The sequence below is a fragment of the Caretta caretta genome, chromosome 2 (genome assembly GCF_965140235.1).
Source record: "Caretta caretta isolate rCarCar2 chromosome 2, rCarCar1.hap1, whole genome shotgun sequence".
Taxonomy (NCBI): Eukaryota; Metazoa; Chordata; order Testudines; family Cheloniidae; genus Caretta; species Caretta caretta.
The window spans coordinates 228,012,961-228,216,392 of NC_134207.1; the positions used below are offsets into that span (position 1 = coordinate 228,012,961).

General features: G+C 42.6%; 1 protein-coding gene across 6 annotated transcripts; it reads right to left on the reverse strand.

The window, feature by feature from the left end:
• Positions 1-22,206: 22,206 nt before the first annotated feature.
• On the reverse strand, positions 22,207-177,309 carry RUNDC3B (RUN domain containing 3B). Of its 6 annotated transcripts, none has more exons than XR_012667245.1 (12): positions 176,942-177,309; positions 164,280-164,395; positions 134,572-134,705; positions 114,104-114,189; positions 111,457-111,546; positions 96,922-97,002; positions 95,029-95,197; positions 76,153-76,310; positions 48,822-48,968; positions 37,699-37,766; positions 27,525-27,743; positions 24,473-24,574 (listed from the first exon to the last, which is right to left on the reverse strand). XR_012667245.1 is itself a non-coding variant. In XM_048838056.2 (11 exons), exons 1-11 carry the CDS (start codon positions 177,202-177,204, stop codon positions 24,429-24,431), a joined length of 1,458 nt encoding a protein of 485 aa, XP_048694013.2. In that variant the 5' UTR covers positions 177,205-177,307; the 3' UTR covers positions 22,207-24,428. The 6 variants fall into 6 exon arrangements, 3 of the variants coding, with proteins under 3 accessions (XP_048694013.2, XP_048694012.2, XP_048694015.2); XR_012667244.1 differs by having other exon boundaries at positions 37,645-37,766; positions 176,942-177,308; XR_012667246.1 differs by lacking the exon at positions 176,942-177,309 and adding an exon at positions 172,286-172,419 and having other exon boundaries at positions 37,645-37,766.
• Positions 177,310-203,432: the final 26,123 nt, after the last annotated feature.

Genomic DNA, 203,432 nt, shown 5'->3' on the forward strand with positions numbered 1-203,432 from the left:
GGATACAACAGGAAAGTAACTGAAAACATACAAAAATTATTAGGATTCCAAACAGGAGAGTTAGGGCTCCCTGAAACAACCAGTTTCCTATGCCAGAGAAATTGAAAAGGTTACTTAGCCACTTCCATAAAGAACTTGGCTCTTCGTGGGGAAGATATGCAATTTGTTCTAAGTGGCTAGCACGATCTGTTACCTCATTGGTGTTGTCTGGTATAAACACACAGCAGTCTTTTCCAATGAGAGCACAAGTCCCTCCTTTTGCCGCCAGCACTATGTCTAATGCCTGATGGTTTTGGAGGGCCATCTGTTGAATTGCTCCTGTTTCTTTGGATAGGGCTCTTAAACTTTCTCCAGTTTCATTTGCCATTATTTCAACTACTGCTTGTAACCTTAGGAGCCTTTTTGAATGGTGTATTATTCCTCCTAATGGTATTAAGGAACTGCCAATGGCCTCTTCCCAGGTTAAGGGGCTTATGTTATTTACGTGCCGTTGGGCATCTGTTAAGTCCCTTCTTTTTCACCTGAAATTGCGGAGGCGTTCTCAAGGGAAGGTTCATGATCCCAGGTTGAGAAAAAAAATTCATATCTCCATACCCGGCCCGCCACTTTTTAGTTTTGTTTGAATAATCCCATACACCATTGGCCACAATATGCTGAAGGCAACGGCTTTTCCCCAGATCCAGCCCTGTCCCATTACACACCCAACACCAATGACCTTTTCCCTCCACCACACTTATCCATTTAGTTGCATTTGGAAAGTGTGGGCCCCTTACTGAATGAGGGAGGCAACCTAGTGACAGAGGATGTGGAAAAAGCTAATGTACTCAATGCTTTTTTTGCCTCTGTCTTCACTAACAAGGTCAGCTCCCAGACTGCTGCGCTGGGCATCACAAAATGGGGAAGAGATGGCCAGCCCTCTGTGGAGATGGAGGTGGTTAGGGACTATTTAGAAAAGCTGGACGTGCACAAGTCCATGGGGCCGGAAGAGTTGCATCCGAGAGTGCTGAAGGAATTGGCGGCTGTGATTGCAGAGCCATTGGCCATTATCTTTGAAAACTCGTGGCGAACGGGGGAAGTCCCGGATGACTGGAAAAAGGCTAATGTAGTGCCAATCTTTAAAAAAGGGAAGAAGGAGGATCCTGGAAACTACAGGCCAGTCAGCCTCACCTCAGTCCCTGGAAAAATCATGGAGCAGGTCCTCAAAGAATCAATCCTGAAGCACTTGCATGAGAGGAAAGTGATCAGGAACAGCCAGCATGGATTCACCAAGGGAAGGTCATGCCTGACTAATCTAATCGCCTTTTATGATGAGATTACTGGTTCTGTGGATGAAGGGAAAGCAGTGGATGTATTGTTTCTTGACTTTAGCAAAGCTTTTGACACGGTCTCCCACAGTATTCTTGGCAGCAAGTTAAGGAAGTATGGGCTGGATGAATGCACTATAAGGTGGGTAGAAAGCTGGCTAGATTGTCGGGCTCAACGGGTAGTGATCAATGGCTCCATGTCTAGTTGGCAGCCGGTGTCAAGTGGAGTGCCCCAGGGGTCGGTCCTGGGGCCGGTTTTGTTCAATATCTTCATAAATGATCTGGAGGATGGTGTAGATTGCACTCTCAGCAAATTTGCGGATGATACTAAACTGGGAGGAGTGGTAGATACGCTGGAGGGGAGGGATAGGATACAGAAGGACCTAGACAAATTGGAGGATTGGGCCAAAAGAAATCTGATGAGGTTCAATAAGGATAAGTGCAGGGTCCTGCACTTAGGACAGAAGAATCCAATGCACCGCTACAGACTAGGGGCCGAATAGCTAGGCAGCAGTTCTGCGGAAAAGGACCTAGGGGTGACAGTGGACGAGAAGCTGGATATGAGTCAGCAGTGTGCCCTTGTTGCCAAGAAGGCCAATGGCATTTTGGGATGTATAAGTAGGGGCATAGCGAGCAGATCGAGGGACGTGATCGTTCCCCTCTATTCGACACTGGTGAGGCCTCATCTGGAGTACTGTGTCCAGTTTTGGGCCCCACACTACAAGAAGGATGTGGATAAATTGGAGAGAGTCCAGCGAAGGGCAACAAAAATGATTAGGGGTCTAGAACACATGACTTATGAGGAGAGGCTGAGGGAGCTGGGATTGTTTAGTCTGCAGAAGAGAAGAATGAGGGGGGATTTGATAGCTGCTTTCAACTACCTGAAAGGGGGTTCCAAAGAGGATGGCTCTAGACTGTTCTCAATGGTAGCAGATGACAGAACAAGGAGTAATGGTCTCAAGTTGCAGTGGGGGAGGTTTAGATTGGATATTAGGAAAAACTTTTTCACTAAGAGGGTGGTGAAACACTGGAATGCGTTACCTAGGGAGGTGGTAGAATCTCCTTCCTTAGAGGTTTTTAAGGTCAGGCTTGACAAAGCCCTGGCTGGGATGATTTAACTGGGAATTGGTCCTGCTTCGAGCAGGGGGTTGGACTAGATGACCTTCTGGGGTCCCTTCCAACCCTGATATTCTATGATTTATTCCCACCGCTTCCCAAGTGTCATTGCTGTTCCATATTTTGTTAAACGGACGAGGCCCTCCAGTGAGGTCTGGGGACTTGAGTGGGATAGCCAGGACAGGAACACCAGTTTGAGAGTGGGCTGAGATGTGGCTGCGCAGACCCAGCGATTAGAAATGTTAAGGGTCTGAGCTATCCACACCTGCTGCTGGATAAAAGAATTGTCATCATGGTCTCCCCAGTAAGATACCAGCAGCCGAGGAACAGGCAGAGGCGCATGTTGGAGGCAAGGCTCTTCTGGTTCTGACAACCTCAACTGAGGGAACCGCAGTCACGGTTTTACGCCCACCAGGCAGTAGGCGCTAGGCTCGCTACTGCTTTTTTTTGTTTGTTTGTTTGTCTTCTGCTTCTGGTAACCCTTACGAGAGCGTAGATTGTAAGGTATTGCAGACTGTTCCTCTAAGTTTTCTTCTGGAGTCAAAATTGACTCTGCGTTGTCCTGAGGTGATGATTGGTTCTCTGGGGATGGTGCCTTTTTATACTGTGAAGCATGTATCCACGCTGCAATGCCAGATAGTTTAACAGCTGTCTGTGTAGTAAGCAGTACCTGATGAGGACCCTTCCAGCGGGGCTCCAAGGCGTGCTTTCAATGATGGTGCCGTACGTAGACCCAATCACCTGGCTCGAGGTTGTGGCAAGCATCGGAGGTGGGTTCCATGGGCCAGGCGACTCGAACCTGTGAATGGAAGTGACTTACAGGTTGCATTAGTCCCTTGCAATACTGAAGGAGCACACTGTGAGTCAAGTTCAAATCTGGAACGGGAGTAATGGTAGTCATAGCTCACATAGGGCGTCCCATAACAATTTCAAAGGGACTTAATTTATGCCTTTGGGATGGAGTGGATCTCATGTCCATAAGGGCTAATGGTAAGGCTACTGGCCAGCTTAATCCTGTAGAGTCACAAATTTTAGCAAGCTTATTCTTAAGTACACCATTTCGTCTTTCAACTGCACCTGCACTCTGTGGGTGGTAGGGACAGTGCAACAGGTGTTTGATACGCACTATACGGTCCAGGTGTTGAACAAGTTGTCCAGTAAAATGTGTACCCCGATCACTGGACAGAACAGCAGGAATTCCTTTGGCAGGCATAATATGATTTAACAGACATTTGCCAACAGACAGTGAGTCAGCCTTGCAACAAGGAAGGACTTCAGTCCAACCAGAGAATAAACATACCATAACCAATATAAATTCATATTGTTGACACTTAAACATTTGTACAAAATCAAGTTGCCAATGCAAGAACAGTGCTTGAGTCAGGCCCCGGAACCCCTGGGCCACTTTTACAGGTTTACCAATATTATGGCTTTGGCAAATGGTACAGGCTGCACAGTGGAGGGCTGCAAAAGAGCTAAAATGGGGGGCCCACCATCCTGTCTTAGTTACAGCAGAGACCAAAGAGAGAAAGAGACCAAAGAGAGACTTTCAACAGAGAGAAAGTGCACGGGAACCCTGGGAGGGGAGAAAGCCGAGGTATGTGACAGAAGCTTGACAGAGTTGTAGGTTAGAGCGAGAAGCTTTGTGACCCTTATTTGCTAGGGCAGTAAGGAGCACTAAAGAGTCAGTTTCAGAGGCAGACAATGAAGGGGAACAGAGGCGTAGATCATCTACATATTGGACTAGTGTGGACCTGTACAGGAAAACAAGGTCAGCAAGGTCTCGGGCTAATGCTTGGGAAAAATATGATGGGCTTTCAGTATACCCCTGGGGCAGTGTGGTCCATGTGTACTGTTGCCCCTTGTAAGAAAAGGCAAACAGGAACTGGGAGTCAGGGTGAACCTGGAGAGTAAAGAAAGCAGAGCACAAATCAACAACAGTAAAATGAGTTGCATCTGGTGGGATAAAAGAAAAGGAGTACTTGTGGCACCTTAGAGACTAACCAATTTATTTGAGCATGAGCTTTCGTGAGCCACAGCTCACTTCATCAGATGTGTACCGTGGAAACTGCAGCAGACTTTATATACACACAGAGAATATGAAACAATACCTCCTCCCACCCCACTGTCCTGCTGGTAATAGCTTATCTAAAGTGATCAACAGGTGGGCCATTTCCAGCACAAATCCAGGTTTTCTCACCCTCCACCCCCCCACACAAATTCACTCTCCTGCTGGTGCTAGCCCATCCAAAGTGACAACTCTTTACATAATCAAGTCGGGCTATTTCCTGCATAGATCCAGGTTTTCTCACTTCCCCCCCACCCCCATACACACACAAACTCACTCTCCTGCTGGTAATAGCTCATCTAAACTGACCACTCTCCAAGTTTAAATCCAAGTTGAACCAGAATATCTGGGGGGGGGGGGTAGGAAAAAACAAGAGGAAACAGGCTACCTTGCATAATGACTTAGCCACTCCCAGTCTCTATTTAAGCCTAAATTAATAGTATCCAATTTGCAAATGAATTCCAATTCAGCAGTTTCTCGCTGGAGTCTGGATTTGAAGTTTTTTTGTTTTAAGATAGCGACCTTCATGTCTGTGATTGCGTGACCAGAGAGATTGAAGTGTTCTCCGACTGGTTTATGAATGTTAGAATTCTTGACATCTGATTTGTGTCCATTTATTCTTTTACGTAGAGACTGTCCAGTTTGACCAATGTACATGGCAGAGGGGCATTGCTGGCACATGATGGCATATATCACATTGGTGGATGTGCAGGTGAACGAGCCTCTGATAGTGTGGCTGATGTTATTAGGCCCTGTGATGGTGTCCCCTGAATAGATATGTGGGCACAATTGGCAACGGGCTTTGTTGCAAGGATAAGTTCCTGGGTTAGTGGTTCTGTTGTGTGGTATGTGGTTGTTGGTGAGTATTTGCTTCAGGTTGCGGGGCTGTCTGTAGGCAAGGACTGGCCTGTCTCCCAAGACTTGTGAGAGTGTTGGGTCATCCTTTAGGATAGGTTGTAGATCCTTAATAATGCGTTGGAGGGGTTTTAGTTGGGGGCTGAAGGTGACCGCTAGTGGCGTTCTGTTATTTTCTTTGTTAGGCCTGTCCTGTAGTAGGTAACTTCTGGGAACTCTTCTGGCTCTATCAATCTGTTTCTTTACTTCTGCAGGTGGGTATTGTAGTTGTAAGAAAGCTTGACAGAGATCTTGTAGGTGTTTGTCTCTGTCTGAGGGGTTGGAGCAAATGCGGTTGTATCGCAGAGCTTGGCTGTAGACAATGGATCGTGTGGTTTGGTCAAGGTGAAAGCTGGAGGCATGCAGGTAGGAATAGCGGTCAGTAGGTTTCCGGTATAGGGTGGTGTTTATGTGGCCATTGTTTATTAGCACTGTAGTGTCCAGGAAGTGGATCTCTTGTGTGGACTGGACCAGGCTGAGGTTGGTGGTGGGATGGAAATTGTTGAAATCATGGTGGAATTCCTCAAGGGCTTCTTTTCCATGGGTCCAGATGATGAAGATGTCATCAATATAGCGCAAGTAGAGTAGGGGCTTTAGGGGACGAGAGCTGAGGAAGCGTTGTTCTGCTCGGCAGCTCTCCAACACGAGTTTCTACAAGCCATTACCCTATGATCCCACTGAGAGTTACCAAAAGCAACTACAGCATTTGCTCAAGAAACTTCCTGAAAAAGCACAAGATCAAATCCGCACAGACACACCCCTGGAACCCCGACCTGGGATATTCTATCTACTACCCAAGATCCATAAACCTGGAAATCCTGGGCGCCCCATCATCTCAGGCATTGGCACCCTGACAGCAGGATTGTCTGGCTATGTAGACTCCCTCCTCAGGCCCTACGCTACCAGCACTCCCAGCTACCTTCGAGACACCACTGACTTCCTGAGGAAACTTCAATCCATCGGTGATCTTCCTGATAACACCATCCTGGCTACTATGGATGTAGAAGCCCTCTACACCAACATTCCACACAAAGATGGACTACAGGCCGTCAGGAACACTATCCCCGATAATGTCACGGCTAACCTGGTGGCTGAACTTTGTGACTTTGTCCTTACCCATAACTATTTCACATTTGGGGACAATGTATACCTTCAGATCAGCGGCACTGCTATGGGTACCCGCATGGCCCCACAGTATGCCAACATTTTTATGGCTGATTTAGAACAACGCTTCCTCAGCTCTCGTCCCCTAAAGCCCCTACTCTACTTGCGCTATATTGATGACATCTTCATCATCTGGACCCATGGAAAAGAAGCCCTTGAGGAATTCCACCATGATTTCAACAATTTCCATCCCACCACCAACCTCAGCCTGGTCCAGTCCACACAAGAGATCCACTTCCTGGACACTACAGTGCTAATAAACAATGGCCACATAAACACCACCCTATACCGGAAACCTACTGACCGCTATTCCTACCTGCATGCCTCCAGCTTTCACCCTGACCACACCACACGATCCATCGTCTACAGCCAAGCTCTGCGATACAACCGCATTTGCTCCAACCCCTCAGACAGAGACAAACACCTACAAGATCTCTGTCAAGCTTTCTTACAACTACAATACCCACCTGCAGAAGTAAAGAAACAGATTGATAGAGCCAGAAGAGTTCCCAGAAGTTACCTACTACAGGACAGGCCTAACAAAGAAAATAACAGAACGCCACTAGCGGTCACCTTCAGCCCCCAACTAAAACCCCTCCAACACATTATTAAGGATCTACAACCTATCCTAAAGGATGACCCAACACTCTCACAAGTCTTGGGAGACAGGCCAGTCCTTGCCTACAGACAGCCCCGCAACCTGAAGCAAATACTCACCAACAACCACATACCACACAACAGAACCACTAACCCAGGACCTTATCCTTGCAACAAAGCCCGTTGCCAATTGTGCCCACATATCTATTCAGGGGACACCATCACAGGGCCTAATAACATCAGCCACACTATCAGAGGCTCGTTCACCTGCACATCCACCAATGTGATATATGCCATCATGTGCCAGCAATGCCCCTCTGCCATGTACATTGGTCAAACTGGACAGTCTCTACGTAAAAGAATAAATGGACACAAATCAGATGTCAAGAATTCTAACATTCATAAACCAGTCGGAGAACACTTCAATCTCTCTGGTCACGCAATCACAGACATGAAGGTCGCTATCTTAAAACAAAAAAACTTCAAATCCAGACTCCAGCGAGAAACTGCTGAATTGGAATTCATTTGCAAATTGGATACTATTAATTTAGGCTTAAATAGAGACTGGGAGTGGCTAAGTCATTATGCAAGGTAGCCTGTTTCCTCTTGTTTTTTCCTACCCCCCCCCCCAGATATTCTGGTTCAACTTGGATTTAAACTTGGAGAGTGGTCAGTTTAGATGAGCTATTACCAGCAGGAGAGTGAGTTTGTGTGTGTATGGGGGTGGGGGGGAAGTGAGAAAACCTGGATCTATGCAGGAAATAGCCCGACTTGATTATGTAAAGAGTTGTCACTTTGGATGGGCTAGCACCAGCAGGAGAGTGAATTTGTGTGGGGGGGTGGAGGGTGAGAAAACCTGGATTTGTGCTGGAAATGGCCCACCTGTTGATCACTTTAGATAAGCTATTACCAGCAGGACAGTGGGGTGGGAGGAGGTATTGTTTCATATTCTCTGTGTGTATATAAAGTCTGCTGCAGTTTCCACGGTACACATCTGATGAAGTGAGCTGTGGCTCACGAAAGCTCATGCTCAAATAAATTGGTTAGTCTCTAAGGTGCCACAAGTACTCCTTTTCTTTTTGCGAATACAGACTAACACGGCTGTTCCTCTGAAATCTGGTGGGATAGAAGCCAGAGTCTTTGAGAGAAGCAAGTTTTGATTCTGTCCACATATGATTTGCCTCTTCCCACCACTGCATGAAACAATCAACCTCTCCTTTTGCCAATTTAGTTGTAGGTTGGCCGAGTTTGTCTTTTAAGACGTCTACTCGGTCTTTGTCCCAAGATCCTAACAGTGGCCACTGAATTTTGGGATTCTCCTGAGTTAGCCTTTTGCATTGCCATATACATCTTCCCCCTCTTCCCCCAAGGTCAGCCTTTTGAAGCCATCCCCCACCCATGTCATGAGGTGTTCTGTTCATTAAAACACAACAATGCTAGCAACAAGACAAACACCACAGACAAACAACACAAAACATAGATCCATGGTATTCTGAGTTATTCTTCTGCTGGCACCAGCTTGCTTGTAGAGTCTAAAAACAAAAGAAACAATTTCCACCCCCCTGGTGGGGACAGATTATTGCTTAATAATAATACCACTTTCTTTTACAAATTTCCTTGCCAATTGCAGGAAAAACAGAGAAATTGCCCCCACATTTTCCTGTTTTTGTTCTATAGGCAGGCCAGGTTTCAATGGCTTTTATCTTTTAAGGGTTATGGGGAAATTATCCCACTGTTTAGTCATTAAATCCCTGAGTTTTCCTTCTTATACAGCAGACCAAGTTTATAATGTTTTTCCTGCTGTGTTAAGCTTTAAGTTTTATTTACAGGTAATAACTGAGAAGCATCATTACCATATGACCTTAAAGGGTTTTTCCAAAAATCATACACACTATACGTTGTTAGAGGGATACTTATCATTAAATTTATTAAAATTATCTTGTTATCCCATGCCTTTTATTTAGAAAATTTGCAGACCAGGTATGTCCTTTATCTGCAGCTTCTTTGTGCTGCTAGTTCTTTCCTTCCTTTATCAATTAGGTAATTTGCATTTTCACAGATGATTCCTGCTTTTGGATTTAAAGCCATCAGCAGCTCAGAGACTCTATCTTAAAAGGGACACAATCAACTTTCACCAGAGTTTTGATTACTTTTAACTTCTGCTTCCAAAACACACAGCAATCTGAAAAAGAAAACCCAACCTATTGTGGCTCCCTTTGGAGCCCTAACAGCATTTTAATTAAGTAGCATGGTATGTTTGCATTTCTTTTGCCCCTTCTACAATATACCCTGCACATGTTCTGGGGCAAATGCACATTCCTTCCATAGTTTAACTTCTATAACATTATCCAGATCCATTTTTACATAAGGTGTAACTATTCCTTGTTTTGCTTACAGAGTTTTCATGTAGCTTTATCAAAGTGACAGTCTGATTACTCAGAGCCATTTTAAGACTCAGTGTTTCTAACACTGCTTCTTTTTGTTTTGTGCACTTCACCCCTGCCGTTGCTTCAGAAGGGCACTGTCTTTTTTTTAATTTTTTTTTACTACAGCTCTCATCCGCTATTTTGTTACAAAAACAAACAAACAAAAAGAATCCAGAATTTTTTTTCTATTCTCCTGATTTTGACTGCCCTGCTGCAGCCACAACTTAAAAACATTTTAAATTTTGTAAAGCATTGAGTTACCTTTTAAGGGTTAAATGCCAAATCCCAAAGCCAAACAACACTAATTACCTGTGTCTAGCAAAAAGGTCTGTCAGTTTTGCAACTTTGAATTAAAGAATCAAATGGATTTTTAGTGGCATTATTTAAAACAAAAACAAAACCAACTGGTCCTTAGAACTTTACATATTTACACACACACAGACAGATACATACACTTTTTCTTTCCCTTAACATCCCTTCCACACTGCTCTGGTTTTTTTTTGTTTTTTGATTTTTGTTTTTTAACATCTTACATTCCCTTTATACATTTGAGGCAGTTAAGTTCCAATAGAACACCCTTACATCCTTTAGTGATTTTGATTACATTACCCAATAGTCAAACAATTTTTATCAGATTCTCTCTCTGCCTGCTACCTGCAGCAGTCCCTTATAGATCATTTCTGTGGGAAAAGGGCCCATTTTCCCTCAGAATAGCTGTAAAGGCTTCTGGGGACAGAAGCGTAGTGCTGGTAGTAGTCACTCTACCTGACCCCCTTAGCCTAGACCATTTTTCCAGAAATTTACAGGAGTCCGGACTCTTCCTAAAATACATAAACTGAGCCGGCGTTCCTTTAGGGAACTGTCCCGACTTAGACGTCTGGTTACCCATACAGGAGGACTTTACACACCAATCACACAAGAAGGAAAGTCGCGTTCATCAGAGCGATGCCCGGTGCAACACACAAAAGGAGCCCACAGGCTACTGCCTCAATCGCCCTTGCTTTCACACCAAGGGTTTTACCAAAGGCGCGGTGCAGCTGCGATTGTGCAGATTTCACTCATTCAGACCGTGGGGACAGGAACCCTTTGGTCAGCCGATCCCCAGACGGAGACGGTGCCCAGACTCAAACACACCACAGGGAGGACGGATAGACACAGAGACAAGACAGTCCTCAGTCCGGACAAAACAGAAATAATTACCTGACCAGATTCCTGATGTCAGATCCTGGGATCCCTACCAGAACAGAGTGGGAACCAACAGGTTCAATGGCATAGACTTCACTGTGGTCATGCACCCTTCCATTCTGGTGGAGGACCGCTCGGGCCAAATGCCCAGGTGCCGGCTTGCCACGGCCGTCCTAAAAACAGTCAGGAGTCACACGGCCCCAGTGAAGACGGTTGCCATCTCGGTGGAACCTCCAAATTGTCAAAGTCAGATTCAGGACTCACATAATTTGTCAGACCACTCTGTTTATTAGCAAAGCGCCTTGCTAATGCACCCAGATGTGAGCCCCTCTCTGAGGCCCAAGATAACCTATTTATACAGCTAAGCCAAACCCAATTTAACATAAGAGACAAAAGAAAGCAGAAAATGACAAATATACATACATATCTTATTTGCGCTAACATTTACCAGTCTCCTAGCTCAGTAGGAGCTCTAAGTTAATTAGTTTGAGGACCCATTTTCTCACACTCCTTAATGTTTCTCTTCCTGACAACTATATTTCAACATACCCTTCAAGTAGCATTTCTTTAATGAATTATAATTTCAATATAATTCATTCTACTTTCACATTAGGAAGCCTGTAACTTTTACTCGTCCTGAATGGATTAGAAACTTTACATTACACAATCTTGAGTTAAATGAATAATCAGAATTAAGTTGTTTGCCATGTAACCCTCTGCATGTTTTTCACTTTGATTCTGTTGCCATTTAAGTTGGAATTTCAAAGCGAAATAATTTAATATTTGGATTCCACTGCAGAGCCATGTATTAAGCTGATTAGCTGGTTTATTTCTAAAAATTGGAAATCAGATTTCCCATGAAGAGCCTGATGCTGGATTTTTGCACATCCAAAAACTCCAGAGGGAAGCTCTGTGGTGTACAAGCAAGGTAGGAGGGAGCCTGCAGGAGGGTAAAATGTGCTACCTATGACTGACTAGTTGTGTTCAATCCTATTTTTGAAGTACAGTGGCTATTTGCTAAGGAATTTTAAATATTAAGACGTCTTGGATTCCTTTTGGGTGCATGCAAGAGGTATGATGAAAGCTTTCACAAACTAACTTCACTTCCATAGCATCTGAGGACCACAACCTAGTTCTTTAAGTATTGGCATTTAAGGTTTCTTGGGGGTGAGAGGGAGAGGGGCTAAACTTTGTCAGGGGTTCAATCTTTATCACCCAAAACTAGAGTAAGTACACAGGTGACCTTTCTACAGCCCTGAAGCAGTAAGCTAGAAATCACCAGTTCATTTGTGGCTCTTCAGGTTTTTATCCGTTCATTAATTCTGGGCTGCTGTTTGTCCCCACTGATCACATTGTAGGCTTTGTTTTGCTACATTTTTATGCACACTACTAGAACACCTACTTCATAGTGACTAAGTGTTGCCTGTCCTGCTCACAGAGTTCAGTAAACTAAGATAGTGCCCACTACATGTTATGTGGCCAAGGAAAGAGGGCTTTTTTTTTCCTTGCGGAAATACACAGTCTTGTACTCATATTTTGCTAGTCATCAAAGATGAGGATTAAGAGTCCTGCAGGTTAAAAAGCTACCTGCATTTCTGAAGCTGAAAAAAAGATGCAGAATAAAGAATAGTGTGAGGGGGCAGGACAATGAGTTCTCATTCAAGTGATCCATGAAGCATTCTTTCTCAGGATAATTTACACTTTAATAATATAAAAAGAAATTGCACTTTATGAAAAATACATACATCCCAATAAAAAATGTGAAACGTTCACTATTTTCAAAATGGAGATAGCCTGTAATACATGGTTTAATCAGCATGGAAATGAGTTCATATCCTAGCCATGGATGGGATAATGTTAATGTTTAATAAAATCAAATGTTTTCTCATTTTGTGATCCTGTGTACAGATGGATAATTAATTTTGTTTCTGATAGTAGAAAGTTTAAACTCTTATTCATGAATATTTCATTAATTTGATCGTGGTTTAATATAATGTTTTGTGATTTTTTTTAATTGGTTGTGTTTTGAAACCTCAGCTCTGTTCTGTCTGACACCTTACACTTCATGTAAGGCAGCTTCTAAAAGCAGACTTTAAACTATCCCACCTGCTTTACTTAAACTTGTAAAAGGAAAGATGGTAAATTTCAAATACAGAAAACACGAACACTATAGCTGAGCCAGCAAACAGAGTAGGCTGAATACACTGAAAAATGAATGACAGTTGCTGAGATAGTTCCATAAGAACGGCCATACTGGATCAGACCAATGGTTCAGCTAGCCCACTATCCTGTCTTCTGCCAGTGGCCAGCACTAGGTGCTTCAGAGGGAATGAACAGAAAAGATAATCCTCAAGCGATCCATCTCTTGTCACCCATTTCCAGCTTCTGGCGAACAGAGGCCAGGGACGCTTCAGAGCATGGTTTTGCATTCCTGCGTACCCTGGCTAATAAGTTCAAGGATGATAGGTCCATTTATGGTTATCTAATTCTTTTTTGAACCCTGTTATAGTCTTGGCCTTCACAACATCCTCAGGCAAAGAGTTCCACAGCCTGACTGAGTGTTGTGTGAAAAAATACTTCCTTTTGTTTTAAACCTGCTGCCTATTCATTTCATTTGGTGACCCCTAGTTCTTGTGTTATATGAGGAGTAAATAACACTTCCTTATTTACTTTCTCCACATCAGTCATGATTGTATAGACCTCTATCATATCCTCCCTTAGTCATCTCTCTTCCAAGCTGAAAAGTCCCTGTCTTTTTAATCTCTCCTCCTGTGGAAGCTGTTCCATACCCCTAATCATCTTTGGCACCTGTTTCTGTACCTTTTCCAATTCCAGTTTATCTTTTTGGAGATGGGGCGACCACATCTGCACACAGTATTCAAGAGGTGGGCGTACCATGGATTTATACAGAGGCAGTATGATATTTTCTGTCTTATTATTAATCCCTTTCCTAATGATTCCCAACATTGTTAGCTTTTTTGACTGTCACTGCACACCGAGTGGATATTTTGAGAGACCTATCCACAATGATTCCAAGACTCTTTCTTGAGTGGTAACAGCTAATTTAAAGTCCATCATGGTATATGTATAGTTGGGATTATGTTTTCCAATGTGTGTTACTTTACTTCCAGTGTGCATTTATCAACATTGAATTTCATCTGCCATTTTGTTGCCCAGTCACCCAGTTTTGAGAGATCCTTTTGTATCTCTTTGCAGTCTGCCTGGGACTTATCTTGAGTAGTTTTATATCCTCTGCAAATTTTGCCACATCACTGTTTCCCCATTTTTCCAGATCATTTATGAATATGTTGAATATTACTGGTCCCAGTACAGACCCCTCAGGGAAACCACTGTTTACCTCTCTGCATTCTGAGAGCTGACCAGCATTTCTTTCCTACCTTTTAACCAGTTACTGATCCATGAGAGGACTTTCCATTTTATCACGACAGCTTAAGAGCCTTTGGTGAGGAACCTTGTCAAAGGCTTTCTGAAAATCTAAGTACACTATATCACCCCTCTCCACATGCTTGTTGACCACTTCAAAGAATTCTAGTAGATTGGTGAGGCATGATTTTCCTTTACAATACCATGTTGATTCTTTCCCAACAAATCATGTTCATCTGTGTCTGATAACTGTTCTTTACTATAGTTTCAACCAATTTGCCTGTTACTGAAGTTAGGTTTACTAGTCTGTAATTGTCAGGATCACCTCTGGAGCCTTTTTTAAAAATTGGCATCACATTTGCTATCCTCCAGTCATCTGGACCAGAAGTTGATTTAAGTGATAGCAGATATGTATGATTTACATACCAGAGTTAGTAGTGCTGCAATTTCACATTTGAATTCCTTCAGAACTCTTGAGTGAATACCATTTGATCTTGGTGACTTATTACTGTTCAATTTATCAATTTGTGCCAAAACCTCCTCTAATGACACCTCAATCGGGGACAGTTCTTGAGATCTGTCATCTAAAAAGAATGACTCAAGTTTGGGAATCTCCCTCACATCCTCAACTGTGAAGACAAATACAAAGAATTCATTTAGTTTCTCTGTAAGGGCCTTATCTTCCTTTAATGCTCAGCAAGCATCTCAATCGTCCAGTGGCCCCCCTGGTTGTTTAAGAGGGTTCCTACTTCTGATGTACTTATTTTTGTTTGCTGTTACATTTTGAGTCTTTGACTAGCTGTTCTTCAAATTCTTTTTTGGCCTGCCTTATTATATTTTTATACTTCACTTGCCAGGGTTTATGCTCCTTTCTATTTTCCTCAACAGGATTTAACTTCCACTTTTTAAAGGATACCTTTTTGCCTCTAACTACTACTTTTACTTTGTTTTGTAGCCATAGTGGCACTTTTTTGGTCCTCTTGCTATGTTTTTTTTAATTTGGGCGTATACATCTTAATTGAGTCTCTATTATGGTGTCTTTAAAAAGTTTCCATGCAGCTTGTAGGGATTGGCACTACTTTTAAATTCTGTTTAACTCACTTCCTCATTTTTGTGGTGTTCCCCCTTTTTAAATTAAATGCTATCATGGTGGGTTACTTTAGTATTCCTCCCTCCCCACAGGGATGTTAAATTTTATCAGGTTATGGCCATTATTACCAAGCCGTTCAACTATATTCACCTCTTGGACCAGATCCTGTGCTTCATTTAGGACTAAAGCAAGAATTGCCTCTCCTTTTGCAGGTTCCAGATTAGCTGTTCCAAGAAACAGTCATTTAAGATGTCAAGAAACTTTCTCTCTGCATTCCATCGTGAGGCAGTAGCTGAAATCCCCCATTATTACTGAGTTTTTTTATTTTTATAGCCTCTCTAATCTCCCTGAGCATTTTATGGTCACTGTCACCATCCTGTTCAGGTGGTTGGTAGTATATCCCTACTGAGGTATTCTTATTCAAGCAGGGAATTACTATCCACAGAGATTCTGTAGTACAGTTTGGTTCATTTAAGATTTTTACTTCGTCTCTACATTTTCTTTCACAGATAGTGCCACTCCCCCACCAGTATGACCTATTCTGTTCTCCTGCTATAGTTGGTTTTAGTAATGAATTTAAAACCAGAGGCATGATCATAAATAAAACAGCCATTTACTTCACTGTGACAGATGCATAGTTTTTCCAATAACACTTATTGTTGAGGTCACAGTCTATACAGGAGGTATGGAGGGAAATGGAGTCACAATGACTAGTGCCTCAAAAGATCAAAGACCTGAGTCATCAAGGGTGTTTATCACCTGTCTTCTGCCATTACCAGGGCTCGCCTTACCACGAGGCGAACTGAGGTGGCTGCCTCAGGTGCCAGACTTGCGGGGGGGCACCCCCTAGGACCCAGAGAGTAGCAAATTGTGTCTGCTGCTGGTACATATGTATTCTCTCTGCTCTAGCTGCACAGAGATGGGGGAGTGCTGTGCTGGAGGAAGGAGGGCACAAGTGACATAACAGGGAGGCAGGAGAAAAGGTGAGAGGGAATAACAGAAAGCAGCAGGAGCTATAGGGAGAGAGAGGAGGAGGAGCCTCTTATGTACCTCTCTAGCACCCCCAGGAACCTGGACTGATTAACACCAGCTTCTCAGGGAGCTACCTGTTTCCTGCTGCTTCCCTGAACCCACTTGAGGAGAACAGGCAGTCAACTGAAGTAGTAGGAGCCAGTTAGGCCCTTAAGATGCTGCTATCTTCTCTCACTCAGAACCTGCTATCAGCCTGCTTATTTGTCCTCTTCAATTGAGTGTTGAGAGCCACTATAGCTGGCACAGAACAGCAATCATGAGTGAAAGAAGAAAACACCCCGCTGGGGCAGCATTCAGAAAAAAAAAAAGAAAGCAAATGAAGCTTTTCTATCTAAGCAGGAAGGAGCTCACCTGAGATACATAGACACAAATGTTCACGGTGAGCCTTCCGGCCCCAGTGAGGATGTGAGTGGTGAGGAGATGCCTGATCTTCCAGTTAGTCAGAGTGCAGGTGACCTGGCAGCTACTGCAGCATCCATATCTCCATCTCAAATGGATGTAACCACGTACATTCCTGAAGAAAAGTGTAGATCACAAAAGAGTGTGGTGGTGGCGCAAGAAATAGCTGCTGCTGAGTTTAGTTCCTTAAGTCTAGATGATCCAGGACTGTGGACCCACTTGAGCAGTAGCCTGAGGGACTTCCTTGTGCTGCATGGGCCACAGCAAGTGAAAAACTTCATGTCCTCCAACAGACAATGAAAATAGAAGTTTTCATCCAATACATTACTGGTATGAAATCCCCAATGGTGACAAAGTGGAGAGGCCATGGCTTATGTACTCAAAAACTCAGAATGCTACATACTGTTTTTGTTGCAAACTCTTCCACTCTAAGCTTCCAGCCACATTGGATTCTAAAGGAACAAAGGACTGGAAAAATCTGGCTAGAAATCTGGCATGCCATGAGAAGGCAGCAAATTACCAGAGAGCATTCCACAGGTGGAAAGAGCTTGAGATGAGGCTAAGATTAAAGGCCACCATAGATAATCAGCATCAAGAGAAGATTGCATCAGTCTCTCTTTACTGGCAAAATGTTCTGAAAAGGCTCATAGCCATTGTGAGAATGCTTGCTACCCAAAACCTAGCACTGCGTGGCACTTCAGAGCAGCTGTATGTGCCAAACAATGGAAACTTCCTTAAAATTGTGGAGCTGATGGCTGAGTTGATGCTGTACTCCAGGAGCATCTAAGAAGAGTCACCACCCCAGAAATGTACACACACCACTATCTTGGAAAAACAATTCAAAATGAGATCATACGTTACTGGCAACAAAAGTCAAACAGAAGATTGTGGCAGAGCTGAAATCAGCAAGATATTACTCTGTTATTCTGGACTGCATACCTGACATCAGCTATACAAATGACTTTAATGGTGCGCTTTGTAACAACAACGTAACCTAGTGAAAATGTCCCTACAATGGTGACTGTCAGAGAGCATTTTCTAGAATTTATTGACGTTGATGATACTATAGGAGCTGGTATGACAAATGTGCTTCTTAAAAAGCTGGAAGATATGGGAATTGTGATAGCTGACATGAGAGGTCAGGGCTATGATAATGGTGCCAACATGAGGAAAGAACAAAGGTGCAGACACGGATCTGAGAGTTAAACCCTCGAGCTTTTTTTGTCCCATGCAGTTCTCATTCATTGAACTTGATGGTCAGTGATGCAGCATCAGTTTCTGGTGAGACTGCTGAATTTTTTAATGTAATTCAAAGCATCTATGTATTTTTTTTTCTCTGCATCAACTCACCGATGGCAAATTTTGAAGCAACATCTGGGAACATCCTCTCTGACACAAACCACTCAGTGCCACATGATGGGAAAGTTGAGTGGAGGCGATAAAGCCTATCAAACACCAAATTGGGAAGATAGATGATGCCACAGTTGCCATTATGGAGGATAATGCTATGACAGGAACTGTTTGTGGGAGAACAGTGGCAGAGAGAAATGGAATCACCAGAAACATACATAACTTCAAATTTCTGTGTGGCTTAGTGTTGTGGCATGACACACTGTTTGAAATAAACGTTGTAAGCAAGAGACTCCAAGGTGTTGAACTTGATATATCTGGAGCAATGGAACAACTAGACGTCATACCTACAGTCTTACCAGTCAGATGAGGGATTTCAAAACATTCTGAAGAGAGTGCACAGAAGTTAGCAGAGGAACTTTACACTGAAGCTATTTTCCCACCCATTCAAGAATACAAGAGTCACCAAAGATGACGGCATTTTGATTAGGAGGCACGGGATAATCCCATAAGAGACCCCAAACAACAATTCAAAGTTGAATTCTTTAACCAGGTGCTAGATTGTGCAATACAGTCAGTTGAAAAATGTTTCATGCAGCTCAAGGAACACAGCAGTATGTTTGGGGTGTTTTATGATATTCCAAAACTCCTTGCTATAGCAATGTAGGGCACTAGAGACAGTGTTGACACGATGACATGCGTGATATTGATGCGAGTGATTTAGGCGATGAACTGAAAGCCCTTTCAAGATACATTTCAGCAGGATCAACTCCAAAGGCTGTTCTGGAATATATGTGCACAAATAAGATGACCACCCTCTTTCCAAATGCTTTTGTTACTCTGTGCATACTGCTAACACTTCCTGAAACAGTTGTCAGTAGAGAACACAGCTTCTCCAAGCTGAAGTTAATAAAAACACATGTTCGCTGTACAATGACACAGGAGAGGCTAGTCGCCTTGCAACCTCTCAGAGCGTGAGCTGGCCCAGATTGTGGACCTTAAGGAAGCAGTTTAAATCTTTGCAACCAAGAAGGCACGGAAAGCACCACTTTGATTATTCAAACAGATAAAAATGCCAGTGTTTACTATGCAGACAAGAAAAGTTAACTTTCAAATGCCTGAACAGCAAATGTGTTACTTAAAATTTTTGAACAAGGCATTTTGTTAGTTCTCCTTTATTGGGGTAGGTAGCAGAGCAGTACCATGAGAGGAGGAGAACAGGAAGAAAGCAGAATTGAGACCTTTCAAAGTTTTGGCCGAAGGGGGCACGGGGGGATCATTTGAGCTCCCCGCCTCAGGTGCCAAAATGTTGTGGGCCAGCCCTGGCCATTACTCTCTTCTTGGGTGAAAGAACAGGCAACCCCGCCCCACAGAATTAACTCTGGATGCTCTCAGGCATCTCAGGCAGGATGTTGCCCTCAGGTGAATAGGAGCTTAAAACAAAAATAGAATACAAAATGGACAAAGATAAGTATGACAATTGTGCCAGTGCACAGAAGAGGGGAGCTGAGGGCCCTCTGTCCAACTATTACAATGCCAAAGGATTTTTAGCAAAAAGGTTAGGAATCCACTTGTTAAATATTTATTATAGTGGCAACCAGTGACATGCTTGTGTTCTACAAATACAGAAAAGAGAATCCCTGCTCTGAACAATGAAAGCACAAAAGATTAAACTAGAAGACACATTTAACACAGAAAGAAGAGTGCTTTTTGTGATGTGTATAATTCAGTTATGTAATGCCACTTGATCAAAGTGAATTTCTTAGAAACCTAAAAAAAGATTTAGACGGGGAAGGAGTAGAATTTGCAGTTAGAGTGCAATGGTTTTCAGCCCTCATGTGTCAGAATGTAGATGGCTTCAGCAGCTGTGCTCAATCTTATTTATAATGTAGTGCATAAATACTGCATGAAAGTTTTATGACTTCCTCTGGAGTATCTTAGCTTTTAAGAGCTTTCAACCAGAGGTGGGCAAACTATGGCCTGTGGGCCACATCTGGCCCATGGGACCCTTCCTGGCCCAGGAGGCTAGCCACAGCCCCTCCCCTGCTGTCCCCCTCCCGTGCTGCAGGCACAATGCTCTGGGTGGCTGGGCAGCACAGTTGCAGAGCCATGGCCTGACCCGGTGCTCTCTGCTGCATGGTAAGGGGGCAGGGAGTGGGGGGGTGGGGTTGGATAGAGGCCAGGGGAGTTCAGGGTGGTGGTCAGGGGTGTGGATAGGGGTCAGGGCCTTCAGAGGGCAGGGAACAGGGGGGGTTGAATTGGGTGCACGGGTCCCAGGGGGGCAGTCAGAAAGGAGCAGGGTTGGATGGGGCAGTGGGGGCCAGTCAGGGGCAGGGGTTCTGAGGATGGTCAGGGAACTGGGGGGGGTTGGATGGGGCAGGAGTCCCGGGGGGGCCCTGTCAGGGGGCGAGAAGCAAGGGGGAGCAGAGGCATAGCCTCCCCTAACCTGCCCTCCATACAATTTCTGAAACCCAATGCAGTTCTCAGGCCAAAAAGTTTGCCCACCCCGTCTTAATATCGATCCCAGGCTATGGCGTATTGTGGCACAACATGTACTTCAGAGGAAGGTGCAAGAAATGCCATAGTGGATATTTGCAAAATAAGCTGCCCCTAAGAAAAGTTTGTCTTAGTTAGTGGTTAATTTATGTCCTAAAGCAAATGTTTAACACCCTTTTTTTATCCTAACTAATTGGACTGTGGATGTAAACTTCAGGCTATGTCTACACTGCCCTGCTGTTTGGACTACAGAGATATTAACAGTAATGCCTGTCAATATGCTGCGCTGCAACTTCCCCGTGTGGATGCAGCAGGTGCAAATGAAATGGTTCCTATTTTGCATTAATGTAAGCCTGTCTGAAGAGGATTATGTTAATGCAAAGCAAGAATATTTTAATGTGCATCTGCACAAGGAAGTTAGAGCATAGCACTTTGACCCCTCCAGTGCTGTTCACATCTCTCTAATCCAAACTGCAGGGTAGTGTAGACAAGCCTATTGTTACCGAATACGTTTTTAAATCCTGTCAAACTCTTGGCCTCAATGATACCTTATGGCAATACCTATCCCTTCTTTGAAGCCCACTGAACCATCATTTTCTCATTTCAAATGTAAGCTTAGGTGTTCCTTTCTTTACTTCAAATGATTAATTTTGCCTGTATGAAGTACTTTATTAAGGAGACTTTGTCAGAAAATCATATGTTCAATTGGTAAAGGAAGGAACTTGAGCTTAACCTTATGTTTTGAATCTAAACCAGGAGTTCAAACTTTCATAACGCGGATCACATATTAAATGATTTCATGGATTTCCTCCTCTCCCATTTATGACTGTTTAAGGTCCTTGTGCCAACTACAGCAATTATGTAAATAGAAAATCCTGGTGTACTGTTAACTGCATTGCAATTTAACGGATGAAAACAGGGAATATTTAGTAGATAAAAATTGGGAATAGAGCCAGCACCTTGAGGCGAGTGTTAAAGATAGCTATTCTATAGTTTAGAATAGCTATTTTTTTAAAAAGGTGATTATACTGTTTTTTGGGTTTTGTTTTGTTTTTGCTGGCACAGATTCCAAGTCAAAGCACAATTTAAATGTTTGGGATTAATTTATAGTCTCCATATCACTCATGCTAAAAGGAAATGCATATTCTTTGATATTACTTAATTTAAGATCTTCTGAAAGTCTAGTGTTAATTTTCACTTCTTTAGGACTATTACAGGGGTGGCCAACCTATGGCTCTGGAGCCACATGCAGCTCCTCAGAAGTTAATATGCGGCTCCTTATAAAGGCACCGACTCTGGGGCTGGAGCTACAGGTGCCAACTTTCCAATGTGCCGGGGGTGCCCCCTGTTGCTCAACCCCTGGCTCTGCCACAGCCCTGCCCTCACTCCACCCTCCTGTGCCCTCCCTTGAGCCTTCCATGCCCTCACTCCCAAGCCTCCTGCATGCCACGAAACAGCTGATCAGGAGGTGCAGGGCAGGAGGCACTGGGACTGGGGAGCTGATGGGGGGGGGGGGGGCTGATGACGTATTACTGTGGCTCTTTGGCAACGTACATTGATAAATTCTGGCTCCTTCTCAGGCTCAGGCTGGTCACCTCTGGACTATTAGAACACAATTAAATTGTTTTATGCTCACATGATACTAGTGTGTAAGTGATCTTACTTTACACTTGATTAGAAGAGTACAGAGACAAGAGCTAGTAGTGGCAATGGTACAAAATGTTTAATTTACATGCAACAGTTATAATATAGCAAGGCAACAAAATACATAAATTTTGGCATTTATTTTGTTCAACTATTTCTGGAAAATGGACAGCATTTAGAACGGACACATATACAACCAGCTTCCTCATGCACAAACATTGACATTTACAAACTAATACTAGTGTGAAAGATTACATAAAACTTAAATTACATGACAGATGAATTTTATAGCAGCTCCTCCAACAGAGCTATCTGCGGACATGAATAAAAATCATGATTATAGCCAAAGAACTGTGATGTATTGGGAGAAATGTTTAAAACAGCACAGGTTGCTCAAGTTACTGTACACAAATCAGTAATGTTACCTTTATGGACTCCTGCTTCCCTCATTGTCTTTGTATTAAAAATGCATCTCTAGTTTTGAAATTAATATTTAATGAATACTGTTCAATTAAGCTACTAAACTGCCATTAGAGCAGGTTTGTAGTGCAAGAACCAGGAAATTACTTTATGCAGTAATAGGCATTCTGGTAGACCTTAGGAAAGGAGCACTACTGTTTTCATTTTATTTCAGAGATCATTAAAATGGATTAGTCAGTTCTGACAATGTGTCATTTCACATGTTTATCATGGCAACATTCCTGCATTCTTCTGTTTACAAGAATGATTAGATTGCCTATTTTTCTTTATCCCACCCTTTGAAAAACTAGTAGTGCCCAGGGTAAAATTACAAGAGGCACATTTCTCTGGCAAATATAAATAAAGCAAAGAGTATAGCATATAGTATCTGACTGTAAACAAAAATCTATCTGAAAGTATGCTCTAATTAGATAACCCTATTAATATTGAAGCCACTCATGTAAACAATATTTGAAACTTCTTTGGCACAACAAAGCCTTTTCCTCTTGATTAATAAATACAACACACTTACATGCATTTAATATTTTTTTAAAAGATACTGATAAGCATTACCTTAGTAGCAAAATTCATAGACAAAGGACTCATTACATCTTACAAAGATGTAAGACTACAGTTTGCAATTCAAAAATTAATTTGCAAACTTTAAAGGTGAGTTAAACTGGGAAGATGTAAAGTTTAGCTTAATTTAAAAATGTTTTCAGGTAATTCATATCAGTAGCTTAATTAGAGGCTTAGAATTTTAAAGGATTAACTTCTGTTTAAGTATTACTGCACAGAATAATCAAGAAAAATACCTATCCAAAACTCTTTCATGGGAGAATATTCGTCATTTAAATTGTCAACATTTCATTCTAATCCTTTTTTACTCCTGAGATCCTTTACAATGGACATAGGGAGTGGGGTTTCCCAAAGCTCTAAGGTGATAACATAACCATGTTTCCCCCACCTTTACATTAACATAAGTCAGTAACAAAAAGTAACTAACTAAGATGCACCTTCTACCTGCAAAGTTCTTCCTCATTTGGGTCCCACAATCACCTGGTGACTCGCCTTCTCATCCCTTCTTAAAAGTTGGAAGTAATCCCGATTTATAAGATTTGTTACTCTGTCCCATCATCAAAACCTAGGAATGTATACTGTTTCTTAATATGGCCTTATCTGAACATAAAAATCAACTCTCTAAGTGGCATAATGATAATGGGAATGCACATTTAACACTTACCTGTCAGTATTTCAAAACCTCTAACAGGTTAAATAAGTTATTTAAGATTCTACATAATAGAACATGTGCAGGTTAAAAAATATTTAAACAAGCAGTGTTTTGTAATATAATGTAAACTGGAATTCAGATATTCCTTTACTAGTCTGCCAAGACTTATTATTCCCTGTCTCTTCTGCAAGTGTTGACAAATATGCAGAGCAGTGCAAGGAAGTGCTCTAGTTAAGAGCCTGAGGAACATATATCACAACAGTTTAGCAGAAGACTGATGTTCACATATTTCATTCTAAAAGGTAATCATTTGTTACTAAATCATACATACATTCTGTATCTGACTGGGATTCTTAAACAATTTAAGATCTCAAAGGGTAAGTCCGGGAAAAATCCTTTTAAAGAAAAGCATGACAGACAATGGATGTAAGTTTTGTGACTTTTCTTTAAATAGATCATTACAAAAAAAAAGGACAAAATAAAGCAGCATATTCTTTAGCTTGCTTGAACCTTTAAGAGTCTTCACAGCAAGTCAAATTATGTTTGAATGCATACAACACAAAAGCTCTTCCTTGTTATGTATATCTGCTCAAGATGGAGTTAGACCTGGACTTGTCATCTCTGCTGTAGGACTTGCAAGGTATTCACTTGATTTCAGACTTGTAAGAGATTTATAACTTGCTACAGAAGTCAGAGAGCCACAAAGACCAAGCAATGATGGAGTGTCTTCTTTCCCTGTTAAAACAGAATTACGTTAACCACTATTACAGTGAAATTCTTAATACTAGATTTACCTGAGCAGGGTTAACACTGAGGGGAGAGAGAAGGTCAGTATATGTATCCTTTTATAGAATGTTCATCCTCAATACAACATAGCACACATGCACAAATGCAGTCACCAGTTTTTAGGGAAACATGCTACTGTGCCAAGCATCTCCCACAATTCTAGATGTCTAGACAGTTCTCCTCTCTCTACAGCTCACAGAGGCAGATCAGCATTTTGGTGCCACATGGTCTGACCATGCCTCTTCTACTTCTTCCTTCCAGATTCCTCCTCCACCTTCCGAGTATTCCTGGCAGCTTCCTGCTTTGCAGGAGCATCTCTTTCCTGGCTAGAACATTTGCCCTTAGGGCTTTGAGATGACCCTGACTTTGGCTCCACTTTCAAGAGTCTTCCCAGAAACAGCCTTTGTAGCTGACACCTCAATGGATACAATGAGGTTTTCAGCCCAAGCCATGGCTTCCAGTTCAGTAACCAGGCACCGCCTATGGCTTCAACCCTCGAAGATGGATACTTACTCTAAGCAGGTCCTATGCTCAGCCAGGTTTACTGGCTCCCTCATTTTTGGAGAAAAACTGGATAAGATAGTGGCTGACAAGATGGCAAAATCTAAACAGTCTCTCCTTTCCCCATTAAGGGTCCTCAGAATAGAAAATAGACCAGCCTTCGGACAGAAGCACTCCTTTTGCTTCTCATCCTCACAGAGGTACCAGGTTTATCATTTACCAGCAAAGGGACAACAAATTCACTAAGGGAAAAACTAGAATCGAAGTACCAGGAGAAATTCCAGCAGGACTTCAGCCCCCAACCCTCCCAAATCCACTTTATGACAAAGATTGCATAGGTTCCACCCAGAGCGGAAGCTCAGGGATAGAATTTCCCATTTCTTAGAAGAATGGTTTTCACTGACCATAGACAAATGGGTCAGGGATATAGTGAGCGAGAGAGACCCCCTTGAGCTGCAGGCTCCAACCATCCAGTCTTCATCCAATCACCCAGCTCCAATGGCTCTGTAAAGCACAGTCTGATCCAGAACAAAATATCATCTTTTGAATATGGGAACGATAGAGTGGGTTCCCTCAGAAAAAAGGTTCTCCAGGTTCTACTCCATCTTCTTTATTATACAGCAGCAAATGGTGAGTATCAGAGCCATTCTCAATCTCAAAAGCAACAGTGGATAAAGAAAAAGTTTTGGATGGAGATCCTGGCCTCTACAGTATCATACCTGTCCCAGAAGGGACTTCTTGACTTCAGTTGACCCAGACAACACATATTTCCAGACTCTGCCCCCACAGACTTCTGTAGTTTGCAAACAGCAGGAAATGCTGGAAATACCTAACACTCCTGTTTGGCCTCTCCTCAGCCCCCAAGGTTTTTACAAAGATGTTGATTGTGATAATGGCCAGACTCAGGTCACAGGAAACTCACCTGTACCCCTTCCTGGATGACATTCTGATCAAAGCTCCATCACAGCACAGAAGGTCATATCTTGAACATGAAATCTTCTCCAGGCACCCAGCTTCAATGCCAAGAAAAGTTCTCTGGGTCCACCCAGGAATTTATTTTCTTGTTCCAGAGCCACAGGACACCTATTACAGCACTATGCCGCCAACTGCTAAGACTTGTGGTGTCAGGCATATGGATCTCCATGGGCACAATCATACACCAGAAGTCTTCAAGCTTTCATATTAGCAGTGTGGGATCACACTATGGAACGCAAGGAAGATAAAGTATAGGTTCCAGCACAGGTGTTCAACTCTTTACAATAGTGGTCAGCCCACAACAATGTCTGCAAAGGCACGCCCATCTGCCTTCCAGATCCTTTAGTCCAAGCAGCCAACTTGTGAATTGTACCAAGGCAGAGACCAAAATACTTCTCAGGCTCCCTGGAAGACAATCCACAGGTAGCAGATTGCTTTGAGCAGTCTGGTTAGCCAGACTGACATGCCACTCTTTTCCAAATGGGGTCTTTCACTATTTTTGAGGGCTTTGACAAGCCATTCCTCTGAGCCTCTGACTTCAGTGTTGACCTCTTATTTATCCATTAAGTAAAAAAATTAATAAAAATTTATCCATTTTCTTAGTAGCTGTCACATCTGCGAGCCGGGTGTCGGAGCTGGCAGCCTTATCTATACAGGAGCCTTACTGCGTGTTCCACAAGGCAAAAGTGGCACTCAGAACACCAGATTCCTTTCTTATTAAGGTAAATTTCTCCTTCCATACTTCCAAAGAACTTGTGCTTCCTTCATTCTGTCCAAAAGTACAACATCCAACTGAAAAGGTGTGAGACACCTTAGAGGTCAGAGGAGTGTTGAAAATCTAATTCAAGCATACAAGAATCTGCAAGAAGATTGGTCTCCTTATTCATGCCTTCCCACCCAAAATGCCAAGGACTCAGATTTCAAGTCCTCTGTTGCTCAGTGGATTAGATTATGTATTGGGGAAGCCTACAAAATCATCAGAGGATCAAGCACACTTCACAAGATCCTTACCAATCTCCTAGCTGGAATGAGCAAGTGTGTTCACTTTGGAAATTTACAAAAGAGCCAGTTGGTCTACAGCTAACACCTTCATTAAGTACTATTAGGTGGAATTTCTGTCTTCTGCAGAGGCTTCCTTTGGCAGGGAGGTGCTGTGTGCAGTCACCAGAAATAACAGAAACTTTTGAGCACGCTCACAAAAAGGGGACGGAGGACTTCTTTCCTACCAAACTTTTGTTTCAGAACCCTCCCTATACCTGTTCAGTGCTCGCTACTTCCCAGATGCCCAGAATTGTGGGAGACACTGAACTCCAGAATGTAAAATTTCTTACTGATAATTTCCTTTCTGCTAGCAGTGTCTCCTACAGTTCTACCCACCCTGGATAACTCATGAGTTGAGTCAGATATTAAGTGGAATTGTTACCGTATGACCACCTTTCTTGGTCTAATGTATGTAGCTGTTTTGTTATCTCTGGAATATTTGTTCATGGATGTTATGCAAATTTAACAGATTGGGAATAACTCATCTGGCAGCAAGAAGGAGCAGAGAGGGTGTGGCCAGACCACGCGACACTAAAATTCTGATCCACCTCCATGAGCAGTGAGACAAGAGCAGCCCAGATGTCCGGAATTGTGGAAGACACTGCTAACAGAAAGGAAATTAATCAGTAAGAAAATTTTCCATTAAGGCTTCAACCAAACATCAGCAGTAAATTACCAGAATTATGCTATGACCAGAGATTTATTGCTTTTAATCTTTGTTGGAAAAAAAAACATTGGAATCAGTAAATGCTATTACTGAAGATAAGCATGTTTTGTTTTTCATCCCTCTTGATAATTCCTCATAAAAGATCAGATTTACACTGGCAGTGTCAGTGCAAACTTCCCATATTACCTCACAAACATGCAACCTGGAGGGACCAGACCTCCAGAGATGAGGCATGTCAATTTAACCCATGTCCTCCCTGCCAAAAGTGGAGCTAATTAGTGCCAATTATGGTAGTGCGTTTTGTGACAGGCAGACACTTACCCAGTGAGATCACCTTATTTCCACAAGCCACCAAACAGGGATCAGATAACAGCTTTTGGTTGCCACCAACCTGAACTGGGTTTGAACAGATGACTAAGACATTTCACGCACTATATTGTATTTGCAACCCAGTCCACCAAAAGTTCAAGGAACTTTGCATCAGTAAAGTAGGCATTTCTGAATGCCTCTGTGCCTCTGGATTCTCATTTAAAGGGAAGCCCTACCTTTGGGGGAAAAAAACAGTATAGTAAAATAATCCACTCTCTTTCAGCATCTTCCAATGGATCTTTGAATAATTTAAGTCTTACATCTGCTGAACATTTTAAAAAAAGAACTGAGTGACCAAATACAGTGCTTATGGAATGAACTAAAGTGAACACCCTTAAAGATCTACACTCACTCTATCCCTAGGAAAAAAATAGGGTTTTTTTTAAACTTAATATTCTAAGAAAATATATGGAAAAGCTGGGAAAAATAATTTAACTACTTCAGTTTAGCAGTATGCATCCACCATACGAATTCTAAAACTTTGGATGTGGTGAAAAGGGATTTTGGAACATAACATTACTATTATCAGGAAAGTTACCTAAATTTCCAGCTGGATAACTGGCAATTAGGAACATCTCAGAGATGAGATAAAGGTGATGTAGAGGGAGGCATTAGCATTTATAGTTGAGCTGAGAGATAGATATTCATGTCACCTGGCAGAGGCAGCAAGAGTGTCACAGTGGAGTTGGTTGTTATTAGGTGCCAGAGCACTCTTGGGTGGGGGAGGGGGGCGGTAGAAATTATGTTGAGCATACAACAACACTCTTTGGGATCAGCAGTTGGGTTTGACAACCGAGAAGCTAAAATATCACTCTCACAATGGACTTAACAACCCCTTTCAACAGTACTTTATATTAAAAATCTGCAATTCAGAAAACCACATTTTCAAATGTTACCATAAGAATATATATTGTATTGTGACAGGGTGGAGTGGCACGCCTATCTTCTGCTCTGTCTATGCAGACTATTCAGAGACTTTCATGTGTTAAACACTGCTGTGTAGTTTATTTCCTTACTCTTTTCACCACGTTACTGATCCATATACCACAGCACTTATAACATCAGTTTCTCCTCACCCTTCTCCCAAGAAGAGGAGAAGGAAAAGCTGTCTGCACCTTCTTGGTTCTGGCTCTGCTAGCCTGCCTCTCCCTCCAGCATTTCCTTCCAGTGCCGCCTTCTACCCTTTGCATTAATGGGCTAACTAACTCTTTAGCAGATTAGAATGAGCTGGGAAGGATTGATTAGGTACAGTCAGGTCCACCCTGGGGGGAGTTAATTGGTGTTTAACTGATCAGAGTGCTGACTCAAGCTGTTGGTTCCCAGCACTCTGCCACATGTATGTAAGACATAGGGGGACACTGTCCTGCTCTACTTGGCACTGGCAAGGGTTCAGAGTACCATGTCCAATTCTGGGCATCACACTTTAGGAAAACCTGGACAAATTGGAGAGTGTCAAATTATAAAAGGTTTAGGAAACCTGTCCTTTGAGGAAAAGTTAAAAAACTGGGCATGTTTGATCTTGAGAAAAAGAGACCATGGGAGGGAGGGGGACTGATAACAGTCTTTGAATATATTAAGGATGTTAGAAAAAGGATGGGGATCAGTTGTTCTCCGTTTTCACTGAAAGTAGGACAAGTAGTAATGGGCTTAATCTGCAGCGAGGTAGATTAAGGTTAGATATTAGAAAAAGATCTTCTAACTACATAGGTAATTAAACTCTGCAATAGGCTTCCAAGGAAGGTTGTGAAATCCCTATCACTAGAGGTTTTTAAGAACAAGTTAGAAAAACACCTGTCAGGGATAGTCAACCAAGTTTACTTGGTTCTGCCTCAGTGCAGGTGTCTGAACTTGATTTCTGGAGGTTCCTTCCAGGCCTACATTTCTACGAGTCTATGATAAGTGCAGCACTGCATTAAAAAAATTCATCTTATAACAGATTATAGCAAAATCTGAACCATCTAAGGCCCTGACTTCCACTAGATGTGAGAGATCTCAGTATCTCACAGATACAAATACAGATACAACCCTAAAATACATAAAAACTCAAGTTACCTACTTTTCTGTAACTCTTGTTCTTCTAAATGTTCTTCTATTCCACTGTAGGTGTGTGCTCATGCCTCGTACAGAGTTGTTGGAGAATTTTTTCCCTCAGCCATACCCATCGGGGTGGTCTGAGAAACCTCTGTTGTCATGCGCCACTATGTGCTGTAATAAGGAGGCAGAGCCACCCCTGACTCCCCTCAGTTTCTTCATGCTGGATAGACTCTGATAGGGGAAGACTGGCGGGTCGTGGAATGGTCATGCGCAACCCACTCGAAGAACAACTGTTACAGAAAGGCAGATAGCCATTTTTTCTTCGAGTGCTTGCATAGGTCCATTCCACTGTAGGGAACTCACAGATAGACAATCATAGAGGTGGGCTTAAGGTCAACCTGAACAGTGCTTGTAAGACCACCTATCCAAAACTGTCATTATCCCTGGGCGGAGGAAGCAAAGGTAAGGACAGATGACCAATCTCCAGTTTGACAAATGTCAGTGATAGGTACTTGCACCAAGTAAGCCACTGATATTGCCTGTGCTCTAGTAGAATGTGTCAATACCCTAGCTGGGAGGGGCTATATTAGCCAGCAGGTAACAAAAGAATGTATAAAGAGATCCAGAATGAAATCCTCCGAGCATCTTAGTTCTGTCCGCAATCACAACGAACAACTGAGTAGAGGTCCTAAATAATTTGGTATGTTCCAGTTGGAAAGTTAGAGCCTCTCTCACATTCAACAAATAAAGTTTCTCCTTATCGCTCTGGGCATGAGGTTTCAGAAAGTCAGCTGATAGGTTACTCGATTAACATGAAAATTAGAGAGATCACCATAGTGAGAAATTTTGGGTGAGGATGAAGATAAACCTTAAACCTATTAAAAATTGTATATGGAGGCTATGACACTAGGGCTTTCAACTCTTCCACTCTTCTGGCCAAGGTGGTGGCCGCTAGAGATGCTACATTCACATAGAGGTAAGCAGAGCACAAGTTGCAAGGGATTTAAAGGGCAGTCCTGTCAATTTTATTAGGACCAAGTTCAGATCCCAGGATCTTGCATATGTGGATTTAGTCTGACCAAGCCCTTTAGGAATCTGATGATGATGGGATTGGAAAAAAGGGATCTACTATCCATCAAGTTGTGGAAGGCCAAAATAGCTGCCAGATGGAACCTTATAGAGCTAATAGCCAAACTCTGTTTTAGATATAGAAGACAGTCCAGTATGCGGTCCAGGTCCGCTCTGGAGATACAGCTTTCTGACAGGACCAAATGAAGAAGCATTTCTACTTAGCCGGGTAAGTGCTCCCAGTTGAGGGTTTTCTGCAATTCAGAAGCACTTTGTGAATGTCTTTGAAAAGGATCTTTCAAAGGGTGTTATCTATTAAGCATCCAGGCTGTCAGATGGAGGGAACAGAGACTGGAATAGAGCAAGTGACCCTGGTCCTGGGAAATCACGTTTGGGTCCAACAGGACAGACAATTGAGGCTCAATTAGCAAGGTTAGTAGAGTTGAGTACAAGTGTTAACAAGACCATTTCAGTGCTAGAAGGATGAGATGAGCATGGTCTTGTTTCACTTTGGACATGACCCTGTGTAGCAAAGGAATTGAAGGGAAGGTGTATATTAGGGAATCCTTCCAAAATAGGAGAGCTGGAAGATGGATCTAGCCACATCTGGGCATAATGACCACTCAAGAAAGGATCTGCTCAGCTAATCAGCTAACATGTTCTGTATTCCTGGAAGGTAAGGAGCCCTGAGATGAATCAAGTTGGTTATGCGAAAGTCCCAAAGGCCAACTGCCTCTTGGCACACTTGAATGGATTGTGCTGCTCTCCGTCTGCTTACGTAAAACATAACTGCAGAGTTGTGTGTTAAAATTGAATTATTTCCCACTATCAGGAGGAGGAAGGCTGAGCAAGCTACATGTACTGATCTTAGCTCTCTGACTTTTATATAAGTCTTTTGATCTTGAGATGACCAGAGATGCTGAGTCTGCAGGGACCTCATATGAGCTCCCCAACCCAGGGATGATGCATCTGGGACTAGAGTGAGGTTGGTAGCAGAGAGACAGGGGACCTACACACACTTTCAGAGGGTCCAACTACCAAACCAACAATGACAACACCGACACTGGCCCTGGAACCACTTTGCCCAAATTACGATGATTCAGGGCACACCCTGAAGCTAGGCATGCCTGCAACTTTCCAAGATGCAGCCTGGAATGCTGAACTACGTAGGACCATGCTGCCATGTGACCCAGGAGACTGAGGCAGCTGTGTGCCATAGTGAATGGGTATGTTTCAGCCTCAGCAGTAATGTTTCAAACCTGAATTGTGGCAGAAAGGTCTTGGCCTTTGTGGAGTCCAAGAGCACCCCAATGAACTCTGTTCTCTGTACTGGTTTTAGGATTGATTTGTCCTGATTCAGCAGAAGTCCCAGTGTATCAAACAGGGACAGGACGGTGGATACACTGGATAACACATGAGCCTCAGACTGACCTCTAATCAACCAGTCATCCAGGTATACAAACACATGGACTCAATTTTTGCAGATGTGATTTTTCCACCCTGCTTAAGATGAACCAATCTAATGTTATGTGGGTCCAATTGCTTAGGAAGTGGGATAAGTGACTGGGAAACACATGGAACTATGGTAACTGGTACCCTGCCCTCAACCAACCCATTAAAATGCCTGTTTGGACAAAGCGGCTGGATGGGATGAGCTAGCTGATGCTGAAGAAGAGGGCAGTGAAAGATGCCTTCTGTAACCCCTGCCCTTTCTCCTTGGTGCATTGTGGGACCAGGGAGCAAAAACTTGGTGCCCTTATGGCTGCTCTGGATGAAATTGTTTCCTTTTCATCGCTGGAGTATAGATTCCAAGAAATTTTAATGTGGCCCATGAATCTTTCAGGCTATAGAGCCGGTCATCCATTTTCTCTGAAAAGAATGAGACACCTTCGAAAGAGAGGTTCTGGATGGTCTGCTAGACCTCTGGGGGTATCCCAGATGATTGCAACCGTGAACATCTTCTCATAGTAATAGCTGATGCCATGGTTGAGCAGCCCTGCATGCGCTATCTCAACTGTCCTGGAGAGCAGTTTTGGCAACCAGTTTACCCTCATCTACCGTTACTGCAAACTCCTGCCTACCGTCCTTTGGTGAATTGCCTTTAAATTTTAAAATATTTTTTCCAGAGAGTGAAGTCATAGTGACTCAGGAGCGCCTATTGGTTTGCAATCCTGAGTTGCAGACTTCCTGTGGAACAAAGTTTCCGACCAAACAGATCCAGTCTCTTTGAATCTTTCCCTTTTAGCACTGATGCTTGTTGTCCCAAATCTGTTTACTTCAAATCTGAATTAGCTTGGTAAAGTTTAGAAATAGGACTTGTGTTTGTTTTTTATTGCTTTTGTAATTAATTTTGACCTTTATGCCTCGTTACTTGTGATGACTTAAAATCCTTCTTTCTATAGTTAATAAACATTTTACTGTTTTATCTTAAGCAGTGAGTTTGGATTAAAGTGTGTGGGAGACTGCTTAGAACAACAAAGGTGGTGATAATTATTACCCTTTGTTGGAATAACGGAGTTATATGAGCTTATACTGTACAGTGAATGGACTGCACAATACAAGACACATTTCGGGGTACAAGGCTCGGACTAGAAAGCTGGCAAGTGTTGTCTTGTGTGTAGTGCATCAGTGGTGGGAGAGCATTCATGCAACTCAGCTGGATGTGACTGCATGCTAAGGGCTATGAGTGAACAGAGCCTGACAGGGGTGGTTTGTTCATCAGCAAACCACTGCAAAACGCACCCTGAACTGGAGAATTAAGGGGGCACAGCAGTTCAAACAGTCCCAATTGTAACCTGGGTTATATGGCATGATTTAGTTTGGGATTGGTCCTTCTTTGAGCAGGGGGTTGGACTAGTTGACCTCCTGAGGTTCCTTCCAACCCTTATATTCTATGATTCTGTGTCACTGAAGGTGTCTGCCAAAGCGCCTTAACAAGCTCTATAATGACTTTGTTAGTTGGCAGAACCATCAATACTGGATACATCGATACTAGTTCACCAGCTAGTGAGAGCCTGCACACACCTCCTCTGCCTGAATATCAGACAGAAACCACCCTTCTCAAAAGATCTTGAGCTCTGGTGTCCTCTTGTGGTGGTGAATCATTTGTTAGCTCAATCGCCTCATCTGGTGAAGAGGACTAAGAGGTGGCTCTAAGGTGATTTATGTCTTGCAGAGGAGAAGCTGCCTCAGTGATCTCTGGCTGATTGGTACCCATCTTAGCACTGAGTACTGGTGTATGATGTCCTCAGTTCCAATGCCCCCGAAGCGCTCTCAAGGATACCAAGATGATTGGGGAAAGGTCCTAGCTGGAGGGGGGACATGGCAGGGTGTCCAAAAGAGCCACTGATATGGACCAAGGCCCCATCCTTACCCAGGGCACCGTCCGTTAGAAGGATTTCAGTGTTGAGTTGCTGCATGGCCTGTGGTCCCAAAGACTGTGATGGAGGGTATGTTCCTTGTCTTGGATGTCATACAGACCACCTCATCTTCAAAACCGAAGATGAAGAATCTGAAACTTCCAGAAACAGAGAGGTAGAACCAGTTGGAGCTGGTGAGAGGTAGTCGAAGCCCAGACATGGGTTGTACTGGGGATATCACCACAGGCTTGCCTGTCTATTGCACTGGCTTTTGCGGAAGCTTGGGCAGTAACAATTCTGCAGTTTCTTGACATGGTGAGGTAAAACCTGCAGGCATCAATACTGGCTGTAGTCCTTCTTGTAATACTGGTGATACCAGTACCAAGAATCTGTGTCAGTCCCTTGCAGCTGCATACGCCTCTTGAGTGGTAGTGATCGGCACTGTCTGAGGGCTCCACGAAGTTCTTGGATGGCCTCGACTTGGCACAGGTTCTGGAGGCAGCAGTCCCCTATTCCTAAGCAATGAGTGCCCCAGGGAGAGCCTTCCTCCTGAACATTGTGCAGAGTCTCTGCCTCTGCGTGGCTTTGGTATTGACTCACTGAGCCTGAGGAAGGCATAAGCATTTTCTTCAGTATCGGCCAATGGGACCGAGGTGCCACAGACATCTCTGGTGGGGTGCTCTGTTGATGTACTGTTGATGTACTTTTCCTGTAAGATGATTCTGATGGACGGCAAAGCGCTGCCTCAATAAGTAAGCACTCGAGCCTCACCTCTGTCTTTCTTTGAGCAGGGCTTGAATCCCTTACAAATGTAATGAATGTGGGATTCTCCCAAACATTATAATCTGGCCCGGGTGTGGATTGCTGACCAGCACAGGTTTAGCGCAAGTCTGGCAGAACTTAAACCTCAGTGAGCAGGGCATTGTTTTGGTACCAAAAGATTAAAAGTGGTCAAGAGACCTAAAACGAAAACCTAGCCCTAAAAGCTAGCTAAACAAACTACTACTAAACTAATTAACTAACAATAACAGGATATGTACACAAAGGAGTGAGGGGAGCACCTGTCACAACAAGTCTGCAATCACTCCAACCACCACCACTTGCGGTAACAAGTAAATGAGGGGAGTCGGAGAGGCTCTGCCTTTGAATACCAACATGCAGTGGTATATGGCAACAGAAGACAGTTGGGCAATCCAAACAGGTACCGCTCAGGGAAAAAATTCTCTGACAGCTGTGCACGAGGCATGCACACACCTACAGTGGAAAGGACTTGAAGTCGTAAAATGGTGTCAAATGTGGCAAAAATAAAAGAAACAACACTGCTATTACAGAGGGACCAAGCGCAGGGTGTATCTTCTCAATGTTAACCATAACACTGAACTAGCAATTACTTTAAGTGAACTAGTGCGCGCAATGGGTCTTAAAACAGATTTAGATTTTAAGGCACTGTTCATGATGACAGTTTTTTAACTGGGAAAAAATAACTTGATCATAGCCTTTAAAGATATGTTTTTTTAAAAAAATAATTTTTATTTCCCAGGCTGCACGTGACTAAAGTTTGAGGGATTGGGAGGAATTCTTTATAGTAACTCATATTAAACATTTAGAGTCTCAAATGTCTTGTTGCACCTTCCTGCTTATTCACAGTTGGCCACAAGAGGGTAACTGAAAGAAAACTGAAGATATAGATGTGTAGTGCTAGCCACTGATTTTGTCTGTTGCCTATCTTATTTCGCTATCCCTTAATTTTAATGGAAAACATATGGCAGCCTACAGCATCACAGACAAAAGCAGCATCTGAATGCCCGATAAAATTAGACTGGACAGTAGGAAAGACAAAGTAAAAAGTGTGGGAGAATAACATTGAAAGGGAGCTGCAAAGCCCAATGACTGGACTCATGGAACCTTAGGTTAATTGTAGCAGAAAAATGACACCAGATCCCACATGGTGAAGGGGGAAATGTAACAATAATGTTTGAAGTCAATATAAAGCCTTGCCTTAAACACAGCACAAAATAATGTACTACTCATATCATTGGGACTTGATACATGCAAACGTATTTTCAATAAGGTGCTTGGGAAAAACAGTCGAGTCACACACATTAACTTTGCAAAAAGAAAAAGAGTACTTGTGGCACCTTAGAGACTAACCAATTTATTTGAGCATGAGCTTTCGTGAGCTACAGCTCACTTCATCGGATGCATACCGTGGAAACTGCAGCAGACTTTATATACACACAGAGAATATGAAACAATACCTCCTCCCACCCCACTGTCCTGCTGGTAATAGCTTATCTAAAGTGATCATCAAGTTGGGCCATTTCCAGCACAAATCCAGGTTTTCTCACCCTCCACCCCCCCACACACAAATTCACTCTCCTGCTGGTAATAGCCCATCCAAAGTGACAACTCTACACAATGTGCATGATAATCAAGTTGGGCCATTTCCTGCACAAATCCAGATTATCATGCACATTGTAGGGAGAGTGGTCACTTTGGATGAGCTATTACCAGCAGGATAGTGAGTTTGTGTGTGTGTTTTTTGGAGGGGGGTGAGGGGGTGAGAGAACCTGGATTTGTGCAGGAAATGGCCCAACTTGATGATCACTTTAGATAAGCTATTACCAGCAGGACAGTGGGGTGGGAGGAGGTATTGTTTCATATTCTCTGTGTGTATATAAAGTCTGCTGCAGTTTCCACGGTATGCATCCGATGAAGTGAGCTGTAGCTCACGAAAGCTCATGCTCAAATAAATTGGTTAGTCTCTAAGGTGCCACAAGTACTCCTTTTCTTTTTGCGAATACAGACTAACACGGCTGTTACTCTGAAACACATTAACTTTGAAAAGGTACATTTTATTTCCTTGCACATATCAGGTTGAAAGTTTGTTCCCTAGAAGAAAAGCAAGATGCCTTGATTGCTGAAATTGAAGAGTACTTGAAAGTATTTATTAAAAAGTATTAACAAGGACCTGAACAAAGTGTAACTTTTAGGCAGTATTTTACCTTCACTTAGTAAATTTAATCCATCTTGCTTTCCATCTCCATCTTGTGAATTACCTGGGTCCAGAGATGTCTGAGAAAGACTAACTTCCGCAGAGAGTTGGTCCAGACTTTGATAACTTTTCCTGTAAAACAAGTATCATTTTTCCTAACTTTCAAAGAAAATTTAAATGACATTCTATTGAAATTTTAGTGTGTTTAATCAGTCTTTAAAAAACAACAAAAAAAAACAAAACAGTGACCAGCTAATCTTGCCTACCTTCAATATTGTCTCTATTTCAGTTTTTCTACCATGAAAAGCTGAATTTGGTGAATCCATACGAAAAAAAAGAATACTATAGTAAATGAAAAAAATTAGAATTCTTACTACAAAAGATCGAAGCCTAGAAGAATGAAAATTCATTACTAACAACTCTGTTAGGGTTATCAAATATAATATGATGTACTTTCTTTCCCCCCTTGTTTAAATGAACAATATTAGCAAAAGCATCTGAAGATGAATTGAACTATACGAAAGTATATTATAAGTAGCTCTTTAGTACATAGGAAAAGCCAAATGCAAAATTAAGTCAGTGTGACCATACCCTTACAGTTTATGTACACAAACTTTGTGTTCTTCAGTGTATCCATTTAATTTCTCACCGGAAAGTTAACCCTAGTTAAGACATTTCTAGACTTAAACACCACCTCTTTAGAGTTACAAAAATTTCCATTTTTTTACTCTGAATAAGGTTCATAATAGTACAAATAACTTAAATGTGTGAGAAATTTAAACTCCCTATTTCACTGCCAATGTGAAGCTAATAAAATTTGCAAATGTGTTTCCCTCTGAGGGGAATGGATGCAGCCACTTGCCAAGAAGAAAAGACAAAAAAAAAAGAGAACAAACATTCCAACTATAAGTTACTAAACTATACAGCTAAAAACTAATAAAAGATGCAAATAAGTATGCAGTATATCCAAAATACAAAATCCTGGTAGTAATGGGGAACTTTAAGTACCCAAATATCTGTTGGATAAGTAAAATAGCAAAACACAAAATGTCCATTAAGTTCCAAAATGTGTTGGGGACAACTTCTTGTTTCAGATGGAGGAAATAACCAATGGCAGCCATCTTAAACTTGATTCTAACTAACAGGGAGGAAGAACTTGTGAATCTGAAGGTTGAAGGCAATTTGCTGAAAGTGATCATGAAATGATAGATTACATAATTCTAAGGAAAAGAAGGAAAGCAGCAGAATAAGCACAGTGGGCTTCAAAAAACTAACAGATTAACAAACTCAGAGACCTGGTAGGTAGGGACCCATGAGAAGAAAGCCTAAGGGAAAAAGGAGCTCAAGGCAGCTGGCAGTTTCTCAGAGAGACAATATTAAAAACACAGCAGAAAACTATTCCACTGTGAAGGAAAGATAGGAAGAATAGTAATAGGACAATATGGCTGCACCAAGAGCTCTTTAATGACCTGAAAATCAAAAAGGAATCCTACAAAAAGTGAAAATACAGACAAATTGCTAAAGATGAGTATAAAAGAATAGTGGAAACATAGTAAGGATAACATAAGAAAGGCTAAGACACAAAACAAATTACACCTAGCAAGGGACATACGGTAGTAAGAAGAGGTTCTACAAGTACATTAGGAGCAAGAGAAGGACAAAGGAAAATAGAGGTCCACTACTTAGTAGGGGAAAAATGCTAATAAGGAACACCACCATGAAGGCTGAGGTGTATAATACCTATTTTGCTTCATTCTTCACTAAAAAAATCAGTTATGACCAGATACTTAACACCATTAATAACAACAATAAGGTGGAAGGAACACAAGCCAAAACAGCAAAAGAACAGGTTAAAGAATATTTAGATAAGCTAGATGTATTCAAGCCAGCAGGGCCTGATGAAATTCCCCCTAGAATACGGAAGGAATTAGCTGAAGCAATTTTGGAATCACTAGTGATTATCTTCGAGATCTCAAGGAGGACGGGTTGGTCTCTGAGAAGGTCACACACAGAACCTATCATTAAAAGAGGAAACAAAGATGATCCAGGGAATTATAGACTAGTCAGCCTACCTTTGATACCTGGAAAAATACTGGGACAAATTAAACAATCAGTCTGTAAGCACCTAGAGGATAACAGGATGATAAACAATAGCCTCGCTGGTGTACTGTGGACAAGTTTGGGTGTCACGCTTTAAGAAAGATGTGGACAAATTGGACAGAGTCCTGAGGAGAACAACAAATAAAAGGTTTAGAAAACCTGACCTATGTGGAAAGGTTAAAGAAAATAGATATCTTCAGTCTTGAGAAAAAAAGACTGTGGTGGACCAGATAACAGTCTTCAAATACATTTGGGGCTTTTACAAAAAGAGGACAGCAACCAACTGTTCTCCATGTTCGTTGAAGGTCTGACAAGAAATAATGGGCTTAATCTACAGCAAGGGAGATTTACGTTAGATGTCAGAAAAAACTAACTATAAAGTTATCAAGGCAGATTATGGAATCACTATCGTTGGAGGTCTTTAAGAATTGGTTAGACAAATACCCAACAGGTATACCTGGTCATGCCTCAGTGAGGGGAGATGGACTAGATGACCGCTCAAAGTCCATTCCAGCCCTACATTTCTAGGATTCCAACAGGTTTGGCAAAATACTCAAGGGTAGGTTCAACCATGGATATAATTACACATATAATCATACCTATTTTAAAGGTAAGTATACTGCTCTGGAGCCTATGGATATCACTCTCCAAGATCTTGCCACCTAAATTCCTCCCTTAGCAGTGACAGCACCTCAGACTAAGCCTGGCAGGTTTTTTTTATAGCAATATGAAACAGAGGGTGGTGGATGGGGAGAAGGATCTCAATTCTGCTCGAGTTTGGACCCTCCTCAACATCCATCCAGACTCAAGAAGCAACTATGGGTTCTGGCTGCTGGTACTAAGCACTCAGGAGTGTTACAATATCAGTACTCCTGATTTGACTGTACCTTCCCCACCCCAGCCCTCATGAATCCAGGAGAGCACCCACCTTTGAGTTCCTAACTCCAAACAAATTGCTTCACTGGACCTGGGACTCTTCACATCAGCGGATTGGCAAGGTTCAACAAAGTAGTACAATTCTGTTCTGTCTGAGCCACTCTCTCCCAGTACCTTTTCCAACCAATCCTTTTTTTTTTTTTTTTTTAAATTCTTCCCTTCCCCATTGATGATTTTACTTAATTTCCCCCATCTAATTGCCTAGATTCTGGGTTTATAGTAAATCTGAAAATATTCATCCATTTGCCTTAAATGTACACTTATAAGAGACACCACAATGTAAACAATGTAATGAAGATTTCAGTTTAATGATTAATCTTTTCAATTCCCCAAATTTGAAGAAATCTGATTTCCTAAAATCCTATCCAAGAATAATTTTTATATCACAGGTTATGATTCACCAAATTACTCAGAATGTGTTAGTATTAATCGGTCAGTTTTTTCCAATAGTATTAGTCCAAGGTGGTTTTTTTAGTTTTTATTTTTGTTAAATGAGTTGTAAGAAGTGTTGTGTTAATTTATATTGCTGATATAGCTATTGGGCAATAGCATTCAGACTATAATCCAGCATGGACAAGGCTCTAGGTGACAAAATTTAGGAAGAACTGTTCTTCTAATAAACTCTTATCTGCAACCCTGATCCAATTAAATAACTTTATTCTATCAAACAATTTGCATAACTTTATTGTATTTCTATTATAGTCTTGATCTTAAATTTAGATACTGGCTTCCTCCACCACCACCACTTTTTTTTATGTTGTTATGAATAGTGAAGAAACCATGCCCTCCCTTGTTATGAAACTATTTCTTGTTTATCACGCTAAAGGGAATCCAGCTATACCTCCACCTGGGTGTTTTGGGGAAATGGGGGGAGTAAGTGATCAGGTCATCCCCTTGTAAGCCTCCTTGACTTAGGTTCTATTTCCATTTGGATAAGAGTTATGTATTTTAAGTGATCTTTGGTCAGTTTGATCACTTCATTTCTTTTTCTACCGTTTTCTCACATTATACTGTCTTTTACATTTCCTGGTCTACCTTACCCTCTTCCTACAGGAAACCCACCATAATGACCTGGAGGCAGAGAAATTTAGAAGGTAATGGATGGGGAAAGAAGTGTTTTAACAATTTCTCCTCCTCAGCCAAAATTGGAGCAATATTATTTCACAAGAGACTCAATTTACACATTCTAGATGTAAATAAAGATGAGGAAGGTAGATTTTTGCTAGTGAAGGCTAAGATCTTTGACTCTGTATATACACTCTAATAAATACATATAGACCTAGTAAAGATAATCCAAGTTTTTAATTTTTTCACCAAATTAATTAATATCCCATTAGGCTCAGTCATCATAGCAGGAGATTTTAATAATGTGTTGGTCCTTTTAAAAAAAAAAAAAAAAAGACAAGTCAGGTTGGCCCAAGCATACACAATTGCATTCTGGAAACATTATAAGAGACTATATGGACAAATTGGGATTAAAAAATGCATGGCAGTTGCAGAACCCTCCAATGAAGGGTTTTACTTTTTATTCTGCCCCACATTAGATGGCAACAGACAAACCTCAGATATCTTGGCATCCTGTTCCCCAAGGAAATTAAAAACATAGTCAAGATTAACCTAGCCTCATTAATTAGCCCCAATTAATTAGCAAACAATTTAAATAGATGGCAGGCACTACCCATCTCCCTTTGGGGAAACAAATAAAAAAAATTAATGCTCTTCCCAAGGTCCTTTTCATTGTCAATTCCCTCCCTCCATATTTCTCCCTTTTATTTTACCACCAAAATCAACATGTTCAGTTCCTTCTTGTGGGGTGCTGGTAACAAACCCAGAATCTCCTTAAAAAGATTACAGCTCCCTATCAAAACAGGGGGGGTTAGATTTCCCAACTTTAAAGTTCACCATCAGGCAATAATTCTGAGCCAAGCAGTACAATAGCTCATTCCCTTGTGCTGTAGGGCCCTGGACTTGCTCCAGCTGGAAGCCGAATTGGTTGCTTTTTTACCCCTTTCCCATGCACTGCGCTTGGATTACTACTGATTCCCTAAAGAACAATTACTGACTATTGTGGGAGCCAGAAATACTTGGTGTACTATGTTTACTAAATTTCAAAATCACCCTCTTCTACATACCAATGTCTGTATCTGGGGCAACTCAAAATTTTGTATAGCAGGCAACCCATCACTTGGCCAGACTGGATTAGGAAAGGGATTTTGACCATCAGTCAACTGATTGAAAACGATAATTTCCTCCCTTTTACAATATTAAAAGAAAGATTCAATCTAGAGACTAAGAAGGAGTAGCAACATATCCAGCTTAACATGCTATATCCCATCTGTTTGACCCTGATGCTTTTACTACCCTGACCCACCTGAACAGCTTTCATTTCTCCAAATATTACTCAGATTCCCAAGACCAAAGGCAACACTATATGCACAACTGGTCAGAAAATTTGAACTAAACATGGATTCTCTAAGAAAGAAGTGGGAGGAAGAACTAGGCCAATTATCTGCAGAGGCAGATTTACACTTAAACACAGGGTGCCCTGACACGGGGCCCCCCAACAACAGGGGGCCCCAGGGCCAGGCAGCTGTGGAGGTAGAAGCTTGGTCCTGCAGGCTCCTGGAGCTCCTGCTGCAGGCTCCGCACCCACCAGCAGCCAAGCTCCCCTTTCCCCGACTGTTTGCCAGCACTCAGGTCGCTCCAGGAGGGAGGTGGAGAAGGCAGAGAAGAGGCAGGGGAAGGGGGTGGAGGCAGGGCAGGGCCCCCGTATTCCTCCTACACCTACCCCCAAGTCCCCTGCCGTGAGCCGCTCAGGGCAGAGGGCTGGGAGCACCCCCATGAGCCCAACCCACACCCCCAGCCCCATGCCCTGACTCCTGCAACCCCCTCTCACACACCCCCAGCCATGACTCCTGAACCCCTCTCACACACCCCCAGACCCCTGCCCTCCCTGACTCCTGAACCCCCCACACTCTCCCAGCCATGATTCCTGCACCCCCCTGACCCACACCCAGCCCCCTGCCCTCCCTGACTCCTGCATCCCCCCCCACATCCCAACCTGCACCCCTTGTACCAAATGGGAGCTGTCCCAGGTAAGTGCTCCACACCCCTAACCCAGCCCTAAGCCCTCCCCCCGCACCCTAACTCCTGGCCAGACCCTGCACCTGAATCCCCAGTCTGCTCCTGCACTCTAACTCCCTCCCAGACCCTGCATCCCCAGCCCCGAGCCCCCTTCCGCAACCTACCTCCTGGCCAGACCCTGCATCCCAACGTTTTTTTACCTTTTTTTTTTTTTAATAAAGCGCTTTACAATCATTTGCTAATAGTACAAAAATATTTGGAAAGATAACAAGTGGTGAGCCGAGACCCTCAGCAATTTTCAAGTGTTCTGTGGAAAAACAACAAACTACAAAAACAATCAAGGTACCTCACTTTATTTTCATTTACTTCCTATTACTTATAGGAGGAGGAGGAAGAAAAAAAGATTATCATCTAACTTGTTCTTAAAAAAATCTCCAATGCTGAAGATTCCACAACAACTGCTAAAAGACTAGTACTACAGAAATGGAAATTCAAAAAGTGACCAGACACTGGAGCATAGACATTGTAAGCTTGTAAGACTGGAGTAAGCCTGGAGCATAGACATTGTAAGCTTGGCCACTATGGAAAGAATTGTATACCATAATAGAAATACCCAAGAAAAGAGATGCTTTCCTGGAAGTATCAGAATGATCCCATTAAATACATGGGCCTCCCTCAACTCTCCCTCTACTCATAGAATATCAGGGTTGGAAGGGACCCCTGAAGGTCATCTAGTCCAACCCCCTGCTTGAAGCAGGACCAATTCCCAGTTAAATCATCCCAGCCAGGGCTTTGTCAAGCCTGACCTTAAAAACCTCTAAGGAAGGAGATTCTACCACCTCCCTAGGTAACGCATTCCAGTGTTTCACCACCCTCTTAGTGAAAAAGTTTTTCCTAATATCCAATCTAAACCTCCCCCACTGCAACTTGAGACCATTACTCCTCATTCTGTCATCTGCTACCACTGAGAACAGTCTAGAGCCATCCTCTTTGGAACCCCCTTTCAGGTAGTTGAAAGCAGCTATCAAATCCCCCCTCATTCTTCTCTTCTGCAGGCTAAACAATCCCAGCTCCCTCAGCCTCTCCTCATAAGTCATGTGTTCTAGACCCCTAATCATTTTTCAGAGGAACAGCCGTGTTAGTCTGTATTTGCAAAAAGAAAAGGAGTACTTGTGGCACCTTAGAGACTAACCAATTTATTTGAGCATGAGCTTTCGTGAGCCACAGCTCACTTCATCAGATGTGTACCGTGGAAACTGCAGCAGACTTTATATACACACAGAGAATATGAAACAATACCTCCTCCCACCCCACTGTCCTGCTGGTAATAGCTTATCTAAAGTGATCAACAGGTGGGCCATTGCTGGAAATGGCCCACCTGTTGATCACTTTAGATAAGCTATTACCAGCAGGACAGTGGGGTGGGAGGAGGTATTGTTTCATATTCTCTGTGTGTATATAAAGTCTGCTGCAGTTTCCACGGTACACATCTGATGAAGTGAGCTGTGGCTCACGAAAGCTCATGCTCAAATAAATTGGTTAGTCTCTAAGGTGCCACAAGTACTCCTTTTCTAATCATTTTTGTTGCACTTCGCTGGACTCTCTCCAATTTATCCACATCCTTCTTGTAGTGTGGGGCCCAAAACTGGACACAGTACTCCAGATGAGGCCTCACCAATGTCGAATAGAGGGGAACGATCACGTCCCTCGATCTGCTCGCTATGCCCCTACTTATACATCCCAAAATGCCATTGGCCTTCTTGGCAACAAGGGCACACTGCTGACTCATATCCAGCTTCTCGTCCACTGTCACCCCAGGTCCTTTTCCGCAGAACTGCTGCCTAGCCATTCGGTCCCTAGTCTGTAGCGGTGCATTGGATTCTTCCATCCTAAGTGCAGGACCCTGCACTTATCCTTATTGAACCTCATCAGATTTCTTTTGGCCCAATCCTCCAATTTGTCTAGGTCCTTCTGTATCCTATCCCTCCCCTCCAGCGTATCTACCACTCCTCCCAGTTTAGTATCATCCGCAAATTTGCTGAGAGTGCAATCCACACCATCCTCCAGATCATTTATGAAGATATTGAACAAAACCGGCCCCAGGACCGACCCTTGGGGCACTCCACTTGACACCGGCTGCCAACTAGACATGGAGCCATTGATCACTACCCGTTGAGCCGAACAATCTAGCCAGCTTTCTACCCACCTTATAGTGCATTCATCCAGCCCATACTTCCTTAACTTGCTGACAAGAATACTGTGGGAGACCGTGTCAAAAGCTTTGCTAAAGTCAAGAAACAATACATCCACTGCTTTCCCTTCATCCACAGAACCAGTAATCTCATCATAAAAGGCGATTAGATTAGTCAGGCATGACCTTCCCTTGGTGAATTCATGCTGGCTGTTCCTGATCACTTTCCTCTCATGCAAGTGCTTCAGGATTGATTCTTTGAGGACCTGCTCCATGATTTTTCCAGGGACTGAGGTGAGGCTGACTGGCCTGTAGTTTCCAGGATCCTCCTTCTTCCCTTTTTTAAAGATTGGCACTACATTAGCCTTTTTCCAGTCATCCGGGACTTCCCCCGTTCGCCACGAGTTTTCAAAGATAATGGCCAATGGCTCTGCAATCACAGCCGCCAATTCCTTCAGCACTCTCGGATACTCACTTCCTTCCCTCTCTCTCTCTATCCCCCCCTCTGAATTTTGCTTCGATTCTTTATCTTATTTTAATAATTATTATTTAACTAGTTGGATTTTTATAAGTAACATTTGTTTGTAAATTGTGTAATACAAAAACTGATTTATATTTTAACCATTCATATTATATATATGTAAGTAAATGTTGAAAGTATAGTAAATGGTTAAAATGTATTGCAAGAAGTTTATGTATATTTCATTATGTTTATATTATATTTAATAAGAAGCTAATAGGAAAAATATTGCAGTGTGAAGCAGATGTATAATCCACCCACAGGATGATGATAAAGTCTTTAAACCAATTTTCTTGGAAAGAATTTGTTAAAGGGAGAAAGAGCTAGAGCAACTGTACTTATGGAGACAATGAGGTGTAGCAACATCATATAAAAAGGAAAAGGAGAAAAGCAGCAAAAGGATTTTTGTTACTCATTTTCTAAAATGACTTCTCAAATTCAATACAACACAAAAACTAAAGAAATCTCATGCGACATGGCATTCATAGCCATCATGAGATTCTATTACCATTATACCTTATTAGAATTTACTCTTGGCAACAAAGCTTTCCCTATTTACCAGTTTTGTTATATATGATAGAATCATAGAATATCAGGGTTGGAAGGGACCTCAGGAGGTCATCTAGTCCAGCCCCCTGCTCAAAGCAGGACCAATCCCCAATTTTTGCCCCAGATCCCTAAATGGCCCCCTCAAGGACTGAACTGATGATATCATAAATTCTAATTGGATTTCTATTTAAAATTTAAAAGCAATATTGTTATCTTCGTGGTTAAATTTTTTAGTTGATTGAATGACCCCTAATCTACTGCAATTGAAGATCAAACAGCAACATGAAGATGCAATTAATAAAAACCTCAGATCAATAAAACAAATTGATCATTTTGAATACTAATTTCTCCACTACCCTTGAAAGCTTAGAACTGAAAACTTAATTCTCCCATTTCCCCCCACTCACACATACAAAAAGATTCATTTATGTGGGGCTGCTCAAATACTGGTCTGCTGGCACTATTTTCATTTTCGAAAATATATTGAAGTATTTGTTTTAAATGAAATAGTTGTATGTACTTTGCACCTGATATATAAAGTGATGCAGATCAAATTTTGAAGTATTCATTTAAGGATTAGGAGTCTTTGTGGCACCTTAGAGATTAACAAATGTATTTGATCATAAGCTTTCGTTGGCTAAAACCCACTTCATCAGATGCGTGAAGTGAAAAATACAGTAAGAATATATATTATAGCACATGAAAAGATGGGAGTTGCCTTACCAAGTGGGTGTCAACTCCCATCTTTTCATGTGCTATAATATATATTCTACTTACTGTATTGTTCACTCCATGCATCTGATGAAGTGGGTTTTAGCCCACAAAAGTTTATGCCCAAATAAATTTGTTAGTCTCTAAGGTGCCACAAGGACTCCTCGTCATTTTTGCTGATACAAACTAACACTACCACTCTGAAACTTGTCATTTAAGGATTTGCTCCCTAAAATTTGGGATAACCTGCAATGAAGTGGCTCATTCTAGAATAGGAAAGAATACAGCAATGTCATACAATTTGTGGCCCCAATTCAGCAAAGCACTTAAGCATATGCTTAACTTTCAGTGGGCACCTGTTTCCCATTCCGTAGCATTCACCTCAATGGAACAGACACATACTTAAAATTAAACATGCGATCAAGTGCTTTGCTGACTCAAGACAACAGGTCCTGTAAATTATCATAGATAAACATAATTGTAATGATGTATTAAAGATTTCTGCTGTGAGTAAGCAGATAATGGAGTTTATGTTGATGTTTTTCATCTTGATTTGATTGCAATAATTTGCACCTTCTGGAAGATGCCACATTAAAAAAAATATCTGAATGCTCATACTTCATTATTCTTGTTTTATTGTGTCATATCAGTCATCCAAAGTTAAGCAAGCTGAATTAAGTGATTGTTTAAAAACTATATCAAACATCAATTTGCAGTATTATATGCTAGTTCATAACCAAACAGATATTCATTAACAACACCAACCTGCTGTATGTCAGTTCTGACATGAAATTCTAAAATTGCTCTGTGAATTCCCTCTTCATGTTTTTATTCAATGCTCAGATCCTCATCCGGTACCACAACTGTATATGTGGTACAATTGTACATAGTGTCTTAGTTCCAAACTGCTAAATATTTAAACTGCATCCTAACCCCTTCATTTTTCTGCATCATACGCAGGTAGCCAGGCCCTAAGAACACTGTTAGTATTAGGGGGTATATTAGCAGATGACATGTCAGGGAAACAAGGGAAATATTAGTATGATTCTGAGTACTGTGTGTCCCAATAAGAGTGAACAAAAAATATTTAACTTACTCATCCCATTGTTGACTGTGCTTTCTATAGAGTAAAGTATCCAAGGCAACCGCATTGACATCCAGAGCTCCCAGGGAAGGCCACTGATTGGTGAGGTGGGTAGTTAACTCTTGTCTTGATCTCAAATCATTATTCTTTAGCACAGTTCTGTTAACATAAAGACAGTGAACCTTATTCCATTAAATGTAATGTTTCAAGTCACAGTAAGGAAGCATATAACAAAGAATCCTATCCAGGTTGATTTTCCCTCTTGAATGATAGTCTGCTTGAACACTATTCTGATATAACTAATAAAAGGTAATTTTCATAAATTCTCTTTTCCTAAGAGAAATCATAGGTGTGTAGTGTGTAGGAACAGAAAAACAGAAAAACAAAAAGGTGAAATTACCCTTTACCTTCTGGAAAAAAAAAACAATTGCATCTTAAAGATACATTTTTGACTGCATTGCTGATCAGCAGCAGACCTATTATTCTGCAGGATAGATAGAGGATCAGTTGCATAAATAATATCTGCAATTAAAAATTATGTGATTTCTTAAAGGTTTTTTTGTACAAAATAAAGAATCTAATCAGAAAACCTTTTTTGTGGGACAGAACTGTTTAGGCAAATTTAGCTATAGGAGGACAGCGTGCATACCATATGTCAGTCCAGAAGTACTAACAAAGACTAGTTGTAAATACCTTATAATAATTACTAGTAATAATTTGCATGTTTAAGCCACTCATATAGAAAGTGCTACTGAGCATTTTACAAGCCTGAATTAGTTTAGCTTCACTTTACTCCAATGGAGTGGACAATGGTTCTCATTTGAAGGATAAGGAAATGGAGGAACCAAGATATTAAATCACTTGCTCAAGATCACACAGGTAGTCTTTAACAGAGGCAGGAGCAAGACCCAGGTCTTTAGATTGCCAGGCTGTGTCTTAAGTACAAGACCACCTTTTTCCAAACAGTATAATGGAAACAGCAAGCAATTCTTATAGGAGAGCAAAGCAGAAGGTTAATAAAAAGGTAGCTTCATCTGTTAATTTATCCAGGAAACCTTAAATGCTGCTTCACACCATATTTCTCACGTCTGTTGTGAGACGTCAGTGTCGAACACAGTCAGACGTTCAATAATTGGAACACAAGATCCTCCTGACTGCCAGTGCTTTGTCTGAAATACTGAACCGCATTACCAATAGTTTGATGATATTCTCTCATGAGTTAAACTACATTTGTATTTATGTGCGTTAGCAAGTAATGTATTGGGTGGACTTTTCTTTACGGAGGTGTTTTGTTTTTGCAATGCAGTTTTATCTTCCGGACAATCAAAACATTGAGACCAGAATCTTGTAGAGGCGCTCCAGTACCATATAAGGAATCAGAGGCCTCCAAAAGGTTAAAGTAGAAGGGCAGGTTACTGTCATCCCCAGATTTTTTTTTCTCTTTGGGTGTGGTCTTCCCCCATCATTAGGAGGCAGGAAAGTTGTGCATAAAATGTTGCCATTTTTTTTTTAACAGAAAAAATGATGAAGTTCCACAGTGGGGAAAATTTTTAGGAGCCTTTTCCCCACCATGAAAGTTCACAAGGCAAAAATGGGGAATTTCACATAGCTGGACACAGCTACAATTTGGTTACTTTCCAATACTATGAATTCTTCTACTGCATCATCTCCTTCACATATCCCCTCTCTTTCTGGAGTTTGTAGTGGCCACCACTCAGACAACCCAAATCTGTTGAAATTTAAAATGTCATGTATATGAGCTCAGGCAATTGTGTTGCGGAGCGTTAAACTGCCCTATAACCATGTGCTACTACCATACAGCTCTCAGTGCCAATGTTAGCTCTTTGGAGAAATAGGTAGCTGAATAACAAGAAGGGCAAAATCTGGATCTATGTGAAGATGATAATAGTAGAATTCCAGTTACTAGTGTGTAACCTAGGTTTCTGCTACTCAAGGTGTTTTCTGCAAGTCTTCACCCTGGATACCCAAAACATTCCACAGAGAAAGGAGTAAGTTTATAACAATTTAGAAAAATAAATTTTGAAACTCTGCCTAACCAAACTTGGTATCTCCCCAAAGGAAATTAAGAAAGTAAAAATCTACAGATACTGTTGACAGGATTCCACTTTGCCACTCCCCAGTGCTCAAGAATAGACATGTGCCTACAGTAGTATGTAGACAGATTTTCCTCTCACTGAACATGCTTTCCCTTTTGAAACAAGAACCAAACAAACATCTGACTTGATTTCCTTTATATTTAGAGTCACATTTTTAATTGTTGTTTTACTTACAAGTACTGTAACTGAAACAAGTTAGTACTGATCAGTGTTGGAGAAAATACTGAGTCGTATCCACATTGCTTGGATTCATGTTTTCAGACATTAGCTATAAACGGCAATTGTAAAATCAGCTGAAAATAGATTTCTCTTGAAGTATTCTTTGCAAATCTAATAGTAAAATTAATATATTTTGAGCTACCATATAGTTAGTAGAGGAAGACATTTTCCATTGCAAGATGGGACTCAAAAATCACACACAGCACTCAGAGTACATACAGCAGCTCTCCAATAATCCCAGGAGTACTGAAATAACAATGTCAAAATAAAGTACTGGCAGTGCTCTCCGTGCTTGTAACATATCACTAGTATTGCTGAAGGAGCTTAATTTATTCTTTAACAGTCCCCTTATACAGCATCATAGGGCTCCATCGTAGCAGGGACTCTATGGAAAGTCATGTAAATATGGTACTTGCTTCCCAGACGTTAAAGGGGATTACATAAGTATGTAGTATCAGTTTACAAGATAAACTCATTTTGAAAGTCAATTACAGCACCAAAACTGCACAATATTCTTGGGTAATGAAGAGTTCATTTCTCTTCATTACCCAAGAATGGATGAAGGAGTGACCACACCAAAAAATCTGGAGTGCCTACTTTAGGAAAGGGGAGAGATGGGTTACATTGACCTGAACTGGGGGAGCAGGGAAAGAGGCATGAAGCATGGCAAAAAAATATGGAAACAAACATTGTAATTTTCCAAACACACTGAGAATTATGTAAGTGTACTGGAGATAGATATACAAATTCAATATCAAAATATTGTTGAGCACTCCTCTACTTTAAAGATGGAAAGGGGCACCAAACAGCATGAATTCCAGACGCTACACCACTCTTAGAAGGCAGCTATACTCATTTTACTCAGGATAGTACTCTGGGAGCAATTATGATGTGAACCTGAACATTACTTTTGAGAAAAGTTATATTTAAACATTTGAGCTTTCTGCTGTCATCAGTGCTTCAAAAGTGCAATTTTTGTCCTTAGAGTGAGTACGCCGAAGATTGCAAACCACTCTGTATTCTTATTGTAACACTTTAACAGTTGGAAGAATATTATTGTTAAGATAGTTACCATTTATACACCAAAGATTTTTTTGATAATTTAGCATTCTAATGAAAAGTTCACATAGCAAAAGGAGAAACAAAAAAATAAAAAAAATAATAATAATTGGTTAGGCAAGGACAATTCGCAGATAAAGTTATTTGTGCAAGACACTGTAGAAAACAGTTCTTTTGAGACACACAAAAAATAGAGCTGGAAGAATCTGAGGGCGGTGGTGGCTAGAACTTTAAAATCCATGGCACAGTGTTAACTTCAGTTACAATTTTATAAAAAATTATGGATGGAAATTATAAAACATTATTGCTAATTTATTCGTGCCTCCTTAACTCCAACTATAAAATTTCTTCCAAGACAATTTAAAAATGGAAGTGTTTCTTTACTTCTTTGAAAATCAACCTTCAAGTCTTAGCAAACTAATATAACTAAAACAAGAGATCTCATGAAGGGTCAAGTCTAGGTAAAGGCATGTAATAAAATTAGGAATTATCTATTAAAAGGGAATAGTAATAATTACACCTACTTCATTTGTAGTATTGTAAAGTAAATTGGATATTTCAGTTGTGTGTTTTAAAGCTTTACACAGTATAACCACATTCTCATTGTTCAATACATAAACAACATGTTTTTAGAGGGGAGTTGAGGAAGTAAAAAAGTTTCCTGTTTTATTTTGTCCCAAATCCTATTGTCTTGAGCTTGGTACAGGCACAAGTGAAAAAGTAGTAATGCAACAACATATTTTATATAGCACAAACCTAGGTACCCTTCCAAGAATAACATGTCCCAGATGACAGCTATACAGCTTTATCTGCAAATAAAATGTAAGAACAATATGTTGGCATTTAGCCAAATATGTTGACAAAACTATAACAGATTACAGAAGCTTTAATTCAAGCCCTTTAGAAGAAGAAATCAGAAGTAAAACCAATCATAGCTGTAGGGTTACATTCTCCTCCCATCAGAAAGTTTGCATTCATAACTATGATTGCAAAGTATAATATAAAACAACAAAATCTTTCAAGGACAAGACAAAATAATAGAACTTTTCTACTGTTTTTGAAAACCATCAGATGTTTATTTACAGCTTGTTTACAAAGGACACATGTAGTTTCTCATGTGTTGTATAACCAAAGAAAAATAACTTCAGACATCATAAAATAGAAAAATCATAAACATAATCTCTTTCAAACCACATCAGAATGACTTAACTGAATAAAGGGCTCGAACTGGGTCACAATGCATAATGCTACAGTGTACATGCATTTCCTCCCTGGTCCTGAACTTTGATGATGTGAGAGCACCACTCCCATCTAGTTGGATCAACTTGCAAAGTGCCCCAGTTTAGCTTTCAGTTCATGCCTTCACTTAAAGAAAAGTTCTGATCAAAGGGCCTTGCCTCCAGAAGCAGTATCACGTGGCAGTAGTATTTTTTGTATAAAGAGGTATGAGAATGATAAAATTAAAAACGAATATATTTTGGTGTTAAGTGGTAGATGGCCCAAACTCGACCCCCCAAGCCAAAAAGAAAAAGAAAACTCAAAATGTTAGCATGTTCTGATATTTAGTAGTATGATTATTGCCTTTTCCCCATTCCCAATGTTTCTCTCTGGCCTGAGAGCCATCCCACATCCTAACAAATATGAATGGTTCTATCAGATTATATAATATTTTTACAGCCTGTGCCATTTAAAATACAGAAAATGTTGTAGCACCACTGAATACTGAAGAGGAAGAGGAAGAGAGGGAAATGTGCTGCATCTTACAGACTGATAATTTAGAGCTAATGGATGTTAAGTGCAGCATATGCACAAGGATATGGTCTAGGTCTTGTCAAAGGAAAGGGACATCAATAATCATGGGGATGGAATACATTTTGCAGAAGTTTATTTAAGATATCGAATGTCCAGATGTGCTAAAATGCCCTCATCACATTTCATGGCATTCACTTCCCATAGTGCATGTGTGACAGAACAAATGTGTATGTGTGTAAAAGATACACGTGCAAAAATAGAATTTACATATATTTCAGAGCACCCTTCACATGTAATTTATTTGAGGATTCAGAAGGTTTCATCTAGCCATTATTGGTGCTAGATTTTTTTTAAAAAATATCTTGTCAAACAACTCGTACATTCATCAAAGAATTTTAAAAATCTGAATGGATTCAAAATGCTACTGCATTTAGTAACTTTTTAGGGAGAACAGGGAGTGAGAAAGATCAGAGAAAAGCATGAAAAAATAAAGTACATGACTAAAAAAAATATGACACAGGCCAGATGTATAAAAAATCCCTAAAACAGCAGTTCTCAACCAGCGGCCCAATTAGCAAACAGCTGGGTCTGGCTAAAGGCCGGCCAGCCCATGTGGCTGGGTCTGGGTTCCCAGCTGCCCGGTGGGGTGGGGTGGGGCGGGGCGGGGCGGGGCCTGGGCTGCCCCACACAGTGGGGTCAGAACTCCCGGCCAGCCCTGCGGAGTCAGGGATCCTGGGCTCCCAGCCAGCTCCGTGAGCTCTGGGGTCTGGGGCAGCTGCATGGGTGCTTCTGTCCTGCCACCCGGCTCATGTGGCCCAGCTAACACACTGTGGATGTGGCCCACAACGATAAATAAGTGGAGAACCACTGCTGTAACCTTACAGTACATCTCCGTTCCATATACCATTTTAAAGCAATCTCTCCCTGCTTTAAAATAACAATCATGTTTTCTGTCTTATTAATGGATCATTGCTTATTATAGTGGAAATACTGGATGATGCATTTTCTAAATCAGTGCTAACATACTCCCAACTGTTGCTAAGCATCTGCTGCAACTGCAGAGACATCTGCTCTGTTAGTGAAATTGCCAGGCACTCAAGTTTTCTTATCACTATCCAAGGGAGTTTAACAATGGCCATTAGTATCAGCATTAGGTTTAAACAACTATTCATAGCAACTCTTCTACATAGTTCAGACTTTCAAACCTTAAGTTGTTTATTTAAGAACTAGGGAGAAATTGGATTAGTGAAGACTTCAGGTGAAAACACTATGGATTCCTAGGGCTTTAAGCATTTACAGGCCCTGTATCTCAGGAACAGATGTCTCTATACAATCACCTCCCCACCTGAATATTTACCAGCTGTTTTACCCAACATTGATTAAGTGTATTTATTTTTTCAGATAGCTGAGGAAAACCTGTACACCAAAATGCAGAATAACAGCAGCATAGGACTAGTGTGTGCTGAGAGAGAATACAAAACATTCTTTTTAATGTTACACTGAGGTGTACATTTCACAAAAACATAGGCTACTACTACTATATAAGGCTTTTCTGAAGCCCTTCCAGTGTATAATTCACAATGTTGTATTATGCTATTGTATACATTAAAAATAATTAAAATATCCTTAATAATATTATGCTTAACAATTATAGTTTACCCAAAACTCAGATTACAAATTAGTGTTCTATTAATGCTCCTACTCTAATTAGGTTTGCTAGACTCTGTGCTGCATTTACTTAAATGAAATCAGGTAATCAGACTAAAAGCTGGTAATATTTTTACTGCTAAAGATCTTCATCAGACTGCAATTATTACAAATTCCCTTTTTATTTGGATCAGACTAACCTTTCCGGGCATCAAACATATCTTTTTAATAGATCTGTTTACTGAATATTAGGTAAGATTACATTCAAAGAAAATATGGAATCCTTTAACATATACACATACAAAACAGGTAACAAGATTAGAGTTGAGTATTTGAATGGTCCAAAAATAATTGGTCAACTGACTGGTGAAATACTCGTCAAACATTGTCAAATACGTCAAAACATGTCAGAAATGGTCAAATATTTTAAAGCACTGATTAGAATAGTAGAACAGTAGTAACAACAGAGAATAAGACTTTATGATCTCTAGTTGGCTAAAATAAAAATACCATCATTACATTCTTTAGCAAGTTTAAGTTGGCATTTCAATGTGAATATTATCCACGACTGAAAAATTACAAAAAGGACAGAAATAAAACATACACATCGCAACTACAAAGGAAAAAAAAGTCATTTTTAAATGCACTTGTGCTAGGTAAGCAGCAGGCCAACTCTTCAAGCAGCTTAATGGCACTGCCTCTGTTCTCCTTGTTAGGGATGAAATCGAATGAGTGTGACCCCTTCTCTCCCTCCCCAACTCAGTTCCGAGTTAATTTCTGTATATTTGTCTAGTCATTTAGATTGCAAGCTATTTGGGACAGGGACAGTGTCTTTTAACTAGTTGAATGTGCTTTGTAAAGTGCATGTGCATTGATGGCCTGGTATACAAATAAAGATATAGGGCTGGTCTACACTAGAAAATTAGGTCAGTTTAACTACGTTGATCATAATGTGCAGAAGATTCCAGCCAATTAAGATGATCAGTTTTCAGTTAGTTCACCTTTTCCCCAACAGGGACATTAGCATTTATTAAAAAGTATGTGATCAAGACATTTAAGAAGGCTACCATATGGCTACCTATTATAATTTAATTTTTGGCATTATCGTCTACATCAGGGCATTGTTACTGGAATATTTGACCATATTTAAGTCAAATTAACAGGCAGCCTTGCCATGCCTAAACAAGATGACTCATATAACCAGATAACACAGTGAATAATGATCAGGTAATTTGAGAAGCTCTAGTAACAAAAGAATAAAAACTGTAATAGTAGATTGAGCTGTGTTACTTATTTGAAGTTTCTGGGTGCAGGCAGACAAGAGATAGGTAGCTATTTTGTGCTCTTGCAGGTAGGATTCTCTGCTAATGTATGTACCATAAACACATTAAATTTGGGAATCACTATGGGAGTTAAAGTATTAACTAATCTCAAATTCAGACAAAATAAATATAAAAAAGCACAATTCATGTCAATGGGGGTTTGAATGAGACAATATTTACCCAAACGCTTTCATTTTTAAGTAAATTTAAACTTTCCAATTATACCTATGTAAAAAAAAGAATTTCTTACCTGCAAGTTTAATTTCTCCAAAGCCAGAAAATGCCAGTTTAGTGGGCAATATGATCTCCTACCAGCAGACAGAGACATGAAATAAACCAAACTTTGAGACTTTAACCTCTAAAAAAGGGAGCTATACTAGTTCTCCAGTTCAAGAACTACATAAGTAGCGAAGAGTAAAAGTGAAAATAAAATCTCAAAAAATAATTCCACTTGAAGAAAGAACAATCTTAACAACTTTATCTAGGACAAGCGTGCACTGTAAAGGAAACATGAAAAGCAAAATAGAAAATAATAGCAAAACCTCAGGATAATTAAAATCCGTAAAACATCTCTAGAAATAAAGAGGGAACTCTCAAACTTTTAGTATGGTAAATACAGAGTGGGCTCTCTGGACTGGTATATTATTGGACTTTGAGAAATTACATTAGCGGGTCTGAAAATAAATTACTTACCTGAAGATTTAGATGTTGCAATAGACCATTAATCTTGGGTAAAAGCCCTATGCACAGACATGGAGTGCCAAAACAATTAGCTCACAATGAAGCATCTAATGTCAGCCTCTGCAATAAAAAAAGAAGGCAGCTTCTTGTGCTCCACACTTTCTTACTGGTTACAGCTTGTAAAGGAATCTGCACATGTAGCTGCAAAAATACCATACAGGCTGCATCACAGTCTGGCCTCTTAAGCACTCTTTCTAGTCCTTCCCTCCAGTGTCTCATAGAAAATTTTAAAGATTTATTTCTCCTCTTCCAAGCAGAGTCCATTGTCATCAATTCCATGGGTCTTCTTGGCTACAGCTCCCCTGCAATATTTTGCACCAGCTATTTTGGCAGAGATACCAGCTGCTTTGGGCTTCAAATTCCTAATTTCTCGTCTAGTTCTAAGAGAGAAGTTTTCTTTCAAAATTAATATAAAAACATCCAGTTAGACAAAAATATATCTGCTTTACCACAGCATATCAAGTCATATCAGCTTCTTCTGATCTTCTTGGCTACAGCTCCCCTGCAATATTTTGCACCAGCTATTTTGGCAGAGATACCAGCTGCTTTGGGCTTCAAATTCCTAATTTCTCGTCTAGTTCTAAGAGAAGTTTTCTTTCAAAATTAATATAAAAACATCCAGTTAGACAAAAATATATCTGCTTTACCACAGCATATCAAGTCTTTGACACACTCAGTACCTTGCCCTGGTGGTGGTGGACACATATCTCCTCAAGCCCTCAGCCAAAGCACCAACTGTAGTCCCTGTTGAAAGGAGGCTAGTCAACATAACGTGCTTTGCCTTTGATTAGGTTCTAAGACTAAAACCTTGAGATATAGGAGCTCACTAGCAATCACAACCTATTTAAAACCATTGGAAGAGTGAGTCATGTGGCCTAGAGGTATTGGAGGATTATGGAAGCTTCTAAATCTAATCCTCAACTGTCAGTTCTTCTTCCTTCATTTGAAGAGTAAGGAGTTTTAACAACTGTTTCTAGCAAGCTACAAGAAATCTTAATTCGTTTTTCTTGCAAGTAATAGTTTGCCTTCCACTAGAATGGGAAAAAATATTCCCTCTTTTTCAGTTCAGGCACATGAAGTAGGAGTTTCTTACCCATAATTTATTCCTTCTCTTTTAAAAATATTTATGAAGAAATCAGAAAAAGCATAACCTTTCCTTTCATGAGGGATTCCAATACCTTTGAATTTTGTTAATGTGTTTTTGTCATTTAGACATGTTTCTCTTGGGAGCAACAGAATCTACTGGTATCAAGTGAAACAAAAACTGGGTGAACTTTGTGGTTGTCAGAAATTAATTCTCTATCTTCCAAAGATACCAGTCACGATAGTGGGAGCTTCTGCAGCATTACCCAACGTTAGAACGGGCCTTCCACATGGATAACCTTGTCCAAATAGAAATCTGCAAAAGCCTGCACACAAATTTTGTAGTGACACAAGAAAGCACAGACCGATGTCTAAGTTGTAGTCTTACATCTTGCAACAGAAGTTGCCTCTTCCACTCAGAAAACCAGGTAGCAATTGCCTTGGTCAGCAAGCCTTGATGATCATGGGCTCTTTGCATGTAGCTCAGTGAGGCTCCCTGATTCACTCACCTACCTGGCTAGAGAAGCCTTAGATTTCAAAGCTCTTTCAGAACTCTGATACAGGATGAATAAGAGACATGAACTCTTCATTTCTAGCATCCTTTTCATAAATGTGTGTAATGCCTTCCTAATATTCAAGGTGTGTAACTTTTTCCCCTCTCATACCTAGAAGATGGACAAAAAAAGGAAGGAACACATCAAGAGCCAGACAAAAGCAAATAAGAATCTTTAAGAGGATTCTTTAGCAAATGAGCATCTTTAGGAGGATTCTTTAGGTGTATTCTCTATGCCATTATCTACACCAAGGGACGTACTAGCTGCCACTTCCCACAGCCCATTGGCCGGGCATAGCGAACCAGTGGGAGCTGTGATCGGCCGAACCTGAGGACGCGGCAGGTAAATAAACTGGCCCGTCCCGTCAGGGGCTTTCCCTGAACAAGCGGCATCCCAAGTTTGGGAAACACTGCTCTATGGTACTATCATTTTAGATGCAGTTGTGATAAAAAATAAATAGGCAGATCTTCCTTTTACAATTTCACCTTTAGTACTGAGTGTCAGTGAATGCAATGAGTAATACTGAATGAGCAGTATGGTAATAATAATTAAATAACTGCATTGACTTAGTTTGTTTAGGAGAATCCATCCTCAACATACAGGATTCTGAAGACTTTCCACCTTCAAGATCACCAACATTTTCTATAGTTTCAGAGTTATCTGCCAATGATAGTGTTTCAGTCACATCATGAATATCACACAGCCACAAGAAAAAAACCCCTCCATCATCCAGAAACAACCACAGATAAGTTTATGATAAGAACCAGCAGATTACAAAAAGAGATAACTGATGAAAAAATTGCCCGGTTTGTTTATACAACAAACTCTCCTTTCCATATGACTGAGAACCCACACTTCATCAACATGATTCAGTCATTAAGACCAGGATACAGTCCACCCAACAGAGCAGATGTCCCTGGCAAACTGCTGCATAAAGTGTATGAAAGAGAAATTGAGCAGTGTGCAAAAGGTCTAGCGGGTAAAATTGTCAACCTGAGTCTTGATGGGTGGAGCTATGTCCACAATGATCCTGTTGCCTGTGCTTGTGTGACAACAGAAGGGAATGTCTTCCTTACAGAAACAATTGATACATCACTGCAGAATACTTACAAGTAGCAGCAGTAAAAGCTGTAACAAACTGAAAAAAATTCAAATGTCTAGTACGCAGCTTGGTCACAGACAATGTCACAAATGTATCCAAGATGAGAAGAAATTATTTAGAAGAGAGTCCCAAGCTAATAATATACGGTTGCAGTGCTCATTTGATGCACCTCCTAGCCAAAAAGTTCAGTGTTCCAGAAATAAAGGCTAATGTTGTTGAAATTGCAAAATACTTCCATAACAACCACTTTGCAGCAGCTGATCTGAAAAAAGTGGGAGGAACCAAGCTAACTCTCCCACAAGACGTGCGATGGAACTCAGTAGTGGACTGTTTTGAGCACTGTATCAAGAACTGGCCTAATCTGATGACCATTTGTGAACAAAATTGTGAAAAAATAGATGGCACTGTCACAGCTAAAGTTCTCAACATGGGGCTTAAGAGAAATGTTGAACACAGGCAGAGTACCCTGAAGCCTATTTCTGTAGTCTTGAACAAAATGCAGGGAAATAGCTGTTTTATTACTGATGCTGTTGACATTTGGAAGGAACTGAGCGAGATCTTAAAAGAGAAATATGCAATGACAGAGTTAAATTACAAGCATTAAAAAAAAGGGGGGGAGGAAAGGAGGGGGTCAAGCACTATCTCCAGCTCATTTTCTTGCAAATATTCTCAATACTCAGTACCACGGTCAAACCTTAACTGCTGAAGAAGAAGAATTGGCTATGACATGGACATCCAGCAGTTATCCCTCCATAATGCCAACTATAATAAACTTCGGAGCTAAGAGTGACCCATTCAAGAAATATATGTTTGCTGATGATGTTTTAAAGAAAGTCACACCAGTACTGGTGGAAGTCACTTAAGCACTGGGATTCAGAGACTGTTGAAGAGAATCTCACTTAACAGCAGTTGAAATTGTTTGAGACCTGAAAAAGCAGGAAAGCTTGTTTTTCTTTTCCAGATTATGAACAAACAGGAAAATGAAGGTGAAGACGACTGAGTTAGCTGCGGAAGCCAATATTTTAAGTTTCTCATGTTGACTTGGCTGACACAGTTGATTTAATTTTTTTTTAATATATTTCATTTAACTATTTTAGTTAAAAACAATTTTAACAAAAACAAACCTGATTTTAAAAAACTTTAATGTTTAACTAAATTCAAAAATTCATATGCTCGTTTTGTTAAAATATTCTGTTTGCTGTTGAAGGAAAAAATCCAGAATACTTAATGTTATTGTTTTAGTTAAATAAAACAATTTAAATGTCTGCCTGGTGATGTTCTCCTGCTAATAAAGCATGGCAAGAAAATCCTCCAAATATTAATGATTAACCTGTTGAATTGGAGATAGTTCACCTCCCAATGACTTCATAAATATCTGCTTCAATTATCTTTGTTAAATGAAATAACCAAACAATCATTCATTTTCTGATATAGCTATAAAACTAATCTGAAAAGTTTTCAAAATAAATCACTTTAAAAATGTAGTGTGTACTTTCTAAAAATGAAACCTACATCTATCTCTAAGTTGTGAAGAATATGTATTAAGGTTATAACAACCAACAAGAATGCATTTTTATGTAGAAATCCATGATTAAATTAAGTCTTCGTGACTAGCGATTTAAATCAAGATTTAAATCAATCAAATGCACCTTGCACACCCTGCCTGCCGCAGCTGGAAGCTGCGGGGTACCCCCACTGCCCATGGTGGCTGGGATCTTGGGGGCCCACTGCCTCAGGCAGCAGGGGTACCTCACAGCTCCCTGCCACTGCGGGAGGTGGCGGGACCCTGCAGCTCCCAGCTGCCAGGGCTGAAGTCATGGAGGTCTTTGGAAGTCACGGATTCCGTGACTTCCACGACCCCCGTGACAAAAATCACAGCCTTACTTATCACCATATTATCTTCTACGTCTTTGCAAATTGCTTAATTATTTGCTCCATAATCTTTCCGGGTACCGAAGTTAATGTGACTGCTCTGTAATTCCCCAAATTGTCCTTATTCCCTTTTTATAGATTGGCACTATGTTTTCCCTTTTCCAGTCCTCCGGAATCTCTCCTGTCTTCCATGACTTTTTTGAAGATAATCTCTAATGGCTCAGATATCTCCTCTATCAGCTCTTTGAGGATACTAGGATGTATTTCATTAGGTCCTGGTGACTTTAAAACTTACTTACACAAGTTAGATGTCTTCACTTGTTCTTTCCCTATTTTAGCCTCTGATCTGACCTCATTTTCATTGACATTCACTATGTTAAATATCCAGGATCCTGGGAACTACATGCCTGTCAGCCTCACCTCAGTCCCTGGAAAAATCATGGAGCAGGTCCTCAAGGAATCAATTCTGAAGCACTTAGAGGAGAGGAAAGTGATCAGGAACTGTCAGCATGGATTCACCAAGGGCAAGTCATGCCTGATTAATCTAATTGCCTTCTATGACGAGATAACTGGCTCTGTGGATGAGGGGAAAGCAGTGGACATGTTGTTCCTTGACTTTAGCAAAGCTTTTGACACTGTCTCCCACAGTATTCTTGCCAGCAAGTTAAAGAAATATGGGCTGGATGAATGGACTATAAGGTGGATAAAAAGTTGGCTAGATTGTCGGGCTCAACAGGTAGTGATCAATGGCTCCATGTCTAGTTGGCAGCCGGTATCAAGTGGAGTGCCCCAAGGGTTGGTCCTGGGGCCGGTTTTGTTCAATATCTTCATGAATGATCAGGAGGATGGTGTGGATTGCACCCTCAGCAAGTTCTCAGAGGACACTAAACTGGGAGGAGAGGTAGATACGCTGGAGGGTAGGGATAGGATACAGAGGGACCTAGACAAATTAGAGGATTGGGCCAAAAGAAACCTGATGAGGTTCAACAAGAACAAGTGTAGAGTCCTGCACTTAGGACGGAAGAATCCCATGCACCACTACAGACTAGGGACCGAATGGCTCGGCAGCAGTTCTGCAGAAAAGGTCCTAGGGGATACAGTGGATGAGAAGCCGGATATGAGTTAACTGTGTGCCCTTGTTGCCAAGAAGGCCAAGGGCATTTTGGGATGTATAAGTAGGGGCATTGCCAGCAGATCGAGGGACATGATCGTTCCCCTCTATTCGACATTGGTGAGGCCTCATCTGGAGTACTGTGTCCAGTTTTGGGCCCCACAATACAAGAAGGATGTGGAAAAATTGGAAAAAGTCCAGCAGAGGGCAACAAAAATTATTAGGGGACTGGAACACATGACTTATGTGGAGAGGCTGAGGGAACTGGGATTGTTTAGTCTACGGAAGAGAAGAATGAGGGGGGATTTGATAGCTGCTTTCCACTACCTGAAAGGGGGTTCCAAAGAGGATGGATCTAGACTGTTCTCATTGGTAGCTGATGACAGAACAAGGAGTAATGGTCTCAAGTTGCAGTGGGGGAGGTTTAGGTTGGATATTAGGAAAAAAACTTTTTCACTAGGAGGGTGATGAAGCACTGGAATGAGTTACCTAGGGAGGTGGTGGAATCTCCTTCCTTAGATATTTTTAAGCTCAGGCTTGACAAAGCCCTGGCTGAGATGATTTAGTTGGGGATTGGTCCTGCTTTGAGCAGGGGGTTGGACTAGATGACCTCCTGAGGTCCCTTCCAACCCTGATATTCTATGATCATACAAGAACATCTGGATGACCTTGTAAACTGGAATAATAGAAATGGGATTAAATTTAATAGTGGAAAGTCATGCATTTATGGACTAACAACAAGAATTTTTGCTATAAACTGCAGATTTATCAGTTAGAAGCAACAAAGGAGGAGAAAGATCGGGGTGGTTTTAGTTGATCACAGGAGGTTTATGAGCCATCAATATGATAGAGCCATGAAAAAGGCTAGTGCAGTCCTAGGATGCGTCAGGTGAGGTATTTCCAATAGAGACAGGGAAATGTTAGTACCATTATACAAGGCACGGCTGAGACCTCATCTGGAATACTGTGTGCAGTTCTGGTCTCCCATGTTTAAGAAAGATGAATTCAAACTTGAACATATGCAGAGAAGGGCTACTAGGATGAACCAAGGAACGGAAAACCTACCTTATAATAGGAGACTCAAAGAGCTTGGCTTGTTTAGCCTAAGCAAAAGAAGGCTGAGGGGAGATAGGCTTGCTCTCTATAAACACATTAGAGGGAGAGGACTTTAAGTCATGATTTGAGGACTTCAGTAACTCAGCCAGAAGTTAGGGGTCTATTTCAGAAGTGGATGGGTGAGGTTCTGTGGCCTGCAGTGTGCAAGAGGTCAGACTAGACTAGAGGATCACGATGAGGATTCATCAGACTAGAGGATCACGATGGTCCCTTTTGACCTTAAAGGGTATGATTCTAACTATGGCACCTGGCATGGGCTTAGTTAATAACTATATTGTATCACTATTTCTCAAAAACAATACTCCCATGATTTTCCCCCCATCTAAGTTAAACATAAGTAGCATATTCTGTGTAAATAGTGTATATGCAAAAATAGCAGAAAAAGTGTAGTTCATTTACAAAAAAAGTATAAATAGAACTATTAATAGTTGATGTATGTTTACTGATAATTTTCAATACAAGAGGCAACATACTGTATCTACTGAAAGTAAAATTAGTGCAGTATAAAGAAAAACATTGTTAACTAACATCTTACCGTACAAATCCTAAAATTACAGATTAATAGTATAAAACTTATCCATGTTAAACCTTTTTTCCCCATAAGCGTACATTAAGGAGTAAAATGGTTACAATATTAATGAAGATCACATTACAGGATTAAAATGCTAGTGACTTTGCAGCATTAACAACTCAGGCTAAATTTGAACAAGTGGTCTATACTTACTCTATTACTAATCTTCTGAGGCATACAGTCCCATCCCCTCTTTTCTATGTAATAGAATTTTCAGGTCCTCCCTTCATAGAAATTAAAAGACCATTCCCAAGCAGGAGAGTTTAAGGATCAAAATATCAATATTTTGTAGGCAAAGAGATTCTAAAAAACTGCCTTGCCAAAATGAGTAACTGTTTTGTCAGAGTCCAGATTGTCAGTAAATACTGACTAAGGAGGAAAATCTAGGAATCCGCACAACACTTGTCCTTTGTGGGAATGTACCTTTCATGAGTGATTGAAGTGACTTTTTTTACTCCCAGCCAAATGTGCTGTGAGGCATTCAAAAGGCAGATGTTTTTGATTATCCATTTTGAAAGGCCTTGCTTATAGATTATGGTTAAGTCTAGTACACTTATAATCTAAAAATTCTAGAAGCAGGATACATATTGTATAACTAGGACAGTTTATCAAATGTTAACTTCTGAGTGAGATATAATAGCCTTCTTGCTATTCTGTTTATGTGAAAATATTCTCACCTCTGGAAGAAAGAGGAGAAAAAAATACTACCATGAAAATGACTGACTGAAGTGGAAGCTGAAAGACAACTTGTGAAGGAAGAGGGAATTTGTATATACTGTCACCTTGTTATGGCTATCTATATATAAACTGATCTATAGGAAGCACTTTCAAAATTCTCTCATTCATCAGGCAGCCAACACAATAAAGAAAAAACACCTTAAAAGGAGAAATTGAATCTACATTTACACATTGAAAAAGCGACATTCAGAAAAATCAAGGCAAGTAACTCAGCATACTAAATAAAAACATAAGGAACTAAGGAAAGACCAGAAGTCAGTACAAAGGATTTAAAATAGACATTGCCAACCTGAAAAGAATGTGTCTGAAAAAAGGAAAATGTTCCGAATGTAAATTGAGTTTACACAAAAGGGATTTAGAGAAAGGAGGATTAGTATTCTGAATTTTGCCATAGTAGGAAATGAATTTAGCAACAAGATCAAATACTGAACTGTATCCGCCAATTTGTGTGGAGTGAGGAAATAAAGTAATTACGTAGTTAGCTAGGCAAACTGAGTTTATTATACTGAAACTGTTTAAAGAATGAATTTCCTTTGAGAATCTTGCAAGAAGAATCCCTTAAAAAATGGACAGTAGGAAATGCTATATCCATATTAAAAAGATTCTTTACCTATTGCTCCAGAGAATTTAGCATTCCTAGAAAGATAAAATTATGAAGGCCATGGTAACCCAGACTTAACAGTGATGTGGGGGTGAAAGAATATGGTACAAGAATTAAACAGGGCGTTGACTCAGTACCAGAATAACCATATATTTCTTGACAATGGTTCTGTTACCAATCTTTTGGACAAGATGAAGACAGATGTCTCCCCCAAAGGTACAGAAAAAAACGAAGTCTTCAAAAACTGATGCAAAACAAGTTCTTGCTAGAATAAGTTGCAACATAAAAAGCTCCTGATAATGGACATTCAAAATCCTTTGTACTTTCCAGCATGATCAAGAATACCACCCTAGGGTTATAATATTTTGGTTTTGCTGTCCTCATATGGAGATGTTCATAATATAGAGTAGTGTTTATGGTTCCTTTTTTAATTCCCCTGCTCATTCCTAAAACACTGAACAGGAGTATGATAGTTTAACTGCCTTTTCCTTCAACAGAATGAAAAACATTTTAAGGAAGGAGAGGATGAATTTTTAGTGTCCATAATGGAATCCTGCCCTCTTAATTAATAATTGAGCTGTTAGCAATTCATAGGTTATAGAGCAGGGGGATTCAGTTATTTTTCATCTAGGACTTCTGGTATTTTTATGCTTTTCTTATTTTGATTAAAATGTGTTCTACCAAAAAAAATTAAAAGGGTCAAATTATACCCTTCACTTGTATATACAGAGCAGTGGACCTGGAGGACACAATTAGGAATGCCACCCAAACTGCACCATTACCTTCAATCTCATGGAAGACCACAGCAGAGGATCAGGATCCATCCATAAAAAGAAGTGAAACAAAAATCTGTATACTGCAGACAGATAATTACAAATCATGCACGCAGAGGGAAGTGAGGAATAGGATTTTTACAATGTTATTTTAATTATTATAGTGCTAGGAATCTGTATTTCTAACTACTCACTGTCCACAGATTCTTCTACAAACAGGAATTAACACTTTAAAACATGTGCTATTCTTTCTGGCCTGGACCCTCAAGATGTTCTTGATAGGTGGTAAAATCAAATGGGGAGGTGGAGAGTTAGTCACTGGAAGAGATTTTTAGTTCCCCCTTCTAGGAAGAGAAGGTTTCGGCTTTTTTACAATAGGCATTATTTATCTTTCTTCAAGAAACTCTTGACTCTGCAAATATCACCTTTATCAACTGGTCTCTAACCTTCCTTTTTGGTAAGACTGAAAAAGCAAGACAGACAACTCTGGCAATACACTGAATGATAAAGCTTAAGCATTCGTACACATTTATTTAGATCCATCAGCATCTTTTGAAACATTTGACCGCAAGGTATTGCCAATGCTTCTGCAGACTATAGCTGGGATATATGGAGTCCATAAGTCCACTGTGTAGTGCACTGTTCTTAAAATAAGCAACCTTCACCTCTCACAGCACTACATCTTTATCTTTTACAGCTGATCCTTTTGTATCCTCCATGGACAATTTCAGATTTAGCACACACTTCCAAAATACCTTTTAAAAATATTCTTGAATAAAGGCAAGGAAATGGAAAGTCAAATGTTTCAAATTGGAGCACACAACTGTCTAAAAGACCAAGATCAAAGGCAACCTAAAATGTATTTAGCCTTATTTTCAGCTGTAATAAAATGGTAATAAGCTAAAGCAGTGAAATTCACTACTTCAGCAAAACCATTAGAGTAGAACAGTTTCATTAAAAGGAAAACAGACTATTTTAATAATATAGTAGCACTTTTCATTAATATAGCAAAGGGCCTTAAATCAGAGATCTGAAGGTGCTTTACAAACTTTAATAGGTTCTTCCTCAACACCTATATGAATTAGGGAAGTATTACCATCCCAAGCTTGTTTATGGCAATTAGGAAAAGAAACTGCAGCACACATTTCACTACTTTAATATGCTAATAGTGAGTATGGGGGGAGATGAGGAAGGACATAAAACTAAAATACCTGTCTGTACTTGGAGTTCTATAAACACAGGTTCGACCATTTCAAAATGTTAATAGCAACTGGCCAAATTAATGCTTTAACGTAGGCAAACTAAGGTAACAAGGCTGCCTAGGTGCCCTACCAACTCAGTTTCTGTTTAAGTATGAAGCAAAGATCAAGGATGGGCAAATATGGAGGAAATATGTTTAAAGAATGCCAGTTGCTGCTAGTTTTCACCCTCAGGTTCCTCCTCCAAGTCATTTCTTCTGCCCTTCCTCTAACTCTCTGGGCTGAGTAACTAAAATTGTTAGTCTCTAAGGTGCCACAAGTACTCCTTTTATTTTTGGGAGAGTAGATCTGACAGATTTGCTGCATTCACAACATTAATTTGTGTAAAATTGTACGTGGATCTCTAAGTAGCTGCCTTACATTTATGAAAGGAGACTTAGCTCAGAGCCCCAACAATGGCATCTCAAATGGCCATATAAGGCAGGATTTTTTTTGTCTTAAAAAGCACCACATCATCGTACTCCAGAATCTAAACTAGCTAATACTCCTGAGCACCCATAACTCCAGTGGAAATCAGTTGGAATAACAGATGTTTAGTACCTTCAAATATCAAACTAGACCAAAGTTAGCATCCTCAAAATCAGGAGCCACTTTTGAAAGTTTTCCTCTAGGAGATGAAAGACCAGTTATTAGCCACAACTTCTAAACTGTGGGTCAGTACTAGAATTTTACTACAGGCACTTCTCACAAAGCTTGCAGCCAGACTTTCTCTAGTCTGGATCAGAGAAAATGAAGGAGGGGGGGAAACCCTCTAGGAACCTTTAAATCATCACAAATGAAATACAAATTATTCTGTGAAACTCAGCGGGGATACACAAGTTACAAACATCAGCAGTTCCCTGATCTAATAGAAGGTAGAAGAAAAACATTTTTTTTTAATTAACTATACACCTTTAAATGCATACAGAGTGAGATTCAGGGCTGCACCTCTAAGAGGCACAGCCCAGGAGAAGCCTAAGGTGCCTTTAAGCCATGCTTGAAATCTCCCGATTCTAGGCTACTCCAGGGACACTGGTGTAATTTATGACTGAGCTGGGGACACTGCCCAGAATCTCTATGGTGCTATGTGCTGTTGCCCTGCCCATCACCCAGCTATATCCCAGCATACCCCTACATCAGAGCTCACAAAATGTCTTCAGAAGAGATCTTGAGGCTGTTGTCCTTATTTCCTTTCCCTGGGGGAATTATCCCATCGCTGGAGGCAGGTTAACAGACCCAGAGAAGGATGGTTCAGTGTTTAGGACCCTAGACTGGAATTTGGAGACCCAGGTTCAGTTTTTGCTCCACAAGAGACTTCCCATGTGACCTTAGTAAGTCATTTATTCTGTGTGTCTCATTTCCACATCTCTAAAATGGGGATGATAGTACTTCTGTACTTCACAGGGATGATGTGAGGATAAATACATTAAAAACTGTGAGGCTTTCAGATGCTATAGTAATGGGAGCCACATAAGTACTTAAGGGTATGTCTACACTACGGAATAAGGTCGAATTTATAGAAGTCGGTTTTTTAGAAATCGGTTTTATAAATTCGAGTGTGTGTGTCCCCACAGAAAATGCTCTAAGTGCATTAAGTGCATTAACTCGGCGGAGCGCTTCCACAGTACCGAGGCAAGCGTCGACTTCCGGAGCGTTGCACTGTGGGTAGCTATCCCACAGTTCCCGCAGTCTCCGCTGCCCATTGGAATTCTGGGTTGAGATCCCAATGCCTGATGGGGCTAAAACATTGTCGCGGGTGGTTCTGGGTACATATCGTCAGCCTCCCGTTCCCTCCCTCCCCCCGTGAAAGCAAGGGCAGACAATCATTTCGCGCCTTTTTTCCTGAGTTACCTGTGCAGACGCCATACCATGGCAAGCATGGAGCCCGCTCAGGTAACCGTCACCCTATGTCTCCTGGGTGCTGGCAGACGCGGTACGGCATTGCTACACAGTAGCAGCAACCCCTTGCCTTGTGGCAGCAGACGGTACAGTACGACTGGTAGCCGTCATCGTCATGTCTGAGGTGCTCCTGGTCGCCTCTGTGAGGTCGATCAGGAGCGCCTGGGCAGACATGGGCACAGGGACTAAATTTGGAGTGACTTGACCAGGTCATTCTCTTTAGTCCTGCAGTCAGTCCTATTGAACCGTCTTATGGTGAGCGGGCAGGCGATACGGACTGCTAGCAGTCGTGCTGTACCATCTTCTGCCGAGCAGTCATGAGATGTGGATGGCATGCAGTCCTTCTGCACCGTCTGCTGCCAGCCAAAGATGTAAAAGATAGATGGAGTGGGTCAAAACAAGAAATAGACCAGATTTGTTTTGTACTCATTTGCTTCCCCCCCCTCCCCTGTCTAGGGGACTCATTCTTCTAGATCACACTGCAGTCAAGGTGCAGCGAGGTAAATCTAGCCATGTATCAATCAGAGGCCAGGCTAACCTTCTTGCTCCAATAAGGACAATAACTTAGGTGCACCATTTCTTATTGGAACCCTCTGTGAAGTCCTGCCTGAAATACTCCTTGATGTAAAGCCACCCCCTTTGTTGATTTTAGCTCCCTGAAGCCAACCCTGTAAGCGCCCCTCCCAGCGTCAGAGCAATGGCAAACAATCGGGCATCTGAGAGTGCTGTCCAGAGCAGTCACAATGGAGCGCTCTGATGGGGCTAAAACATTGTCGCGGGTGGTTCTGGGTACGTGTCGTCAGGCCCCCGTTCCCTCCCTCCCTCCGTGAAAGCAAGGGCAGACAATCATTTCGCGCCTTTTTTCCTGAGTTACCTGTGCAGACGCCATACCACAGCAAGCATGGAGCCCGCTCAGGTAACCGTCACCCTATGTCTCCTGGGTGCTGGCAGACGCGGTACGGCTTTGCTGCACAGTAGCAGCAACCCCTTGCCTTCTGGCAGCAGACGGTGCAATACGATTGGTAGTCGTCCTCATCGTGTCCGAGGTGCTCCTGGCCGCGTCGGCTGGGAGCGCCTGGGCAGACATGGGCGCAGGGACTAAATTTGGAGTGACTTGACCAGGTCATTCTCTTTAGTCCTGCAGTCAGTCCTATTGAACCGTCTTATGGTGAGCAGGCAGGCGATACGGACTGCTAGCAGTCGTACTGTACCATCTTCTGCCAGGCAGGCAAGAGATGAGGATTGCTAGCAGTCGTATTGCACCATCTTCTGCCAGGCAGGCAAGAGATGGGGATGGCTAGCAGGCGTACTGTACCATCTTCTTCCGAGCAGCCATGAGATGTGGATGGCATGCAGTCCTTCTGCACCGTCTGCTGCCAGCCAAAGATGTAAAAGATAGATGGAGTGGGTCAAAACAAGAAATAGACCAGATTTGTTTTGTACTCATTTGCCTCCTCCCCTGTCTAGGGGACTCATTCCTCTAGGTCACACTGCAGTCACTCACAGAGAAGGTGCAGCGAGGTAAATCTAGCCATGTATCAATCAGAGGCCAGGCTAACCTCCTTGTTCCAATAACAACGATAACTTAGGTGCACCATTTCTTATTGGAACCCTCCGTGCAGTCCTGCCTGAAATACTCCTTGATGTACAGGCACCCCCTTTGTTGATTTTAGCTTCCTGAAGCCAACCCTGTAAGCCGTGTCGTCAGTCGCCCCTCCCTCCGTCAGAGCAACGGCAGACAATCGTTCCGCGCCTTTTTTCTGTGCGGACGCCATACCACGGCAAGCATGGAGCCCGCTCAGCTCACTTTGGCAATTAGGAGCACATTAACCACCACACGCATTATTCAGCAGTATATGCAGCACCAGAACATGGCAACGCGATACCGGGCGAGGAGGCGACGTCAGCGCGGTCCCGTGAGTGATCAGGACATGGACACAGATTTCTCTGAAAGCATGGGCCCTGACAATGCATGCATCATGGTGCTAATGGGGCAGGTTCATGCTGTGGAACGCCGATTCTGGGCTCGGGAAACAAGCACAGACTGGTGGGACCGCATAGTGTTGCAGGTCTGGGACGATTCCCAGTGGCTACGAAACTTTTGCATGCGTAAGGGCACTTTCATGGAACTTTGTGACTTGCTTTCCCCTGTCCTGAAGCGCATGAATACCAAGATGAGAGCAGCCCTCACAGTTGAGAAGCGAGTGGCGATAGCCCTGTGGAAGCTTGCAACGCCAGACAGCTACCGGTCAGTTGGGAATCAATTTGGAGTGGGCAAATCTACTGTGGGGGCTGCTGTGATGCAAGTAGCCCACGCAATCAAAGATCTGCTGATATCAAGGGTAGTGACCCTGGGAAATGTGCAGGTCATAGTGGATGGCTTTGCTGCAATGGGATTCCCTAACTGTGGTGGGGCTATAGATGGAACCCATATCCCTATCTTGGCACCGGAGCACCAAGCCGCCGAGTACATAAACCGCAAGGGGTACTTTTCGATAGTGCTGCAAGCTCTGGTGGATCACAAGGGACGTTTCACCAACATCAACGTGGGATGGCCGGGAAAGGTGCATGATGCTCGCATCTTCAGGAACTCTGGTCTGTTTCAAAAGCTGCAGGAAGGGACTTTATTCCCAGACCAGAAAATAACTGTTGGGGATGTTGAAATGCCTATATGTATCCTTGGGGACCCAGCCTACCCCTTAATGCCATGGCTCATGAAGCCGTACACAGGCAGCCTGGACAGTGGTCAGGAGCTGTTCAACTACAGGCTGAGCAAGTGCAGAATGGTGGTAGAATGTGCATTTGGACATTTAAAGGCGCGCTGGCGCAGTTTACTGACTCGCTTAGACCTCAGCGAAACCAATATTCCCACTGTTATTACTGCTTGCTGTGTGCTCCACAATATCTGTGAGAGTAAGGGGGAGACGTTTATGGCGGGGTGGGAGGTTGAGGCAAATCGCCTAGCTGCTGGTTACGCGCAGCCAGACACCAGGGCGGTTAGAAGAGCACAGGAGGGCGCGGTACGCATCAGAGAAGCTTTGAAAAACAGTTTTATGACTGGCCAGGCTACGGTGTGAAAGTTCTGTTTGTTTCTCCTTGATGAACCCCCCCCACCCCTTGGTTCACTCTACTTCCCTGTAAGCTAACCACCCTCCCCTCCTCCCTTTAATCATTGCTTGCAGAGCCAATAAAGTCATTGCTGCTTCACAGTCATGCATTCGTTATTCATTCATCACACAAATAGGGGGATGACTACCAAGGTATCCCAGGAGGGGTGGTGGAGGAGGGAAGGAAAATGCCACACAGCACTTTAAGCACAGCACTTTAAAAGTTTACAACTTTAAAATTTATTGAATGACAGCCTTCTTTTTTTTGGGCAATCCTCTGTGGGGGAGTGGCTGGTTGGCCGGAGGCCTCCCCACCGCGTTCTTGGGCGTCTGGGTGTGGAGGCTATGGAACTTGGGGAGGAGGGCGGTTGGTTACAGAGGGGCTGCAGTGGCAGTCTGTGCTCCAGCTGCCTTTGCTGCAGCTCAACCATACACTGGAGCATACTGGTTTGGTCCTGCAGCAGCCTCAGCATTGAATCCTGCCTCCTCTCATCACGCTGCCGCCACCTTTGAGCTTCAGCCCTGTCTTCAGCCCGCCACTTACTCTCTTCAGCCCGCCACTTACTCTCTTCAGCCCGCCACCTCTCCTCCCGGTCATTTTGTGCTTTCCTGCACTCTGACATTATTTGCCTCCACGCATTCGTCTGTGCTCTGTCAGTGTGGGAGGACAGCATGAGCTCGGAGAACATTTCATCGCGAGTGCGTTTTTTTTTCTTTCTAAGCTTCACTAGCCTCTGGGAAGGAGAAGATCCTGTGATCATTGAAACACATGCAGCTGGTGGAGAAAAAAAAAGGGACAGCGGTATTTAAAAAGACACATTTTATAAAACAGTGGCTACACTCTTTCAGGGTAAACCTTGCTGTTAACATTACATACATAGCACATGTGCTTTCGTTACAAGGTCGCATTTTGCCTCCTCCCACCGCGTGATTTTGGTTGAATGCCAGCAAACATACACTGCAATGCTTTGTTCTACAGTGATTCCCCAGTACGTGTTGCTGGCCTGGAGTGGTAAAGTGTCCTACCATGAAGGACGAAATAAGGCTGCCCTCCCCAGAAACCTTTTGCAAAGGCAGAACCGCAAATGCCAGGGCAAAGTAATCCTTTCACATGCTTGCTTTTAAACCATGTATAGCATTTTAAAAGGTACACTCACCAGAGGTCCCTTCTCCGCCTGCTGAGTCCAGGAGGCAGCCTTGGGTGGGTTCGGGGGGTACTAGGGTGAGAAACAGTTCCTGGCTGTCGGGAAAACCGGTTTCTCCGCTTGCTTGCTGTGAGCTATCTACAACCTCCTCATCATCATCTTCTTCGTCCCCAAAACCTACTTCTGTATTGCCTCCATCTCCATTGAAGGAGTCAAACAACACGGCTGGGGTAGTGGTGGCTGAACCCCCTAAAATGGCATGCAGCTCATCATAGAAGCGGCATGTTTGGGGCTCTGACCCAGAGCGGCTGTTCGCCTCTCTGGTTTTCTGGTAGGCTTGCCTCAGCTCCTTCAGTTTCACGCGGCACTGCTTCGGGTCCCTGTTATGGCCTCTGTCCTTCATGCCCTGGGAGATTTTCAGAAAGGTTTTGGCATTTCGAAAACTGGAACGGAGTTCTGATAGCACGGATTCCTCTCCCCAAACAGCGATCAGATCCCGTACCTCCCGTTCAGTCCATGCTGGAGCTCTTTTGCGATTCTGGGACTCCATCATGGTCACCTCTGCTGATGAGCTCTGCATGGTCACCTGCAGCTTGCCACGCTGGCCAAACAGGAAATGAGATTCAAAAGTTCGCGGTTCTTTTCCTGTCTACCTGGCCAGTGCATCTGAGTTGAGAGCGCTGTCCAGAGCGGTCAGAATGGAGCACTCGGATAGCTCCCGGAGGCCAATACCATCGAATTGTGTCCACAGTACCCCAAATTCGAGCCGGCAACGTCGATTTAAGCGCTAATCCACTTGTCAGGGGTGGAGTAAGGAAATCGATTTTAAGAGCCCTTTAAGTCGAAATAAAGGGCTTCATTGTGTGGACGGGTGCAGGTTTAAATCGATTTAACGCTGCTAAATTCGACCTAAAGTCCTAGTGTAGACCAGGGCTAAGATAGATGAATTAAAGCCCCTTTATGTTACTCCAGCCCTTTTACCAGACATAAAAGTATGGGTGAGAAGCCCAGGGTGTGTCAAATAATGAAGCCCTCAGCTCTAGCAGAATTGCTTCTAGTGTTTCAGCCCACCATACAAACAGAATAGAATAGTAAAGCAGGAGTCTCTGAAGGTGTATTTGTGAAGTAGAAATACCGTTTTCCCCCAATAAATGAAAATCTTACTACAGCCAAAATAATGTTTTGCCTCCCACAAAATGTTTTGCATTACAGAACTTAAACATACTAGTGATAAAATGCAGTATAGCAATTTTAATTAAAAAAATGCATGATGAAATAGGAATAACTATTTTCAATTAAGCTGTCTTAGATCTTTAAGTAGTTGCTTTTTTAAATTTTTTACAATTTTAGTATTCTATATACTATTGCAGGGCAGCTGTCTTTGAATATAAAATTTGTCAGCTGATGAAAAATTGTTCTACATTTCTAAAAGGAGAACTACTTCAATTTCTTCAAGATTAAGTCTTACTTGTTTTCATGGGACCAGAAATTCATATAAATCGTACAGGAAAATACAGGAATCCAGAGAGATTATATTACTACTCTAGCCAAGTTTCTCCATCACAGTCTAACTTACAGCTGGTCCTGCAGCTCTACAATTATGTACTCCAGCTGTTCCTTCTCCATTTTATGGGCTAGATCCATATCTTCAATCCTCTGTAGCAGTAGTTTGTTTTGTGAGACAGATTCAGCCAGCTGGGTTTCTCTGAGGCGTACTAGCTCTTCAAGATAACCCTGAAAATGCAGAAACAAACAAAAACCTTAAGTGAATAATAAATGGTTACTCATTGTATGCAGTAACTGTGGTTCTTTGACATGAGTCCCCCTATGGGTGCTCCACTCCAGGTGCGCTGGCATCCCCTACACCTTTGATCGGAGATTTCACATAGCAGTGTCCATTAAGCCCATGCATGTGTATTACTCAATTTTGTACTCCGTGCTGTTATATAGCACCGCATGGGTGAACCAACCTCAGTTCCTTCTGTACTGCAAAGCTCCACAGCAGAGAACTCCAAAGCAGAGGGGAAGGAAGGTAGTTAATGAATCATCCAAAGGAAGACAAATCTCAAAGAACCAGTTACTGCACAGAGTGAGTAACCATTTCTTTTTCTTCAAGTAGCGTCCCTATGGGTACTCAAGTCTAGATGACTAACGAGAGGTTTCCTCTGAGGAGGAGGGGGCTTCAACATCATTGAGTCCAATATCAAAGAAAATATAGCTAAGCCAAACACAGCATCGGAAGCAGAGTCCTGAGCAGTGTCCCTCTAATTTTTCCCACCCATGTGCGGAATGAATTTAGTTATGTGCACCACTATGGAGGTGATGTGTGACACACAACAAATTCATGTGGTGGGGTTGAGGAGGGGGCTGGGCCATGGTTGGGGTTCGGAGTGGGAGGGGGCTCAGGACTGGGGCAGAAGGTTGGGTGCAGGGGGTGAGCACTCTGGCTGCGGGTGCAGGCTCTGAGAGGGGACCAGGGTACAGGAGAGTACTCCGGGGCTACAGCGGGGGGAGAGAACTCCCCCCAGCTCTCTCTCCCTGCAGTAGAACCTGGGCTGTGTAGGGAGGCGCCTCTCCCCGCCCCAGAGCTCTGGGGCTGGGGCTGCAGGATAGGCGCTCCTCCCCCAGCCCCAGCAGGTCTGGGCCAGGGGAGGGCTGCCCTGGGCCATTCTGGTAGCGTGGGCCTGGTTGGGGCTGGGCCAGTCCACCCCAGCAGGTCCGAACCGCAGCAGAGATGGAGCTGGGGGAGGGATGCCCCGGCCACGGCAGGTTGGGTGCTGGGGGAGGGACGCCCCTCCCCCATCTGCAGGAGGTCCCCAGTTTGGTTTCCTGAGCGCCTGCACAGTGCTAAATAGGCAGCTGCGCAGCTTAGGTCATGAGTTATTGCATAATTCTCAGCAAACATTTATAGAGGTCTAAGTCATGGCTCTACATATTTCAATGATGGGAACATTATTGTGAAAGGCTGTAGAGGCTTAGAATGAGTGTGTGTGTTTGAGGGTGCTTGAATATTACGCAGTCAGCCAGTTGGAAAGTCTTTGTTTAGAGACCAGACCCTTTTGATCTGTCTGCAATCAAGACAAATAATTTGGGAGTCTTTCTGAAAGGTTTAGACCTATCAAGATAGAAGGCCAGGGCTCTCCTAACATCAAATGTATAACTGCACCTCTTCTTTGCTTAGGTGAGGTTTAGGGTGGAGGACCAGAAGATGAATGGATTGGTTAATATGGAACTCAGAAGATATTTTTTGTAAAAGCTTGGGATGTGGTCATACTGTTGACCTTGTCCTTGAAAAATACTGTGAAAGGTGGGTATGCCATAAAGGCCTTTACTTCCCCAACTTGTCAAGTGAATATGATGCCTATCTGAAAAAAATGGCGGAGAGAGCAGGAAGCCATCAGTTCAAATGGTGATCTTGGAAGGCATTTAAGAACCAGACTGAGGTCCCAAACTAGAGGAGGACTAGTGGAAAGAGATTTTTGTGCCCCCTGAGGAACCTCATTGTTGTTGGGTAGACAACTACGGAATAACCATCTACTGGAGAATAGAAAGCCATGATGGTTGCTAGGTGGATTCTAATGGAGCTAAGCAAGAACTCCAAGTTTTTAGTTCTAAGGTGCAGTTCAGTATATCTGGCACAGATACGGTTGTTGGTGGAATGTGTTTGAGGTCACACCAGCAGGCAAATCTTGTCCATTTTTGTAAGTAAGAGTAGTGCGTAGATCATTTTCTGCTGTGTAATAGCACTCTTTTTACTTCCTCTGAGCAGGTTGTTTCTAATCCCGTTAACCACTGAGCAACCACGCTTTGAGACAAATAAATCTGAGATTGGAGTGAAGGATCTTCCCACCTTCCTATGAGAGCGGAGGCCTGGAGAGTGATCAATGAGTAAATGGCCATCTGTATCAAGCAAGGGAACTATGTTTGTCTGGGCCCAGTCAGAACTGTTAGAATAACTCTGGCCTTTTTCATTTGAGTAGAACTTTGGATATTAGAGGAGTTTGGGGTGGGGGTGGGGAACACAATAGAGCCGACAATCAAAGGTGAAAGGCAACCCCCAAGGATCAGTGATCACCTCTGAAGCAGAACTAGGTGTTTTTCTTGTTTATTGCCATGGTGAACAGATCTATTTGAGAGGTGCATCACTGCTGGAATATGTGGTGCAGTATGATGGGATCTATTTCCCACTCATGGTCTTGAAAGAAGTGCCTGCTAAGTTTCTCTGCGGTCCCATTCTGAACTCCTGGAAGGTAAGCTGCTGTGATGATGACCTGATTGCATATGCACCAATTCCAAAGCTTGACAGCCTCTGTGCCAAGGGAGCAGAATTTTGCCCTGCCCTAGCAGTTGATATAGCACATGCATGACATGTTGTCCCTCATGTGTCCCTTTATGTGTTTGCCCTGATTAGTGGTAGAAACTGGAGACAGGCATATGTGACTGCCCTGAGTTCCAGGAGGCTGATGTGCAGAGTGGTTTCTTGAGGTGTCCACCTGGCCTGGGCCATGTGAATGTCCACATGTGCTTCCCAACCCAGCAGGGATGCATCCGTTGTGATAATTGGGGAAGGGCGGGCGATAGTGACTCCTGCACACATGTGAGGGTTTTTCCACCAACTAAGATTCCTTGACACAGATGGGTGGGGAAAGTAATGTAGTTAGACTTTGTTGGGTAAATAAACAGTCATGAGCCACCCTTGAAGGCACTGCATTCTGAGTCTTGCATGGTCTATAATGAAAGTACCAGCTGACATGCATCCCAACAGCTGAAGACAGTTCTTGGCCAGGGTTTGAGGGATAATCTGGATTGTGCTGACTGTGTTGGATAGGGCCATGAATCTGTGCATTGAGAAGTGGGCTCTTGCTGCTACTGAATTGAGATAAACTCCTATTAATTCTAATTGTTTAGAATTAATCCAAGGTGGATTTTTGAAAGTTCAATTGTAGACCCAATTTGAGGAAGAGGTCTATGGCCTCACAAGTCGCCTGTGAAGTTACATCCAGGGAGCCACCTTTCAGAAGCCAATTTTCTAGTTAAGGAAACGCTAAAATTCCTTTTCTGTGGAGGTGTGCCACTACTACTGACATGACCTTCAAAAAGACCTTTAAGGCAGATGATAGGCTGAAAGGGAGCACCCTGTATTGAAAATGGTCCAGACTGACAGTAAAACATAGAAATCATTTGTGAGATGGGTGGATCACTATATGAAAATGTGTATCCTGAAGGTTGAGGGCTGAGAACCAATCCGCTAGGTCCAGTGATAGAATTATTGCTGCAAATGTCACTATTTTTAATTTGTGCGCCTTCACAAAGGTCTTTAACAGCCTTAAATCTAGGATGGGTCTTCAACCATTTTTTTTTGAACCAGGAAATACTTGGAGTAAAACCCCTTCCCTCTGTGCTGCACGGGAACGGGTTATATAGCTCCCAAAAGTATATGAGAGTGTCTATTTCTTGTCATGGCAGGTTCTCGTGAGAGGAGTGGTTGAAGATGGATGGGGAAGAAGGCTGGGGGGGAAGAATGGGGAAGAAGGCTGACAGATGGAAGACAAGTAAAGTGGATGGAATGCCCTGTAGAGATGATCTCCAAAACTTACTTGTCCATACCTGCTGGAAGTGGTAAAGGCGGTCATTGAAGGGAGGAAAGCAGATGAATTGATGCAGCTGGTAAGAATGGGAATGGTAACTCAGGACCTTGACCAACCTCCCAAAATTTGTGCTTGGAGATGGAAGGCTGTGAGTTCAAAGGTTGAGAAGCAAGTGGTTTTCTTGACTGGAATCTGTCTCTTATGTTGAGGTATGTACGATCTCTGGGAGCTCAAGAATTGGGCAGGATGGGATCTTTGCGCCATCTGGGACTTATTAAAGTCTCTCTTGTTGGCAGGTGTTTAGATCCCGAGAGAATACAAAAGTATCCTGGAGTCCTTTAACAGGCGCAGAGATTCATTCATGCTGTCAGTGAACAGTTAAATACAATCAAAGGGTAGGTCTTCAATCATAATTTGGACCTCCTTTGGAAATCCTGAGAGCTGGAGCCAGGAGGTCCATCTCATAACTACTTCTGTAGTGATCGAACAGGTGGCAGTATCAGCAGTGTCAAGGGAGGCCTACAAATACATTCTGGTGAGCAGATGGCCTTCCACAATAATTTCAGCAGGTAGGTGCTGAATAAAAGAGTTCAACTTGGTATAATTTGTAAGACTGTATTGCGCCATTAATGCCTGGTAGTTGGCAATTCTGAATTGTAAAGTAGCTCATGAACACAATTTTCTAACAAACTGGTCAAGGCACTTATGATCCTTGTCATAGGGCGTAGATTTAGCGTGGTGCTGCCTTCTGCATTGACCACCAAAAAGTTAGAAGAGGGACGAGAAGTAAAAATTCTGAGACCTTTTAGACAGAACATAATATTTCTTATCTGCTCTTTCGCATGTAGGTGGAATTGTGGCCAGGGTGTGCCAGGTAACCTTTGCAGGGTCCAGTAAGGCCTTATTAACAGGCAAGGCAATGCAGGCAGATGTATGGAGGATGTCAAGCAACTTACAGTGTTGTTCTTTAACCTCCTTAAGAGGTATCTGCGAAAAGTCCACAGTTCTCTTGACCAGTGCCTGACACTGTTTAAAATCAGGGATGGAGGAGGTGGCATAATTATTTCATCTGGGGATGAAGAAATAATGTTGGCCAGTGGAGAGACGTCTTCATCAGTGCTAGCTTTCTGTTTATCAAAGGTTTCTTCCTGCAGTTCTGGTCTCCTAGAGAGGGAGGGTGATGATGGCTGTCTATCTCTGTCACAAGTCATTAGGTCTTTAGGTCTAACAGTGCCCTCGGTACCAAAGAAACCAGCAGCCTCATAGGTACTAGGTCAGAGAGCAATGGGTGCCAAAGTGGCTGGAGTTACTGGAGACTTCTTCAAGGTTGAATCCCTTCCTGGAGAACTTGGGAGATGGTCTTTAGGAATCTTTTGGGAGCAATCTTGAGTCTTCCTCTTAGATGCCCTGGAGGAGTGGGGCTCAGAGACAGTGGAGGCAGAAGACTTACTCGGAGACCAGTGAAGTGAGTGTGGGGTGGGGACCTCTGGCCTGGGTCAGAGGCGAGAAGCAGCAATAAGAAGTCGAAGTGTGATCTCCCTGGTTTTCTGGCTCTAGATTTTAATGCCAGATAGAAGTTGCACTTTTGGGAATTATGAGATTCCCCGAGACAATTGATGCACCGGTAGTGTCTGTCACTCACCAGGATTGCCTCCCAGCAATGGAAACTGGGAGAACTGGGTATATTATATCCTCCCAGTAAAGTAAAGCTCCCAGGAGAGAGAAACTATCCATATATTTAAAAAAAAATTCAACTACTACAGCTGAACTAAACTACTGATTACTATTAAGAACAACTATAATAAACCAACTACTAAAAGAGTTAAGGGGACACAGTTGAGGTAAACCTCCATGCAGACAACTGCAAAGGCTCAGTCTCAGGCTGAGGTGGTTGAGAAGGAATTGGGGGCAGTTTGTCCACACAGTGCTATATAAGAATGGCACAGAGCATGAGACTGAGTAACATGCATGTATGGGTCCTATGGATATTGCTATGATAAATCTCCAATCAAAGGTACAGGGGGTGCAAACATACCTAAAGTGGAGCACTCGTAGGGACACTACTCAAAGAAGAACAAAAGTTACAAATTAATATGTTCATATTTTGCTGCATAGGACAGAGTTTTCCTGTTTATTTTTTACTTTATTAAATTACAGTGAGCGGACATGAACGTAACTTAATTGGAGCATAGTGGTCCCTGACACAATATAAGAGCATCTTATGGGTTATTATGGCTTGTTTGAACAATCGATCCATGTTCCATGAAGTGGAAGCAGCAAATGGAGGAAGAGATAAATTAGATAAATGATCAAGAAACTGTGACTGATGGATGAATGCTGAAAAAGAAAAACAAAAAAACCACCCTCACCAGAAATTGATTACAACTCTATTACTTAAGTAACAGTTGCCAGAGACACTGAAGGTATATAAAAGAATCAGAGTCAAGCTACACAGTAAGTCGATGGGATCAGACAAAATATTTGCAATTCAACTTCTACAAAAAAAGTTGAAATGAAAGAAAAGCTTCATAGTACTACATTAAGCATGGAACCAGCAATACAGAAGGTAATATTTATCACTTGTAATGAACACTCAATATACAAATAAAAGGTATAGGGCAGGAAAACACAAGAAGAGAAGGTTACTCACCCTGTGAAGTAACTGAAGTTCTTTGAGATCTGTGTCCTATGAGTGCTCTACTGTAGGTGCAGTAGCGCCCCCTGTGCCTGGAATCAGAGATCTTCATCAGCAATGCGCGTCAGACCACACATGCGCACCTTCCCCCTCTCGCGCCATAAGCAGGACATATATCTAGCACTGTGCAGTCCGAGCGCCCCCACAGTTCGTTCTCTGCCGCAGAGCTCATGTGGCAGCTCCGAACCAGAGAGGAGGCTGGGTAGTGGAGCACCCATAGGGGGACACATCTCGAAGAACCTCAGTTACTGCACAGGGTGAGCAAACTTCTCTTCGACTGATGTCCGGTATGGGTGCTCCACTATAGATGACCCGAAAGCGGTGCCCCCTAATTGGAAGGCTGGTGCTTCGGAGGAGCATTTACTGAAGATAATAGAACAGTAAGTCCCAGGAGAGTGTCTGCTGTGGCATCACGAGAAATGGCGTAGTGATTGAGACACTGCATCCCATATTCTTCATAGTGATGTTAAGATATGATTATGCAATAATTATGAGGCATTTTGTACAAGACAGGGCATTAAGGAGTCATTGGAAAAGTTATGATTTGCTGGATATGATTATCCTATCTGTACGCATCCATCATTTTTGTATCTGACATTATGAATATTGACTATGTATCTATTTCACATGTAGTCGCACCTGGGTGACGCCCACTAGGCAAAATGCTTCTAGTCTAAATAGCTGGTTGTGAAGGACCCATTCAGGGTAATGGGCCATTAGGGAAACAACAGGCATAGGAGAAGCTTATTCCCCACCTGGTGAGCCTTCCTGTGGATGTTTCGGCCAGCCTGTAAGCAATGGCTGCTATGAGTCTGCAGGGGCAACATGACTCTGGACTCCATTTTGGGGGCCTGTGTTTTTCCACAGGCTGGTCTGGGAACGGAGTTTGGAACAAAGGATTTCCACCATATGCTAAAGCTATGTGAGGCAGGGAGTGACATTACTGGCTGTTTTTCACTCCCCACCCAAGAGAACTTCTGGAAACACTAAGTTACAAAGACTGAACTGGGGGAAGTGCTGAACTCAGGCTAAAGGGATTTCTAGCCTGTGTATTGAAACCTGGGGATCCCAAGTTGCAAAGCAACTGCAGCTTGTATCTTAAGAATCTGCAAACCTGCTTGTATCATCAGTCAGGGGGACAAACTGCTAATTCATATCCAATCTATCTAGTATATTAAGCTTAGCTCGCATTTTTGTTTATTTGCTAGGTAACCTGCTTCATCTGTTTGCTATCCCTTATAATCACTTAAAATCTATCTTTTGTAGTTAATAAACTTGTTTCTGCTTTATCTAAACCAGTGAGTTTGAATGAAGTGCTTGGAAAGCTTAGCTTAAGGGCAAAAGCTGTTGCATTTCCTCTCCACATTGAGGGGGAGGCAAACTAGACAAATTCATACTGATCAGGGTTTTGACCAGGGCAGGATGGTACAGCTCTGGGGTGCTAGGCTGGGAAGCTGGCAGTTATTTTGGCTGTAGCCTCTCTATTGTTGGTTTATGCAGTGGCTGGTCAGCCTGCATGTAACTGCAGCTGGGTGTGTCCCTGCCTGAGTGAATGCTGGTGGAAGTGTAGAACCGGGAGTGGGTCTGCAGCTTGTCACTGCAGCACAGTGTGAGAGGCAGATCAGGCTGGTGAGTCAGAGGGCTCAGTGGTACCCTAGTTCCAGATGGCACCACAGGGGAAATCCATGAGAGTGATGGGCCAGTGTCTGCCATTTTGCAAAGGTCATCGGTGAGGACATTATTGAGAAAACATTGGAGGTGGAAAGCGAGCGGGTGGAATGTGCTCTAATTGCAGTAGGAGGTTGCCAATTGTGTAGTTAAGACAGATGTATACACTGCGAGATTCAGTTGGACCTGTGTTGTTTAGAGATGGCTGAGACTTTGGATCTTTTTGCTGTTGAAAGGAACAAAATGTGGTGATTTTCTAAAATGTTTAGTTCTGTCCACATAGACTAATGCTCGCCTGATGTCCAAGGTGTGCAGTGCTGCCTCCTGTTGGTTGCTGTGAGGATTCAGAAAGAAACAAGGAAGGTGGGTAGGTTGATTAAAATGGAAAGATGATGGAACCATAGGCAAAAATTTGGGAAGTGGATGGAACATAAAACTTTGTCTTTATAAAAAAGTGTGTATGGGGGATATGCCATAAGGACCCCAATTTCACTGACCCATCAGGCAGAGGTGATAGTGACAAGAAAGGCCATTTTCATTGATAAGTGAACGTAGGAACACGTTGCCATCGGTTCAAACAGCGGTCTAGCAAGAAAGCATAGGATGAGGCCAGGTCGGATCTCATGCGTGAAGATAAAGATTATGGAAACCCTTCCAGAAACGTTTCGTGAGTGGGTGTGTGAAGATGGCAGTGAAAAGTGGTGATGGTTGCCAAATGCACGTGAATAGAGCTGGTGGAGAACCCTGATTGTTTAAGGTGTAAAATATAGTCCAGACTAAGAGACAGTGGAGCACTTATTGCATCAACCTCATGGGAGGCGCACCAGCATTGGACCCTAGTCCATTTGTGAAGGTTAGCACGTCTAGTCGTGTTGTGCCTACTATTCAAGCGTATCAGTTTAACTGTGTCTGAGCAGGTTATTTCCGAATCCCAGAACCACAGAGGAACCAGGTTTTGAGGTGGAGAATCTGTGGATTGGGATGGAGGATACAACCCCATCCTATGAAATGAGTAGTGGAATTAGATGGAGAGACATTGGTCGGCATACCATCATGCGGAGGTGGTAAGTATACCAGATCTGTCCTGGCCATGTTCGAACTATAAGGATGATATGGGTTCAGTCCCTCTGAACCTTGCGGAGTACTCAAAACAGAAGGGAGAAGGGAGGGAAGGCACTAGTGCACCCCATGTGATGAGGAATGTGTCTCCCTAAAATCAGTCTCCCAGTCCCACTCTCGACCAGAATTGAGGGCATCAGGCATCTTGTGGTGTGGCAAAAAGATCTATGTTGGGGAATCCCCAGTGGTTTAAGATAAGCTAAAGGATTCACATATCCAGTTCCCACTCGTGATCGTGGGAGAATCTCCTGCTCAATGAGTCTGCAGTGGTGTTCTGGTGTCCAGAGAAGTATGCAGCCGAGATGGTGATGTCATGTTGGATACACCAGCTCCATAATTTCAGTGCCTCTGAGCAGGTGATATGGTCAGTCATAGCTCTGATGGTGCGATGTGCAATCAGTGGGAGGAAATGTCGGCAGGTATTGCAAACCGTCAATAGCTGTAGGAGGTTGACATGTAAGGTGGATTCGATTAAAGACCATCTGCCCTATACTGTCGGAGTGTGAATCAGTGCTCCCCAACTGATTAAGGAGGCATCGGTTGTTAGAATCATGGTCAGCACCAGCTGAAAGAAAGGAACCCCCAACACAGATGTTCTTGGGCTGTGTCCACCAGAATAATGAGTCCTTGACCATCCTCAGAATGGATAACAGCTTGTGGAGGCTGAGACTGTGAGGGACATATACTGTACAGAGCCACACCTGAAGACATTGCATGTGTAACCATGAGTGCTTTACCATGAACGTGGTGACTGCCATGTGTCCTAGTAGCTGGAGACAAGTTCTGGCAGAGATCTGGGGACAGGCTTGTACCTTGAATACAAGATCCACTGTAGATGAGAATCTGGGAGGTAGAAAGAAAGCTCTGGCTTGTATGGCATCTAGTTGTGCACCGATGAACTCCAGGTGTTGTATCAGTATTAAAGTAGACTTCTCCAAGTTCACACGGAGGCCTAGATTCATGAAGGGGTCCATCGGGATCTGTATGGTGCAAAGGGTTTTGGCTTTGGATGGGGGCTTGAGGAGACAGTTGTCTAAGTATGGAAAGATTATGATGCCCTGTTTCCTTAGGTAGGCACTGACTACTGCAAGGACTTTGGAAAATACATAAGGGGCCACTGACAATCCAAGAGACAGTACCTTATACTGACAATGGTCGGTATCTCCGGTTTTATTGCGATATGGCAGGGTTTTATTGCGATATGGAAATACGCATCTTGGCAGTCAAGGACCAAGAACCAATGCCCCTGTTCCAGTGCTAGGATAATGGTAGAGAGGGTAACCATCTTGAAGCATTACAGTTTGACCAATTTGTATAGGTTTCGAAGGTCCAGCATCAGCCACCAGACACCGGATTTCTTCTGAATCAGAAAATAATGGGAATAGTAACCCTTTCCTCTATGCTGGGAAGGAACTGGTTCTATGGCTCCCAGCTGCAGAAGATGATGATATTTCTTCTTGTAGAATGGGTTCATGAGAGGGGTCCCTGAAGGACAGGAAAGGAGTGTGGCGGAGCAGGATAGATAGGAAAGGGATAGAGTATCCTTCCCTGATGATCTCTAGAACCCACTTGTCCAAGGTAATTAGTCTCCATGACGGAAAGAATGGAGCTAATTGGTCGCCAAACTGGTGGGATGTCTAAGATGGTTGGTATGACTGGAACAGGGGGAGGCTTCTTGGGGCCTTGACCACACCTTCAAAATTCTTGCTTGGCTGGAGTTTCATGAGAGGTAGCTCCTTGAGTAGTGGCCTACGTTTTGTACGGGGCTTTTGTCAGCACTGAGAATCACAGTGCCACAGAGGAGTGTACTGCGGTGGTCAGCAGTGGGAGTCTCTTTGGTGCTGGTGTGTAAATGCAGAGGAAGCAGACGCTAACTCAGGAGTCTTTAAGGGAGTGTAGGGAATCATCCATACGTTCCACAAATAGTTTGGGACCTTCACAGGGTAAGTCTTCAACTGTGGTTTGTACCTCCTTAGAAAAGCCTGAGAGGTGCAGCCAAGACACATGCCTCATGAATACAGCAGTTGCAATGGAGTAGGCAGCTGTATCCGCAGAGTCTAATGAGGCTTGTTGGGTTATATGGGCCAGGAGGTGTCCCTCAGATATAAGTGCCTGGAATTGTTCTTTCTACATCTCAGGAAGGTTATGGCAGAATTCCTCTATTTTGGAGTAGTTGAGGTAGTTGTACTTGAGCATAAGAGCCTCCTAATTAGATATTCAAAATTGGAATGTGGCAGACGAATAAGTCTTGTGTCCGCATAAAGCTAAGCATTTCTAGTCTCTATCCCGATGGGAAGATCAAGATTCATATGGTCATCCTCTCTCTTGCACTGCATTAACTACTATAGAATTTGGGGTGGGATGAGAGAAAAGAAATTCCACATTTTTGTCTGCCCGTTTGCAGGTCGGAAGGATGGACACTGCGGTCCGCCAGAGCACTTTCGTGGGATTGAGAAAAGCCTCGTTGATAGGGCAATATTGGAGGAAGAAGATGGGTGCAGGATATCGAGCAATTTATGCTGATGATTTTCACTTCCTCCAAAGAAATCTGGAGGGAGTCAGCAATCCCATGCAATAATTCTTGAAAGTGCCTGCAGTCATCAGCAGCAGGAGATGGGAGCATGACGACGCTATCAGGGGAAGACGAAGAAGAGAAATTTAGTATTGGTGGAGCTTCCTCCTCCTGTTCTTCTGCCTCACCCAGTACCGGGGGAGGTTCGGTCTCTGGTGGGTGAGAGACCGATGGAGAAGGGAAAGGTGTAGGTCTCCGGCTTTGCTCCATGCAAGGTTTCCCGAACTGTTCCATGTACATGGCCCACATGGGTACCCATGTGGAGGGAGTGGAACATGTGGTTGCATCCACAGTGGTCCATACCAGGATTGTGGTCTAGATATGGACTGCGAATAATGAGGTTGTGTAGATGAAGTCATTAGAAAGCCTGTCTCGAATAAGAGAGCACAATGGAACACTCTTCCTCATCACTGGGGAAGAGGTGCCATCCTCGGTGGGGAGGGGGAGGAATGTTATGAGTCCAGAGAGAAGGGTGGAAGTGGAGGGAAGTTGTGTGTGAGCAGAGGTGACTCAGTCATGTCAGATACAAGCAGGTCTTTAGGGTATCTGAATTTCTGGAGAAGAGGTAGGAGCAGCATCGGTACCAGCGCATGACTTGATGCGAGGAAGAGATGCATTCTCTTGAACAGCCAACAGGTGGAGCTGAAGACTTGGTCAGTTCCAGCAATTTCGGTGATGCCAAGAATTTGCTCTGTACTGAAGGCTTCAGTGATGCCTACTGCTTTGGCAGTGCCAAAAAGGACACCGGTGCCAGCGGTTTTGTTGGTGCCGTAGCTCTCAAAGTCAGTCTGCCTCAGTCTCCAGAACTGAGAGATGGCGCCAAGGGCTGTAGATCTGCCCAGTTACGGGTCCTAAGACCATTGTTTCATGCCCATCCTGGAGGTACTCAGATGGGCCCTGGAGCTATGTCCCCTATCAGATGATGTTGAAGTGACTGACCTTACATGGGAAGGTGTTCTGGCAGGCTGTGCCTCAAAGGGTGAGGAAGGAGCCCATTTCTTCTCAGAGTGAGAAAGAGACAACTTCCTCTTAGAGGAACGTGGGAAATAAGGACTGGCAGATGACCTGGCAGAGCATAAGGATCGGCGGATGACCTCCACATGGGGGAGAGTCCGGGCCTGGGTCAGATGCTGGACGTAGTGATTTCTCCATGAGGAGAAGTCATAACTGAATGTTCTGGTCTTTTCAGCCCCTGGCAGTCAAGTCATGACAGTGAGAACACTTCTGTGGGATGCATCCCTCTTCCAGACACCAAAAACACTGTGGGTGGCCATCTGCTACTGGGAAGGCATCCCAACAAGAAAAACACCTCTTAAACCTGGGAGACCCAGGCATAAGGGTGAGGAAAAAAGCTTCCTGGTCAGGAAGGGTGGGAAGCAGGGAAACGAAAACTAGTCTATTGTTAGACTAGTCTAAACTAGTCTAACAATAAAGGTAAAGCAAAAACAAAAAAACCTCTTTTGCTAGAGGAAAGAAGAAGAAGAACTAAACTACACTACAACTGACAAGTAAGCCACTATTCTAATGAGGAAAAAAAGAGAAGCAGGAATCCACAGCAGAGCCGTCCCAGACCAAAAGGTGGTAGAGAAGGAACTGGCGGGGGGGAGGGTGAAGAGGGATGCAGTTGGACCGCACACAACTATATATACAAGTCCCACTCACAGCATGAGAATGGAAAGGTACACATGTGCTGTTCGACAGGCACTGAAGATAAAGATATCCAATCCCAGGCATAGGGAGTGCTGCACACCTACAGTGGAGCACCCACAAAGACATCACTCAAAGAAGAGCTTAGAAATGTGCATAGAATAAGGCTTTCCAAGTGTAGACAATAATGTTTACTTTCTCAATTAAATAGAACTGAGGAAGCTAGCAAGGAAATACCTGAAGAACAGCATGTAAGAAAAGCAGGAGTGCTGTGCTTTTTTTTTTTTTTTTTTTTTTTGCAGCTTACATGCAAACATAACTGGATGTATAAACAGAGGAATTAATTACAAAACAAAGGAGATACGGACGCCGTAGACATGATTTAAAAGTGTGGTGTCTAGTTCTGGTTATCAAAATTTAAGAAGAAATACGGTAGCCAAGGTAATCTGAGACAGCAAACAGAACAGACTACCCAGCAACACTGAGAGACTAATAATTCTATATTTATGTTAAAAAAGCAAACAATAGTTTTGATATAATGTAGATGAATAGCTAAAAACCTGAAAGATCTAAAGATGTAAAAATAATGTTACAGTTAGAAATTGGTATGCCAAACATTTTGGAACGCCACCACCACACAATTTTACAAAAGAAAAAAAGTCAAAAAGCAGAGAGAATGAATGCACACTGTGCCTAGTTTCTCTATGAGGGTATGTCCACAGTGGAGCTGGCGGTGTAATTTCCAGATCAAACAAACAGACACACCTTCACTGGCTCTGATTGAGTTAGCTCACTAAAAATAGACATGTAGCAACCTCGAATACATACTTAGGGTTTCAGACAGGATTATACTCAGGGTAGCGAGCCCATCCTTCAACTCACGCTGCCACAGCCACACTTCTATTTTTAGTGCACTACCTCCATTGGAGTTAACAAAGGTACGTCTACCTAAGCTGGAAATTATACTTCCAGCTCCTCTGAAGACAACCCTGATACTCATTGGCTATGTCTACACTACTACTTTTGTTGGTATAACTTATGTCACTCAGGGGCGTGGAAAACCCCCCCCCCAATGCTGAGCAACATAAGTTGCACTGCAAGTACTGTCCACACTGGCACTTCTATGTTGCTGGGAGAGCAATTTTTTTGGTCAAAAAAAATAATTCCCCACTATTGTAACTAACAGTTGTAGTAAAGATGAGCCACTAGTATAAACGAAAGTACTGTGTTAGGGTATATCTGTAAATTCCAGCTCGAGGAGATGTACCTGTGCTAGCTAAGATTGAGCTAGTGTCATAGGCGCTGACTTCCCCTCTTTCCCGTGGGTGCTCGACCCCCTTCTGCCCCCATCCCCATCCCGCCCCCACTCCACCCCTTCCATGAGGCATCACCCCTGCCCCCCCATTCCAACCCCTTCCCCAAAGTACCTGCCCCAACTCCACCCCCTCCCCGAGTACATACACATTCAAGATGCTAGGCACACACTTGGGGCAGCTAGTCCTTCTCACCACTGCTGCACTCTGTTTTTGGCACACTCACTCAATCAGATCTAGTGCAGGTATGTCTCCTCAAGCTGCAAATTACACCTCCAGCTCAAAGTGTAGACATATTCCTCATGCCAGGCTATGTGATACTTTAGGGTACGTCTACACTGCAGCTGGGATGTGTAATTCCCACTTGGGTAGACATATATGCGCTAGTTCTGATCAAGCTAACTTGCTAAAAATAGCAGCATTGCCACAGCGGCACAGGCTAGCCACCCAAGTACAGACCTAGGATCTCAGACCTTGGACAAGAGTACACCCAGGCAGCTAGCCAGAGTTGCCATTCGTGCCACAGTCACAATGCTATTCTTAGCGTGCTAACTCAATCAGAACTAGAACGTGTAGAGCTGGAAATTATACCTCCGAGCTGCAGTGTAGATGCATCCTTAGAACTGCTCTGATCAGTGCTAGGTATCATGGTGTTAAACATTGTGGAGCTTACAGGAGCTCTAGCTATCCTAATGGTGGTGGTATTGCTAGGAGTGGTAGAGTTGGACTGGTGTTAGCAATGGTGGGAAATAGCGAAGACATAGCCAAACAATTTCACTTCATCTTTTTATTCTATATAGCTTGCCCTGTTTCAACCCATGATTCTACTTCCTTTTGAAAGCAGGGGCAAGAGACTGCACTGGAGTAGAATGTTGAGTCCCAGCTGCTAGGCTGGGACTCTATCATTTGCAATATGAACATCCACCTTTATCCCTCTCCTTCCACTAAGGGAGTGCTTAGTGGAGCAGGTATAGCCCTATGGTTTTCCTTCCCCAGACTATCTGCACACCACGCACCTCTATAAATTTTATTATTTCCCATACTTTACTTTTCTAGGGTTTTATTTACAATTTTTGCATTAAATCTTCTATTAAACGAAGCCATTAAGCAGAATTTTTTATAACATAGTAGGTCTCCCTGTAATGGGGCAGCTGCCCCTCACTGGCAAAAAGGGGTTAAAAGCAGCCCTAGTAAGGCTGCGCCAAAGGCAGACAATCAGAGGAGGGCTGGGAGGAGTAGCCAATCAGGTCCAAGTAGGCCCATATAAAAAATGAGCTGCAAGGCAGTACTCTGCTGGGAGCTCAGGGAGGAAGGACTGTGTCCCTGAAGGGCCAAGAGAACTGCCAGCACCCTGGACACAGCAGTGCTGCAAACAGGGGCCAAGGAAGCCAGACAGCTCCTGGCTGGCTGCCGGGGGTTGCAGACTGAGGCCCTGATACAAGGGTAAAGAGGGTGCCGGAGCCACATGGGAGGTGGCTAGACTGTGGACTGCAGTTTGCCACTGGCAGGACATGGCTGAACAGCAGACTGCGGGTCCCCTGGAAAGGGGGAGCACAGTGTGTGGCATGGCTGGAGGGCTGTGTCACTGAAGAGGGCGCCACGGTCCTTGGAGAGACGTGAGCCAAGAGCGGGAGTCACAGTGGCAATGCACTACCCAAAGGAGGCGCACTCAATTGCAGAGTTAATTCCCAAGACAGGCTGAGGAGGCATCAGAGTGGTAAGCGAACCCTGTTACACTCCCTTTATGCATTCCTTCACTCCTTCTTAATTTTTCTTTGTTTCTCCCATCAGCTTTAATTTTATTTCCATCTGTCTGTCTCACTATTTCACTCTCCTCTCTTTTCTGGGTTTTGTTACGTCAAACACCCTCTCCTTTTTTTTTTTTAAGGGCAAGAACACTCACCCCCCCTCACACACTTTTTGTCTCATTTCTTTTTTCCAGTGTGTTACTTCCCAGTTCTTGAGGGTAGCATTCTGTGTCAGAAATAGTGCTGAAATATTATGCTGTAAAATGGGTTGGACATACACTATACTAGCAAACCACCTGAATATGCTTCAAACCTTTGGCATTAAGTCTTGTTTTTGAAAAGCTACCTAATTCTGGTACTTTTATGGCCTTCATAGTATTCGAGTAACTCCAAATATTTTGCCCCCGCTTCCCTTCCACACTCTAACCCTCTCTAGTTTGAAGGAGAAATAGCTTGATTAGTTTATATATTTTTTTGTTGTTTATGTTTGTGAGAGAGTGTGTGTGTTGTGCATCTGAGGCAAAGTGAAGTCAAAGAGTTTTAAATTTCTCTCTCAGTGATTTGTTTGATAGTCATTCTTATTTCTTGCAGAAGTAAGTTCCATAGAACTTTCACAAAAGCTGGTCCTAGACTATCTCCAACACTCACAAACCTCCCCGACTAGTCAACACTTTAATTGTTCTGGTAGAATGTAGCCATCTGATGAAGAGGACAAAGGATTGTGAAACCAGCAACTCTCAGATAGCTAGGCCAGTCCCAAGACATGCAGCTATACCAGTTATAACCAATAGCTTATATGCAGTCTACTAGCTAGAGATGGAAACTGGGAACCAGGAATTCTGCATTAGATTTTCAGATCTGCCATCAATTCACTGTGATACCTTGGACAATTGAGTTAACAGTGCCTCAGTTTATCCACCAATAAAGTGCATATAGTAAATTCCTACTTATTGTACCACACTGGGGTCTCATAGGGACTATTTTAAAGTAATATGAAATCCTCTAATTAAAAGGGGCTATATAAGTGCTAAGTATTATTATTTATTCTGTCTAGATATTAAGAGACCTTGATGTAAACTATTAGATTCAATTGTGACAGGGCACACATCAGTACTTAAATATATGGAAGCCAAAGAACACAAAGTAGTGTTACCCTGTTTGGCTTGAGCAGCTAGCGAAAAATTCAGGATCTTGCAGGTTGCTCCAGTTAGAAGGAGAAACTGGTGATGAAATCAGGAACCTCTGATACCAGGAGGAGGAAGTTGGACAGGGAAGCGCTCTGCAACTGAAAGGCCTATTTCCAAACCCTCCTGAAGTCACATCTCCAGGCAGAGTTCCTCTGAGCTGTGTCCACTGCTTCCCTGGCACCTTCAAGGACAAGTGGGTGCTGTCCGGGGTTCTCTGCTCAGTGGTCCCTTCTGGATCCCTGATTTTATCCTTGTGACCTTCACTTCCATCCCTATTTTTTCATTTGTCATCCCCCAAAATTAATTGATGCCTGGGTCCAATAGCTCTTCCCCTTAAGCTGAGGGGGGAGGCCTTTAGTAATGGGTAGGCCCACACCTGCCCATCCCCAGTGCTTCAATAGGTACCTTTGATGCAATCTTGTTTATTTACAAGGAATATACAAAGCCCTGTTTTCCTTGAACACAGAGGAGCCAAGACTCAAGAGATAATTTCGTTGCTTACAGCCCCAAGCCTCTTTTAACCAGCTTGTCCAGACTGCATGTGTCTTCTATACCTGTTCCTGTGTGGTTCTGCTTCTCTCTCCACACTCCCCACCCAAACCCTCCACTTACATAAGTTCAAATTCCTGGGTGGACTCACATATGCTTGTTTTAGGTTGGGAGCTACTATAAAAAGGAGTATAACTGTATCTTACAGCCATCTTAAATAAAGTGTGGCAATCTAACCCACCAACTTCAAGGATATTTAACCTTATCCACAATAATAGCTATATTTGTTATGTTTTCACAAAAATATATGAATAGAAAAAAAACCTGTTTACAGGATCCTATGTCTTGTCAGTGACAATAATATTTGACATAAAAATACACATTAGTTCCGTCACCCTCATCCCTCCACAAACTGATTTTTTTTACCTTCTGCTCCAAGGTGAGTTGATACTTCTGTTCTACCCTTTTGCATTTGTTGTACCAACTGTTTTCATCCATGATGAAAGGAGGTCCAATATTTTCTGGAGTACTGCTTTCACTGCCGCTACTTCCCAGAGTCCTTAGCTCTTCTTCATCACTGCTGATGCTATCAGAACTGAAGGACCAAATTTATAAACCAAATGAAAACAGTTAACTGATACAAAACCTGCCTTGAAACTGAAGCACTACTACTCTTAAAACATGAAATGCAAAGCCTTCTTTAATAAATAAATAAATTGATCAATCAGTAATAGAAAGCTATAGGTTAAACATTACAAATAGCATTTACAAGATAGTCATTAAATGCTCAGCAAACACAAAGTTATTTCACAACCACCAAAAGTGTCTGCAAAGTCATCAGCTGTGTAGGACAGCACAAAAAGGAAGATCTTGCTATGCTAAATTGGGGAGGCGGCCATTAACTCAGAAAGGTAAGAATTTTAGCTTATCCCTTTACCTTTTTCTTTATCACTAAGTTTTCTCCTGTATCATCAAGAACTTTTAGCTAGTTTTCAGTGGTAAGAGTTCTCCATAATTCACTTATTTTTCAGGTTTCTTCTAGAAGTATTTAGCATTGTAAATACTATAAATCATAGTATTTACATGATTCTCTTCATATATGCAATTTAAAACAGTTCACTTTTGGTATATTTCTTGAAGGCATGCTATTATAAACACTCATTACCTATGGATCTTTTAGGCCTCATTATCAAGGATCAACATAAAAGTGTTTGAATCACTGCCCTAGTACCTATCGGGTGTAATTTGTTTTGATTTTAAGACAAGTCAGGGAATCGGCCCTGCTCTGACAAACATGGGTGCCCATTAAAGCTTATTAGACTATATCAGTACAGTGGTGACCCTGAACAGACATAGGGTTTTCTTTAAGATTTGTGTGAGTATTTCTCAAGTGTGCACATTCTATTACTGATTTGGGTCAAAAATAGTTGTGTCGTTTAACTTAAATTGAACTTTGCAATTAGGCAATTAAAAAAAATCTTTAATGAGATCTTCATCTCTAGAGAACAATTAGAAATTTCATTTTTCAGCCATGTGTCTTAGAGACAGTACATCAAATATTTCATGGGAGGACATCTTAATTCCCGCCCATTTTTCAAAACAGTTAAGTCTAGCAACAAAATCTATAGCAGTATTTCCATGCTCTTTTGAGGTGCTGAGTGGGGCTACTGATGGCCTCACTGTTCTCAGTCAGATACAGGTATTAACTCAATGATCTTTGTCAAAAAGGACCATTATGCTAAACCATATAGTTAAAAATTGGTTGAAGAAACCCAGGTACCATACAAGTAACCACAGGATATTCCTGAAGGGCTAAATAACTAATACCACATATAGACAGACTTTACAAAATGCAACCGAAGTCAACAAGATATAGGTGCAGATGTGATTTTTAATCACCTTTATATGAACAGTGCCATTAAAAACACAGACTATGAAGAAAAAAGGTACACACAGGAAGGAAAAATGTAATTGGCATGTCTTCCTACAGAAAAAAAGCATTGATTACAGCTGCTCTACCGTCTGATATTGGCTCTAATTAAAGTCTAAGCTTCAGTGATAAAAGTAATTTCTCTTTAAATTTAGCACAAGTATTAAACACCTGAGTATAGACGAAAATTTCAGCATGACTGCTCACAGCTCATAAGTCACACAGTATTACAGCAATAAAAAGCTCATCATCCCATGCTGATCACCAAGTACAGAATGTCACAACATATTGGAAGCCAAATAAACTTCAAAAAGATAAGTAAAAGGCAAAATATCCAACTACCAAGTGAAGCTGAAAAATAAGAAAAGGTTTTCAGGATGAAAAAGTACCTTTGGGTGAACTTCAGATAGGGTGTGTAATCTATTACAGCTGGAAAGTTGCCATCCAATCCCTCTCCCTTCAGGCAGAAACTGACATAATACAGAGAATCAGTAACTAGGTTACACCAGAAAATGAAATGGCAGTGACACAGTTCAATCTTAATAGGATATAATCTGATCTTCTTTACCAACAAAATCAAAGTATTATTTAAAAAAAAATTGTGGGGTACAGTTTTCCATTACTGAAATACCATCACATATCCTGAGTCTAGATTGTTGAAGATTGTTAAAGTTAAATTACCAACTAATTTATTTAAAAAGTGAAAAGTCATTGCCTCTGTTTTAGAATGATGTAATTTTTATACATATCCACATTTTGTGTATTAAGACAGACAACTCAATACATTGTTCAGGGGGAAAGGGGAGTATGTCTTAGTTTGCCTTTTCTCAAAGGTTTGAAAGAGCTGCCAATTGTGCATGGAAAGTTGGAGAAAGACATTCCTTTAGATACAATTCTGTTTATATATTGCTGCATTTTCTGCATATTAAAACTATTGAGACCACAAATTCCCAAAGAATGCTCAGCTCTTTCCAATCATATAGGAACAATCACCTCCCTAATGGGTTTGCCCCCCCTTAAGTCCTGATTTCACAAATGTTTACACAGATACATGGAGAAAAAAGAGGTTCGGGACTATTTAGAAAAGCTGGTCGAGCACAAGTCCATGGGGCCGGATGTGCTGCATCTGAGAGTGCTAAAGGAGTTGGTGGATAGAAAGCTGGCTAGATCGTCGGGCTCAATGGGTAGTGATCAATGGCTCCATGTCTAGTTGGCAGCCAGTACCAAGCGGAGTGCCTCAAGGGTTGGTCCTGGGGCCGGTTTTGTTCAATATCTTCATTAATGTTCTGGAGGATGGCATGGACTGTCAGCGAGTTTGCAGAGGACACTAAACTGGGAGGAGAGGTAGATACACTGGAGGGTAGGGATAGGATACAGGGGGACCTAGACAAATTAGAGGATTGGGTCAAAAAAAATCTGATGAGGTTCAACAAGGACAAGTGCAGAGTCCTGCACTTAGGATGGAAGAATCCCATGCACTGCTACAAAATAGGGACTGAATGGTTAGGCAGCAGTTCTGCAGAAAAGGTCCTAGGGGTTACAGTGGACGAGAAGCCGGATAAGAGTCAACAGTTTGCCCTTGTTGCCAAGAAGGCCAATGGCATTTTGTGCTGTAAAAGTAGGGGCATTGCCAGCAGATCGAGGGACGTGATCATTCCCCTCTATTCGACATTGGTGAGGCCTCATCCGGAGTACTGTGTCCAGTTTCGGGCCCCACACTACAAGAAGGATGTGGAAAAATTAGAAAGCGTCCAGCGGAGGGCAACAAAAATGATTAGGGGAATGGAACACATCACTTATGAGAGACTGAGGGAGCTGGGATTGTTTAGCCTGCAGAAGAGAAGAATGAGGAGGGACCTGATAGCTGCTTTCAACTGCCTGAAAGGGGATTCCAAAGAGGATGGATCTAGACTGTTCTCAGTGGTAGCAGGTGACAGAATGAGGAGTAATGGTCTCAAGTTGCAGTGGGGGAGGTTTAGGTTGGATATTAGGAAAAACTTTTTCACTAGGAGGGTGGTGAAGCACTGGAATGCGTTACCTAGGGAGGTGGTGGAATCTCCTTCTTTTGAGGTTTTAAGGTCAGGTTTGACAAATCCCTAGCTGGGATGATTTAGTTGGGGACTGGTCCTGCTTTGAGTAGGGGGTTGGACTAGATGACCTCCTGAGGTCCCTTCCAACCCTGATATTCTATGATTCTATGATACTTGATCTGATTGTAATGGAACTACTCATATGCATAAAAGCAAGCATTCGTGTAAGTGGTTGCTAGTTCGAGGCCTAAAAGACAAGATAAAGGGATGGAGAAAAGGATGTACATATAAGGGAAGTGATCAGAGCAACTGGCATACACCTTATTAATTCTGCTTTTTAAATTCTTTACATTTTAATATGAGGGTGCAGATGGAGGGAGGGGGAATAGCATGAAGGTACTAGAAACCAGGCAGAAGAAGAGGAGGAAAGCTTCACAGGAGAAGAAAGGGTTGAGAAATTGATTACTACTGATATTTGGAAGAATAAGTTTGCAAAGAGTTTACCTACTCCTTCTGCTTATTCAGAAACAAAAAGTGATTTATAACATCACAACCAATTACTGCAATTAGTTTTTTTGTTTATTTTTTTTTTTACTTCAAGTGATGAGTAGCAGGAACAGATGAACATTTTAGAAACCAACATTCAGAAATGTCCCTCTGTATCCATATAACTTTCTAAAACTCAGATATAAAGATCACAACATAGATTAGAGGTAAGATTAAACATGGTTCTAAAAGAAAATTAAGGTTTAATTACAATAATGATAGTTTCACAAGGTTTCCAAGAGGCTCAAATACAATTTTTTCATTCTTCCTCTCCCTCCCGCATCAAATACCAAAATATACACTTTCTAAAATTTGCTCCTCAGAGGGAGACAGTTCCTGCAGTCAATTTAGAAGCTTAATTTTGTTAAAAAAATTCCTTTCTGATCAAATAAAAAAAACACTGTTCTGAAGAAAGTGTCAAAGTGAGCTTTTCCAGAAGTCTTAAACCTTTAAATGGGGGCTGCAGGAAGCGGCGTGGGACAAGGAATGTGCTGGCCACCGCTTCCCGTAGCCCCCATTGGCCTAGAACGACAAACCGCAGCCAGTGGGAGCTGCGATCGGCCAAACCTGCGGACGCTGTAGGTAAACAAACAGTCCTGGCCTGCCAGCGGATTTCCATGACGGGCCGCATGCCAAAGGTTGCCGATCCCTACATTATACAGGCAAGTCTAGCTAAAAACAATACAGAAATCTAATTTATGGTACACCTCAAACTGGTTTGCCCAGTGTCTGGAGCAAAGACACTCAGACAAAGCTGAAAAACTGTGATAGTTGCCTCTTTGTTGCTACTGAAAGTGTAATAGTAAGAAGATGATGACGGAAGAGAAGATCAGCTATGGTATCTCAATGTAGGGGCAGATGTTCTTCTCTCAGCAGAATTAAGGAATTAACTTAAACTAGGCAGTAGACCATGTATTCTTTTAGCTTCTCCAGTGGTTCATCTGTTTGATTGCTAAATAGATTCTCCCCTTTAAAGGGAAAGTCCTCTATTCTGAACCTGTTTCACTGGGAAGAGTAGATGATCTTAACCTGCCATAAGAAAAGGAGTACTTGTGGCACCGTAGAGACTAACCAATTTATTTGAGCATAAGCTTTCGTGAGCTACAGCTCACTTTTCTTCAGCTAATAACAGATGCTGTCGCTTTGGTCAAGGAGTATGAAGCATCAAGTGATATTCTAAAGTCAGTGGTCCCCAAACTTTTTACCTCGCGTCCCCCCTTACCACTGTGTGCGGCCCCCCCCCAGAGGTGGGAGCAGGGCCATGGCTCCAGGAGTGGGGGATACGAACAGGGGTAAGGGGGCCTACAGCTGGGGTGCCGGGTCAGTGGCGCTGCAACTTTAATAGTGGGGGTGCTGAAAGCCAACCCCCTTACCCCATCCAGACTCACCCCCGAGTTGGGACCGGAAGCAGGGCCGTGTGTCTGGGAGGGGGGACACAGACAGGGGTAAGGGGTTTGAGGCTGGGGCCACAGCCAGGACCCCGGGCATGGGGCCAGCAGCTGAGACCCCCACGTAAAACCTACACCCCCGAAACTCTAGTTCCCACGTCTGTGCCTGGGCTGTGTCCCCCCCCCAAATGTTCCTCTGCACCCTCTTAGGGAAGCACACCCCACAGATTGTGGACCTCTGCTCTAAGAGCATGTTTCATTATGTTCTGTCCACCAGTTAAAATATCATTCACCAGTTTATGCTGATCTTCTGATAGCACTTGAATAAAGGTGGCCATCTTTTCTTGTAGGTGAAACTGATAACAGAACACAATACTCAGAAAAGATGAAGAAAAAACCTTTTGTCCTAAAGTATCCAATGTTTACCCTCCTTGACAAACAACATGGAATGTGCCATCTGTCGATAGCCACTGCTACTACTAACAAGTTAGGGCTGGGCTGCATGTAGTGAAAATAAGAACTCCTCCTCATAGGACAGGTGGTATAAAATTTAGCAGCTTTTTAAAAAATGGGCTAACAAGAAGCTGGAGTAGACCAAACAGATTTGGCCATGACAACAGCCCATCTAATATGGGTAAAGAAATTCTGGACTGTAAAGGGGCTCCCAAAATGTCAAAAACTGGATGGGAGAATTCTTTAATTGTCACAGAAGGTAGTTTTATAGAGGTACCACCAATCCTATCCACCAATTCACAAAACAGTCTGGGAACGGACGTGGATGGATCCAGGTCTGACGGACCCAATGAATCACTCATCTGGGATCCAGCCCTGCCAACACTGGATGCTCTTTTCCTATCCATCTTCCTCAGAGCTGCAACCAATGCATCTGGTGGCCTTTCACATGGCCTTGACTTTGGAGCGTATGAAGCCAGTACTGACAGAAGCTTAAGAGTTTTTAGTTTAATCAGATCCAATGTCCTGAGTGCCATTAGCACTGCTAGTCTTGGAGTTACCTCTGGTGCCGATTTCTTCATAAGCACCTTAGTCTTAGTAGGTGCCAAACTCTGAGATGACACAGGTCTCTTCACTCATAGCACATGCTCTTGAATGCGCCAGATACGATAGACTTTGCTGTTATTGCTTCCACAAGAAAAGGTTACTCACCTCGTGTACTAAACTGTGTTTCTTTGAGATGTGTCCCCCTATGGGTGCTCAACTTTGGGTGTGTTCACGCCCCCTGCGCCTCAGATCGGAGATTATAGGTAGCAGTATCTATTTGGTCAGCACATGTACTCTCCTAGTCTCATGCCCTATATCAGGACTAGATAGCTCTGCGCAGGCCAACTGTCCTCAGTTCCTTCTCTACCGCAGAGCTCAATGGTAAGAACTCCGAAGCAGAGGGTAGGACGACGGATAGTGGAGCACCCATAGGGACACTCACCTCAAAGAACCACAGTTACTGCATAAGGCAAGTAATCTTTTCTTCGTCGAGCAGTGTTCTTATGGGTGCTCCGCTTTAGGTGACTCTACAACAATACCCCTAAGGGAGAGGTCGAGTCTAGAACTGAGGATAAGACAGCCAAATATGGCATTGGATGCTGAGTTGTGGATGAGTGGATAATGTTTAGCAAATGTATGAGCAGATGTCCAATTTGCTGCTTTGCATATTTCTGTGACCGTAATGTTTCTGAGGAAGGCTATGGAAGTGGAGAGAGATCTCGTTGTTTTCACTCCAGGAGGAGTCCTTGTGGCACTTTAGAGACTAACAAATTTATTTGGGCATAAGCTTTCATGGAGTGGGTTATAGCTCACTCTTCTACACCTCCCTGTGAAAACTAAATAAATTTGTTAGTCTCTAAGGTGCCACAAGGACTCCATCGTTTTTACCAATACAGACTAACAGAACTACTTCTCTGAAACCTGTCATCATGGAGTGAGTTCATACTCTAGGAGGTTGAAGATTGAGAGCATGAAAGCAACAGGTTTCAGAGTAACAGCCGTGTTAGTCTGTATTCGCAAAAAGAAAAGGAGTACTTGTGGCACCTTAGAGACTAACCAATTAACTAATAGCAGACTGGTAATAGAGACTGGGAGTGGCTTAGTCATTATGCAAGGTAGCCTATTTCCCCTTGTTTTTTCCTATCCCCCTCCCCCCCCAGACGTTCTTGTTAAACTCTGGATTTGTGCTGGAAATGGCCCACCTTGATTATCATACACAATGTAAGGAGAGTGATCACTTTAGATAAGCTATTACCAGCAGGAGAGTGGGGTGGGAGGAGGTTTTTTTTCATGCTTTGTGTGTATATAAGATCTTCTAAACTTTCCACAGTATGCATCCGATGAAGTGAGCTGTAGCTCACGAAAGCTTATGCTCAAATAAATTGGTTAGTCTCTAAGGTGCCACAAGTACTCCTTTTCTTTTTGTGAAAGCAATAGGTAATGCAGTCTGATATCCATCTAGAGAGTCTTTGTTTAGAGATTGAGGATCCTTTGATCTGTCTGCAACGGAGAGAAATAGTTAGGACTAAGCCCTTCAGGAAATCTCCCAATCTAAATAGAAGGCTAGTGCTCTCCTGACCTCGAGTGTGTGTAGGAGTGGAAAGAAAACTGGGAGGTGGATAAGATGGTTTATATGGAACTCTGAAGATATTTTCAGTAGGAACTTGGGGTGTGGTCATAGTGTAACCTTGTCTTTGAAAAAGACTGTAAATGGAGGGGTTCACCATAAGAGCAGACATAAAGGCTCTGAGCAGACCTAAAGGCTACTAGGAATGCAGTTTTCACAGGGAGGTGTAGAAGAGTGCAGGTGGCCATGTATTCGAAGGCAACTGAAGACAAGGTTGAGGTCCCATGCCAGTGTAGGACATCTGACTTGTGGGAAGAGGTTACCCTTGAGAAACCTTCTTGTTGTAGGATGAGTGAAAACAGAATAACTGTCTATAACTGATAACTGGTAAAAGGTGGTGATGGCTGCAAGAAGCATCTTTATGAGGTTAGAGATAATCCTGACATTTTTGGTTCTAGGATGGAATCTAGCACGAGCAGTAGCAGAGAGGATATAGGAATAATTGTCTCAAGTCAGAGCAGAGTTGGACTCTCTTCCACTTTTGAATATATGTGCGATGAATAGTTTGTTTCCTGCTATGTAACAGCACCACCTTTACATCCTCAGAGCAGGTCATTTCCAAGCTTTCAAACCATCAAGGAGTCATGCCTTGAGCCACAGATCCTGTAGATTGGGGTGATGGACCTCAACAGCACCCTGAGAGAGGAGATGAAGAACAGGCTGGAGAGTGATTGGTTGTCAAATCGTCAGTTGGTAAGGCATGGAAACCATATTTGTCTTGGCCATATGGGAGCTATAAGTATAACTCTGGCTCTTTATTTTATCAGGACTTTGGCTATTAGAGGAATTGGTGGAAAGGCATACAATAAACACGTGCTCCATTGTAAAAGAAAGCCATTGTCAAGAGAGTGATGACGCACACTGGCGCTGGAGCAGAACTGGGAGCACTTCCTTTTTCTAGCTGTGGCGAAGTAGTATCTTTGGGACTCCCCAACATAGATATATGCCAGGGGTGGGCAAATCTTTTTTTGCAACATCAGGGCCACATCAGGGAATAGAAATTGTATGGCAGGCCATGAATGCTCACAAAATTGGGAGTTGCGGTGTGGGAGGGGGTGCGGGCTCTGGGGTGAAGCTGGGGATGAGAGGTTTGGGGTGCAGGAGGGTGCTCCGGGCTGGGATCGAGGGGTTTGGAGAGCGGGAGGGGGATCAGGGCTGGGGCAGGGGGTTGGGGCATGGGGAGAGGCTCAGGGGATGCAGGCTCCGCTTACCTCAAGCGGCTCCCAGAAGCAGCGGATGTCCCTTCTCCGGTTCCTATGCAGAGAGGCACAGCCAGGCAGCTCTGTACACTGCCCCATCCACAGGCGCTGCCCCTGCAGCGCCCATTGGAGCACATAGGTGCTGGAGCGGGGCCATGGCATGGCTTCTGGGAACCACATGGTGCAGCCCCTGACCCAGCGCCCTGGCCGGAGCACCGGAGTGGAGCTGAGCTGCATGGTGCGGCCCCGACCTAGTGCCCTGGCCGGAGTGGGGCCGAGCCACATGGTGCAGCCCCCGACCCAGCACTCCAGCTGGAGCAGGGCCGAGCCACGTGGTGCAGCTCATGGGCCAGCTTAGGCCCGTGGGCCATAGTTTGCCCACCCCTGATGTATGCTTTGGAAAATGGAGGGGTTTATTTCCCATTTGTGATGCTGGGAGAAATGCCTGCTGACAGTGTGTTTTGTATGCCTGGGAGGTAAGCTACTGATGTGGTGGCAAATGCACCTGTCACAGGATCCATGCACTGCTAGTGGCACCTCCTGCTGGCTATCCTGGGGATTAGCTCTGGCCAGGTCTGTCCCAGTGTCCTCTCATCCTACAGACTGCTCTCACTCCAGGAACTACAGCCTCCTCTTCATGACTCAGGCCTCCGGCCAGGTCACTACATGGCTCCCCCTTCCAGGGTATTTAACAAAGTTTTTCCCAGATCAAATAATCCAAGGCAATCCACTGTCCTCTGCCTGGTATTTGCCACATCCCAAGTGGCTGGTAAAGGACCTTGAGCCCACCCTCTACTCCAGGTTCCACCTCAGGGGCCCTCTGGTTAGCAGCCAAAGCCTGTACTGTTATTCCTTTCTGCTATTCCCGAGCCTTCTCCTACCTTCCTGGCTTCCTCCCTCTTTGGGTTTTCCAGCCTCCAAACTCCCTCTTTCCAGGAAGCAACTGTGGACTACTTTCTATAGTCCCAACACACCTCCGTCCTCCCAGGGCTGATAGCAGCCTGCTTTCCTGCAGTCACCTTCTGTTGTCAGCTTCCTGGTGTACATAGGCTCTGCCTGCCCCTTCCCAGCTGAGCCTAGTGTCTAATTAATCAATCCCTGCTCTCTGGCTCCTCTTCCAGGTGCAATCTAGGCAGTTATTTAGGCCTAATTTATCCTCTGAGGGCCAGAGTACACCCCATCACAGCACCAATTCCAGAGTTTCAGTGCTTTGGCACAAAGGGAAGGTGATCTTAATCCTCCCTGGCAGTTCGTGTAAAATATACATGAGATGATGTTGTGATGGTGCCCACTATAAGGCTTTGATGGAAATAGGTCATATATATGTTCATAAGCATAACTGGAATATGTTATGCTACATATGTCATGTAACATATCTATGTAAAGGTTATGATCCACTGAATATATTCATCCTATTAGTATGCATGTGTCGTTATATTCAAAGTTATGAATATTGGCTGTATACTTGTTAGATTTTAAATAACTTTAGTAAGGCATTTGGTCAGCTTCTTTACAAAGGAATTTGCAAGTTAAGTGCCCAATCAAGAAGCACTTAATGCACAATGGATCTTGGAAGGTTCACATAAGAAGTCTACATGAGGACATTCAAGGTAGCAGGTGAGCAATGGCTGCTGCCTGTAAAAATGGAGTCATGCATGGACATGTGACTTGCACAGGTGACTCCAAAACTCCATCTGGGAGCTGGACTTTGCACAGGAGACAGGAGGGGGTCTCCACCTAAAAGAGAAAGTCTATTTAAGCCAATGGGAGACTCCTCCATTTTGTCTTCAGTTGGCTAAAGAGAGCCTCTCCACCCCCAAGGATACCTGAAAGAAACTGGAACAAAGGACAGTAACTACAGGGGGTGTGAGTATTTGCTGGACCCAGACTAGAAGGAAACTAGTCTGTAAAAGGAAGCTTAGAGGAATTCCTCTAAGGGTGAGGTTTTTATCTCTATTCAGTTTTCTTAGACATAGACTTGCGTGTTCTATTTTATTTTGCTTGGTAATTCACTTTGTTCTGTCTGTTACTATATGGAACCACTTAAATCCTACTTTCTGCATTTAATAAAATCACTTTTTACTTATTAATTAATTAACCCAGAGTATGTATTAATACCGGGGGAAGAGGGGCAAACAGCTGTGCATCTCTCTCTATCAGTGTTACAGAGGAGGAACAATTTATGAGTTTACCCTGTATAAGCTTTATACAAGGTAAAACAGATTTATTTAGGGTTTGGACCCCATTGGGAGTTCAGCATCTTAGTGTTAAAGACAGGAACACTTCTTAAGCTGCTTTGAGTTTAAGCCTACAGCTGTTAGGGGACGTGGTCAGACTTGGGTCTGGGTTTGCAGCAGGCTAGTGGGTCTGGCTCAAACCAGGCTGAAGTGCCAAGCTGGGAGGGCAGGGAAAGCAGGGGCCGAAGTAGTCTTGGCACATCAGTTGGTAGCCCCAAGGAGGTTTCTGTGATCCACCCATCACAGTTGACGATCATGAACTTTATGTGCTTGCCTCTGATCAGTGGTAGGAAATGTGTACAGGCATTCTTGACTGCTCTGAGTTCTAGCAAGCGGATATGTAGCGTGAATTCAAGTGGGGATCACTTGCCTTGACCATTTGCCCGATGGGCTCCCTATCGCAATAGGGATACATCTATTGTCAATATTAATGGTTGGGGTGGTTGAGTGACATTGTGAGGGCCTTTCCAGCAGTCAAGGGATTTTTTGACTGTCAAGGGCATCAAGAGAGGCTTCTTTAAGCTGTGCTTGCTTGGCACGTATACAGTTCTGAGCCACCCTTTAAGGCAGCACATGTAGAGTTTCGCTGCCAAGTGTCCCAGTAGCTGGAGACAGTTTCTGGCTGAAGTCTGAGGACTGGCCTGGATTGTCAAGACTTTGAGAGGGAAGGAAAGCTTTGGTTGCCACCGCATCTAGATAGGCTCCTGTGAATTCGAGAGGTTGTACTGGAATGAATGTGGACTTTTGGACATTTAATTGGAGTCCCAGCTAGAGGAATAATTCCATGGTCTTTTGTGTGGCCCTCAGAGTCACTGAAGGAGCATGCTTTGAGCAGGCAATCGTTTAAATATGGAATATCATAATTCCTTGTTTGCAAAGGTGCTCCGCTACCACAGAAAGGACTTTTGAGAACACTTTGGGTGTGGATGATAGTCTGAATGGGAGTACTTTGTACTGAAAGTGATTTTATCCAAGAGTGAATTGTAGAAACCTTCTGTGAGATGGGTGGATTGCAATATGAAAGTAAGCATCTTGAAGGTGGAAAAGCAGAAAACCAGTCCGGTTGGTCCAAAGATGGAATTATTGCTGAGAAAGTAACCTTTTTGAAGTGTTATACCTTTACAAATGTTCTGAATGATCTTAGATCTAGAAAGGGTCTCCAACTGCCAGTCTTTTTCAATATCAGGAAATACTTGGAGTAGAATCCCTTCCCTTTGTGTTCAGTGGGAACAGGTTTTATAGCACTAGCTTCAGGAGAAAGTTGGTTTCCTGACATAAAAGGAGCTCATGAGAAAGAAGAGGGACGGAGCGGGGAGGTAGACAGGGGGAAAGGAGGTAAAATAGATTGAATATCCTATGGAGATGATTTCAACACCCACCTGTCCATAGTTATATGTTCCCAAGTCTTGACAAAAAAAGAGCAAGGTGGTTGCTGAAGCAGGAGAGATGTTTGGGTTGCTGCAGCAAATAAAAATGGAGGTAGTAAAGCAGGGCCTCAATCAACATCAAAATTGGTGGTTAGACATAGAAGGCTGTAATGTTTGTGGAGCAGCTGGTCTCCTCTTTTGTCAACTTTGTCTTTTTCACTGGGGTTCATAATGCCTTGGGGAGGAGGAAATTGAGTAGGTTAGGGTCTCTGTGCTGTCTTGGATTTACTACAACTTCTTTGTGTGTGCAGGCATGTAAATTACCAGTGGCAAAGTGGCTCTAGAATCTTTTAGTGTGAAGGGATTCAACCATTTTCTCTGCAAATATCTTTGATCCCTCAAATGCAAGGTCTTCCACAGTAGATTGGACTTCCCTTAGAAAGCCAGAAAGGTGAAGCCAAGAAGCCCTTTGCATGACCACTGCTATGTCAGTGGTGCCTAGAGAGGCCTGCAAAGATGTCCTTGCGAGAAGTTGACCTTCAGCAATGATTGCCTGAAACTGTTCCCTCTGATCAGCTGGAAGACGTTCAATGGAAGCGTTCAGGCTGAAAATAATTGACATGACTGTACTTTGCCATAAGAGTTTGGTAATTGGCGATCCTAAATTGTAGGGTCACCGACGAATATGATTTTAGTCCAGATAACACAAGATGTTTCAAGTCCTTGTGACAGGATGTCGATTTAGCTTGGTGCTGTCTGCCACATTCATGTACAGCGTCAACAAGGGAGTTCAGTGACGAGTGTGAAAATAAAAAGTCCAAGTCTTCAGAGAGAACATAGTATTTTTTGTCTGCTCTCTTGCATGTGGGAGGTTTTGTGGCTGGTGTCTACCATATAATTTTTGCTGGGTCCAGCAAGGCCTCATTAATGGGAAGTGCAATGTGGGCATGTACAGGATATCGAGCAGCTTGTGTTGTGACTCTTTAACCTCTTCCAGCGGAATTTTTAAAGGAGGCATAACGGCTTTATTAGGAGAAGATGAAGAGATATTGGTTGCAGAAGTAATCTCTAGTCTCACTCCTTGTTCCTCAAAGCTCTCCTCTTGCAGATCATGAGGTCTAGACAGAGAAGATTGTCTTCTCCTATCCCTATGAGAAACACTATGGGCCCTCAAGAATTGGTGTCTATAGGCTACCCAGGAGTCCCAGTAAGGCCACTGAGGTAGTGCAAAAGGGATGGGTGGCGCAACCAAGGATGTCCATATCAATTGGATATGTCATGTCTCTCAGTGGTAAGCTGGTTCTGCAGAGGCTTCAGGCTAGCTCACTCTCTGATAGTGGAATGGAGCGCCTTGAACTGATGAGATTGAATGACACGTAGTTGTTGAGCCGGTCTTCTGCAGAGCCGAAGAACTCAATACTGGGGCTGTAGAGGCCTGTGACAGTACTGATTTAGAGGAGCTTGTTTTCTCTCTATCACTCCATTCATGCAATGGTACCAATCTTCTGGAGCCTGAACTCTCAGAGTCCCTAGGCTTGCTGGAGGTACCGGTACCTGAGGAGCCTGCAGCCTTGTAGGCACAGAGTCAGACACTGGTGAGTGCCAAGGAGGTAGACCTTGTCAGGGATCATCTCTGTGATAGATTCTCTATCCAGTGGACTTGAAGCCCACTTTTTTTTACGGTTTTTGAGGCAATCCAAAGATTTCCTCTTCAAAGCTGCAGGGGAATACTGAGCAGAGGAAATCAATGGAATGGGCCTCATTGGGGACCACTATACGTGGTGGTGGAGAAGGCTGGTTGGACTGAACTTTCCATCATTAGCAGCTGGAGTTTTAGCTCATGGTTCTTTCTCGCTCTTGATTTTAATTTAAGCAGAAAGTACACTTCTGAGGCACATGTGACTCCCCAAGACAGCAAAAGCAGCAGAAATTTCTGTTATGGACCAGGATTACTTCATGGCAGGAGAGGCAACAGTTAAACCCGGGAAAGCCAGGCATACCATGGACAGACACTGCTACCTAAAATCTCCAATCTGAGGTGCAGGGGGTCCGAACGCATTTAAAGTGGAATACCCATAGGGACACTATTCGAAGTAGTAGTAAGAGTTCCCGTGGTCCATTCTGTCTGATCTGGACGCATTCTTGGAGTAAATGTACAGCAGATGGAGCTTCTGGGTGGAGTGTGCCTTTCACCAAGACATGTAAGGTGCCTCACATTAACATATGATGCTAGAAATACTTCTGGACACACAGCGCATCTTTTGAAGACTGCTCCTCTAATTTTTGGCTCCACTATTATAGTTAAAACAGAGAGATTAAAAATTCTAACTCTACTAACAGTATTAAGTATGAGAAAGACAAGATAGATGAGGTAACAACTTTTATTGAACCAACTTCTGTTGGTGGAAGGTACAACCTTTTGAGCCACAGAACTCTGCTTTAGGTCTGGGGAAGGAAACAGAGTGTCTGAGATTAAGTATCTAACATTAACTCTAAAATACCTACCTACCTAATGGTACTATAGATGAGAAAAGCTCCAGATCCAAGAGATATGGAGAGGTTCACTTTTGTCTAATGCTGCGGTTGAAAGGAACTGGGGAACAGATGCCACATTATAGCCTTGCCTTCATAACATTTTAGAGGGTGTGTGAGCACTCTAACAGGTAGTGCTTAGAACAGGTTCTACTGTCTAGGCTGCACCAACTGGCACAACCCAAGAATGGGAATATGCAGAGGACACTCGAAGATAAACAGGAAGCTAGAATGGAACCGTTAGTGCCACCACCTTAACTACACTCCTCACTGCAGATCCTGCTGTAGTGTACAGTAGCTGAAGCACTTTGACACATTTCTGAACATTTAAAGCAAATATTTGTTTTAAGATCAACTACAGTATGCTAGAACGGACAAACTTAAAATAGTATAACATTAAAAAGAATCCTTTTAGTCACTTAAATCAGTGTTTTCTCTGAAATTTGAGCTGCAATTACCAAAGTACTCATGCAACTGACAAATTTGACAGATGTCAAAAATTAAAAACATACTGATGTTAATGAAGGAACACTTTCTGTTATGTGAACAACATTTTTAGTCAGTACAGAAGGAAAAGAACTGAAGAATAATGGATGTGATACAAAAGTGGTCTCTCTTAATGCATCAAAATATCAGCAACTGAAGCCATGATCATAAATTGAAGTTTAGAATAGGACACACAAAAGTGTGTGTTTTGGTTACCTTAATATACTGAGACAGAAGAGGAAAGAAATGAAGAACCATGCATACACAAGCCAAAATCCATGTTGGAGCACACAGTTGATATTCTCTTTCATGAAGGATATTACTTATTTGTATTATAGCAGCATATGCAGGCTCCAATCAAACTAGGGCCCCATTGTGCTAGGCACAGTATATAAAAGAGACATCTTTCACTACACTGAAAACTGGTTTAAGGTTCCAGAATCTACAAATGATTTAAAAAAAAAAAGTTAGGATATATAGTTTAGTATATATCCTGACAGACAGACTGAATACCTGAAGTCAATAGCATTGAGTCCCAACAGCATGCCAGCAAGCATATTTGCTTCCTCTCCCAGGACAATTGCTCCATCTTCATAAAATCTCCTGCAAGAAACAAAATGGTTTTCACCCCACCCACCCACCCACAAATCAAACAAACCCGCCCCCAGAAATGAGCACCAATCTCCGTTCTAAATAATAATTCAGCTATCACATTGACTATTCAAGTTATTAAATTTTTTAAAATTTTTTAAATCCAAATATATGAAAACAGCCACTGGATGCCCAGATGGCATTCATATTTCACTTCTGGTAAAGCAAAGGAAGAGATCACTATAAAGCAATAAACTCAAGGGGGGGGGGGAGAGCAGGGAAGTGCTCCATAATAATAAAACTATTTTAAAATGTATAAAATCCAGACAGTGCCAAACAAAATAACTAGATATATGTTAATTAATGTATTATGAGTCTAATGCCCTTGAGAAATAACTGTAGAAAAGGATAAGCCAAAAAACAATCCCCTGCCCCCCAAAAAGAGAGAGGGACACACAATTGGAGTTTTACTTGTGACTGAGAATGTGTGTCATGCCTACTGAAAGAATGACAATTGATGCCACTGTAGAAAGCCTTTTTCATCTATATTTCTTAATTGTACTTAAAGTCAAATTTAAGACCCACTATCCAGATTTAATTAGCAGTCTGCACTCCTATTTTTAGCAGCGTAGCGTCCCACTGCCTCCCCACTGCTGAAGCCTTTCCCTGCCTGAGGGAAAGACTCTCACATCGTGCGTGAAAGATCATTGAAAGACTGGGGCCTAAGGTAAGACTCCAAAATCCACATTTTAGCACTTAAATAAATGGCCTGATTTTCAAAAGGGGCTAACCACATCCATCTCCAACTGAAGTTAATAGCACCAGCAGATGTTCAGCACCCTTAAAGTCAGGCCATTTATTTAGGTGCCTAACTTTAGGCACTCATGTTTGAAAATTTTGGTCATCTCTATTAAAAAAAATTTAAGGAAATAAATCTCTCACTAATAATTCTGGATAATTCAACTAATATCGATATAATTATACACAAATTTATATGACAATTCAGTTAACTCTATAGCAACACACAGGAAATCACTGGTTTAGTCCTCTGCTGCTTGTGGATCAGGAACACCAAATGTTTTGCTTTAGTGCCAAGTCACTGGAAATCTAAACTTCCAGTGCCAAAAGTTCAATACTACTAAAAGTAATTTCATAAGTTGAATGTATAACAACCATTAATTTAATTTTAAAAGGTCTACTGAAACACAGACTCTGTATACATTTCAAGGTTATTGGGAACTTCCTCGCATTCCAAATGAATGGTGAAAAAGGTTTGTTTTCTAAAAGCTGAATTAGTGAAACAGCCAGCTAATCATAATAATTGTTATCTATTACCTACCAAGTTAAATTACTGGACATGAACAAGAAGCGACCGCTTAAGAGGACTTTTTTTGTAACAAAATTCTTCAGAAGAAAAGATTAATAAAACAAAGAGTTTTATTAAAAAAGACATACTTAAGTTTTTTCAGAATTTCTCACACACTTCAAGGTGTAAGTATTCCTGGATAAGTGCTCATAATTTCAAGCAAAGAGCATGTGACTAGAAGGCTCAGTTCATTCATCTGTAAAATGGAAATAATATCTACCTCACGCTGGTGCAATTTAAGATTTGTAAAGCACTTTGAGATCCATGGACAAAAAGTCTAAGAACAACAATATATGGCAAGTGAAATTATTTTCCCTTAAATTTTGTTGCTGTTCTTTGAATATTCTCCAGTCTATTTAAGTCTCTCTGATATCGTGAGGCCTGATACTCGATTATAGGGGCAGTCTCAGCTCTATATACAGAGACCCCTCTGCTCTGTGACATGAAGCCCCTGCAAGAGCAACCCAAAACAGCAGCAACATATTTTGATACCATATCTATCATACTACAAGCTCATATTAGATTTCCTAGCCACTATTGCCTTCTCTTTTATTAAGGCAATAAAACTATATAGTTGGTATATTATCAAATATAACCAAAGTTATTACATTTTACAGCAGTACTTCACAGCTGTAACCAGCACTCGTGTGCATTAATTCTAACCTTTTCCTCTGTCCTTTCTAAAGTACTTCACCGGAAGTCTCTTCCTTTTCCCCCCCTAAGTTATGCCTGGGGAAATTTTCCATAATAAAACTGGGACAAATTTAATACTTCTTCCACTGTGTTTCTGAAGTCTTTTTAATCTAATGGCACTTCCTCTATCTTGAGAAGAAGACCTCAGACCAATGTTTAATCTTCTACCTTTATGTAGGCAGCAAGCACCAACCCCTCTTCCAAAGTTTAGTTTCCTATCTCACTGATCCTCTCCAAAAGCTCCATTTAAAAAAAAAAAAAAAGCCAAACTTATCATCAGAGAGGAATATACGAGTTTCCAACTATGCCAATGCTAACATACAAATATAGGCCTCTAGATCAGTCTGCAAGGGCAGCAACGGATACCCCTCACACAAACTAAACACACCATTTCTGCTATTTACTTCTATTCTTATATAGATCAAGTACCAAGTTCATTCCCGAACCCGGGTCTTTTGCCAAAGCAACATTTTGAAATTTAGCATTAAGCAAATATAAGGACTTTAAGACCTGGTTGTTTTGAAGTCTCTTAGAGCTGCAGAAATATATTCTGACAAATGTTTTTCCATAAGTGCAACTCTGATCCACGCTCTGCCCTGAAAGGAAGAAGAAACAATATCAAATATTTAGATCACATACTAAAAAGCATTCTTAAACCTATGGAAAGCAATCAGACCACTACAGCTGGAGGGGGAAAGCCACTACGCAATTTGCTACTAAAAATATAAATTTGGTATTTAATGTATACTTGACTACAAGAATAAGAAAATAAAACTACAAAACATATTTCTCACATTTTAAAAGGGTATTCAAATAAGAATTCTGAAGTAGCAATCTTTCCTTCAAGAATATAGGAGTGGCTAACTTTCACTCAGAGTTGTACAAAATATTTTTAATTTAATGAAAACAGATGTCAAAGCTCTGGCAACTTTCCATACCTATTTCTGTAAATAAGTTTTGCAACATACCTTTACTTTGGAACTCCTTGTAAACTGCATTTTTGCAATCACTGAAATCTGTTTATTAATCAGTAATTTTACACAGAATTATATTATAAAATGGTGTTTGTCTGTACATAATTTTAAAAGCTAAACTTTGTGTTCTTAAATAGTTGGCAGTGCAGTCTACAATGTTTTCTAATTTAAATTTTTTCACTGGTACCAGTCAAATATACCCAAATCAAACGCCAGTAAACAGGTGGCATGCTCCAAACCAAATATTCATAAATGAGACACCAGCTACTTTAGATTATATACAAAGGCTCATCACACAATTCATAGATTCTAATGCCAGAAGGGACCATTGTGATCATCTAGGCCAGGGGTGAGCAAACTTTTTGGCCTGAGGGCCACATCGGGGTTCCGAAACTATGGCGGGACAGGTGTAGTGTATTAAATTGCTCCCTGCATGAATGTGCTACTTACGGTGTACTACTTACGACTGCCAGTCCTGGTGCTCTGAGCGGCATGGTAAGGGGGTGGGGAGCGGGAGCGTTGGATAAGGGGCAGGCAGGTCCTGGGAACAGGGGGCAGTTGCATAGGCGTGGGAGCCCCGTGGGGCCTGTTGGGGGCGGGGGTGTGGATAGGGGTCCGGGCAGTCAGGGGATAGGGAGCAGGTGGGGGTTGGATAGGGGGTGGAGTCCCAGGGCGGTGGCAGACAGGGGACAAGGAGCATGGAGGGTTGGATGGGTCGGGAATTCTGAGGGGGGCAGTCAGGGAGTAGGAAGGGGTGGATAAGGGGTGGAGGCCAGGCTGTTTCGGGAGGCACAGCCTTCCCTACACAGGTGTAACTGTATTAAATTGCTCCTCATCGGAACGTGCTACTTACAGCTGCCAGTCCTGGTGCTCCGTAAGTAGCACATTCCTACACTACATCATGCGGCTTTGACGGCACAGCGAGCGGAGACTGCCTGGCAGGGGGGACAGCAGGGGAGGGGCTGGGGGCTAGCCTCCCCGGCGAGGAGCTCAAGGACAGTCCCACAGGCCAGATATGGCAGGACGGTCCCGCGGGCTGCAGTTTGCCCACCTCTGATCCAGGCCAAAGACAGCAATTATAGCAGACACCAACTATCACTGGTTTCACACATCCATATCAAGAGTTTAAAAATTGAATTAAAAGAGTAAGGACTTATGTGTGTGTATATACACACACACACGCGCACACACACACACGCTTTAGCAGACTATTGACTGAAACAGTAGTAAAACCTGGGTATGCTTTCTACAATAAAGAAGAAATTTTTATATGATAGTTGACCCTAATTCAAAAGATAGGAAATAATTTCAAACAATCTGTTAGGGGTAATCATAACTGTTGCCTAATTAAAACAATCAGGTCAAGTTATTTCCAAACTAAATTAATTGCTGGTAGATTTGATAATGTGGCAAGTCATCTTGTTAGTTATTTTTTAAAATTATATATGCAACTCTTATTAGGTCCATTTCATTGCTGAATCGTTATAAAGATTTTAGCAAAAATACTAGCTAACCAACTGCAGCCCATGTTCTCCGTTCATATAAACCCAGACCAAACTGCATTAATTAAAGATAGACAAATGGTAATATAATGGATATAATATCCATATATCCTTGGAATAACTCGTAGTGCCAAATAAAAAACCCACACATTTATTTTATCACTTGGTGTATAGAAAGCTTTTTGTTAGTCTAGAGAGGAACTACATATTTAATATCTAGTCCAATATGGATATTGGCCCCTACTTCTTAAACGGATTAGTGCTTTTTATGCCAGCCCAAAAGCAGCTATGCAAGTCAACAGCGCTAAATCTCCACTATTTGTATTACACAGGGGGAAAATGTTTACTAACATGTTCTGTAACTGTTGTTTTGCAAGATGTGTTGCACATGTCCATTCCACTTCAGGTGCATGCATGCCAAGTGCACTGGTGTCGGAGATTTTTTCCTCAGTGGTACCCGTTGGGGCAGTGCATGCCCTCTCTGCTGCCTTGTGCTGCTGCGTGATAGTATAAGGGCAGAGCCATCTCCAACCCCCCTCAGTTCTTTTTTTATCAGAGTCTATCTGATAAGAGAGGGAAAGAAGGGTGGGTTACGGAATCAACATACAACACATCTTGCAGAAAAATAATTATAGAACAGGTGATTTCACATGTCATTCTACTTCAAGTAACTCACAGGCAGTTCAATCTCGAGGTGGGATTAGAGTCTACCAGAATAATAATGGAAAGACAAGCAGCCCAAATCTGGCATCATCACTATATTATTATATTTGCCTCTCATTATGCCATCTTGCATGCACTGCAGACCAAGTTACAGCTCTGCAAATAACCAGAATATAGGCACACAGGCTAGAAAGGCTGCAGACGCTGCACGTGATGTGGCTGAATGAGCCATTACCCTACTTGGTGGAGTTACATTGGCCATGTCATAGCACAAATGTATACAAAAGGAGATCCATGACAAAATTAAAAACTAAGAAGAGACCAGAAGGCCCTTCATACTGTCTGCAACTGCCACAGACAATTGGGAGGATCTAAATGGTTTAGTTCTCTCCAAGTAAAATGCTAACCCTCTCCTAAAATCTAATGTGTGGCGTCTCTTCTTATCCTTATGAGCATGAGACTTAGGGAAAGAAGTTAATAAATATAATGTCTGATTGATGTGGAAGTGAGAGACCACTTTGGTGAGAAATTTTAGATGAGAGGGTAAGTTTACCTCATCCTTGTAGAGGACTGAATACAGAGGGTCAGACACTAGAGCTTCTAATTCATCCACTCTCCTGGCTGACAGGTTTCAGAGTAACAGCCGTGTTAGACTGTATTCGCAAAAAGAAAAGGAGTACTTGTGGCACCTTAGCTGAGGTGATTGCCACTGAGATGGCTACTTTCACTGAGAGATGGAGAAATGAACAGGTAGCCAGGGATTGAAAGGGAAGATGCATTAAGGGTAGAAAGCTGAAATAGCTGCTAGTTGGACCCTGATGGAACTAATGGCAAGCCCTAGCTGTTTCAGGTATAACAAATAGTCCATGTGATGGGGTGGACTGAAAGGGCTTAAGGTGGCCAGATAGGCCTATTAAGTCCATAGGCTGCCCCTGGAAGGAGAGCCAGGGAGTAGGGGATTGATTGCAGGCAGGTTCAGCTGGGCACAAAGCGATAGCGCCTATAAAACAAGGAAGCTGGCAACACACAGGGGCGACTGCTGAGAAAAGCTGCAGTCACACCCTGGGAACAGGAAGTTGGAGCTGATATACTCAGAGAGTATATCAGAAGAGTAGGAAGCAGTCCAGGGCAGGAGCAGTGAGAACAGAGAGCAAAGCCCAGAACTACTGGTTTGAGGGTCCGTGGGCTGGAACCTGGAATAGAGGGTGAGACCGGGTTCACCTACCCCCTGGGAAGGAGCACTGGTGGGACAATGAACTGGAAGACTGCCTGGGTCACTGTGCCTTTGAAGAACTATACCCCAGAGGTGGGGGAGGGGGGGCACTGAGTGACCTGGCTGGAGGGCTGAGTCATGAAGAGAACGCTGCAGTTCCTGGAGTGAGAGAGGGGCAGCAGACCAGAGAGAGCAAAGGAGTGATAGCGTGCAACTACAGGAAAGGGCATTGTCCTGATGAACTAATACCCAGAATAGCCGGGAGGAGGCAACCAACTAGCAGTGAGTGGAGCACCATTTAACAGTCTAGCATGTATTTTAACAGAGCCTTTTTAATGGGACCAGATGGAGAATCTCTGCCATTTAGCCTGGTAAGTATACCCAATAGAAGGTTTACTACTATTCAAGAGGACATCTTGTACCTCCTTTAAACAGCTCTCCTCCTGAGGTGTTAACCATGGAACATCCAGGCTGTTAACTGAAGAGCCTCCTGGTTGGGACTGAAGAGGTGACCACGGTCCTGAGATATCAGGTCTGGGTCCGATGAAAGCGTCAAAGGAACCTCGGCTGAGAGGCTCAGCAAAGAGGAAAACCAATGCTGGTGAGGCCACACCGGCACTATCGGCACATGGTCCTGCTTGATTTAACACTCTGGGTAGGAGTGATGGTCAAAATGACAGACTGGACTTCTACATAGAGTGCTTCCACAGACATGCACAGGCTGAAATCATGAACAAACAGCATCACTTGGCCCATAACCTCAGCTGCACAGAACACAATGACATCCACAGCCTCAGAAACAACTCTGACGTTATAATCAAAAGGGCTGACAAAGGAGGTGCTGTAGTCATCAAGAACAGGTCGGATTATGAACAGGAGGCTGTCAGACAACTCTCCAACACCACATTCTACAGGCCACTATCCTCCAATCCCACTGAGGGGTACCAAAAAAAACTACAGCATCTGCTCAAGAAACTCCCTGCTACAGCACGGGAACAAATCTACACAGACACACTCCTAGAGCCCTGACCAAGGGTATTCTGTCTGCTACCCAAGATCTATAAACCTGGAAATCCTGGAGGCCCAGCCATTGGCACTCTTACAGCAGGATTATCTGGCTATTTGGACTCTGTCCTCCGACCGTACGCTACCAGCACTCCTAGCTATCTTCAAGACACCACTGACTTCTTGAGGAAACTACAATGCATTGGAGATCTTCCATGGTGGCCAAGATGGTGTTTTCAGGATGTAGAAGCTCTTTACACCAATATTCCACATGAGGATGGACTACAAGATATCAGGAACAGTAGCCCTGATGAGGCCATGGCACATCTGGTGGCTGTGTTTTGTGACTTTGTCCTCACCCACAATCATTTCAGACTTGGGGACAACTTACACCTTCCAGTTAATGGCACTGCTCTGGATACCTGCATGGTCCCACAATATGCCAACATTTTAATGGCTGACTTAGAAAAGGAAGTTACTCATCTTGTGCAGTAACGATGGTTCTTCGAGATGTGTATCCCTGTGGGTGCTCCACTTTAGGTGTCTGTGTGCCCCTGCACCTCTAATCGGAAATTTTTGGTAGCAGTGTCCCATTGAGCCCGCCCATGTGCTCTCCCTCCCTCGTGGTCTGCCTCGAGGCTATGTAGCACTGCACAGGCGAACCCCACTCACTTCCTTCTCTACCACAGAGCCCAAAAGAGAACTCCGAAGTAGAGGGGAGGAGGGCGGGTTGTGGAACACCGATAGGGACACACATCTCGAAGAACCATTGTTACTGCACAAGGTGAGTAACTTCTTCTTCTTCTTCTTCTTCGTCAAGTAGCATCCCTATGGGTGCTCCACTTTAGGTGACTCCGGAGCAGTACCCACCACTGGAGGCTGGGACTTCGGCGCAGAGTCTTTTACTACAGAGAGTACCGTGGAATCAAAGATGGTGTCAGCGGCCAAATCTTCAGTGATCGCATGTTCTGCGAAAGTATAGACAGAGGCCCCAAACATTGCTCTATAGATTGGGGAGATAGAGGTATCCCTATGGAATATGATTGAGGTAGGAACCGATCTCATGGAGTGCGTATGGACGGGAGCAAGTTGCGCCCTTGCTAAGTGGTTAATGCAACTAGAGACTCTTTTTGGATAGTCTTTAAGGAGATTTCACAGCTTTTGAATCTTTCTGTGGATGAAAGGAAGAGTTTAGGGGATTTCCGGAAGTCCTTAGTCCTGTCCAAGTAGGATGCTCATGTCCCTCTAATATCTAGCATATGCACAACTGTCTCCCAGTTGTCACAATGTGGTTTTGGGAAAAACAGGGAGATGGATCTGTTGATGCATATGGAAAGTGCAGAAAAAGTAGGGAGAAACTTGGGATATGACCTTAGAGGTGTTTGTTTTGTTTTTGTTTTTTTTAAAGATAAAGGCTATGAATGATGGGTGTGCCATCAGGGCAGCTATTTCTCCTATGTGCTTAGCAATTAGAAATGCTGTCGTCATGGATAGGTGTAAGAGAGAACAAGTTGCCCTGGACTCAGAGGGAGGTCTAGTCCAATCCCAGAACAGATTAAAGTCCCAGGCTGGAGCAGGTGGTGTCACATTGGGGAAGAGAGCCCCAATGCCCTTAAAGAATCTACGCATTAGTGGTTGAGCAAACTCCAAGTGGGAAGCCATTTTCACCATGAGATGTACCTTAAGGGAACTGAGTGAGAGTTTAAAATGTAGTGCAAAATCAAAGGGAGGAAAGATGAGGTCCGGTCTGTCCCTTTGGAATGGTACAAACTTGGAGTCGTTTCCATTTTGTAGATAGGTATGTGGAATGATCAACTTGTGGCTGTGTTGCAACATGTGTATCAGCTTGTCAGAGCATTCTGCTTCTAAGCCTTGGAACAAAGAAAGATCCAAGCCTGGAGGCGGAGGACCCATGGGTTGGGGTGAAGGGTCAGCCATTGTTTTGAAAGAGCGGGGGAGGAATGGGCTGACGTCAGAGGAACAGGAGGGTATATTGCCATCTGCGTCAGGTAAGGGAGCCAGAATTGTCATAGTCAAGAGGAGCAATCACAGTAACACTCGCTTTGTTTTGTTGAATTTTCAATAGAATCTTGGATAGGGTAGGAAACTGGGAAAAGACATACAAGTGGGCCCTGTCCGCTGGGAAGATGAGGGCAACTGCCAGTGAATGTTTCCCCAAGCCGGCCCTGGAGCACTAACAAGGACCTTTCTTGTTCTGATAAGTAGCGAAGAGATCCATAGGCCGGGTTCCCCAAAGGGTGGCTATATCCTGAAGCACCTCTGAATTCAGCAAACACTCACTGTCATGAGAAAATTCCAACTGAGACTGTTGGTTATCCTGTTCTGTATCCCTTGTAGACAGATAGCTGAGATGAGCACATTATGATAGGTGCATCAGTTCCAAAGTCTGAATGCTGCCTTGCAGAGGGAAGGAGATCCGGCAGCTCCTTGGCAGTTTATACAAAACATACAGGCCACATTAAGTCCATCATAACCTTTGTGTGTTGTTTTTGATGAAAGGCAGAGTTTGTGCACAGGCACTCCTGACAGCCCTTAGCCCCAAAAGAGTGATATGGAAGGTCATTTCTGTGGAAGGCCATTTGTCCTGAACTTTGTTGTTGTGTAGGTGAGCTCCCCAGCATATTAGGGAGATGTGTGTCCCAGGGTGATGAATGTGGGTACTGAGAGGAGCACTCTCACTTGTACTGCATCAGATTGGTGCTGATAAAGTCCAGTCACTGTACCAGGGTTTGTATGCCACTACAATGAAGTGAATCTTGGAGAATACACGGTGTGAAGCAGTCTGTACCTATAATGATCCTGCCCCAAAGGGAAGCAGTAGGAAATCTCCTGTACGATGGCTGTATTGAGATATGGAAGTAGGCACCCTGTAGGTTCAGGGCTAGAAATCAGTCTTTCCTCTAGAACTGGTCCTAACTGCTGAGAAGTAAGGTAAGGTGACTTCTGAGTGGCATGACAGCTCTATAGATGGCAGCTGATGCTGTAAGATTTCATTGTTCAGGCCCCCGACCAGCTCATCAAAGTGCTTATAAGAGGCAGTTTGAGAGGTCATGGACTGGGGTGCAGACTGTTCTCACAGTTGAGACGTGGGCCTCTTACACTGTGGCTCATAACAGCACAGAGATGGTGAGTATTGAGAAGATTGTGATCTGTGGTGTGGTTGAAAGGTATATCTTCTCTTCTGTTCCACAGTGTAGATTCTTAAGGAGCGTAGTGCAGTCCGAGAATCCTTCAGGATGTGGAGAGAAAAATCTGTTTTCTCCGCAAAGAGTTTGGCCCTTCAAATTGGAGGTCTGTAGCTCTTTGGGCAATCTAGAGAGGTGTAGCGAACAAACAAACAAACAAAAAAACCACAACCCACCTCAGTACCTGTCAAGGTTCCTCCCCCACTCTGAACTCTAGGGTACAGATGTGGGGACCTGCATGAAAAACCTCCTAAGCTTATCTTTACCAGCTTAGGTCAAAACTTCCCCAAGGTACAAAATATTACACCCGTTATCCTTGGAATGGCCGCTACCACCACCAAACTAATACTGGTTACTGGGGAAGAGCTGTTTGGACGCATCTTTCCCCCCAAAATACTTCCCAAAACCTTGCACCCCACTTCCTGGACAAGGTTTGGTAAAAAGCCTCACCAATTTGCCTAGGTGACTACAGACCCAGACCCTTGGATCTTAAGAACAATGAACAATCCTCCCAACACTTGCACCCCCCCTTTCCTGGGAAATGTTGGATAAAAAGCCTCACCAATTTGCATAGGTGACCACAGACCCAAACCCTTGGATCTGAGAACAATGAAAAAGCATTCAGTTTTTACAAGAAGACTTTTAATAAAAAATAGAAGTAAATAGAAATAAAGAAATCCCCCCTGTAAAATCAGGATGGTAGATATCTTACAGGGTAATTAGATTCAAAAACATAGAGAACCCCTCTAGGCAAAACCTTAAGTTACAAAAAAGATGCACAGACAGAAATAGTTATTCTATTCAGCACAATTCTTTTCTCAGCCATTTAAAGAAATCATAATCTAACACATACCTAGCTAGATTACTTACTAAAAGTTCTAAGACTCCATTCCTGTTCTGTCCCTGGCAAGAGCAGCATACAGAGAGACTCAAACCCTTTGTTTGTCTCCCTCCTCCCAGCTTTTGAAAGTATCTTGTCTCCTCATTGGTCATTTTGGTCAGGTGCCAGCGAGGTTACCTTTAGCTTCTTAACCCTTTACAGGTGAGAGGAGCTTTCCCCTGGCCAGGAGGGATTTCAAAGGGGTTTACCCTTCCCTTTATATTTATGACACGCCCCCCAAATCTCAGCTAGGGTGAAACACTGGCTGGGATTTCTTCCTGGAGCTCTAGGAAAAACAGAGTTAATAAGACACATGCATCTCTAAATATACTACCAAGTACATAAAGACTAACAATATTTTCCACATCTCAAGGACGATTTTAACCAGTTGACTCTGGGAAACTTTCACGGGAGAGTGCATCAGCCACTTTGTTAGAAGCTCCTGAGATGTGTTGGATGTCGAAATCAAAATCTTGGAGAGCTAAACTCCACCGAAGAAGTTTTTTGTTAGTTTCTTTGACGGTGTGAAGCCACTTCAGTGCAGCATGGTCGGTTTGCAGGTGGAAACGCCGTCCCCAAACATATGGGCGTAGCTTTTCCAGAGCGTAGACAATGGCGTAACATTCTTTTTCAGTGACTGACCAGTTGCTTTCCCTCTCAGACAGTTTTTTGCTGAGAAACACTACAGGGTGGAATTCTTGATCAGGTCCTTTCTGCATTAAAACTGCTCCCACACCATGCTCGGACGCATCTGTGGTTACTAGGAACGGTTTGTCAAAGTCTGGGGCCCTTAGTACAGGGTCAGACATGAGTGTCGCTTTAAGCTTGTTAAAGGCCTTCTGACACTTTCCGGTCCACTGAACAGCATTTGGCTGTTTCTTTTTGGTTAGGTCTGTCAGTGGGGCAGCGATTTGGCTGTAGTGCGGTACAAAGCGTCTGTAATAACCGGCCAAGCCTAAGAAGGATTGAACCTGTTTCTTTGACTTTGGGACAGGCCACTTTTGGATAGCATCCACTTTGGCCTGTAGGGGGCTGATAGTTCCTTGACCCACCTGGTGTCCAAGGTAAGTCACTCTGTTTAGGCCTATTTGACACTTCTTAGCCTTAACAGTTAGTCCTGCCTCCCTTATGCGCTCAAGGACTTTTTGTAGATGTTCCAGGTGGTCTGCCCAGGAATCCGAAAATATGGCCACGTCGTCAAGGTAGGCGACTGCATATTCTCCTAATCCCGCTAGGAGACCATCTACAAGTCTTTGGAAAGTGGCGGGTGCATTTCGCAGCCCGAAAGGGAGTACATTAAATTCATACAGCCCGAGATGTGTGATGAAGGCTGACCTTTCCTTGGCAGATTCATCTAGCGGTACCTGCCAGTACCCCTTGGTTAAGTCCAAGGTAGAGATGAACTGGGCCCGTCCCAGTTTCTCTAATAGTTCATCTGTGCGTGGCATTGGATAGTTGTCTGGGCGAGTTACAGCATTTAGCTTACGGTAGTCCACGCAAAAACGTATTTCCCCATCTGGTTTGGGAACTAGAACCACTGGAGATGCCCATGCACTTTCAGAGGGGCGGATTACCCCCATCTGTAACATATCCTGGATCTCCCGTTCTATAGCAGTTTTAGCTTGAGGAGACACCCGGTAAGGTTGGACCCTAATTGGGTGAGCATTACCTGTGTCAATGGAGTGGTATGCCCGTTCAGTCAGTCCTGGGGTGGCTGAGAACGTTGGCGCGTAGCTAGTGCACAGCTCCTGGATCTGCTGTCGCTGCATACGCCCAAGGGTCATGGAGAGGTTCACCTCTTCCACACCACCAGCACATTTCCCTTCGTAGTAAACACCTTCAGGCCACTCAGCGTCGTCTCCTCCCTGGGCTGTAAACTGACAAACCTTTAATTCTCTGGAATAAAAGGGCTTTAGAGAATTAATATGGTACACCTTAGGCTTTCGGTTGGAGGTGGGGAATGCTATGAGATAATTAACAGCTCCCAGGCGCTCCTGGACCATGAATGGCCCTTCCCACGATGCTTCCATTTTATGGGCCTGGAGCGCCTTTAAGACCATGACCTGGTCTCCTACTTTGAAGGAACGCTCTCTGGCATGCTTATCATACCAGGCTTTTTGCTCCTTTTGAGCATCCTGTAAGTTTTCTCTAGCAAGGGCTAAAGAGGTTCGGAGGGTGTTTTGTAGGTTGGTTACGAAGTCCAGAATGTTAGTTCCTGGAGAAGGTGTAAATCCCTCCCATTGCTGCTTCACCAACTGCAATGGCCCCTTAACCTCACGGCCATATACAAGTTCAAATGGGGAAAACCCTAAACTGGGATGTGGTACAGCTCTGTAGGCAAAGAGCAACTGCTGCAACACTAGGTCCCAATCATTGGAGTGCTCATTTACAAATTTACGTATCATGGCCCCCAAAGTTCCATTAAACTTCTCCACCATGCCATTTGTTTGATGGTGGTAAGGAGTGGCAACCAAGTGATTTACCCCATGAGCTTCCCAAAGGTTTTTCATAGTTCCTGCCAGGAAATTAGTCCCTGCATCTGTGAGGATGTCGGAGGGCCAATCTACCCTGGCAAAAATGTCTGCTAGTGCCTGGCACACACTTTTAGCCCTGGTGTTGCTTAGAGCTACTGCTTCTGGCCATCGGGTGGCAAAATCCATGAAAGTCAGTATGTACTGCTTTCCTCTGGGTGTCTTTTTCGGAAAAGGACCCAGAATATCCACAGCTACTCGCTGAAATGGAACTTCAATGATGGGGAGGGGTTGTAGAGGGGCTTTGACCTGGTCTTGGGGTTTTCCCACTCTTTGGCACACCTCACAAGACTGGACATAGGTAGAAACATCCTTGCCCATTCCCTCCCAGTGGAATGACCCCCCCAAACGGTCTTTGGTCCTGTTCACCCCAGCATGGCCACTAGGGTGATCATGGGCTAAGCTCAAGAGCTTGGCCCGGTATTTAGTTGGAACTACCAACTGTCTCTGAGGATGCCAGTCTTCCTGGTGTCCACCAGAAAGAGTTTCCTTGTATAAAAGTCCTCTTTCTATAACAAACCTGGATCGATTAGAAGAGCTGAGAGGCGGTGGGTTGCTCCGTGCCGCCGTCCAAGCTCTCTGGAGGCTTTCATCTGCTTCCTGATCGGTCTGGAACTGTTCCCTTGATGCTGGAGACATCAGTTCCTCATGGGATTGTGGACCTAGGCTTGGTCCCTCTGGAAGCGATATAGGGGATGGAGCTGTTTCTGTTGACTGTGAACCGCTCTCCGCTGGTGCACTATGTTGGGATTCAGGCTCCGGCTGAGCCTCTTGTGTAGGGTTATCGGCTGCTGCCAGTTCAGGTTCGGTGGGGCCCTCTGGTGTTGAGGTTGCAAGTACTGGATTCAGTGCTGACACGGGGTCTGGTGTTGGTTGTTCGGCTGGTTCCGGTTCTAGGACTGGTTCCGTCTGGGTCTCTGGGACTGGATCCACTACTGCTGTTGCAGACATTGGCCTGGGGTCCAGGTCCATCACCTCTGACCGGGTCCTGATAGAAGTTTCCGGAACAGAGCTAGGCCTCACGGCTTGTTTAGCCTGGCTGCGGGTGACCGTTCCCACCCTCTTGGCCTGTTTCACATGATTGGCCAAGTCTTCCCCCAACAGCATGGGGATGGGATAATCATCATAGACTGCAAAAGTCCACATTCCTGACCAGCCCTTGTACTGGACAGGCAACTTGGCTGTAGGCAAATTGAAAGAGTTGGACTTGAAGGGTTGAATCGTCACTTGGATCTCTGGGTTGATTAAATTGGGGTCCACTAAGGAAGCATGGATAGCTGACACTTGTGCTCCGGTGTCCCTCCACGCGGTGACCTTCTTCCCGCCCACACTCACAGTTTCCCTCCGCTCCAAGGGTATCTGGGAGGTATCTGGGCCTGTGGACCTCTGGTTTGATTCTGGTGCAATGAACTGTAATCTGTTGGGGTTCTTGGGGCAGTTGGCCTTTACATGCCCCAGCTCGTTACACTTAAAACATCGTCCAGCTGACGGGTCACTGGGGCGAGGAGGGTTGCTGGAGAACGGGGTGGTGGGACGATAAGGGGTCTGGAGGGTTCTTTGGGAGGTAGGTGGGGCTTTGGGCGGCCCCCGGTAATAGGGTGTAGTCTGGGGTGGTCCCTTCTGGTCTCCGCTCCAACTGCGACCAGTTTTCTTCTTCTCTGCCACCTCCACCCATCTGGCTCCAATCTCTCCTGCCTCGATTACAGTTTTGGGCTTCCCGTCTAGGATGTATCTTTCTATTTCCTCAGGAACACCCTCTAAGAATTGTTCCATTTGCATTAGGAAGGGCAAATTTACTGGAGATTCAACACTTGCTCCTGATATCCAGGCATCCCAATGTTTCACAATGTGGTAGGCATGTCGGGTAAATGACATGTCTGGTTTCCACCTTAGGGCTCTGAACCTCCGACGAGACTGCTCGGGCGTTATCCCCATTCTGACTCTCGCCTTGGATTTAAACAGTTCATACTTGTTCATGTGTTCTTTAGGCATTTCAGCTGCCACCTCAGCTAAGGGTCCACTGAGCTGCGGCCTCAGCTCTACCATGTATTGGTCAGTAGAGATGTTGTACCCAAGGCAGGCCCTTTCGAAGTTTTCTAAGAAGGCCTCAGTATCATCACCTGCCTTGTAGGTGGGGAACTTTCTGGGATGGGAAGTGGTACCTGGAGAAGGATTGCTAGGGTTTGTTGGTATATTCTGCTGGGCCTTTATCCTCTCCACCTCCTCCACATGCTTCCTCTCTTTTTCCTTCTCCTCCTCCACATGCTTCCTCTCTTTTTCCTTCTCCTCCTCCACATGCTTCCTTGCCTCCATTTCCCTCTTGTGGGCAGCCTCCTGTACCTCCTTCTCCAGCCGCATGAGTTCTATCTGTCTTTCATGTTCCCTTTGTCTTTCCTCAGCCTGAAATTTGGCTAATTCCAGCTGTAGTCGAGCTGAGGATTTGGTCATTCTAACCTCTCTGTTTTTAACTAACTTTACACCTGAGGTTTAGAAATAAACAAACAAAACTTGGCTGTAAAATTTTGCTGTGCTGCAATAGAATACCTATTCTCTGATAGTGATTGTCAGCCTACAGAAAAAGACAATTCCCTTGTCTCTGCTCTGGGCCCAAATTAAAGCAAAAAACCTCCAACTGCTTGGAAACCTGCTTACCCAGCCCAAAGAAAAAGCAAATGGGTAGAACACACACCCCCTCTTTACTTTTAGGAAGAAAAGAAAAAAAAAACCAATGGGTTGGAAGACTGTGAATTTCCCTGCAGGAGTTAAGTACCCTGCCTCCAGGCAAAAAAACCTGCAATTCACAAGATAATCCCCTTTTGTCTCTGCTTGGCCACAAAGCAGAGAGAAACCAAGCTGCTTTCAGTTTCAAAGCTGCTTTCTGGACTTTCTTTCCAAAGAAAAAAAAATTTCCTTTTTAAAATCTGTATTTCTAGTTCAAAAAATCTCAACTGGATCTCAGATGATTTCAGGTTAATCCCACCACTGTGCCACCATGTCAAGGTTCCTCCCCCACTCTGAACTCTAGGGTACAGATGTGGGGACCTGCATGAAAAACCTCCTAAGCTTATCTTTACCAGCTTAGGTCAAAACTTCCCCAAGGTACAAAATATTACACCCGTTATCCTTGGAATGGCCGCTACCACCACCAAACTAATACTGGTTACTGGGGAAGAGCTGTTTGGACGCGTCTTTCCCCCCAAAATACTTCCCAAAACCTTGCACCCCACTTCCTGGACAAGGTTTGGTAAAAAGCCTCACCAATTTGCCTAGGTGACTACAGACCCAGACCCTTGGATCTTAAGAACAATGAACAATCCTCCCAACACTTGCACCCCCCCTTTCCTGGGAAATGTTGGATAAAAAGCCTCACCAATTTGCATAGGTGACCACAGACCCAAACCCTTGGATCTGAGAACAATGAAAAAGCATTCAGTTTTTACAAGAAGACTTTTAATAAAAAATAGAAGTAAATAGAAATAAAGAAATCCCCCCTGTAAAATCAGGATGGTAGATATCTTACAGGGTAATTAGATTCAAAAACATAGAGAACCCCTCTAGGCAAAACCTTAAGTTACAAAAAAGATGCACAGACAGAAATAGTTATTCTATTCAGCACAATTCTTTTCTCAGCCATTTAAAGAAATCATAATCTAACACATACCTAGCTAGATTACTTACTAAAAGTTCTAAGACTCCATTCCTGTTCTGTCCCTGGCAAGAGCAGCATACAGAGAGACTCAAACCCTTTGTTTGTCTCCCTCCTCCCAGCTTTTGAAAGTATCTTGTCTCCTCATTGGTCATTTTGGTCAGGTGCCAGCGAGGTTACCTTACCTTTAGCTTCTTAACCCTTTACAGGTGAGAGGAGCTTTCCCCTGGCCAGGAGGGATTTCAAAGGGGTTTACCCTTCCCTTTATATTTATGACAGTACCACTGTCATGGAGACTGGGCAGGCAGCTGTAACAGCTACATCCAGTGGTGTCTCTAGGACCGGTCTGGCTATTAACTGACCTTCTCTAAGAATGGTCTGAATCTGTTCTTTTTGTGTTTCCAGTAATGTTTCAGAAACATCCTGGGTTTCCCAAGATTAACACAATTGTTTTGGCCATGACAGTTTGGTAATTTATGACTCTAAACAGTAATGTTGTTGATGAATACGCCATCTTGAGAAGCCTGATCATATGGAGTTGACTTGGCATTATGTTGCTTGCTTTATGCATTAACCACATCCACTGTGATGGAGTTGGGTTGCGGATGTTGAAAACAAAGTCTGCCTCTTTGTAGAGAGATGTAGGGTTCTTTTTGTTTACATTGTTGCTGGTTGGTGTGATGGAGGCTGGCTCTGCCAGATGGTTTTGGTAGGATCTAGAATCAGCTCATTAATTGGGAGGATAGTTCTAGATGAGAAGGTAGTATGCAGAATTTCCACCAACTTGTGATGTGTATCTGCCACCTCCTGTAAAGGAATCTGCAGCTCGTCTGCCACCCTCTTGGTAAGATTCAGAAAGTTCTTAAATCTTCACTTAGTGATGAGGTGTGGGCAGCACAGTCTCATCTAGGAGAGATGAGGAGAAGTGTGCTGAAGAGGTAGCTTCCTCTTCAGGTTTTTTTTTTTTCCTTCCCCCTTCTTTCCTGTTCTGAAAAAGCTCTCTCCTGTCCTGGCTCAGGTGCTTTCCTGCCCTGGCTCAGGTGCCAGGCTGTAGCAAACCATCTGGTGGACTCTCCCTGAGAGACACCGGAGACGGTGGAGCCATGTGTGTATATACCCAAAGAGTTACAATATGGCCTTGGGAGGGAGAGGCAGGAAGCCAGGCACAGGCAGTTGGCGTGATGGAATTGGGGATGACCCTTGTAGTGTGGTGGGAGGGAATGATCTCCTCCTGGCCAGCGTCATATTCGTCAGTGGGTAAGGGTGCCGCTGACTGGGGTATTGGCAGTATACAGCCCAGTGCTAAGAGCGATTCTGGGTGCCGGGATGTGCTCAGATACCGGGGTCCTGGTACCAAGTAATGGGGATTGTGGTTCTTCCCCAATCATCAAGTCTCCAGGGTGTCAGAGCTCATGTGGTATCATGGGTTCATTTGGTACCTCAGAGAAGGGTCCGTGGTACATTGTCAGTACCGATAGTTGGGCAGAGCACTCCCTAAATGAAAGTTCTGCCCAGTACAAAAAGTTTGTTGGTGCCTCTTTTTAAAGTCGGTATGGTAATTGTCTCTCCCTGGGTACTGAGGCCACAGGCCTCCAGAGTATCAAAGCACCTGTGTTACCATGGGCTCATCCAGAACCCCAGAGGAGTGTCTGTAGTTAGTATCAATGGTTGGGAAGGTGCAGAACACTTCCTAGATGGGAGTTTTGTTGCATCTGGCACCAAAGGGTTTCTCTATGCCGCTTTTTTAGAGATGGTACGGTAACTGTCCCCTCTCCTTAGGGGATGGTACCATTGCCTCAGAGCAGGAAGGTGGAAGCCTCTGGTGTGTGGGTGCCGAAGCAGAGCTGACAGCAGGACTTCTCTGTGTCGCTCTTTTAGAGATGGAACAGTAACTGTCCCCTCTCGGTGCACTAGTTGCCCAGAGTAGAGCTCAGAGCAGCACAGAGCTTACAGAAGCCCCTTGTCCGTGCAGAGAGCAGAGCTCAGAGCAGGGCAGAGCTCACAGCAGGAAGCCCCTTCTCAGGTTTCAGCTTCCAGAGCTTCCCTGTGGAACAGTGCTGCAGCTGAGCTCACAGCAGGAAGCCCCGGTGCCTAACTGGAGCGGCAGCTGAGCTCACAGCAGGAGGTTCCTCTGCTGGTATTGTCCTACCAAGTTTCAGAGTAACATCCGTGTTAGTCTATATTTGCAAAAAGAAAAAGGAGGACTTGTGGCACCTTAGAGACTAACCAATTTATTTGAGCATAAGCTTTCGTGAGCTACAGCTCACTTCATCGGATGTATGAAGTGAGCTGTAGCTCACAAAAGCTTATGCTCAAATAAATTGGTTAGTCTCTAAGGTGCCACAAGTACTCCTTTTCTTTTTGTCCTACCAAGGTGGCCGCTCTGGGGAGTCCCATTGGCTGGCCAGCTACTCGGGGGTCGATACCGAGATGGCCAAACTGGGGAACACCCCTCTGGCTGGCCAGTTGCTTGGAAGAGCCTTTCCAGGGGGAGTCTGCTGGTGGTTTTTTTCCCCCTCTCTCTCTCTCCCCCTCTTCACCACTCGACCCCTTTTGAAGTGAAGGCTCCGGGGATGATCCGGGGTCAACACCCACCGGAGTCCCCTGCAGACTGAAGTGTTTATAGGGAGGAATTTTTACTTCTGCTCCCAGCTCCTGTGAGCCTGCAGTTTTCAGTGTGGCAGGTAAAGCACTTCTGTGAGGGTCTCCCAGGCACAGCGAGTGTCTAGCCATTACAGGAACTGACTCCTGGCAGGAGAGGCACCGCTTGGAGCGGAGAGAGCCAGGCAAGCCCCTGGGCAGGGGGTTGTCATCCTCTAGCAGGGAGGAATATGTAGAAGAACAGCATCTTTCTTTTTTCTTTTCTTTTTTTTTTATTTTTGGTAATTGAAAAAGAAAATAATTATGAGTCTGCTAGATGCCGGGGGGGGGGGGGGGGGGAGGGGGGAGAATGCCCCCAGACAGGGAAGGAAAGAAGTTCTTTTCCTTTTTCTCTTTTCTTTTTAAACCAAAGGAATAAAATAAAATAAAACAAAACTAGCCTGAATACTTTTAGGGAGAACAAAGGTAACAAAACAACTACTACTTATGCTAATGACACAAATAAGGAAGGGACAACTGGTCAGAGGCCAAAGGCAGTAGAGAAGGAAGTGAGGGGGGTTCGCCCATGGAGTGAGTGCTAAATAGCCTCCAGGCAGACCATGAGGGAGGGAGAGCACATGCACAGGCTCAACAGGACACTGCTGCCAAAAATCTCCCATTAGAGGTGCAGGGGCACACAGACACCTAAAGTAGAGCACCCATAGGGACACTACTCGAAGAAGAACAATGCTTCCTCAGTCCCCTAGCACCCTTCCTCTACTTATGCTACATTGATGACATCTTCATCATATGGACCCACAGGAAGAAGGCCCTTGAATTCCACCTGGATTTCAACAATTTCCACCCCACCATCAATCTCAGCCTAGACCAGTCCACACAAGAGGTCCACTTCCTGGACACTACAGTGCAAATAAGTGATGGTCACATAAACACCACCCTATACTGCAAGGGTCGGCAACTTTTCAGAAGTGGTGTGCCGAGTCTTCATTTGTTCACTCAAATTTAAGGTTTCGCGTGCCAGTAATACATTAACATTTTTAGAAGATCTCTTTCTATAAGTCTATAATATATAACTAAACTATTATTGTATGTAAAGTAAATAAGGTTTTTTAAATGTTTAAGAAGCTTCATTTCAAATTAAATTAAAATGCAGAGCCCCCCGGACCAGTGGCCAGGACCCGAGCAGTGTGAGTGCCACTGAAAATCAGCTCACGTGCCACCTTTGGCATGCGTGCCATAAGTGCCTACCCCTGACTTATCCTATATCCTTTTGTTAAGAAACTTGTTCTATTTTTCCTTCAAACCAAGTCAGTTGTGCTTGAAGGGAAGGGTTCATTACCGCAATTAAGTTACTAAGCTGTAATGCCCTAACTCTTTAAAACAGCAGCAAATATCTTCAGTGAATGCAAAGTGATAGGGTCTGTACATTGTAGAGAGACAACTCTGAGGTGCTTGGGGGCTGGAGTTCATTGATTGTTACCCGCAAGGCTAAGACTGGTAGAGTCTCAAGAAGTTTGCTGGTTCAGAAGACACCCTGGGGTGGCTGGGAGCTGACACACAGTGTCTAATCTCCAACAAAGCTCACTCTTGCTGTGGCAGAGAGATAACACAGTGGCCCACTCTCCTAAGGAACTTTCAAGTTAGATATTATTTTCTCCACTTTCTAGAAAAGTGGTTTTTATACAGAAATTGACTTTAATAGAAATGTTGGCTTCTGGTCAATTGGGAAGAAAACATTATCAAACTTTGCAGACAACTTTCCCAACAAAGAAATGTTCCCATATGACACAGAGGAAGAAGGATTTGTACAGACAAATTACCCCCAAAGAAATGTGTTTTGATCTGCGAAACAGGACCTGCAACCTCAGCGTGTAGCATGATAACAGAAAATTTCTTTAAGATATTGTTTCAATCGTATGCCAATCAGGTTAAAAATTATTTTATTTATATATAAAAATTGAAAAGAAGAGATTTTTATGCACAGAGTGGACAAGTCCAGAGAATATTGGGATTCACTTCATAACCAAACTTCCCAAAAATTATTATTGTGTATTTAATACCTCTGGTAATCCTCCTGGGGCTTCCTAGAGGAAACTGTCGCAAAGAAATGAAGAATTAATCTCTCATCTGCTAGTAGCCACTAGATAACTGATAGCCTTTCACTTTTAAAAGAAAAATAGCCCAGATTGAGAAGAACGGTTCCAAAATAAATGGGAGGATGTTATTGAAAAATTAAAAAGAGGACAAAGATACTTTGATATTTGGGTACCATATATTCAGGACTCAGACAAAAGTACATTAACCTGCAGGAAAAAAACAGCACACGTCTTTTTCTAAAAAATATTAATATTTGATAGACATGCCTGATTTGATAAATATGAGTAGAGTCAGTAGTTTCACTCAATAAAAACCACCAGAAACAATACGTTTTGGATGGTGTGAACAGGCTCAACCTGTTATATGATAAACACTCTGTTAAATAGAAAGATTTGATGAGATTTATATTCCTACATTATTTTTCTCTAAACAAAAAAGAAAAGCTCACTATTGTAATGATCATCATTCTGTTTCTGCTATTTACATGGCAAGGATTTGTAATAACTAGATAGTTACAAAACAAAAAAAAAACCAAAACTTTGAAGGATTTTACAGGATAAACTTAGCCAGTTATATTTTCCTGTTGGGAACAAAAATAAAGATTAACATGTACATACAATAAATAGTAATTTGCAGCCACCTTGACATTTTATTTCTTACCTTTGCTCTAGAAGAACTGACATTCTCCATATTCTCAATGCTGCAGATGCAATTGTGTGAAACCTTACGGCAAGCTACTCGGATATAGTCCCAGAAGCTACGAGGGCTTTCATAGCCAAACCAGGTGATCTGACCTTAATCAGAAGGCAGAAGACACAAAAATATAGGTAAAGAATATGGATTGTTAGAAACGAGGACACATTCCCAACATTTTAGATACATCTCAAGCTCTGTTACCACTGTTAGTGCACTGGTACAGCTGCACCAGAGAACTGCACCAATACAAGCCCCTAGTGTAGATGTGTTGCACTTGCACAAAAAGTGACTTGCACTGGTGCAGCTTACCTTGCTTTGAAACCAGTGCATAGATAAAGATTTAGTTTTGTCTTTTTTTTTTTAAACTATCATATTGCAATAGCACCCAGACCTCTAAACTGTAAGCAGGGTCCCAGTGTACTTCACAAACTCAAAGGCAGGGTCCAAAAAGAGCTAAAAATTCAAGTGCAGGTAGCAACAATGGTTTTTTACTAGACACGGCCATATACACTTCATGAATAAAAAGAAGCAAAGACAGAGCGAGAACCTGTACAGTAAAGCTATGCTTTACAGCAATTTTAAATTTATTCCCATTTGTTCTAGAAAACCATTGCTCCTATGCCAGCAGTTCCCAAACTGTGGGTAGTGACCCCCATCACCAGATGGGATTGCAATGATCCGTACTATGCAAAGGACACCATTTTGCTATGTACACCGTGACCTTGCACATACAGTGAGTGAGAGATCATGATGCCTGGAGGATACAGGCATCAAGCAGCATAACCTCACATGCACCATATGTACAGGGTCCTACACTGTGTGTAGGAAGCCATTTTGAAGAGAAAAATGGCATCCTCTATGCAGCGTGACCTCTCACGTACAGTGCGTGCAAGGTCACACTGTGCAAAGGATGCCATGTTGCTCTTCAAAATGGCAACTTGTATGTGTCTGAGGTCCCAGCAGGAAAGTCTTCATTAAAATGGGGTCGTGCTAGCAAAAACTTGGGAACCCCAGTCCTATGCCAACCAGTAGCAGATTTTGGGGCCCTGACAGTTGGTTTTCCATTGGAGGAGCAATCACTGATGTGAAGTCTAAGTATTTTCTTATTGCAACCTGTTTTACTTGCAGTATATAAACACACCAGTCCTTGAATACTGGTGATAAAACAGCATGTAGCAAATTCCCTCTTTCAGAAATCTGAGCCAAAAAAACACCCTTGCATGGTTCGTCCAATTGATTAGTCTGATTAAGGCAAAGGGCAAACTCTCCTGCTGTTTGCAATAGCTCCCCCAAAACAAACACACACAGCATTTCTTCCAAGACTGAATAGTGCTTGTGTAACACTGACAGACCCTGGTCGTCAGCGGGCGGGCAGGATCGAAGTCGGCATCTCTGGAGTTTAGTGCATGAGCCTCTACCGCATGAGCAAAATGCCAACTGGCTGTTTGCTGTACAGCCTTAGTGTGACACACACACACACACACAATACCACACGCTTTGCATGCAAAGAATTTTTTTTAAAACTATGTGTAATGTGCCATCTGATTACTAATCATAAGGATAGATATGCAGTTTCTCCATACAAAGCTCAAATCTAGATAAAAAATAAAAAACCTAGAAATTAAAACTTAAGAAATAAAAGATCTTTGCTTCTCTTTTTCTTTTAAAATATAATCTCTTTAAAAAGTTAAAACCACAAATATCAGTCTTACGTGTTCTTCCCACCTCATATGCCTAAAATGCCAGAGTGAGTGAAATCAGGTGGCAAAATGAAACCATCATACCTACAAATGCAACTGACCATTTACATCAGCTGAGGATCTGCCCAGGTCTAGAAAATTCAAGCCTGATTTCCAGAGCGCATTTGCTATTTGACTTGCCACTTCACCTCCTGACCTTGCCACATGAATTCATACAGGAAGTTGAAAATCTGAAGAAAGACTTATTAAAAATAAATAAATAAATAAATAGGGAGAACCAAGTATAGTATCTCATTCCTTCCATTCAGCGGTATAGCAATCATAAGGATTTCCAATGCAGCAGAAACTTTCAGATTTTCAGTTTCTTCCATTATTTAAAAGAACCAGTGAGGATTTTTATCCCCAAAGAAGCTAACTGTTTCCACAAAGAGGAAATATATAAATACAAGATGCACAGTGGATTCCAGGAGATTTCACTGGCTCATGACAGACTGAAATAGCTACCCAATGAAAGTGGAAAGAATCTATTTTTAATCCAGGCCGATAGATTATGGCAGTCAAGAAGTTTGTGGGAGATTATAAAAGAATCCAGATGGGCTTCATTCCACCATACCAGAACAGAGCTTAGGGAAAAAAACTTTGCCTATGAAAAATAATCTTAGCCAGCCTGTTTCATTCGCTCATTCTCCCTTCCTTTAGGATTTGCTAGAATTGTGTCTAAAATACCTTCCAAAATGTCAAAAGATTCCCTATTGTTATTTTTAGATTTTTTTTCCTGACTGTCAAGTTTACTTCCATTCTCCGATTTTCCCCATTTAAAAAAATAACTAAATAAAAGACTTTGTGAGCAAATAAAATATTTACCAACCAGTCAATACAACATCAGGACAATCAGAACCAAGCTCTACCCAAAGTACCCAGCCAGGTTCAGGACAATGGATTAGCAAAACTGTATGATTTTCATGTGTGAAAGTCTGAGCAATTTAAAAATTCTATTTTTGGGGGTGGGGGGCCTGTTTGGTGTTCTCTAACATAATTTAAATGAAAATCCAGAATTATAACAGGAATGCAGGTTATTAGTTACCAAGTGTTTGTAACCTAACTTTCATGTGTTTAGGAAATGCTGAATAGTTATTGTGACTTTTTTCTGTATTATAGTTTAAATAAATTACCAAGACAATTGAAACTGATCAAGCAAGCTTTCACAATCAAAAAGCTGCACTTTAGGCTTCACTTTTCAAATAGAGAAGTTACGTCTTTTACTTACAATTGACAAATACAAATTATTTTGATGCCCTAGAATTACTAACTGACATTACTGTCATGGTCTCTGCATCTGCAAAAAACCCCAAACAATTTACATATAATTTATGGCTATTTGGCCCATCCTGCAACATCCTCAAAGACGATTAGTATAGCAAAGTGTGGATGAGCTATTACCAGCAGTGATCACTCTCCTTACAGTGTGTATAACACCCATTTTTTCATGTTGTGTGTACATAAATCTCCTCACTGTATTTTCCACTAAATGCATCCGATGAAGTGAGCTGTAGCTCACGAAAGCTTATGCTCAAATAAATTGGTTAGTCTCTAACGTGCCACTAGTACTCCTTTTCTTTTAACATACTTTATGTATGGGAAGTGCTTTCATGAAACTGTAGTCACCTTTGAACAAAAAGATTATTTCAGAAATAGTGCAATTTCTAAAACTAAGTCAACAGAAGTGTGCAATTTTGCTAACATAAAAAACAACAGAAGCTCAAGAAGAGCGGAGCACAATCTTAATTAAGAGTCCAATCGCCAAGTGCACATACACATTGCAGAAGCGATGTTCACAGTCACGTGTAGATGTGCTGTCTTCTTTGTCACTTTGCCTTGCGGACTGGCCACAGGACCCTGTGGTGGGTGAGGAGTGCTGCATGGCATTGATGGCTGGCCACTGGGCTTTTGGAATGCCATGGGGGAATGGCTTGGGGTGGGCTGAAGGGTTCAAAATAGGCCTCCTAAAACTTGCTGTTCTTGGTGCCCTGTGCTCAGCTAACAAACAGGAGCAGCAAACAGGGGAGTCTTGCCAAGGAGTTCTCTAGGTGAAGGAGAAATAACTATGTAACTCTTAGGGTGAGTGTGTTGTCTGTCAATTGGTTTGTAGTTGTGAACTTGCTTGCTTGCTGTGCGCCTGCTTGGTTGAAGTTTATAGCATGGTCTGTTTGGGGCATTGTGTGCTGAGCCTAGCAGCCTGGTAGGCAAGGCTGAGAGCTTCCTAATTAGCCTACTACTACTATCCTTTAAACCCTAATCCCTTTAGGATCCCTTGACAAGGGGGCAACAGGGATTTTAAAAGCCACCTCATAAGCAACCAGAGAAGCTAGAGAACAGAAGCAGCAAACAGGAGAGCATGGGAGCCAGACCCACCTAATGAAAATTCTCTAAACTGTTAGGCCAATAACTCTCCCACCACCATCACCCACAAAAACTAAACACACACAACAACAAACCTCACACAAACACCGAACAAAAATAAACCCCTTCAAGAGTAAAATAATGCAGGCAGAAGTCGATCGGCAGAGTGGGGGCTATCTACTTTATTACACTGAATGCAGCACGCATGATTACCTGCCTTGCAGGCTGGTGGCATGTGTGTGCACTCAATGCAAGCAGATCGTGGCCCTCAGAGATGGAGTACAAGCTCTTCAGACCACAGGAGCTGAATTGGAGGAGCTAAAGGAGACAGAGAGGTACACAGACAAGACTTTCCAGGACACAGTAAAGCCGTCCCTCCCACCATCTAAGAACCTCTGTGCTGCTGAGGAGGATAAAAATCTCAGAGAACGAGATCATCAAGCTGGAGTGGAGAGAAATGATCCTATAGTTGGGACCCTCCTTCCAGATGATGTCATGGTATCCTCTCACACTTAGGATACCCCTCCAGGGCAAGTGACCCCTGTTATTAGGAAGAGACCGGTAATAGTAGCGGGGGAGTCGATTATTAGAAATATAGATGGTTGTGTTGGTGATGACCAGGAGAACCACACGGTTAACTGCCTGCTGGGTTTGAAGTTTGTGGCCCTCTCGAGACATCCAGACAGACTTATGTGCAGTGCTGGGGAGGAGCTGGTAGTCATGGTACAAGTAGATAGTACTGACACAGGGAAAAGGTAGGAGACAGGTCCTGGGGTCCAATTTTAGACTGCTAGATAAGAGATTAAAGTCCAGGACCTCCATGGTAGCATTCTCTGAAATGCTTCCAGTTCCACATAAAGGGCCCATTAGATAGGAAGAACTTCAAGGTCTCAATGTGTGGATGAGACAATGGTGTTCAGAGGAGGGATCTAGGTTTATTAGAAATGGAGGAGCCTTTTAGAAAAGGAGGATCTTGTACAGAAAGGATGGGTAGAGCCCTGCGCGGATACAAAAATGATCAACCCACAATCTGAACCGGGATCCACTAGCCATCTTTTACCTGTATCTGTGTTTGCACTGGCAGCAGCAAGCCATCTCACAAGGGCTAGCAACCGGGGTGGGGGCAAGGTCTTGCAGGGAAGAGGCAGTGTGAGGGTGGGGACTGAGGGGTAAAGTGCAGGGTGGGGGCGGGGTCTCGAAGAGAAGGGATGGTGCAGAGAGGGAGGCTGGGAGAAAGGGGCGTTGCATCACATGCTGCTCCCGGGGGCTAGCAAGCAAAGGCACACAGCAGCAGCAGCGCATGTTGCTTCACAGTGGGCCAGAGTAGCGGGGTGCCAGGGCCCCGGCCGCTCCAATCCCTGGACAGGAAGGAGTGTGGCGAGTGGGTGCTGAAAAATCTAAGAGAATGTTGGGAACCATGAGGAAAGGGATAGATAAGACAGAAAATGTCTTAATGCAGCTATAAAAGTCCCAGGGATGCCCACACCTTGAAAACTGCATGCAGTTCTAGTTGCCCCATCTCAAAAAAGATTATTAGTATTGGAAAAAGATACAGAGAAGGGCAACAAAAATGATTAGGGGTATGGAACAGCTTCCATATGAAGAGACTACTAAAGGCGGGGAACATGATAGAGGTCTATAAAATTATGAAAGGTGTGGAGAAAAAGTGTTATTTACCCCATCACATAAGAACTATGGGTCACCCAAGGAAATTAATAGGGAACAAACAGAAGGAAGTACAAACAGAAGGAAGTACATCTTCACACAATGCATGGTCAGCATGTGGAGCTTGCCAGGGGATGTTGTGACAACCAAAAGTGTAAGTGGGTTCAAAAAAAGTATTGGATAAGTCCATGGAGGATAGGTCTGTGATGCTGTATAGAAGCTGGGGGACACTTTAGGATATTATGAATACCAATATTGTAATGAGTTGTGCCACATATTTTTGCCTTACACACCTTATACAGCATGTTATAATTTGCCAAGTATGATAATCTTGTTTATGGGTTTGTATCACCTTTGTATTGTGAAGTTATACATATGTCTGTAGTTCCAAACTTGTGCTGTACATCTGGCTGACACCCCCAATAGATTGGCTTCAGCATTGCATAGCCTGCCTGATGACTCATCAAGAGATATCAGCGATACAACTGACCCATTGAGAAAAAGCAAGGGCTACACCTTATGACTCAGCAAGGCATGCAGGGGCATACCTATGGACAGAACTCTAAGGCTTCCAGGTCATGGACTGTGCAGATTGCGTTTGGAAATACAAGCTGTATGGCAAAAGACTACAAAAGACAGCTGCATCTTCTCCATTTTGTCTTCAGTCCTGCTTCTTGCCTCTGGAGTAACTTTTCTACAAAAGAAGCTCTGAACAAAGGACTGAATGACCCATCCAAGCTGTGGATGTGTTCCAGAGGGACTTTCAAGCCAGCATATTTACCAATACTGCTAAGAACCTGATATATGGACTTCTAAGTCTTTGTATGTATGTGACTGCTTTGCTATTTAACATCTCTCTTCTTGTTTTTTTCTTTATAATAAACCTTTAGTTTTAGGCACTAAAGGATTGGCTGACAGAATGGTATTTTGGGTAAGATCCAAACATATACAGACCTGGTAACATGGTTGACCCTTTGGGGTCAGAAGAACATTTTGTATATGTGAACAGAGTTTAAGTAACTTCTCACTGTACTGGATCTAGGTGTTATTGGGAGCCAGAAAACTGGAATGCAGTAAGGGGGCAGTGTGATTTCTCTTCCCACCCTCCCGCAACCTTATTTGCTTCTTGATAACCAGTGTAGGGATCAGAAGCACAGTTTGTGACTGGTTGGGGAGATTAATTTCAGTGTTACCCACCAGTCTAGGGAATATCTGCTCTCCCTTTTGCAGCCTGTCTGGACCTCGGCATTTCCAGTGAGGGCAGCTCTAGGCACACTGGGTCACAAGGTCCATCAGTGGTTATTAGCCCACATGGTCAGGGATGCAACCCCCTGACTATCAGAACCTGGGACTGGAGGACACAGGGATAGATCATTTGATAAATTGCCTTGTTCTCTTCATTCCCTCTGAAGCATCTGGCACTGGCCCCGTCTGAAAACAGGATACTGGGCTAGATGAACCACTGGTCTGACCCAGTATGGCGATTCTTGTGTGTGTCCTGGGAAGGTGTAGCCTTTGGGAAGGGAATGGCTTCTGGTTACAAGCATGTCCAGAGAAGTGCTGTTGTTCCAGTAACTAGTGTTGGCCAACGTTTTAGTGCATAACTGGGATGTTGTCCTGCTTGAGCTTGCTGTACTGGGTAGGCACACATAGCGGCACTCTCTCCAGCAGACCATTCTGTATCTGAATATGAGTCCATTTCAACAGTGTCCCGGTAAAGGTCAATGATCTTATGGGTCATTGTGAGGTTCTGTTGGCACGTGTCTCTGCTCAGCTGCCTATCCTTTTCCTACAGTGAAAGATCCTTCCAGTACTTTCAGATCTTTTCTGAGAGGCGATGAGAAGATCTGTAAACATTTCTTCCCTTGTCCTGCATTTTATTCCATGGAGATTGGCAAACTGCCCAGATGTAGATAAGGGGCCTGTCCTGAAAGGTCTTGGAATTTCAGATGCAGGAGCTGTGAAAGATATGAATTTTAACAAATAGCTCTCATTCTTATAAAGTTCAGTTTCCATGACAGCAACGATAAATTTTCCCCACTCTTTTGGAACACCACCCCCAGAGCTTCTTCCCTGTCTTGGAAGACCTGTCATCATGGGTCGTTTTTCACCCCCCCCCCCCGTGTCTAGGAACCCTATTATGATGAACCTTGTTGTAATTATGGGATATTTTCAGAGTTGGGTGATTGTCCCGATTTTAGACAGGCAGCATGTGCTGTTGCTTTACAAGGTCCAGTATCCAGGGGCAGTGGGTGTCAGGCAAATGACAAGCAATGGACTGGTGAATGGTGGCAGTGAAATAAGAGCTATATAGTGATTGCCTTTAAGCCTCTTTAGGCAGTGATTACTTTGGAGGATGTTACACTGATTTGTATGACTAGGAAGCAGAAGATAGCCTTTTTTAATAAGTCCAAGGACAGACCAGAAAGATAGTAGTGATACATTCACCAGGATGGTCCCCCAAACGCATTTCAGGAGTGGGGATCATGATCTATGCTGGCATAAATGATAATGCTGCTGTACCATACCTTGGGAGACAGGCCAGTCCTCGCTTACAGACAGCCCCCCAACCTAAAGCAAATACTCACCAGCAACTACATCCCACACAACAAAAACACTAACCCAGGAACCAAACTCTGCAACGAACCCCGGTGCCAACTCTGTCCATATATCTTTTCAAGGGACACCATCATAAGACCTAACCACATCAGCCACACCATCAGGGGCTCGTTCACATGCACATCTACCAATGTGATGTATGCCACCATGTGCCAGCAACGCCCCTCTGCCGCCCTCTCACTCAATAACAGACCTAAAAGTGGCAATTCTTCAACAAAAACAGACTCCAACATGAAACTGCAGAACTGGAATTAATTTGCAAACTGGACACCATCACATTAGGCCTGAATAAAGACTGGGAGTGGTTGGGTCATTACAAAACCTAAACCTAATTTCCCCCATACTAATTTCCCCCTACTGTTACTCATACCTTCTTGTCAACTGTTTGAAATGGGCCACTCTCATTACCACTACACAAGTTATTTTTCCTCCCTTGGTATCCTGCTGTTAATTGAAGAATTGCCACTTTTAGGTCTGTTATTGAGTGACCAGTGAGAGTTAAGTGTTTTCCTATTGGTTTTTGAATGTTACAATTCTTGATGTCTGATTTGTGTCCATTCATTCTTTTGCGTAGAGACTATTTGGTTTGGCAAATGTACATGGCAGGGCATTGCTGGCACATGATGGCATATATCAAATTGGTAGATGTGCAGGTGAACGAGCCCCTGATGGTGTGGCAGATGTGGCTAGGTCCTATGATGGTGTCCCTTGAATAGATAGGCAGACAGAGCTGGCAACAGGGTTTGTTGCAGGGATTGGTTTCTGTTGTGTGGGGTGTAGTTGCTGGTGAGTATTTGCTTCAGGTTGGGGGTGGGGGGCTGTCTGTAAGCGAGGATTGGCCGGTCTCCCAAGGTCTGAGAGTGAGGGATCGTCCTCCAGGATAGGTTGTAGATCCTTGATGCGCTGGAGAGGTTTTAGTTCGGGGATGAAGGCGATGGCTAGTGGTGTTCTGTTACTTTCTTTGCTAGGCCTGTTCTGTAGTAGGTGACTTCTGGGTACCCTTCTGGCTGTCTGTTTCTTTATTTCCCAGGTGGGTATTGCAATTTTAAGAACTCTTCATAGAGATCCTGTTGGTGTGTGTCTCTGTCTGAGGGATTGGAGCAAATGTGGTTGTATCGTGGAGCTTGGCTGTAGACAACGGATCGTGTGATGTGTCTTGGATCAAAGGTGGAGGCATGTAGGTAAGTACAGCGGTCAGGTTTCCGGTATAGGGTGGTGTTTATATGACTATCGCTTATTTACACTGTAGTGTTCAGGAAGTGGATCTCTTGTGTGGACTGGTCCAGGCTGAGGTTGATGGTGGAGGGGAAATTGTTGACATCAAGAATTGTAACACTCAAAAACCAATAGGAGAGCACTTTACTCTCCCTGGACACTCAGCAACAGACTGAAAAGTGGCCATTCTTCAACCAAAAAAAAAAATCTTAAAATAAAAAAAACACACTTCAACAAGAAACTCCTGAGCTGGAATTAATTTGCAAACTTGACACCATCAAATTAGGCCGGAATACAGACTGGGAATTGCTGGGTCACCACGAAAAGTAAAGTAGTTTTCCCTCTATTGATACTCACACCTTCTTGTCAACTGTTGGGAATGGGCCACATTCACCCTGATTGAATTGGCCTAGTTAGTACTGGCTCCCCAACTTGGTAAGGCAACTCCCATCTTTTCATGTGCTGTATATTTATAACTGCCTACTGTATTTCTCACTCCATGCATCTGATGAAGTGGGTTATAGCCCACGAAAACTTATGCCCAAATAAATTTATTAGTCTCTAAGGTGCCACAACAACTCCTCGTTGTTTAAGCAGTAGTGTAGACCAGCCCTCAGTCTCATCTCTAAATGCAACAGCAGCAGCAACACGGCAGCTTAAAAAAAAAAAACGTAGTCATAACACAGCATCAAAAGGAAGCTCCATTACAGCCCAGCACTACCTCTGGAATACATCATCATTGGTGAGGGGGAGTTTGCAAAAGCTCAGCCAAGGGATTACATTTAAATCGTTCCTGTAATAATTTCAATGGGATATTGAAATACTATTATAATTTAAAGTATTAACAGCTTCTCTTGTTAAACACCAGATTGTTTAGATAATATATTGCTTGAGAGGATTCATGGGTTAATCTTGGTAAACAGAAATAGTGGGATTTAATTGGAACTTAAGATCCTTAATAGTCATTGATTTGTTTCTCTCAAGACCTTACCTTGAATAGCTTCTTTTAGGTAACGGAGTTAAAAACTCTTGTGTTTCACAGGATGTAGTTAAGATTACTTACCTCTCCCCATTTATAAACAGTTTTTAAACCAAATAGAATTCACCAGCCTTTAAAAAAAAAAATCATCCTGTCCCCATCTATAGATAAAAGAATGTAGGATATACTGAGACAAGACTCACTACTAGGGTGATCAGATGTCCCAATATTTGGGGCTGTCTCTTATATAGGCACCACCCCACTCCCGTCCTGATTTTTCACACTTGCTATCTGGTCACCCTACTCAATACTGACTTTGGAAAGAATACACTTTGGTCTTAACTTACCTCGAGATGAGTTTCCACCCCACCCCTCCCCAAAAAGGAGAGCCAACGCTGTCAAAGGAGTAATCTGCTGAAAGCTCTCCACAGAGATATGCAAAAGAGATTGTAAGTACAAAACATTGTTGTTCGTATTTTGGTTTTTTCTTTAAAGAAAATAATCAGTTCATAAGTGTGATTATTTTGTTTGTCTTTAATCATGACGACATCCCCTAAGACATGGAAAGAACCCCATGATAAAATACTAAAATAGTGGGAGTCACATTCCTGAACTGGCATTCAGAGAAAGAATAAGGATGGAAGTCTCCACCATTTGATCCCTTCAGAGCCCCTATGCAAACCTGTTTACTAGGGCTTTACCCAGGGGTCACAAACTGGCAATTAAGCTATTAAAAAAAGTATGAGGAAGCATGCTGCTTAAGACTGGGAGAAAAAACCAAAAACCCCCCATACTTTCTCCATTAACAAAAGTGACAGTATGACGTTTTAAAATTTAACCATTCTTTATGAAAAGTTACTTTTCATTCTAGTTCTAAACCACAAAGTTATAGGGGACTACTAAAAATCCCCCATATTTTTCTCTGAATACAAAGCACAATAACAGGTATCAGCCCAGCAACATTCTGCCTGCAATGGAACACTTATACCACCCATTATAATCACGACAGACTACTTTTTTCATCCACACAAAAGGTATGGCATTCAAAGAATATTAGTCATTTCCATCAATAAGATGCACTCTTTCAAGCCCTATATTTCATAACATATTTCCTCCAAAGAGATAATAAAATGTTTTATGACAAGTCAAATCTTGATTTTATTTCTCTCAAGTTTTAAAGTAAAACAACCATGTACAGTGATCTCTAGAATATAATAAACTTTTACTGCACCATTAGCAATTTCCTATTCTGCAATACATCACGTGAAAACTTAGCAATCTTTTTATATATAATTTTGATAGCTTCTATATATATGCTTAAGCATTTTTTTCAGTTTACATTTTAAAACTGCAGGAAATTATGGGGGGGGAGAGGGTCAGACAATTGCTTAATGATAATAGGTGTTGAGATTCAAAAAGTTAAAGCTGTACAACTCTTAACACACAAATTGCCAATATCCTATGTCAAAATATACAATACAAATACCCTTAAATTAGACTCTAGTAAATCCTCAAGCAGCATTTTTCTTACTTTATCTATACATTTTTATTATGATGGAATTTTTTTTGTCAGTTTGCATATATATGGTGAAATCTAACATTATTGACACTTACCAATAAAAGTCTAATCCTTCCAAGCCTAATTCTGTTAAGTGCAAGTTTTTGCCTTATTCTGTTATGACACTATTTACTGAGCATTGAAAACTTGGGCAATCTTTTACTTTTTAAGTCATATTCCTTATTAGCTTTTTGTTTGTAAACAGCTATAATCACAGTGGTAGTTACAAAAGTGAAAAAAAGGAGGCAAACAATTTGGGGTTTGAGGATTTTTATCTTTTATTTAGAAGAATGCTCTTTTGCTGTGGTGATGCGTACTGCCCCTCCCGCCCCAGATTTCTGCTTGGCCTGTTGCGGGACGGAGGCAGGGAGAGGTGATCCCTTCTTCTGCTGCACCTGCCCTCTGGCATACTCACCCCCTGTCCCTGGCAGCTGGGCCCAGGCAGGAAGCAGAAGGGATGGGCCCAGCTGCTTCTCATGCACGCTGTTCCAGGTCACTCCTCCATGCAGTGTGGCGGCTACCTGAAAGAGCCTGGCTAGGGCAGTGTCCCAACCTGGGCCCAGCTGCTGGGGACAGGGACCAAACAAGCCGGGAAAGGGGGAAAGAGGGCTCTAGCTAGCTCAGCCCCTGTCCCTGGCAGCTAGGCTCCGGAGGGGAGTGCGCTGCTGCCCCAGATGGGCTCTCCCTCAGGCAGCTGCTGTACTGCACACAGGGCTGGATTAATCTTTTGTGGGCTCCGGGGGCAGGATCATGGCCCCACTCCCTGCTCTGCCCACGCTTGGTCGCTTCCCCCCACCACTCATTTGGGGGCAGGGAACAAAGAGGAGCAAGTGCGGGTGGGGCCTTGGGGCAGAGCACAGGTGAGGGGAAGCAGGGAAGTACTGGGTCTCCTTCTGAGTGTGGGCCCGGCACCACAATGCCATTGTAAACCTGGTACTGGCTGCACAGAGCAGCGACCCGGAGAAGCCATCTTCAACCGCTGTGAGAAATGGCTCCCTCCCACTGCTCACCCAGATCCGGCTGCCAGGGAGAGCAGCTGAATGTAACTCTGGTGGGGAGGGGTGAGCGCAGTGGCCCCAGGCTGGGCGCCCCACCAGTATCAGGAAGTACGAGTCACCTGTGCTCTTTCAGGAATTGCATATGTGCTCCAATCTGGCTAGAAGACTGCCAAGGCTTGTGGTATGATCGACTCCAAAAATCAAGAGGCTCTTGAGTTCTTAGAATGGCTGACCAACCTGATTGCCTTCTATGAGGAGATAACTGGCTCTGTGGATATGGGGAAAAGCGGTGGGTGTGATATACCTTGATTTTAGCAAACCCTGTGATAGAGTCTCCCATACTATTTTTGCCAGCAAGTTAAAAAAGTATGGATTGGATGAATGGACTATAAGGTGGATAGAAAGCTGGCTAGATTGTCCGGCTCAATGGACAGTGATCAATGTCTCGATGTCTAGTTGGCAGCCGATATCAAGTGGAATACCCCAGGGATCAGTCCTGGAGCCGGTAACTTTCAAAATCTTCATTAATGATCTGGATGATGGGATGGATTGCACCCTCAGCAAGTTTGCGGATGAAACTAAACTGGGGGAGAGGTAAATACAGGATCAAGAGTGACCTAGACAGATTGGAGGATTGGGACAAAAGAAATCTGATGAGGTTCAACAAGGACAAGTGCAGAGTCCTGAACTTCGGAAGGAAGAATCCCATGCACTGCCACAGGCTCGGGACTGACTGGCTAAGCAGCAGTTCTGCAGGAAAGGACCTGGGATTATAGTGGATGAGAAGCTGGACAGGAGTCAACAGTGTACCTTTGTTGCCAAGAAGGCTAATGGCATGTTGGGCTTCATTAGTAGGAGCACTGCCAGCAGATCAAGGAAAGTGATTATTCCCCCTCTATTTGGCACTGGTGAGGCCACATCTGGAGTACTGCGTCCAGTTTTGGACCTCTCACTGCAGAAAAGATGTGGACAAACTGGAGAGAGTCCAGCAGAGGGCAATGAAAATTATTAGGGAGCTGGGGCACATGACTTATGAGGAGAGGCTGAAGGAACTGGGCTTATTTAGTCTGCAGAAGAGCAGAGGGAGGGGGGGATTTGATAGAAGCCTTCAACCCAGAGGACAGAGCTAGGACGTTCTCAGTGGTGGCAGATGACAGAACAAGGAGCAATGGACTGAAGTTGCAGTGGGGGAGGTCAGCTATTAGGAAAAACTATTTCACTAGGAGAGTGGTGAAGCACTGGAATGGGTTACCTAGGGAAGTAGTGGAATCTCCATCCTTAGAGGATATTAAGGCCCGGCTTGACAAAGCCCTGGCTGGGATGATTTATTTGAGGTTGTTCCTATTTTGAGCAGGAGGTTGGACTAAACAACCTGCTGAGGTCTCTTCCAACCCTAATCTTCTAGGATTCCAAGAGTCTTCAGATACTTTGCTTTCTTGGACTCAATAAAGCAATCCTCTCCAGACCCACATCTCCAAAGCTCTGCTAAATACTGAAAGGTGACAAATTAGAAAAAGAGAAAGGGGGAATAAAAAGGAGTCCAAAATTCTCTCAGAGCTCAGAGGAAGAAAGAAAGGCCCTCTAGTGTGAAATTTCATGATGTACGTATATAAAGACACACACGCCATATATACTTATACATCAAGTCATTGTTCAAAAGGATATTTGATGAGAATTTTTGTTCAGTAAATCACTGAAATTAGAAAAAGTTATACAAAGAGTTCCCTGCATTGTCAAGTGGGTAATTACTCCAACATTCTTTGTCACTTTGACAATTATATTTCTACCCAACTGTGTGAAATCTCTCTTCCTCTGACAGCATGACAGCAGATAGTAATTATGCTACTCAAATGTCAGCCTATACACAATGTTCTTCACATAAAATTTAGGAAAAAAGTATAAATTATTTAAGTAATTTATAGAGTATTAAAAGGTAAATTGCAAAATTATATATATAAAAATACCCTTATCTTATGCGTTATGATCTCCATGCAACCCCATAGCTGTTTATGGAACTTGGAATAAACTAAGATCTCCCAAGTCCCAGTCCAGCACCCTAACTGGAAGACTGGTCACCCTTCTCCATATACTCGGCAGAAGAGTCTACTCTAAAACATGCATGAAACACAGGTAATGGATGTTCGCCTAAAGCTGATGGGTGACTAGAAACTGATCCAAGGGGTGAAGTAGCAGCCAAATCTTCTAGAAAACTGGATCCAGCCCCAAGGCATCCCTAAATCTACCCATGCCATGCTCAATAAGGAAGAAGTGCCCCAACATAGGGTACTTTGGAGAGAAAGCAGCACAAGGAAAAATGTCATAGGAAAACCATAGCTAGATAAGCCATCTGTATCAGTCTTAGAAAGCCATATAACAGCCTCACAGGCCAAAGACTCACAACAAGGCTGCAAAAGGCCCTTATACAGGGAAACAAGGCAGAGAGAACATTCAGGCCCAAAGCCTCAGTGGCAAGGCAACCTCCATTTTTCTGATACCACACATATAGAAGATTCCCAACTAAGGCATTGTGACAGAGTGCTCAAAGCAAACAGGTGAGCTAGCACTCTGATCACTTAGGCAGCAGTTCTCGTGGAGAAAAGTGACTGGGGATAATCATCTATCAGGCTGGGAGGGCTAATGAAAAGTAGCCATTAGTTGAGGTGTATAAAAGATGACACAGGAAGGAAGTGAGGAGGGAGGACGTGGGCTAGCTGAGTCTAGTATGCTCCGAGATCTCAAGGAAAGCAGACCTCTGTTCCTCCCTTGACCTGTAGGAAAGGGTGAAAGGGCAACCAGCACTCTAAATACTTTGCTGCATGAGACTGTATTGATGTTGATGATGGGAACATAAATCATTCACACAAAGTTTCCACTTACAGATGTGCCTCTTCCTCTATGATGAGGAAGTAGTTGGGGCTGAGCTTGACTCACCTTCATTTCTTCTCCATTTTTCAGTCTTGAGGATTTTTCATAACCAGTCTTCAAGGACATCAGGACTTTGGCTTTTAAATAACTAGGCTCTTTAGAATGGGGCAGTATGTTCAAGGAGTAAGGCCTTCACTCAGGCACTGGAAATATTAGTTGGTGATGGGCATCTTTCCCCTCCATGATGTGCACCATTTGAATCCAGACTTGCTGGGATCAGTTATGTTGATCACAATGAGAATAATAATTGACTGTAGAACAGGATCAAGAAACTTACACACAAAACTAAAGACAGCCATGGAGACCATGCACCAACAAGGAACTAAATCTAAAAACTAATCACTCACTAATAAAACTATACTATCACTAACAGAGCTTCAATATGTACTTGCACAGATTAGGATTTTGGGTGTTGGTTGTTAAGAAAATGAAAAAAGCACCAAAGGTGGGTATACAGGTTCTAACCTCAAGTCTGTAAAGTGAGATAAGTGAAGGTTGAAACTATATTTCCTTATAACATTGGGACCCAAGTGTTCAGTAATGCAATAGGGTATAAATTTGGCCCCAACAATCTGAACACCCAGTTGGAGCTCTCTACAAAGCAGAAATAATGTAATCCCATGGAGGGATGATCCATACCAATAATATGCTGAAGATCTGATCAGTGCATCTTATTTTTAAAACATTCCAAGATTACACCGAGTTTTTGGAAAGTCTTATGACGTTACTCTGTAGACAATTGTACAGCAGAATGGTATTGCACAACATAGTTCTAGGGGATTTGAAAGAAGGCACCTAGTGCCAACAGCACCAACACAAGCTAAATATGCCAGAATCAACAAGGCTCCATGGTTCAAGTTCAAGGAGCATAGCATTAAACATCAGAAGGGAAGGAGGAGGAGAATTGTTTGTACCAACAACATGTAGAAACCCTAGTCAGGGGTCCATTGCTGTACAAACACAAAACCATAAGACAATTCATGCCCCAAGAATGTAAAACAAAGGTCTGGAATAATATGCACATTTCTAATTCAATTGTGCCCTTGTTAAATACCTACTACAAAGAAAAAAACATTGAACCCAATCTCTAAAACAGTAGGTAGCAACTAGGGCTGTCAATAGCAGTTAACTCAAAAAAAATAGCTGTGATTAATAAATTCCTATCGGTATTCTATTGTTTAACAGTGGGATTAATTGCGATTCATTTTTTTAAATATTTCTGGATGTTTTTCTACATTTGATTTCTATTACAACACAGAATACAAAGTGTACAGTGCTCACTTTATATTTTTCATTACAAATATTTGTACTGTAAAAAGGACACAGTATTTTTCAATTCACCTTATACAAGTACTGTAGTGCAATCTCTATCATGAAAGTGTAACTTACAAATGTAGAATTTTTTTGTTACATAACTACATTCAAAAACAAAACAATGTAAAACTTTAGAGCCTACAAGTCTAGTCAGTCCTACTTCTTGTTCAGCCAATTTCTAAGACTAACAAGTTAGGTTACATTTACAGGAGATACTGCTGGCTGCTTCTTATTTACAATGTCACCTGAAAGTGAGAACAGGCGTTCGCATGGCACTTTTGTAGCCGGCATTGCAAGGTATTTACTTGCCAGATACACTAAACATTCACGTGCCCTTTCATGCTTTGGCCACCACTCCAGAGGACATGCTTCTACACTGATGATGCTCGTTAAAAAAATAATGCATTAATTACATTTGTGACTGAATTCCTTGGGGGAGAATTGTAGGTCTCCTGCTCTGTTTTATCCACATTCTGCCATATATTTCATGTTATAGCAGTCTCAGATTATCACCCTGCACGTTCTTCATTTTAAGAACACTTTCACTGCAGATTTGACAAAACACAAAGAAGGTTCCAATGTGAGATTTCTAAAGATAGCTACAATACTCGACCCAACTTTTAAGAATCTGAAGTGCCTTCCAAAATCTGAGGGGGACGAAGTGTGCAGCATACTTTCAGAAATCTTAAAAGAGCAACACTCCAGTGGGGAAACTACAGAACCCGAACCACCAAAAAAGAAAATCAACCTTCTGCTGTTGGCATCTGACTCAGATGATGAAAATGAACAGGCGTCGGTCCTCTAGGCTTTGGATTGTTATTGAGCAGAACTCGTCATCAGCAAAGATGCATGTATTCTGGAATGGTGGTTGAAGCATGAAGTGACATATGAATCTTCGCGAATCTAGCATGTAAAGATCTTGCAATGCCGGCTACGACAGTGCCGTGAGAACGCCTGTTCTCACTTTCAGGCAACATTGTAAACAATAAGTGGGCAGCAGTATCTCCTGCAAACTTGTTTGTCTGAGTGACTGGTTGAAGTAGCACTGACTGGACTTGTAGGTTCTAAAGTTTTACATTGTTTTATTTTTCAATGCAGTTGTTTTTTGTACATAATTCTACATTTGTAAGTTCAATTTTCATTATAAAGAGATTGTACTACAGTACTTCTATTAGGTGAATTAAAATATACTATGTCATTTGTTTTTTACAGTGTAAATATTTGTAATCAAAAATATATAAAGTGAGCACTGCGCGCTTTGTATTCTGTGTTGTAATTGAAATCAATATATTTGAAAATGTAGAAAACATCCAAAAATATTTAAATAAATGATATTCTGTTATTGTTTAACAGTGCAATTAATCGCTTGACAGCCCTAGTAGCAACTCTTTCATGGTGTGGACCATATCTTAATATATAAATTCTCATCATTCACCTCTTCTTTTTTGTGATGACCATCTCCATTGCCATTTGCATTAGTCAAGACTGATTCCCCACTCTAGCACTTTGAGTGCAGAGGATGGGGGCCCGTAAGGATTCTAAAAATTAATACTGGCCACTCCAGGCTTGTATTAAACTCCCAAGGTTACAGCTTTTCTCTGATCTTGGATAGGTAGATGCTGCTACCACCCAAGTGCAAAAACCCCTTTGAGAATCCAGGAAGGCACACTTGGGAATTCCTTCCTGTAGGGTACCCTCAAGCCCTTTCAACCCCCTCCATGGAAGAGCGGAGAAAGAAAACAAAGGAAATCAGCTGTTGCCACCAGCTAGTTAAACATGTGCACAAACCTCTTAGGACACAAAATCCAATCCTGTTCTTAAAAACGGTAAATTTTATTAAAACCAAAAAAGAAAAAAATACATTTGAAAACTCGGGCTATTGCTAGATTTAAAAACCCCACTTACAAGAATTAAGCATCAAGAATAACCTTCTTGAGGTCCAGCTTAAAGGTAATAAGCAAAACAAAAGCATTTGGGGTTAGAACAGAGGAGTCCAAAAGCCATAAAGAAATAAAAAGAGATAAACCAAACTGCGTCATCCTAGACATTTCCTGATCTACTTACATATCTGGGGGTTTCAAGTGAGTAGTTTCTAGGTAGGATTCTGATGATTTTTCATACCTGGCCCAAAGCTTCTTACAGCATAGCTGCTCTGTCCCTTCTCTCCGGGAGAGCAACAGACAAAGGGGAAGTTTTTTCCCAATTTTAAAAAGTTCTAGCCTTCCCATTGGCTCTTTTGGTCAGGTGCCCACTCCCTTCCTTGAACCTATGCAGGGAGACTTTTTAACCCTTTATTGGTAAAACAAGTAGAGAACAACTACTAAGAGAGATTTTATAGCTAACTGGCTGGCTGGGTGTCCATAAAAGGGAGCTACCCCTGCCTTTCATTTATCACAGCATTCACAAAACCTCTCTATGGCAACTCTAGCAAATGCTTACTTGAAATATTTTCCTAATATTACTTTGCCATTTGTCTTTCATATGATTTAACACCTGGAAAAAGAGGAGATCACCATGTGGCCAGCCAGCCATCTGAAGGCCATCGTCAAGTACTCCATGGACAATCGTTTGGAAAACTGCACTAAAATATTCAGATTGTTTTACCACACTTTGACTAGAAGATCTTAAATGACAACACACCTAAGAGGTTTTACTCTTTTCTCAAAACCAAAGTCAAATGTGCTTTATTCTCAGTTTTACCCAATAAATTACATTTAAACAAACTCACGTTGACAAGATCATTTCTTGCACAGGAAACAGGAGATCCCACAAAAGTTGAAATCTTTATCCATTCTAACAGCATATTTCAAGTTTACAAGGATAAGATCTTAATTACTGTATACAAGACAGAAAGCAAATTTAAATTTAGGCACCCAAGTTAGAGAAATTTGAGAATCTAAAACCAGACCACTCACGTTTCAGTTTTGCTCAACACATGCAACCCCCAAGCACCAATAGCAAAAACACTGGCGTCAGTTTATAGGCAGAGGTGCTATACTGGATTAGGCAAACTTTAAAGAAAAGGTAATTACTCTGCCATAATATTGTAAAATGGAAGCAAAGATATTTCGCACAGTGGTTAATTTTGTTTTTTAAAAAATTATATATTTTTAATTGAAATGTTTTCCCCCCAAAAAAATAAGGGGAGAACAGAGAAAGACAAAAGAACAACAAAAAGGAATGGGAAGAGAGGGAAAGGAAAAAAGAGCGATGTCTTGGTTTCCAATTTCCATCTGCTAGGAATAAATCAAAGGTTTCTAAAGAGTTCGACCAAATCTTTTCAAGTTTGTCGGAGGTCCTTCTCCAAAATGTTACTCACTAGGTCAACCAAGTTGCTAAGCCAAGCTTTTATACCTGGAGGCAGTCTGTTCTTCCATCTAAGCAATATAAGTCATTTGGTTATAAGCACGGCTCTACAGAAGTGGCGGTTTCTTATTGTAAATGGAGGTTCTTCGAGATGTGTGGTCCCTATCTGTATTCCACATATTGGTACGCATACGTGCCTCGTGCCAGAGTCTGGAAATTGTTCAAAGCAGGGTCCGTTGGTCTGCACATGTGCCGTAGCTCTCCTCATGCTTCCAACTGAAGGTATAAGGGGCAGTAAGAGAAGGTTACTCACCTTGGGCAGTAACTGAGGTTCTTTAAGAAGGTTGTCCCTGTGGGTGCTCCACTTTAGGTGTCAGATTTGTAGCAGCAGTGCCCCAGTTGGCCATGCTGCTCCAAGTGGTTACCCCGCATGCGCAGCCAACCATCCCCCAGTTTCTTCTCTACCCCAGAGGATTGACATGAAACTCCAAAGTAAAGGGAAGGATGGGAGTAGTGGAGCACCCACAGGGACAACCATCTCAAAGAACCTCAGTTACTGCACAAGGTGAGTAATCTTCTCTTCTTCTTTGAGGAGTGTCCCTGTGGGTGCTCCACTTTAGTGACTGTAGAGCAGTGCCCCCCAGTGGAGGGGAGGGGCTTTGGAGTTTATTAATGTACTGTGGAGCGCGCCAGGAGTCCAAACTGCGCATCTGCAGCTGATTGTTGTTCTAATGTGTTTGGTAAAAGTAGGGGTGAATGCCCAGGTAGCTGCTTTACAAAAGTCTGTGATGGGTACATTATTGAGAAAGGCTACAGATGTGGATAGCACTCTGGTGGAGCATGTGCAGATTGCATGTATCCAATTAAGTTAAAGCTATAGATATCCATTTAGATAGTCTCAGCTTGGACATGATTTGACCCTGGGAACGTTCTATTGTGGATACAAAAACAGTCTGGAGGATTTTCTAAATGTTTTTGTTCTTTCTGTATAGAACGCTAGCGCTCTGCGGACGTCCAGCATGTGAAGGGAGGCTTCTTGCAGATGTGATAGCTGCTAGGAAGGTGACCTTCATGGATAGGTGCAACAATGAGCAGGTTGCTAGTGGTTCAAAGGGTTTGCCAATGAGGCCATGGAGAATAAGATTGAGATCCCACATGGGGGTCGGGTCCCATAATGTGGGATAAGTGTTCTCTAGGTCCTTAAGGAAGCGTTCAGTCAGTGGGTGAGTTAAGATAGTTACTCCGTCCACCTTAGAGTGGAAGGAGGTGATGGCTGCTAGACGTGCTCTGAGCAACCTAGTAGATAGGCCCGATTTTGTTAGTGTCAATATGTAGTCAAGGATTATGGGTAGTCGGGCCAACTGTGGAAAAATCTGCTTGTCGTAGCATCAAGTACAGAATCATTTCCACTTGCGCAAGTATGTCATTTGTGTGGTCAGCTGCTGACTGTTCAGTAGTATATCTTGTACTTCCTTAGAACATTCTCTCTGTAGTCCTGTCATCTATGGATTAGCCAGGCCTTGAGATGGAGTACTGAAATGCTGGGGTGACGGAGGCATTCTGCATCAGCAGATGAGGCACAAAGGGAAGGGTTCATGGTGGTCTCACAGCTGTCTGCTTCAGGTATCAAAACCATGGTGGTCTGAGCTATGTTGGTGCAATAAAGATGACCCTGGATTTGTCTTGCTTGATCTTGTGAAGGACACAGATCAATAGAGGGGGGAAAGGCATACAGCAACGGGGCCTCCCATATCACAAGGAAGGCATCTCCCAGAGTCATGCTCCAGTCCGACCAGGGAGCAGTATTGCGGGCACTTGGCATTGTGGGCCATTGCAAAGAGATCTATTTAGGGAAATCCCCATTGTCTGAATATAGTTTTTATTCCGGAATCCATCTCCCACTTGTGGATTTGTGAAAAGTTCCTGCTTAGTTGGTCTGCTGTCGCATCCTGGCAACCAGGCAGGTAGGATGCTATGTTGTTGGAGATGCACTACTGCCAGAGGACTGCTTCTGCACAGAAGGGATAAGATCGGGCCCCTCCTTGACGATTTACATAAAACATAGTTGCCAAGTTGTCCATGAGAATCTGGACAGTCCTGTTGTGGATCAGAGGGAGAAAGTGCTGTCAGGTGTTTCGGACTGCACTTAGCTCCAGTAGATTTATGTAGAAATTGGACTCCTCTGGGGACCAGCAACCTTGGATGGTATTGTCACACAAATGTTCCCCCCATCCCACCAGAGAGGCGTCTGTGGTGACTGTTACAGTTGGAGGTTTTTGTTGGAAGGGGACACTGGAGCAAACGTTTGTATGTTGTGTCCACCATGTGAGCATGTCTTTCACCCTGCTGGGCATTATAAGAAGTCTGTTAAGTGAGTGCATGTGTGGAATATAGATAAGTGTAGAGCCAGGCCTGTAGGCATCTCATATGGAGCCTGGCATGTTTCACGACAAATGTCATTGCCACCCTGTGCCCCAGGAGTAGTTGGCATGTTCTGGGGTATGTTTGTGGGCTCTCTCTTACTGTTGTAATTATATTTGTTAAGGTAAGAAAGCATTGTTGGGGTATTCGTGCTGTTGCTGTGAGGCAGTCGAGGTATGCCCCTATAAAGTCCAACTGTTGGGTGGGCGTCAGAGTGGATTTCTGAAGGATGATTTGTAACCCTAGGTTCATAAACAGAGTTGTAGTGGTGTAGATTGCTGCCTGGTATATTGGTGCTTTCAGAAGATAGTTGTCTAAGAAGGGAAAGATTATCACACCCTGTCTGCAAAGGTGTGCTAATGCGATGGCAAGAACTTCGGAAAAACACCCTTGGGGTGGTGGACAGGCCGAAGGGGAGCACTCTGTACTGGTAAAACAAGTTCCCTAGAATGAATCGCAGGAAACACCTGTGCACCAGGTGAATGGTAACATGAAAGTCAGCGTCTTATAGGTCAAGGGCAGAGCGCTAATCTCCTTTCTCCAATGCCAGAATTATAGTTGCTAGAGTCACCATTTTGAAAGGCTGTGTTCTCATGAACTTTAGTTTTTGCAAGTCAAGAATGGGACTCCATCCACCTGTTTTCTTCTGAGTGAAAAAGTAATGTGAATAAAACCCTCTGCCACGGTGTTGAGCTGGTACAAGTTCCAGATGATTTACTTCCTACTCTAGCAGGTGCACGCGAGAGTGCTCCCTGAAGAGGGATGGGGAAGGGGAGTGAGTAAATGGAAAAGAGATAAAGCCCTTCTGGATAATTTCCAGAACCCATTTGTCCATGGTGATGGTTTTCCAGACTGGGTAGAATGGTGATAGACTGTCCCCAAATGGGCTGAAGATTGGATGGAACTCTGGGATTGGAGAATGTGGCGTTTTCTTGTCCTCGACCAACACTTCAAAACATTTGCCTCGGAGTGGATGGTTGAGACAGACGACTGATCTTGTGTTTGTCGTGGTTTTGTCTGTCTCTGTTTGTTGCGCTGGTCGTAGTGTCTTTGAGTTTGGGTGTATGGGGCAGCCCAGAATCGCTGATTATAGAATCGACCCAGTTTCTTTTTGTTTGCAGGGAAATAGATTCCAAGTGCCTTTAATGTTGCTCGGAAGTCCTTCAAGGTGTGCAACGAAACGTCCGTGCTCTCTGCAAACAATTTTTGGCCTTCAAAAAGTAGGTTCTCTATGGTTGCTTGAACTTCCCTGGGAAACAGAGAAAGATAGAGTCTGGAAGCCCTAATCAGGACTATGGACATAGCAATGGATCATACCACCGTGTTAGCAGAATTGAGAGAAGTCTGAAGGGCCGTTCTGGCAATGAGGGAAACTTCTGCAATGTTGGCCTTGTATTGCTCCTTTTTGTCTTCTCAAAGATGTTCAATAAAAGTTGACATGTGAGAAAACATGTTGTGCGTGTATTTGGCTAGTAAGGCTGAGTAGTTGGCTATGTGGAATTGGAAGGTAGCCGACGAGTAGACTTTCCTTCTGAAAAGTTCTAGCCTTTTCCAGTCCTTATCATAAGGGGTGGTTCTTAGCGGATGTTGTTTCCCCCTTTGATTAACCACTTCTACCACCAATGAGTTTGGGGTAGGGTGGGTGAACAAAAACTCAGCCCCCTTAGCCAGTGCATAGTACTTGTTCTCAGATCTCTTACAAGAGGGCGAAGCTGTGGCTGGTGTCTGCCAGACAATTTCTGCAGGGTCCATAATTGCTGCATTAATGGGTAGTGCAACCTTAGCGGATGGAGAAGCTCGAGTATATCTGTCAGTCAGTTTATGCTGCGTCTCTGGTAGCTCCGTGTCTCCAGTGTCAAGGGAGTCAGCTACCCATTTAAACAGATCTTGAAAGGATTTGAAGTCACCTCCAGATATGGGGGTGGGGAGCAGCATTATTGTTTCATCTGGTGACAAAAGGAGATATTGGTAGGTGGGAGGGTATCGCCCTCAGGCTCATCTTCAGGTTCTCCTACTTCCTCCTCCAGCGTTTCTGAGGAAGCTGGGGCAGGTGGCAAAGGTGATTGTGTTGTTCTGGACCTGGGTGGGTTGAGGGGGCCTGATGTTCTGGTCCCTGTATAATGCCCATGGGTCCCAGTATGCCCAGTTTGGTGGGATGAGGCACTCATTGTGGAGCCTGCCAGCCTCTTCCATCCATCTAGCCTCTTCCATCCAGGTGCTGCAAGGGTCCAGGTTTGGGTGAGGAATGGTGAGGGATGTACATCCCTGCCTCCTCTTCCTCCTCCTCCTCATTGCTGGAAAGAGGAGGGGCGGAGTATACGCAGGGAATCCATTAACTGAAAGGGTTCAGTGGATAAATGTACCAGACCATGCACTCAACCCTTCCAAAGACCATCTACAACCCTTATAGTCATACCAGAACAAGAACTGGATCCAGCAAATATATTAACATCATAAGATATAATAACCCTAATTCATAAGTCCATTTGGAGTGTGCAGCATAAATACTTTGTTAACCTCCAATATCCTGTCAACACTGGCCCGTAGTCCCCTCCTCTACTTCCTCTTAAAAAGGAAAGAAAAAAGTGAAGGGGAGTAGGAGAAGGTAAAGTGGATACATTTAAAGGCCATGCAGAACAAAGCAGTCAGAATTATGCACAGAAAGACTTCAAATGTACTCTACATTATGACTACGGGGTATCAATTCAGCAATATCTTAAGTCTTTCCAAAAGCACTGCCAGGGAATAAATCCATACCAGAGGATCTGTTCCTTCAGCTAATGCAGCCACACCACATAGTTGGCCAGAGAACAAGTATGTGGTCCTAGTACCAGTGAAAAAACAATATCAGAGCCTAGAAGTGCTTTCCATTCCAGGATTTAGGTAGCATTCAATCTTGAGGCAGTGGAGTTCTCACAGAGTCGGTGCCCGATTTTACTTCCAGAGGGCACTGCACTTTCCCACAGCTTCCAAAAGAAGTGCAGGCTAAGACCAAAGACCCCAGAGTCCTTCTAAGGCAGCAACCCCCTTTGGTGAACAGTTGAAGCAGATTATTTTACCACCCAGAAAGAACTCAAAGGATAAACAGATTTGAATTGGATTGTACTGCCTAGTGAATTATCCCACAGAAGAGCAACAGAGTTTCATCTTGGCCACACAGAAAGCTAAGGAGATACTAAGGCAAATTTCTACTAAGGCAAATTTCAAAATTCTAACAGCAAAAATGAAAGGGGAGAATAGGGAGAGGAGTTTAATCTGCAGGCCGTTATTTCATACTGTTAGGAATTGATTGGGGAATCTCAAATCTATTTTTTTAAAAAACAGGAACATATAACGGACAGCATATAGGACAAGGAGACCTTTAAGGAAGTTTTCTGCCTCCTGAGGCTTTTGAAAAACATGAGTTTCTTCTCTGTACTTTACATGGAACAAGACTGGAAACGTCATAGTATTTTTAAGGCCTTTTCACCTAGTCATTTTCCTTGCATTATTAAAGGCAGTCCTGCATTCCACATCTTTAGCAAGGTCCTGAAAAATCATGATCTTAGAATTAGAAGCACCCCACCGGAGTTTTCTCCTCCCTAGGTTTCTGCATAACAAACTCTTTAAAAGTAAATTGGAAAAGTAAAAAGGAAATGAATAATAATGGATTTTGTTTTAGCATCAAGGGCAAGTTTAGAGGTAAAGTTTCTGTGCCCTTTCTATATCAAAGGCATAATCCTTCGGTAAATCCGGTATCTCTGCAAGGAGCCCCTTCTACGAACCTCACCATTCTCAAATTAGTACACTATGATCACTTTTTAGGACTTCATTGCTTTCAGGGAATTGATAACATTCTGCTAAATCTGAGTCTGCATACCTCCTATTTGATCTATTTGAAGAATCAATAGATGCAATTGGAGCTTGTATTGTCAACATGGTGGATTTAATTTCAATTGTGTCATCTCCAATCCTTTTAAATAGGGCCATAACAGCTCCACTCTCCTCCTCGGCAGCCATTTTGTCCAAGGGGGAGGGAGACAGTCTCGTCCTTTTTCAATCTTGCTACCCTGAAGCTCGCAAACAGCTTAGTTGTGTCTGATGGCAGTTAGGAGGTGTGGGAGTAGATGGGTGGTAAAGAGGGCCAGGTGGAGCCAGATTTTGCAGGATGGCTCAGGAGAAAAAGGGAACTGTGCCTTCATGTTCCATAGAACCACCAGGAATCCTCTGGGAGCGTTTACCTTGGTGTGCTTAAGAAAAACTGGTGGAAGCAAGAACCTGTCCACTTATAAGACAACTGCTAATTTCCCTCATTTACTTCAATCAGACTAAAAATGATACCTTCAAAATGAAAAGTGCAATTAAACGTTCTTTATCACTAGAACAGGCATCTTCATTTTTAGTGCAGAGCCACCCAATTATAAAAGCCATGACTGACTGATGCAGTGACAGCAAGATAACCTCACAAGGAAAGGTAAATAAGCATCTTCTTATTGACTTAGTACATTTATGAATTAGATGGAATATGAAATTCACTGCTTTATAGTATTATCATTTCACCTGGATGTGCTGTATACATGTAGAATTTCTATCACTGTATCTTGACCACCTAGAAATCCAATTCTTATACAGTTCACAATGTTTAAAAACCATCACTGAACAAGAACACAATTTTTGAAGTTGCAGTCACCAATAAAATATTTTGAAATATTAAGTAAATTAAAGTAATTGAAAATGTTATTTCACCACCACAACTTGGTCTTCTGGGAAAACTGCGGAGACAAGGGAGGGAGTGCAGGCTCTGGGCAGCACTTATCTCAGGCAGCTCCCATAAGCGACAGTATGTCCCTGCGGCTCTTAGGTGGATGTAGAGCCAGGCAGCTCTGAGTGCTGCCCTCTCCCACAGGTACCCGGTGCTCAGGGCAAGGGGAACGCATGGAGCCTTCATGGCCGCCCCTGCACCTAGGAGGGGGACATGTCAGCCATTTCTGGGAGCTGCGCAGAGCCAAAGAGCCTGCCTTAGCCCCACTTCACCACCAACCAGACTTTTAGTGGCCCGGTCAGACACCAGGGTCCCTTTTTGACTGGGCGTTCCGATCAAAAACCAGATGCCTGGCAACCCTAAGCGTGACTCATAGTCATGATTCATTTTATGAGAACCAGAAACCCTTTCTGTATCTATAGAAAGGTTCTACTGTCCTTCAGATAGCGTAAACACTTATTTCGCTTCTGCAAAAATATGGTTTGTCTCTTTGTAGCATGAAGACTCAATACTTCCACAGGTCCTTTTACATTTATTCAATACATCCTTGTTATACACAACTGCAGGAGTGCTTACAGTGTCTCTATCTTCTTCTTTCTCCAAGGACGGGTGTGGGAGGAGGGAAGAGAGAGGTTTATGCCCCTTCTACACAAAGGGTGGTTGGTAGGAGAGCCCAGGCCCTCTGCCTCCACCAGATGCCAACCCAAGGCCCGACAAGAGGCAATAATAGCAAACACTCTGGAGTACTTTGGGGCTGCCTTCCTGGGCCACTTCCTACTACTTTCTTCTCACAGGGCCTCAAAGTATTTCCCTTAAAGTCCAATAGAAAATAATAAAACAACTGAATTTTCAGCCCAGTTCAGCTCAGCTAGTAGTCTCATTTCTTGCACACTAGCCCCAGCTGCACCCTGATCCAAGTTCCTGGGCTGCACCCCGTTCAGGGTCTGTCACACTCTCCCTCTATCCACGGTTTCTGGCAAGCAACAGTCCCTGATAGGAGCCTGACTATAGTCAAGCTCCCGGCACAGGACTCAACCCCGAGCCCAAAAAAGAAAGTTTGTAGCTACCTCTCACCTGGGTCTCCACCCTGGACCTTCTCCTGCTGCTTACTAGCCCTTCCCTTGCAATAAGGGCTTCTTTGTGCCCTTGCTCAGGAGTTCTCAGGATAGATTTCCTGTTTTCCTATTCTGAGCTGTCTGGCTCCCTTTTAAAAGCTTCTCCTCCAGCTAGAGAAGACTGCAGGTGCAGAGAAGCAGAATCTCCTGGGCCCAGAACCGCTCCTGAAACCCTCCTGTGCCAATGTGGGTTTATACACGCAGTCACAATCACATGACCACTACATGGAAAGCAAATAATGAAACTTTGAACTATTCAATATCTATTTAGAAAAGGGATTTCCCACATGGAAATTGCAGCTCTGTAGGATAACTTTTGGGATGTTCATTAGGCATGAGACTAGCCAGGGACATTCAAGACTTGGATTGTACTGATGGACATAAACATTCAAAACAAACTGAAAATCCTTTTGCATACACATGTCACAGAAAAGCTTCTAGTATTAGTTCTCCTGATCTGGCTGCATGTACTAGCTGCCATATCTTCTCTGACACTCCGAAGATGGGTTCTAGAGCAAGTGACATGATGTGATTACTAGCAACCTGACATTGATAGAAACATAACTATACCGCAGTTTTACATCAGCAAAACTTACAATACTTGGTTTCCATTTAAACTTTGAGCATAAATTCACTGAGCATAGTGCACACTCCATTGTTTTAGTTTAAAAAAAAAGAGGGTATAACAACTGGAAAATAGAGAATTATTAATGTACCTTTCAGACGATGACTTAAAATCTGTTCCAAAATGGCTGCAAAATTATTAAATTCAGGAGAGGAATCATCAATGGTCTCAAAACAGGAACGATCAATCAGAGTCTTCACAGAGAACCTAGAACAGAAGAATAGGATATCAATTTTATAGATCGTTCTGTTCCTCTATACCAGATGGCACAATGTATTTTATTAAAATAGGAAAGTGATCAAGATATTCAAGTTATAACATGTATGGTTCTCATTTACCTAAAATACAAGAAGTAACCTAGAAAATATTGTAAATCATCACTTCTAGCTTTCATAGAATTGTATTGTAAATCATCGCTGCTAAAGCTTTCATAGATTCAGATTCCAAGGCCAGAAGGGACCAGTGTGATCAACTAGTCTGGCCTCTTGTATAACACAGGACATAGAACTTACCCAAAATAGCCTCAGAGCAAATATTTTAGAAAAAAAAAATCAAATTATGATTTAAAAGTGGTCAGTAAGGGAGAATCCACAACAACCCCTGGTAAGTTATCCCAATAGTTAATTATCTTCATTGTTAAACTGAAAATGGAAATAAGGTGTAAATTTATGTCTAGATTCAACATCCAACCAATGGATCAGGTTATACATTTCTTTGCTAGACTGAAGAATCTATTATTACACATTCATTTCCCATGTAGATACCTATAAATTGTAATCAATTTGCCCATTAACCTTTTCTTTGTTAAGATAAATAGATAGAGCTCTGAGTCTATTTCTAATCCTTCAGTCATTCTCATGGCTCCTTTGAACACTCCACAATTCAAGAATGATATTGATAAATTGGAGACACCAGAACTGGACACAATATTCCAGCAGCAGTTGTATTAGTGCCAATGCAGAGGCAGAATAACATCTCTGCTCCTACTTGAGATTCTCCCATTTATGCATCCAATCGCATTAACTTTTTTGGCCGGAGCATCACACTGAGAACTCAGCTCATTATCTACCATAACCCCAAATCTTTTTCAGACTAATGGCCTTCCAAGATAAATACCCCCATGATGTAAGCATGGCCTACATTCTTTGTTCATTGCTGTATACATTTACTAGGGCTGTCAAGCAATTTTAAAAAATTGCTATTAATTGCACTGTGAAACAATAATTGAATACCATTTATTTAAATATTTTTGGATGTTTTCTATGTTTCCAAATATACTGATTTCAAGTAAAACACAGAATACAAAGTGTACAGTGCTCACTTTATATTTATTTTTGATTACAGGCATTTGCATTGTAAAAAACAAAACAGTATTTTTCAATTCACCTAATACAAGTACTGTAGCGCAATCTCTTTATCATGAAAGTTGAACTTACAAATGTAGAATTATGTAAAAAAGAAAAAAACCTGCATTCAAAAATAAAACAATGTAAACTTTTAGAGCCTGCAAGTCCAACTTCTTGTTCAGCCAAGCACTAAGACAAATAAGTTTGTTTACTTAGGAGGAGATAATGTTTGTTTACTTAGCAGGAGATAATGCTGCCCGCTTCCTGTTTACAATGTCACCTGAAAGTGAGAACTCATTCTCATAGCACTGTTGTAGCCGGAGTCGCAAGATATTTACGTGCCAGATGCAATAAAGATTCATATGTCTCTTCATGCTTCAACCACCATTCCAGGGGACACGCGTCCATGATGATGACTGACTCTGCTCGATAACAATCCAAAGCCGGGAGGACCGACGCTTGTTCATTTTCCAACATCAGAGTCAGATGCCACCAGCAGAAAGTTGATTTTCTTGTTTGGTGGTTCGGGTTCTGTAATTTTCCCATTGGAGTGTTGCTCTTTTAAGACTTCTGAAAGCATGCTCTACACCTCATCCCTCTCAGATTTTGGAAGGCACTTCAGATTGTTAAACATTGGGTCGAGTGCTGTAGCTATCTTTAGAAATCTCACATTGGAACCTTTTTTGTGTTTGGTCAAATCTGCAATGAAAGTGTTCTTAAAATGAACAACATGTGCTGGGTGATCATCCGAGACTGCTATAACATGAAATATATAGCAGGATGCAGGTAAAACAGAGCAGGGGACATACAATTCTCCCCCAAGGAGTTCAGTCACAAATTTAAATTAATGCATTATTTTTTTAACAAGCATCATCAGCATGGAAGCATATTGTCTGGAATGGTGGCCAAAGCATGAAAGGACATACGAATGTTTCGCATATTTGGCACCTAAGTACCTACCTTGCAATGCCAGCTACAAAAGTGCCATGCAAATTATTGTTCTCACTTGCTAGTGACATTATAAATAAGAGGGCAGCATTATCTCCTGTAAATGTAAACAAACTTATTTGTCTTAGCGCTTGGCTGAACAAGAAGTAGAACTGAGTGGACTTGTAGGCACTGATGTTTTAAACAGTTTTGTTTTTGAATGCAGTTATGTAACAAAAAAACAAATCTACATTTGTAAGTTTCACTTTCATGACAATTACATTACAGTATTTGTATGATGTGAATTGAAAAATACTATTTCTTTTGTTTATTATTTTTACAGTGCAAATATTTGTAATAAAAAATATACACTTTGATTTCAATTACAACACAGAATACATATGAAAATGTAGAAAAACATCCAAAATATTTAATAAATTTCAATTGGTATTCTACAGTTTAACAGTGCGATTAAAACTGCGATTAATTGCAATTTTTTTTTTAGTTAATCACGTGAGTTAACTGCGATTAATCAACAGCCCTAACATTTACATTTAACCATATTAAAATGCATAGTGTTTGCTTGCGCCCAGTTTACCAAATGATGCAGATCGCTCTGAATCAATGACTTGTCGGCTTCTTTATTCACTACTCCCCCAATTTGTGTCATCTTCAAACATAATCAGCAATGATTTAATGTTTTTTTCTAAGTCATGGATAAAAATGTTAAATAGCATAGGGTAAAGAACTGATTATTGATGGACTCCACTGGAAGAGGCACCCACTTGATCACGATTCCCTATTTACAATTATATTTTGAGACCTATCAGTTAGCCAATTTTTAATCTATTTAGTGTGTGCCACGTTAAAAAAAAACTAGAATATAACTATCAAAATATCATATGGTACCAAGTCAGGCACCTAACAGAAGTCTATTACATCAACACTATTACATTTATCACCCAAACTTGATACCATTATAAGTTTGATAGGATCTATTTTCAATAAACCACGTCAATTTGCATTAATTACCCTCTTTTAAATCTTTATTAATCGAGTCCCACATCAGCTGTTCCATTATCTTGCCTAGGATTGATTTCAGGCTGACAGGCCTATAATTACCTGGATCATCCTGTTTATCCTTTTTAAAAACTGACACAACATTACCTTTTGTCCAGTCTCCTGGAACTTCCCCAGTGCACCAAGACTTATTGAAAATCAACATTAATGATCTAGCGAGCTCCTCAGCCAGCTCTTTTAAAACTCATGGATGCAAATTATCTGGACCTGCTGCTTTAAAAATGTCTAACTTCAGTAGCTTCTGTTTATCATCATCCAAAGATACAGTGGAAGGAAAAAGTGTTATCAACCCCATATGATGAGACTATCATCTGTTTTTTTCCCCAGAGACAGGACATGAATGTTTATTCGACACTTCTGCCTTTTCATTGATAATTCTACCATTTCCATCTAGTAATGGACCAATACCATTACCAGGATTCCTTTTGTTCCTAATATATTAAAAAAAAAACACACACACCTCCTCCTTATTTTCCTTAACACTGCTGGCCATAGATTTCACATTGTCCCCCTTTTCTTCCCTTATCAGTTTTCTACAATTCCTAACTTCATTACTATCAACGTCCTCTTTCATTTGTTTTTATGTAAATGTATTTATTTATTATAGCTGTGTTCACTTCCCCTCCAAACCAGATCAGTTTTTTAAACCAACACAGCCTTCTTCCTTGATTCTGGCTTTTTGGCCATCTAATAAGGTGTTCTTAAAATGATTAGCAATTATAATTCACATTTTTCTGATTAAGTTCTTCGTCCCAGCTGATTTGGCTTAAATTGTTTTCAGCTTTGTGAAACTGGCCCTAATACAGCACCAAGTATATTACTGATCTGGACTTGATTGTGCTTGCTCATTATAAATGTGATCAAGTCATGACCACATGTACCTAAGCAACCTTTAATTTTTCATTCTGTGATCAGTTTTTCTTTAGCTGTTAAGAAAGGATCTAATTCCCTCTTGTTGGCTGTAACACTTTGAGAGTTAGGAAACTCATCTCTAATGTTTAGAAATTCCAAGGATGTTTTAGTACTTGCAACATGAGACCTCCATCATGTGTCACTCAAAGTGAAGTCCCATAATCATGCAGCTTTTTTCCCCTACATAGTATAGTTAGTCACTTAAGCTGGAGTCATTCTGTTCCCTAGTGTGATTTTGTGGTCTGCAGCAGGCACGAATACACACCCCATCTTGTGCTATGTTTGTCTGAACATTGATCTGGAGTATTAAGTCTGGTTTTCCTAGTTTTGCTGAAGGACCTTTTGGGAGTCTCAAACACATTGATTGTGAATTCTTACAGATCAGTTCAAAGGGCGGGGATGTCAAATATTTAACAGAGACATCTTTTTTCCAATCTGTTCTTCTCAGGAAAGAGACTGTACCCATGCCTAGCACAACAGAGCCAATAACATTTGTTGGGGACTGTAGACACCACCAGAACACAAGCAAATACAATACTAATTTACCAAACTGAAAAGGAAATTATGAATTATAAATTTTACACTGCCCCAAGGCAATTTAAAAAAATTCCATTAAATAAAACATCTGGCCCTGGTCATTTCTCTCATTAATATTTATAGCCCTCTCAAATGTTCTCCAAATAATTGGAGAAACTTTTCAGCAACATTTGGGATAGTCAGAGTAGGCTGGTGAAATGTGTTTTGTAGACATCCATCTCACTGCTTGACTTAGGCCTGGAGCATCGTTGCTCAGAATCTCGATCCTTTTCACATCCTTGAACAAGTCCCTCACATCTTCATCCTCACCCCTGGCACCCCCAGTAGACCAGGGTTTGTGGAGGGATTCTCAGAAGTCAGACCAGGTTCCTCCTCAGTTCCCTTGCTGGGAGAAAATTCCCCCAGTCTCATCAGAAGTTTCTAGAGCTGCTTTATGCCACCTCACTCCCTTAACTCACCCTACAGGGACCAGGGTGAGGGTGAGAATCTGACCATCTGACTCCAGTTTAGTCTATATCCACCATGGTATCTGCTTTAGACTCAGTATTCTCCAAAAGAGGACTTTAGAGTTTGAGAATTTTCTTAGGCAAATAAACAGTTTTCAGAAGTCAGAGTCTGTTGACCCTCCCTTCAAGGGCAACCTGAGGATCCTAGTTGCTGAAATCTACATTTCTGCTGGGAAAAAAAAGGAAGAGATGCCTATTTAAAATTCTTCCTTTCACCTTGTATTCCATTGGATTTCCTCAGCAAGACACCAGTCATCTCGCTCATACAATCAGCCTAACTGAGCAGAGGACCAGCTCCCACAATAACGTGTGTGCGTATGCATGTGCCACGCTTCCACTGGATTTCATGAGCAACACAGATAACCCATGCCCCCAGACTAATTGCGACAGATCACCATCAATAGCTAGAATCTGCAGGAAAGCTAAGCCTGAATCTCTCTTCTCCAGGTTCCTCTGTGAGGATGAGAGTGTTCTTAGTAGTTTATACCACTAGCCAATCAGCAGACAATTCAAATGGCTGTAATCTCACAGAAAAAGGTCAGTATTAAGGGAGAAAAAGTATTCCAAACATGGCATAGCTATACCACCACTGCAACAGTCCCTAGCTGCACACAATGTCCTTTAAGCAAGAGAAGGTTCCCAAACACCAGTGCTTCTGTACAGCTCTTCTAGTATCCTAGGATTTCAACCGTTGAGGACATCATTCTCTTCCTTCAGAGTAATCATGGACGGGGCCAGCAATAAATAGATGTAGATGTGGCTGCATTTTCCAACCTGCAGAAGACCTTCTGAGTCCTTATTAACATGTTTAAGTCAGACGGAGACCTGGAAGATTATCGCCATCTTTTCCTTGCAACCTCTTCTATCCTTGCAGCAGGAGGAGAAGGAATTTTTCCCAAATTTCTTAACTCAACTGCAGCAGGGCTCAGGAACCTTATTTGGGATATATCCAGGCCAAGAGGCTTAAGTTAATAATGCCTCAACAAGAGAAGATTCTAAGTTTAGAGATTATTTTAAGAACATGGAAGGAAGCCGCTATATGTGTTTCTAATTGTGATGTTTTTGCTGCTACATTATTATTCTTCACTTTCAGGCCTTTTGAAAGGTGATAAACAACCAGAATAAAAAGTCGGGTGAACTAGTACATACACACTGTAGAAATTTTCCTCTGTTCTTAAGTGATCTGAAGCCACACAAAACACTGCCACGTTCCTGTTACATCAGTATTTTGACTTTATATGGAGAGGTGACATGTTGAGATTCTGTAACCCATGAAACATGATTTACCATGAAGTATTACAGGACAATTCAGGATCAATGTTACCAAGTTTCAATATTTCTGATGCACATAGTACAAATGAAAATAGAGTAATGCCTTGGCTACTAACAGCAAACTGAGGAAGTCCTGCATCAAAGCTACTTATCTCAGGCTGAAAAGCACAGATGGCTTAATTTTTCATGGGACAACTCTGTCTATACTGGACAAACAAACAGGGTTTGAGTTATGATCCTCACTTCAAGGCTTCCGAGTATTGGGGGGTGTCCAGCTTTGTGAGGCAGCTCTGAGCGAAGATAACATAGCAAAAGTTCAGTGCCTTCACTATCAGGATTGAAGCAGCTAAAATTGATGGTACCTAGCAAGGAGGCATGACAAACAATGACAAACAAAAAAACTTCAAATCCAGACTCCAGCGAGAAACTGCTGAATTGGAATTCATTTGCAAATTGGATACTATTAATTTAGGCTTAAATAGAGACTGGGAGTGGCTAAGTCATTATGCAAGGTAGCCTGTTTCCTCTTGTTTTTTCCTACCCCCCCCTCCCAGATGTTCTGGTTTAACTTGGATTTAAACTTGGAGAGTGGTCAGTTTAGATGAGCTATTACCAGCAGGAGAGTGAGTTTGTGTGTGTATGGGGGTGGGGGGATGTGAGAAAACCTGGATTTATGCAGGAAATAGCCCGACTTGATTATGTAAAGAGTTGTCACTTTGGATGGGCTAGCACCAGCAGGAGAATGAATTTGTGTGGGGGGGTGGAGGGTGAGAAAACCTGGATTTGTGCTGGAAATGGCCCACCTGATGATCACTTTAGATAAGCTATTACCAGCAGGACAGTGGGGTGGGAGGAGGTATTGTTTCATATTCTCTGTGTATATATAAAGTCTGCTGCAGTTTCCACGGTATGCATCTGATGAAGTGAGCTGTAGCTCACGAAAGCTCATGCTCAAATAAATTGGTTAGTCTCTAAGGTGCCACAAGTACTCCTTTTCTTTTTGCGAATACAGACTAACACGGCTGTTACTCTGAAACCAATGATTACTCTATTTAACATATGCAGTGTTGTTGTAGCCATGTCAGACCCAGGTATTAGAGAGACAAGGTGGAGGACCAACTTCTGTTCCTGTGAGAGAGAAGATTTCGAGCTACAGAGCTCTTTTCCAGGTCTCATTACTTCAGCCACTTGTGTCTCTATTCTATTTAATAATAGAACGGATCTCACCTTGGAAACACAAGCACCATGGAGCAGTACATCCCCACTGTCATTTGCCTTACATGCAATAGCATTAATTCTGTCTATGCAGAAGCACTGTTACATCAACTCCTGTACATGGAGTTTCAGCTTTGTGATGCAATTCTGCTCAAGAGTCACTGTCTTGAGCTCTGAAGCATCAAAGCTACTTGCACCAATGTGTGGAAATGCAACGGTATCTCGAAACAACATTTTCACAAGAAATTGGAATTCATGCACCTTATTGCTTATAGTTGAGGCTCTACGCCAATGCCACTTACCTTGAACTCCATGGTCTTGAAGTATCTTTCAATGAAAGGTGGTTCTGTGTTGACATGTGGACTTTGGATCCAAGGGTAGTTCATTGCTGATGTTCCTGTCTGCATTGAAACCTCTCTCCAGAGAGCAGAGATGTAAGGCTGCACTTTGGATGCCAGCTAGGTATCTGCTTTAAGACAAACATCCTCAAAGCACTCCAAGCATCTCACTGTAATATACTTGGAATCCTCAGCAGATACCATTTCAGGGTCTCAATGCACCATGTGTCCAAGAGCTGATCAACTTTGACACATGCCCTTCACATTCAAAAGAGGAATCTATACAGATATCCCAAACCTTAATGCTTTTCTTTGTGGAACCTCTAACAAGAGGAAGTATATGGCCACACTATGTATACTGAATCAAAACATCTACACTGAGTCAGATACCTTTAGAACAGTGGTTCCCAAACTTGTTCCACCACTTGTGCAGGGAAAGCCCCTGGCAGGCCGGGCCGGTTTGTTTACCTGCTGTGGCTGTGGTTCGCAGCTCCAGGCCAATGGGAGCTGCTAGAAGCGGCAAGGGCCAAGGGATGTACTGGCCACTGCTTCCAGCAGCTCCCATGGGCCTGGAGCAGCAAACCGCAGCCACTGGCAGCCGCAATCGGCCGAACCTGCGGACGCGGCAGGTAAAGAAACCGGCCCGGCCCGCCAGGGGCTTTCCCTGCACAAGCAGCGGAACAAGTTTGGGAACCACTGCTTTAGAATAATCTAAGCAAGCAAACAGGAGCCTAATTTTTGAAGGCCCCCTCCAGAGAGTTTGAGTAATGTGTCCGGGATAGGGAGAGAGACCCCAGTATAATCCTGTAAGACTCTTCACCTCTGAATATCACTTGTGTTCTTATCTCAAATCTATAAATGGAAGATAAAAAACAGAAGACAATCTCTACCTTATAAGGGAAAGTTGATAATTTTTGTCAAAGAACTTAATGCTTCCAGCTGAGAGTCAAGGCTGTGAAATCTCAACACACACAGAGACAATATTACCAGCAAAGCATTGAGGCGATTAACAGATCTCCAAATTTTAAACACACTTAACATTATGATGGTTTTTAATATTTAAGTTGTCTCCCCACCAATCTTTTCAATGTATCTGAAATAAACTGTCCCTTGGAAAACTTTAAATGTTCAGAACTATACACATATGCCACTACAAGTAGCGGGGCTAACTTTTACAGCAGGAGGCTGGAGAAACCTAAAGACTCCTCCGTCTGAAAATTCTCAGATGGACCCTATGCACCCTATTGTGATCATGGTACAGAGGAGTCAGCCTGTTTGGGGAAGGAATTGTTTTCATGGGCCTACACAAAAATGTGAGGGTCAACAGTTATTTTCTTATATGAAAATAATATGACAGTACTGTCTTATCTGACTGTGAGCCTGCAGGTGTCATAAATATCTACAATATTAAAATCAGATTTTAAAAGTCTCTAAATGACCACATAATCCCTCTATATTCTGTGTCATTTAGTTAATGAAGAACAAGCATAAAAAAATTGGCAGTAAAAGGGGCAAGTAAAAATCCAAATAATGCAGATGACACTTTAAAAAAAGCTACTGAAGAAATACTAAAGATTTTGCAGAATGATAATTTGAAGAACTCTTCTCTGGTAATCATAAGAGAAGGCTGCAGATGACAATGCAGAAGAATTTCTTCCTTGCAGTTTCTGAGCTGCAGTAGTAAAAAAAGGGGTACTTTCCACATTTGATTCAATCATCTCAAGGTACATTAATGGCACCATTTATACCAACAGTATTTCTGATGGTCCTAAACATATTACAATCAGCTGCCTGATTTGCTGCTTTGTAGTTTTTAGTGTACGCCTACTAAAGAATACTCTAGAATATCAGAAAGGCTTAATAATTGCAGATGGGTTTTGATTATTTCCATAAAACTACTCCTTGCCTTTTTCTTTTAAAAAGCTCAAAAAGGATAGAAACAATCAAGACCATATACCAGCTTTAAAAGTGAACACACACTCCTCTCCCCCAAGATTTAAAGCTTGTGGAAAATGTTAATTTTTAGGCTTGGTGAGAAAGACAGCAGAATGTTATTCTAGCTGTAAACATTTTGCTATTTTAGAGAGTGTCTATAGGAAGGTAGGAATCACGCATTGACATATGCTGCTGTTGCTGACAATTTATATTGCCTCAGTTTTCTAAGATTTTTCTCAAAATTAGGGTCACTTTTGACTGTCTCACAGATACATTAAATATCAGAGCTAAAGAAAACCATTCTCCAGTGGAGAGTAGGATATTTTCCATCATAATAGGAGAGATGAGGTCTAAGCCATCACATACCACAGAATGCAAGCTTTGATTTTTTTTTTTAAAAGTTTTTCTAGCATTTATGGTTCCAATAGTAACCAGTGAACTTCAATCCTAAGTTTATGAGCAGGCAAGCAATGTCAGCACCCAACAGCCAAGTGGAATTGACAAGATGGGAGAATTTCATTTCTACCATTTGAGACCCGATGGGCAACCACAAAACTGACTAGTTTCTTACCCACTTTATTCAGTTATTGCATCTAGCTTTTCCAAGCAGCACTAGAGGGAAGCACAAAAAAGACAGGCTACTGGAGGAGTACAGTAGTGGAGCCCTCCCTGAAGCCTGGATGCTGGGATCTGAGGGATAGAACAGTTCCTCTTCCCTTTCAGTAGCTAGGATGATGTGGGTTGGTTCAAGTCTATAACCCATCTACTAAGCTACAGCCAGTATGAAAGAAGGAATTCCACAAGCAGGATCTAAGGACTATACCCTGATAGGAAGGGGAAGGCACCAAGAAACAAATTAGCTTTTCCTAAGGAAGTTACCACTGGACCACACTAGTAAGGATACAAGCCTCATACCATGTTATCTAGTAGGTGTCACTTGTCAATCCCGGTGTGAAAGCTTCAATTTGTAAAAGTTATAATATAGATAGAGAAAAATATTTGTATATTATAAAGATATTACAGTTAAATATCTGTTCAGTATTTTTAAATATACTTATTTTCAATTAATTAAAAGTCATTACAGGGCATTTTAGTCAATATTCAAATGAATCTATTTGTTGGCTCTACATTATATTGGAATTAGGCTAGGAATTCACATTCAAAAGTATTTTTGTACTTTTACTCAAGGTTTCCTATGATTTAATAGGTAATAATTCACGTGTGGAAAAAATAAGCTACACATTTACAAGACTATGACAGCACCAGAAGAGCTGTTGAAGTGCGTGAAATAATATGTATTTTTGAGTCATACAAAATCATGTCAAGTCTATGCTTCCACCGAAGAGTTTAAAAATATTAAAAATGCATACTTTAATGGTAGATGTTGGCATTAAACTTAAATCCAGACTCAAACACTGTCTTTAATGCACCCATTCCTGTAATCATCTATTGCAATTATCTTTAAAAAGGAGGTAACTTTATATTTGTACTACATGTACAACATGGTGAATAAGAGAGCTTCAACCTTCACTTTAAGTTTTATAGATGTAGTGGGTATAAAAATTAGAACCGTTAGTTAAAAGTATTATTTTGCATGGAGAAATTCAACTGTATCTCACAACATATAAAGAAAAGGAGTACTTGTGGCAACTTAGAGACTAACAAATTTATCTGAGCATAAACTTCCATGAGCTACAGCTCACTTCATCGGATGCATACAGTGGAAAGTATAGTGGGGAGATTTTATATACACAGAGAACATGAAACAATGGGTGTTATCATACAGACTGTAACAAGAGTGACGAGGAAAGGTGAGCTATTACCAGTGGGGGAGGGGCAAGGGGGGGTGAAGCCTTTTGTAGTGATAATCAAGGTTGGCCATTTCCAGCACTTTACAAGAACAGTAGGAGAGGAAATAAACAAGGAGAAATAGTTTTACTTTGTGTAATGACACATCCACTCCCAGTCTTTATTCATGCCTAAGTTAATTGTATCCAGTTTGCAAATTAATTCCAATTCAGCAGTCTCTCGTTGGAGTCTGTTTTTGAAGTTTTTTTGTTGAAGAATTGCCACTTTTAGGTCTGTAATCGAGTGACCAGAGAGACTGAAGTGTTCTCTGACTGGTTTTTGAATGTTACAATTCTTTATGTCTGATTTGTGTCCATTTATTCTTTTACGTAGAGACTGTCCAGTTTGGCCAGTGTACATGGCAGAGGGGCATTTACAGACCTAATTGAAGTCCGGGTCCTTGGGAGGCTGCTAAACAGCCATTTTTTAAAGGCGCTGAGTCAGGAGGGAGACTCCCATCCTTCGTTTTTAATCCTACTGCAGCCCCAAAGCCAGGCAACCCCCTCCCCGTACCGAGGGCGGGCGCACAGCCTGCCGTGCTGCCAGGGGCCACCATGGGTCAGGCCACGCGCAGAGTCCCCCTCTCAGCCCGGCGGACACGCTGCCCAGGGCGACGGGGACCAGCCAGCTGCGCGCCCAGGGGCTGGGATCCAGAGGGCGGAGCAGGGGATTCACCTGCCCAAGGCGGGGCGCGGGGGTGGAAAGCGATTTCAGCCGCGCCGACGGAGGCGGGCACAGCCCGGCGCTGGGGGCAGCGAAGGAGGGGAACTCGCCTCCCCAGAGGGCGGGCACGAGACAGAGGCGGAGCGGGGAGGAGCCGCGGGGCTGGGGAGTCACCTGCAGACGGTGATCAGGTTCCTCCTCTCCACCGCCGCGTTGCGGGACTGGACGCTCTTCCTACGGGCCGAGACGTTCAGCCCCCCCAGGCTGAGGGAAGCCATCGCCGCGGGCGGCAGGTGGAGCCACAGGGGCTGGCGCGGAGCCTTTGTTCCCGGCCTCCTGCTCTCCGGGCTGCCACCGCCGCCACCCCCGGGGAGGACGAGGCCCCCGTGTCTCCCCCTCCTGGTGCCGCTGTCTGAGCGGCAGGTGCTGCTGCGCATCCGGCCGGCACAGGCAGGGAGGGAGCCGGGGTCCCCCGCCCTCGGCAGCCGGAGCAACCGCGGCGCCTTTGAGTCGCAGCTGCCAGGACCGCAGAGCACCGGCTCCGCCAGCCAATCAAAAAGCAGGAGGGGGCGGGGCCTAGGGCGGCAGATGCTTTAAAGGGGCGCGTGCTCTTAAGAGAGCCAACTGTCAAGTGCGCGAAGATGCGGCTTGGGGCGCGTGGGGAATTAGGCGAGGAGGCGGGGCCGGGACACCGCGGGGGCGGGGCGTCGGTAGGAGGGCGGTGCGGGCTATGAGGGGCATCTGCTAGCAGAGAGTAGGGTGGAGAGGCGGGGTGTAGTCTATGGGGGGAGGGAAGCTGTAGGCAAAGACCCACATGCACATCCCAGGTGTGAAATATGAAATTCCTCACTGGCCCTCAGGAGCTGCCCTTGCTAGTCGTGGTTTAATTGCCCAGCTGCTGCTGAGGCAGAGGATATGCCAGGGCACACTGTCCCAATCTGGACCTCCCCCACCTCTAGTCCCTCCTTGGGAAGACCAAACTGGCCCTGGAAACGTGCACTCCTGCCTCAAATGCACTGCTGTCAGGCTCTCTCTGTTGTGGGGATCTAGGGTGACCAGGTGACTTGGTTTTTATAGGGACAGTCCTGATATTTGGGGCTGTCTCTTATATAGGCACCTATTACCGCCCAGCCCCTGTCCCAATTTTTCACATTTCCTGTCTAGTCACCTTAAGGTTTCCCTTACCTTTCCTATTCACTGCACAGCCCCACGCATCTCTTTGCTTCCCATGTGGCCCACTCCCTGTCAGGTAGAGCTGTGACCTAGAGGCAGGGCCTCAGGGACAGAACCCTTGGACTCTTTGTCATGGTGTGCCTAGGGCCCTGTCTGGTCCTGTGTAAGTACCTGCTCAGACCAAGCTTAGTGACAATATCCCTTAGAGTCCAATCGTGTGGTTGCCACTTTGGAGGTGGTTTTCAGTGACTGGTCCAATCAAACCAAGACTGGTGTTCACTGATGATTCCTCAGAGGTACAGTATTTCCCTTCTCCCTGGTGTACAGGATATCTCCCTCCCGTATAGGTTTGTGGCAGGTGAGAATACCAATTGCATGCTGTTTTTACATGAGGTTTCCTATTCCCATGGTTTCTTAAAGAAAGCTTTTCGACTGTGATACAAGCAGGTTTACACAAACCACATTGGTTTATTGGATACTTTTTATTGGACTAATTGAACATGATATACCCTTTCTTTAACCAATAGTTCAATGTTTACAGGGCTCAACACAATCAAATCCTCTCATCCCCATCATCTTCCCCAAACAAAAACAAACCCTATATCCTAATTAACTGAAGGAAAACTTATGAGCTCAGCTTTACCCAGTGGGAGTTCAGTTTGTAGCGACTGATCTATCTATATTTGATATCTACTGACTAATCCACCTTGTCGCTGATGCTGCAAATTATATCATGATTCGCTCCGTTGGGAGCTAGAGTTACTTTATGTTTAGTATTTCCCACATGCCTGCTCAAAAAGTACAAGGAGACCTAGCTCCACTAGTTCAGAGGGAAGCTTTCTAGATGCTTATTTAGAATGCTTTATAGTATGTTCTTTGGTCTATCTGGAAACAGGATTGATAACATTTCTAGGTGTTAACTGAAGTCTATAGATTTTCAATTTTTCCACTGACAGAGCCTATGGCTAATGTTTGCATTATAGCATGTTCTACCAAGGCTCTCATAAGTATAATGGGTCCAGTCAATTTACTGACAGCTACATATTTATGTATAACAAAATAAATACTACAACATGCCACTTCTACCACCCATAGTATCACTTCAATGCTCAGAAATCACATCCTTCCCTGTTATCCATGCACTCTAGGGCAGTGGTTCTCAACCAGGGGTACATGTACCCCTGAGGGTACAAAAAGGGTCTTCCAGGGGGTATATCTAGATATGTCTAGTTTTAGACTAGGCTACATAAAAAAGCACTAGTGAAGTCAGTGCAAACTAAAATTTCATACTGCTCTATATACATACAAAGACTGAAGTAGAATATTTATATTCAATATTTGTTTTAAATTATATGGTAAAAATGAGAATAAGCAATTTTCAGTAATAGTGTGCTGTGACACTTGCATTTTTATGTCTGATTTTGTAAGCAAGTAGTTTAAATGGGGTGAAACTGGGGGGTACACAAGACAAGGGGTACAGTAGTTGGAAAGATTGAGAGCCACTGCTCTAGGGTACCCCACCTTTGCCCTCCAGGGGCTCAAGGGGTAACCCGGTTAATTTAGGTATCTCCACCCTTTCTCAATTCCTAGTTGTCAGGGCATAATCTTTTGTGGGTATGCGGGTCCTTTTACCTGTGACAGAGCCTTACACAGTAATATACTTAACCTCTATTAAGAGTTACCAAAACAGAATACAAATGCTAAGCATACAATGCTCACCACTCCCAATAAGGGAGTGAAACTTTTCTTGATGGCCAGTCCAGATTAGAGCATCTGGGGCTCCAGCTTCTGCACAGTACGGTGGCAGAGTGTTGAGGTCTAGCAGCTCTTATCTTGGGCTGTGTCCTGGAGTTAGGTTCCAAAGAACATCCTTTTGGACCCTAGTTTATATAGTTAAAATTTGGATCCTACTTAGCTATATCTTAGATCGTTTAAGACTAAAGTACTAGAAAGTATTTGTCACCAATCATACCCCACCACATAAGTGGATTTAAATCTTACTAAATTAGTTATGCAACAGATGGAAACAATTAAAGAATCAGAGACTGTATAGATAAACAAGAGAAGTTTATCTACCATCAAGACAGGGACCATAAAGACAAAATAGAAGTTTACATTTCACAATCACAACTGTCAGAAGTGGTTTCCTGCCAGACAGAATGCTATCAAACAAAGTTTTCTTTAGACATGTTAAGATCTGTTTCTTTATTTGACAGGTTTCAGAGGAACAGCCGTGTTAGTCTGTATTCGCAAAAAGAAAAGGAGTACTTGTGGCACCTTAGAGACTAACCAATTTATTTGAGCATGAGCTTTCGTGAGCTACAGCTCACTTCATCTGGTGAGCTGTAGCTCACGAAAGCTCATGCTCAAATAAATTGGTTAGTCTCTAAGGTGCCACAAGTACTCCTTTTCTTTATTTGGTGATGGTGGGTAGTGGGTACTATTAGGGCAGGAGTACCTTGTTAACAGCCTGATATTGTTTTGGTGCAATAGATGGAATGTGAGGCTATAACTCTGCAATTTAGCTCATGGCTGCTGTCTCTCAATCTGGCTGCTGCTTTTACTGCAGAAGCAAGCTTCAGGCCTTACATCCCTCCCCAAACTTGGTATACCTGAAAACATGTAGCTAATGTGTAGCTAACACAAAAAAGAGCAAACTGAATCCCTGAAAGGGGGAAGGGATAGCTCAGTGGTTTGAGCATTTGCCTGCTAAACCAGGGTTGTGAGTTCAATCCTTGAGGGGGCCATTTAGGGATTGGTCCAGCTTCGAGCTGGAGGTTGGACTAGATGATCTCCTGAGGTCCCTTCCAACACTGATATTCTATGATTGTCCTGGTAGTAGATGTCTTGTTGGCTTCTCATATTGCTTAGCAATTCTCTGCACCTTAGCCTCCCATGCATTAAGACTCACAAATACTGTGTAGGATACAAGATGAAGCTGTAATCCTAGGTACCATTCTGCAGCCTGTAATTTAGCCACAAGACAGCACCACCTCTCTTTGAAAGGGTCAAAATGCACACTCCAGTGTCATTTTGCCACTGGTGAGGCGATCGTGAAACAGTACTTTCTATCCAAGTAGCCTGTGAATGGCTTCATTAGCCAGGGAATAAGGTCTGTGCACTTCTGTCTGCAGGCGCCGCGCTGTAGCTCCCATTGTTCAGGAGCCACAGCCAATGGGAGCTGCGGGGGTGGCAGCTGCAGATGGGGCAGCATGCAGAGCTGCCTGTCTGCACCTCCACATAGGAGCCAGAGGGAGACATGCCGCTGCTTCAGGTAAGCGCTGCCTGAAGCCTGCGCCCCTGTCACCCCAAACCCCTTGCCCAGCCCTGATCCCGAACCCCTTGGTCCCAGCCCAGAGCATCCTCCTGCACTCCAAATCCCTCATCCCCAGCCCCACACCAGAGCCCACACCCCCAGCTGGAGCCCTCACCCCCTCCTGCATCCTAACCCCCTGCCTGGTGAAAATAAGCAGAGGAGGGGGTTCTTGTGGTTGTATTGTCCTCAGAGTGGAGAAGGGAAACCAGGCCCATCTGCTCTACCAGGTTCCAGTCCAGGACCCAATGGTGGGCAGCTATACCCAGTGCCTTAGAAATAAGGCACTGCTCCCCCAAACCACTCCAATAAATTTTGGCTCAAACACTGTCCCCTGCTTCTCCTTGGGGGTTTGCATTGTTTGTGTTGTCAGGTCCCAGGCAATGAGCTCCCGGGCAGTACTTTCCCCCTCAGAGCAGCCATTTGCTCCCTTCCACTGCCAGCCTATGGACTGCTCTGCTCACCCTTTTCAAGCCCTGCCGCCAGCTTGTGCAGGCTTTGCAGGTATCTCTAGGCAGGGTTGCCTGAGCCCAGTGCTGTTCTGTAACCCCTCTCTCCAGTGTGGGATTTGTATACTCCCCTCCCCCCCCCAATACAATTGTGTTCTCTTTAAGAAAAGAGGGAAGGGCAAATGAATCTGGACAATGCCTGTTGTCATCCCACCTTTATTTTTCTTTGGTAGTGAATGGGATGTGGTCCCTCAGTGCCTAGTCTGCAAGACTTCTGGACTTTGCACTAGTGACTTTGGTTCATCTCATATTAGAATTTAAGTCTCTCTTCTCCCTTCCTTCCCGCATTCCTGTTAACTCTGTTCCCATACACATCTGATTACAGGACTCGGAATCTAAGGATCTCCAGAGCGAATGAAAGAAGATACATAGCTTCTGCCTAACCTGACTTTTGAGAATCGGGCCAGTAATTTGAAGTTCAAACTAGCTGTTAAATATGAACCATATAAAATTGCTCTAGTGAAGGGAGAATACAAAATTCAGTCTGAAAGTGCTAAAAGTTTCAAACTGCAAATTGCAGTTGTAAATTGCTTGCTTAAAAAGGATTGGAGAAGTATATGTGCATGTTTTATCCTTAACAGACAACAACAAAGAACAAAAGGTATTGAACCTGGGGTAAAGATTCAATATCAGACAAGATAGGCAAGACCATACTCTTTGCTCTTAACAATGAAGTAACAACAAAAACAGTCTTTGACAGGTTAAAGAGATTTGCCTGTACAATTATGTAATAATGGTAGTTGTTCAGTCCCAGTTTGGGGTTCTTTGTAAAGTAAGCTCATAAACTAGCACCAAAGTTATTCCTTTTCGGGAGGGAGGGAGATAGAGAGGAAAAAAGGAGAAATGTAAGAAACAAGAATGTTGAGTGAGAAAAGGACCAAAGAAAAGCCTGAAAGCAAAGTAGGAGACCGATGACGGGACTGAGAGGAGAGGGGGAAAGGGGAGTGGGAGAGGACTAGGGTATCAGGGATCACCACAAAACCCATTGCCCCCACCCTCCCAAAATAAAAGGCTTATCCAATGAACAATTTGATTTTTCTGATACTTTCAATATGGTTGGGGGACCATATTTCTATAAACTTCTCTTATACAAGACATAGTTAGTTCCACTGCCACTAGTCTTACCAATCAGAATGCCATTTTTGATAGTTGGGCACATTTGGGACTTCCACCATTGTGGAATTAGACATTTGGTTATGATCAGAGTTTTCCAAAGATTCCAGTTTCCAGCATGGATTGGTTAGGCCAGGGATGACATCGCCAGCCTGCAGTTTCACCTTGGCAGAGAGAAAGAAATTGGACTGAATATTTAGCTCTGCCCAGAAAAGATGGATCACAGGACAATCCCATAGCGTGTGGTATAAGTGAGCACCTGCTGCATTGCAACACCAGCATTTCAGACCTGAAAAGTCTAGAAGGAGTCCAGAACATCCTCTAAAGGATTTTCTTCTGGATCAATCTTAATCCCAAATCTAGTGACCAATGTGGTCTATTGGAACAAATCTGATTCCACTGAATGTTGGAAAGGGAGACTGAGAGCTCTTGTTCCCATTCCCTTTTAACATTGTCACTAGTAGTTGTCAATTTGCCTGATAGCTGGGATACAGGCTGACCAATAGCCTAGTGTGATGGGATAGCCTGTGAGACCACGGTGCCCCCTTAACTCTCCAGCCTGGGCTGTTTCTCACAATGCTTTGCTAGTGACAAGCAGCAAGCTCCTCCAGGCGCTCTTATCACTCAGCACAACTGCATGTGGAGCCCCTCACCCAGCTAGATTACATGAATGCTCCCAGAGCCATTCATGAATCACAGAGAAATGCACCAGCCGAATTTCCCCAGCTCCCAGCACTGTACCTCAGGAATATGGTGTCTTGCACTGCTCAAGATGAGTAGATTTACCCGAGTAGATTTACCACACACTTCAGGCAAACTCACTGGTAAAGATAAATATTAAAAGAAGTTTGACTACAAGACAGATTTTAATTAATTAAGAGATAAGCAAAAAGTCAGAGTGGTTACCAAAAGAAAACAACATAAGCATGCAGTCTAAACTTGCAACCTTATTAGACTAGGTAATATCTAGATTAAGCAGTTTTTCACCCCACTGGATATTGCAGTCCTTAATATACAGGTTTGTCCCTTAAACCTGGGTCAGTCTCCTCTGTTGGAGTCTTCAGTCTTCTGAGTGTCTTTGTTGCTTGCAGCACTGGTGGGGGCAGGAGAAAGGCACAGCATGTGGCCACTTTGTTCTGTTTTATACCCTCAATCCCATGTGCTTGGAAAACACAAATCCAGACATGTCTGGTGGGCATTGCTGAGTTCCCAGACACAGGTACCAACTTTCCTTGGTGCCAGTGAGTGCTTGCAGCTCCCCGCCCCTGACTCCACCACAAATCCACCCCCGCCCTGTCCCTATTGGGCCCTTCCTCAAATCTCCAGTCCCACCTCTTCTCTGAGCACACCATGTTCCTCCTCTCCCCTCCCAGTGCTTGCCACACAAAACTGCTGTTTTGTGGCACAAGTGCTGGGAGGGAGGGACAAGAAGCAGGACACAGCAGCATACTCAGGGGAGGAGGTGGAGGCAAGCTGGGGCAGGTCAGGGAGCTGCCGGTGGGTGCAGAGCAGCCACCAATTTTTCCCTGGGGGGTACTCCAGCCCTGGAGCACCCATGGAGTCAGTGCCTATGTTCCCAGGCAAGGTTGATCAATACCCCCGTTGTAGCCTTATGCAGGTGAGTCATTGCATTGTAACTCCCTTGCTGGACAATGGCTCATTATGTCTGTTCAGCACCCATCTGGGTGTTGGTTACCTCCCTTATCATTGTCTCTGGAGAGCTAGTATCTAGGCACCTCCTAAACCCACAGCATATTTTAGTGATAACCATACAATATTCTCATAACTTCATATGCATTAATCATATACATGTTTAGATATAAAAAATGACTTTCAGTAGATCATAACCTTTCCCCCGATACCTTACATGACATGCTTTATATGCTGTAGCAGATCATTCACCAGCACAGCACCACCTATTGATCATCTTGGGAAGTAGTTCTTTTCCAGTCTTCTGGAGTGCCCTCTTCTGGGTGGTGTCTCACCTGCCTCAGGCCCAGTGTCCCTCCCAGACTCCAGTGCTCTCTTATCTTGGGATTCTGCCCCAGCAGTACCCCCACACACTGGATCTCCCCTCCCCAGGGGGCCTCTAACCCTCTTTGCTCACCTTGCCCCAGTTGCAACTGCCAGTCATCTAGCTCCCTTTCTCTGGGACAGACTACAGTGTAATAGCCACTCATTATTGCCAAGGGGATTAGACCAGGAGCCCCAGTACCTCCTTAGGCCTTTATCAAGGACTCAGGCTACTCCAGGACTAGAGTGAGACTGACTTAGCTTCTGGCTCACAGCACTTTTATAGGGCCAGCTGTGGTCTGATTGGGCTGATTCCCCAATCAGCCTAGTTTTTTCCACCGGAGCAGGGTAACTGCCCCGCTACATATGCAAGAACACAATTATATATAGGGGGTATCCAGGACTGAAAAGGCACCTAGCCCAAACTGGTGTTGTAGAGCATTTTTAAGCTGAAGGTATTGCTAGCCTTTTGGAAAGGGTATGAAGGTAAATTTTTAATTATATGCTTCATGCTTGAAATTCCTTTTTTAGTCCAGTTAGGCTACAGAAGGGATCTATGAGCACTTAAAATGTTGGAGTTACCCCAAATTGAAGTTTGTGAGCGTACTGAGGGATGATATTTATACTTAGAAGAAACCAGATACTAGGCTTTTCAAGCAGCCAAAATTGTAACAGATCTTTCTAGGGAAATGATAGAAGACTGAGTTTAGGACTGATTCTAGTGATAGTGGGGCTACAATTTCTTCCTCTATGTACAGCCAGGCTGGGGAGCCTGGGGATCAGTGAATCAGTTATTGTGTCATTTAGCTCAAGATTGAAGATATCTAATAAAGCCTAATGCTGAGCAGACCAAAGCCTCTTGACTTAATAAGCAGCTACATTTTTTCAAAGGATAACCTGGGCTTGTTGCCCACACACCACAAAAAGTTCTCTAAAATGTTGTTAATTCTGGGAGTGGGTGTAGGGAACAGAAGAGTGAATATAAACTAGCAAGGAGCTAAGAACAAATAGAAGTCTCAGGAAGACATTAGTTTCTTATATATTAACTCTTCCCCAAAAGGATGGGGAGGGCCCCCTAATATCTATGTAAATCCAAAACTCTGTGAGATAAAATGATTGAAATTAATTATGACCATATCTTTTCTATTCTTTGGAAAGAGGACTCCCAAGTACTTGATTTCTGCATGCTGCCAGAGAAAAGTATTATCTAAGAGGGCAACATTATGATCCCTCTAGAGGCAAAGAACCTCTGACTTGTGCCAATCTATTTTGTATCCTGAGATTTTCCTAAACAATTCAGTAGTTTGTAGGTGTGGGTGATAGGTGTTGAATAAAAGTATATAAGCATATTTTTCTGTCTTGGGACCCTATTTTTATACCTTATATCCATTGATGCACTCTAATTTGGATGCCAGCAGCTCTAAGGCCAAATCAAACACAAGTGGGGACATGGGACAGCCCTGTCTCGTACCACGGTGGAGATTGGAAGGAAGGGAAATGTAGTTTTTAGGTACAACATGGGAGCTAATATTGGAATACAAAAATCTAATTTAGGGAATGAAAGGGGGACCAAATCCAAATTTTTGTAGAATGAGGAACATATGTCTCCAATTAACTCCATCAAAGGCTTTTTCCATATCCAGCAACAGAACAACAATCGGTTTTTAGGAGGCTGATAATAGGACAGCACATTGATAAATTGACAAGTGTTGTCCATCCCATGTCTCTTTTGTAGTAAGCCCTCATAGTCCAGGTGTATTCTGGTTCCTGTTATTTTTTCTAGTTGGCTACCTAGAATTTTAGACCATATGTTAATGCAATAGTTGATTAAGGATATTGGTCAATAGCTAGCACATTCTTGAACATCTTTGGCAGTCTTAAGCATGACTAAGGCTTCATTCATTAAGAGGGCAAAGTGCCTGTACCAAAAGTTTCAGTATATAATTCAGCCAGTCTGGGAGCCGGAGTGTCTTTGAATTGGGCATAAAATTCACCTGGAAATCTTTCTATGCCTGGATCAATACCTGATTTCATGTCACCTAGGACAACCATAATTTCAGAGGTAATTAATGAGTAATAAACCCACATTTGTTGTTCTTCTATTAATTGGGGCAGTTGCTGATTTTGAGTGTATTTATCAAGTAATTGATCATCGGGGGGGAGGGTCTTTCTCTAAATACAAGCACTGGTAAAATTTTGGAGAACTGTTCATTAGTACTTTTATAATCAGTGAGTATCTGGCCCTGAGTAGAACCAATTAAGGGGATTTTAGTTTTTAGTGATGTCTATGTGCTAATAATTTCACAGCATTATTGCCAGATTCCCAGTATATGAGTTTTAGTCTAAATAAAGCAAATTCAGCCTGCATAATTTTATTAATTTCATATCTGAGATTGGTCATCTCTCAGAGTTTATTTGAACAGGGGGAATCAGCATAGCTAAAATCTGCCTCCTTGAACCTTTCCATTAAATTCTCCATCTGAGCCTGCCTGGCTCTCTTTTTATGGAAGGAGTAGGATATTATCTTGCTATTAATTATGCTTTGAAAGTGGCCCACAAGATTGCTCAGGGGACCAAAGAAAAATTTTATTTCTTCCTCCACAAACTTCTTAGATTGTGTGTCTAATAGTAAAGAGAAGTTTAACCTCCTTCTTCTGGTAGTCCCTAGTTTTTCAGGAGATGAGAGCTGTGATCTACTGTGTGATCAGAAATCATAATTGCTTTTATTTTGTTATTAATAACAGATCACCAAACCACCCATTACCAGAAAATAATAAATTCATGAGTATGTGGTGAGGGTGAGAAAAAGGTATAGTTTCTACCCTTAAATCTTGCAGCCTCCATATGTCATAGAATCATAGAATAACAGAGTTGGAAGGGACCTCAGGAGCCCATCTAGTCCAACCCCCTGACCAGAGCAGAACCAATCCCAACTAAATCATCCCAGCCAGGGCTTTGTCAAGCCTGACCATAAAAACTTCTAAGGAAGGGGATTCCACCACCTCCCTAGGGAATGCATTCCAGTGTTTCACCACCCTCCTAGTGAAAAAGGTTTTCCTAATATCCAACCTAAACCTCCCCCACTGCAACTTGAGACCATTACTCCTTGTCCTGTCATCTGCTATCACTGAGAATAGTCTAGATCCATCGTCTTTAGATCCACCTTTCAGGTAGTTAAAAGCAGCTATCAAATCCCCCCTCATTCTTCTCTCCGTAGACTAAACAATCCCAGTTCCCTCAGCCTCTCCTCATAACTCATGTGTTCCAGTCCCCTAATCATTTTTGTTGCCCTTCGCTGGACTCTCTCCAATTTCTCCACATCCTTCTTGTAGTGTGGGGCCCAAAACTGGACACAGTACTCCAGATGAGGCCTCACCAATGTCGAATAGAGGGGAACGATCACGTCCCTTGATCTGCTGGCAATGCCCCTACTTATACACCCCAAAATGCCATTGGCCTTTTTGGCAACAAGGGCACACTGTTGACTCATATCCAGTTTCTCGTCCACTGTCACCCCTAGGTCCTTCTCTGCAGAACTGCTGCCGAGCCATTCGGTCCCTAGTCTGTAGCGGTGCATGGGATTCTTCCATCCTAAGTGCAGGACTCTGCACTTGTCCTTGTTGAACCTCATCAGATTTCTTTTGGCCCAATCCTCCAATTTATCTAGGTCCCTCTGTATCCTATCCCTACCCTCCAGCGTATCTACCACTCCTCCCAGTTTAGTGTCATCCGTAAACTTGCTGAGGATGCAATCCACACCATCCTCCAGATCATTTATGAAGATATTGAACAAAACCGGCCCCAGGACCGACCCTTGGGGCACTCCGCTAGATACCAGCTGCCAACTAGACATGGAACCATTGATCACTACCCGTTGAGCCCGACAATCTAGCCAACTTTCTACCCACCTTATAGTGCATTCATCCAGCCCATGCTTCTTTAACTTGCTGACAAGAATACTGTGGGAGACCGTGTCAAAAGCTTTGCTAAAGTCGAGGAATAACATGTCCACTGCTTTCCCTTCATCCACAGAACCAGTTATCTCATCATAGAAGGCAATTAGATTAGTCAGGCATGACTTGCCCTTGGTGAATCCATGCTGACTGTTCCTGATCACTTTCCTCTCCTCTAAATGCTTCAGAATTGATTCCTTGAGGACATGCTCCATGATTTTTCTGGGGACTGAGGTGAGGCTGACCGGCCTGTAGTTCCCAGGATCATCCTTCTTCCCTTTTTTAAAGATGGGCACTACATTAGCCTTTTTCCAATCTTCCGGGACTTCCCCCGATCGCCATGAGTTTTCAAAGATAATGGCCAATGGCTCTGCAACCACATCCGCCAATTCCTTTAGCATTCTCGGATGCAACGCGTCCGGCCCCATGAACTTGTGCACGTCCAGTTTTTCTAAATAGTCCCGAACCGCTTCTTCCTTCACAGAGGGCTGGCCACCTCCTCCCCATGCTGTGCTGCCCAGTGCAGTAGTCTGGGAGCTGACCTTGTTTGTGAAGACAGAGGCAAAAAAAGCATTGAGTACATTAGCTTTTTCCACATCCTCTGTCACTAGGTTGCCTCCCTCATTTATTAAGGGGCCCACACTTTCCTTGTCCTTCAAGTACAATTCTTCGATCTTGACAATAAAGCTCTGCCTAGCAAAGGATTGGGACGGCTGTTGTCTGCTCAATCTATACAAAAGCAGGTCTAGCATTTCATTGCAGTCCCCCCACTATCATTAGATTTTCAATTAATCTTGAAAATAATTGATTGAAACAAGAGGGAATCATCTTTGTTGGCGGCACAGAGATTTACAGAGTATATGTAATATCGGAGATAATTTTTAACAATTAGGAGTCTATCCTCAGTGTCTTTTGTAGTTGACAGAATTTGTGTGTTCAGTCTTTTACTGAACAGAATTGACACACCCTTAGAGTTGGCCAAGTAATTACTAAAAACAACTTCGACAATGCAGCCTTTTTAAAGCCTCAGACTCAATGAGGTAAGTTTTCTGGAGGAATAGAAGATGAGCTTTCTTAAGTGAGATACAAAGTTCCCCCCTTTTTTATAAGGTTATCAATTTCTTTTACATTCCAAGAAACACATGTAAGTTAACAATAGGAACTCATGGGGAAGCATCCAAACAAATATCTCATTTTCGCACCCACTGAAATCCACAGATATAGTTAGGGTGCACAGACAGGATAATGAATATCTAGGGGAGTCCATAAGGAGTTTCAGTGGAGAAGAGGGAGACAAGAAGATGAATAGCAATAAGTTAAGTACTAAGTGGATAAGAGAATTGAGAGGAGGTAGAACGGGGGATTGTAAGAAAAGACAAAGATGTGAGAAAGCAACAATCTTGAGGCAGAATTGGACAAAAGATCAGGTTAGAGAGAGAGGCAGCCTAAATCTACACTTCCCTCCTGCCCTAAGCTGAAAGCAGAATAAATGATTTGTTTCCAACCTTTTACCTGCAAAAAGTGAGTGGAGGTGGGGGGAAGGGAACACCTTGTATACATTTTAAGTAAGGTTTCTAGGCTAAAATATACATACAACTGTGCAGCATATGTAAGAGTCCTACAGGAAAGATATATCTCTGAGGGTCTCCTAGAAAAATGAGGGGTGGGAAATAAGAAGAAACAGCTCCACTACCTATTATAGACAAATAAATCTAAAATCCAGTGTAAAGGCCCATAAGAATTTAAATGTTGCCCTCATTGCATGGTATGTCACCTAATGTTTACCATCTGCAATTTAAACTGAATGCATTACCAGTATGTTGTTAAATTTACTATAAGTAAGGCAACGAGACAACTACCCCCCACCCTCAAATCACAAAACATGAAGAAAAATAACCCCATAACCATTATTAGAAATGGAGTCAGGAGATCCAGACTGAGAGAGATGACCAACCCCAGTTTGTAAGGCAAATCCATCACCCATACTGTTCCAGTGAGAGGATAGACTCCTCTGGAACTGGGCTGGTCGGACTTCTTGCTTAGTAGGATGTAGTTTGTTGATTTGAGATGGTAAATGTCCGATGATTCCTCCTGGCTTTATTTTTATTCTAATAATTTAATTTATTGAACTATCAATCATATCTGTTGTTGTAATTAGTTATCTTACAGAAAACCATCAATACATTTCCCCTCTGTGGCCATGTCTTTAAATTGCCACATGGTGGCCTCATTTAACCAGGCAATGCCCAAGCTGATCTCTATTTTCTTTTAAAAAGAAAAGGAGTACTTGTGGCACCTTAGAGACTAACCAATTTATTTGAGCATAAGCTTTCGTGAGCTACAGCTCACTTCATCGGATGCATACTGTGGAAAGTGTAGAAGATCTTTTACACTTTCCACAGTATGCATCCAATGAAGTGAGCTGTAGCACTTTCCACAATATGCATCCAATGAAGTGAGCTGTAGCTCACGAAAGCTTATGCTCAAATAAATTGGTTAGTCTCTAAGGTGCCACAAGTACTCCTTTTCTTTTTGCAAATACAGACTAACACGGCTGTTACTCTGAAACCTGTCATTATTTTCTTTTCGTAACCTCTCTTTTTCATTTCTTCATAGATGTGTGTTATGACATTTCCCTGACAGAATACTTAATATACTGTATGTGTCTTTTGAAATATTTTGTTTGCAGTGTTGATGTAGTTATGTTGGTCCTAGGATATGAGAGATAAGGTGGTAATATTTTGTAGTGGACCAACTCCTGTTGGTGAAAGAGACAAGCTTCCAAAGAGGTGAAGATGAACTTTGGAGCTCAAAAGCTTGTCTCTTTCACAAGTAGAAGTTGGTCCAATAAAAGATTTACCCCACCCACCTTTACTTTTTATGTAAGTCAAATGATATTCAGGTACGACCTCCTGAATTCAACGTAGCATCAGATTTGGATAGACCTCAAAGAAAACGGGGGGGAGGGGAGGAAGTGGAATTCTTCCATGAAGGTAAGCTTCTTAGTTAACCTTGCTGAAAAATTAAAGTTAAAATGGGTATTTCTGGTTTAATGGCTGCAAAGTCAGGGGAAAGTTCACAGAATCTTAAGATTTTGTTTTGTTCTCTTGGTAGTGGGACAAGCACTGGAGCTTTAAGCTCATATACCTTTGAGAATGTTGTTGAAAGAAAAAATCTGGCAGTGGTTTTACAGAAACTTGAGAAATACTGTTTATTAGGACTCAGATTTAGTATTAATTAAAGCAGTAAGTGTCTGCAGAAATTATTATATCACAGCTAAAAAGTTTACTAAGTTAGAAAGAAAATCAAGGAGTGGTGCTGAAGGGCTTTAACAAGAGCTCCTGGAAAGAATGGAATACAAAATTAGCAGAATCCCTATTAGTCAATTAAGACCAAGTGTGCTGTAGGGAGACATAGCACTGAATATCATAGAGGTGTCCTACACTATTATTTACTTTTAATTTGATTATTATTTGAATAGCATTATAAATGTACATTTTACCATGGCATTTTACACATGTAGACATGACCTTTTCCATCCCATAAGGCTTACATTGTTCATCTGGGATCTTTTACAGAACCTAAAACAGAAGGAAGCATTTTGAAAAAACGTGCAAAGCACATAGTGTCTCGGAGACAAATGATGGAAATGCAATCCTGTTATAGGTGGAGCTGATGCCATTATCAAGCTTAACATTTAACCCTAACCCCATAATTATTTCTGTTTTGCTATTTAATATGAGACAGATAGTATTTTTCAATTCACCTCAGACAAGAACACTCAATCCTACTTCTTGTTCAGCCAATTGCTAAGACAAACAAATTTGTTTACATTTACAGAACATAATGCTGTTCACATCTTATTTACAATGTCACCTGAAAGTGAAAACAGGTGTTCACCTGGCACGGTTGTAGCTGGCATTGCAAGATATTTATGTGCCAGATATGCTAAACATTTGTATGCCCCTTCATGCTTTGACTTGTAGGGGCACTAAAGTTTTACATTGTTTTGTTTTTGAGTGCAGATATGTTAAAATCTAAATTTTTAAGCTGCACTTTCATGATGAACATATTGCACTGCACTAGTAGTATGAGGTGAATTGAAAAATACTCTTTTTTTATAATGCAAATATTTGCAATAAAAATGTAAAGTGAGCACAGTACGCTTTGTATTCTGTGTTGTAATCAAAATCAGTATATTTGAAAATGTAGAAAAACATCCAAAATATTTATAAGTTTAAATTGGTATTCTATTATACCTTAACAGTGCAATTAAAACCATAATTAATCACAACTATTTTTTTAATCTTGTCAATTTATTTTGTGTTAATTGCATACATTATCTGTGATTAATTGACAGACCTAATTACAAGGAAAAGTAATATTTTATTTCATCCCACTGGAAAAATAGTTTTTCTCTTGGTTTCATAGTTGTGTTCATGGTTCTTGGTTGTTCAGAAAGCAGTACCATTTTCATTATTGGTATTCCATCATAACCTTTTCATTAAATAGTAAACTGTGAAATTAACTTTTTAAACTGTAGCCTGAGAATGCATAGTTTAGTCATTTAATTATAAAGGTAAGTAGATGCAATATGATTTTCTGTTCTTTTAGCCAACAGGACAAACAAGATCAGTTATGAGCTAATTCCATCACAAACATTATTTGTATATTTATGTATAGTGTGTGAGGGGAAAAGAGTACCTGAAACTCCTATTTTTGTACTTAAAAACATTTGTATAATTTTGAAACGAATCTTTTTATTTAAGATTTATTTGCTTGCAAGTTAAGTTCCAGTCCATCAGATTTCTTTTTTGCAAAATAGTTCTGATAATGAGTTGATGTTGGCAATTGTGATAATCTAACACTTGAGGTCAGTGGGTGGGATTGAACCAGAGACCTCTGGAGCTTAGTGCATGAGCCTCTACCACATGAACTAAAAGCCAACTTGCTGTTAGCTAAGGCTATAGAGCAGACTCATTTTTATCTCTCTGCCTTCGTGATCTTAGTGCCACTTAGTGCCAGGAAGTGTGTGGATTACAATAACACCTTGATTTATAATAAGATTAGGTAGCTAGGAAAATAGATTTCCACACAAGTGAATAAGGACCTAAAATCCAATGCCCATCAAAATCATTGTAAAGCCTCCTGTTGATTGCCATCAGATTTAGGTCAGACCCTAACTACTTAAGTGGAATAAGAATTCCCCTAGGATATCAAATGAGTCAGTGCCTTGTAAGCTATAATAAAAGAAATCTAAGTTTGAAACTTAGTGTTATTGGTGGAAGCTGAGCAGCTGACTTTTATACACAATTGGACTTCTTTTGTAAACTATAAATGTTAGTCAGAGAATTACTGTTATACCATATGTGGTAAAGAGAGAAGACAGTCTGAATATTTTTATTCAAGGTCAAAGTTTGATGTATGTACCATATTATTTTAGTACCGTCATAAACTTCTTACAAAATGAATTGAGTTCATAGAAGTTCATTTTTTAATTAACTACAGAAACACTGCACAAAAAGATAAACATTACTATGTAACCTGACGTCATTTCTCCAGGAAAAAAAACAGATTTTAGTTTGTTCTCTGAAAATAAAATTTATTCTTTCTTCTGATTTAATGAGAATAGCTTCCAATTTGTACTTTAAAAAATCACTTTCATTAGTGTTTTTCTAATATACATTTTATGAAAAAGTTACCATAAAAATAATAAATGTTTGAGAGATCTTTTCAGAGTTTTAGAGAAATGCCTACAAACATGGTACATACTACATTTCTATGAACAGTACCTGCTGGTTTTCCTGTTTTAAATCCTAGAAAGATGTAAATCACTTAAGTGTGTCCCCATATATTCTAGGATGACAGAACTTTTTAGTACTTATTGGATGAACATTTAAGGAAACTCTACTAAAAATAAGAGAAGTGCACTTACAATTAAACTTTTTTTTAATTCCTACATTACAACAGTATTAAGAATCTAATTTAAAGTACAGTCCTACTCTGAATAGTGACTATGCAAAAATAGTTCCTTTTTTTTTTTTTTGAAGAAATGTTTATTAAGAGTCATATTTAATGACAATTTTTCAACTTTTTACTCTTGTTCACCCTTCATAGGCTGGAAGCTAAGATTTTTAAGGCTGGTATGGACCATTAATACCATCTAATTTGACTTTCTACATTACATAGGGCATAAAATTTCACCCAGTGATTCCTGGATCAGGCTGATATCTTGTGGTTGATATTAAGTATATAGTATTGTATTCAGACAGCACAAAGTGGACATATTCTGGCCAGCTGAGAATTCCCTTTAGATTGTCAGGATCCCAACAAGGGCAGTCGGGACTAAGGGTCAGAGCAGGGTCAAACCTGAGGCTGTGAGTAGCAGAGGAGTGCATAGTCAGGTTCCAAGCCAGGGTCAATACCAAGGGTCAAAGTCCAAATTAGGTTTCAGGGTCTGAGTCAGGAGGCAAAGGCAGCAATAATTCTTACTTCAAAGCAATAGTCAGCCCTCCTGCTCTGAGAGGCTTTGACAATGTCCTCCAGCAAAGGACCCAATACTTCCTCACTGGCCTGCACCAGCTAGGAAGGACATGGATCCAAAGCAGAAGCTGTGAGACAAAAGTCTCTCAATATTTCCAGTGAGTATTACCATCTGAAACTCTAGCAGAGAAGATGAAGAGACAGTCTGCTTAATCCAGGCTATCTAAAACTTGAAGCAAATCTACTGTGGTGAAAGAAAATAACTCATTTTTAGCCTTCTGCAGAGCTACAACATAAAATGTCCTGTTGTGCCAAAGTTCCATATCAAATACCTAAGTTTAAATGGTTCAGTCTCCACTACTAGGCTCAATCAAATGTATTTAGAATGGAGTTTTGGTCTTCAGTTTTCTTTATGGCTATGCTATTCAAAGCAGTTAGTAGAAACTGCTATTCTAATTGATATTCTGATAGTTTTATTGTATTTCACTAATTTAGTATTATTATTATTAAAGGAATGAGAAAGTATTACAACAAAATAATGGAATGCTGTGAGAAACTTTAAACTCTTTTAATCCAGACAGTCTGGATTAAGCAGATTATCTAAAATTTGAAGCAAATCCATATTTTCCATGTATGAACAAATTAATTCTAGGAATTTTAAGGCAACTGTAAATCATAAGATTCATCTTTTAGAAATGAGCTGAATGTGTAGAAGCCATCCCAATCTTAAGGTCTGATCCTATTCCCATTGAAGTCAATGGAAAGTCTCTCATTTACTTCAGTGGGATTTGGATCTAGCTTTAAAGATCCTATGCAGCAAAAACTTAAGCACATCATTTTAAGTATGTAAGTAGTCCCACTGACTTCAGGCTAGAATGGGGCCTATATACAATCCAAAACTATGATTTTCTGTAGGATTGTAGTTATATATTGGTTTTTAATTTGTTTGTTTTAAGAAAAAATGATTGGTCTAAATTAATTTTCACTCTGGTCAGAGGCTTTATATTTCAAAATATTTTAAAGATTTGGGTTTTTTACACTTTAAACACAGAGATGTACCTGAGGACCGATAACATGATATCATGTCTTCTAAATAATTTGTCTTCTTATAAGAATCTAACAACAAGTTTGTAAGTGAATTGATCTCCGACACAGAGGACGGATCATATCAGTTCATTTGTTCTAATTTCCCATCCCCTTCTCCCAGGTGCATGTAAATTCACTTGTTTAAAGGTCACATGCATTCATAGTCACCTGGCAGGTTAAGATTTATGTAATTGCTTACATAAATCCAGTGGAACCATAACATATTTTTAAAAACTCACTCACATTACATTGATACATTTTGCTGAAGAAAACTTTCTGTGGGCTTAACATGTGTACGTTAATTTTCAGCCTGGAATGAGTTTTTAGGATTAATTTTGAAACCTCTGTAATTAATACTTTATAGCTGATAAATCTTGAATAAAAGTGTCCCATTGCTTGCCAATATAAACAAAAGAATAGTTGTCACCTGGAAAATCATGTAGGATACTGGTATAACTCTTTCCACAACAAGGATTCTTGCTTAATGTTTGGCAAATTTTACCCATTCCTTAGAACTATGCAGATTCACTGCACTACTGGATATAAATAATAATATTAGTATCTAAGAATTCCAATTTATTTCCATAATTATTTGTGTCTTAAAGATTTGGTCTTTATTGTGCTAGGCTCTCTACACACATGTGATAACAGACAGCCCTCCTCCAAAGAGGTTACAGTTTTAGTATATTACCAAAATAACATATGGCTACAAACACGAGATTAGGGAAGGAGAAAAGGGAACAGTGATATCTTGGTAGCTTTTTAAAAGATATGCTTTAATCCAGTGGTTCTCAACTTTTCCAGACTCCTTTACCCCTTTAGGGAATCTGATTTGTCTTGTGTACCTCAAGTTTCACCTCACTTAAACCACTTGCTTACAAAATAGATATAAAAATTTAAGTGTCACAACACACTATTATTGAAAAATTGCTTACTTTCTCATTTTGTCCGTATGAAATTGTAGTTTCTACAGACTTTGTTAGTGGTTTTTATGTAGCCTGTTGTAAAACTAGACAAATATCTAGATGAGTTGATGTACCCCCAGGGTACATGTACCCCTTGTTGAGAACCACTGCTTTAATCAAGCCTCTGGGAGAAATTCTATGGTGTGTGTGTATGGGGAGTGAGCGGGAGCAGATGGTCATAGTGATCCCTTCTGGCCTTGGAATCTGAGTCCTGCTGTTCATCCCCTTCCTACAAATACCACAGGAAGAAGAGGATTGCCTGCATTGCCCTCAACCTGCTCATAACACTTGCAGTTCTGCATTAAGATAATGATATAATCAGTTCTCATCCTTCAGGTCTTCAGTTAGTTACCTGTAGGGATCAGGAAGGATTTTTTTCCTCCTCACGCACAATTGGCTTGAAGTACTCTGTTCATCCTTTCCTCTGAAAGATCGGAAATTGGCCACAGCTGCAAAGGGGACAGGGACTGGGAAGGATCAGTGCTCTTTCTAGATGTCTTGATAGTATGTTTTTCTCTCACACACAAGGTCATACTGATTGCCATGTTTGAGGTTGGGAAGGGAGGGGTTCACTTTGTTCTGTAGCATGGGGTGTGGTTCGCTTGTTAGGATCATTTAGGCATTTCTCACCTATCCAATTCTCTGCTATTGCAAGTCATGAGTGGTACTTTGGTCTCTTCTCTGTCTGTGGCAGAGTTTTTTTTTTTTTTTTTTTTTTTTTTTCTGTGGCAGAGTTCAGTAGTCATTGGGCTTACTATAGGGGTAACTGGGTGAACTGTAATGGCCTGGGATGTACTGGTCAGACTAGATGATCTAATGGTACTTTCTGGCCTAAACTCTATGAAAGGGAAATGATCGTGTTTAGTACAATAAAAAGCAGGCAGAGCACACCAACTGTCTATCCTTTGTCACATAATTTGTAGTTATCATGGCACAGGTGAATTCTAAGAAGGATAATGTCATGGATTCTTGTGAATTTTAACAGGGAGCATCAGGAGCAGCATGACAGAGAGTACAAAAAGCTTGAGAGAAAATTGGGATAGCAACTGATGAAGGCAATTCCTACTTCTAGTATGTGCTTATTAGTCCAGAACACCTTTACTGAACTGTCATAAATATAAAGGGAAGGGTAAACCCCTTTGAAATCCCTCCTGGCCAGGGGAAAGCTCCTCTCACCTGTAAAGGGTTAAGAAGCTAAAGGTAACCTCGCTGGCACCTGACCAAAATGACCAATGAGGAGACAAGATACTTTCAAAAGCTGGGAGGAGGGAGAGAAACAAAGGGTCTGGGTCTGTCTGTATGCTGCTTCTTGCCAGGGACAGAACAGGAATGGAGTCTTAGAACTTTTAGTAAGTAATCTAGCTAGGTATGTGTTAGATTATGATTTCTTTAAATGGCTGAGAAAAGCATTGTGCTGAATAGAATAACTATTTCTGTCTGTGTATCTTTTTTGTAACTTAAGGTTTTGCCTAGAGGGGTTCTCTATGTTTTGGAATCTAATTACCCTGTAAGATATCTACCATCCTGATTTTACAGGGGGGATTTCTTTATTTCTATTTACTTCTATTTTTTATTTAAAGTCTTCTTGTAAAAAACTGAATGCTTTTTCATTGTTCTCAGATCCAAGGGTTTGGGTCTGTGGTCACCTATGCAAATTGGTGAGGCTTTTTATCCAACATTTCCCAGGAAAGGGGGGGTGCAAGTGTTGGGAGGATTGTTCATTGTTCTTAAGATCCAAGGGTCTGGGTCTGTAGTCACCTAGGCAAATTGGTGAGGCTTTTTACCAAACCTTGTCCAGGAAGTGGGGTGCAAGGTTTTGGGAAGTATTTTGGGGGGAAAGACGTGTCCAAACAGCTCTTCCCCAGTAACCAGTATTAGTTTGGTGGTGGTAGCGGCCATTCCAAGGATAACGGGTGTAATATTTTGTACCTTGGGGAAGTTTTGACCTAAGCTGGTAAAGATAAGCTTAGGAGGTTTTTCATGCAGGTCCCCACATCTGTACCCTAGAGTTCAGAGTGGGGGAGGAACCTTGACATGAACACAGTTATTTCACAGCAGAGGAAGGGTGACCCCGTGGTTAGGTATTGGGTATTAGTAACGAGGGTATTGGGAGAGCTCAGTTCGACTCCCTGCTCCATCACAGGCTTCCTGTGTGACTTTGGGAAAGTCACAGCCTCTTTGTACCTCAGTTCCCCATCTGCAAAATGGGAATAATAGCATGTCTATATCTCTCAGAGCTGTTGTGAGGATAAATACTGTTGAAACGTTGTTATGGTTGAGTTTAAACCCCATTGAGAGAGGTGTGAACTTATTCTTCAATTAATATATCTGTAAACATAAGTCCAAAAGATAACAGGTGTGTGTAAACCTGCTCAGGAGCTTTTTGGCTGAGTAATGTTTTGTGTAGAAATATGAGAATGGGAAGAGAGATCACATAGAAACTGAGGACAGCTAAGAACAGAGAGTAAGGGAGAGGCAAGGGAGCCAAGCAGGAGCCTGTGTACACAGTGTGACCCTGGAAAAAACTAGAGATCTTGTTTGGGCCTGATGATGGCTAAAGAGGCTTGGGAGAATGGGTGGCAGGTATAAAAAGCCAGCATATAATAAGCAGAATTGGGCTTGTTTTTTTTAAAAATGGCTTTACGTTTTGTTGAGTTGAGGGTTGCAGGTTTTTGGGCTTGTGATAAATAAAGTGTGTGTGTGTGGGGGGGGAATAGCTCCCTTTAATGGACACCCACCCAGCCAGTTAGCTGTAAAATCCCTCTTGGTAGCTGTTTTCTACTTGCTTTACCTGTAAAAGGTTAAAAAGTCCCCAAGGTAAAGGAAAAAAAAAGTGGGCACCTGACCAAAAGAGCCAATGGGAAGGCTAGAAATTTTAAAATTGGGAAAGAAACTTTCCCTTTGTCTGTTTTCTCTGGGCTGAAGAGATGGGCAACAGGAATGCTTTGTAAAGTTTGAACCAGATATGAAAATCATCAGATCATATCTAGAACTACTTTTAACAACCCAAATATGTAAGTAAATTAGGAATATTTAGAAAGACACAATTAGGTTTATTTCTGTTTGTTTTTTTTAAGGCTCGTGGACTCCACTGTGCTAACCCCAGATGCTTTTGTTTGCTTGTAACCTTTGAGATGACCTCCCAAGAAAGTTACTTTGGGTGCTTAATTTTTTGGAATTGCTCTTTTAAAATATAGCAAAAGCCTGAGTTCCAGATGAATTTTCCTTCCTTTTTTTGTTTTAAAATTTTTTACCTTTTTTAAGAACAGGATTGGATTTTTGGTGTCCTAAGACAGGGGCCTCCAAACTACAACCCGTGGCTTCGATTTGTCCGGTCCCCCCAACCAACACTGCATTGGGCGGTGGGACACCGGCTGGCAGGACCCCATGGCAGGAATCCCAGAGCAGCGGCGGGCTGAGCAGCTCAGCCTGCCTGCCGCTGCTCTGGGGTTCCCACTGTGGGCTCCTGCCAGATGGGGTCTCAGCCCGCTGCCAGCCTGGGTTCCTTCACCCAGGCTGGCAGCGAGCGCTGGGTAAGGCCAGTGGCAGAACCCTGGTTAGCCAGGGGCCAGTAGCGGAAACCCCAGAGCTGTGGCAGAACTTCATGACATCACTGCATTCCTGCCAGGATCGCAGAGCCGATGAGCACACAGTGGGTAGTTTACTAGCAGGAAGGAAGCAGATGTGTGATGAGTCGTTGTTTCCCTCGGTTTTTGTCTTAGCGTGTGTCAGACTAGTGACAAACTTATATTTGTTGTGTTTAAGTGCGTTGCTATTGGGGCAATTATGTCGGGAAAAGGACAGAAGAGAAAGGTTGATTCTGAATGTCGTGTGTTTAAAGAACAATGGAGTGTGGGCTATTTCGTTGTCGAATCAGGTAGTAAAGCATTGTGTTTAATATGTAACAAAACTATTGCAGTGCTAAAAATACAACATTCGTAGACATTATGAAACCAAGCACTTGTCGAACTACTCTCAATTTACGGGAAAGCTACAGATAAATTAGAATCCATGAAACATGGCTTATCATCACAACAATTTATATTTAAGAAGAAGAAAACCGAGAACAAAGCTGCAATAAGAGCCAGCTTCTGAGTGGCACACCTATTAGCAAAATGAGGAAAACTATTTACTGATGGTGAGCTAGTTAAAATATGTGTGATTCAAGCAGCCGAAGAAATATGCCCAGAAAAAGTAGATTTATTTAAGACCATTAGTCTTTCGGCGAACACAGTTGCTCACAGAATCGAGACATTGGCAGTAAATAATTTTCCAGCTGAATGAAAAGGCTAAGAAGTGAGTGGTTTTCCCTCACACTTGACAAGTCAACCGATATTTCTGATACTTCACAGCTGCTGTTGTTTATTCGCAGGGTCAGCAGTAATTTTGAAGTTACAGAAGAACTAGCTTCTGTGCATAGTGGGGAACAACCACAGGTGAAGAGATTTTTCAAGGAAGTTGAAAAGTCACTTTCTCAATACAACCTGCAATGGGAACAACTGAACTGTGTTACAGCCGATGGAGGTAGAAATGTGTGTGGTTCAAAAAAAGGTTTGGTTGGACAAATTTACAAAGCTTGTGAAAGTGCAGGCTGTCCCAAGCCTATGATTCTTCATTGCATTCTTCATCAGCAAGCATTGTGTGGGAAATATTTGGATTTGTCATGTGTTATGGAACCCATAGTTTCAACCGTGAATTTCATTCGCTCACATGGACTTAACCATCTTCAGTTCCAAGGATTTCTGGTGGAAATAGAATCAGAATATCACTATTTGCCCCAGTTTGATGGCTTAGCTGTGAAAGGTTTTGTTGTGATTTTTCGAGCTAAGAACTGAAATTGAAATGTTCTTAAATAAAAAAAAAAAAAAGACCTCTAACTTTACTCACAAACAATGAATGACTTTGGAAATTAGCTTTTTTTCAAAGACTTTACCAAACACATGAATGATTTCAATCTTAGACTACAAGGGGAAAATGAGCTTACCTGTGACATGTACACCCAGGTGAAAGCATTCAGGCAAAAACTAGTTCTTTTACAGTTCCAACTGATGAGGGACTGCTTTGCTCATTTTACATGTTGTGAAAAGTTCAACCAAGAAACTGAATCACGATTCCCAACTAGGTTTGCACAAGAAATCATTTCTGATCTGAAACTACAATTCCAGGAGCATTTCTCTGACCTTCATGTGAATGCAGGAGGAATACGGATCTTCCAAAACCCATTTGATTGACATCTCGAAAAACTGCCACCTGAACTTCAAATAGAAGTGATTGACCTGCAATCCAATGACTTGTTGAAGGACAAATATAAGGAAGGAAATCTGGTAGAGTTCTATAAATGCCTGCTAAGTGATCAATATGCTCATGTAAAAAACTTTGTCCGTAGATTAATGTCAGTGTTTGGCATTACTTATGTGTGTGAAAAAACATTTTTTGATGATGAAATATGTGAAATCCAACTACAGATCGACCTCATCTGATGGTCGATCTGTACAATCAGTTTTGATGATAGGGAACACTAACTTTGAACCACAGCTAAATGCAATTTTGTCAGAAAAATATCAGTACCATACTTCTCACTAGTCCTAAAATATTTCTTTTTTTAACGATTTTGCATATATTTAATTTTTTCAGTCACTTCGACCCGTGAAGCCCCTTCAAAAATCTAATATGGCCCTCATCTCATAAAGTTTGGAGACCCCTGTCCTAAGAGGTTTGTGCATGTTTGATTAGCTGGTAGCAACAGCTAATTTCCTTTTGTTTTCTTTCTCAGCTGTTGAAGTAACAAATCAAACCCTGAAATGAAAGCCACCAGAATGTTATGATTATCATACTAGGCTTCAGGATGAGCAAATTGGAGGAGACTATATCCTGAATTAAACTAGATTATGTGATTTAGCTGTGTGATCCAGTGTCCCAAAGTATCTCTGCTAGACTTCCTCATTTGGACCAGACCATGCTCTGCTGTTGTGTAAGTACTTGGGCAAGGGAGGATACGCTCCTTGGTGCAAAAGAACTGTTCGTTCTGGTGTATAACACCCTAATGGGGGCAGGGAT

What these genes read in the sequence shown, in the direction of transcription:
- RUNDC3B (XM_048838055.2), bottom strand. Translation starts at nt 177,204, where the DNA reads ATGCGCAGCAGCACCTGCCGCTCAGACAGCGGCACCAGGAGGGGGAGA. An exon ending in TCAGTTCTTCTAGAGCAAAG is followed by an intron (nt 114,190 to 134,571) that starts GTAAGAAATAAA and finishes TCTTCCTTTCAG; the next exon opens with GGCAGAGCGTGGATCAGAGT. An exon ending in ATTAAATTTACTAAGTGAAG is followed by an intron (nt 24,575 to 37,644) that starts GTAAAATACTGC and finishes CTGTTTTAACAG; the next exon opens with GGAAAGAAGACACTCCATCA.